Genomic DNA, 288,358 nt, shown 5'->3' with positions numbered 1-288,358 from the left:
TTTTCTTTACCTAACAAATAATGATGTTAAGCATCTTTTCAAGTGCTTATTGGCCACTCGTACATCTTCTTTGAATAAATGTTTATCCAATCATTTATCCAATTTTAAATTTGATTGTCTTTTTATTGTTGGGAGAGTCTTTCATATACTGTGTATGCTAAACCCTTGTAAGTGATTTGTAAATAGGTTGTTTGTTCCAAATGCTATCTATTGCCTCAAGCAGCCATAATTATCTATGATTCTTTGTCAAATGCCCGCAGGAAAAGGCTGTTTTCACTGGGAAAATTCTGCATCAGATCAAATAAAGACAACCTTGAAGTGGAGTCGTTCATAGAACCACCAAAAAGGTCAAATGGTGACACTTCTCTGGGAAGGTGGCTTCCTAGGAGCTCCAGGTTCATCCTGTTCCCTCCAGGGGCTACCAGGCTGATGGTTTGCACCATAATTGAAACTGTTGGGCTTTAAGCTATAACAGAGCTGGAGCAGTGGAGGGGGAAGGGTGAGGAGAGGGCAAATTAAATATCCACAAAGTTTGCTTTTCTTATAAGGATCATTTTTCTTGAAGAAAAAAAAAATGCTCCCCAGATTGCTGTAAACTTTTTTAAAACCCTGGAAATTAATCAAAAGCTTACAGCAATCTGGGGAGCATTTTTTTTCCCCTTTAAATTCTTTATTGTTAAAATATTACCTTTGTCTTCTATTTCACCCATTGACCTCTCCCCAGCTGTTCCCACCACCCCCCGCCCACCCAAGCACATGCCCTCAACCTTCTAGTGTCTGTGTCCATTGGTTATGCTTATGCGCATGCATACAAGTCCTTTAGTTGATCACTTACCCATCCCCCACTCCCACCCTCCCCTGCCTTCCCTCTGAGGTTTGACGGACTGTTCAATGCTTCTATGTCTCTGGATCTACTTTTGTTCATTAGTTTATGTTGTTCATTATATTCCACAAATGAGTGAGGTCATGCAATATTTATCTTTCTCCGACTGACTTATTTCGCTTAGCATAATGCTCTCCAGGTCCTGTAAAAAAAGAAAGATCTCTTACCATTTGCAACAGCATGGATGGACCTGAAACTTTTTTGATAAGTGAAAGAATCCAGACACAACTAGCCACATATTATTATATGATTCCATTTATTTGAAATATCCAGAAGAGGCAAACCCATAAAGATAGAAAACAGATTAGTGGTTTCCAGGGACTGGAGGGAGGGTAAAAATGGGAAGTGAATGCTATTGGGTGTGGGGTTTCTTTTGGGGGTGATGAAAATATTATGGGATTATAGAGTGGTAATGGTTGTACAGCTTTGTGAATAAACTAAAAATCACTGAATTTTACACTTTAAAAAGGAGATTTTGATGTGTGGGAATTTTATTTTTTTAAAAATGTATTGAGGCTCTAATAAGTATTGCTATCTTGGACAACAGAGTTAGTAGAAGAGTAAGACACACCCTGTGCCCTTGTGAGAGTCTAGTGAGAAACAAAGACACAAATAATTCACAGCAATGACAAGCACTTTAATCAAGTACCAGGAAAGAAAGGAGAACCAGAAGAGGAAACATGTGATGTTGCTGGGATATAGGGGCTAACACTTTTGAGCATTGAAGCAGTTCACCAGACAAGCAAAAGGGAGAAAGACATTCTAGGCCTAGGAAGAAATGTTGGGAGATCTAGAAACATGATGGAACAGGCCCTGACAGAAATTCAGTGCATGACACGATGACTTCCTATTTCTAAGTTTACTCCAAGAGAGACACTTTGAAAAATGAGACCAGGCAATAAACAAACTAGCTATGTCATGTTCCCAAATAGGAATTCACATGACAAGAACTGTTTATGCCAGTCAAGATTAGCCAAGTGTATACAGGGAGATTTTTGTCAAAAATCACTTCTGGGTGAGCACTTACATGACAAACAAATAAATGATTCAGAGTAAAAAAAAAAAAAAAATGAAGTTTTTGGCATACCTTTATATGGACTAAAAACTTGTGAAATTCAGTTCCTGGGATCTCACTAAATATAGACCTTAGGGGAGTAGCCTCAAATTATTGTGTACTTCATTTGTCTTTTTTTAAAAATTAAAATAAGGTGTGGGTTAACAATGAAAGGGAAGAATAAAAACAACTATCTCAACTACTCTTTACATAATGAGTTAATTTCATTTATCTATTTATTTATTCACTCTTTCAACAACATTTATTTTTTGCCTGGGCTGGGCTAGTTGTTTTCTAGTTGTCTAACACTACATAAGAAGTAAGGATAGAAAAAGTGTGAAGGTACTATACTTCCTTATATGTAGATGGGTGGAACCACAAACATCTGTAAAGGAACAATAGGGTTGTGATAGAAAGAATTAAGTACAGAAATCTCTCATACCTTTTGTATGAGTAATTATGGATAATTATAAAAGCTGGACAAAAATACCCTAAGACAGTGATTTGTCAGGATAAGAGAGCAAGTAAGGCAGCCAGAATTTGAGGGGCCAAGATCGCAGACAGTAGGCACATACGTTATGATGAACAAGTCAACCCTTGACCTTCTAGAGAATTAGGTAGACCAAACAAATTGAGAGGGCTGGCGTGACACATAAAATGTTCTGTGAACAAATGAACTAGTAACTAAACAATTTCAAGGTAAATATGACCAGAAAGACTTTTTTTTTCTTTTTTGCTATACCTTGTCTGACTTAGTGAGCGACAATGTACACAATTAGGATGCAGTGCTCTTGAATGAGAATTCAATGAGTCAAAAACCAAGTTTGATTAAATTGTGACTGACTCGATCAGTGTGACAAGCAGTTAGGTTGGGTGAGTACCCATTGCCTCAGTTCTTCCATAGCGTGTTCCACACTTACCTTCCTGGCCAGCTCATCTTATGCAAAAGATGGGTCATCAGGCTAAAGATAAATGTCCATTATTCAATAGGCCTCTCAGGAATAAACAGAAGTTAATCCTTCCCAAACTTCAGGAAGCCAGCATCCCTTCGTGTGGGCTGGGTTCTCAAATTCCTATGACTACATCCTCTCGTGCTTCATGGCTCTCTGCCTCTTCTCTTGCTGTTTCCTCTGCCTAGCACCTTCTCCCTTCACTTCTCAGCCAAGTGAGATCAAATACTTCCTCGCTGAGCCTCATGATCCTTTCTGAAAAAATGAATGGCTACCTCATCTATGCTTTATTAGACCTTTTTTCATGGCTATTATAGCACTTTTGTCTTGATAAGATTATTTATCTTTAAATGATTGATTTCCCTATATACTATGAACTCCACAAGATTATGGCCCATGCTATATGTTTTAGTAATAATACAAAGCTCTTATATTGTGCCAGATGTGTAATGAAAGCCTCAAAACAGATACTAGATATTGTTATAGTGTCATGCTCATTTCCTAGATGAGGAGAAAGTCTTAGAGAGGTGAGGTCACTTGCCCCCAAATCCACAAGTATTTAAGTGACAGAGCAAAGAGTGAACCCCAGTGTCTGACTCCAGAGCCTCATTCTTACCCACATTCTTCATCTTATCAATTTTCCCTTCTGAGAAAGTCCTTTGGTACTTAATAAAGGTTTGACAATGAAGGCAAGATTTTTCCTTAATTATACAAGTAACCAGTAGAACATGTTTATAATAGTATGCAGGTAGAACTGCATATGATGGACATAGGAGCCATGTGTCTAATAAAAAATATATATATATTTTGAAACCAATAAGTAAATAAGCAAATCCACTGAATTCCAAGGATATATTACTACTAAAGACAAAGGGACAAGGTTTCTGAAACCTTGAATGGGGTGTTCAGGAGGAGTGGCAATGCCAACAAACAGGTAGAAGGAAGGGCCACAAAACTGCAGTGCTGACCAGCAGGACCATGCATGGGAAGTCCAGTTGATTGACAAGTGCAGACTGTTCTCCACAAGAAAACATGATGGCTAGGACTCAGCTTTACACTGCTACAGAAGTCACTCCCTTTCTCATCCCATTTCTTCTGGTGTCTAAAGTGGGTCCATGAATTTTTTAGAAATGGAGAGCCAGACGGGCCTCAGCAGCCCAGAAACATCCACCCCCCTTTAGTCTAATCCAGCCGTGGGCAAGCTTACGGCCTCTGGCCCATTTGAAATGAATAAAACTATTGAAAAAAAAGACTGTACCCTTTTATGTAATGATGTTTACTTTGAATTTATATTAGTTCACACAAACACTCCATCCATGCTTTTGTTCTGGCCCTCCGGTCCAGTTTAAGAACCCATTGTGGCCCTCGAGTCAAAAAGTTTGCCCACCCCTGGCTCTAATCGCTGACTAATTGCTGGGAATTTGTTGTCACTGATGGGAGCTGCTGGTACCCTGAGTCAATTCTGGATTTGACCGATAATCCCATTTCATGAGGTTTTATACCCCTTTTATGTCAGTAGTTGTTTTGTGTTCTAGTCTTAAAGGGCTTTCCAGAGACAGTATTATGGCTGAGATACAGGTACAATGCCGCTCTTATGTCTGTGAACGAAGAACCCTGAGCAAGTCCGAAAAGCTCCTGTCCAGAGCGAACTGCGTGACTGCCAAGGCTGCCTCTGATGGATATACTGTTTAGTTCCACTCCTAGGGCCCATCGGGAAGGCTGAGAATAGTGAGAACAGCTTTTTATGATGTTTGGATGACTAAGGAGACTCATTTTAAGCCTGCACATGGAGAACAAGGAGAGAGCTGCCTTCCCCCAGATAAATGTTGCTCTTAGAGCCTGGGAAAATGCATGCAAAACAATTTCAAAGACACAACCGTCCAATTTCCCTTGTCATTTTCAATAAAATATTGGTGCATTGATTTCATTTCCCAGAAAATACACAATTCTTCTTCCTGCAATATGCACCCCTTGGAAGAAGAGACAATCAATGTAAACAGATGAGGCTGTATGAAAAAATTTTTGACCACACTTAATTCCCATTCCTTTATCTGGGTTAAAGGACTGAAGAGTAAGGATATGAGGAGCTTGTTCCCTTCCCTTTTTACTTTACTCTCTTTTTTCTGTGTACATTTTATCTCTGCATTAATAATTCAGGTCTCAGATACAAGCTTGGATGTCCCTCCACCCCATTAATTCACTACATCTTATCATGGACAACAGTGCTCTCTTGCTAATACTAGTATACTCATCATGTGAATGCATTACCATGGAGACCCAAGTCTTTAGGAGGACCTGGGACAGTGATGAAATTCAAAGATTTGTTGGGGCCTATACCAATAATACAGTGGGCAGGTACTGTGATGGGGTGCCGCTTGGAGGCCAAGGGAGTGACTGAGTTCCAGCAACTGGTGCATTAGCATGTAATCTCAGCTGTCAAGGTCCCCAGTGATGACTGCTCCTCAGCCTCCAAGAGACAGGAATTTAAAAAAAATTGACTTGAAAATAGCTTCCTTTCCATTAGTTATGGAGTTACTAGTTTGTTAAGTGCCCAGCATCTGTTTATTGGTCAGTTCTTTGGCTAATGCTGCCTTCGCACTCTGATTCATCCTTCTCCCAACCCATCCCCTGCACCACCCCCATCTCACATCACATTTCAAAAGGTTAATTCCTGGCTCCGATCACTGGCAGGCCTCATTCCTATTAAGCATGGTTCTAATTTCTCTTATTTTTATAAGCTGGTAACTGTCCAAGTTTCCTCCTAGGACTGCACCATGCAATGCAAAAACAAGCCATTTAAAGCCTGCTTTTTGGGGTTACGGACCATTCCTGAACACTAACTGGGTGGAACCAGGAGTTGGCAACAGGCACCCAACCCAAACTTGGCAGGCCTGGTGGGAGAAACTGAAGGCAAAGATGTCTTTATAAAAGATAACAGTCATCTGATTGGCTGTATCAGTGTCAGGGGGATTCTATATCAAATATTCTTCTACTGGCCTCACACATTGTCATGTCATACTGGCCAGCAAAAGGAAATAAGAAAGTCTTCCTAGACTGAGGAGTGGTAAAGGAGAGAGGAAGACTATGAACTCTGCGGTTTGTAGTTCTTAGTTTGAAAGTGTGGACAACCCCATCACTGTTACTTCTATCTGTAATCTGAGCAAGTTTCTCGACCTCTTTAGGTCTCGGTGTCTTTATCAATGAAATTGGAATCGTAATAGAACCTTACTTATAGGGTTGTTATGAAGATTAAATAAACATGTAGTGTTCTTAGTCCTGGACAAAGCACATAATGAGGGCTCAACAAGTGTTAAGTGTGAGTTAAAATTATCTTTCCATCATTTATGCCTGTGTATGTGTCTAGACACAGGAAGAAGTATGTGCTAGTAGACTCAGACACTGACCACTCCAGGGCGCTGGGTTACTTTGTTCCAATTGCAGCCTTTTGAGAATTGTTGACAGCGACATAATGACTGCAAAGAGAATCTCTGAATACATGTTCACAGCCTCAGCTCCACTGCATATTCACATTGGCTTTGGGCCTCTTCCCGTCTGAATTTTGCATATCTCTAGAATGGTCCAGATTTTGTTCTGAGTTTGGAGTAATGAAGATGTAGGGACCTCTGGAAAGTGGCTTGGGAAGTGGGTAAAGGCAGCAGAATATATTCTATGCCACTGTCCCACCACACACACACACACACACACAGACACACACACACACACACACTCACACACTCAACATAAACCCACAGACTCACTCTTAGGGGACCAGCCTTGCAGACTTAAAGTTGGCTCTGTATTTACCAAACTTTCTGGGTTTGAATCCCACCTTCATGTCCTCCGACAGCCTCCTCTCTATGCCCAATTTTTTTTTTTTTTTTTTGGTGTAAAATGGAAATTATAGTAGCTTCTACACTGGAAAGTAGTTTAAATAATATGATGTATATAACATGCTTAACATGCAGGGTACAGCCTTTAGTGAATATTAGGTATTGGCCAAAATATCCAGTGACTTTCCCGTAGTGATGGGCTTTTGGGAAATTGTCAGCTTTTTCTTTATACTTTTCAAAAATTCCAAATTTTCTACAATGAGCACATATTTTATTGTCAGGAAAAATCATTAGTTTTCATTAGCCTCTCTTTTTAATGTCCTCATATTTACCTGGGTAGCCCCAAGGAGCTCTTTGCTGGATTCTCTGGTTTAATATGATGCCTAAAGACTGGAAGGTTGGCAAAAGTGTAACAGTATGAAAATGAGTGTGTGGCTGAATGTGTAAAATTATTAGTCTTCTTTTCATTTTTAACTGTTTTGTTTTTGAAATGTTAAAATAAAATACCAAAACATAAATCTCACTCTCAAGAATGATCAAATATTACTATTTAGTTATTTTTGCTTCAGATATATTGTTTATATAAATAAAATATAATATTACAAGTAAAAGTCCCCATTTTCTCTCTGTCCAAGTTTTATCCCCTCATCTTCTCTTAAAGGATGGTTATTACTATTGATTTTGAGGGTACAACTTCAGTCCATATTTTTGTATTTTAATTGCATGTATATGCTCCATGAATAGTAGATAATATTGCTTGATATATTTTGTAGTATTGATAGGTTATTTCATGCAGTTTCTATCATTTTGTAGCTTGCTTATTTTAAGTCAAATTATCAGATCAATGTTGTCCAATAAAATTATGACACACATATGTAACTTAAAATTTTCTAATAGCCATATCAAACAAAAGCAAAAAGAAACAGGTAAAATTAAGTTTAGTATGTATTTTATTTAACCCGATATATCCAGAATATTATTCTAACATATATCTTTAACCATATTTCAAGTTGTCAAGAGCTTTATGTGGCTAGTGGCTACCATATTAGAGAACATAGTTCTAGATCTATTTATATTGATACACATTCACTTAATTGTTATAGACTCTCTCTCATATATATATATATATATATATATATATATATATATATATACACACACACACACACACACACACATTCACTTATTGATGGTCAAATTTTTCCCTATTGCAAATAATGTTTCAGTGAATATTTTTGTCTATGTCTCCTGCTACATATACACAAGAGTTTCTCTTACTGAATACCGTGAGTGGAATTTCCAGTTTGTAGGCGTGAGCATCTAGCTTTAGGACTATTGTCAAATTGTTCTCCGTAGTGGTTGTACCACTTTACTTTCTTAACAACGGGGGCTGAAAATGCTTGATTCCCACATCTTCACCACAGACTACCAGGGTGGAATCCTACATCTTTTTGTGAACTTGGAGAACTTGCCAAGCTATTTAACTCTGTTTTCTTATCTGTGAAATGAGGCTAATAAAAATAGTGCCTCCCTATTGTTGTTAGTATTAGGTGAGTTAATACATGAAAAGAAAGCACTTAGAACTGTGCCTGGAAAATGGTGATTCCTCAGCAAATGTCAGCTATTGTTATTGTCATCTCATTCGTTCTTTATAACTTCTCTGTAGAGTAAGCAGGATAGGTGTTACATTGATTAAGATAGGAGATTGGATAAAACCCAACTCAGGTCTGGAATTCATTAAATATTAAATGTTATAGATACAAAAAGGTCATTTTATCTACTCTCCCTCTTGCTTTAGAGAAGGAAAAACTTGGGTTTTCTGGGATTTTATCTAACTTCTCCAAATAGATTAAAATATTAACATCTAGAACTAAGTCTTCTTACTCTTACTCTTAGATATTGCTACGTGTAAATCCTTTCTTTTCTCAAGAAACACTGGAGGAAACATCATTTTGGCTGTGATGAAATGGCAAAGTTTATGGGAAATACCATAGATGTATAATCTCATTTAATTAGAGCAAAAATTTAGAATACTTTCCTTTTTACATCCTAATATTCAGTTAGCATTTCAGTTCTGTCTGCCACCACTACCACCATCACACAACCAACACCATTACCCACTCTCTTCCCCATTGAAATCAGACTTACTGCAACTGAGATAGGTGATGCTAACTAGTATTGATTGTGCCTCCATAATGCATAGCAAGAGTAAATTAGAGCCTAGTACTTAGAAGAGATGTCCAAACCTAGACAGGTAGGACAGACACTAGGACTTGGAAAGCTTTCTTTCATTTAAAAAAAAAATCTTGAATGCTGCTAAAATTTCCCTTGTTTTCATTCATTGTGTGTATATTTTCCCTAAGTTTTTAGACATATCTAATACTAGAGGCCGGGTGCATGAAATTCATACACTAGGGGGACGGGGGGAGGGAGTCCCTCAGCCTGGCCTGTGCCAATAGTAGGTCCTCAGATACACTTTGTCAAGGACACCAGCTACTTTCAGCTTCAGAGGTTCATTGTGCCAATAGTTGATCTTCAGACATTTTCTGTAGCCAACACCGGCTGCGGGGAGGGACCACAAGGAATAGGCTCCCTCCTTCCTCCTGTCAGGGTTGGGAATGGAGGGGCCGATTGGGGGTGGGGGGAGGAGCTGCCAGAGTTTGGGGGAGCTGATCAGCCAGGATCCAGCTGGTTTGACTCCACAGTGCATGGGTAGGGTCCCTAGGCCTGGCCAGAGCTTTCCTTCCCCTGGCCCTGCCCCCATTGCTGCCACTGCTTGCCATCTGTAGGGCACTACCCCTCCCACTGGTCGCCTCCCTCTGCAGGCAACAGACATGGGGTGTGATCGCTTGGCTGGCCTGGGCCTCCCCTCTGCAGGCTATCGCTGGCCGGCCCTGCCCACCCATCGCAGTGTCACTGGCCTGGGCCTTTCACTGTGGGGCGATTGATCGCAGGGCCACCAGATCAATTGTCCCACAGAGGGAGGCCCCACCCACCCGCCCCTGCCTGCCTGTCGGTGGCCTGGGACTCCCTCTTTGGGGCGATCATGGAGGCCCCTGATTGATCGCCCTACAGAGGGTAACCTGAGCCTTCCTCTGAGGGCAGCCAGTGATCACAGTAGAGGGAGGCCTGGGTCAGCCAAGTGATTGCATCCCACGCCTGTCGCCTGCAGAGGGAGGCAACCGGGGGGTGGAGGCGCTGCACAGATGGCAACCAACCAAGGTGGGTGTGATGTGATTGGTTGTTACACCCCTCCCCCTATCGCCCCATGACCAATCACATTGCACCCACCTTGGTTGGCCTGGAGCCAATGTGTGTCATAGTGTGGTCGTAGGTGGGTTGTTCCACTGTTTGGTCATTTGGTCAATTTGCATATTATGATTTTATTATTATAGACTAGAGGCCCGGTGTACAAAAATTTGTGCACTCGGGGCGGGGGGGGCGGGGGGGGGAGTCCCTCAGCCCGGCCTGTGCCCTCTCACAGTCTGGGACCCCACAGGAGATAACAACCCGCTGGCTTAGGCCTGCTCCCGGGTGGCAGAGGGCAGGCCAAATCCCTAGGTGCAGCCCCTTGTCGGGCTGAGAACAGGGCCGATTAGGGAGTTGGGGCACCGCGCCCTGTCATGCACAGAGCAGGGCGCATTGGGAGGTTGCAATGCCACCCTCAGTCACGCTCAGGGTAAGGCCGATTGGGGGGTTGGTACACTGTCCCCTGTCACACTCAAGGCAGGGTCGATGGAGAGGTTGCGGCGCCACCCCCTGTCACACACAGAGCAGGGCCAATCAGGGGGTTGGGGCGCTGCACCCTGTCACACTCAGGGCAGAGCCGATGGGGAAGTTATGGCTCTACCCCATCACACACAGAGCAGGGCCCGTGGTGGGAGGTTGGGGTGCCGCCCTCTACCACCCACAGGGGTTGGGGAGCTCCCCCCTATCAGGCACAGAGCAGGGCCGATCAGGGGGTTGGGGCACCTTCCTCTGTCACAAACAGAGCAGGACGGATAGGGAGGTTGTGGCCCCGCCCCCTGTCACACACAGAGCCGCAGGGCGATCAGGGGGTTTGGGTGCTGCCCCCAGTCATGCTGATCCCGGTGCCGGGAGGCCTCATGGCTCCGCTGATCCCGGTGCTGGGAGGCATATTACCCTTTTACTATATAGGATAGAAGCCTGGTGCACGGGTGAGGGCCGGCTGGTTTGCCCTGAAGGGTGTCCTGGATCAGGGTGGGGGTCCCGCTTGGGTGCCTGGCCAGCCTGGATGAGGGGATGATGGCTGTTTGCAGCTGGTCACACACCCTTCAGGGTGGGGGTCCCCACTGGGGTGCCTGGCCAGTCTGGGTGAGGGGCTGAGGGCTGTTTTCAGGTTGGCAGGTGACTGAAGCTCCCAACTGCTCCTTTTTTTCTTTTTCTTTTTTATTCTGGGCCAGCTTTAGCTCTGAGGCTTGGCTCCAGCTCTGAGGCCTCTGCTGCTGAAAGCAGGTATCTGGTTTGTTTGGGTTCTATAATCGAAACACTGTATCAACTCCAGCTCTGAGATCCTGGCTGGCTGAAAGCAGGTTTCTGGGTTTTGTTTAGCTTCTATATTGTTAACAATGTTTCAAACTGCAAGCTCAGAGGCCGGCAGCGGCAGGCGGGGTACGTTGGCTTCCTCCGTCACTGAAGGAAGCAAGCCTCATGTTCGCTTCAAGCTGCCTGGCTGCCGGCCGCCATCTTGTCTGGCAGTTAATTTGCATATCACCCTGATTAGCCAATGGGAAGGGTAGCAGATGTATGGCTAATTACCATGTTTTTCTTTTATTAGATAGGATGGTTGCTTCAAAGTTCTTGCTTCAATTTTCATCACCTAGATCCCCTCGGGGACAGTTTCTACTGAATGTTTTTTTTTCTTGAGTACCTTTTATGTTTTCTTTCTGCATCTAGTAATTGTTGATTGGCAACCAGACATTATGAATTATACAGTGTAATATATCTATTCTCTTATGTTCTGATGAGTAATTCTTATTTTAGAAAACAGCCCATTTGGCTGGACTAAACTCTTAACTCTATCTTCCTTTTGGTGAGCAGCAAATCAACTTTCCACTCAATTCATTCAGCTTCCAGCTACTGTTAATTTTCAAAGACCCTTGGTGTCTTCCCTAGCTATGTATAGTTTAGCAATCATCCAAGGTTTTAGGTGATTTTATACATGTATGTTTGGGGCTCTCCCATTGTGCATCTCTTTCCCTTCCAGGATTATCCCTCTAACTTCCGTCTCTGCCTGCCATAAACTGTGTCTGATCCTTTAAGCCAGTAAAATGGTGGCTTCTGCTGCTCTTGCTGTGTAGACAGGAGCCTGCAAATCTTCAAATCTCACTCATGAAATTCTTCTTTCAAGGATAGACTTTCATATAGTTTTAATTTGGGTCACTCTCCAGTTCCTTAATATATTTTTAAAAAATATATTGTCTAAATTTCATAATTGCAATTGGAGGGAAAGTTAGTCCAACCAAAACTCTCCACTATTAGTGAAGCTGCAACACGTTGTTTACATGTCTTTTAGTCTACAATGGTGCCACCTTCCCCCATGCTATATACTCACTGAAGAAATTTGGTATGAGTTAAAGGTGGGTGAAGACATTTATAGTATTCTTTTTTCTACAAATGATTTAATTTTTAAATAAAAATTTTAAATGAAAAGATTACTTCATGAGTAATGCTGTGTATTTCCTATTACTTGACAAAAGGAGCATAATGTTTTGCTTGAGATCTATGAGTCACATTCTCATGTCAGCCACACATTAACAGAGCAAGGACTGTGTTCTGCTCCTCTAATCTCAGTGCTTTTCACAATGTCTGACACATACAAGATACTCAAGACATACTTGTGTGATGAATAAATGAATAAATAAAAGAATAAATAATCTTGCCCAAGATTACATGGCTAGAAAAGCAAAATTTGGAAACCAGTTTCTCCAATTCTATAGACTTAGTGCTACTACTGCCTTTTTTTTTTTTTTTACTATGCCTACTATATTTTACCATCTCTCAGACAGTAAGCCAAAAAATAAAATTAATTATGTACCCTTGAGTGGATCTCTGAGGCATATTTATGCCCCTTGTCTTAATGTCCTCCCTTTAACACCATTTCATCCTTGATCCTGACAAAAAGAACATAAATGTTTACCTCTACCATGTAGAGGAAATAATGTTAACCATCTTCTCTCCTGCCAAACATATTAAATGTATAAAGTGAAATCTTTTTTTAAAATAGCAGTTTTAAAAGGGAGGGGAAAAAAACCAGAAGACAGTGCTCTTCCTGGAAGATTGAGAGGAAATTAACTCCATACTCTCATAAATTCCACATAAAGAAGAGCAACGCATTCAGTTTACCACTGTCTGACACCATAATCAATGAAGTCTGGGCTATTTCTATAAATGAGTTGTTGAATTTTATCACAAAAGACAAACATATAACTTGACCATCTGACAAAAATGCTCAAAAACAGAAGAGATTTCTTAAAACAAGCCTCATTGCATGCAAGGCAGGCAAAATAATAGAAACCACATAAAAATTATTTTAAAATGTTATACTTTGAAGCTGATAACTTGAGATCAAAGAGAGTGGTGAATTGCTTATCTACAATATCTTCTCAGAAATTTGGATGGCAAAAATAAACAACTTTGCTCTAGGCCTTAATAACTTTCCCTAAAACCAAAACAGGATAGTACTCGTTTTCCATAGATGAGTCCAATGTAGTAAGCAAGTGCCGCATAAGAGAACTGACAACAGAGACCTGCATTATGCAAAAGAGCTGAGTTTCTGTAAATAAATCTGTTTAGAAATCCCAAGGGCTTCATCCCATGTAGTGACTTGGAGCCCAGAGAAAGAGTTTAGTCTGGGATCGTCAAATTGTTTTGACTCAAGGATTAGGAAGGTTATAGTGATTGGAGACAGGTGAGAAGAAATAAAGTGGAGAGATGGTTAGTTATAAGAGGTGGAATTATTTGCAGTGGGTGGATCACTATGATTTATTTGCATAGGTGGAAATTAGACAAGTAGGAGAGGAGGTATGAGAGGGAGAGAGTACAGCAGCCTGCTGATGGCAGAGGGTTCTAGTGAAGGCAAGGGTGAAAATGTTAATTTTGCCTATTCCTAATGCTGTTGTTTCTTATCTTGGTTTAATACACAAATTCTCTGAATTCTACCTCAGCCTTACGAAATCAGAAACTATAGGAATGGGGGCTGGAAACCTTTTTTTTTTTAAAGACCAATAAGTGATCCACATGCTCATCCATGTCCAGCTGGCTGGCTCAATTTGAATTCCAGGTCTCCAGTTACTAGGAAATTGATGTTGACAAATTCCATGGCCATTATTGATATAGGTAATATGAATTTCTATGTGTCCAAGTGAGCCTACTGCTCTATGAGCATACTGCTTTATTCCTTGAAGATGTTTTTCTGAGATTTGACTTTACAATGTTATATTCCTATCTTTCATATGTGGTGGCAAGGAGAAAGTCTGGAGAAAGACTAGAGTTGCTGCACAAGTGTTTCAAAATCATGATAAAGAGGAATAGCAATGACTACCATGCCAAAGAAAATAAAACTGACCCAGACTTTTAAGTTTCATTGAGATGTAATTGAAACACAAATGAGTAATGGCACTAATCCCATTCATGAGTGCTCCATCCTCATGAAATAATTACCTTCCAAAAGCCCCATTATATTGAGGATTAGGGCTTCAGCATACAAATTTTGCATGGACACAAATATTCAGTCCATAGCATACACATAGGCCTCCATGTGGTTGCCTTTCTCAGAGGGCTTTTTCAGACCTTTAAGATATCCAAAATCCTCCCACCCTGGCCAGTGTAGCTCATTTAGTTGGAGCATCGTCTTGTACACTAGAGGGTTGCTGTTTGATACCCAAGTAGGGGCATGTAGGGGAAGCAATAGATGGATGTTTTTCTCTCACATTGATACATTGTTTCTCTCTCTCTCTCTCTCTCTCTCTCTCTCTCTCTCTCTCTCTCCCTCTCCCTCTCCCTCTCCCTCTCCCTCTCCCTCTCTCTCCCTTCCACTCTTTCTAAACTCAATAAGCATGTCCTTGGGTAAGGATTAAAAATAAAATCCTCCCACCCAGCTGGTGTGCCTCAGCAGTTGAGCATCGACCCAGGAACCAAGAGGTTGCCAGTTTGATTCTCAGTCAGCCCCAGTTAAGACTTAATCCCTAGTAGGGTGTGTGCAGGAGGCAGCCAATCGATGATGCTTCTCTCTCATCAATGTTTCTCTCTCTATGTCTCTCTTTTCCTCTCTCTCTAAAAAATTAAATAAAAATATCTTTTAAAAATGCCCCCATCCATTCAGATTCTAAATCAAGTCCCTTTTCCTCTTTAAGCCTCCCTTGCGAGTTCTAACTAAGTCTTTTGGTAATCTCCTATATTGTCAGTATCATTCATTTGTCACTTAATTTAAGTTTGCTATAGAGCTATCTTAGCTGAACTGGACAATATTTTCCTTGATGAAAGGGATTGTATCTTGTGATGTTTTAAAAATACTACCTTGCACCTATAAGACTATCCATAAAGATTTATTGGATGGATGGATGGATGGACGAACAATCAGGTTGTCTCCTCTGACAGACTACTGCCTGTATAATATTGGATGAGAAATGAATTGGATAAACCTAATACTTTGTAAAACCATGACTCCAGAGTGTGCAAATTGAGCAATTTCTCGGAATCCTATATAATAAAGTGGTAATATGCAAATTGACCCTCACTCCCTCACATCACAAGATGGCTGCCCCCACATCATCACAAGATGGCTGGCAGGGGAGGGCAGTTGGGGGTGATCGGGCTGGCAGGGGCGCAATTAGTTGTCAATCAGGCCGGCAGGGGAGTGGTTAGGGGGTGATCAGGCTGGCAGGCAAAAGCAGTTAGGGGCAATCAGGCAAGCAGGCAGGCAAATGGTTAGAAGCCAGCAGTCCCAGATTGTGAGAGGGATGTCCCAGATTGGAGAGGGTGCAGGTTGGGCTGAGGGACACCCCACCCCAGTGCATGAATTTCATGAACCAGGCCTTTAGTATAAGAAGAATCAGGGTAGGAGAGAGAGGGACAGAGTTAGAAGGGGAGAAAGGAAGGAAAAAAGGTAGGCATGCTACTCATATACATATGAAAACACTGAATCTCCTGGACTAAAATTATGAATGCTACTCTAGCCTGTTCTATCAGGAATGTCTTACCTATGTCTATTATGTTGGAAAATGTCCTTCCCCTGCCTAGTGCCCCCCCACACCGCTGTGTGGAAAGGAGGCTGAATGAAAGCGTAGTGAGAGACTGCCTCTCCCTGAACTAGGGCAGGAATGTCAGGAGGCTTTCCTGCCTCTTACACTCCCTTCCTGCTGCATGGGTATTGTGGTCCAAGGCACTTTGTACAATCTCACATGAGCCAGAGAGTAGGCATCCAACATTCCTTTTATTGATTATTATGAGGAGTTGAGTGCCAGTCTTCAGAGAAAACAGTCTTCCCACCCTCCACTGGCTTCCCTTCAGGACAGAGAGAACCTATTTCCCTGTTTCCCAAGCTCCCCTGCCAATCTTCTGTTGTTGAAACCCCCTCTTCCCCCATCTGTATTTGATCTGCAATATATTTTGTTGCTCGTTTCTGGTAAAATAGTTTAAAGCTTAGATATTTGTTTTTTAGGGGCCCATCTGTAAGTCCATTAGTTCTTCCTCTCAAGGTACCCTTTCCTATTACTTTAAATCATGCAGAATTTGTGGCTAGATTGTGCTGTCACCACTAAAAGTCCTGACAATTTTTTTCTTTTCCAGTCTAACTGCAGGCTGTCAGCTGCTCAATGGGTTTAATATTCTTATGACTAGAAATAAAAGCATCCGAATTAACCCCACTCCATAAAATTAGGATTCTCCACAGTCATGGCCAGTCTGGTGACTTGGCACCACATCCCGCCTTTTTTCCCCTGTTGTCCTAGAGTTTAAGAAGGATATCCCAATTTAGTTTAATCATACATTCAAGGTATCTAAAAATAGTTGTAAAAATATCTGATGAAGATTAACATGTTTTCGAGGTATAAAATGTTCTACATGTCTCACAAATGTCTCTTATTTCCTGAGTTGAGACATATTTGACAATTGGGAATTGATATAATTAGAAAAAATAAAAAAGGGAGGAGATAGGTAGCAGGGTGTTGTCCCATGCACCCAGAGGTCAGGGGTTGAGTCCTGGTCAGGGCACATGCCTGGTTTGTGGGCTCAATCCCCAGCAGGGAGCGTGGAGGAGGCAGCCAATGAATGTTTCTATCTGTTTTTCCCTTCTTTTCGGTCTAAAAAAATCAATAAAAACATATTTAAAATTTTTAAAAAACATAATTAGTAGAAAACTGAAGAGAGGGGGGAAAATAACTTCGGCTGTGAAGCTATTAATCCTCATCTCCCCTTTCAGATTCTGGGAAGAAAACCACATGGTGGTCCATGTTTCACTGGGCACCTCTAGGCATTCGTTTCTTAAAGATGATCCATGTACAAATGTGGCCTTCTCTCTGACTATTGCACACCACTTAGTAAAGACCCTCAAATTCCTTTCCATTTTATTGTTCTGTTCAAATCCTCCCCTTTGCCTCTGTCTCACTAACCCTCAGTTTCTTATTGTAGAATTTCTCACACTGGTGTATCTCTGTTTCCAGCTAGAAAAAAAATTATTTTTATTAAAAATCTTTATTTGTGTTCCCCTAAAAATAGGATTAAACTTCTTACAGGAGTCTGGTAGCTAACAGAATTCTCTGGCTTACTGAAAACCCCCTGAAATGTAGCCACAGTAGAGACTGTTCCACAATTGTAAAGCTTACTCCCTTTTCTACCCCCAACTCTTCCTTTTTCCCCTGTTTATTTTAGTTTTTGTGCATTAAATACTCATTTACTATGTGATTTTTAATGGCCTTATACATTTTCTCTGGATGGCTGTAGCATACTAGTAATTTATTAAACTTGATTATTTAGGCTTTCTACTTTTTTATATTCTTTTTAAAAATTTATTTTTATTGTTGACACTATTACAAATGCTCCCCATTTTCTCTCTCTCAACCAGAGAATGATTTTCTATGAAGCCAATGAAGCTTCATCTCAGAATTCTTCACCTGCATGGGCTTTGACCAAGGCTGTATAACTAATTTTGCATTCATAATATTTTTTTTGAAAGTGCTCCTGTAAGTCATACAAGATTCAGGTTTTGTAAAACCCCTACACACGTGCTCCTGGTCTCTACTCGCCCCTGGACCCTCTCTTACCCATTAATCTATTAAACCACGAAATTTACTCTCTCCTTGAGTCTCTCCATCAAACAGACAATTTGTCAAAACTTCTTTTAAAGTCACCTTTTATTTCTTTATAAGGTCTTCCCATGCTTAATGTGCCATCATACTTTCTTGTCAATTAAAAAAATTCTAGCCCCAAAGTAAAACTTTTGGCTTCTCCCTATCACGTTCCCATTATCTTCAAAGTGGAGGGTGAAGTCAAGCTGGGGGACAGCTCTTAGTTTTACAGCACATCTCAGGACACCTCCAGTCTCCAAATGGAAGAATGCAGGGAGGCGCCATTTAAGATGCATGACTTTGTAGCTTCCAAAAGGCTTGACGATTTCTGCAATGTAGCATTTCCTATTCCTTTCATTTGGACTGGGGTTTCAAAGTCTTTGGTGATAAAAATGAGGTCATAATCTACAGTCTTTCTGCCCAGTAGAAAAGGTCCTACATACTAATAGTTTTGTGATGGACTTTTGCCAATGTTTGCTCACAAAGAGCGTCTTCAGAAACCTAAATGAGTGATACCTGGACAGAAAACTAGAATAATGGGGAAAGCAGTCTTGACTGCTTCCCTCTCCTCCCGCCACCCCCACCCCCCCAACTACCTATCCTATATAATAAAAGGCTAATATGTAAATTGGCCGAACAGCAGAACAACCGGTTGCTTTGACACACACTGACCACCGGGGGCAGATACTCAATGCAGAAGCTGCCCCCTGGTGGTCAGTGCATTCCCACAGTAGGAGTGCCACTCAGCCAGAAGCTCTGAGCCAGACTCAGGGCTGGCGAGTACAGCGGCGCTGGTGGGAGCCTCTCCTGCCTCTGTGGCAGCACTAAGGATGTCCTTCTGTCAGACATCCCCTGAGGGCTCCTGAATTGCAAGAGGGCGCTGGCCAGGCTGAGGAACCCCCCTCCCCAAGTGCATGAATTTTGTGCACCAGGCCTCTAGTACTTTAATATAAGAGGGCCTGATCCCAGGGTAGAGCCTATAGCTCCTGAATAAGATGCTCAGGGGATGGGGTAAGGAGGCAAGTAAAAGGAGAAAGTCACAGAGCTGTGTGCCCCTTCATCTGAGCTGTTTGAGTTTTCTCTTTAGCTAGAAAAACTTGTGAAATCTAATACCCATCTAATCCTCCAATCTTAGAGCTTTTATATGGTTTTCTGCTTTTCACTCTCAGCTTTATTTTAGGAACTTCATATACAACCACAAAAAGGGTCATGATTAGGAGCACAGGTCCTGGAATTATAGATCATATCTGGCTTCTGTCACTTATTCTGGCCATAGGTTGGCTTTATTAAACTTCAGTTTCCTTATGGATAGAATGGGGGCTCGAATTATGCTGTTGTTAGAAACAAAGTAAGATGTATGTTAAGTCCTTAGCATTCAATAAATATTAGTTAGTGTTGCCATGATTATTTTCCAGGAGTCTCCTGGACAATCAGGTATTTGATAGGTAACAGTCAAGTGATACAATACCAAAGAGCTTAGAAAGACATGCCTATTGTCCACTCACCCTGTCCTTTCCCTAGACCACTAGGAGTGCTGAGTTAGAGGTAAGGGGTGGGGGTCATAAACAGATAGAAAGAGAAGGAACTCAGTGATTCCACTTCTGGGAATATACCTGAAAAAAACCAAGAACATATGCACCCCTATGTTCATAGCTGCATTATTTTTTTGAAAATGTATTTTATTGATTTTTTACAGAGAGGAAGGGAGAGGGATATAGAATTAGAAACATCGATGAAAGAGAAACATCAATCAGCTGCCTCCTGCACACTCCCTACTGGGGATGTGCCCGCAACCAAGGTACATGCCCTTGACTGGAATCAAACCTGGGACCCTTGAGTCCACAGTCCAATGCTCTATCCACTGAGCCAAACCGGTTAGGGCCATAGCTGCATTATTTACAATAGCCAATATCTATACACAGCTCAAGTGCCCATCAGTAGATGAGTGGACAAAATAGCTGTGGCACACTTACACAATGGAATACTACTCATTTGAAAAAAGAAGAAAATTTTACTCTTTGCAACAGCATGGATGGACCTGGAGAGTACTATGCTAAGTGAAATAAGCCAGTCAGAGAGAAACAAATACCATATGATCTCACTTATATGTAGAATTCATATAATGAACAAAAGAAGAACACAATTCAAAATAAAGAACAAAATAATTTAACAAAAAAAATAGAAACAGAAGCATAGATATGTAGAACAGGCTGACAGTTGTCAGGAGGGAGTGGGGTTTGGGGGCTGGGTGAAAAAGGTGAAGGGATTAACCACAATATATATAACACATAGACACAGACAACAGTAGGGTGATAGCAGATGTGAAGGGGTGGGGGTGGAAAAGGGCAAAGGAGGGATAAATGGGGACAGGAAGAGACTTTATTTTGGGCAATGGGCACACGATGGAAGCAGATGATGATGTTTTCTTGACTTGTATACTTGGAACCTGTATGGTTTTGTTAACCAATGTCACCCCAATAAACTCAATAAAAAAGAGAGAAGGAAACACATAGAATATGAATCATTATGGGCTAGAATGGTCTAGAGCAGCCGTGGGCAAACTACGGCCCACGGGCCGGATCCGGCCCATTTGAAATGAATAAAACTATTGAAATAAAAGACCGTACCCTTCTATGTAATGATGTTTACTTTGAATTTATATTAGTTCACACAAACACTCCATCCATGCTTTTGTTCCGGCCCTCCGGTCCAGTTTAAGAACCCATTGTGGCTCTCGAGTCAAAAAGTTTGCCCACCCCTGGTCTAGAGAGAGTTTGAATTGCTGACGGCCATCAGATGAGGACCCTTCATGCATACTAAGCACTGTCCTCCAATCCAGAAGAGTTTTTTTCTGCACGTGAGCTTGATGAGTCTCAAAGTCAGGGGTTAGGGGAGGGCAGCAGAGAAAACAGCCAGTAGAGAGAACTGGACTCTAAGGAATAAACTCTTCTTCCTATTGTCAGAAGAGTCATGGTTAACTGGTCAAATCAGATAAAATGCCTCCACCTGTTCAAACTAGTAGGTAAATGACACTTTAAAGGTAGAGATTATTAGTCTATTGCATAAGAGAAAATTGTGAATTGCTTACTAAATCCAATATAAGTGGATTTATACTTATACAATACAATATAATACAATATAATAAATACAATATAAGTGGATTTATACTTATACAATAAGTGGATAACTCCTCTGGTTAGAAGACAATTTAAACACAATTCAGTTCACAACTTAAATTCAGAAAGGCAAATGACTTGCTCATGGTCACATGGCAAGTTTGACCAGATAGCCAAAGTAGAATCAGTTGGGATAGACAGACAATTAGCTTGGCTTTAACTCAAATTTAATTAGTCAAATTGCTTTAGAAATCTAAGTATATATTAAAAAATGCCCATAAGTAAGCGGAAAGAAAATGAAAGGGTTTGGTTTGTATTTATGCTGCTTTTTTCTCTCTAAAGGGTTATGTTTATAAAGACTGACTGATTCACAAATCATAAACTTTACAAGTGTTTTCTTTTTCCTCATCAAGTTTTTCTTTGTCTTTAAACGTAGGAAAATAACATGACAGAATACAAATTATGAACATCTTACTATTCCCAGACCTCCCCACCTCTGTCCATCTGAGAGCAGCCAACCTGCAGCCACCCCACCACCAATCAATTCCTAAAGAACGAACTCCTAGAGAGTATGCCAATCTAATGAGGGAAGAAATATTGAGGGTAGGTAGAGGAGGAAGAAAAAAGGGGAGAAAAAAATCTTATAGTGGCTGGGGGTGGAGGAGGAGAAATATGTTTTAAACTATATATATATTTTAGTCTCCTTCAATATCCTCTGACAGAATTCCTAATTATTATTTTTTTGGTTTTCTTTTTTATTTTTATTATTATTATTATTAGTTAAGGTATTACAAATGTGTCCTCATCCCCCCCATTAACCCCCAACCTCCCCCCCACACACACAAACTCATGCTCCCATCCCCCTTTTGTCCATGGTTTGGCTTATATACATGCATACAAGTCCTTCGGTTGATCTCTTCCCCTTACCCCCGCCCTCCCCTACTTTCCTTCTGCATCTCACTCATTTGTGGATTATAGAGAACAACATAGACTGATGAAAAGGGACAGACCTAATTATTTTTTGCTCTTAAATTGAGCTTCTTCCAAAGGGTACTTCTGTACAACTAAACCTCCCCTAGAAACCCTTCTCCTGGACCTTTAGGTTTATAAGTGTTATAAACCATGGTTTACTGGAGCCAACTTGTACTCATTCACAAGAACAAATTCTGTGCATCTCTTTTCAATTCCATTCAGTAGCCTCACACTGGTAGCGTGGAATTGCCCATGATGGCAGTATTTACACCTTAGAAATTGGTATATACTAAAAATCAGGGCTGGTTTTTCTCCCCCTTGAGAGCCAGTTTACCAGCATGCCCCTGGATAAAAATACAATGATAAAATAATACTTCTCCCAATTCCCATGTTCATATTTTGTCTTTTTTTAACTTTGATAACTGTGTTCTCCTTTGGACTCTCTCCATTTAAAATAAATGCTTCTAAAAATATAGCATTGGGAACTGGAAGAAAAGCAATGGAAAGCTAACTTTTCAGTTCTTTCCATTAATAACCCCAGTGTCATTTGTTTGAATTAACTCAACGTGTTAGAATGTGTCACTAACATAACCGAAAAGTCACTCTATCAATCCTGACAATCCAATCTTCTTCATTCAAAGAGTAAAACTAGCTTTTGTTCCAAGATCACACCCCATACACTAGAATACCAGCAGCTGTCTATGAAAACCTGTACTAGTGATGTCAAGGCAGAGGGGTTGAGGAAATGTTTATAATTTCACTTAAACCAATCCCACACCAATAAAATAACAATGTGTGATATAGCAGTAGATGAATATCATCATTTTAGCACAGTGGTCGGCAAACTCATTAGTCAACAGAGCCAAATATCAACAGTACAAAGACTGAAATTTCTTTTGAGAGTCAAATTTTTTAAACTTAAACTATATAGGTAGGTACACTGTTATTAACTTAATTAGGATACTCCTAAGCTGGCCTTTGCTAAAAACGTCCTCAATCTGAGGGGTCGACCTCAGCGAATGTACCCCCACTTCTTCTAACGCTACTTCTTCAAAATAGACTCGCCCAGGCCAAAAACCGACTTCTGAGCATGGGCCTCGAAGTTTCAATCGCACTGTACATGCGCGCCTGCACGTGGCATTTTGTGAAAGAGCCACACTCAAGGGGCCAAAGAGCCGCATGTGGCTCGTGAGCCACAGTTTGCCGACCACTGCTTTAGCATATAAAAGATAGTATATTTTTAACCTTCTAAACATTTACATTTATTATTAACACTAGTAGCCCAGTGCACAAATTTGTGCTCATTGAAAGGAAATTAATTAGAAGGAATATTTTAATATCACTATTTACCCTTTCTCTATAATAGAAGTGTCAACTAAATTCATGATTGACAATGACAGATGGAAGCACATGTATGTGATTGGCACCAGAGAGAGCTTTATATGTATCATGCATGCATAAGTCAACTTAGCCTTTTATAAATATAGAATAAACTTGCTTAATTAGACCTGCTTTCTGATGTAGCTAAACTATTTCCAGCCCAGTGAAGCACCCCAACTTCTCTTTCAGGTAATTGTCAGCAACACAGCAATAAATATCAACATGAAGCAGATTATTATTATAGATCATGCAGGGAGAACAAAGGGTAAAATATTTAAGTGCAATAGTGTTTGACTATATTCTGCACAGTGAGAAAACCTGAAAACCTGAAGTCATTTTCAAGGTCCACCATTTCTTACTTCTTTTCAGTCGGGCCAAGTTTCTAAGCTTTCTAAATCTTCGTTTTCCAGCTAATGAAAAGAAAATAGGGTTCCACAGAGTCTCCTATCTACCTACTCCAGGACTTCTGTGAGGATCAAATGAGATAAGGCATGGGAAAATTCTTTCACAGACATTTGATTAAAGTGTGAAATGTTTGCACCTGGCTATAAAGCAAGTAGTGTTCCTGGCCTGAAGAAACTGCAAGGAGGCTAGTCGTCACTAGGGAGAGGAAGCCAGGCATTGCTACGTGACATCATTACCTGGCACCCACAGCCACCGTTTCCAGGCTGGGCTGGGCTGTGGGCTGCATTTTCTACCATGGGGTCTCGCAGCATTGACTGCCATTTGGTAAGCTGTTGCTCTGGGGTGATAGTAGGGCCTATGTCCCACTTGGGGGAAGCTGAGTGTTGCTTTGTGGGCGCCAGGGCCACAGTGCCATTTCTTTGTAAATGGCCAGTGCACATCACTTATGCGTTGATCATCTGCCCCCTGGTGGTCAATGCTCGTCATAGTGACCAATTGGATGGTCAGACACTTAGCATATTAGCCTTTTATATATATAGATTATAGCACTCTCCTATGAGCCTTGACACCTATAAAGTATTTTTTTAAAATACCCTTTTTGTCATAAATACCTTTAAAAATAATAAAGTGACAGACCCTCTATCTAGAAAAAAATACATACAACAAAAGTCTGTTACATGCAACATAACTTCAGTTAACTCCAGGGTAAGAACCCTGCTTGTAGATAAGGACCCTGTTCTCAAATGATCTGCAATCTCCTTGGGGAACTTCTTTGAGAACTTCTGTTCTGAAACTCCCTTAGGAATACATAACACTTTTTGTGCTTAATCTTATTATCTTCTTGGGACAGATTTAACTTAAAAAGATAGGCAAAGGTCATTTGGCACAGAAGCTAATAAGTAAAGTGGACAATAAAACTGGAGATTACCTTTTTTGGTAAATAGAAGCAAAGAGTAGAGTAATAGGGCCCCCTTTTCTTTCTGATTCATAAACGGGCTCAGCAGGCAGCTCAGAAAGATTTCTGGAAAAGATCTGGGCAATGTAGCACCATCAGAATAAGTGGGCATTTTCCATTCATTCATATAACAAACAGTTACAGGGCAGTTTATACGGGAAATAGCTCATTGGGATGCATAAATCCTCAACTCCACCACTTTTGTTGAAAGAAATCCATCTATTATCATATATTCCATTTCTAATAGTATGTATCACACTTTTAGCATGTAGCAGGTACTATGTTAAGTGCTTTATATACTTTTGTCAAAGCTTCATGTTATATGTATTACTGTTATCTTCAATTTACACATGAGAAAATTGAGGCTTAGAGTGGTTAAGTAACAGCCTGAAGCTTGACATAGGAGTCTTCCTGACTCTTTATCCTGTGTTCTTAACCACTATCAAGAGGACTTCCTTCTGTCCACACATGAAAACCGCATTCTGCCTTCTATCATTAGAGAAAAGCCACTAGAGCGGTGGTTCTCAACCGTGGCTGCACGTTAGAGTCACCTGGGAATCTTTTTAAAATCCTGTTCTCTGGGCCCCATCCTCCAGAAATTCTGTTTCTTTGTTACTAATGTTGTGGCCCCACCCCATAACAAAGAAACAGAATTTCCGGAGGATGGGGCCCAGAAATCAGGATTTTAAAAAGATTCCCAGGTGATTCTAATGTGCAGCCAGGGTTGAGAACCACTGCAGTAGGAAGCAGGAGAGAACTAAAACAGCAGTTTGGAAGAAGCAGCCTCCTGTGTGGGCTGTGATGCAGGAGAATTGATGGAAGAAGTAAACCTTCAGCTCAACAGGATTAAGATAAAGGGAAGGAGCGGTTACAGGCAGCAGCAACAGCAAGGGCAAGGGCTCTAAGGTAAGAACAGCAAGGACAGAGAAGGACGCAAAGAGACAGAGCAGGACAGGCAGAAGGACAGCAAGGCAGACAGGTAAATGACTGTGAGTGGTGGTAATAGCCAAGGGAGACAGTGCAGTTATTACAAAACAAACAAAACCCAGCCATGTTGCTACCTAAACCTGGGGGAGTGGGGAGGGGGACCAAGAATGGCATCTAGGGCAGAGGTTCTTACCTCAAAGTTCCCAGGGAACATTGAAACAAATTCCAGGCCCAGGCCCAGACTATAGTCCAGATCAAGGAACCTGGATTTCCAGGCACGGACAGTCCAGGCCTCAGCTTGTTTGGTTCACTTTGTTTTAAGTTCCCCAAGGATGAGAAGCACTGGTCTAACTTTCATCTACTTCAGTTAAAGTTGATGAAACAGATAGGAATTTAAGGATGTGCAACTCAAATTGACAGTCTGAGAATGAGGCCAACAAGAGGGAGGGACACAGGCAGAAAGGTAGTGAAGATACAAACATGGGCTGGTACCAAGGGACCTGACGGAGCAGGAAAGCCATGACAGAGTGGACCCTACGTGTAAGCAAAAGGTGTTTGGATTCAGACCAACTCTATTCACACCAAACTGGTGGAGAACCACATCCAGATACAGAGAGAGGATAGCGACATGATTTTAAAAGTACGGATCTACCACTTGTTAGCGAGGCAAGTTACTCAACCTCTGTGAGCCTCAGCGTTCTCATCTGTAAAATGAGACTGTTAAGCATGTCTCTCTTTCAGGAATATACAGAACTAGGAATAGGAGAAAGATGATGAGCTGACAGTCCTTGACGAGATGCCAATTCCAAAACAGGTTGAAAACTGAAGCAAAAAGTATCCATTCCTGAGAACGAGGAGATGGCAAGGGAAGAGTAGATCGGTGCCAGGTGGTAGAAGAAAGAGCTCGCTCATTTTTTTGTAGTAATGATGGGGAAAGAGAAGCACGGCATTTTTGGAAAGCGATGTGGAAAAATATATCACAAGCCAGAAAGATGTTTATACTATTTTATCCAGTAATCCCACTCTTGGAATTTATCCTAGAGAAATAAATCAACAGAAGAAAAAGAAGCTGCAGAGTATAAAGATCTATAAAAGATCTATAATATAAAAGAATGGAAATAACCTAAACTGCCAAATATAGGTCAATGGCTAAATAAATTGTTATACAACTACTCAATAGAATACTAACTTTGGGATTCAAGAACCTTGTTTTATTCATCTTTTAATTTTTAAAAGTTTATTCTTATTTATATAAAGAACACTTAAAAACATTTAAAAATACAGAAAAAGCTAAAGTCCCCCTTGACCACTCTTAGTTTTCTGCCTAAAGGTGGCCACTGTTAACAGTTTGGTGTGGACTCTCCCAGACATTTTTCAATATATTCACACACACACACTTACTTATATATGCATATACACACATATATACTTACACATACACATTTTAGGACTATATATTTTATTTAGGGGGTGTGTTTTCAAAATGCTATCTCCTTGTACTTGCTTTTCTGCAACTTCTTAACAAAGTGTTTGTTTGCTTGTTTACTTAGCAACAAGCCTTGGAAGCGTTCAGTTCAGTATTGACAGATAGAACATTCTTTTTGAGTGAGTATATCACCTTTTATTTAACTGTTCCCAGTATTGCGAGCAGTGACGTGATCTTCACTTTTCACGGTTATAAATGGTACAGTGAACGTTCTTGTTTCTGTCTCCTGAAGCACACAGCAAGTGTTTTTTTTTTTTTTGAGGGCAGATATGGAAGAGTGAAATGGTTGGGTGTAGAAGGTCTGCGAACTTTAAATATAAATAGTCAAATGGCTGACGGCGCTTACACTTGGCCAGTAGGAGAGGGGAGTACCTATTGCCCTAAAGTGGTTATTGTCAAACTTCTTATTGTTGCCAATCTGCCAAGTAAAAATAGTAACAACCACTTTAATTTGCATTCCCTCACTTTTTGTTAGGATAAGCCTCTCTTTTGGCTTGTTATGTTTCTTTCTTGGTGTGTTACCTGTTTATCACCTTTGCCAATTTTTCTAAATTGTAGTTATTTTTGATATCCCTGACACATAGCATAGTCATTTGAAGATAAATGCTCAACTGTTTAGTGAATTCAATTATATTATTAAAAGTAATTAAAGCCTCCATAGAAATACATAAAGTATGTATGGCACAGTGTTCGATCAAAAGGAAGAATGTAAATTATGTGCAACAGGAAATGATATCCATGCACTGGAACATAGGCTGGAAGGGAACAACTTAAATAATAACAACAATAAAGCTAGAAACAGTAATTAGCACTTATATAGTACTTAACAGATGCTAAGCATTGATCAAAATGTTTTACGTGTATTACTGCCTTTATTTCTTACAACAGTCCCTATTAGATTTCTTTGAACCTGCTAAATCCCAATTTGTACAAGTGGCAAAGCCAAAATTTGATAAGCCCAGGCAGTCTGATTCCAGAGGCTGCACTCTTGACTACTACATTATACTAATATAGCTTTAAAATAAATTCCTTTATAATTGTGATGCTATTATTTCTCAACAGGAAATACCAGTAGAGAGAGGTCAGAGCCTTTTCAGTCATGGGTCTTCACAGGGCATTTGCATCTTCGCAGAGTCATGGCCTTCTATTTTGCAAATTCATAAATTCCATCAAGACAGTACAGCATATCCATGTGGCCGGGTCCCAGGGAACTGAGCCATGTTAACCAAACTCACAAGAGACTGACAAATTTATAAATCAGAACAATGTCAATTTTGTGCATTTATACTGAGAGCTTTTGTTGCCAAGAGAAATACAATATTCATGGCGGTCCAAACATGTTCTTTCGGCTGGGAAAGTCTAAACTGAAAACCAAATTAAAGAATAAAAAGCATCGGGGAGAGCAGCGTCAAAGCAATGGGAACCGATTGAGCTTGGGAAATAGTATGATCACAGAGCAGTTAGAATGAACCCCAGTCTAAAAACACAGGTGTACGAGAAAACTCACTCTTTTTTTAATTTAATTTCTGTTCTCAATCTCCCTCTCACCAAGCCACTAGGAAACCTAACTTCAGTCATTTTCTTATTTTCCTCTCGTCCCAGTGGTTTCTGAAATCCTATGCGAAGCAATGCGTGTTAGAATGGGTGGGGAGGCTCACATTTCACACCACATGGTCATCGATCCTCCATCATCAGGCTGCCTAAGTTGCCAGTGAGATCTCCTCCGTCCCTTCTAGCAAGCTGCCTGCTGACAATTCTGTGCTTCCCATGAGGTACCCCCACTTTGCCTTTACCCCCACTTAGGGCCAAACCTGCCTTTCATTCTATCAGCCTGTTGCCCATGCCATTCCTGGGATGTAGGGAATATGTCCTCTTGGTCAGGGACACACTGGCCTTCTTACTTTCCCTCCCTCACCCTCACTTCTAACACCAGGAGAACTGCATTTCCAGCTGGGGGAGTCCCACTTGCTTGGTTCTGGCCAGACAATTTCTGTGCTTTGAATCCACTCCTCTCTGTGGGACTTAGGCTTGTGTACCTAAATCCAGGATGATTATTAGGATCTTTTTGTTCTGGCAGCTGTCTCCCCTGACATAATGAGCACAGAAACAACTGTTAGCTTGGGTTTGGTGTGGAAAGCTGGAAATACTAAAAAGGTAAGTATAGATCTATTCAAGTATAGGTAGGTAGAAAGATTGGAATAATATCTCAAAAACATGCTTCCACATAATCTCCTTTAGGGATGAGAACATCCAGGGCTCTCTCTCCCCTGGATAATGTTGGCATTCAGTAGGGTCTACAGTAGCCAACTGTCCTTTTTCTGAGTTCTGTGACAGCTGTACAAAACCTCTGCCTTCCACTGTTACTCCTGACAGACATGCTACATTCACTTTCCATCATATTTTCCTTCTGTTGCTGTCCTGCAGATGTCCTATGGACAGCCGGAGCCATCTGCCTACATAACAATTGGCAACACATAGTGAGGTGTCATTTACTCCCAAAGACTCAGTAAAAGGGCAGCTGGAAGAGCACTATTGGAGTCTTGCTGCCCTGCAGTCAGGGACTGCTTCATGACACGGGACCTTGTGTTTGATTTAATGCTCTGCTGTCACCATTGTTAAATTCTTAATTATTTTTAAAGAAAGAGACCCGCAGTTTGCCCTGGGCCCCAGAGTTATATAGGTAGTTCTCCCAAAGGGTCATCATCTCAAAGGGGCTTTGCAGGGTCTGCATTTGGAGACCTGTTTCCAGGGGTTCTGAGAGTGAGAAACTGTGGAAAGAACTAGCTTTCAATTGCACTTGAGGATTCAGTTAAGGCAGGGATCCTCAAACTTTTTAAACAGGGGGCCAGTTCACTGTCCCTCAGACCGTTGGGGGGCCAGACTATAGTTTAAAAAAAAACTATGAACAAATTCCTATGCACACTGCACATATCTTATTTTGAAGTAAAAAAACAAAACGGGAACAAATACAATATTTGTATTTGCATGTGGCCCGCGGGCCGTAGTTTGAGGACCCCTGAGTTAATGGATAACTTTGGTAGGTTTGGCTAAGAGGTACCTTTTACGGTCATTTTTTTCAGGTTCAAAACTCTTGGGCTTTTAGAGTGATTTTGGTAATTCTAACAGTCCTATTTGTGAGCTGAATGTGCACACTCTCTTCTTCATTTACAGCTGTACCCATAGTTTCATTTATGGCTATAGCCTCACATATATAAACTGAATAGAATAATAGAATGTTTGAAAACTGTATATTGGAATTAATTCAAACAGCTGTTTTCAAAATGACCAGTAGTTTAATTGGATGGTGTCTTTCTGCAACAAAAATGCCTGTTAAAGCCTAACCGGACCAACACCATGAGCAGTCCTAAGCTCATTAAGTTGCTGACTCATGCTGACTCATGCATCACTAGGCATTCTTTGACCATCAGCTTACCATTAGCTGTGGCACTGGCCTGAGAAACAAGCATGACATCTACACTTCAGGTTCTCTGATAAGGTTCAGAGAGAGAGAGTGCTGAGAATTAGTTTTATCAGTCAATCCTGCTCCATTCCTTCCTGGCAGAGTTCATGAAACACTCAAGGAGTTGTGGGTAAATGGTAATTTCATGTCTCCAAAAGTTATAGTTTTTTTAATATTTGTATTGTTTCTTATAAAGTGAAAAATAACTTGGGCATGGAGACCCCAAATCAATGTATTATCCCACTGGCTTGGGAGAACCACCACCCTTCAAACTAATCTCTGTATTTATGGGAATCAACAGACGATTCTGTCTTCAAACAAGGATCTGTGCGACCTTCCAAAGAACTCGGAATGTCTTTCATCACAGAAGGAAGAGTGCTGTGGCCTATTTTTGAGATGATTTATGGTACTTGGAGATGAGCTTCGTGTGTCTAGCCTTCGGCCGGCATTCATTGACTTCCCCAGTAAGTAGCATCATGTGTCGAATGTCTCTTGGCACTTAACACATTATATATATGCCAAGTGCATCTATTGGCCATCCCACCAGAAAGGCCCTATATTCTCAATAGCACTACCCTTCTTTCCTTATTAATATTACTTACATCTTCCAATAAGGAAATCAAATCAGAGAGTGTTTGTTTTAAATGTTTACTAGTATACAATCTAAAGTAAAGAGGTGTTATGATCCAGTAAATGGTGCCAATGACAAACTCTGAATTGAGGGCATTACAAAGTAATTAAAAGAGTATGGGCCCTAGCTAGTTTGACTCTGTGGATAGAACGTCGGCCTGTGTACTGAAGGGTCCCAGGTTCAATTCCTGTCAAGGGCACATGCCTGGGTTACAGGCTCGATCCCCAGTAGGGGGCATGAAGGAGGCAGCTATTCAATGATTCCCTCTCATCATTGGTGTTCCTCTCTATCTCTCTCTCTCCTTCCCCCTTCCTCTCTGAAATCAATAAAAGTATATTTTAAAAAAAAGAAGAGTGGGAGCCAGGATCCATAGGTTCAAGGATTATCCCTGCCCTTACCAAGTGTCTATCTGAGGATATAACTTGTCCTCTCTGAGCTCCATCTTTTAAAATACTCAAGTTGAGGCTAATGTACAAATATACAACTGAAATAATAACAAATTCAGAATAATGGCTTCATGGGGTTGTTTTGGGCTTTAACATAGATTATGTAGGTCAAAAGGTTTTATAAAGGGTGTTCTTGAAAACTAATGTTGATTAAAAATTGAGACACTATGGAAAAATTTTGGGTAGATTTTATTAATTCCCAATCTTGGCTGCATTCCCAATGCCCAAGCTGCATCCATATCCACTAAATCAGAATCTCTGGGATTGGGATTTAGGCAGCAGCATGCTTGTCTATCTCTCGAGGTGATTCCAATATACAATAAAACTTGAGGATGACTCAGGGGAAAAGAAAATCATTTTCAGGGTTTGATTCCTATAGCTTGAGCAAGAAGCTTAACACATGATTTGGTTATTGTTTCCCTCAAGCACCTGGGATGCTGCAATTGCTGAAGAAATATTTGTTGATAACACCCATCCACATGACTATAAAAAGAGCTGAAAACTCTTCACATTAAGTCCACATTACTGCAACTCATTTCTTGTTTAATGAGTTATTCCGGAGGAAGGGCAGTAGTGCCTGTCAAAAAAATTAAAAGGACTTAGCATAAAAGCCGGGTGGCATGTTGACCACAACCACATAGAAACGCGTAATGAAAGGAGGCAGGAGAGAAAGACGAAGCCCTGCTGGGGGCCTCGGCCGGCACATGTGCACTCAGCTTCCCTTGCCTGCCATGTGGTGTGCAGCGCGCTGCCTTTGGTTGGTGTCTGGCTGGTGGTGGAGGATGCCAGGAAAGTGTGAAAAGCCTTATAAATGTGTCCTCTGAACATCGCTGACAAGCAACTGGACTGCAGCTCTCCCATCTGCCTCTGGCAGGGCTGCCGTCAGCCTTCCAAGTCCAGGAGAGCAGCTGTGTGATAAATCACTCAGCGGCCCAAGAAAGTCCAAGTGTTTTCTCATGGTGAAGAGGCGGCTGCCCTCCAGGTGGTGGTGTCTGTGGAAGAGGAACAAGTCCCATTGAGCAGCCTCATGCAGGGAATTAAGTAAAGGCTTAGGAAGGGTCCTCAGGAAACCTAGAGGGTCTGATATTGTTGCACGAGGCTGGGAATTTTATACATGTGATCACAATTAATGCTTGCAGCGGCTCTGCAGCGTGGGTATTCTATTGCCCCTATTTTGCAGATTCAGAGCCTCAGGCTCTGGAAGTGGAAATCACTTTCTGCAGATCACATGTCTAGGAAAGGGCAGAGTGGGGGACTTAACCAAGTGGGCTGTCGTCAACTGTGTGTCTTCTCTATGATAAGGACCTAAGTCACCCAAAGCCGGTCAACCAACCGAATTCTTCACTCAGGCAAATCATATGTATGCACTTCTCTCATCCTGGAGTCATTATGCATATTATTTTCATCTCAAAATGTAAATCAACCTGTATGACTGTGTCATTTCACATAAAGCCTCGCTTTATGTCTTCCGGGATCCAGAAGCATCACCTGAGAGCTAGCTGTAATACAGATCATGCCCCACTGCGCTTTAACAAGATCTCAGAGGGATGCATTAAAGTTTACAAAGCACTGGCCTACTTGGAATTCTTTACCTGAAAAGGAACTTAGTTCAGTGATTCTCACACTTGTGGGCATTAGAATTATTTGGTGGGGAGGGGTTAAAAGGAAGAATTCCTAGATCCTTTGCCCAAGCTTGTAATTTGGGAGCTACTGAGTGAGACCTGGGCAATATGTGTTCTAACAAGCAGCCCAGCTGATTTAGCTAGAAGTGATCTGAGAACAAGACTGCGATTAACATTAATTCAGGAAGTATAGCATCTGCCTTCGTTTCTAGATGATGAGACAGAGGTCAAGGAGGGGAAGGCGATGATAAGGTCACATGGTGCTATGTGACACAACCAAGAGACCTCTGTCCCTGAAACACACTAACCACATCCGGGTCAGGACTGTAGGACTTGGAGACCTTTATTCATTGCAGTATTTTAGAATTCTGGATCCAAATGCAGTTGATTAGCTCCTCACTGTGAAAGGAACATTCTGCAGACAGTGTTAGAGAAAACAGTGGGAATCACTGCATCCCACTGAGGTCTTTGGTCTCATAGATCTGGTTACATAGACATACCTACTATGTCTGTTTGTGCTTATGCATACATTATCTCGTCTAACCCCTGCAGCATCCCTGGGAGGTACCATTTTCTAGCCAGTAAACTGCAGAGTCAGGGATGGAACCCCCCTTCTGGCTTCAGGGATCCCTCTGTTGTACCATTACCACTTTCTGGGAAAAGTTAGGAAATCTTACCTAGAGACTATATGCAGTTAGTTGACCATAATTTGTAAACCCAACAGACCCAGTTAAAATCATGATTAGATTATAGCTTTAATTTTATCATCTAGACCAGGGGTGGGAAAACCTTTTTTCTGCCAAGGGCCATTTGGATATTTATAACATCATTCATTTAATATAATTCACTTAATATAAATTTATGTTGCTATGAAAAAGCTCCTAGATTTATTGAATTTTGAGTCCCACCTATGGTTGCCTTGGGAGGGCCACACTAAATGATTGCTCAGGTCTGGTATGGCTTTCAGGCCGGGCATTCCCCACCCCTGAGCTAGACCATGGAAATCCAGTATCATCCCTTAGGAAGAAAGGCAAGGGTTAAGGGGTGCTCTTATTTAGAAATTATACTGGACATATCGGAGTGATCACTTCATAAAGTATATACTAGTAAATGTCTCAATATGTTGTACACTTGGGACATATAATATTGTATGTCAACTGTAATTAAATTTAAAAAATTAAATATTTTTCTTTGGGATGTAATAAGACATGGTGGAAAAGCATAATTTTTAGTTAAAATCATGCCTCCTCCATTTATTAGTTGTATGATATTGGGCAAGTTTTTCTAATATCTCCGAGCCTAGTTTTTCTCAGCAGTAAAAAGTCTCATTTTGATGCTTTTTAATCGCATAGTCTGACACAATGCTTGGGACCTAGTGAGCATTCAATGCCTCTAAATTATTGTTGAAATAAAGAACATGTTTACTCTGATCAGTATTTTCCCCCACATAATACGCACAAAAGCTTTCTTTATTTCACTCTACTTCATCTCCAAGATTCCCTGTCTCAATAAGTAGCCTCACCGTCTATCTAACCAAGTGCCAGCAGATTTGGTGTCTGGTAAGGGCATCTTCCTGGTCCATAGATGGCTGTCTTCTCATTGAATCCACACATGGCAGAGCAGAGAGAAGTGCGTTTAAACCTAACTAATAATAGTCCGTGCTTATTTTACTTTCTCCCTATCCTTTTCCACTTAATTGAACCCATGTTCAAGCTGGGTCATTTTTATTTTTGAAAGTGTTGTCAAATCTGAAGGCTAATTCCCATATCTACATCGCAGTCTAATTCTGTTTCTCATTAGCTCTCTGATGGGCTGTCAAAGTAGTAGCTACAAAGCTGGTCTTACAAAGCTTGTCTTCTCTCGGTCAAGTATCTCCCATTCCTCCATGCCACTGTTGAGGTCCCTTTGTAAAGTGTAAATCATATTATGCTACACAAAAAATAAACCTCCTTTGTAAGTAGAGGACATTCCTTACCTGGAGTGTCCCTATTTCCTTGTGATTGGATTCAGCTTCCATGGGCTGGACTAGAGCACTGCATAGGTGATGCGTCTTCAGGGAGTCACCTCTGGAGGCACAGTGTTCACCTGTCCCTCACTAGTGATAATTTTGGTTACTGGTCAAAGTGGTGTCCCAATGAAAATAACTAAACAAATAAAAGTTTCAATAATGAAACACAGTACAGAGAATACCCATATATACCTTCAACCCAGAGTCGTCTACTGTTAACATTTTATTTCATTGGCTTCATCATTTGTTTTATGTGCATATATAATTTTTTTCTGAACTGTTTGAGGGTAGGTTGCATACATCATGAATTTTTACCCTTAAATACTTGAAGTATAGAAATATTCTCTTATGTAACCTCAATACTGTCAGCAATACCAGTAAATTTAAAATTTATATATATATATATTTAAATATATTTTATTGATTTTTTACAGAGAGAAAAGGAGAGGGATAGAGAGTTAGAATCATTGATGAGAGAGAAACATCAATTCCTGCACACTCCCTCTGGGGATGTGCCCGCAACCAAGGTACATGCCCTTGACCGGAATTGAACCCGGGACCCTTCAGTCCACAGGCTGACGCTCTATCCACTGAGCCTAACCAGTCAGGGCAAAATTGATATATATTTAAAATTTATCTTTATTGTTGAAACTATTAAAGACATCCCCTGTTTCCCCCCCATTGGCCCCCTACAACCCCGCTCCTGCCCTCTCCCCAGGTCTTCCCCACATTATTATCTGTCCATGGGCTATGCATATAAATTCATTGGTTAATTTAGAAGCTAATTAGGATTAGATGAGGTCATGAAAGTAGAGCCTCATGAATGGAATCAGTGCCCTTATAAAAATCCTAAGAGAATTTACTTTTCTAGGCTCTGTTATGTGAAAATACAAGAAGACAGCCATCTATGAACCAAAAAGATGACCCTCCCCAGACACCAAGTCTGCCGTCTCCTTGAACTCAGACTTCTTGGCATCAGAACTGTGAGGAATAAATATTTCTTGTTTGAATACTCAGTTTATGGTATTTTTTGTAATAGTAGCCCCAAAGAACTAAGACACCTTCTTTAATCTGAAACATTTCCATGGCCTTTGTCTGTTGTTGTTGTTTTTAAGGACAGTCTTCTTTTTTTGTTTAGAAGAATGTTCATCATGTATTTTTTTCTTTTTCTTTAATATACAACATTCAAGTTGTATATTCAACCAAAATACCACATAGATGATGGTGTGTCCTCCTCAAGGCATCATCACACGGAGCCACACAATGTCCATCTACCGCTATTGATTTTGATTACGCTGTCAAGTTGGTGTTCAGTTCTTCACTATGTAGTTACTACTTTTTACCCTCATAACTAATAACCAATTGGATAGTTTAAGGCCATCAAATATTCTTCTCTTTATTAAAACTTTCCCCTAGATTTAACAGTTATTGATGAATCTCACTTGATGTAATTTTACTATGATGGTTGCAAAATAATTATTTTCCAACTCCTATCCTCCCTCCACATTTACAAGTTGGCTACCATCATTCCATTGTAAGCAAGAGCCTTCCATTTTCACTCATTCATTTATTCATTTATTTACCTATTTCTTATCAGTATGAGCTCATAAATTTAATATTTTTAATGGTTTGTAATTCATAACTGCACTTACTTTGGTACTAAAATTATCCCAGGTGTGGCTAGTTGAAACTCTTTTCATCTAGCACCTTCGTCCTTGTGAAATGACCCGTAATTTATTTAAAGTACTTTCTTACTTCCAGGCTGATATTTTGCCTAGTCAGCCATTTCTTCAAAGAGCACTGGTTTCTTTTAGTGGATAATGGTTTTAGAGACAAAGATTTGGGTTTTAGGTAATATCATTGCTACTGGGTTTTCTTTTCTTTATCCTCACTCAAGGATATGTTTATAGATTTGAGAGAGGAGAGAGGAGAGAGGAGAGAGGAGAGAGGAGAGAGGAGAGAGAGAGAGAGAACTGAACCCCTACCTTTTGGTGTATGGAATGACACTCCAATCAACTGAGCCACCTGGCCAGGGCACTACTGGGTTTTCTTTAATTCTTGGTCCTATCAACTGCCGTTTGTAATCACAGACATTACCAGTGGAAAGCCGTGAAATGACCAGCAAACTCTCTCTCTATCAACTGATAGAGGTAAGAAATAGTTGTGTGTGTGTGTGTGTGTGTGTGTGTGTGTACACAAAAATATACATTTACTATACATACAAATGCAAACATATTAACATAGATATAGATATATACCTGCATGTTTGCACATGTACATTACATGGGTAGACATAACTTAGAAATTATCAGTTCACACTGATACCTCCAATTGAAATTTACGCACATGAGTTCTTTCTTGCTTTCTCTCATGCTTTATTTGAATGTCCCTTCTTCCACAGTGTGAACCCTGACTTCCATCAACATTAAAATTTCAGAATTGCTTTGCCCATATTTTTTCATTGAAAAAAGGCAGAATTTAGAATTTGTTTGCAACTTTTCTTCCCTCAACCCTCATGCTCAATTTTGGCCAAAAAATATGGCTAGATGGTCAAATATTGTGTTCATGAATTACCTTCCTTCCTTCTTTCCTTCCTTCCTTCCTTTCTTCCTTCCTTCCTTCCTTCCTTCCTTCCTTCCTTCCTTCCTTCCTTCCTTCCTCTCTCCCTCCTCCCCTCCCTCCCTTCCTTCCTTTTCCCTTCAGTGTGGTTACCATATTTATTTGAAATATAATTAGTTTAGTTTGTTTCTTTCTACTTTCAGGTTTAGGATTTTCTTTCCTTCCCTTTCTTATTGGTGTAATTTTAATGTTTGCATATGTATAACATTCACATGCTTCACATAGTCAACAATTTTTTTCCTTTTTTCTCATACAAAAAATAACATATTTACTTGTTCTTTACTTTTTTCACTGAATGTTATCTCCTGGAAATTCCTCCATATCAGTTCATAGATATCTCCTTATTCTTTTTTACAGCTGTATAATATTCCATTATATGAATGGGCCTTTCAACTAAGCTCCTATGCTAAGATACCTAGGTGTTCTCTATATTTTACAACTAGAAAGAATGTTGCATTGAATAAACTTGTGCATATGTATTTTTGTATCGTTGAAAATATATGCTCAGAGCAAATTCTTAGAATTAGTATTACTGGGTTGAAGGGTAAATGCATAATGTGTTTTTATTACATGTTTTGAAATTCCTCTCCATAATAAAATGTACTATCTTGCATTCCTCCAGCAATGTGTGAGAGAACCTGTGTCCCCACAGACTTGTCAACAAAGTGAGCTGTCAAGCTTTCGAATTTCTGCCAATCTCATAAGTGAGAGTACCAATGTAATTTTAATTTGCATTTGACTTATTACAAGTGAAATTGACATATTATTACATGTTTAAGAACCATTTTCATTTCTTCTTCTTGTGAATTATCTACATATTTTACCCATTTCCTATAGTATTTTGTGCTTTTTCCCCAATTGTTAATTTTTTTAGTATTATTAGTCTATCATTAGTGATATATATCTTACAATATTTCCTTCCAGTTTATCATTGGTCTTTTTACTTGGCTTATGGTATTTTTGTGTGTGTTTTTTATACCTAAGAGGTTTTTATTTTTATATAGTCAAATCTATCAATCTTTTCTTATATTGCATAGGGATTTTTAATCATAGTTAGAAAGCCTAAGTTTTATTATTTGATTTTAAAGGCATTAGAAATATTCTAAAAGCTAGCTATACCAAAGATGAAAATAAAATAAGAACTGTGAATGGGAGAAAAGACAAAATACTCTGGGGCTCTGAGTAGAGTTGTCAGATAAAACACAGGTTGCCTACTTACACTTGAATTTTGGATAAATAATGAATAATTTTTTTAATACAAGTGTGTCCCAAATATTGCATGGGACATATTTATACTAAAAACTATTTGTGTGGTGTGTTTTTTTCTTTTATCTAAGATGCAAATTTTACTGGGTGACATATTTTTATAGATCTGGCAACCCTAACTCTGAAGAAAGATAAATCCCCAATTTCAGCATATCCCCTGTTATCCATTCAGGTTCTTAGAAATAGATCAGTCCTCCTGACTTGGTTCCCTTGCATTCAAAGATTCTCTCAAGGTCATTGATTCACCTGTGTATCCACTGTTCCCTTTCCTGGTCCATCACAAAAATAAAAATTTTTGGAGGTAAGTAGGATGCAATGCATAGAGCATGGACTTTAGAATCAGACACTTAGCTTTTAATTCTGGCTACATAATCTCTGGAAGTTTATTTACTGTAGATGAGCCTCAAATAATATCTACCTCACAGAGCTTATCCTATCTAATAATAGACAAACATGGTAATTAACCATAACTTCGCTACCCTTCCCATTGGCTAATCAGGACGATATGCAAATTAATTGCCAACTAAGATGGTGGTTAACCGCCAACAAAGATGATGGCTAATTTGCATACTGCAGGCAGATACCGCTGCCCCGCCCAAGGCGAGATCCTGGCCGGCAGTGTCTTGGGCGGGGTGGGTGGGGCGGGCGGCAGCAGGATCTGAGCAGCTACTCCCCCCAGCTCGGGATCTGGGCCTGAGGTTTCTAGGGTGGGGTGGGCGGGGCGGGCAGGGTGAGTGGCAGTGTGATCCGTGAGAGTGCACAGGTTGGGCTGAGGGACCCCCCTTCCCTGCCAGTGCACAAATTTTTGTGCACAGGCCTTCTAGTTTTATATAATTGAATAACTTAAATGTTGTTGACATATTATAAATGTTCTATAGTTGTTATCTATTGATGTTTATTAGGCTTATAACTTCAGCATAGTAAATGTAGCTCTTTTTGTCCACAAAAGGTATTTTAAAGTCATAGCATCCTAGTCTGTTAGTGTGCATACTCATTCCTCAGATGAGGAAACTGCAATCCAACTCATCATCATTGTGCTAGGGACAGAGCTCTTCGATGATGCTTCCCAGGGCAAAGATCAGCCCAGCATAGAGAGAAGGGTGGTTGGATGATGCTTCTGGGCAACTTGGGATGTAATATGGCATTGGGAAGGGGTAAGATTGACATGACACAGAGTAAGGGAATAGAGGGCAGGAATTGGCCAGGAAGTAAAGACAGATAGTGGGAGAAACTGAGGGGATTTAGCCAAGACAAAGAGTTAATGAGTAAAGAAAATATACAAGGAACAGAGTAAGAGCATAAAAGCAAAGAAGAATGTAAGAGAAGAAAATAAAAACAAAAAATTTTAATCCGTAGAGGAATAGCAGAGTCAATGAGATAATATGAATAAATGGTTGGACAAATAATTGGGTGAATAGGAAATCAGTGAAGAGAATATGACTATAGTAAAAGGGTTTGCTCATATACCATATTTTGTAAGCAGCTTTCACCTATAACATCACATTTAATATCCATGGTGAGTGGGGTAGATATTATTTTTCTCATTTTACAGAGTGAAAAATTTGAGGTTCACAGAGATAGTTATATTACTTGTCCAGAATTGACATAGTAAAAGTAGTTGCAAAGCCAAGATCAGATCCTACAGCTCCTAGCCACTTTCCCCATAATTCCCCCCTGGTCCTTTAGAGCCTCAGGGACTGTGGGTAGGAGATTGAAGGGCAAAAGACCTAAATGAACCCAGGGATTTCCTGAGAAAGATTCACAGGCCCACTCTATGGCAGAGAGCGCATTCTAAATTATTCTAATCCTTGTAAAAAAAAAATAAAAATAGAAGTCCTTCAAACTAAAAGCTAGGAGGCAGCTCCTCCAGATTGCTTCTCTTTGATCTAGCCAATCCTCCACTATTTGTGAAGTGAACCATAAATATGGCTTGCTTCACTTCTTCTCAAAACCTGCAGGCTACCCACTTATCACAGAAGCCAGAGTGCAGTCTCCCATCTCCAAGCTCATCTTCCAGAGTTTAACCCCTGTTCTTTGGACAGGGCCAATGTATTTGTTGGCAGACAACTGGAGAAAGCACAATTTCCCTATAATCATTCTGAATTCCTCCTTTGATATCCATTTACAATTTTGTCCCTCATGCTCCAGGGTCTACAATTTCATCTGAATCAGATTCAACTCTGATAACCCTGGGAAGCCACAACACTGCTAGAGGAGAAAGATTTATACACAATTCTTTTATACATATGTATATATTTATTTATTTCAGAGAGGAAAGGAGACAGAGAGATAGAAATAGCAATGATGAGAGAGGATCATTGATTGGCTGCCTCCTGCATGCCCACACTGGGGATCAAGCCCACAATCCAGCACATGCCCTGACCAGGAATCGAACCATGATCTCCTAGTTCATAGGTCCACGCTCAATCACTGAGCCAAGCCAGCTGGGCATATACACAATTCTTTTTCATAGCAAGAAGGAATCATTGAAATAACAGTACTTTCTAAGAGCTTTCTGCTCTCTGTTTGAGGTCATCTTGTTCGTCTTGACTCTCAATTAGTTGTCTGTTTCTAATCAATGCATGTTTAGTAGAAAGTTAACAAAACAAACACAGTCCCTAATGATAATACTGTCCTTGGGTTGCAATAAAATACCCATATGGTCACTTGCATGTCTCTTAATTTTCAAAAGTGTCTGGGAAAGGACTATGGAGATGGTGAGTGTTGGAGTGTGGCAGGAATCTTGTGAGGGCTGGGAACAAGGGACTTTCTTCAGAATGCTTATCCCCAGTCTCAGAGCATGAATTTGATGAGTACATCTGTCTCAAAAATCCTGCCTTTCTTTTCTGTATTTATCATAATTTGATTTCTGTTGGGGAGGGACTTTCTAAGATAGGATTCAAGCAGAAAGTAAGGCCAAATCACAGCAATTCCCCTTCCACTTGCTTTTCTATAATGTGCAAGAGTGTGAACCATCTACTCCTAGTTTATCTTGTCTCTTATACCTGCTAATTAGCCATAACACAATTCATAACCCTTGAAATATAAACATAATAATCTTGCTCTTCTTTTTAGTATTAACTGGACATAGCAATCATGGACTGTGGTAGGCAACATCTGAAATGCCCCCGCCCCCACAATTATCTCTACCTTCTGTGTAATCCCCTCACCTTGAGTGTGGTCTGGATCTAGTGACTTGTTCTAACTCATAGAATATGGCATAAAATGATAAGCTGTGACTTCCAAGAATAGGTTATAAAAGGCTATGATTTCTGCCATGCTCTTACTCCCTCACATGCACTCTCATTTGCCCTCTCACTCTGATGAAGCCAGCTGCCATATTGTGATCTACCCTGTGAAGAACCCCACAAGGCAAAGAACCAAAGGAGGACTCTGAACATTAGCCAGTAGGTTACTGAGGCCCTCAGCCCAACATCTCATAAGGAACTGAATCCAAACAACCACCATGTGAGTGAACTTAGAAATGTATACTTCTCTAGTCAGGCCTTCAGATGAGACTACAGGGCCAGCCCTGTGAGAGATCCAGAGCAGGGGACCCAACAAAACCCTTCCCACAGAAATTATAAGATAATGTGTTGTTTTAAGCCACGAAGTTTTGGGCTAATTTGTTATGCAGCAATAGATAGCTAGTGTACATACTCTTACTCAGTGGAGCCACTAATTTGACATAGCAACAAACATATCAGCTCTCTACCAGCCCCAACGGCATTCCATCACCCTCCTGAGTGAAGCCCATCCCATTCTGTGTGCCTTGCTTTCTAATACCATTCAATTTTCATTTCCAGTTTTCTTGGCCTGCTCTTTACTCTACTTTGCCACCACTCAATATCCTGTCTGCTGTTAGCATCTCAATAACTCATAGCATTTTCCTTTTTCCTTATCCTCAATTGCTGCAGTCTTTTGCAGCAAGGGTTCAGGAATCTGGAGAAGAGGTTGTGACATAAACAGAATACTAGACAAGAAATATAAATTTGGAAGGCTTGGGGGACCAGGTGGATCACTTCCCTCTAGTGGAGAAGCTCTCTGAATCTCTGGACCCACGGCTTTTTATTTCCTACAATATACATTTGCCCTTCGGCAAAGCAAACACACATCAGTGGTAAGGTTTGGTAAACAATAAAGGATTAGCAGGTTAGGGGAGTTGCCTTCAGCTGTTCAGACAGCAGCAGGTAATAATATGCAGATTTTCAGCCCTGCTGAATATCAAAGTCCATCAGCCTTCTGACGAACTTCTTGCATTTATTATGCTAACTACTGTTGGTCTTTGCCTCTAGCACTCAGTAAGTCTCATCACATTCTTCCACAATAGATGCTCAGTAAATGATTGTGGATTGATTTAAATACAAGTATTTATATCAAATTATTTGCTTATAAGATTAATTGAATACCTATTACATGCTCGGTCTTAAGGATGAAATGATGAATAGAAAGAGACACCAGCCTTTCCCTTATGGAACTTGCCATCTAGAGAGGGAAAATGATATCGGTCCTAGTCAATTACACAGCAAATGTGTTAGGTATTAGTTTTCCTGAAGGAGAAGTAACGGTGCTACAAGAAGATTCGAAATAAAGAGATTTTTGCCTAGTGAGGGAAATCATGAGGAGATTCTGAAAAAGTAATAACTGAGAGAAGTCCTCAAGGGTGAGTGGGAGTTAATGAGCTAATGTGAGCAGAGGGTGGGGACAGAGGGAGGAGGGAAGCATTCCAGACAAAGGGAACAGTATGTGCAAAGTAGTGTCTTTAAAGTACTTGAAAGAGCCAGTGAGTCTTGAGATTAAAGAGCAAGGAGGAGTGCAATGTGAGATCAGTGGAGAGGCATGTGAGGGCCAGACATAATTCTATCTTATTCTAGGCCAACTTTGAATAGTGGGTATTTCAGGAATATCCAGAAAGTTTAGGTACTACATCTACATTCTCTTGATAATATTATAGCCAAGCACATCTCAAATATTCTTTGGCCCTATTTTAGGGAGTTGTTTTTTGAAACTTGCTTTGATGACACCCTTAAGAGACATCAGGACCATGAAAGAATGAAAATACATGGCCCTTGACTGCAAAGAGTGTGTGTTCTAGTTGGGGACTCACCACAGACCAAACTTAGCAACAACAATACAATGCACATAAATTAATAAACCAAATCCCTAAATGTCATAGGAGAACTCACAATTAAATAGCCTTATAGGGAAAAGGGAGGTGAGTGAGGAGTAAAAGCCCTCTCAAAGATGTGCTGTGGCACAGTCTAGATCAGTGATGGCGAACCTTTTGAGCTCGGCGTGTCAGCATTTTGAAAAACCCTAACTTAACTCTGGTGTCGTGTCACATATAGAAATTTTTTGATATTTGCAACCACAGTAAAACAAAGACTTATATTTTTGATATTTCTTTTATATATTTAAATGCCATTTAACAAAGAAAAATCAACCAAAAAAAATGAGTTCGCGTGTCACCTCTGATACGCGTGTCATAGGTTCGCCATCACTGGTCTAGATGATGAGAGAGAGGAAGAGATCTCAAAAAATAGAAATGGAGACAAGGTTCTATGAAACTAATGGAAGATAGCAAAACAAGAAAGAACCAGGGATACTTCTATTCCCTAGAAGTGATGAATGGCCTAAAGCCGCTGTTTTCTTTGGGATGCTGCAGCCATTCTTACTTTTTATGGGAATTACAGATGATGGCAAGCAAGCACATGCAACTCACATGCCTGGCACAAGTTGACACTCAATAGGCATTTTGAACAATTTGGTGAAGTTTCATTCATCATACAGTAGATCCTTCACCCGCTGAGGGGACAAGAGTTTTCCAAAGGAGGAATCACAGAGGTTCCTGAACTCAAAGTGTCCTGGAGTCCTGGATAAATTCTATCTTTCTCTCCTTTTCTCCCCAACTTCGAGATGCAGCCAACTTGTGTGGATGGTTCCAAAGACTTCCTGTAAGGCTAGGCAGTCTGGGCAGAAGAGACAATATGTGAGCCCATCACTGAACTCCTACTCATTAACACTCTGGCCATATGTGTGCAGGGATCTTGGGCAACCTGGACAGTATTCAGTGGTTCTGCCTACAGGATTATAGGTTCAGATGCAACCATCCATGAAACAAAAACTTGAATAGCAAATTACAAATATGCTGTAATTTGTAAAAAATAAAAAAAAATACTCACATGGAATTTTCAGGCATATGCAGATTTTCACTGATTAAAAGCAGCTACTGTTTTAAAATAAAATACTATATTCCCAGCATGCTGTATGTGTTATCTCACTCAATTCACACACAAAATTGTTTAAGATGGTGCCATTATATTTTACAGGTGGAGAGACCACGAAAGAGGGAGTAGCAGAGGTAGAGTTTTAACTCAGGTGGATTACCAACTGCTCAACTCCCAGTCATTTCTTCTGTAAAGCTTGTGTGTGCTCCCTGTCCATTAAGCCCCCACCACACTTTGAACCCACTAATGGTATAAACTAAAAATATTATATAGTAATTATTTAGGATTTTGTGAGACCTTCTTTAAGAGCATTTTTAGCATGTGTCTGGCACATGGTGGACCCTCCAATATTTATAGAGTAAATGGGCTAATTTTAGCAAAAATAATAGTAATTAGGCTAAAGAGCCAACCAGAGACTACTTCTCCCTCTCCTCTCCTCTGATTCCAAAAAGAATATACCTCTTTAAGACAGGTACCCAGCCTCTTTTGTAGCTGCCTCAGGGGTTTAGAGACCCCTGGAAGCCAGAACCCTCTACCCTACACTCTACCCCACCCTCCCCCACAGGTAGCCTCATCAGATCATCCTGGTCTGAGCACAGAGCCTGGGTTCCTAAATATACATTCTCCGGCTTGTGTAGAAACTTGTTTGTCCTGGAGCGAGACTCAAGAATGACTTAGCGTGACTCAGTGAGAGCTCAGAAAAGGGAGGGCTGTTGTGGTTTCTCCTCTTCCTGTGGAAAGGTCAGCTGATCCTTGGCCTGGGCTCCAAGCTGCCAGTTTGACATCCCTGCTTGTTCACTTGGCCCACAGCTGCTCCTCCTCCTCCCTCAAGGCCAGGATGACGCCTCCAGGGATTCAGAGCACATCTGAATCATAGCAGGAGGTCGAGAGGGAGGAAATGAGAGGTGAGGACAAATTTTCCTTTCCTTGGCTGAGTGGGTATTGACCCAGTTGTCATAATAACCAGCAGTCATTGGGCATGTCCGGAATGCCAGCCACTGTGTGAAGGGCTGTAACGCACAATAAATGTTAACTCATCCTGTTATTGAATGCTTACTCATTCTATTACTGAATGCTTACTCTGTACCAGACACTATTCCAAGAGATTTTACAAGTATTAACTCATTCAGTCCTCACTACAACCTGATGAGGTGGGTCCTATTATCATCATAATTTAACTGGTAAGAAAAAGGAGGCAGGGAGAGAATGATTAACTTCATCAAGGCCACTGATCTGGACTGTGGTAAAGAGGGCTTTGAACTCAGGCATCCCGGGTTCAGAGCCCATCCATTTAACTACTTAACTATAGAGCTAATCCTTGCAAAAGTTTCTGCAGTGGTTACCATTCTTCCCATTTTGAAGATGAGGAAGCTGAGGTTCCAAGGCTGTTAAATGACTGGGTTAGATGTAGAAGCAATTAACTGAGGTAGAAAAAAGGGGACTTTGTTCTGGCTACAGAGCCTGAGCTCATTCCCTAGCACCATGCTGACTGAAGCTCCAATAGGGTTTCTGACAGGAAATATTTACAAATTGCCAGATGGGCAGCATGGTCAGGGACTGTTCTCTAGAAGATTCTAAGGCTGCTGATTTTGTCCTTACAGGACACCTTATTCTCGGGATGGCTGTGGCCACCACCCACCAACAGACCTAATGCCCTTCCTCAAAACTCTCACAAACCTGAGGCCATCCAGCCTGGCTCCCAGTCAGTGGGGTCTCTGATACTCACTTTGGGACCCAGGAGGACCAGGGCACAGGACCTGTCTGTGCTCCACCTCCTGGCCCTACACTCAGACTGAGAAGCTGGGATGCCAGATGAAATTGCCCATGTGTACTACCTTCCTCCTAGTTCCCAGGCTCCTCCGTTGCTTTTGAGGAGGTAAAGTAGATGACTGCCTCTTGAGGAGCATCAGTTGTCCTTGTCCAAGTGCACATGGTTTTCAGTACTGCAATTTGCAATTACTTTATAGGCTTGGCTGGTGCCTGGTCCTTGAGAAAGGGTCAATGACTGGGACGAAAAGGTGCCACTAGCTTACTTTGTATCTCTGGGAGAACCACTTTTTGATTCCCATCCAAGCATGTGGTTTGAGTTTCCTTGGCCAGAAACGGTGACTGGGGCCCAATCTGCTCTGTGTCCATAGGAAACTTCACCGAGGTTTACTTATGGAAAGCATCTGGGGCAGTGTCAGTCTTGGCTAGGGGGACAGGTGGGAAGCAGCCGGCAGCACTGCTCTCAGCTGCCAGACTGCAGAGAGAGGCCCTCGCCTCCATCCACAAGGTGTTTCCAATAAAAGGGGTTCACTTCCTTCATTAGAAACAAAACAAACACATATTGATAATGGCATGGCATTTTTTTAGGAAAAAAGGAAAACAGTTTTCAAATGTCCTTGGTGACCACCTCTGGTGCACCTCTCAGAAAGGCTGGTGTGGGAGGAGAGAAGTGTATCTATGGGGAAAACAAGGGGAGCACCCCCACAATTTCACCACTAAGCCTGGATCCCCAAACAAGAGGGCAGACAGTGTCTGCTTAGCTGCACCATAAACACCCAGGCTTGAGGAGACAGAGCCCAGCCTCCCTATTGGGCAGATGAGGCCCAGAGCCAGGGAGGCCAAAGAACCTGGCCAGCAGTCAGGAAAGAACTGCAGCTAGAACCCGCAATGCCTAATCACAGTAAGCCCTGATTTATGGCAAGTTTTGTTTCATAGCACCACCTCACCAATTGAATATGCATTTACAATCATGTGCCACTTAATGACAGGGGTACATCTAAGAAATGCATTGTTAGGTGATTTCGTGGATGTGTAAACATCCTAGAATGCACTTACACAAACCTAGGTGTTTTGGCCTAGCACTACAGGTAGGCTATATGGTATAGCCTACCATCCTAGGCTACAAGCCTGTCTGGCATCTCATTGTACAAAACAACCCAAAATTAAATCAAGCACAAGTGAAAATGATGCAATCAAGAGTCTTGGTAATCATGAGATATGTGAGGCTGCTGCCAAGGTGGCACAGCACACTGCTTACAGCAAACATTTTTTATAAGTAGAAAGAGTACACTCTAATAATTAAAAGTATAAACCAGTAACATAGTCACTTATTATCATTATCAAGTATTATGCACCTTACATAAATGTAAATGCTACACTTTCATATGACCAGCAGTGCAGTAGGTTTGTTTACATCAGCATCACCCTAAACACAAGTAATGTTGGCTATCACATTAAAATAGCTACACCAGCACTAGGTTATAGGAATTTTTAAGCTCCACTATAATCTTTAATATATATATATATATATATATATATATATATATATATATATATATACTAGAGGCCCGGTGCACAAAAATTTGTGCACTGGGGGCGGGGGGGTGGGCGGGGACAGTCCCTCAGCCCGGCCTGTGCCCTCTCACAGTCTGGGACCTCTTGGGGGATGACCACCTGTTGGCTTAGGCCTGCTCCCCGGGGGATTGGGCCTAAGCTGGCAGTCAGACATCCCTCTGGCAGCCCGGGAGCCCTTGGGGGATGTCCACTTGCTAGTGGGGAGCAGGCCTAAGCTGCAGTCAGGCATCCTTAGCACTGTTCTGGAGGCGGGAGAGGCTCCCACCACCACCACTGTACTGGCAGCCATCAGCCTGGCTTGTGGCTGAGCAGAGCTCCCCCTGTGGGAGCACACTGATCACCAGGGGGAAGCTCCTGCATTGAGCGTCTGCCCCTGGTAGTCAGTGTGTGTCATAGTGACCAGTCATTCCCAGTCGTTCTGCTGTTAGGGTCAATTTGCATATTACCCTTTTATTATATAGGATAGAGGCCTGGTGCACCGGTGAGGGCCGGCTGGTTTGCCCTGAGGGTATCCCGGATCAGGGTGGGGGTCCTGCTGGAGTGGCTGGCCAGCCTGGGTGAGGGGCTGATGGCTGTTTGCAACTGGTCACACCCCCTTCAGGGTAGGGGTCCCCACTGGGGTGCCTGGCCAGCCTAGGTGAGGGGCTGATGGCTGTTTGCAGGCTGATCAAGCCCCTCCCCCAGTGGTGACCCTCAAACCATGGAGGTTTGGCCAGCCTGGGTGAGGGGCTGATGGCTGTTTTTAGGCTGGCCACACCCCCTTTAGGGTGGGGGGTCCCCACTAGGATGCCTGGCCAGTCTGGGTGAGAGGCTGAGGGCTGTTTTCAGGCTTGCCAAGCCTCCCCGGCGACGGAAGCTCCCAGCCTCTCCTTTTTTCTTTTTTATTCTGGGTTTTATTTACCTTCTATAATTGAAACTTTGTAGCCTGGAGTGAAGCTCAGAGCCGGCCAGGATGGGCCTCCTGCTCGCTCCAGCTCCATGGCTATGGCCGACTGAAAGCAGGTATCTGGGGTTTATTTACCTTCTATAATTAATACTTTGTTGCTCTGAGTGGAGCTCAGAGCTGGCCGCGGCAGCTGGGAAGCTTGGCTTCCTCCATCATTGGGGCAACCAAGCCTCCTGCTTGCTCCAGCTCCATGGCTGCTGGCCGCCATCTTGGTTGGGTTAATTTGCATATAGTCTCTCTGATTGGCTGGTGGGCATGGCTTAAGGCATAGCGAAGGTATGGTCAATTTGCATGTTTGTCTTCTATTAGTGTAGATAGCTACACTAATAGAAGACAAACATGCAAATTGACCATCCCTCCACTACACGCACCAGCCGATCGGAGTGATATGCAAATTACCCCCAACAAAGATGGCGGTTAATTTGCATACACAGGCGCAGCCTCAAGAAGCCCTATTCTTGCAGGAATAGGCCCAAGGAAGCCCTATTCTTGCAGGAATCTTTCTGCAACGGGCCTCTAGTATAAATATATATAGTGTGTGTGCTCCCAGACCATGTGTGTGCACACCCTTCTGCAGAAGTACAGATATTTGCCTGACTACTGGCTCCTGAGTATGCTTTGTGTTCTACCAGGACCTCTGAATTTGGGGGCTCACCTTATTCCTAACATTATTTATACAAGTCTTTCATCAGATATGTATCTATAAATATTTTTCTCTGTCTGTGGCTTATCTTTATTCTCTTGACAGAGTCTTTTAAAAGCAGGAGTTTTAAATTTTGATGTAATACAATTTGTAATATTTATTTCTTATGGATCAATCTTTTGATGCCATGTCTAAGAAATCTTTGCCAATTCTAAGGTAATAAAGATTTTTCTTCTTAAAAAAATTAAAAAGTATATGTATTTATTAACTTGATTGGGATGTCATTGGTCAGCATGAACATAGAGGCTCTGGGCTTCTATGTTACAATATCTGTATATTGCACTGTGTGCCCACCACCCAAAGTCATATCTTCTCCTGTCACCATGCATTAGGGCATCCTTCATTGATGGAACGTTGTTATGTAGCACATGGCTATACTCATGTGTGATTGATGCTGTAAGGCATTGGATCTCAACTGGGATTCATGTGATAAATGCCTGGAAAGCTTTGAAAAGCATCAATAATACCCAAAACTCATACCCTGAGATTTCTATTTAATGGGACTGGCATGAGGCCCCAGCCTGGGTATTTTTAAAAGCTTTCCAGTGCCATTCACGGGTTTAAAGTCACCAGATTGAGAGCCACTACTTTATGGGGTTCAAAGGTGAAAACAATGAGTTTGCTTTCTCCCATGTGTTCACAGGGAGACAGGCAGATATGTAAATAACTCAGGCTCCAGTGCTAGGTGCTATAGAAGATCTGAGAAGGATGTGTGATCCTGACTGAACCATCCTGTCTTCACCCAGAGCAGTAATTTGGATAAGTAAACTACTGTTTATTCCTCCTAAGTAAAGCTTACTTGCCTTTGCAGGCCTATCTTAAATCACTCCTCTTCCCTAAGGCCTTTTTAATAAGACACCAAATACAGTTGGTGTACCTCTTCTCCAAACTCCTACACTACCAACAGGCTGTAGGCAAACAATCCAGGGCTAAATTATATGTGATTTCTATTGTTACACTAGAGTAATCATAAAATGAAAGCTCCCATTTATTCAGGGCATATTATGTGCCAGGAAGTCTGCTTTATGTTTCCCATACATTGCTGCTAACATTCGCAGGAGCTCTGTGATGCAGGCATCGATATACCTATTGTACAGATTAAGAAACTGAGACTCATTGATGTCAAGTACCTCGCCCCAACCCGACAGCTAGTAAGGACATATGAATCCAGGTTAATATGCCTCCGAAGTTCTTTCAAGTGCATCTTTTTATATCAAATTTAAACACTTTAGTATAACACTAGAGACCCGTTGCACGAAGATTTGTGCAATAGGCCTTCCTTCCTCTGGCACTCGGGACCCAGGCCAGTTTTCCTCTGGCACTCGGGACCCAGGCCTTTGGTCCAGCCACAGCAGAGAAGCCAAGCCTCTTCAGATTTCAGTCCAGTCATCTTCAGTCTTTGCTCCATGCCTGCATATGCAAACTAACCACCATCTTTGTTGGGTTAATTTGCATACTCACCCTGATTGGCTGGTGGGTGTAGTGGAGGGATGATCAATTTGCATGTTTCCCTTTTATTAGTGTAGATGTATTCCTCCCACATTGTTTTGTAAGCTATGTAAGCTATAAACTCCTTTGCTATTCATTCTTTTATTTAACCCTGACAATACCTTTGCTATCAGCTCTGTTTGACAAGCGAGGGAATGAAGACTGGAAAAACTAGGTAAAATGCTCAAGATCCCATAGCCTGGCCATGAACCCAGTTGTTCTTATTCCAAACGCAGGGCTATTTCAACTGTTTTCACATGCCATGTGCCAAACTCTGTTCCTCATTGACCTGAAGTCCCTTGAGGGTTTTACGCTACTCCTATATCCCCTAGAGATCCCAGAAATGCAGCCTGTTGCTTTATTAACTGATATGCCAAGAAGTAGTAAGAATGTCCTCATGAGGCATCCCAGCCCTAACGACCTGAAGAACAAAACCCGGGGAGTTCTTTGGGGGATGGAAAGAACTGTTGAGGTGGAATGACTGGTTCTTTTAGTGCCATGACTAAGTTATGTTATTTTTTAAAAAGGCTTCCAGTCACTATTTTGGAAGGTATGATTCCCAAATATCTACATTAGTTAGCAGAAGCAAGCAGCAATGTGAATTAAGTGACCATGGAATGGACCAGTGGAAAACAGAAAGACAACTTCCATCGCCTCCCCCACAGTCTCTTATTTGAGTCCCAGTCACCTCCCTATGACAAAAGCATCTTTTTATTTATTTAGTCACATCCCACCTCATTTCCCAAAGGACTCAAGTGGTTTGCAATAGGGGAATAGATACAATAAATAGAGATAAAATATAAACAAGAAATGACAACCCAGGCTGGGGAAAATGTAAATATAAAAAGTTAAATCCAAGGAAAAATACTTTATTAGTCACAGAGAAAAAACTGCCTAAAGCCCTGAAGATTGCAGTGCATTTAAAATAGACCTTTCGTGTGTGGGGTTCAGTTAATGAGGTCTTTTTTAAAAATATATATATTTTTTATTGATTTTTTACAGAGAGGAAGGGAGAGAGATAGAGAGTTAGAAACATTGATGGGAGAGAAACATTGATCAGCCGCCTCCTGCACATCCCCCACTGGGAATGTGCCCACAACCCAGGTACATGCCCTTGACTGGAATCGAACCTGGGACCTTTCAGTCCACAGGCCGACGCTCTATTCACTGAGCCAAACCGGTTTCGGCATAATGAGGTCTTTAAGAACTCAGTAACTCCTGTGTGGTTTTACTTCATGCTGGATATTGACACAAAAGAATGATTAAAGCAGTGAAACCATAGAATTTCTCCCCAGGATGTGGTCAACACACTGTATTCATGCATCACTGGTTAAATGGTAGATACATTTTCCAAGTCTAATGTTGCCAAAAGACCACGTCAATGCTTTGTGCAGAAGAGAACTTTCATTGTCTGAATCATGCTCATTCATTCATTTAGCAGATATTGTGACAACAAATTATCTGCCAGGAACCATGCAAATCACTGGAAATTTGAAGGCAAATATGGTCTGGGCCCTTTCCCGTAGAGTATCTCTCTCTAGAGGAGAAGACAGGCTTGCTAATAGAGAATAAGCATGATTGTAATAGTGTGATCCCAGGGGTATGCATAAGAACTGTAAATGCAGTCACGGGGACAACTGCGTCCCTGAAGCCGACAGGTGTATCTTATCTTCTAACCAACACACATCCAGTTACCAGGACACTGGGGTTCCGAGTTGAGGGAGCTTCCCTTAATCAAGTGCACCTGGGGGAAGCTTAGAAAAAATAACTTACCTTTGCAACTTGTTAAATATCTCTGTATTTTTTATTTAATTGTGTGGAGAAATGAGGTATGCAAAAAAAAAAAAAGCAGCAGAAAAAAGAAATGTATGGAAATACTACAGGAAATATTTTGTCCTATCCAGGTTAGTGAGGTGGATCTTGGCGTGGCATAGGGGTTTTGTTTTTGGCAATCCTCCATTGGAGAAAGGTACCTTCAGAGACACAGTCAACTTTCTAGCAGACCATGCATCCACTCAAACCACCTAGTACCACATTTAAAACAAAAATATGGCAATTTGAGAGAGATGAGGTTGGCAGGTTTGTCTGCTGCTGATCAGCACCAAAACCTGGAAGACAGTAACAAAAGTGACCAAGTCTTTTAAGCCTGCAGAGCTCTGGGGCTGACTCAAAAATTTGGAGCAACCTGTTCTGACTGACCTGCCTGAAAAATACTTTCATGGCCATAAAAAATTTAGAAGCACTTTACTAAACAATATGGGGGGAAGCAACCTGTGTTGAAAGTTTGCTGAGACTGATTCCAGTTGGTGGGTCTGGAGAATCCCCAGAGCTGGGCTCCATGGAAAATGAGTACATTCCTGGTGTTAGCTCAAGGCATGTGCTGATTTCTACAATAGAAACAAAGCAGATAAGATAACTTTTAGAGAAAATAACCTGCTATTTTCTCCTTATATTAACTCATAAGATGGAAAGAGGGGGGGGAAAAACAACAAAGTTAAGAAATAATGAATCCTGGAAACTCAGGGAATCAGCTAAAATAAAGACTTGTAGTGAGTAGTGTGCACACTCGTGACCAAAACTAAGCCACCAGGAACTAGAAAAACTGAACTCAAAAACTGTGTCTGAGACATGACATTGGGTTAAAACCACAGGCCATGGGAGAACCAGACCCCTGGGCTTTGGATCCCAGCTTCATATATATATAATTCAGTGGTTCTCAACCTTCCTAATGCCGTGACCCTTTAATACAGTTCCTCATGTTGTGGTGACCCCCAACCATAAAATTATTTTTGTTGATACTTCATAACTGTAATTTTGCTACTGTTATGAATTATAATGTAAATATCTGATATGCAGGATGTATTCTCATTGTTCGCGACCCACAGGTTGAGAACCGCTGAATATATATATATATACATATATATATATATATATATATATATATATCTCCTATCTAATAAAAGAGAAACATGGTAATTAGCCATACGTCCGCTACCCTTCCCATTGGCTAATCCGGGCGATATGCAAATTAACTGCCAGCCAAGATGGCGGCCGGCAGCCAGGCAGCTTGAAGTGAACATGAGGCTTGCTTGCTTCAGTGACGGAGGACTTCAACGTTCCCCGCCTACCGCTGCCGGCCTCTGAGCTTGCAGTTTGAAACATTGTTAAAAATATAGAAGCTAAACAAAATCCCAGAAACCTGCTTTCAGCAAGCCGGGATCTCAGAGCTGGAGTTGAAACAGTGCTTCGATTAAAGAACCCAAACAAATTAGATACCTGCTTTCAGCAGCGGAGGCCTAAGAGCTGGAGCCAAGCCTCAGAGCTAAAGCTGTCCCAGAACAAAAAAAGTAAAAAGAAAAAAAGGAGCGGTTGGGAGCTTCAGTCACCCGCCAGCCCTAAAACAGCCCTCAGCCCTCACCCAGACTGGCCAGGCACCCCAGTGGGGACCCCCACCCTGATCCAGGATACCCTTCAGGGCAAACCAGCTGGCCCCCACCTGTGCACCAGGCCTCTATCCTATATAGTAAAAGGGTAATATGCCTCCCAGCACCGGGATCAGCAGAGCCAAGAGGCCTCTCGGCACCAGGATCAGCGTGACAGGGGGCAGCGCCCAAACGCCCTGATCGCCCTGTGGCTCTGTGTGACAGGGGGCGGGGCCACAACCTCCCTATCCACCCTGCTCTGTTTGTGACAGGGGAAGGCGCCCCAACCCCCTGATCAGCCCTGCTCTGTGCCTGATAGGGGGGAGCTCCCCAACCCCTGATCACCCTGCGGCTCTGTGTGTGACAGGCTGCGGTGCCCCAACCCCCAATCAGCCCTGCTCTGTGGGTGACAGTGGCGGTGCCCCAACCCCCTGATCGGCCCTGCTCTGTGGGTGATAGACGGCGGCGCCCCAACTGTCTCCATGGGCCCTGCTCTGTGTGTGATGGGGTAGAGCCATAACCTCCCCATTGGCCCTGCCCTGAGTGTGACAGGGTGCGGTGTCCCAACCCCCTGATCCACCCTGCTCTGTGTGTGACAGGGGGCAGTGCCCTAACCCCCCAATCAGTCCTACCCTGAGCGTGACTGAGAGTGGCATCGCAACCTCCCGATCCTCCCTGCTCTGTGCATGACAGGGGGCAGTGCCCCAACTCCCCAATCAGCCCTGCTCTGAGCCCGACCGGGGGCTGAACCTAGGGATTGGGCCTGCCCTCTGCCACCCGGGAGCAGGCCTAATCCAGCAAGTAGTTATCTCCCGAGGGGTCCCAGACTGCAAGAGGGCACAGGCCGGGCTGAGAGACCCCCCCTCCCTGCCGAGTGCACAAATTTTTGTGCACCGGGCCTCTAGTATATATAAAACTAGGGGCCCAGTGCACAGATTTGTGTGCAAGTGGGGTCCCTTCGCTTGGCCTGCAGGATTGGGCTGAAACCAGCTCTCTGACATCCCCTGAGGAGTCCTGGATTGCGAGAGAGCACAGGCCAGGTCAAGGGACCCCTATGGTGCATTATCGGGGCTGGGGAGGGACGCAGGAGGTTGGCCAGCCAGGGAGGGACTGCGGGAAGGCTCCAGGGCATGTCTGGCCCATCTCACTCAGTCCCGATTGCCTGACCCCAGCAGTAAGCTAACCTACCAGTAAGCTAACCTACAAGTTGGTGCATCTGCCCCCTGGTGGTCAGGGCACGTCATAGCGAGCAGTTGAGCAACCTTAGCATATCATTAGCATATTATGCTTTGATTGGTTGCATGAACGACCGGACACTTAGCATATTAGGCTTTTATTATATAGGATTAGAGGCCTGATGCATGAAAATTCATGCAAGACTAGGCCTTCCTTGCCCCTGCTGCCAGCACCAGCTTCCCTCTGGCACCCAGGACCCAGGCTGCTTCACTCATCTGGCCACCCGCAGGTACCCAGGACCCAGGCTGGCTTCCCTCTGGCCCTGGTTTCATCAGGAAGGATGTCCAGAATGATGTCTGGAAGATGTCAAGTCTAATTAGCATATTACCCTTTTATTATTATAGATGGTTCTGGGCAAGATACTTCTAAGGTTCTTCTCTCACTTGAAAAGGTGGGGAGGAATAATGGTACCAACTTCACTGGGTTATTGTGAGGATTGAATGAGATAATGCCTGTGTGACTTAGCACAATACCCAGCACTTAACAAAGGCTAAAAAAAAAAGTTAGCTTCTCTTTTATAATCATTCTCTCATGTAATCCTCACAATCCTTCAAGGAATGTCCAATGATCCCCAGTGGGGAAACGGTTTAGAAAAAGGTAAGTGTCTTCGCTAAGCAGTCCTACAGGTGATGAGCTTTCTAAATGACAGCATGCTTCACCTTCTCTCTGCTTCTCAGGAAGCCAGACTACCCATTGTGTAGATAGTTTTTCACTTCTTTCCTACAACTCAGTCTGTCTCATGGCTTTCTGCCCAATTATACCGCCTTTCTAATTCCCCATGATCCTCAACTTCCTCCTTTTCCATGAGAATATTTTTTGTTTTGTTGGTTTTTGTTCTTCAACTTTTTTTTGTACCAAAGACATATGGGACTACCCCAGAGTAAGCAGTGATGTTAAGGAAACTTTCATGACTATTTGGACATTAGCTTGTCATCACCTTTTTTCTCAGTTTCTATTTTTGTATATTTTTCCACCTTCAAGGTACTCCCTCCAAGATCAGGACAAGGCTCCCAAGGAAGATTAAAATATTTTAGAGATCATGGACAATTCCAACTCCCAAGTCAGACCACAGACTGCTATAAAGACTATAGGTGGTAAATAGAAGCTGTGATGGAACTTGGAAGAGAGAAGGACAGAGAACATCTGTTTTCTAATACTTGAGGTGCTATCATGAGGAAGAGACTGTTTCACCCTCTTCTCCAAGGGCATAACAGGCAATGGGTGGTGTCTCTGAGGAAACAGATCCCAGGTCAGGAGAAGGAGGTGTTTTCTCACCAATGGGGCTGCCCTATGAGGGGGTCAGCTGCTTTCAGCTCATGAGTGCTGCATCACTGGGGACATTTGAGCACAGGTTGAATGCCACCTGTAGGCTTATTCTGAAGGTGATTCCTGCATGAAATAGAAAGTCCCCTGTCAGAATGCAGGAGCGTCAACTGGAACACTTTTACAGGAGTTAGCAGATAACTGAGAGGATAGTGAGACAAAAGTAAAAGAGCAACCTTTGAATGAGGAAGGTAGTGGTAGGTGTTGAGAAGAGTAAAGATTGAGTGATGGAGGATGCCCAAGACAGACCACCCACCTTATCACCCTGTTTCAATTATCACTGATACCCAGAGAACATAGTTCCACCTTGGAGCCATCCAGAGCACACAGAATATGGAGAAGGCACTCTACTCATCCCCTTCCCCTCTTTCTGATGAGCCCTCCCATCCAGCAATAAGTCAACTGGATGCCTCTGGATGCTCTATGATGCTGTTTTAGAGAAAGTCTCCAGGCCACTTTTCAGAGGATCAGATAGAAAGCCCAGATAAATAAAAATATATTTTTAAAAAAGAGAATGAGTGTCCAATGGAGAATAGCCTTTGTGGGTCTGATATCCTTGACTTCAGCCTCGTGGGTAGGTGGATTAAGGAACACCACTACTGTATGGATAAAAGAGTTTGGGGTAAAGGCAAGAGTACAAGCCCTACAGGTAATGTGGACTAGACACACATAACTCATGAGAACTACTTCTCAAAATGAGCTTATAATGATGATAATTATGCAGAATAGCAAGTGGAAGAATTTTTAATGGGTATGAGTTTGCTCCACAGAACTGAAATATAAGAAATGCCTTACATTCTTTTATCTTTCTACTAGAGGCCTGGTGCACAAAAATTTGTGCACTCGGGGGGGAAGAGGGGGTCCCTCAGCCTGGCCTGTGCCCTCTCGCAGTCTGGGACCCCTCGGAAGATAACGCCCTGCTGGCTTAGGCCTGCTCCTGGGTGGCAGAGGGCAGGCCCAATCTCTAGGTGCAGCCCCTGGTCGGGCTCAGAACAGGGCCAATTAGGGAGTTGGGGCACTGCCCCCTGCCATGCACAGAGCAGGGCGGATTGGGAGGTTGCAATGCCACCCTCAGTCACGCTCAGGGTAGGGCCGATTGGGGGGTTGGGGCACCGCCCCCTGTCACACTCAAGGCAGGATCGATGGGGAGATTGCGGCGCCACCACCTGTCATGCACAGAGCAGGGCCCATCAGGGGGTTGAGGAGCTCCCCCCTGTCACAGAGTAGGGCCGATAGGGAAGTTGGGGCACTGCCCCCTGTCACACACAGAGCAGGGTGGATCAGGGGGTTGGGGCGCCGCCACTGTCACACTCAGGGCAGGGCCAATGGGGAGGTTATGGCTCTACCCCATCACACACAGAGCAGAGCCTGTGTGGGGCGGGGGTTGGGGTGCCGCCCTCTGTCACACATAGAGCAGGGCCCGTGGGGGGGGAGGGGGCGCTGTACCCTGTCACACACAGAGCAGGGCCGATCAGGGCGTTGGGGTGCCGCAGCCTGTCACACACAGAGCCGCAGGGTGATCAGGGGTTGGGGAGCTCCCCCCTATCAGGCACAGAGCAGGGCTGATCAGGGGGTTGGCGCGCCTTCCCCTGTCACGAACAGAGTAGGGCGGATAGGGAGGTTGTAGCCCCACCCCCTGTCACACACAGAGCCACAGGGAGATCAGGGGGTTTGGGCACTGCCCCCTGACACGCTGATCCCGGTGCTGGGAGGCCTCGCAGCTCCGCTAATCCTGGTGCTGGGAGGCATATTACCCTTTTACTATATAGGAGAGAGGCCTGGTGCACGGGTGAGGGCCGGCTGGTTTGCCCTGAAGGGTGTCCTGGATCAGGGTGGGGGTCCCCACTGGGGTGCCTGGCTAGTCTGGGTGAGGGGCTGAGGGCTGTTTTCAGGCTGGCAGGTGACGGAAGCTCCCAACCGCTCCTTTTTTTTCATTTTTTTTTATTCTGCGCCAGCTTTAGCTCTGAGGCTCCAGCTCTTAGGCCTCCGCTGCTGAAAACAGGTATCTGGTTTGTTTCGGTTCTATAATCGAAACAATGTATAACTCTAGCTCTGAGATCCCGGCTTGCTGAAAGCAGGTTTCTGGGATTTTGTTTAGCTTCTATATTTGTTACAATGTTTGAAACTGCAGGCTCAGAGGCCAGCAAGGCAGGCGGGGAACGTTGGTTTCCTCCGTCACGGAAGCAAGCAAGCCTCATGTTAGCTTCCAGCTGCCTGGCTGCCGGCCGCCATCTTGGCTGACAGTTAATTTGCATATCTCCCTGATTAGCCAATGGGAAGGGTAGCGGTCGTACGCTAATTACCATGTTTCTCTTTTATTAGATAGGATATCCAATTAGTCTGGCTCTGAACCTCCAGTCTCCCTGCCCCATCCTCTTGACTTCTACAAGAATCTCAGGTCTTACCTGTTCCAGGAACCAGGGAAGGACCTAGTCCCTTAGTCCCTAATGAGTGTCATTATGTCCATGGCCTCCATGTCTCCACTGTTGATGTCTGGCTCCCCATATCTGGGCACAGCTGCCCTTCCAGCTCTCCGCTGGCCACCTACTATACTACCCTGCTTGCGGATCATCCCCCAGGCATACCCAAAGCATCAAGGTGTAACACCTCCTTCTGCCTCTTGGGGTTCTGAGAGACAAGGGAGATTAGAATCTCTACCTCTCAATAAAATGCACCAGCCTCTATCTCCCAGGTGTGAGAAATCCATCTTTCCAGCATTTGGTCATTGGGGCTTCTCCTTAACCCCCAGAGTCCAACCTTCTCTCCAATAGTCCCGCTCTATCTAGCCTCCTTGAGCCCAAATTTTCAACACAAAGGCCTGTTAAATTTCCTCTGGGGCAAAGACGATGCAGCCCTCTGGAGTACAAATCTGTGGTTGCTTTTCTGGCAACCTGGGCAGCTTCTGATTATTTATTTGTATTAATTCAGCTTTTTGTTAGGGAATTTTCTTGAGGGGATGGAGCTAAACCCAGGCTACTGACCCCAGAACCCAGACACTCAATCACCACACCAGTGCTTTCCTCTACAAAATTAATAAATGAATCCAGCAATAAATAACCTTCTCATTCTTTCTGGAAGGATGCTGCAGCAGAACATAAAATACAAGTAAATGACTCAGATTAACTAGCCAGAATGATACCAGTTAAATCCCAGGGGCCCATGGGCCAGACAGTGGGTATCTAAGGAGGAAGTGATGTTCTCACAGCACCTGGCAAAGCCCAGAGGCTCCAAAAACTGCCTGGCGGTTACCTATCCTCTCTGTGGGCTGCTGGGGGATGCAGTGCATCTGCCTAGGATCATTGCAGCAGCGCCCTCACTGTTCTTTGCAGCATTAATTTGCTGTGAAGAGGCCCTGAAACACTCCCCCTTTGAGAGCACCTTCTTTCCCCTGCTTCTCCAGGCTCTCCCTTTCCCTAGGCTGCAAAATAAAAATAATTTATTATCCCCTAACAACTACTGAAACTATTATGCCCTTCAAACCTCTTTAAAAAGTAGTCACCATCCATACATTGTATTTTTCCACCAGCCATGTCTCAACCTTCTACAACCCAGTAAAGACCATATTCATATTTTTAAATCTCTAAAATTAGGAATAAATTTTACATGCAATGACATCCTTAAAATTCTAAAATTGACAATATTTTTTTGTTTCCAAGTAGCCTATAAATTAATGACGCATCTTTGAATTCATGCCATCCTAAATTCTATGAATGATGGTATGTGTAATGCTCCGTGGAAAGATTCTAGATTAGAACCTTCCCAAGGGCAGGGAAGAGAAACTGTTTCTGTTTCTTATGCATCTCATACCCTCACCTCCCACACTCAGGGCTTAGCCCAGCAGTGCTACATGTATTAGCACATTACATCTGAGATGAAGAAGTGTCTACTGACTGTAAGTTCTCTTACACTGAGAACTTTGAAGAAGAAACAGAACCGTAAAACAAAGTCCAGTCAATCAAAGAGCTATTCCCGGTGATCTTTTCTATCATCAAAAATTTAACTGAACTCCCAAACTCCTGAACCATAATTATTTATAAATGTCTTATTTATAAAACTACTTAATCAACAATATCAGTAATTCATACAGATACAAAAAAATCATTCACAATACCTAAGGATATTTTGTCATCAATGTTGTGCAGTTAAAAGGTATTCCTGCTGTTCAGAACATTTTATAGCTTTAGAAAACAAACTATTAGCTGGTATAGCAAACCAGCACCAAGGAAATATTTTGACTTGCCTTACAGTATCTATGAATTACTTGGCTTAGAATTTTGTTTTTATCTAGTCAGACCAAGTAGGTACCTTATGAAGAAAAATTAATTGTTTTCATATGTGACTTAGAATGTGGTCAGAATAAGGCTGGGTGCCAGGCACCATTAGCCGTGGGGAGCACCGGTCATGAATGACTCATGTCCATTCTTATTAGTCAACATCCCTGCCAAACTGATTGATAATAACTTTAGTATCTCCCCCAGTCACCTAATTATGAGCCCCAATTCTTTTACATCTATCAAAGGGACATCATTTCAAGAAAGTAATGGGAATTTTATTCAAAACCTCTTCTGAGGATGCTCTGTAGATAGTGGAATTCATCTCTAATCTCAGTGCATCAGCTATACTTACATGTTGCTGCACACTGAGGGAAGATAATCAGAGAGGGGACCAGCAGTAAGATCATCTTCCATCAAAGGAATATCCTAGCCCTAGCTTGTTTGGTTCAGTGGATAGAGCTTCGGCCTGCAGACCAAAGGGTCTCAGATTCAATTCCCAGTCGAGGGCACCTACTTCAGCTGTAGGTTTGGTCCCCCTGCTGGTCGGAGTGCATGTGGGAGGCAACCAATCCATGTGTTTCTCTCACATAGATGTTTCTCTCTCTCCCCTTCCACTCTCTTTAAAAAATCAATGGAAAATTATCCTCAGGTGAGGATTAACAACTACAAAAAAAGGAATATCTTATTCACTGCTCACACTACCTAGAAGAAGCCAGGAAGAATAGAAATATTTATGACCAGGATGAACCAACCACCTTTCTCTTTGATCATTACCTTCAAATTATGTTAAGCATCATATCTTCGTGTATCCTGATTCAATATGATTTTTCTGTATGAGCCCAGGGCTGCAGTTTATTAAAAATTTAAACTTGCCCCTGCAAACCTTACAGGAATCCAAACTGAGATAGCCAGAGATTTTTGGACAACTCATTATTATTTCTTGAGCACAGGATGTTTACCACACTGCTCCAAGCTGATTTGCATTCTGCACGGGTTACAGGAGTAGGTCTGCCAAGGGGTTTGGAAACTCTAGGACAGATAGGCCCCTCTCTTGGTTAAGTTATAGCTCCACACCTACAGATTTGCCCAGCCAGGGCCTCCAAATATTTTGCAATGAGCATTTTGAAACACATGGATCATGTTCTGGCTTCCAGGCAGTTCAGCAAAATGCTTCGGCTGGAGAATTGCAAAAGTTCGTGATTTGTCACCAAGGAATGAAATCTGACGCAGTAGAGCAAACTGCAGACATTTAATACCAGATGTCAATGTAAAAATTGGAAAATTGTGGCCCCGCGTCATTATCTGACTCCTGACCCGCAGAAATCCACCCCAATCCAGAAGGCATCATAATTTCTGCCTTCTTCCACTATTAAACTAGGGAGGAAATCGTGCTTATTTGCATCGAGAGAGAAAGAGAACACCTGAAACACACATTTCAAAACACCGACGTTTGTTTGTACTCCTTCCCTGAATCTGTACACGTGAGGAATCGAATGACTGCTTTAGAAGGAGGGATGGACTGTTCAGGAGTCTCGTGTCTGTGAGGAGAGAGAGCTGGGTGTGGAATGAGGAGTTGTAGGTAAGAAGCTCTGGATTAGGTGTCAGATCTGAGTGACTTTTTTACTTTCTGGAAATATAGGGCAAAGCACTTCACCTTCTCTGCAGCTCATTTCCTCTTCCTGAAAATGGGTTTAACATGAATGTTCTGACCACTACACAGGACTGTGGTGAGGCTCAAAGAACACTGTGTAAATACATAAAGAAACTGAAAAATTATGTACAACTATGAAGGAAATCACTCAAGCTTTGTTGTTTCAACCTGAGTCCTGAGGAAGCTGAGGCTTAAAAAAAACTCCTCTAAAAGCCTCTTCATTAAGTGGTGCCTCGAAAATTGGAAAGCCACATACAAAAGAGTGAAGCTAGGCTGCTATTGGATACCATACACAAAGTTACCTCAAAAATGGATTAAAGACTTAAATTTAAGACCTGAAACAATTAAATACATAGAAAAAAAATAGATACCAAACTTAGGGTCCTTGGTGTCAGAGAGGCTTTTATAAACTTGATCCCAAAAGCAAGGGAGGTGCGGGGGTATAGCTCAGTGGTAGAGCATTTGACTTCAAAAGCAAGGGAAGTAAAAGCAAAAAAATAAATGAATGGGACTATATCAAACTAAAAAGCTTCTGCCAGAAAAAGAAACCATCAACCAAACAAAAAGGCAGCCAACCAAATGGGAGAAAATATTTGCAAAGAATACTACAAATAAGGGGCTAGCATCTAAAATATATAAAGAACTCATACAACTCAACAACAAGAAGAAAACAATCTAATTTAAAAATGGGTAGAAGATCTGAAAAGATACTTTTCCCAAGAAGATATACAAATGGCAAACAGATATATGAAAAGATACTCAATTTCACTAGCCATCAGGGAAATTTAAGTCAAAACTACAATGAGATATCACCTCACACCTGTTAATATGGCTACTATTAATAAAACAAGAAATAACAAGTGTTGGTGAGAATATGGAGAGAAAGGAACCCTCATACACTGCTGGAGGGAATGTAAATTGGTACAGCCACTGTGGAAAACAATATGCAGGATCCTCAAAAAATTAAGAATAGAGCTGCCATATGAAAATCTGGAAACATTTATTTTTAAAGATATATGTACCCCTATGTTCACTGCAGCATTATTCACAGTAGCCAAGAGATGGAGACAACCAAAGTATCCTTCGATGGATGATTGGATAAAGAAGATGTGGTACATATACACAAAGGAATTCGACTCAGCCATAATAAAGGATGAAATACTGTCATTTGCAACAATATGGAGGGATCTTGAGAGAAGCAGCTAAGCAAAATAAGTCACACAGAAAAGCACAAGAACATATGATTTCACTTACATGTCGGATATAAAACAGAAATCAACAAACAAAAACCTACTCATAGGCACAGGTAACAGTTATCAGAGGAGAAAGGGAGAATGAAGAGGGTAAATATATGGTGATAAAAGGAAACTAGGCTATGGGTAGTGAGCACACAGTGCAATATATAAATGATGTATTATAGAATTGTACATGACACTTATGTAATGTTATTAAGCAATGTCAATAAATTAAATTTAAAAAAAAATTCCTCTAAGTCCAGGGATGAGGTGGAAAGAACTTTAAAATGACCCTCTTCTTACCAGACAGAAGTATCTTACCTTTGTTTCTATATACATTTGATATGTAAAGCAGCAGAGAGGAAAGGAGAGAGTGTGGATATAAGATCTTAGTAAACTGCAAGAAATTGAGTTTATTCAACTGACCTAGGCAAAAGCACTATCATAGGGTTTAGCATCTCTGTGGAGAGCTAAGCAATAGCAGGGGCTGTTCTAGAGAAATACAAACCAGTACAAGAGTCAAGTCCTGCCCTCAAGGGAGAATCCACTTCTTTCTCTCCTCCCCCCCGTCCTCCCACTCTCAAATCAACAACAATTACAATGTGCAAGAAAAGCTCACAGAATGGGCAAATGAGAAAGGGTCTTTGAGGCCATACTGTCTGATTTTCCTATTGATGGGCTGGGTGGCTAAGGCCGGGGGAAGTCAGTCAGTGGCATGATCCACCCACCACAAATCAGCAGCATCATGCAATGAGAAGCCAGAGAGAGCCTGGCCCCCTTGCTAATAAAATGTTCTTGATCTCACATTAACTGTGAATGAGGGTTTGTATTCACTTCTCAAATACAATCTTTGAGGAATTAAATTTATTTTTCAGAGATATATAACTGGAAACTCTTATCTCCCTTTCTCCTCTTTTCTCTCCATTGCTTTTTTCCTCTCTTGCTTTCTTCAACTCTCTTCCTTTCCTTCACAGGTATGTATACCCGGAGGCAGATGAGAGAGATGAAGATTGCAGATGTAACTCAAAGGAATACAATGAGCAATCCTATATAATAAAAGCCTAATATGCTAAGTGTCCAGTCGTCCATTCAACCAATCAAAGTGTAATATACTAATGATATGCTAAGGCTGCTCAACCACTTGCTATGTTGTGCACTGACCACCAGGGGGCAGACAGTCAACCAGCCAACCAGTTGCTATGATGTGCAATGCCCACCAGGGGGCAGACGCTTCAACAGGTAGGTTAGCTTGCTGTTGGGGTCCAGCCCATGAGCGAGATGGGCCGGACACACCCTGGAGCCCTTCTATGGTACTTCCCTTGCTGGCCAACCTCCTGTGTCCCTCCCCAGCCCTGATCGTACTCCAGTGGGGTCCCTTGGCTTGGCCTGCGCCCTTTTGCAATCTGGGCTGAGGGACACCCCCCCCCCCCCAAGTGCATGAACTTTATGGGCCTCTAATTGCCTATAAAAGCTCAAAACTTGAACTAAGGTTTTAAAAACTCAAGGCTACCAACATCAGTCCTGAATCTAGAAAATACATTTTCTTTCCAAATAATCTGATAATGTTTATGTAAAATTAAAATTTTATTATTCCCCAGTGTACTGCTATCACCAGTCACTCTTCAGACTCTTTTTGTTCAGGTTCAAAATAATCCCTGGCACTTGTAATCAAATGATCTCGCAATGGGTGTGTGAGCTAATTTGAATCTCATGGGGCCAAAGTAAGCTGATAATGTGTTTCTCTCACAATCATCCACATTATCTGTTTATAAACAGCCTTATTTAATTTGAACTGAATTTGCAAACTTGGAACATTCCTAACTTTTCCCATCCCTTATACATAGGTCCAATTGCTTTGTTTTATTCTTGACTCCAATCCTAAGAATGATGTACATCTTCCCCAGGCATGTAAAGGAGAGAGGAAAAAAAATCAGCTGGCCAATGTGACAAAAACTCTTTGAGTTCCCAATAAAGAAGTGGCAAAACATAAAACACCAATATTGCCAAAATATTTACTGAAAGTTTTCAAATCTTTCAAAAATGTTATAAAAAGTGAGCAAACACATTAGACATTGAAAACTAATATCTTGGTGAGTCTACATAGGCATGTAGGGGCAAAGGGAACATATATGAGCATTTACTATGATTAGGTTCTTTGACACATATCTTATTTGATCCCATTCAAAGAAACTTATCCCAGACTTGGAAATTAAGGCCAAAAAAACAAACAAAATAAAACAAAAAAACAGGATTGTGTGACCTACTAATATTATGCTAGGCCATTGTTCATCAAGCCCATCCAAGGACCATTTGACTTGTTTGGGAAATAGAACTTTGACTAATAATTTAATAGGAAACAGATTAAGAACCATGTAAAGTTGGATGTTGACTTGTAAAAAATTGATAAGGCATGGGGATGACTTGTTTTTGCTTTCTGGTAGAGGAATTCACCTCCATGGTCATAGTTTTATTTCCCTGTAGGACACTGACCCGTTTTATATCTTACTTTGCAATCTCATTACAAGGCCTTTCACAGTGATTAGCTAACTTCTACTTCTTCACATCCTTTTCAATTGCTCTATTATTCTGATGGTGAATTAAATGGGCCTAACATCATCATCTATTCCTCTGAGAATTATGTTTTTAATGATTTGAGAATTTGTGCTTTGACAATCCCCAAACAACCACATGAGGTAGGTAGCATTATCTTCATTTTGCAGAGGAAGAAACTGAGTCTCAGAGAGGCACTTCACCTGCCGAGAGTTATAGAGGTAAGAAGCAATAGAGCTGGACTTTGAACACAAATCTGCTTGAATTCTTTTATGGAAACTACATTGGTGATTCACATTTGGACTAGAGCATCTCCAAAAAAATCAGCCTCATCTACATATGTTTATTTTGGAATTATAAGCATTATAGCTAAAAACCAAAAGCAACTCACTCTGAATGACTTAAGCCTGGGTACTTAATAGTAATTGAAAAGAATGTTGATTAATTTGGTTTCAAATGGAACTTTTTAAAATAAGAAATGTTGAAAGTATTTGCCCATATACTGTATGGAATACTATCATTAAAGCTGGAAATTTCAATGCTTTGCTGGTTCCATTGATGGTTCAGGATAACACAGGGCAACTTCCTACCAAGATTGTTATAGAAGTCATTGAAAAGTATTTAGAACACTTACTAGAGAGCCTCTCTTTGACATTTCATGAACAGGTCCATGTAAGTTTTTTGAATAAATTTGACCAAATTACCAAGTTATCCCCCAGCTAAAATGCTCAATCTGTACCATCTCTAGACTAGCATAAAAATGAGGAACACCGATGAGTTTTTCTATTCTTCAGGCATGAAGGTGATTTTTGTTCTGGCTGAACCCACAGATAGATATCAAGTCTAGGAAGGTATCTTAATCTGAAAGCATCTTAGTATAACTTTAAATATTAAAAGTATATCTTGGGAAAGGCTGATCTTACATATACGTGTTTATCTGTAAACAAGCATGCTTTCTCAGCTGGGGTATATACCTTTTGAATGCACCCTTTTATCCATCTGAAGATGCATTCAATGTATATGCAGATTTACAAGTTTTCTCAATACATAAAATTCTAAAGTTCAGGTCAACTGGTATCTAAACTGATAAAACCCTGTGCTTATATTGTGAGGGTTTTGTCTGCCAAATCGCAAATTAGATGGTGACCATCTGACTTGGTTTCTGGTAGAGTACACCACTATTTGATAGGCACCAGGCAGCCGTCTGCCACAGATTTAAATTAAGTGAGGCAACCTGCCCCACTCCTAGCCCCAATCCCCAACTCCAGAGCCAGCTGAATTCCAGCTCCAGCTGAAGTGAAAAGATAACTATGTGGTTCAAATTCATCTTGACTCACAGTTTCACTGTTTTATCCTGGTTAAAGCTGCTCACTGCGTCTGTGGTTTTCTTACATAAATTTTCAATCCAACTAGTGCTATTACTCAGTGTCTTTTCCAACCCCGATGTTGGGGGTGGATTTTTAGCCCGCATATTTTTTCCAGATGTGATAAGCTCTCCGTAGCCCTCTTGGTGAGCAAAAGCATATCCAGATCTTCTTGAGCTTGATCTACGAGTCTGAGGCCTTCGGCTACGCAGAGGCCGTGCCTTCCTTTGAGCCTTCTGTCGCTGGCGGATCTGGAGAGGAAGGAGATCCAGAGTGAGATGGTGCATCCAAATAACACACTCTAGGCAGTGGGCCACTCTGTGAAGTGAAAGCCTTCTCGGTAAAAACAATATCAACATTAACAAAATACTCACCTTAATCACAAAACAGAGTTTTTCAGCTAAAAACTAAGAACTTTTCTAACTAATGGATTACCCTGGGCACTGGTCAGTTTTTATTTCTACTAAGAGACTAATAAGTAAGCAAGAAGTATTAAGGCAAATTTTATTATTGTTTCCATCTCATATATCCATCTTAAGTGAATAGGAACATACTTTAAGATTTTCTAGCATGCACCACCCAAACATGGTCAGTATAACACTTTACAGTCCCCTTTCTCCTCAAAACAGGCCTTTTCTTCTTTTGGAGATTCTCAGAATCCAATAGTCATTAGGAACTAGACAAGGACAAAATTTTAAAAATGAGAATCAGAAATTTTCAACTCTTGTGGTAGGTCAAGGTATCATGAGATTTTCAGGGTTTTAATTTCTTTGGAGGTGGGGGTTGGTCACCTTTTGAAGAGGCCAACATCATTTGGGTGGGTTTCCAATATTTCTTTCATTTCCCTCTAAAGTTGAGGAGAAAAGATCCAAGGTTTAGAACAAGGTTTGCAATCCACCTTGTTCTCCGATTCAGCTGATTGTTTGGACTCCGATTTTTGTGTCAGTAAAAAACTGTTAAGCAGAAAGTCACGATCTGACTAAATATAGCAAGAAATGATCATCATCTTTCTTCCTTCAACTCATCCATCATTTTCTTGGTTTACATAAGAATGAGCTTTCACAGGCAAAGGGAAAGGACAGACATTAGAGGGGACTCTAGGAATCATTTCAGAAGGAATATTTTTATAGTTTGGCCCCAGAATGAGAGGGACAGCATGACAAGGAATGTTCCATTTCAGTTCCTCTGAGCATCGCTGGTCTGGTTGTTCATCCCATTAGTGTCTTTACCCTTCTCTTGATGTGTCTACAAATGTATCTCCCCTTCTTTCTCCTTATCTCTTTTTACCTGCATCCAGACCTAACTTGGCATTGTCCTGCTTATTCTCCTCTTCCCAGGAAATACTGAAATATGTTATGGTAATCCCTTGGTTTAGGCATTCCTATAATCCATTCTATTTTCCAATCCATCCATTATGCTGCTATTCCCTTTCTTAATCTGTTCAGAAGGTAAAATCTCCTCCATGTTTCTGAATCTGCACTACATTTCTACAAATATCTAGAGCTCTTCCTACCTTGATTGTCTCTTTTTCACTGTACCCTTTATTTGCCCCCAAGATAATAACTTTCCCCATTGCTTGTCTTTCCCTTGGAACAAATTGTCCAAAATGCTTCCAGGCAACTTTTTAAAATACCCAACTTCACTCGTAATTTATGACTCCCCACCCATATTTAGTCTAGACATTTGTCTTTATTGGTCATTACTCATAAGGCTAGTACATTCAGATGTAGGCAGTTTCATCTTCTGTGATGTGACATTGTGTACTTGAGGGTGTTTGCCAATGGGAAGTCCATTGGCCCTTCACTGGGCTTCCAATCAGGAAGAGAAGAACACAATTCCAAGAACCAAGAACCAGCCCTTCAAGGACTCACCAGAAGTACAACATACCTGGTCACTCAGGGTCGGGAATAAATCCACCTTCAGAAATCTGAATGCCAGCACAGGCATAACTGAAACCACTGTCGTTAGGAGAATGACCAGCCAGATGCACTTCTGGGTCAAGGAATGCCGTGCATTTCCTATCGTTAAAGGAAAATATACTTTGTGTTTATAAATAGAATTGAATGGTTGAATTAATAGGCTTGCTGTCTATACCCATAAGGCCTTTTTAGGTATGGCGATGTTTGGACCATCTAAGAAGAACCACTAATTTAGGTGTCTTCTCCACTGTATGGTATGTTCAATGGTGATGAGGATAAGGCAAGAAGACTGATAACTCTTGGGAACTACTTGGTGGCCTGACCCTTTGGAGACGGTCAGTTGGAGCATTCTCTTAGTCAGGTTCAGCCCAGCTTCATGAGTGAAGCACAGTTCTCTCATCCAGTTTCTAGATCCCTCCACTACAAAGCAGCTATTATTTTTAAAAGGCACATTTACCCTAGCAGTTGAGGCTTACAAGCCATCTTGAAGTAAGGAGAAAAGGGAGTAGGGATTGGAAGTAGCGGTTTCGACTTCAAAGGGAAAGAAGGCACTTCACAAGGAAATGGAGAAGCAAATGTCTGGTAAATAAATGTTTGTTGGACCATCTTTAACAATGGATACAGGAAGGATGTAGATCAAATGGGCCTTGCTAGTTTTCTCCCTATCTATCACACCTAGTTCATATTAAAATATAGTTATCTGTAATGATAACTCCCTTCCTGGAGAAGGTTCTATCTAAATTTTTAGGCAGTTAGGGGGAAGATCAAAGGTTCTTCCTGAGTCTTTTGTTTCTTAAAAATAAGAGTCACCTGCCTCGGTTGCAGGCTCAATCCCCACCCCGGTGGGGGCACAAGTGGAGGCAACCAATAGATGTGTCTCTCTCCCATCAATGTTTCTCTCTCTGTGTGTGTCTCTCCCCTTCCCTTCCACTCTCCCTAAAATCAATGGAAAAATATCCTTGGGTGAAGATAAATAAAGAAATAGTCTCTTTGAGCTCCTTGAAGCTCAGTATCCCCAGGCATGGCTGAGGAAAAAATAAAAACAAGCTTTGCTTTAAAACCACATTCCTGTTTGCTGCTGGCTACTAAGGAATTTTTTTTTTTCTTAAACCCCAATGTTGATCTAACTTTTGAAAAGTCTCATTGGAGCACAGTAATTGATTCCTGGAATGACATGTGCTTAGCTGGAGAGAGCAGTCCCCACACAAAATACTTTCTCTGGTTGAGGCATTCCAGTACCATTATGCATTCTAGAATGCTCTCTTAGGACTGAAAATCTTCTAGTCAATGCACTGAACTTTCAGATTTGGCAGCCAAAAAAAAAACCTTAAAAATAGTTTTAATGTCTCTCTTTCCTAATATGCTTATTTTTATTCATAACCATCATGTTTCTTCTACATGGCTGGAATCTTCTGGTAAGCAAAGTATTCATATTACGTATTAAGTAAGAGTGGTGCAATTTAAAATTTCCATGTACATGCAAGGCAAGGCAAAAGTTGAAGAATAACATTCTTAAGTGTATGTGTGAATTTAAATGGAATTACAACTTGAGGAACCTTTGCATCATTGGAAATGTATAATGCTATAGTTGCTCTAATTTTGCTTTTTACATGAAGTCTTCTACAAATATTTTTGTAGAATGGACTCCCCAAAAAGTAGATGCAAATCTCAGTCTTGCCTGACTGAGCCCAAGAAGGTTGTCACTATACATCACTCCACAGTTTGCTAGGATGAACTCAAAAACATCATTGCTACCAACTTCTCTCACACACTCTAGAGATTTCAAAACTTCTGAGAAAATGTGTTAGTAGCCCCATTGTGTAAAGTTCAGTGACTCTTGCTAGGATCATTTTGAAATGTAGAGAGCAATGGTAGGATACACCATAGATAGACCAGATGTACACTTTTGTAGAATCATAGAATATCAAGATCGTAAAGGATATTAGGAGGTGCTTTGCTACCCATTTGCTGCTCAAATCACTGTGAAATGTCCCCAAGCCACATTTTCTTGAATCATTATCATCATCATCATCATCATTATCATCATCATCGCCATTATCATGGTTAACATTTGTTTTTTTAAAGTACTATATAAAATGTCACATATTAAGCATTTTATATGTATTGTCTCATTTAACCCTCACAAATTTCCTATGAAACTAGGAACTATAAATATCCTCAGGTTAGAAGTGAAGACATTAAGGCATGGAAAGGAAAAGAAACTTGTTCCTAGGTCACACAGCTTGTAAGTGGTGAAGCTGACACAAACTGTGGTCATCTAATGTCTGAGCCTACCCTTCATGCCACTTATAGACTAATGTACCAAATTTTTTAGAAGTCTCTAAATTATACATCATTTTTTTCTTACTTAATGCAAATAAGTTCCACTGGTAATCTTTGTCAGATATGTTGGTGATAATATGGCATAAAAGGCAAAGCCCAGCATTTCTTGCTCTTTTTCTTTCCTCTACCATACAAGTCTCAGTTAGATGATATATATATGCTATGCCTCTTGTTTTCAAAGAGGCAGTTTACTGCATCTGGGTTGTTGGGAACCAGGAAGCAGCTATCTCAATGATTCTTCTGCGTCTGGTTAAGGACAGCAGAAACTAGTCTTTCAGGGCCTGTTTCAAGTCTGGAAGCCTTCAGATGCCTCTGATGCAATCAATTCCTAGAGAAAAGATTATTGGTTACCCGTAGTCCCACCCAACCCAGAAAATAAATTACAAAGACAAATAAATGACAGCATGACACTAGGCCCCAGTAGATAGTAGGATTCACTTACCAACAAACGGAAACTGGTTTGGGAAGACACCAAACATGGCATTACTGTGCATTGTAAGTAAAATGGAGAAGTAAGTGGCAACGCTGCCCCAGATGAAGACGTGATTAATGACCGTCCAGTAACTGGTATCCAAGGCTATCTGCAAACAAAGTCAAATACACAGGGGAGATCTTTCAGAGAATCATTTTACTGAGTGGTCTTTATCCAGAACTTCTCTGTGAAAAAATGGTTGCACCTGTTTAGCTCCCAAACAACCACAGGCACTTCCACATTTTGCACAACACAGGGCACTGACTTGACATTTCTGCTTGGCAGCTGACTTTAGAACGTATATCTGAAAGCCATTATAATTGTCAAGGTTGAGTCAGAATAAGGGGATAACATGTGAAGCTTCTATTTATAGAGAAATAAGAAAGTGGGGTGGGATGAGTTCTCATTTCAATGTTACTTTATAAATTGCTTTCAAAATTTTCTGTTGGAAAAAGTTATTTTCTTTAGTTGAGCAAGTGCAACATTTTATAATCTGAACATAAATTTTCACATGACCATTTTTTACACTGGCAAAATCTCTTTGACACCAATATTCTATCTCATATTGATGATCCTTTCTCTTAAATTATTCAAATAATAACAAAGAAAAATCCTTCATCCTCTTCTGACATAAAGTTCAGATGCTGGGGTTTATAGTGATCTGGGAGCATATTCACAAGCTCTTCTGTCTTCCAATAACTTGTTGTGGCAGCACAGCTGAAAGCATGGACTGTTGTCAGAGTGACAAGCAAGCCACTGGTGAATATGAACCCTTGCATTATCAGAGAGGGGAAAAAAGGTAGGTTCTGATGTCATTATATGTACCTCACAGGTTCCAAATGATCTAAGTACAGATCACAGATTTCTCGCCTGCCTGAGGGGGTCCTACCCACATAGTATATAGATCCTTCTCTGCATGTGGAGATATATGTCCACTTCCCACTTGAAGTTTACTGCTTTTTAAAATGTTGACCCATTAAAAGGATGCTGGCAGCCTTGGATGTAAACTACAGGAGTTATAAAGGGGCAGCATTTTCTTTCCTCAAGTGGTCTGAGAACAGAAAGCCCTGCCACCCATGCCTCAGCAAACAGATGCTGATTTTCCAGTTTGTTTGGCTACTAAGACATTAGACAAAATCTCCAAATCTAACTTCTACCACCTATCAGTTCCTCACTATCCAGAGACACCAACAGCCTGGATCATGTTGGTATGAGTAGGCAAGGAAAAATCACAATGAATCTCAGACTTCACTAAAAAAAGAACAGGTGGCTCCTATTGAGGCAGAACTAATGGAAAATACAGACAAGTACTATAACAACAGTAACAAAAAAAATGTAATGAGAACTCTTAAGGGGATGCAATTAGATCCCAAGAAAAAAATTCTGGAAGAAAAAAAGCATTATTTCTGAATTAAAAAGTTGAGTAGAGAAACCAAATAAGAATAGGCCCTAATGAGAACTGAATTAATATTCTGGAAAAAACAAATGGAAATAATATCTCACAACAGAGAGCAAAAACTTGAAGAAATAGAAACCATGTGCAAAAAGATATGAGACGGGGATGGCAAATCCATAGATGTCAGATCCTTGGGCTCAATATACAAAAAATGACATTTTAGAATGGAAAATAAACTTAAAAAGTAAAGATCAAAGAAATGACAGAAGAAAACTGCTCTGCCATAGGAAGCAGCAAAGATTTTTAAATGTGGAGGAGCAATCTAAATCCAAGGCAAATTAATGAAAGAAGTTACATTCTGGTGACATTTGTGAAGTCCAAGGATAAAGAACACATGATTCTAGAGAAGATATTACTTACAAAGGAGAGAATCAACCTAATATCAAGCTGCCACACTGAAACTGGGATATGATGGAATAACTTTTACATAGTTCCCCCAAAATAAGGCTCCGACTCAATAATCTTATTCCATTCCAATAGTGTATTTAAATACAAAGGCAAAGAAAGAAGGCTCAAAAGTATAAAATCTATCTTCCCTTTTTGAAGAAATTACTCAAGGAAGCTGCTGCAACCAAATAAAAATTAAATCAGAACAAAGACCTCAAAATAGCAAAAGAGAAAGATGATAAAATTGGTAGTGAGCAATGATTCTTATAAATTTGTAGTTGGCTCTAAATGAGTAATAATGTATGAGCTGCAGTATTAATTTAGAAAAAATTTTGAAACAGTCAAAATATATGTTTAAGGAGCATTTAATAACATTGTGGTTTAGTTCTAAATTATTAATGTGCAAGAGTTGGGGAGAGGATTAGAGACAGGGAGGGTGAAGTAAAGTAAAAACATTTCCAAAATGTTTAATTTGGAGGTGGGTGAGGGAAGGTGCAGAACAGATTAGTGAAGCATTTGGTAAAAAGATATTGTTACTTAGTTTTGATATAGTCATATAGAAATAAAGATTTAAACAACTACGAAAATAGGGAGAAATCACTAGTAAAATAGGAATTCAATAGTAAAAGTTGTAAATTACTCATAAGTAGGATATTAAAAAAGCACAGGGCATCCAAGTATATAAAGGAAAAAAATTGAAATAAAAAGATAGAATTAAAAATAATCCTAAAAGAACATGAAAGGAACAAGGTAAAACACATAAGTTATTATAATAAAACTAGAGGTCCAGTGCATGAAAATTCATGCACTGGAGGGGGATCCCTCAGCCCAGCCTGCCCCCTCTCACAGTCTGGGAGCCCTCAGAGGCGGGAAGCGACCTGGCCATCAGGTGAAGGCGATGCCCCCATCATACCTCTGCTGCTGCCACTGCCGGCAACGCAATCCTCGGCCGGCCCTGGTTACCTGAGCCTTGGGTGGCCCTGGGCGGCTGGGCAGCCGCCATCTGAGGCTTGCCTGCATCTCGGGCGTCAGCTAGACAGCCACCATTCAAGGCTTGCCTGAGCCTCAGGCCAGCCCTGGGGGCTAAGGGGACTGGGGGACTCTGGAGGCAGGTGCGTGGCAAGGCCAGGCCTGCCTGGGAGTGGGCTCGGCCTTGCCACATGCCTGCCACCCCAGCAGGGCTGAGGGGACTAGGCGCCACCATCTTGTGGCTATGGGTGCTGCCATCTTTGAGGGCGGGGCAGTCAATTAGCATATTTCCTCCTTATTGGCTGTGGGCGCTGCCATCTTTGTGATGGTGTAAGAGTCAATTAGCATGTTCCCTCTTTATTAGATAGGATGAGTAGTTTAATTCTCTTATTAAAGGAGAAAAACTAATAGAATGAGATGAAAATGAAGGCATGGGCCCAAATTATATATCAGGCAAATGTAGACTAAAAAAAGCAAGAAAAATAAAAATATAAAAAATTAAAATTTAAATAAGGATATTTTATCATGAAAAAAGATAAAAGCTATAAAGAACAGATATTAAATGAGAACCATCATATGGCAAATAACATAGCCTCAAATTATTTAAAGTAAAATCTCCTTGAAATACAAGGAGAGCTTGATAAGAATCATAATCGCCATTGAAAGTTTACTAAACTTCTCTCAACATTTGACAAGCCTGGTGGTGGAGGTGATGATTCCTGGGACTCTGTGGTTCACCTTCCATCCGGAGTGACCAGAGCCAAGCTGTGAACGATGGCAACAGCAGTGTTCTCCCTACAACAATGCAGCCCTGTGGTTGGGTGCTGCCTCCAGTGGCTAAGCCTAGCTGTGGCTCTCCCTGTTTCATTTACCCTCCTGAAGATTCTGGCACTGCCTGGTAGCTTTTTTAAAAAATATATTTTTATTGATTTCAGAGAGGAAGGGAGTGGGAGAGAGAAAGAGAAACATCAATGATGAGAGAGAATCATTGATCAGCCGCCTCCTGCCTGCCCCCTACTGGGGATGGAGCCTACAACCCAGGCATGTGCCCTTGACTGGAATTGAACCCAGGATCGATCCTTCATTTGGCACGCCGACACTCTACCCACTGAGGTAAGCCAGCTAGGCTACCTGGTGGCTTTTAATAAACCTTTTAAACTTAAAGAAGTCTCTCTTGTTTGTAACTTCAATCTTTTTGGAAATTAATATGGCAATATTTATGAAATTTAAAATGTTTATTCTCTGTGACCCAGTAATGAGAAAAAAACAACATTGTTCATCTATCAGATTGGGAAAAATTAGTTCTGACTCCAGAAATTTCATTTTTAGGAATTTATCTGACAGTACATAAAATATATGTGCTAGTATATGCATGACAGCATTGCTTCAATAACAAGAAAAAAGGAAAAGAAAAAAAAGGAACATCCTGAATGTCTATCATTAGAGAAAGGATGAATAAATTATTATATATCCATATTATAAAATTCTGTGCAGCTCTTAATAAGATTACAATAGATCTGAATGTGTTGATTTGGAAAGCTGTCCAGCATATGTCACTGAGAAAAGCGTATTACAAAAAGTACAAGAATTTTTCTTGAATACATATGTGTGTGTGCGTGTCTCAAAGCAAAGAAAAAAATATGAAAGGATTGAGCTATATAGTACTCATAATAGTAGTTAAGCAGGAAAGTGTAGGGAACGAAAGGAAGATGGCTGATTTTATTTTAAACTTCTATATTGTTTGAAATATTAAAAGGAGAACTTTATAACTTAAATAACTGAAGAAAATTGATATTTAAAAAATAATAGACATGGGTACAGTTTGGCCAATAGCATGAGCAGAACACATACATACCATACAATTTATAACTGTACTTATATATAGACAAAGGAAATTTCATGGGGATTGTTACCACAATGACAAGTCAAGCTTAAACAGTGAGAAAAGGCTATTAATGCCACCATCAAAGTGAGTTCATTCACAGAATTCCTCAAAGGTATTATTCTAAATATACAGGACAGCAACTTCTGATTGAAGCCAAAATTGCTGAGCTTTCATGATTATAAACATTTATGCATTCATGTCTAAGAATTCTAAGGTAAAGCAGGCATTTTCATGGCTTCCTAGACATAAAAATAAGTGATAGACTAAAATGACAGGAATTAACCTATATATTCCTTAAATTGAAATTTTGATGTTGAAAGAGGATATGTGTATTTATCATCTATGAACAGAGTGTCTCTCCCATTTTATTCTAGGGTGGTATTGGTGTCCTAGGTATCCCCTCATGGAAGATAGAGGTGGACCATGCATTCCCTGTAGTTACTATGTACTGGGGGAAGGCCATAGCTTCCAGTTATTTTTATAAAGGAGGGAGGTCCACATGGTTTTGGAGTTGAGGATCTGAGGTCAGATCTGTGTTTAAATCCTGGCCTATAACATGTTTGTTGTCTTCATCTATAGTAATAGCAACTATGTTTTAGAGGGCTGTGAGGGAAGAGGAGTAAATGAGATGTTGGAATTATCTCAGTAACAATTCATTTACATAGGAAATGTTCAATTATTGGGAGCTGCGATTGTTACTCTAAAAACCAGAAAAGCCTGACAGAAGCGAGTGGGCCAAGTATGCTTTTAGTGTCTACAGACATCTTCTTCCTCTGTTCTTCCAGATATTCTCTCTCTTCTAAACCCCAGTGCTCCTAGCTTTAGGACCTCTCTCTTTCTTTCTCCTATATAAACAAGAAAGTACCTATCTTCCTTTATGCTCAGTGTAAGTTTTCTTCTCATACTGCCTGAAAGTTTTCATTTTAAACAGTCTTTCTGTAAAATGAAATACTTTATCCCAGAAAATGCTGGAGTCAGATAGGCCTGGGTTCCAGTTCTGGACCTGGAACTCAGTGCGTGACCTCAAGCAAGTCATTTAACTGCTCAGCTTCCTCTGTAAAAGGGGACAATAATATCTACTGCATAGTGGCACTACAGAATATGTATAAGCATGATCTTACTCGTAGTGGTAATGATAACACAAGTTTCTGAAGGCTACCACCAAGGACAGGCTTGCTTTAGTCATCTGAGGTAAGATGGGAATTAACTAATACAGCGGGGATAGCTGGGTACCTCAACCAAATTCTTCTCACTTCCTTTGCTCAACTTTAACCTCTCTCTTCATATCCCTTGCCCTTCCGTTCATTCAACAAATACCTGTGTTTGACACCTAGTTTAAATTGGAGTACAGTAATAAACGAAGCGTGCCAGAGGTTGGAAACTGGTATTCATTCTCACCCATTCTGCTTCTAGGCCACCATCACTAGCCTCGATCTCTCCTTTCTCATTCTCCTATCCAGAAAGTTCCTCAGTCTCCCGGCTGATTCGGGTTCCTCAGAATTAATGGGGGGCATATGGGTGAGGCAGGGAGAAATCAAGTAGAGGAGAAATCTATGGAACAGGAGTGTGTTGATAAGACTTAGAGGACTCTAACCCTGTACCATGGCAGAGAGATCACAGCCACCAAGTGGTGAGACCCAGAGCCCCGTCTTTAGAAGTACAACTCCATGTGCGCATTACTGCTTCCCAACTATGCCAAATACCCTGAAACTCAGTAATAGTTGTGTTGTAGAAATACCTCACATTTTTAAAAAAAACACAAATGCCTTTATTTAAGAACATTTATTTGGGAAATAAGACTACTGAATCCTAATCCTAAACCTGCAATGCAGTCACTGTGTAATCTTGGGTAAATCTTGAATCCCCGTTTGTTATGTCAATTTTACTTAAAATTATACCAGTTATGTTTTTAACATATGACCACCAATTCTTTGAAACTCCTTTCTCTAGGAAATGGAGCTTAATTCTCTTCCCCCTGAATGTGGACTACACTTAGTGACTCACATCTAATGACTAGCATATGAAAAGGGAAACACCATCAGTTTATAATTGGGAAACCTGAAAGATATCATCTTAACTAAGTAACCAAGATCAGCATCACCAATAATAAATTATGTTGATATCATGTGCTCCCTAATAGGATGCAACAAGAAGAACACATCTCTGTGATTCTTCCCCCAAATCCACAATCTCAGTCTACTCTTAAGAAAATATCAAACAAACCCGGGGACATTCTACAGTACTCCTGACACTTTTCAAAAGTGTCAAGATCATGAAAGACAAGGAAAGAGAACTGTTAGATATTAGAGGAATCTAAGGAGACATGAAAACTAAAGGCCATGTGGGATCCCGGAACAGAAGGTCATTAATGGAAAAACTGAGGAAATCTGTAGCTCAGTTAATAGCATTGTACCCAGGCTAATTTCATAGAATTGGCAATTGCACCATGTTTATATAAGATGTTAGTGTTAACATTAGAGAAAAGTTAGGTGAACCACAGTTGCCCTTGAGGAGATGGAAGGCAGAGAGTAATCTTGGAGAGACAAAGGCCAATGAGGACTGAACCAGACAGACGTGGATAGTCCCACCAGGTTACCAATGATTATTCTGAGTCCTAAATGTGAATCACTCTGAGAACGCATGGGTATCATTCTTATAAAACCTTGATAATCAAAGGTAAGAAATTTTATATAGTTTGATTTTAAAAACTCAAAATTACAAAATGCAAAATTCTGTGATCTTTTTGTGTATAAACAATGTTTTTAAAATAAGATTGTTTCTATAATCTGTCAACTTGTGGGGGGGAAAAAGGAGAAATGTAATGATGACATCCAACCATAAGAAGAGCTGTGTGCTTCATGGGGAAAACTGCTTCTAAATCTAAAGTTAATATAGAAACATATCACTGGCATTTCTGTGATAGAATATAAAAAAGTAAATTATGGACAAGCTAAGTAAAAAAAGAGAAAAAGATATATAGGAATACCAACAGACTTTTGATATTAAAACAAACAGAACTCCTTTCTAACCCAAAATTATAGGGTTAATTTTGAAAACTAGTTTCACTAAAATCATATAAAGCCTGTCATGTCTACATTAAATTTTACAGGTAATTTTTGCCCTTATTTATACAGCAGATAATGTTAAGGGCAGTGTGAAGAATGGTTTCCCTTTGCATTTTCCTCAGATATTGACTCTTTATCTCTGTTACTACCTTTCAAATCACCTCTTGGAGCACCAAGTAACAGGTCTGACCTGGAGGTGAATAAGCTAAAAAGATGTTACCACTAAAAAGATGCCACTGTATATCCCATAGCTGCCTTCCCACTGGAGGGAGAATCCAGAGAACTGGAAACATGGCCTCATGACAAGGAGTAGATCATCCAATTCCCTGGGCTGGATCTACAAGAGTATATACCGCATTTGCTTAGTGATCCCAAGGCACCAAAACAAGAGAAGTTGGAGTGCCCAATGTAGTGGCAAGATGAGGTGATATAGACTTTATCCGATAACGGACTCTACTGATGAATGCCCTAGGTACATCAGTTGCTTCTAAGCCACTCCATGATTTTCTCCTCTGCTGCAGAATTGAACATTGGGGAACTAGGCTTAGAGGGTTCACAAAGCACCAGTACGCTTTCTTGTAAAATAGAAAATAGAACTCCTTTCTGAGTGGAGAAATCTGGTTCTGCTTTTGGATGCTACTTGTCTGACTCTGAATTTTGAACTTCCAAGATGTCAAGTGTTAGATAGCTTTGGTATGGACTTAATGATATCACTTAAATGGGCCAAGGAATGGCAAAGATGTCATTTTAAAGCAATATGTTTACATTTGATTCATTCAATTCAATATTCAATGAGTCATGAGAAAAAGTCTGGGTTTAGTGAGATCTTTTGTTGGATGTGAGCAGCTAAGACTTATAAAAGAGATTGTTTATAGGATAAAAAAGGGCTGACCAAAGGCAATTCAAACTCTATAAAAATTAAGCCTTTGATTGACACTTTCTCCTTAAAAACAAAAATAGAAAACAAACAAACAGAGGCCACATTGCTTGCTGTATCCACACAGACCTGCAGATTTTAATGGATCAGAAAGCTTTTGTGAATTCTAACATCATATCTAATAGTGTTGTCGATTATTTGCTTAAAAAGGAAGTAGAAACACAACTCAAGATATCCAGTGGAAGAAGATAAATGGAACATCAAAAATCATCCCTGTCTTCCCAGGTGGTGTGGCTCAGTAGTTGAGTGTCAAACAATTAATTAGGAGGTCATGGTTTTATTCCTTGTCAGGGTGCATGCTTGGGTTGCGGGCTCAATCCCCAGTGGGGGCATACAGGAGGCAGCCCATTGATGATTCTCTCTCATCACTGATGTTGCTCTCTCTCTCTGTCACTTCTCTCAAATCAATAAAAACATAGTTTTTAAAAAATCATCTCTGTCAGATTCAGAGGTGTCACAGTTGTAACATAACACTGAACCTCTTGAATAATCCCAAGGAAAGGTATTGACAGATAAACTTTAGATCTCACTTTAAAACCTGGAAATTATTAAGTCTTTTAGAAATCATGAAAAAGTTTTCTTTCTGTTATAAGTGGAAAAATTTTCTTCTTCAAACACCAGAAGAAAGTAGTAGTAGTATAATCGTATCCCTTAACCAACCATGCTCAACCCCAAGAAGTAATTCATTGGACGGTTTCTATTAACGTGGAGGTTATAGACACCTATGCTAATTTCCTATATGTAGTAATTTATGTTAAAACTTCTTGTTTTCTTTCTTTTTTCAGCTTTAGTGAGAAATAATTGACATATTTTGCTACATAAGTTTCAGGCATACTGTATGATGGTTTGACTTACATTTATTGTGAAATGATTACCACAATAGGTTCAGCTAGCATCCATCTCAAAATGTGTAGTTAAAAAGGAAGCCCCAGTGTTCTTGTAGGATTTTTTTTTCTCCAAGAAGTAGACAAAATCAGTAAACAATGAAACAGAATTTTAAAAGTTGTAAAGCCATCATTTAAGATGTTTTCACCAACAGGTTTACCTGCACGCTGACCACAATAACCAAAGACGTGGCCATGGTAACTGCAAAAGACTGGTAGTCGGCAAGGTGCTGCCCGTCTTCTCCAGCATCGCTGTGAAAGGCCCCATAAGGGATGAAGAAAAGAGCTAATGAGGTGTAGATTCCATGTGCCATGCAGATGAAAAATCTACGCTTGTTAAAAAGTAGATTCAGCTGTCCAGGTTTGTAGAGCTGGGGAAAGTCCATGCTGTTCTGGTCACTTACATCCTGTCAACAGAGAGTTATTTCAGCAGAGGAGATTTGAGGAGAAGTCAGAGGCCCTGAATTCCCTATCTCCAGAAATAGCAAGTGCATGTCTAAGCATGCCCTCATATGCACTACTCATTATCTTGTTTTTGTTCCCACAATAACCCAGAGGATACTAAAATGATCTCTATTATATAAAGGAGGAACTTGAGTTTCCAAGAGAGATTCATGAGAGGTTACACAGCTCTTATATCAGAACCAAAACCTGACTCGCACCCAGATGTTTGGCTTCACGTTTAAGTTTTCTTTCCTGTACACTCCTGCAGCGGTACTCGCGATCCCAGCATCCTAGTACATCATGTGCAGTCAATGGGCCCTGGGTTCATTGCCAAGGCAGTGAGTGGTAGTAACCAGGTGATGGCAACAGAGAGCTGCAGAGTTGGAAATGGCCAATCAGAGTTCCCAACTTAGAGGGGTGGGTGAGTAACAACAGGGGAACAGGAAAAGGGGAAACTGCATGTGGGAGGAGCCCGGTGGGCAGGAAGAGCTGAGTGTTCCACCCAGGGAAGGTTCCAGTGACAGTTACCAGGGGTTCAGGACAAAGGATTTCCACAGAATATGAGGGCATCATGTTTGGCCCCAGTGGGGGTCCTGGGAGAAACTAAAACAGTGACTCTCAAGCTTAATGTGCATGGAAATCACCGGGGGAGAAGATTATGATTCAATAGGTCTAGGGCCTGGGACTCTGCATTTCCAACCAGCTCCAAAGCTGTGACCACACTGTGACCACCAAAGCCAAATGCCAAAACCAAAAAGGATGGTAAGGACTGACCACAGAGGACATCAGGCGGGCATGGGTGGAGGAGATGCAACTGAAGAGGAAGGAATACAGTTACGAACTCTGGGGGCAGATCAGGTTCCCCTTCCCCTTGTGGGATGACGTGAGTCTTGGTGAATGGGGTCCCAGGAAGAACACTGACATATTCTCTTTAGGACGTCTGGTTTTGAGATGCTGTTGGGGGCTTGTTTTCTCAGTCCAGTGACTGGTAGAGTTGAATGCACAGATTTTGAAACCAGACAATCCTGAGTTCAAACCCTTAGCAAATGGGGTATAGTCTTAGACCTGTCTGAGCTTCAGTTTCCTTATTTCCATACACGCTAACAATAGCACCTCCATCACAGGACTACTGTCATCATTAAATGGGTATGTATTCAGCAGAGTTCCTGCCATACCTTAAGTAATAAATACGGATGCCTCTATAAATAATAACAAATACAATAATGATAGTAATAACAATGGTGATAGTGTAGCAAGTTCGGAGCCAAGTGGCCTGGTGTCAGGCTGAATCCTATGACTTATTGGCTGGATGGCTTTGGGGCAGTGACTTGAACCTCTGAACCCTGGTTTCCTCCTTATAAAATGAGTGATCTGTAGGTGATCACTGAGACCCTCTCGGCATAGCACTCCATGATCCTGGGATCAGTTTAAGAACCAAAGTTGACAAAGCAGAAAAGGAAAGGAACACAAGTAGATGGCAATAGAGGCCTTATTGTATATATTTTTTCAAATTGCACAATAATCATCTTTTCCCAGAAACTGTCTTACTTTTATTATTTTATTCCACATTCTGAGGAGATATAAAGTACCAAGAAAAGAGACACTTGTCAACATGGCACTTGAAAATGAATGCACATAAATCCTTTATATCTAAGGTCTTTAGGAGTCTATTACTTTGTGTAGTGTTCCATAAAATGTGCTATTCACACACTGCCCTTTTTACATATGAAAAGTGAAACTTATAGGTGACTACAAAGCCACAAAATGGGAGAGTGGAGTGAGCTCATAATGTGAAGATTTATATTTTGCAGTAGATGGCTTTGGGCCAGAAAGTTAGGCTTAGCAAATGGGTCTAACAACAGCCTGGAGAAAATCTGGTCTCCTTAAAAATACTTCAAAAAAATTTTTTTAAATAGTACACTGTCATCGTGCCATGGAAACTCCTCTGGCTAGCCTTTCACTTCCCCACAGGCAGCCAGACATGTCCCCCCTTCCAGAAAATACCTTCCAAGGCTCTGAGTATGCCAAGGAGCCACCATTTTTATAAATGATTCTCTCTCTTCTCTCCTCTCAAGCATGTTGAGCTAAACAAAACCTGCAATGCACCCTCTCTCCCCATGGCTACGGGGCTGTGCCTCTCTCCCACTGGGAGAGTTCTCTGCTGGTCTGTAGTTCTGTTCTGGGCTGTGCTGACCAAGGAAGTCTCACCGCAGATGCTAGCTCTCTGCACTCCAACCTGGTTTCATGAATTTTTATCTATCACTCATGGTTCTCTACACTCTCAGAGGCCAGCACTTCCTGGTGTGTGAACCACAGGGCACTAGTTCTGAGGCATATTAATAAGTGATGTATGAAAAATAGGTAACTAAAAGTACAGTCAAGTGCGTTTGAAAAATGCTGAATTTAAAAAAAGTTAAAGAGACTATTTCCTGCAGGACATTTTAGAGCCTTAAGAGCTGCCTGGAGTTAGGCTGAATTCTATCACTATTTGGCTGTATGGTTTTGGGGCAGTGACTTGAACTACTAAATCTACCAGAACAGCAGCTCAGACTCTCACTCCCTTGTGATGAGTGAATCCATTCAACAACTCTACTTAGATAGACTATGTCTGCCTGCATGCACCAGAGGACACATGAAAATGCTCAGAGCCTTAAGAGCTCCGAGATGGTGGGGTATGGATCTAGGGTATGAATCTCTAAGAGGAGAGTAGAAAAACTTTGATCAGAGAAACTTCTTGGGGCAGTGGGGGATGTGAAAGGGGTTATGACCCAAACAACACCTATTAAAACAATTGCACTCCTAAGACTCTTTCTATGACTTTTATCTTCTACTTAGAAGTTAGAAGCAACTAAAAGGCATCAACAGAGAAAAATAACTTGTAAATAGAGAAAAACACATACCTGGTCAAAAATCCCCATGGCTAAAACAGGAAGTGATGTGTAGACAATGTTAAAAAGGGTGATGAACCACTGGTCATAGACAGTCTGAAAACAAATAGCACAGCAGTGAGAAACATTGTCTATAGAAGTGATAATATATATTTACTTGTCAGCTCTTAAATGAAATTTCTGAATTTCCTGAGGTGGGTGAGAGTTTAGTTTTAGAGTCAGACAGACATGAGTTCTCCCCGAGGCTCTGTCTTATCAGCTCCCCTGCCTTGGTGGGAGACCAGGTCTCTCTCAACTTCCATTTCTTCATCTTAAAATGAAGCCATACACTCCCTACAGACTTGCAGTGGGGATGATAGGAGATGACCCAGAGAGACCACTAGACACATTCAAGGCCCGGACCCTTGTGGTGGGTTATTATGTCATCCTTCAGTTTTACAATGGGTTATAATGAGTCTAATGATCTAACTTAAGTGATATGCAAAGGATCCACTAAAGTCTTCAGAGGGAGATGCAAAAATTAACCTGTCAGCTTTAGCCTGCTTTCAAAAGGAGAGCTTTTTCTTGGGAGTGGTTTAAAGTAAAGTGGGAATGAAGCTATTTGCTCAGGATACTACATATAAACAAGTAAGATGATAGAAATATCCCCTCACATCTATATAGAATACTTCCTTGCAGGAACCTCACTAAAATTCATACAAAACAGATATTATATATTCATTTGTTAATGAGTACATAGAGATGTAGAAACAGAATCTTTTGGAGTTACAGAGCTTAATACAGGCAAAGACAAAACAATGCCTGTACTGGCACTCATATCATTCATTCATTCATTCATTCAACCAATATTTATTAAGAAACCACTATGAGCCAGGTACTATATTCTAAGCAATGGTAATTCAACCTGATCATTCAGATAAAAATTTCTCATGAAATTTGCATTCTAATGGTGTCAAGAAAAGGACAATAAACAAGATTATATATGTCCTTTTCTTGACACCATTAGAATGCAAATTTCATGAGAAATTTTTATGAATTTCATTATGCAAATTTCATGAGAAATATATATGAATGAGTGAGTTAGAAGATAAATAAATACTAGAGAGGAAAGGGGAATAGGAAGTGTGGGAGGGTTGTAGTTGTAAAAAGGTAATTAGAGAGGGTCTCACTGAAAAGTTACATTTGATAAAATGTAGTATGCAACCTTACAGAATCCCAGCCCAGAGCAGGAATCTTAACAGGGTCCCAGATGCCAACTCCTATGTACCCCAAGAGTCTACCAGAACAGCAGTTAGGTCTCTCACTTCCTTGTGATGAGCAAATGCATTCAACAACTCCACTTAGATAGACTGTGTCTGCCTTCATGCATCTCGGGACACATGAAAATGTTTATCACAGCATTGGTTGTAATAGCTCCAAACCAACCAAAACATCCATCAGGTGTACCATATGGACATAATGAAATCTACACTAATAAAAGAGAAATATGCAAATTGACTGTACCTTCACGACACCCGCCAGCCAATCAGCAGTGAGTATGCAAATTAACCCAACAAAGGTGGTGGGTTAATTTGCATACACAGGTGCCAAGCAGCTGGGGGCAGGGTGAGACACTTGCGTCGTCACCATGGCGACAACACAGGCATTCCACAGTGCCCCAGCCACTCCGGGCCTCTGGGCAGCATGGGAAGGCCGAAAGGTGGCTCTGGGCCTGAACAAAGAAGGAAAGGCAGCTCCAGGCTGGAGCAAAGGCGGAAAGGCAGTTCCGGCTGGAGCGAAGGTGGTACTGGCAGCCAGGGGAAGGAAGGCCCATTCTTGCATGAATCTTCGTGCATTGGGTCTCTAGTATTACAGAATAATGAAAAGCAAGAACTACAGCTATATTCATAAACAAGAATGAATCAAATGCTGAACAAAAGAAGCCAGAAAAAAAGTATGATACCATTTCAATAAAGTTCAAAAAATGTGCCAATCTTTTCTTCATACTCATGGTAAAATTAAAAGACAAAGCAACAATGTGATTATAAAATGCCAGGGTAATGGTTACCTCTGAAGAGTTGGACAAAGGGTATGTCTGAGTAAAGGTATGGGAAGCTTCTGGGAGTTTGGCAACATTCTGTTCCTTTCACTGGATCATAGTTACATGGGTGTTTGTTTTGCAATATGTTAAGCTGACATTTATGTGTTAGGTACTTTTTTGTAGGTTGTTTATACTTTACAATTTAGAAAGGAAACATGTGGCCTTTTTTAGTTATAGCCTGGCAAAACTTGGACACTGGGAAGATTTTAAAATTCCACACCCCAGGCCAATTAAATCAGTATCTTTAGGGGTAGGATGATCCAGGTAACGGTAGTTTTAAAATTTTTTGAGGACGCCCTGGCTAGGTGTCTCACTTGTCTGGAGCATTGTCTTGTGAACCAAAAGGTTGCAGATTTCATCACCAATTAACACATACCTAGGTTGCAGGTTCAGTTCTGTTGGGTCATGTGTGGGAGGCAACTGATCGATGTTTCTCTCTCTCCCCCTTCCTTTTTCTCTAAAATCAGTTTAAAAAATATATCCTCAGGTGAAGATTTTAAAAAAAATTTTCTCAGGTGGGAAGCCAAGGTTAATTTTGATTATTTTACTCATCCCTATGCTTTCATCAAAGAGAGGGAGAGAAATTGCTGGCACAAATCCCCCACTATTTGTGGTGGCCTCTGACTTCCATTCTTCAAACATATCAATTCATTTCATGACTACAGTTTGGAAAATGTAAAAGGAGGAAGCAGCCAAACTGAAATCTTGTGGCCCCAGGCAGAACCTGGTGCTGGCCAAATCACTTATTCTTCCTTTACCTCATCTACCATCCAACTTCCACTCACAAGGAAGGGATGATTCCTGGTATTAGGAAGAAAGAAAGAATCTGGGAAATGTTGCTAAACTGTCAGTAGCTGATGGTCTGATATAAAGTACCACCATTGTCACAAACTGACTAGCATTAAAACGTACAATTATTTCACAGCAGCATTTTTAAGTTGGAACTTCAATTCGAAGCCTAATTTTACAGTTGGAACAAGAGAGGACAAGAAGGGAAAATCATGAGAATCAAGCTTAAATGAGTTTTTGCAATTTCTTGTAAGAATTTTACTGTCACTCAGAATCACAACAAGAAATGATATTTACTGAGCCCCTACTATGTATCAGGCACTAGTTCAAGGGTTTTACATATATTGACTCATGAAATCCTTACAAGCTTATGAGGCCATTATTACTAACAGCCCCCAAATTACAGATGGGAAAACTGAGTCTCATCAAGGTTGGGACTTGATCAATGCATTGATCACAAAGATTTTCAAAGCATGGTCTAGAGAACTTCTAGGGTACCCACAAGGTCAAAACTATTTTCACAGATACTAAGAAGTTAATTTATTTGCCCTTTTCTATCTTTTTCTTGAATAAAGTCATTTACAATCACTTGAATGAAGAAGCAGATATGAGAATCCATCCTAGGACCCAAGTCAGAAATCTGTTATTTCTCTCTGCAATACTCCACATCAAATTAATCCCCAAATCCCACAGATTTAACCATACCAAATAGCTTGTGTTCCTGCCCAAGTCATTCTTTACTTCTATAACTTTCCTCCTGTTGTCCCCTTTGCTAGGATGCCCATCCTCTTACTCCTCACCTTCTTCACTATGATTGATCCTTGAAGGGTCAGCACATGGACAGGTCTTCCAGGAAGCATTTCTGAACCCTGCCCCCTTCCACCCTCCAGAGTTGGGATCCAGACACTTCTTAATAGTCCCCTGACACTCTACACCTCACTGCTTCATAACTGTCAACTTCAGTTATTTATGTGCCAGTTCCCAGCACCACCTCCACTAGACTCTGAGTCCTTGTGAGCAGGTTATATGACTTACACACCTGTGCCAACCCAAGAACTTAACTCAGTGCCTGGCATGTGGTAATCACTCAGTGAAAGGAAGCTTTGTCTTAAAGGTTAGGGCATTGAAATCAGAAGCAGAACTGGGTATTCTTAGATAATCTCTCTGAGTCTTAGGTTTCTTGACTATAAAATGGGGATTCAAGGGAGGTAGTGAGTATTCAATGAAATAAGTAAATGCCAGTACAGCAGCACCTGACAAACAGATAGTGCTCAATAAGAGCATACCTTTATTATGGAAGGGAAGGAAGGGAGGAAGGAAGGAAGGAAGGAAAGAAGGAAGGAAGGAAGGAAGGAAGGAAGGAAGGAAGGAAGGAAGGAAGGAAGATAGGACAGAATGATCCAAGCTTCAAATGATGTGTTTGATGGGCCAGTGAAAAGGTTTATTTTTTCACTAATCATACTTTTTTTATGAAAATACAATTATTTACTGCTATAACTAACCAAAGATATTTATTTCTATAATAAACGACTGTATTAATGAAATCAATAGAAAATTGGAACAAGATTTAAAGAAAACTGAATGCCTGGATATAATTAAGGTTTTTCCTCATAAATACTTAATTATATCAGTCGCTGTTCACTCTAATCAAACTGTGTTCATCTGAGTCATTCACCTTTTAAAAAATGCCTTTTCTGACTTAGCACAATTGAGTTCAGGGGCTCCCACAAAAATTAAAGTCACAAACAGTATTTCTTTTACAAAGGTTTCTTCTTCCCCTTGCAAGAGATCGCCACCTATTCGAAGAGCTATCCTGAAGGTCTTTAGATACCCTCAGAAAAATTTTAATTATGCCCCCCCCCCCCCGGGAACTAGGAACAGCTGAGAGAGCCACACTAGCCCAGGTCATGACCCATGTGGATCCCATCCCTGTTTCTCCCCTTCCAGGTATTCCCAAGCCCTCTACCACCTCCACTACCCACCTATCTCCAACCACACTCACGTGTGCACACATGTGAGTTGACCAGATGTCCCAAACACATGGGCAGGGTGGAAGAGAGAGAAGGAATGATTCTTCTGGAGCCTCTGGTGTGTGAAGAATTCTGGCCTGAGACTAGACCAGTCCAGTGGTGCTGACACTCTAATTTTGGGTAACTCAGATTGTTTATATAAACAGGAGTTCCTGTTCATATAATATTTGTTACCATATAAACATATTTTAATATAAATACTTTAATATGTTTTTAATTTATTTCAGAGAGAAGAAGGGAGAGGGAGAGAGATAGAAACATCAATGATGAGAGAGAATCATTGATCGGCTGCCTCTTGCACACCTCCTATTGGGGATCAAGCCTACAACCTGGGCATGTGCCCTTACTGGGAATTGAACCATGACTTCCTGGTTCATAGGTTGACACTCAGCCACTGAGCCACACCAGCTGGGCTAAATATAAATAGTTTTAAAAATGTATCCTAGGGCTAGTCATATCACCTCAACTTCCAAATTGTCAGTTCCCCATCTACAATATTCTGAATAAGAGAAAATCCATGCTCCTGTGAGATGCCATTAGTTTGTTTGGAACCATATAAATGTCTCCTCAGAGAGCAGAAAAAAGGGGAGAGAGAGTTCTCCATTTTTCCAACTTCACTGTTTTCCTACTTAAGGAAAACTCCTCCTGGCTCTTTTCTTTGGGGGAGCAATTTATCAACCTTATCAACCATTTTATAGAGTAAAAATACTCCAACTACAAATCACACTCTAAACACTTGGGAAACAAAAATTCTATGATTTATAGAATACCACATTTAAATAAACCTTAATAAGGCTCTTACATGGTTACAAAGGGCTTTCCACTCTGAGACCACTGGCTTAGCTCCTTGTTCAAACAACGGGATGAACGGCCTCTTTAAAGACATGCATCCCCGTTTTGCTGTGTGTTGCAGGAGAAAACTATATAATAATATTTTTTCTTTTTGGCCTGAAAAAACATTTGTCATTTAAAGAAAACACATTTTGGAATAAATATGAGGTGCTTGGCCTCAGCACATCTGTTCCTGATTTGTGTAATTAGCAGAAACCCACGAGCAGGATCCAGGAGGAATGGCCCGAGACTGAGCACCCGCCCCTGCCTGGGTTTTCCACAGAGCACATCTGGAAGGCGAAGGGGGGCGGGGGGTGGGGGGACCGCTATGCCAGGTTCAGATGGGCTCACAGGTAACCAAATCCATGAAGTCATCAAAGCCTTGAGATTAGTCACACTCTTTCACATCACTTTCCAAACTTTTCATTGTAAGTTTTCTTATATTGTTTGTCAGAACTAAAGTTTTTCTGGCCTTGACAACATAATTGTTTCCATATCACCACAGAATTAAAAAAAATACATACACAGCTCTGTATCTCACTGACAATGATAAATTGTCATCAGATAATATCATCTCACAAGTACACAGTGCCAGTAGTTGCATAGTTTCAAATGTGAATTTCCTAAATAGGGCCTTAACCAATGTCTTTTATTTTTTTGGCTCTATACCTGGTGGGAGACAGCTCATCTTTATTAAAAATCCTGAGGGCATAGAGCACTTTTAAAATAAGTTACATGTACAAATGGTGCACGCAAACCCGCAGTGGACTCCATGAGAAGCATGTGAGCTTTGATAACAGTTTAGGATGAGACATATCCTTACAAAGGTTCCATGATTCAGCTTAGAGACCTATTTGACCTTTTTCCAGACCCCTCTGGTTGGAAATCTCATCAAGACAGTTAAATTGCCTCTCAGCAGCAGTTTGGTTAGAGTGCTTGCTGACCCAAGCTTCCAGATGACTCCGGGAGGCAGTTTGCCTAGAGACAGGCCTGGCCTTTCTAAGGGCCTAAGGTTTGGGAGACACCCCCCAAGACATAGCTTTCTCTCAGCAAGGGAGTTCATTTTTCCCAATAGTCATATTGTACTGAATGCTTCTGTCGTTTCTCCTTCAGATTCGAAATAAAGCAAACATTTACCTGGTTAGGTTGGGAGAAGATAGTTTAAAAACAGAAGAAGAACCCTGGCCAGTGTGGCTTAGTTGGTTGGAACATTGTCCCTGTACACCAAAAGGCAGCAGGTTCAATTCCTGGGCCAGGGCACATACCTAGGTTGTGGGTTCAATCCCTGGTCAGGCATGTACGGGAGGCAACTGATCAATGTTTATCTCTCACTGCTCTTGCTCTCTCTCTCTCTCTCTCTCTCTCTCTCTCTCTCTTTCTCTCTCTCCCTTCCTCTCTCCAAAATCCATTTTAACAACAACAACAACTGGTATACTTTTAAAAAACAAAAGCCCTGTCCAGTGTGGTTCAGTTGGTTGCGTGTCGTCCCATGAACTGAGAGGTCGCTGGTTTGATTCCTGGTCAGGGCACAGGCCTGGGTTGCGGCCTCCCCAGTAGGGGCATGCAGGGGGCAGCTGATTGATAGTTCTCTCCTATCAATGTTTCTCTCTATCCCCTTTCCCTCTCTCTCTCTTTCAAATCAATAAAAAGCATATTTTTTAAAAAAGAAAAAGATATAGCCATTCTTCTTTTCAAGTCTGTGACAACTGGAGTGGCCACTTAGGGAGAGAGGCAATGGAGCACTGCAGGGAGAGTCAGAAGACATGGCTTCCAGTCCTAGCTTTGCCTGTCCCTAATTCGTGGTTCTTGGGTGACTTGGGTTCGTCCTCTCTAAAATGAAGGGCTAAACTCATTATCCCCGACACTCCCTGCCAAAGCAAAGATTCTAGATTTCAACAAAACATACATTTTTTTGTTCTGTGTCCCAGCTGTTTCTCTCAGGAAAGCAAGCAAAAGGAGTGTGGTTCTTCCCAGGCAGATTCTTTCCCCCTGTGTCCCAGAGCAATCTCAACAGATGCGAGGTACTGAAGTTAATCAGAGGAAAGTCCGGGAAGCAAGCACAGCCCAGCCTGCATCACATCATCCTTTGTCTGACATGTCCTCAGTGCCATCATCCCACAGGCAGTGAATGAAACCACCCACTGGCCCTTTGGAGCCTCGCACGCCACCGTTAGATCGGCTTGCACATCTGCCCCAGCCCACCTACCAGGATGGGGCATTGGCTGGAATCTACCAAGGATATCATCAGAGAATAAGAGCCTGGATAAAATTTAGCAGGCTCCAAGAGACAGACCAACATAGTAAGAAAAAGCACATGTCACTTCATTAAGTAATTAAACTGGTGTTTTTAAAAGTCAACATCATATGTAAGAAAGCACAATCTGTTTACATTTGGTCAGATGTTTCCGGCTGCAGAGTAGACTACTTCAAAGAAATCTGTTAAGAGGTGCAGGGAAGAAATATTTAGGTGCTTATGAATCATGCTGAAATTGGACAGAGTTGGCCCCAAGACATGGCACATCCATGACAAATTAAATTAAAAAACAAAACAAAAAACTCTTGGTGGAAAAATAAGAGAAAGTTGACTATGGAGTTATTTAACATCAGTATCACATTTATGAAAATAATAATGTTCGCAGAATGTAAGTTCCCTGAGGACAGAAACTTATATCCCTCTGGTTCATTCTGGTGTCCCTTGAGACCAGCAGAGCACTTGGCCTAAACCGGCACTCAGTTTATTCTTGCTAAATGAACGAGAATTCAAAGACTGTATGTTTGGTGTTGGAAAATGCGTGTGTGAGTCCTATCAGGATAGGACAGGTAAGTGACTGATGATCAGGCCTACAAGGAAGAGCCTCTAGACCAGCGGTTCTCATCCTGTGGGTCGTGACCCCTTTGGGGGTCGAACGACCCTTTCACAGGGATCTCCTAAGACCATCGGAAAACACATAGGTAATTACATATTGTTTTTGTGATTAATCACTATGCTTTAATTATGTTCAATTTGTAACAATGAAAATATATCCTGCATATCAGATATTTACATTATGATTCATAACAAAATTACAATTATGAAGTAGCAATGAAAATAATTTTATGGTTGGGGGTCACCACAACATGAGGAACTGTATTAAAGGGTCACAGCGTTAGGAAGGTTGAGAACCACTGCTCTAGACACACACCTTCTGTTTCTGAAATCTGCCAGGCCCTAGAATTTTATGACTACTGGCTCCATCTCAACATGGAGTCTTTAATTCTATTGAAGAAATTTGGGGGAGGGATGGCAGGGGTAAGAGAGGCCTGACAGTCAACTTTTATTAACAGACTGGAAGTGGCTATCTAATGGGCTTTAGAGGGTAAGAAAGCCTTGTCACCCAACACATGACTTTAGAGGCCAAAGCCAACCAAATGATCTCAATGCTGGGTGGGAGGGGAAGTATGACTACAGAAATGTCCCCTAGTCAAAAATTCTTGTTCCCTGCAGACCAGTGTCTTTCCCAAATATGTGTGTTTTTCACTTGCTTCATTTACAGCATATTGTCCTTAGAAAAACAGGGCTAAGAAAAAATGCCAATAGATTTTTCAGTTAAACCCCGTTGCTAATCAGAAACTGCTAGTGAAAAACAGGAAATAGAAAAGAGACAATGATCCCAGTTCCACCTCAGAGTTGCCCTCACAGCCGGTTCTCATTCTCTCATTCTCACTAATTCACCAGACCACCTGTGTGTGTGGCGGGGGGGGGGGGGGGGGGGAAGGAAATGGGAAACACCAGCGTTTCCACCTTTATAATGGAATAACTCCTGTTCTAGAAGACACTGCTTGCTGTACAAAGCACTGTTGAGTAAGATCCCCCTTAGATACCATGCAGTTCTTTAAAAGGTATTTCTGAATGAGTTGATGTTAAATGGAATTTTAGAAATTAATAAGATATCAAGTTATCTTATAAAGGCACAGTTCTCAAAACTGCCTGATACTGGCACAAGATCAGACATATAGACCAATGGAACAGAACAGAGAACTAGAAATTGACCCAAGCCATTGTGCTCAAATTAATATTTGACAAAGGCGGCAAGAGCATACAATGAAGTCAAGACAGTCTCTTCAATAAATGGTGGTGGGAAAATTGGACAGAAACATGCAAAAAAATGAAACTAGATCACCAACTTATACCATACACAAAAACAAACTCAAAATAGCTGAAGGACTTAAATGTAAGACGGGAAACCTTAAAAATCTTAGAAGAATCCATAGGCAGCAAAATATCAGACACATGTCATAGCAATATCTTTACTGATTCAGCTCCTAGAGCAGCGGTTCTCAACCTGTGGGTCGCGACTCCTTTGGGGATCGAATGACCCTTTCACAGGGGTCACCTAAGACCATCGGAAAACACATATATAATTACATATTGTTTTGTGATTAATCATATGCTTTAATTATATTCAATTTGTAACAATGAAATTGGGGGTCACCACAACATGAGGAACCGTATTAAAGGGTCGCGGCATTAGGAAGGTTGAAAACCACTGGTCTAGAGTAATGGAAACTAAGGGAAAATAAACAAATGGGACTACATCAAAATAAAAAGTTTCTGCACACCAAAAGAAACCATCAACAAAACAACAAGAAAGCCCACTGCATGGGAGAACATATTTGCCAATGTTATCTCTGATAAGGGTTTAATCTCCAACATTTATAGGGAACTCATGCAACTTAACAAAAGCAAGATGACAATCCAATCCAAAAAAATGGGCAAAGGACCTAAATAGACACTTTTCAAAATAGGACATACAGAAGGCCCAGAGACATATGAAAACATGCTCAAAGTTACTAATCATCTCAGAGATGAAAAAATGACAATGAGGTATCATCTCACACCTGTCAGAATGGCTACCATCAACAAATCAACAAACACAAGTGCTGGTGAGGATGTGAAGAAAAAGGAACCCTCCTGCACTGCTGGTGGGAAGGCAGACTTGTGCAGCCACTGTGGAGAACAGTATGGAGTTTCCTCAAAAAATTAAAAATGGAACTCCCATTTGACCCAGTAATTCCATGTCTAGGAATATATACCAAGAAATCAGAAACACCAATCAGGAAGGATATATGCACCGCTATGTTCATAGCAGCACAATTTATAATAGCTAAGACTTGGAAACAGCTTAAATGCCCATCAGTAGATGAGTGGATTAAAAAACTGTGATACAGCTACACAATGCAATACTACGCTGCTGTAAAAAAGGAACTCTCACCATTTGCAACAGCATTGATGGACCTGAAGAGCATTATGCTAAGCAAAATAAGCCAGTTGGAGAAAGGTAAATATCACATGATCTCATTCATTTATGGAATATAATGAACAACATAAACAGATGGAAAAATATAGAGCCAGAGAAAAAATATTGTAAAATATAATAGAAGTAATTCTATAAATAGAAGTAATTTGCAGATTTTTAATATTTCCTACAACTTTTGTGATATCATACTATGTTGGTACAGTTTGGGTAATATTATTATACTTAAAGTCTTTTTTTTTTTTCTTGAAAAAAAAGAAAGTGGAAGTTTCTGAAAGGGAGAAAAAGAAATAGCTTGTTTCTTTGGAGATAAGAAATCTTAGCATCATTTTGTCCTTCATACACCTTACTGCTTCCAAAATATTGGAACTAAGATAAACAGCAGGGCTATGTCAGATTTTGAAACTGTGGCCATAGGGACATGTGTTCCAGAATTTCCCAAAGTGGGTCCTGTTCTACAGGACATTATGCATGTTACTTGGGGGAAGAAAAACAGGGCTCTGTGCCAAGAGAGTCTGAGTAATAATACCAAGTTTTATCATTCTAAGACACTATATATTATAAGAAAGACCATTACCAATGCCAAGATTAGACCTTATGGAATCTAATAAAGCAAAAGCAGCAAAGGGAGAATAAAGGAGAAACAAATCTTCATGCAGAGAGGGACTATAGGAAAACGTGCTTGCATCAACCTTGGTACCAGCTAAAGGGAGAGACAAAAAAAAATTTCTCCTAAAGATTTCAACAACAAACGATATTCACTGGATTTGAAATCCAAATTCAAAAAATACTGCAATAGAGAAAGAGATCCCAGGCAGGCCGTATCCCCATTATGATACCAACAGCAAAAGCCTTATAAATTGTCTCTGGGAAAAAATGGCTTCAGGAATAATGCCATCAAGATGGCAACATAGATCATTCCCAATATCAGTTCCCCCCACAAGAAGACCAATGGCAACTATCCACAGAGAAGACAAACACTGTGAAAATCCCAGAGCAGGGGGATGAGGCTGAGGCACCACCCAGGACCACAGAGACAGAGAAGGACCACATCCAAAGGAAAGAAGAGGGGCTATACTCTGACTGCATCGGCCCTCACCCAGGTAGCACAGCACTGTACCAAGAGGGTCCCTCAGGGCCTATTGTTTCTCCAGTGGAAAAAAGAGAGGCCCAGGTGGACACCTAGCTCTCCCAGCACTACGGGACGCTTCCTGGGTGGCCTAATCCAATCTTGCCCAGTGGGAATCACTGGGGAAATCTGCAGAGGCTCAGAGATGAAAAGGGGGGTGGGGCTTACAGCAACCAACACTCAGATCTCACTCTTGGTGCATCCCATTTTTACTTGCAGCAGTGGGATCCTGGCTAGGGGCTCTGCCCATCTACAACTGAAACACTTGAGAAACTTCATTGTAGACAGGTGGTCTGTCTTACAACTGGGTTTAACCATGTCTTTGGAGACAAATGGGTTTAACCATGTCTTTGGTTTAAACATGTCGTATTGTTTTCCTTGCTGTTCTCTTTTTAAATGTGAACATTGGCGAGAGACTTCAAAAGAATAATTGCTTAACATCTGACTCTGACCAATTTTATCAGATCTTAAAAGCAGAGCAGAAAATCACCTAAACGTAGGGGTTACAAGTCATGGAACATAAATTTCGGCTTCGAAGATTTAATGAACACAATTTTGGCAGTAAACCTACCTATCCAAGCTTGGTGTATGTGTACAACCAAATCATTAACAACTTGTCTGTGTCCACAGAGGTCTATGTGAGGATTAGGACATCCTTTCATAATTTTGTAATTTTTCTAACGTGTCAAAACTTTGCAGTATGAAAACTGGATCTCTCAGAAATACTGCTTAGCAAACAGCCTTGCTTTTTAATCACCCACCTAGGAAGGCATAGTTCACACTCCCGCACCTGTCTTTGTTGGACAAAGGTGGAATTGTAAGCAGGTAAATATCCCTATCCCAATGCCTTCTCAAAGTAGAGATAAAATCAAGACTTTGCTTTACTTCAACTGCCTACAGATTATCAAAAATAATCAACAGAAACTTCTTTTAGTTCTGAGAATGTTATCCTTAAAAGAGAAAATTAGGAATGTGTATAGGTGTGACTCACTTTAAGAAATCTCAACTTCTCAGAAAAAGAAAAAGATGTATGACATCTATTTTCATTGCAAAAAGAATTTGCTAATCTCCGTCGGCCCATTTAAGATAACATAAAATGCCAAGATTTAATTCATACTCAGTTTTTCTAAAATAAAATGATTGAAAATATCAGCTTCATGCATATCATTGAAACCAGTGATTAAACCCAAGAGGAAGGAAGAATAATTGAAGAAATCTCTGAGAGTTATGACTACCAGTTCATTTTCAAGGACAATCTTGTTCTTTTGTTGTTGTTTAAAATAATAATGTAGTTTTTAATTCATAAATACATTTAAATACTATAGGTCTTACTTTTCACAATTGACACTCAGGTTCAAACTTTACTAATATCCAAGATATGGATTTAAGCAATAGCCTTTAAAATGAAGATGAGTAGATATAAAAATAGAATCCCAATTTATAAATTTTCTAATTTTTCTTTGTTATGACCAACATACTCTATACAGCAATTTTTTAGCCAATGAACTGCTGTCAAAGCATCCTTGATGTCAGGGCATCAATTACTTCTCCCTGATTTAAAATATTTACATTCAGGGTGTTGGGTGAGCGACCATTTCCCAAAAGATACCTCAACATTTCTTGTTATTGTTTCTCAGACTTCTGAATTCAAACTTTATATCGAGCTTACCTGTCATCATACAAAAACTTAAAGAAATGAGTACTCATTGGTTGCTATGTAAATAAGAAAAAAATAAAAATCCCAGCTAAATATATATTCTTCTTGGGTTTAAGTTCAAGTCAACTATCAATTACATAATTACCACAGTGTCACTATTTATTAGTAAAAAGCCATGAAGCATAGTAAATTATAATCCAGGGGATCTTATAAAGGGGGGAAAAAAGTCCTTTTTTTTTTTTTTACCTGGGCTGAGAAGCCACAGAAGAAACCAAACCAGAAATGCACAAGTGTGAATGCAAAATTCTTATAGAAGAAGTAGCATAAGAATTTGCACATTCGGAAATAGGACCACCTTCCATGAACAAGGAGAAGCCTTTGGAGGTATCGAAACTGTGCGAAGGAGTAGTCACTGGCTAGGACTGCCTGCAGTCCCTCCTGGCCACTGATTCCAATGCCAATGTGAGCGCCTGCAAAGAAAAAAGAACACTGCCATTCTCCACACAAAGATACCGTCTCTTCGGGGAACTTGTCGTGGCTCTTTTATGGTATTATTTATTTACAGGAACCTTACAGCTATGGCATTCATAATTTTCACATGCATTATCTCATGAGCCACGCATGATGGATATTTATCCTAGTTTTACAAAAGAGGAGATCGGCACAGAAAAGTTCAATAACTTGCACAAGGTTTTACAATGTGTACATGGCAAAGCTGGGACTCAACCCAAGCGCTGGGACTGTGGGAGCAGTTTTCATTCCTCTGTACCAATGTCCTTTCCTAGCCTAAAAATACACAAATGGCTTAATTACAGACAAGGAGGTGGGGTGTTTTTTTTATGAATGCTAATAACGGTGGACTCACTGGACCCAGAGTGGTCATTTTAGAACCACTGAGAAAATGAAGTTGTACTGGAATTTCCATCACATATTGCCCAGTGCTGAACCTGAGGACTTCAGGTATGCAGCATGCCCCACCGAGCAAATGTTCTCTTACTTTTGATCATGCTGACATCATTGGCTCCATCGCCTATGGCCAACGTGACAGCATTTCTGTGTTTCTTCACCAGCTCTACTACTTGGGCTTTCTGGAGTGGCGTGACTCGGCAGCACACCACAGTCTTACACATGCAGGCAAGTTCTAGGAGATCATTCTTGACATCACTTTCTAGGGCATGAGCCTATGATTTAAAAAAAAAAATACAGAGTAGAACAAGAAGCAATAAATCAAAGGCATCACTTGGGAAGCAGATTTCTTTTTCAACTGATTCATTTTCTAAACAGTTAAATTTATGTTAAGTAACAACAGCCAATAAAGAAATAAGTGTTAAAGGCCAAGAAATTTAAGAATTAAAAGACACAGTACCCCTGCATGTCCTCTTTGACACATTATCATGTTGAACAGGAGAGAGACACAATTAAATGCCAGAGAAGTTCCAGAATCTCCAAAAATAAGGAAAATCCAAAGACAGAACCTAGTCACCATCTCACCAAATTTAGAATGAACTACAAAGTGCTGATTTCTGCCCTGGCCTGCTTTGCTCAATAGGTAGAGGGTTGGCCCATGGACCAAAGGGTCATGGGTTTAATTCCTGGTCAAGGGCATGTACCTGGGTTGCAGGTTAGATCCCTGGCCCAGGGTGTGGGCAGAAGGCAGCCAATCAATGTTTCACATCGAAGTTTCTCTCTCTCCCCTTCTACTCTCTCTAAAAAAAATGAAAAAATATTCTCAGGTGAAGATTAAAAAAATAATAATTACAAAATGGTGCTTTGTTCTCATGATGGAATTTTTGTTTCCTTTGCATTGCTGTTTAGTATATTTAGTGTTTGTTGTGGTGGCTGTTAATGCATGGATTAATGAAAAGTAGATAATCTGGAGATCAGACTGAAGGACATAGTGATGAAATCAAGAGAGGCCTGCACAAAAGTGTGGTGTGCAAAAAACAGGTGGTGTCTCAGATAGAGTTCCTCAACCATTTCCACCCTCGCTCTTCTCCAAATACATAACAGCCTTTAGATATGCCAAGAAATAACTGAAAAAGAGAGTTTAATCCTTTGCAATTAACTGTGTAATTTTTTCTAGAAAACATCTTGCTGTATACATCTTGCTGTAATAAACACAATAAGAGGAAACAGTAATCCACCTAAACTTTAAGTCATCATATCTTTGAATGAATCTTTAACAAGCTATTCACAGCCCCTCACAACTGGCCCCTATATTCTTTTTGAGTTCTGTCTTCTACCACTAGCTTTATGTTTGCTCTTTACTGCCATCATGCCAAGTTGCTTATTTCCATAATTTTACAGGTTCTTCCTTATATTTGCACTGCTGTCTCCTCTACCTGGAAATATCACTTCCTCCAGGGAGTCTTCCCTGATTTTCCCACAAAGAACTAAATGTGCCTGTCTCTATGCTCTCAAAACACCGTTTGTTCCTCTTTATAGTATTTGCCATATTACTGTGAGATTAGTTGTCCCACCAGATGGCAATCCTTAAAGCAAGGTCCACATTCTATTTATATCCTTATCTTTGGGCTTTAGGACTGTGACTTAGGCATGCTTAGTAAATGTGACTGGAATGACTAGAAAGAAGGGAAAATGGCTATAAAAACAGGTACTGAAATAGATAATTCTCATGTCGAGGTCTATAACTCCTATGAGAAATTGTGAGCTAGCACTCTCAAATATAAATGCCCTTTCTGAAAAAGAAAGTATGTAACTGGCTGTCTTGCCCACAATGGTCCCCCTTTCTCTCTCTTTTTTTCTTTATTATCAACAAATGAAAACCTAGACTCCCCAGCTCTAAGAAAGATAGGTCCAGTTACATCCTGGAAAAGCATCAAGATTTCAGCAAACTGGAATTATAATGTGTTTGCTTTTGTAAGCTTTGACCATACTATCAGATACAGGGTCTGTTCTCCTTAAATGAAAAATGACATTTCATGGTTTCACAAGCTTCAGACATTGAAGCTGAAGGGGTTCTTGAAGAGGATCTATCTTAGCTTTTTCCTCTTATTTAGAGACAGAAAGAGAATAGTATATGTTATCACCTGAGTACTCTAACCCACCACACAGTGGCTTCTTTGAGCCTGAGGGAAAGTCAAAATGCAGCTCATTAGGGACCCTTTCCATATTGTGGTCCATTCAGCTTGGAGGCTACCAACTCCAAGATGACAGGTTTATAATTTTCAGTTGCTATTCATTTGTGCAAAGGAGAAGTCCATGTCATCTGGACAAACTTTCAACTGAGCTTGGCCTGCAGCTGAGCTCTGTAACTTTCCATGGTGTAGAAGGCAACACATCATTATGTCTGGAATCCAGCTGGATAATGCTGAGCCCTCAGAGCTAACAGACAGCTGATCACAGGGGGGGAAATACAGATCCAACTTTTTTTGTCCTCTAAGAAAATGTCTACAAGAAGATACACTTATTTTCCAAAGTTCGAAAGAGATAAGGGGTCATCAAAGCATCAAAGCGGAAGAAAAATGTGAGATTAGTTCATTTTGCATAGAAATGTTAACTTCGCTGGAGTGCAATCACAGCTTTTGTTTTTTAAATTAGAAACTCAGAAGAGCGTTTTGATATTTTTTCAAGATTTGGAACCTGAACTACATTAAAAGTACAATGCAAGTTTATTCTATTATGACAAGAACCAGATTTCCTAATCAAAGTAAATTGTTTGGCATTGCTGTAAAGTGCTGCTATTTAGAAAAGCCACCAGAGGTATCTTAATGGCAATAATTTGGAGTGGTAATTATATGAAGGTCGAGTTGTACTCTGCAAATCACAAGCATTAGCAAGAGCAATAATTGCAATACATTCATCCAGTTGCATTACTTTAATTAAATAACAGCGAACTGTTACATTCTCCCTCAGAAAGCACTTAAACAATACTGCTAAATGCTCTACAGTCACTTAGACAAGATTGATATTCTGTGAATTTGGTATTTCTTTGGATCCTCCCTTCACTGTGGTAATTCAAGCAATAATGCATAAAATGTATATTAAAATTTCCTTTTACCTCACAAACAGGAAATCAAGTGTATGCTTGTTTCCATTAGTGTCATTTGTTTGGAAAACACAAAAGAAATTATGACAACACAAAAGAGAAGATTATTGAGGTGAAGAAAAAGAAAGAACAAAAGCCTTAAGTGAACTCACCAAACTGTGGCCATTTATGACTAAGGCGTAATCTCCTGTTACGGTTTCTTCTACAATTGAGTCCAGCTCCAGCTGCTGCTTTTTTTCAAAAACTATATGGCCATTGGAAGAACTTCTGTTTTGTCCAAACAAATTTTCCTTTGCTTTCCTTAAAGGCAAGGGGGAGTAGCGGGGAGAACAAATTATAACAAAGTATACAGAGCATACCTTTTAACTCTAGCAAGAGATTGGCCTAGAGGGAAATTCATTTTGCTGCTATTCAGACAGACTGTGACACAAGATTCTGTTACAGCAAGCTTGATAATTCTTTGTAATAGGGATACCATAGCAAATTTCCAAATTCCAGGAAGTAGGAAGGAAAACATAATGAAATAAAAAAGAATCATCTTGAACATTCTAAATTACTTAAAAGCTAAATCACCATCTTGATCTGGCCTTGAACTAGGGGCTCATGATAAATTTGGTATATAAGGTTGTCTGCATTTTAAGGACTTAAGAACCACTGATCTGGCATGAGATATTGTTAAATAACGAAAGGGAAAGACTAAAGAAAATTCATGATATCTTTTAGGGATTCCAGGGTATCTATGTAGTAAATAAATTAATCAATTTGTAGAAAAATGTAATACAATCCATCTTAAAACAGCAGGCTTCTAAGGACAATATATTTGACAATAATACAAATGACAGCATTCATTGAATTGGCATAGTCATTATATTATAATGGATTTTTATAAGTGAAAATTGTACTCATCAGCTCAAACAATAGACTAAATCTTCTGAAAAAGACACTATAGACACCAAAGGGTAGAGGGCCATTCCAAATGGAAACTCTCTTCAATGCCCTCGCCCTGATCAGCAGTAGAATAATCCTGTCCTCATCTCATCCATCTCTGCTGCTTAAGAGGAAGACTGTATGGAGACTCAATAGCCTTAGAAGTGGCCTTCTCCTTTTCTCTTGAAAATGGAAAGATGATGCTCTTAGACAAAGGGAAATTTCTTCTCTGAAGACCCATGAATGACAGGTTTTGAAATAACACAGGGCAAGCTGACATGACTACTGAACTTTTCACCACAACAGGGAGCTACTCAGCAGACCCTCCCTGAAGAGGAGTGTCAAAACCAGCCACCAACACTTCAGGCCACAGCTTGCGTATACAAAATGAGTGCCCATGAGAAAATGGGGAGTGAGAGACTGGCCAGAAAATGGATGTTTTGGCTTAGAGCAAAATGAAGTGGTTCCCCAAAGGTTCATCCTACCCAGAAGAAGTTTAATAAAAAGGTTTTCAGCGGTGACTCCCCTGAAAGAAGAGTATGTTCACTGTACAAAAACAATCACTGTAGTCCGCAACTTTCTATTTGAAAATGTAACACTAATTATTCACATACTAAGTTAAAAAACAAAAAACAAAACAAAACAAAACAAAACCCTTATCTTCTGGCTCAACATCTCCTTCTGCTGTCCAGGACCCAAATCACAGCCTGTATTTAGGAACCGAAGCAACCCAGAGGTTACATGGTCCTAGGTCCAAGGATGATATCATGCATTTAGCAATCAGTTTGCAGAATCAAAATAAAAGGTTTATAATGTCAGAGTGCTATGTGTGAAATTTAAGGAGTTAAGGTGAGGAGGGGAGGGAGAGCAGTCATGAAAAGTTATGGTTTTAAGTGGGAGGAACAGACTTTTGCATCAGATAACCATGTCAGGGAATCCTCCTCACAGTCATGGAAATTTATAGTCCCGTCTAATGAAGAAAGCAAAAGAGACGAGTTCCTCAGAAATGATCATTTTCCTGACAATGTTGCAGAGCCCATAAATTGGGTCCGAAGAAAGCACCAAAGGGCAAACATCTCCTGAGGTTTCCTTTTTCGTAAAGTTCTCACTCGCTGTATAAATGACTCAATCTCTGTGTTCCCTCAGGAGAATGAAAACATTCCAAAGAAGGGTGAAGTTCATAAAAGTATTGGCTGAAATTTTATTTACTTAGTATTTTTCCCCCTAAACTGTCTTCCTAACGTCTCACAAGAACCTTTTCCAGGCAGACAAAGGGCAGTTTTCCTAGCTCTGTTTCCATTCCCTCTGCACTCCCTCCGTACCGGACAACCCTCCTCACCAGATCGGGCTTGTGCATTCTCAGACTTTTGCCCATGTTCTATAGCTGTCATTTCTTTTTCTTCCTGGAACATCTCTTCAAATACCAGCTGGTTCTTGCAAAAACAATTTATTAGAAGAGCAAAAGCTACACATAACTCCCTTCAAAGAATATGCACTATATTTTTTGCAGGCATAACACACAATGCTCAACCACAGAATACAAATAACACATGCTAAAACAAAAGAATGCCTTTTTCCAAGCTTCGTAATGAAGGGCAGTCTATTACAATGTTGGCATGCAGAAATGCATTAATGACTGACGCAACCGCAGCATTCACAGCCCCATGCCACTGCAAACACAGCAAAGCCCAGCGAGGCCCATGTCGGCTGGTATGCAACCTATAAAGAAAAGAGATGGTAGGGAAAAGAGTCCTTCTGTCAGTCCTCTTAAGACACCCTATATTCAAACATTAAAAGGACCTGTTAGGAAATGGATTGATATCATGATTTCATGCTTAAAAGAAGACAATCTTGACCTTGATATAAAAGCATTGGGCTTGGAACCTGAAGACCTGGGTTTGTTACTTTACACAGTCAGTTGGAGTGCCGGGAAGTCTCCCCCATTGGCCAAGATGATAGAGGGGAAGGTTGTTACACTGAATGCGCCAAAAACTAGACTTATGAGTGGATACGGCCCCAAGGCTACCAAAATCTAGCAAGGTAATTGGATAGAAAAAATCCCTCCCCTCCCTATACCTATAAGATCCTTGGTCTTCAGCAGAAAAAGAGATTGGGTCTTTGAGAGGAGAGTCCGCCCCTCTCCCAGGTCCTATGGCTCCTGAAATAAATAGCTTTCCTTTTGCACCAGCACCTGCCTCGGGAATTTGGCTTTTGTTACATCAAGCAACCAAACTTCCATTTTTTTGTTTTGTTACAGGTTCAGGCCTGAGGTTTGCCTCTGACATCTAGCCACTTGATTAGTCAATTACAATCTCAGGCTACAACACAGGTCTTCAAATTCCTAGCTCTTGATTTGCCATGCCAAATAAGTTTACTATAGAGTCTGCCACAGGCTGTAGGCTGTTTCTACGTTGGGCCAAGACACAGTGACGGAGGAGCAATTCACCGACTACCCTGCCAACAGGAAGAGAGAAAGTACACGAAATTTTTCTTTCAAGCCTTAGTTCCATCCCTTACTATCTGTGTGACCAGAAGACATTAAAGCCCTGAACCAGTTTAGAAACTGGTTTCTTTATTAGAAACTGGGGAGATGGTACCAGCTAATCAGACTAGTAGATGATAACAGCTATGAAAACTTGGGCAGCTATACAAGTATGCACTAGAAGATCTCCAAAATTACTTATTTCTCTGAAGTTTTACCATTTATGATAGAAATTTACCTGACTAAATACAGTTAGCTTAGGTGACTAGCATTTGGGAATTAGGAGCAAGATGCATTTTGTTTGGCCTGCATAGTGTTTTTAAAAAATCTGTATGAGTTTATGGACAAGATGATGTTCGCCTTTCCAAAGGCCCCAATGGGAATGTCTTATAGCCCAGATCATGCAGGTAATGTTACCTTTCTGGCCCTGGAGTTATTTGCATTTATGAATCCTGCTCGCTCAAATAAATAACTTTCCACCAAGTAGCTGTATTTTTTTTTATTAAGGAGGAAAGTATATCACTGGTATACTTCTCAGAAGCAGTAGAGTTACTTCATGGTTTAATTAGTTATAAGACATGAATTGTTCTAACAATAAAGCATGTGATACATGCAACAAAAATGAAAACATGGAATGAGTTTGCCTGCCAGCCCAAGCAAAATTACATTCTAGCCTATTTTCTTTAGGGCAGAAGACATATATATTGGTGCAATATAATCAGTGCAGAAATCTTCTGAGAAACCATAGCAGAATTTAATTGTAGAGTTCTGGGCATGCCCTCACTACTAAAGCAGCTATGACAGTAAAGTTAACAAAGGACTCAAAGTGTCTAAAATGATTTCATGACACTAAATTTGAAACAAGCCATATGCATGATATGCATGAAAATTACATATCCATGTTTATAAAATAATCTAAATACATTTGACAGGTTTAAATATAAGCATTTAGGTCATTTCTTCTGAATAGCTACTACCACTTAGATCCTGTTCTTTTGATATGCTTTTTTTGTTTGGTTTTTACATGAACTCCCACTGAACTCAAAAGCATAAAACAAGAAAAGTTAATGGTGTAAATTTATGACTTCAATATTTTATCCCCAAAACTATGGGCTTTGATATAAGTAACCAAGATTGGAATTATAGAGAGCATCTTTAGCAATAATTTTTCTTAGATGTTCTTCCCCCCAATCATAATATTAAGAAAATCCTATCTAATAAAGGAGAAACATGGTAATTAGTGTACAACCGCTACCCTTCCCATTGGGTAATCAGGGCGATATGCAAATTAACTGCCAGCCAAGATGGCGGCCAGCAGCCAGGCAGCTTGAAACTAACATGAGGCTTGCTTGCTTCAGTGACGGAGGAAACCAACGTTCCCCGCCTGCCTTGCCGGCCTCTGAGCCTGCAGTTTGAAACATTGTAACAAATATAGAAGCTAAACAAAACCCCAGAAACCTGCTTTCAGGGAGCAGGGATCTCAGAGCTGGAGCTATACATTGTTTCGATTATAGAACCCAAACAAACCAGATACCTGCTTTCAGCAGCAGAGGTCTCAGAGCTGGAGCCAAGCCTCAGAGCTAAAGCTGGCCCAGAATAAAAAAAAGAAAAAAGAAAAAAAGGAGCAGTTGGGAGCTTCAGCCCTCAGCCTCTCACCCAGACTGGCCAGGCACCCCAGTGGGGACCCCCACCCTGATCCAGGACACCCTTCAGGGCAAACCAGCCAGCCCCACCCATGCACCAGGTCTCTATCCTATATAGTAAAAGGGTAATATGCCTCCCAGCACCGGGATCAGTGGAGCCGAGAGGCCTCCCCGCACCGGGATCAGCGTGACAGGGGGCAGCACCCAAACCCCCTGATCGCCCTGTGGCTCTGTGTGTGACAGGGGGCGGGGCCACAACCTCCCTATCCGCCCTGCTCTGTTCGTGACAGGGGAAGGCGCCCCAACCTCCTGATCAGCCCTTCTCTGTGCCTGATACAGGGGAGCTCCCCAACCCCATGATCGCCCTGCGGCTCTGTGTGTGACAGGGTGTGGCGCCCCAACCTCCCCCCCCTCCCCCCGACGGGCCCTGCTCTGTGTGTGACAGGGATATAGCCATAACCTCCCCATCGGCCCTGCCCTGAGTGTTAGAGTGGCGGCGCCCCAAACCCCTGATTGGCCCTGCTCTGTGGGTGATAGAGGGCGGCGCCCCAAACCCCTCACCCCCACGGGCCCTGCTCTGTGTGTGATGGGGTAGAGCCATAACCTCCCCATCGGCCCTGCCCTGAGTGTGACAGTGGCGGCGCCCCAACCCTCTGATTGGCCCTGCTCTGTGGGTGATAGAGCGTGGCACCCCAACCCCCTGATCTGCCTTGCTCTGTGTATGACAGGCAGCGATGCCCCAACTCCCCTATCGGCCCTACTCTGTGAGTGACAGGGGGGAGCTCCTCAACCCCCTGATTGGCCCTGCTCTGTGCATGACAGGGGGTGGCACCGCAACCTCCCCATCGACCCTGCCTTGAGTGTGACAGGGGGCAGTGCCCCAACCCCCCAATCGGCCCTACCCTGAGCGTGACTGAGGATGGCATCGCAACCTCCCAATCCGCCCTGCTCTGTGCATGACAGGGGGTGGCGCCCAACTCCCCAATCGGCCCTGCTCTGAACCCGACCAGGGGCTGCACCTAGGGATTGGGCCTGCCCTCTGCCACCTGGGAGCAGGCCTAAGCCAGCAGGGCGTTATCTCCTGAGGGGTCCTAGACTGCAAGAGGCCACAGGCCAGGCTGAGGGACCCCATCTTCCCCCCGAGTGCACAAATTTTTGTGCATCGGGCCTCTAGTGAACATTATAAATGGATGTAGAATTTTCTGCAATCATTACCTCTCTATCTTAGACTCTAAAAATGGGGTGAGCTCCAACTTTGGGCTGAAATAAACATTATTTGCCAGTCAGTTAAACAACATGGCCTCAAGGATCCTGAAATAATTAGTCTAGATAGAAATTATTTCCTTTTTCCCTCTAAATATTTTTTCTCATTAAAAAATGGAGATAATTTTTTTGTTTTTTTCCTAATTGTAAAAGTATTGTATGAATACTATTTTAACTTCAGATGATACAAAGAGCCATAAAGAAGAAAGCAAACATGATCCATCTGATCCATCACCGAGAACTATCAACTTTGTATATGTCCTCTAGAGCTTAATAGGTAGACAGGGGGACAGATATAGATATAGATATATAGTGTTTATACATATGCAGGGGTGAGTAAAAGTAGGCTTACAGTTATTCATATGGAAAATAATACAATACTTAGTGAATAATAATCTTACTAATAAAAGGGTAATATTCTAATTAGACCAGACATCTTCCAGACGTCCTTCTGGACAAAGCCATGGTGGCAGGGGCCTAGACAGAGGCAGTTAGGGGGCAATCAGGCTGGCAGGGGAGGGCAGTTAGGGTGTGATCAGGTCAGCAGGGAGCAGTTAGAGGGTGATCAGGCCAGCAGAGGAGCAGTTAGGGGGCAATCAGGCCGCCAGGCAGAGGTGGTTAGGGGCAATCAGGTAGGCAGGCAGAGGTGGTTAGGGGTGATCAGGCAGGCAGGCAGGCAGGCGAGCAGTTAGGAGCCAGTGGTCCTGGATTGTGAGAGGGATGTCTAAGGGCCCTGGATTGGAGAGTGTGCAGGCCAGGCTGAGGGACATCCCCCTCCCCGCCGCCCTCATGCACAAATTTCATACACCGGGCCTTTAGTACAAGAATAAACTTTCATGTACTCCCAACTATAAACCTACTTTTGCCCACCCCTGTACACATAAACATTCATGCTTTTTATTTTAAAAAAGGATTATACTTTGCATGATGTTTCATGATCTCATCTTTTATTTAACTATATCATGGATATCTTCCAGTGTCAACAAATAACCATTTTTAATGACCACATAGAATTCCATTGTAGGTATATAGCAAGGCAATTAATAAAATCCCTGTGGTTGGGTATTTGAGCAATTTCTTTTTTTTTTCTTTTTTTTTAAATTTCAGGAAACAATTTCTAATATCCCATTATCATAACTGATGCAGCAATGAATATTTCTATATATGTACTCATATATTTGTCCATTTATTTTCTTAAAGGCAATTCCTAGAAATAGAAATCCTTGGGTAAAAAATGTGCATATGTGAGCCCTGGTACAGTTTCTCAGTGGTTAGAGCATCCGCCATGGACCAAAGGTCTCGGGTTCAATTCCCAGTCAAGGGCACATACCATGGTTGCAGGGTTGATCCCTAGCCCCAGTTGGGGCCCATATGAGAGGCAGCCATTCACTGTATCTCTCTTACATCAATGCTTCTCTCTCCACCTCCTCCCTCCCTTCCACTCTCTCTCTAAAGATCAATGGGAAATATGTCCTTAGGTGAGGATTAAAAATAATAATAATAATAACAACAATAATAATAATAATAACAATAAAATGTGCATATGTGTAATTTTGAAATATATTACAAGTTTTCCCTCTAGAAAGTTTCTACCAATTTACACTCCCAACAACAATATGTAAGAATTCATATTTCTCCACAATCTCTCCACATAACAAGTTATGTCATCTACTTAGTCAACCACATGTAGCTGAATAAAATTTTGAGATATTAACCTTGTTTCCCCACCCCTTCTGCAAGCACCACCACTACCATAGGTGACCCTCTTTGTTTCCTCAGAAACATACCTTGCCTTGGGGAGATTTGACAGAACCAAATATAGAGAAAACAAAAAAGTCAAGATCTTGCTTTTTGCTAAAGGAGTTTATCACCACCAAACCAGAATTACATGAAATATTAGAGTCTTCTCTAAGAGGAAGAAAAAAAGATCAAAACTGTAAAAAATAAAATGGAAATAAATACATATCTATTAACAATTGAGTCCAAAAATCAAAATAAATGAACAAACAAAAACAGACTCATAAAGATAGAGAAAATTTCGATGGCTGCCAGATGCGAGAAGGCTTGTGGAGATAGGTAGAAAAGGTGAAGAGATTAAGAAGTACAAATTGGTTGTTTCAGAATAGTCATGGGGATGTAAAGAACAGCATGGGGAATATAGTCAATAATATTCTAATAATTATGTATGGTGTCAGATGGGTGTGAGATTTACTGGGATGATCACTTAGTAAGTCACACAATGTCTAATCACTGGGGGTACATCTGAAACAAATATAATAATGTATGTGAACTGTAATTGAAAAAATTTTTAAATGATATAAAAATTTTTTAAAAAAGATCTTGCTTTTTGAGTACCAAAATAGGCTCTTGATACTTACAGTAGCATTGTCATTCTGAATTCCATCAATCTGGAATTTTACTAATTGGGCTTTTTAGGAGGGAAGAAAAAAGTTTCTTTAAGTCTCATGAGATTAATCCTTAAAGCAACCTAGGCATAAACTGTTGGCGATTAGAAAGAAATGATCTCTTTTTTCCATCTCCCATCCAGCCTACAGGAAAAGGAATTTAAAGAGGAGCTTAGATGCTGATGAGTCACTAAAAGATACCTGGGTGCTGACCCACATCCTGCACTACTAGTGGTTGGAGCCATGTGGGTAATGGAACCCTTAGATAAGTTTTTGGGAATCTGAGGACGGAATAGTTGTCACTGAAATTCAGTGACATGGAGGATAGTTAAGGGATTTCAGGAACAGAGGCAGCCATGTGAGAGCACAAATCTTCTGGGACATAGGTCAGGAAGCCACTCGCAGGAGGGTGTGGAAGTCAGCCAAGAGAGACAGCCAGCAACCTCAAGAGACCAGAGACCAAACAGGGACACAGAAGTAAAGAAATGCCAAATACCAGCAGGGTCTCTAAGGTCAGTGGCAGGTAAGGCAACTGTGCATCCTACACTTGACCTAAAGTTACCCAAAAGTGCCCAGTTTAATTGTATTGTCATCAAGCAGAAAAGAGATTCAAGTTCAGTTTTAGAAAATTTAATAAGTTTCTGTTCTTACACATCTGAATGTATTCTGGACTAAGAAGTCAGACAGCTAGAAACGACAGAGCATCCTTCTACTCCTCTTCACATGGAATTGAATTCTAAGTCCTATTCATTCTACCTCCAAAGTACTTTCCCCATGTTACAACCTCACTGCCTTAATTCAACCCTCATCATCTCTAAGCTTGAGTATTCCAACAGCCTCTTGATGCATCATTCATTTTCCCAGCAAACATAATCTATCCTGTCACTAGAATGTTATTTCTAAAATGCAAAATCAGGTTTGTCACCCTTCTGTTTAGAGACCATTCACATTTATCCAATACTTTCAGGTGTTGTATATAATACCTTCAGGATAAAGTCTAATCACTTTTGCTTATCAATCAAGCTATCATCAATCCATCTCTGAAAAGATGTTTCCACCCTTAGGTGTGAAACATTCTAGCTACAACATGGAATATTGCTCCTGAAAAATAACATGACTTCTTTCATGTTTTTATGCCTTTATGTGTGCTAGTTCAGCAACCCACAGTATCATTATCCAGTGTAACCAAGGGAGGAAGAGGGTCCATAAAAGTTGTGATAAAGATCAGCATTTTCACTATCTTAGGAAGGTTCATAAAAAATAATAGATTTCTCTATGATAAGAATGCATAGAATCTCTAATTTTTTTAAGTTTTGTGTTATATTTGGCTACCATGACATCAACCTGGTCTAGAAAACTGCTATATCATGCTGGTTAGAAATTATGACTGGAGATTGCCTATGTCTTTGCCAAATAAAAATTGGGAGATCTAATTAATTGTTACTGACATATTTTTTTTATTATTTATATAATTTTAATGATAGACTCCAGAGAGTCTACTGGGAAAATAATAATAAAAAGCAGTGCTTGTCACTGGAAAGATTGGGAACAATGGCTGAAGGAAAGAGGGAAGGAGGAATGAAGGAAGTGGAGAGAGTGGGGAGGGCAAGAAGGATGTTAATTAGTGGCCATAAAGTTTTAAATTCTTGACTCACTTAATCCTCAAAATAAAATAATCTATTAGGGTATATAGTTGTATATTTTCCTATTTTTCAAATGAAGAAACCAAGCAAAGAGAGATTGAACAGTGTATCAAAGTCACTCAGCCAGCAGGTGAGCATGGAGCGGAGATGTTAACTAGGCTCCAGTGAACAGGAAGTTTGTGCTCTTCCTCTTATTAGTACATCTGCAGTCTTTCCCTGAAATTTATTCTCACCCAATTGCTCATCTAGTGTCTGAACACAAGTGAAGCAATAAGGTGCCTCAGCAACTACATTTTTTATATTAATCTTTTAAAGGAGTAAGAATACATCTAAGGTGTTTTTAGGGAGAAACATAGCAAATAATTTGGTGCATAGGATCTGGGGCCACCAGCTTCAAATCCCTGCTGAACCACTGACTAGTTGTGGAACCTTGGGCATATTGCCCTGTGTCTCAGCCTCCTAATCTGTAAACAGGGATAATGATAATGTCTCCATTGGGTTGCTTTGAGAATGAAATGAGGTAATACATGAATACCACTCACAATAGTGTCCCAGGCATAGTCTTAAAGCATTTAGCAGTAGGCTCATTAGAATCTGGATATGCTCACATCTATTTTCCTTCAGCAAGAGATAAAATCCCCCCAAATAAAAAGATTTTAATTATTAATTATCAAGGAAATCACCAATATTTCTTCAATAGACTCTATGGGATCTATCATTAAAGTTATAGAAATAATAATAATAAAATTATATCAATAATAATTAGATTTCCCAATTTTTATTTGGCAAAGACATAGCTTCCAACAAGCATGACATAGCAGTTTCCTATGGTGGGAAAAGGCAGTGTAGAAGAAGTTGAGATATTTTATTTACAAATATTAGTTAGTGGTGCTAACAGTTGAGACTTCGTTTCTTTCTAAGGTTCAGGAACAAAAGTTTAATGAAGGAGACACCTTAAGGAAACCCATAGTGCACCACTGTCCCGAGGAGGGAAGGTTAGGCCGCCCTCTAGAGTACAAGCAGCAAGCAGTTGCTCCAAGCCAACAATCTATTTAGTCAGACCCAAAATGGGTTGAACTTAGAGAAGCTACAATAAACATCAACAAACAAAAATTGTTATAGGACAGCATTTTTGAAGTGCTAGGAAAATAATTATGCAGACTTATAAAATGTTCTTCAAATAAAGTAACAAAAAATAAATTGACAAATAAGAAATATTATTTCTCAAAAGTTAATGTTTGTCCACTCTTACCTTCAATTTCATCACTTATACATTTTCTGGTACCATGTAGTGGTTACACAGGTGCACAGTATGCTATTTCAATAGCAGCTATATCAAAATGTCTACTTTCTTGAAAGACTATCCAACTTTACACACCATCTCCAAGTTTATCTAACCATAAGCTTCATCTAGGTGCTTATTAAAACACAAAGTCCTATGCCCATCTAAATTCTTAATAATCTTAATTTTTAAAGCTAATGAATTGGTATTTTAACAAGTGCCCACAGTAACACTGATCACTCATTATCATGTAGAGTTGACAGGTTAATCGCCAATGCATACTTTTAAAGGCTAACCATGTAAATCAGTGATTCCCAAAGTGGGCGCTACCGCCCCCTGGTGGGCGCTGCAGCGATCCAGGGGGGCGGTGATGGCCACAGGTGCATTTGTTTTAACTTTTTTTGTATTACCTTTCTATTCTGAGTTCAATAAATAGTTTCATAATTTCAAACTTCAATGTTTCTAATTTACGCCTTTCTTTACTATATTTTACAAAAAAGGTAGAAACATTAATACATATATCTTTCTGTTTAATTGCTATTAAAATTTTAAAAAAATTAATTTCCAGGGGGCGCTGAGTAATATTTTTTCTGGAAAGGGGGCGGTAGGCCAAATAAGTTTGGGAACCACTGATGTAAATGATTGAAAGTTATTTTCTAAAAATACTTGGGAACCCTGTCCAGTTTGGCTCAATGGATAGAGCATTGGCCTGGAGGGTTGTGGGTTCAATTCCTGTCAAGGGCTCATATCTCACTTGCAGGCTTGATCCCCAGTTCCAGTCAGGGAACTTTCAGGAGGCAACCAATCAATGTGTCTTTCTCACATTGATGTTTCTCTATGTGTCTCCCCCCCCACTCCCTGCTGTCCTTTCACTCTCTCTAAAAATCAATGGAAAAAATCCTTGGATGAGGATTAACAAAAAAGTTAAATTAAATTAAAAATACTTGGGAAATGTTGGAGGCTTGAAGATATTAACTCACTACTAATATCAAACTTATCTTCGTTTGTGACCAAAATGAATAGAATTTTAGGAAACATGAAGAAAGAACTCTATATTAAATGAAGACCATAGGTAACTATAGTGTCTTTCCACTTTTTCAACTACCTGATCTTCCCTTTTCCCTCTCTCTCTTTTCCACTCTTTCCTTCTTCCTTTAACACTTACCTGAGTTCTTCTCTGACTTCCATTGCAGTGTTCCCTGCTATAATGAACACTTCATTCATGTCATCAGTCAGCATGTTGCAGGCATAGCCAATGTTGATGGCAGTTTCTGATACAAAATAAAGCCTACTTCAGTTAGAACATTACTTGATAATCTATTTATATATATAAAAGCCTAATATACAAATTGTCCCTTCGGGAGTTCTAGCAGGAGTTCAGTCACTCACTGTGACGTGCGCTGACCACCAGGGGGTGACACAGAATGAAGAAAGGCCTTGGCCAGCAGCCAGGAGCTGGGGAAGGGAGGCCCCAGCCAGCAGCCAGGGAAAAGAGGCCCCCAGCCAGTAGCCAGAAGGCCGCAATCTGCCCTGATCACCGGCCAGGTCTAGGGACCCTACCCATGCATGAATTTCATGCACCAGGCCTCTAATACACTTATCGAGAAGTGTGTTTTTTTCTATAGAAGTTTTGAAGTCATTGCTGTATTTTCTTGTAGCTTATAGGCTCCCTTAATGTCAGAGAGAGCATAATGGGTGGTAATGCAAGAGACCCAGAGGGAATTTCAAAGCCCTGGCTCCCATGATCAAATTTACCAATTGCTAACTCCATGGATCCGTAGCCACATCTATGAATCCTCAATTTTCTCATATAGTTTTTACCAGAGGTCCCAAATACTACCTTTGGAGAGCTGAAATACTAAACTTAGCCAATTTTCAATTCTTATGTAGTAAGAAAACTGAAAAACAGCTCAACAAAATGTTCAGTTGGACAGCAAAAATGCTCTTATAAATTTTTTATAGTTCTCCTACATGCAACATGGTCATTTTCCCATTAAGTGAATGGACTGCTGCTGCTAGAAAACTGGAAAATTACATGATGTTGGGCATTCCTTCCTCCAATTTTATAGAAATGGAGCCTAGGATAGTTAGGTAACCCTTCCATTTTCAATAAAGTCATTTGATTCTAATTCTGAGTTCTTAGGCTCTACCTAATTCCATGGATTCATTAGATTCACCTGTACTAGGTCAAGGAAGGCAACTGATAAAATCTCAGCATGTGCTTTATATAAACCACAGAAATTAAAACTAAATAATAGTAAACTTGTGGATATTCATAACTAATTGAGCAGCTATACCCACTGATCAACATCAAACTCCAGGAAGTCTGTAGTAACACACCACAGAGCTCAACTTTCTATTATTATTTTTGTGATGAGTGATTTGGGTGAACATATAGAGAACTGATTCATCATATCTGAAAATCCTCAAATGTTCTAAAAATATCTACAGGTAGATAGAATCTTAAAAACATGTATTCGCCAGTTAACTGAATGTTTCTGGTTGACTGAGGTCCGAGCGTAAAAGCATTTTTGTTTTAACCATTACTGCTAGCAATAGATCCAAAATATAGTGGTCCCCTTTTCTTTCTTAACAAGCACAGAATTATGAACATAATGACTCTTTTTTCTGATGACTTAGCATTTTGTCATGCCTGAAAGTGGGTCAGCTCCCATTTACCACTGCATGGGAAGGCTTGGAATTCAACTAGGTTACACTAGCACAACTGTTGCGGTTGTTAAAATACCAAAATATTTACATACCAGTTGATAAACAGTTGCTTCCCTGAGCCTCCCAAAAGCCTGTTCGCTCCTCTAACATCCCCAACCCTTTCTTCATTGCACCAAGAAACTAAAGGAGTAACCCTAAGATCTCAAACGTCCTGCTTCACTATTACTCAAGTCTCAGTCCTGATTGGAGGCAGTGCTCACATAAACCTGGAGGGAAACATTTTTAATTCCACTGTTGCCTATAGGTTTAACTATTATATTGAAGAAGTGAGTTGAGCTGAAATTCAACAGACCCCAGGGTATACTCTAGAAGATATTTTCTTAATTTGTTTTTATCTTTAAATAGTAAGTTCTTATATTAACTTTCCTATTTGTATTTCAACTATTTCCTATATAGAGAACTGGGCACATATCTAACTAATTAAACTTTCTGATTAGTTAACATTTTACCATATAAATTATTGCCCTCTGTTCAAAACATCTGTTTTAAAATTACCTTGTTTGTCTCCTGTTAGGACCCAGATCTTAATATTGGCTAGTGATAAACTTAAAACCGTTTCAATAACACCCTCTTGTAACTTGTCTTCTACAGCAGTGGCACCTAGAAGCTTTGTTGAAAAATAGAGAATACCTTATGTTAATGCATGCAAACAATATTCATAACATTTACAGCTTGCAATCACAGAGTTCAGAGGTCAAGGAACACAAATTGAAGGCAGAGAGTATGATGCATTGATATAGTAAGCATCCTATTATGTGCAGCGGTGGGTTGGGAAGGACCCAAGAGGAGTTTCTCTAATCAAGCCCACTCATAGGAACACCAACTACTGGCAGAGATCCTGTTAGCACAATCAGAAGCCATTTGGGCTTGTACCGACTTAAGAACTCCCCAGCTGCTTCCTGGCCACTGGGGCCTCAGGGAAGAGTAGTTTCTAGAATAAATGATACTCTCATACTCTGGGCAGCACAGATCTCATAGATCTAAGATGGCTCAGAGCTGTAAAACTTCCCACTCTTCGTGGCAAGTTTCCTGCTCTAAAAAGGTGGATCATAAAGCGGGAAGGGGGAAAAAAATAACACCAATGACATACCAGAGGCTGACAAACAATTGGAAGTCTGCTATTGTCCACTCTAGGGGACTTCCAATTATATAAGCTACAAGTAATCGAAATAATCCTCTAGGCTCTCACACATGGCAAACTCAAAGCCAACATATAACACATGATTAAATGTTTGAAAAAGTAACATCCGCTGTGTGCAAGATGATTTAGCCAGTGGATTATTCCTATCCGAGATCTCTAAACACATACTGTCCTCTCTATAAACACAAACCATCATGCTTCTAAACTCTTACCATCAAATCCTGTTCAATTTCTTCATACAGCCCAGCTATCCGTTCATCCCTCTCCTCTGTGGCAGCATTTGCATCTTCAAGCATCTTATGCCACTCTTTAAAGTACTTATCATCCAGATCTCTGTAGGCAATGGCCAGGGTTCGAAGGCCTTCCCCTGCAAATTCCTGCCAGAGCAGACATTGATTTAAGAACCACCCCAAAGCAATAATCATAGCAAGAGCAATAACAATAACGGGTAAGAAGCTTTGCACTCAAATTCACTTTGTATCAAGAACATAACTTGGCCATCCTGACTTTCCAACTTTTTAATCTCCTTGAAAATAGGAGACAATGTTTGCATTTTGAATTTTATTGCTATTAAGTTAAAACATTCAGGGGACCTAGCCTTCCCCCTAAAAGATATCTAAAATGTCTGTTGAAGTGTCCTAGTTGAGAGTGATCAATGGTGCCTTATCTCAAATGACTTGAGATATCCATTTGAACCAACATATATTGGTTTCCAAACTATCCTCTGCCTGCAAGAAGCCCTCCTGCAATGAGAGGAACATAGCCTGTTTCATGGCCGTGACACTCAGCTTTGCGTGGAAAGAAAATGACCCTTGGAGGGGCCATAGCTCTCACATCAAAGGCAGAGGCTCTCTGAAGAGATTGTAGCATGACAGCTCACCGGAATTTTGTCACATTCCCCTAATAATATAGCTATGCCTAACATTAACTCAGTCCTACTTTTGTTTGTGCTTGAAATTTTCCATAATAAAAAGTTAAAAGTGAATAATAGGTGAATAAATAGATGTTAGTCAGGTAATAGAAGTTTAAACCTATTAATTATGATTATGTGATAATAAAAACCCTTAGGGGGAAAGGGGAGAGAAAGGTAGGAAGTCAATATAAATGTTTGCTTCTGGGAAGGAGGAATAGAAGGGGAGGCTGACTTTTCATTCTAGATCTCCTGTAACTTAAAAAAATTTATATATATATATATATATATATATATATATATATATATATAAATGTATATACATACACACACACATATTATAAAAATGTTTTAAAACTTTAAAGACACCATAAGGTCAGGTTAGTTTTTAAAAATTATTTTTTATTAAACTGTTTTCTATGGAGTTAGTATTTAATAACAGGTCAAATCAATGGGAGAATTATGCTTTTCCTTTCATGTCTGAGTAAACTGACAATCTTAAATGATACTTCTGGTGCTTTATTCTTCTAATAGGGAAACCTTTTTAAATTAGGAGACTGGTAGTTGCTAAGTGTCTCACACGGCCGAGGTGGCTAGAAACATATGTAGATCGCTTTGGGGAAATGCTGAAAACCTCCCACTCTGCCTAGGCCTCCAGTGGTCATTTTACGGGCCTGTATACTATAAGCATTTTTATAGCCATTTCTCTGCCTTTGGGCATTGCCATTGAGCACATTTTCTCTATGTGTTTTGGCTTACACAACACACAAAGGTTTGTGATCGTACACAAGTTAAACCGTGATACATCCTAATGAGGTTAATGGAAAGAAAAAGTCAGTGCAGACTGCCCAGAGAGACCATGAGAAAAATTGTCCAAATTTATCTTGTAGGCAGTTGGTAGGAGTTTGGATATGGCAATCACATTTATAAGCCCTGCCTTCCAGGACCAACACTGGGTCCCCTACTGATCCGAACATGGAGTCACTGTGTTGTAACCATCTTTTATCCTCTTAACTCGCACAAACATTTCTGTGCCTTTAACTTGCAACCCCGCTGGGCATTCTTCTCTGCTCTGTACAATAGTGAATCAACTCTAAGAAGACATTACAAAAAGGGACAGATGATTTAAGTTATTTAATTAGTACATGAAACACAAATTGAATCCTAAATGGGCATTTGAGCAAGGTTGTTTCCTATCATTAAACAATTCAGAATCAATAATTAAATATAAATTTAAAACCTCAGAATTTGAAAGTCCAAATGAATAAAGTGAATGAAAGCAAAGAACAAATCAAATTGATATTACCTGAAAAAAAGTTTTCTTTTGCCTAGAAATGCAAAAAGGCCAAATTAGGCGTCCTATATTTTAGTATGAAAGGCAAACGTACGAAAATCCAGGGCCTTAGTGTTTGAGCAATGACAAAAATTAGATACTTATGATTCCAATGTTGTTCTCATAAAAAAAAAAAAAATTAAAAAGACCATGCCAGCCTTCTGGAAGAGATTAAAAGAAAATCAAGGATCCTCTATTGGAAAGACAAAAACAATAGCTATGTTTGTACCCAATATTACTAAACCATCATTTTTTAAACTTTGAGTCAAGCAGAGGTTTTTTTATTCATTTTGTTTGTTTGTTTTTTTTAAAGATTCAGGGAATGTTTTGTATAAAATATAGGGCTTGACAAAGAACATGAATCCTCAATAATTGTTTAAAGGAGAGAAACCAGTGAGGAAATGAGAGTTTTGGCCAGTTGCCCATAAAGTTCATACTGGGTTAAACAGAACCTCAAGCAAATACTAGAGAGATGCTTGAACCTTGGGTTTAAACCAGGTAATGCTCATATTTAATTCATAGAATCTTACTTTTTTTAAAAAAAAAAATTTGCCAAAGATCACCCCTGCTCTCTTCAGAAAACCTTTGGAAGGAAATAATGCATAGTTTCAGAATGTATGCAATTGGTAACTTCAACCCAGGGAACATAAGTGACTCATCATGATTTATGTCCTGAATAAAAAGACCCCTGGAAGAGAAAATTGGCTACAGAGACTATTTTCCCCTCACCCTGTAAGCACAACCCTAAGCTTTTCACTGATGATGATCGTACGAGATTCTGTTGGTGCCAGACACAATGGAACTCAGGTGAAAGCAATTGTCCAGCTTTGCTTCCCTGATCCAGTCCAATCTCCCACGGGGAGCAGCCCCCAACTGCAGGGGAGTTAGAGCCAGTGTCTGATCCTTCTCCTGGCCGGAGGTAGGGAGCCCACATTCAAGGGCTACTTCTCAGCTGCTGTGTGTTAATCCACCTGTGATGAGACCAACCAGACTCTCGGCGGGGCAGGGGGTGGGGCCACGTGCCAGTTTCCAGACATTCGCTGGCACAGTTTCCTGTGGAACCACTCTCCACATGTTTTTTATTTCAGAAGTCAGATCATTTAGCTGATATTTTTAAAGTAAGACCTAACCATAACAAGTGGCCAAAGGGCCATTGTGCTAACCTTAAAACAGAGGCACTTACACTGATATGGTCTGACGTCAAAGCCAGAAGGTCTTCATTGGACAGATGAAGTTTTTCAAACAGAATCGTGTCTGCTCCTTTGGAATAAAGCTTTATCTGTCCTTCCGGGTTTCTAACTGAAAAGAAAAAAGTTTGGAAAGTAGGTGATAATCAATAAAATCTGTCAAAATGAGGCTCTCCCAGGGCTCCAGCCAGGCAATTTGGAAATGTGCATGTTTCAGCCAGTAGTAAAATATTCAGCGTCTTTGGTTAGAAGGTCACTATCTAGGTTGCTTGGCTTTATTCCTGTTTTATTAACTTAGAAATATTTCATCTATTGGAATCCTTTGATTTCCCAAACTCAGAAACAAGTGTTTTTGTTCTGATGTGTATGGCCTTCCTATTTTCCTTGCTTACTGTTTCCAAAGGGTTGATACATTTAAATTAAGCCTGTATTGAGCAGAATTGGGAGCTTAATTTCCTCTCTCCTGGTGTGAAATTTAAGACCTACAGTAGGAATCAACTAACTGTCAGTGTTATGCCAAATGATCTCCATATGGAATTCAAGCCCTTCAAACCAATGTTTTATGCATTAGTTCTCAGCCCTTGCTAACATATTTCTTTACCCCTTTACTCCTTGGAAAAGCTTTTTAATTCTTGGTGGTTCATTCTTGAGTCACAATCCTGGCTGTAAGCGTGCCTCACAGGGGGCTTTCAAAATCAAAGTTTCTACCTTCTTCCCACTGGAAGTCTTTATTAGTATGGCTGGGTTTTTAGCCTGCCCCCAGGTTTGGGAAGGACAGCCTTCACTAGGCTCCCCTCATCTCCAATACCCAACCCTCCCTCCAATGCTCCACATGTGACTGTCGGACAAGTCTGTTTTTAAACGGCAGAATACTTGGCCTGCCTTTGTAGGCTTAGCTTTACAGCGTGGCACATACTAGGCACTTGCTTATTTCCTGAATGAGTAAACGAATGAATGCATGGCATGGCAATGTATTTCTTTCCAGGAACTGCCTACAGTTCAAGACAACCGCCTGGGTCACAACTTCATGGTCTGAACACATTCATCCTCACCAAGCTTCATTGAGCCATAGATTATACATGTTTCCATTCAATGATACCTTTCCCCTAAAGATAGAATGCCTCAAAACAGATGAACATAACTATGGATTACTATTAATTTAATAGGACTCAAAATTTGCCACTTGATTTAAAGAAATACAAATATCATTGTACAATAATTGTTTTTCCCTCTCACCTCTAATGACACTTAGTTAACATTAATCAGTTCTCGTTTCCCCCTGGCTTGGATAGATCTAATGCACCCTGGAAATGATTTTGTACTGAGACTTGTCTAGGTTCATCATTCTTCTAAGATCCTTGGTCAGATTTTCTAGTTGCCATAACTCATGCAGTTTTCGTACACTCTGGCTTTAATTGCCTACATTAGAGGGAAAGAGAGAAAATATATATGCAATTTATCTAATTGTTCAAGGGCAGTGGGTGGTGGTGGGGGGGACATTTAACCCTAGAAAAGGCTTCCTCTTACTTTTATAACAATCCAATTTGATAGTTTCCCAAATAATTATTTCCTCACATCGCCAAAGCTATGAAAGCAAAGTATATATACCCTATCTTTGCCAGTGGGACTTCTCTGTGACCATTTTTGATAGTCCAGACTAGGACATCCGTTCTCAAACTTTTGGGTCTCAAAATTCCTTTATCCTCTTAAAATTTCATAAGGACTCCAAAGAGCTTTTTATATGGGTTCTATCAATATTTACCATGTTAGAAATTAAAACTGAGAAATTTTATTATATTAATAGTCTTATGACACTATATATTACTATATTGATCATTATCATAATAATAAACCTATTACATAAATAACATTTCTGTGAACTAGAACTATATTTTTCCAAAACAATAAAATCTAATTTGGGGAGTGCATTGTTTTACATGGTTATCGGTCCCTTTAGTGTCTGGCCTAATAGTAGACAGTTGGGTTTTCATATCTGCTTCTGCATTCAATCTGTTGTGATATTACACAGCATGTGGCCTTTGTAAAACTCTATAGCATACTCAGTAGAGAAAGAGTGAAAAAGACATTAGTATTATTATGACAATAGTTTTGTCCTTGTGCATCCTCTGAAAAACACACACCCAGGTTTCCTAGGGTTCCCCAGACGACACACTGAGGCCCACTTGTCTAGGGAAATCACAAACCCATTGTGATTTGCACAAATTCCTTACCATCTCTTTGTCTCAGTTTCTACACGTGAAAAGGAGATGTTTTTTAAAAATCTAACTTCTAAAGTCCTTTTCAGCTGTACAATTTTCTGATTCAGTAAAGATGTTGCATCTCTGATGCTGTCTCCTAACCCAGCATTGGCCCCTCTAAAGGACACATTATCTTCCTTCAATAACTAGCTACTGCTTCCATGTCCCAGATTCAATAGCCAGACTCATCGTTCACTTAGTCTCCAAATCAGATATCGGGCCATCATTCAGCTATCCCCCTTCACACCCATACACCCAACTGAAGTCATGAATTTCTCTCTGTCACCTCTCTTGCCTAGATTACCACATTAACCTACACGGTTTTACCCCTTCCAGTCCTGCTTCCCCCTGACTCTTCTGTAATCCAGACAGAATCATCTTCCCACTAATGTTTAGAAAGCTGCAACAGCTTCCCTCTAACCTTAGATGAGGTGTGATTCCTTAACATAGCATAATCAGGGGTCATCCCGATCTGCCCCTTTCCAGCCTGTTTCCTGCCCTGCTCTACCATCTTCTCCTCCATGCTACCACACAGAACATATTTTAATTCCACCTTCTCCTTAGCTTCAAGTCCTTGGAACATGGTAAGCACTTAATAAATCTTTGCTTAAATAAGTTGAATTATAATGATGTAAAATTTATTGAGAGCAGCCGCTATGGCTTTGTGACATAAAGGGAAGATAAAGGTCAGAAACAGTTACAGGAGTATGCTGTAAGCCTAAGTGCAATAGCAGCACTGTGAAGGGTGACCAATAATTCTGCTTTGCATCTCAGTTGGGTGGCTGTCCATACATTCACACGGAGAAATGCCTGACATGGCAATATGATTTTTACTGATAAGCATTGAACAGTTTAGAGTTGAGAAACCCTTTTCTAAGGACCTTGTAAGGGCTTTTCAAGGAGCTATTATAATGTATTCTTCTTTAATGATTACCTGCCACTAGCCTCTACTATAACTGTCTTTGAACTTTATCTCTGTATTTTTATTTACATAATTAGTTGAGTTTGTGCTTCTAAAACTATATAATGAGATTTATATGTTTATCAATATAGTAGATTCTAAACCCTCTGACATAAGTCTCTATAGAAATCAATTTTTATTTACATATCTCTAAATTAAATCAGGGGTCTTGTTCCAGAATGAAAGTACTACTGGTATACATTTGTGGTTCAATAAATGATAGGCAAAAGGGGGGAGAAGAAAAAGAATGAGAAGGAGGAGAAGAAGGGGAAGAACAGAAGAGGAAGAAGAAGGAGAATGAAGAAGAAAAAGGAGGAAAAGGAGGCAGAGGAGGAAAAACATAGCAAATGTCTGAGCCTTCACATCAGGGTGTTGCCCCCACAGACCAAGCCATGTGACAACCATGAGACTGGCGTTGTTTTTGCCTTGTTATCAAACAGACTTTTCTACCCTCGTGCAGCCTCTCTTTCAAAGTCCGCCAGATTAAAAGCCACACAGAACCAAAATAAAGCCCTCAGGCCTCCATGCGTTCTGTGGTGGAACATTACCTTTCTTCATATGGGACCCATTAAGGCAAACATCTGATGTTTGTGGTTAGGCTGTGATTTCTCCACAGCCTGTAATGGTGACTGATGCTGGAGAAAAGCCAAAAGTTTCCCTGTGTAGCAATCTTAGGTTTTTGTCAACACCCTCAGAGCCAGTTCTGGGCCAACCCAACATCAATCGCACCTCCCCTGAAGCTGTAAATAGAAGATAGCTCCCACCGATACCACATTAGGTTGACACTTAAAGCAGCAGCATCTGTGCTCATTGGCAACATCAATGATAACCGCCTATAACCTGTTGTTAAAAATATAAAAATAAACATCCTCAGATGATGTTTAGTTTTGACCTGCTGAGAGCCATCTTCTAGGGCTAGTTTCCAGTAGTTAAAGACCAATAACACTACAATTACATAAACACATATGTTTTCCACAGTAGAAAGTGATTTAATATGAGGATCAGGATATTCAAAAGTTACAAAGTATTGGGTTAAGTTTTGTTTAACAAACATTTATAGAAAACCTACTGTGTGCTAAGCTCTGTGCTTGGCTCTGGGCAGTTTAAGACTAAGGCATGCCCTGGCCAGTGTGGCTCAGTGGTTGTACCAAAAGGTTGCCGGTTTGAAACCCGATCAGGGATATGCCTGGGTTTCAGGCTCAATCCCCAGTAGGGGGCATGCAGGAGGCAGCCCAATGATGTTTTGGTCTCATATTGATGTTTCTCTCCCTCTCCCTTCCTTTCTCTCTAAAAATCAATAAAAATATTTTTTAAAGAATAGTATTAAAAAAAAAAAAAAAACGAAGACTAAGGCAAAATGAATGCATAGCGCCTGCCTTCCGGTAGTACACACTCCAACAACTGGGAAAGTCATGATTCTCGTGAGACTGGTATCACACTCATGTTATGAACAAGGGGCTCAGGGTAACGAAGGAGAACACAGTTATTTGGAGAGCAGGAAAAGGACTGAGAGAATACGTAGCATTTGAATTGGACATTACCAGGTGAGTAGGAGTTTTTTAAGACAGAAGTAGAGAAAAGGAGAGTTCTAGGCAGGGGAAATCGCACACACAAAGGGTGTGAAAGTGCACAATGCACGCCAGGAATGGTGAAGACTAGCAAGTTGGGGCACAAAATTTGGAGAAGTGGAAGAAAAATCAGATTGCAGTCAGACTGCAAATAATCTTGAAGGACATCCTAAGGACTTTATCCTTTAAATTCTACGAAGCCACCAAGGTTTTTTAAGAGAGTGATGGCAAAATCAGCCCAATGTTTTAGTAAGAATGCCCTGAGGTCAGCATAGAGGATTACTTTAAGGAGGAAGAATTTTGAAGATTTTGCAATAATACAAGCAAGCAGTGATGAGAGACATAACTAAAGCCATGGTACTGGAAAATGAGGGAAAAGGAAAGAAGGCGTTTACAATAAAAGGAGGTTTTGAGGCTAATTTTCTAAAGAAACAGCGTGAATCACTGAGGATTCTATAGATAAGGCAAGAGATGCTGAGGCCTGAGTGGAGAGAGTAGCAAAGGAGACAGGTTTCAGAAACGCTCCACACAGCTCTTGGGAACATAAGGAGTAGTATTTGATGATCTATTAGTTCAGAGAAGTGGTCCCCAAACTATGGTCCCCTGACCAGCAGTAGCAGTATTGGCATAATGCGGGAGCTTATTAGACATGGAAATGTTTAGGCCCCACCCCAAACCTACTGAATCAGAAACTCTGGGACTGAGGCCCAGCAATCTGTGTTTTTACAAGCTCTCCTGGTGGTTCTGATGGGAGGTAAAGTTAGAGAACCACTAACCTAGGGGCATAAAGGAGGGAGGGAAGGAAGAAGGTAGGGGGAGGAGGAGGGAGGGAGAAAGGCAGGGAGGGAGGGAGAGAAGGAGGGAGAGAAGGAGGGAGGGACAGGACCAGATAGAACCTTCAGCTTTGAAAAGGAACAAGAGCAATTTTTCTCTGAGGCAGGGGGAAAAAATGAGTAAAGTTACAACTTGGGAATGAAGGAGGAGGATAGGGAAAAGTATAAGTTGATGATGCGCATCTCAGAAGGCCTCCATTTTTTTTTTATTTTTTTTTAGAGAAATAGGAGATGAATTTTGCTTCCAAGAGTGAAGGAGATCATGACAAACTTGAGGACTTGAGGGAAGGGCAAAGGCTTAGAACACCTGTGGGAAGGACTGGAAAGAGGAGCAAAGTACAAATGAGAGGGACACTGAGGCAGCACTGAGGGTTAGCACAGTTTGAAAAGCATTCTTTGTTGTGGTACTAAATACAGTTTTAGGTAACAGCTCCAGTAATCCAGGTAAAGAGAGTCAATGGATGATAATGGGGAGGCTGATAATGGTGTTCACAAAACAACACTATCAACAACAACTAGCACCTGCCAAGGAATTCAGGAACTCAACCTGAGCAGTGTTGTGTAGTGTTGACATGAATGGGCTTGGCAGTCAGAACTCCTAGATTTGAATCCCAGCTATTCCACTTCAAGCTATGTTACCTTGTTCAAGTTAAAATGGTCATAAAAGTATGGTACTTACCTTGTTTTTATAACAATTCAATCAGTTCATTCATGTAGAGTATTTAGAACAGTGCTAGACAATAAGTATTTGTTAAATGTTAGTTATGCTTATTACACAGTGTTCAGGCTAAGTTGAGAATGATAGAAGTTCACAAAGCTACAAAAATATCACAACTCTCAGCACCTAATCAAGAGCAAAATTATCCATGAGAAGCATCGATATAACCATATCAAAGATCAAAAATAATCTCAGCTACCAGCCGCACCTATGACAGACATCCTTTTCCTGATATTGTTGAAATCCAAAAAGGCAAGCAATTGGTAAGTAACTAGTGTTCCCAGTTCTTCTATTGTTATTGTCTCTGGTGTCCGAGACTTAAAAATGAACCCCAAATTTCTTGCAGCAGTCACTAGAGCCCCTTCATCAGGTGATTGAACTTGATAAATCAGCTGTCCTAAAAGGAAAAAAACAAGTGGATTAAACAACAACCAAGAAAGGGTATTTTGAAAAAGGAAAATAAACATATGTATGAATACTAAAAAGAATAGCTTAACAGTCATAGAATGCCAATACCAACTCCAACTCATTCTTCAATACTCAGCTCAAGTGACAGCTCTAGAAATCAAACATTTTCTACTCACCAACCGGCTGGAGCGGGTGCCTGTCCTGTAAGCTATGCACACTACCAATGTAACTCTTGTCATCTTATTTTAAAAGATACTTGATGCTGAGTGTGCCTCTCCACTATGATGGAAGTTTCTTAGGTCAGAGACCATACCTTTATATTTTCAGTAACAGGAGATGTACCGTGAAAGTTTCATAAGCTAAGCAGTTAAAATCTATTAACTCACAAAATCCTCATGGCAAGCCTGGATATAGGGGTTATTAAAATTATTATTTCTCTTTTATACTGGTGAAACTTATGATTGGATAGGTTATGATTTTTGCAAAATCACACAAAGAATAATGTAGCTGATATTCCAAATTCCACTTCAGTCTTCCACTAAGTATGAGAAAGTATATAAGAAATTCCCTAAAATTTAAGGAATCAAACCAGATGTTAATCCTTGGCACTTGGTAATGTGTCTGTGTTGGGGTGAGGGTAAGAGAGAGAAATAATGAAGAAAATAACATAAAAATACACTTTAAAAAATAGTATGTATAAAGTAAGCCTTTCTACATAAAATTAGTATGTTATCTTTGTATGTAAAAATCAATTAGAAAAAGTAGGCAGAGCTAGATTCATGTTTACTGATTTATAGTGATGGCCAGGGTAAATTATTAAGAAAACAAGCTGTGTATTAATGTATATACTGTGATTCCTTTTCATTAAAAACAAACAAACCATCTACTATCTGTAACTGGAAAAGGTGAAATGAGTCACACCAAATGTTACCATTGGTTACCCCTATATTGGAATTATTAGAAATAGCACATTACAAATATTTAATAGATTTCAAGACATAAAAGAGAGGCATGAAGTTAAGCAGATGTGAAAAAGTATTAAAGGTCTTGTAGAAATTAAAAATAAAAAACTAGATTAGATACAACCAGAGAAAGAATTAGTGTGCTGAAAAAAATAAAATGAAATTCCAAAGTATATCCCAGAGAGATAAAGAAATGGAAAAATGAGAGACGTGTTAGAAGCCATAGAGAATACAGGTCCAGGGGCATGTTTGCATGGAAGAGACTGACAGATCTCTGAGGGGATAGGTGACAAGGAGACAAGAATAAATTAACCAAAGAACTTATATGCATATATGCATAGCCCATATATGCATATGTGTGGTGAAGGCCTGGGATGGGGCAGGGGTTGGGTGGGGAGGAGCAAAGGAGTAGAAAATGCAAGACATCTGTAATACTGTCAATCATCAAGGACAAAACTATGGCTTAAATATAGTCTCAACAAGAAAAATATACACAAGTGTATGTGTGCATATATATACATATACACATATCTATCACTCACATATCTATATATATAAAAAGCTAAGTGACCATTCGACTGTCCAACCAGTAGCTATGATGCATAATGACCACCAGGGGGCAGACGCTCAACACAGGAGCTGCCAAGTTGCGGTGAATTGGCAGCTGCAGTCTCTGGTGACCCACCCGGAACCAGAAAGGAGGGAGCCTGATTCCGGGATGCATCATCCGAAAACCACCCTCTTGCAATCCAGGACCCCTCGGGGGATGTTGGAGAGCCAGTTTCAGCCAGATTCCTGCAGGCCAGGCTGAGGGACCCCACCTGATAGAGGGACCCCGCTCACTCCACAGACGACCTTTGAGCCATGGCGCCACCCCAGGTGCAGCCAGCTGGTGAGGGACCTCGAGAGGTTGGCTCCAGGGTGTGTCCACCCCGTCTCACCCAGTCCCACCCCACCGGCCACCTTCAAATTAATTTCCTGAATCTGTGCATGAATCTGTGCACCGGGGCACTAGTAAACATATAAAGAGTCTACAGTCTATATATACAGTATTTCACTTTTGAATTGAATTACTTGGTTGGTACTTCTTAGTCAATAGTTGGTAGGAGAAAGAAAAAATAACTTGCAAATAAAATAGTTTGGGCTTGATTGGAACAAGAAGCTGATTCATTAACACCATTATCTACCCACCTCATCACTTTAATATTAAAGTAGCCCACCTAATTTTGTTCTATTCTAGGAACTCTGCGCTTCTAAACAACCATCTTACTCAGTGTGAAAACTTGTTCATACTGGGGTCTATATAAGAGTATTATTTTATCAGTATAAATCTACCCCCATTACTGGAAAAATTCATTGTAACCATACACCTGATAGTCATCTGTATCTATTAAATGTGTATGTCAATAATTGAGAGATAACTGGAAACTATTCAGGATATAAATAAATATAAAGAAAAGCTAGTGTAGTAGATAAACCCCTATGCAAAGTTGTATTTTTAATTAGAAAATCCTTCCAATTCCAAAAGTTTTAAATAAAAATATCAGTTCTGATTCAAAAACCAAGGCTCACCGCTTAGACACACTTTCCACTTACCTGCACTGTTTTCCTCTGACATTACAGTGTGGCAGAGAGCAAGTAACCTCAGGAATTCATGCACTTTGGGATCACCCCGTTTAATGGATTCCATCAGCGAGGGGTCAAAAAACTGAAATGTTTTATCTACTTGGGGGTTGACTGAGAAATCCACAGGCTTTTTTTTCTGTAGGGGAACAAGAAAAAGAACTAAAAACCTGGTTCCAACAATCATCTTTTAAAATTCAAAAACATTTCCTCTAAGCATTGTTAGTGCTTATATGATTTTTCAGCATCAAACGTCTGGCACTAAAATGGCTTTCTGTTTCCTTACTGTTAAATATTGCCTTCTCATTTCAGAGCCATGCAGCAGATAGCGAGCCTTCCAAAAGCCTGTGAGGGGAAATTATCCAATGGCTGTAAAAATCCTCAAATGCTTATTGCAACTCCAAAATACAAAGAAGCCCTGCAAACTGGGAGGTTTATTTCAAAAATGTACTCGATAGCAAAACCTGATAAAACTTGAACTCATTTTGATTGCAATATTTGACCTGGATTGATATGTGTCTAGTTATAGATTTTTTAGCCTGCTTGGTGTGAATTAATACTTTCTGATACAAAAATACTGTGTTTGACTATAGAATACTTTCTCAGATCTCACTGGAGATACTGCGTAATATAATGACAGAATTAAAATCAGCATCTTGAAGAGATATTTTCACTCACACATTCATTGCTGCATTACTCACAATAGCCAATAAGTAGAAATAACATAAATGCCCGTTGACAGACAAATGGATAAAGAATATGTGGTATAAAATCCAAGATGGTGGCAGAGTAGGTGGAAGCTATATTCACCTCCTTCCAGGACCAAGCTGGAATTACAACTAAAGTATAGAGCAATCAACCTGAATAAAACCTAAGATCAGGTAAACCGAAGTCATATAACCAAGGGTTTATAAAAGACACCACATTGAGACTGGTAGGAAGGGCAGAGATGTGAAAAGGGCTGGACCTGCTCACACGGGCAGTGGTTGAGATCCTGGAGGGATACCTCAGCTATAAAGGTTTCCCCTAAGAGTGTAGGGCAGCCGTGGGCAAACTACGGCCCGCGGGCCGGATCCGGCCCATTTGAAATGAATAAAACTAAAAAAAAAAAAAAAGACCGTACCCTTTTATGTAATGATGTTTACTTTGAATTTATATTAGTTCACACAAACACTCCATCCATGCTTTTGTTCCGGCCCTCCGGTCCAGTTTAAGAACCCATTGTGGCCCTCGAGTCAAAAAGTTTGCCCACCCCTGGTGTAGGGTCTCAGCCCCACACCAGGCTCCCCAGCCCCGAGCATCAGAGCCAGGAAGAGATGCCCATATAACATCTGACTGGAAAAATCAGCATGGATCCTGCCTTTCAGGGAGAAACAGGAGTCTGATAGAGACACAAGTACTCACTTAAAGGGCCAAAGCACAAAATCTCATCCACAGCCACTCACCCTGGGCACCAGTGGATGGAGGGCAGAGCAGACTAGAGCCACATGAGGAGAGACTGGGGTTTGTGGCTCTGGGGAGAGAGCTGAAGGGACAGCCACCAGGATCCCTGTGCTGAGTTCCCCTCCCACACCACAGACACCATCTTTTTGGGTAGAACACTCCCTCTTTATGGAATCAGCCTGGGGGAATGTAACAGCCTTACCCTCTGGATTCACTGTTGTCCCAAACTGCAGAGCTCACACCCTACTGAGGAGTCAGCTGCCTGGGTAAGGGTGTGGACTTCTGAGCAGACTCAGGGGGTGACAGTGACTGACTTGTGTGGCTCTGGGGCAGGGGCCACACTTCCCACCTCTCCCCAACCTCACAAGACATCCAAGAGCCCCACCCTCCCAACTCCCTGTACCCCCCACCCTGCTGAGCTCAGGCTCTCACAGAACTGGGACAGATTGAGTTGTGTGGCATTAGGGCAGCAGCCATTTTTTCTTGCATGTCCAACTGGTACAGAGCCCTCCCTTCACACAAACAAATTTTTGTCTGTTTGGGCCTGATAAGCTCTGCTGGCCTCACCTTGACAACTCCCTGAGACCCCACCCTAACACAAAGGTCTGCATGTACCTGGTGAGTGGCAGCTAGACTTGGTATATCCTGCGGTTTTGCTGAGTGGCCTCAGACCCACCATTAGCACCAAGATTGAACCGGTATCACCCACCCTTACCTGATGACTCACTGAGAACCTTCCTAATGCAACTCGAGCACCACCATAGACTCTTTCAGTGACTGAGTGTAACAGGCATCTGGCAGACAAAGGCAGGCAGAGGCAGATAACAGGGTGATTTGGGTCTTTTGCACACTACCCCTAGGCGCAGTGCTGGTGAAGGCCAGCAATAGGCAACAGCTTGGACCTTCTCATGCATACCCAGGTCCAGCAGAGGCAGCCACAAACTGTGGACCACATTGTATCTCCAAACAGTTTGCCCAGGGCCAGTCACAGACAGCATCTGATATTGACTTGCACCAGAGTCTTTATTAAGAGGCCCCAGAACCAACTCACCCAGTGGCCAGCTTCAGACTACATCAGAGCAGGATCCAATTACCTTTACAAGGGAAATCTCAAGAGGCACCAGACCCTGCTGAGGCAAATTCCACTTAGTGTGGTCAGTACCTACACAGCAGCTCATACACTGTGGTCAAGGTCAATCCTCGAGTCAGCCAGACTGAGGGTCAAACCATGCACAAATAGACCAATACCAATCCAGACTCAGTTACAATGGGAGGGCTCACATAACCCACATAAGTCATTCTTGAAGCACCCAGCTCAAGTGATCAAGGAAACTGCACCATTGGATCCCACGGGACACTTAATACGTAAGGCCACACTACCAAGACTGGGAGATATAGCAGATCTATCTAACACAAAGACACAAACACAAAGAATCAGTCAAAATAGGGAGACAAAGAAATATGCCCCAAATGAAAGAACAGGGTGAAATCTCTAGAAAAAGAGGTAAGTGAAGTAGAGGCAAACACTTTAATAGATACAGAGTTCAAAAAAAAAAAATATGGTAATAAGTATGCTCAAGGAACTTAGTGAGAAAAAGGATATAGTAACCACAAAAAAGAACCAGTTAGAAATAAAGAATGTAATATCTGAAATGAAGAATATACTAGAAGGAATAAAAGTAGATTAGATAAAGCAGAGGACTGAATCAGCAATTTGGAAGACAAGGTAGCAGAAAAGACCCAATCAGAGCACTTTTTACTGCACACTTAAAAATTTGTTGAGTAAAAAATAATTAAAGAAATGGGGTTCAATAAAGAACAGAACAAAATAGTGAAAGACAGTTCAATAGTAAATAAGATCCCTATTAATTCATTGACTTCTAGAAAGCACAAAATGTACTTCTAAAAGTTTATAACTCAAAGTGCTGGTCCTGTGATAATGTCTTTGCAAAAACAATTGATGGGAAAATACTTTAATAAACACTTTGTCTTGGATACTGTAGAATAAAATTATCTATATAATAAAAGCCTAAACAACCATTACAGCAGAATGACCAGAATGACCAATCACTATGACACACACTGACCCCCAGGGGGCAGATGCTCAACACAGGAGCTGCTCCCTGGTGGTCAGTGGGCTCCCACAGGGAAAGCGGCACTCAGCCAGAAGCCAGGCTCACAGATGGCAAGCACAGCGGTGTTGGCAGGAGCCTCTCCCGCCTCTGCAGCAGCGCTAAGGAGCAGTGAGTAAAGCAGTAAGGAGCAGCGCTAAGGAGCAGTGAGCCAAGAGGTAAGGAATAGCGAGCTGGTGTACGGTAAGGAGCGAGGGGTCCCAGACTGCAAGAGGGATGTTCACCTGCCGACATCCCGGACTGAGAGAGGGTGCAGGCCAGGCTGAGGGACAACCCCCCCGCCCCCTCCGCAGTGCAAGAATTGTATGCACTGGGCCTCTAGTCTGTACATATAAAAGCCTAAGCAACCGGCCGATCAGCCAACTGGCCAACCGGCCAGTAGCTATGATGCGCAATGACCACCAGGGGGCAGATACTCGATACATAGGCATGGAAACATGGAACAGACTTATGAATCTCAGAGGGAAGGGAGAAGGGGGGAGGGCGGGAAGAGATTTAACCAAAGATCTTATATGCATACTAGAGGCCCAGTGCACGGATTTATGCACCAGTGGGGTCCTTCAGCCTGGCCTGCAGGGATCAGGCTAAAACTGGCTCTCCAACATCCCCCAAGGGATCCTGGATTGCAAGAGGGCACAGGCCAAGCCAAGGGACCCAACCAGTGCACAAATCCATGCACCATCCAATATCAGGCCTCTAGTATATTATATCCAAATATATGGGAAGACTTGTAAATAAGACATTCAATTAGTTGTGTTTATCCCAGAATCATAGAGACTTATTTAATCTCAGATTGTTTTGTATCACAGATTGTTTTGTCCATGTAATAAATTTTGAACAAAATTTATTGGGGAGGAATATGATCAACTCACTAATAAGGAGTAAAATACACACTAACCTTAGATATCCCTGAATACTCCCACCTCCGCACCCCCCAAAAGAAATTGTGACTCAAAAAGATAATAGCCAAACTGTTATTCAAATATAAAGTCAACAGATGGTTTTGAACAGGTATTTCTTAATACTTCTTGAAACTGAAGATAATTGGAAAAAACCTGGGAAAGAGACTAGTTGGTGGTGAGCACCAAATCCCTCTAAGCGAAGGACTAAATCTAACAGAAATGGAGGCGTTAGCATGGCACAGCAAAATATACAGGGGTGGGCAAACGTCGGTTTTTTGCTATAAATACACAAAACACAGTTTATTCTTGTATTTTTTTTAATCCTCACCGAGGACATGCTTTTATTTATTTATTTATTTATTTATTATGTGCCATCACCTTTTATCCCCTCTATGCCCTCTACCACCTCCACCCATCCCCCCCCACCCCCGCCATCACCACACTTGTCCATGTCCATGAGTTCTCTCTCTTATTTTTCTTGCTTGTATTGATTTTTAGAGAGAGAGGAAGGGAGGGAGGGAGGGAGAGAGAGAGAGAGAGAGAGAGAGAGAGAGAGAGAGAGAGAGGAACACATAAATGTGAGAGTGAAATATCAATTGCTTCCTGCATATGCCCCAACCAGGATCCAACCTGCAACCTGGGTATGTGCCCTGACTGGGAATTGAACCCATGCCCTTTCAGTGTACAGGACGATGCTCCAAACAAGTGAGCTACTCTGGCCAGGGCTATTTTTTTACTGTTATTTATTAATTATTGTATTATTTTCCATACAAACAACTGCAGACCTACTTTTGCCCCACCCTGTATATATTATATACCTTAACTATGCTGAAAAGATAACTAAAAATTTGGGAAAATATTCTGATTTCCTCATTTAACATTTGAAGGTCAGAAGATATCATTTGAAGATTTAAATCAACTAACAGAAAGCCATATATATTTAAGATAAATAAGTATCATTAATAAAAATAATAAAAAATATATCAGGGAAAAATACAATAATTTCATCACTATTCATATTAAGATATTGATATATATTGCCATAAGAAAATAGAATTAAGAGCATTATACAAACTCTTGAAAGTAGATAGTAGAAAAATTATGTAATACTTTCCTGAATATTACAAGAAATGTATACAGACAAAAAGGATAACCTAAAATATAATAACAGAGCTAAGAGAACACATAACCTAATTTAGGTGGTCCATTACTTATTTTAAAAAGTTATAGAGTCAATAGTGTGTGTATGCAACTGTGTGCATTATATGTACACTGAGATTTTTGTGATTGGAGTGCATGTAAGTTTGCCATCTCTGCTTGCTTAATTTTACGTGACTGCCATTTCTTATCAATATTATGGATATGTGCTATTTGTCTTACTATTATGTGTCTATAATTCACTGTAAAGCCTTTTGAAATGAGGCACAGCATAGGTCAAATGAACAAGCAAATAAAAATAGAATAAATAAAATAACAAGTTTGAAAGTTTGGAATGCAAAGCAAAATCTAAGCCTATGCTGTACACAGAGACATACCTAAAATAAAGTCATTCAGGAACATTGAAAATAAAAGGTGGGTATATGCAAATGAAAAGAAACCAGAAGTCATGATCTTTATAGCAAATAAGGTTGAATTCAGGCCAAGAAGAATTAAATGAGTCAAAGAAGAGCTCTTTTAACATTGAATTGTGTAATTCATAATAAAACTGTAACCACTATAAACCATATTTATGCACTCCAAAATAGCAAAACAAAACAAAAATTTCAGGAGCAGGAGAGAGATTATCAGAACACTTTAATTAACCTATTTAATCCAAAGAGATAATATAGATAAAAGATAAATAATGAAACATAAAACCTAAATAATGTAATTAATAAGATAGTACTAAATGACATTTAGCTAATTTTATACTTTTAAAACAGAATATACATATGCTCTCTTTTTAAGGACCCTGGAACATTGATCATAATAAGCCACAAATAAAACTCAAAAAAACTCCAAAAAGTAGAAATAATGCAAATATATTATTTTATTAAAAGTAAAATTAAGTCAGAGGGGAAAAGCCCCTACCACTTGGACATTTTAAAACTCTTTCTTAAAATGGTTCAATATAGATATTCAAATAGACATGATAAAAATAAAGACACTTTCATAAACTACATACCCAAATCCATGTGATAAAACTAAAGTAGTGTTCAGGGGGAAATTAATAACCATAAATATTTGTATTTTTAAAAGGAAGAATAAAAGCAAAATGTTAAACATCTGAGTAAAAAGTTGGGGGAAAAATAACAAAAGAAAGCTAAGGAGTGAAGAAAGAAGGCATTAATAAAAATAAAAGCAGAACTTATTGATTAAAAGACAAGAAAATACATGTATATATAAATAATAATTTCAAAAGCTGTACTTTATGTGGAAGAAAGGGGCAACTAATAAAGAAGGGAAAAGATAAGAAATGAGAAAAACAAATAGCCACAGATAAAGAGGAAATTAATAGAATCATAAGAGATCTCTTTGTTCAAGTCTTTGCAAATAAATTTGGACATCCTATTGAATTAAAGAATATTGTAGGAAAATATAATTTTCCAAATCATTTCAGAAAAGTTAGAAATTCTAAACAGATAAATACTATGGGAAAGAAAATATCATTATCAAAGGGCTACCAGCCGAACACCACCAGGTCTACATGATTTTACAGAAGAATTTTATGAAAACTTTAAGGCACGGAAAAATTGAATTATCCTATGGAATACTAAGTAATGAAAAAAACATGCTTTGTAAAGCAAATATAACATTGGTAGCAAAGCAAACATTACCCCCAAAATGAACAGTGAAGACTAACATGTCTTACAAATGCCAATCTAATAAAAGAGAAACATGGTAATTAGCGTACGACCGCTACCCTTCCCATTGGCTAATCAGGGAGATATGCAAATTAACTACCAGCCAAGATGGCGGCCAGCAGCCAGGCAGATTGAAACTAACATGAGGCTTGCTTGCTTCAGTGACGGAGGAAACCAATGTTCCCTGCCTGCCTTGCCGGCCTCTGAGCCTGCAGTTTGAAACATTGTAACAAATATAGAAGCTAAACAAAACCCCAGAAACCTGCTTTCAGCGAGCCGGGATCTCAGAGCTGGAGTTATACATTGTTTCTATTATAGAACGCAAACAAACCAGATACCTGCTTTCAGCAGCAGAGGCCTCAGAGCTGGAGCCTCAGAGCTAAAACTGGCCCAGAATAAAAAAAAAAAAAGAAAAGAAAAAAAGGAGCGGTTGGGAGCTTCCATCACCCGCCAGCCTGAAAACAGCCCACAGCCCCTCACCCAGGCTGGCCAGGCACCCCAGTGGGGACGCCCACCCTGATCCAGGACACCCTTCAGGGCAAACCAGCCAGCCCCACCCATGCACCAGGCCTCTATCCTATATAGTAAAAGGGTAATATGCCTCCCAGCACAGAGATCAGCAGAGCCGCGAGGCCTCCCGGCACTGGGATCAGTGTGACAGGGGGCAGCGCCCAAACCCCATGATCGCCCTGCAGCTCTGTGTGTGACAGGGGTCGGGGCCACAACCTCCCTATCCGCCCTGCTCTGTTCGTGACAGGGGAAGGCACCCCAACCCCCTGATCAGCCCTGCTCTGTGCCTGATAGGGGGGAGCTCCCCAAGCCCCTGATCGCCCTGTGGCTCTATGTGTGACAGGCTGTGGTGCCCCAAACCCCTGATTGGCCCTGCTCTGTGTGTGACAGGGTGCAGCGCCCCAACCACCCCCTCCCCACAGGCCCTGCTCTGTGTGTAATGGGGTAGAGCCATAACCTCCCCATTGGCCCTGCCCTGAGTGTGACAGTGGTGGTGCCCCAACCCCCTGATCGGCCCTGCTCTGTGGGTGATAGAGGGCATCGCCCCAACCCCCTGATCCGCCTGCTCTGTGTGTGACAGGGGGCGGTGCCCCAACTCCCCTATCTGCCCTACTCTGTGAGTGACAGGGGGGAGCTCCTCAACCCCCTGATCGACCCTGCTCTGTGCGTGACAGGGTACAGAGCCCCAACCACCCTAATGGGCCCTGCTCTGTGTGTGACAGGGGGCAGCGCCCCAAGCCCCTGATCGGTCCTGCTCTGTGTGTGACAGAGGGTGGTGCCGCAACCTCCCTATTGACCCTGCCTTGAGTGTGACAGGGGCTGGTGCCCCAACCCCCCAATCGGCCCTATCCTGAGCGTGACTGAGGGTGGCATCGCAACTTTCCAATCCGCCCTGCTCTGTGCATGACAGGGGGCAGTGCCCCAACTCCCTAATCAGCCCTGCTCTGAGCCCGACCAGGGGCTGCACCTAGGGATTGGACCTGCCCTCTCCCACCCGGGAGCTGGCCTAAGCCAGCAGGGCATTATCTCCCGAGGGGTCCCAGACTGTGAGAGGGCACAGGCCGGGCTGAGGGACCTCCTCTTCCCCCCTGAGTGCATAAATTTTTGTGCACGGGGCCTCTAGTCCTATATAATAAAAGAGAAACATACAAATTAACCATCCCTCCGCTATGCTCAAGCCATGCCCACCAGCCACGCCCACCAGCCAATCAGAGTGGCTATGCAAATTAACCTGACAAAGATGGTGGTTAATTTGCATACACAGGTGTCAAGCGCCCCAGGAGGCGAAGGCAGCCAAGGCCGCGGGCTCCTGGGCCCATTGCCGGCCCAGGAGGCGAGGCCTGCTGCACCAAGCCACTCCTGCAGGTTCCCAGGACCTTGCCGGCAAAGAACAGAGTGGGAGAGGAGCGGGCGGATAATGGGAGGTTTGTAGGACTTGACAGAGCAGGAGACCGCTGGACATAGAGCAGAGCGAGAGAGAGGGCAGCTTGGAGGGCGTGGCTCCCTCTGTCACCCCAGCTTCCTCATCACAGCTGTGGAAACTGACAGCAGGGAGGAGGAAGTCCCACCCCCACAGAATCAGACAGAATCAGCCTTTGGTCAGACAGTTCTCAGCAGCCTGACAGCCAGGACTCTCATTCACCTGCATCTCAGACTGTGACAGTAGAGACGTGGGACTATGTCTAAAGAACAACTGTTGATACAACATAGCTCTGCAGCCAAAAGATGCCGGCGTTATTGACAGAAAATGTCTGCAGAGCAGCGTGTGTCTGATCTTGAAAGAAGGCGGTGCCTGCAACAGAATGTATCTGAACATCAGCTACTGGAAAAACATTGCTCTGATGCCAAAAAACACTGGCATTATCGACAGAAAATGTCTAAAGACCAACGTGCCTTTGAAGTTGAAAGAAGGCGGTAGCGACAACAGAATATGTCTAGAGAACAGTCATCAACAAGTACTACCAATACTGGTAGGAACTGCCTTCTCAGCGAAAATGGAGTACATGAGGATGCAATTCTCAAGGATAGTTGTGGTGGAATGACTGCTCGATGTGAATTTTGCCTATCCCTAAATTTCTCTGATGAAAAACCATCTGTTGGGAAATTTACTCGATGTTGTAGCAAAGGGAAAGTCTGTCCAAATGATATACATTTTCCAGATTACCCGGCGTATTTAAAAAGATTAATGACAAATGAAGATTCTGACAGTAAACATTTCATGGGAAATATTCATTCCATAAATAGTTCTTTTGCTTTTGCTTCCATGGGTGCAAATATTGCATCACCATCAGGATATGGGCCATACTGTTTTAGAACACACGGACAAGTTTATCACCGTACTGGAACTTTACATCTTTCGGATGGTGTTTCTCGTAAGTTTGCTCAACTCTATATTTTGGATATAGCCGAAGCTACAAGTAAAAGATTAGCAATGCCAGAAAACCAGGGCTGTTCAGAAAGACTCATGATCAACATCAACAACCTCATGCATGAAATAAGTGAATTAACAAAATCGTACAAGATGCTACATGAGGTATAAAAGAAAGCCCAATCTGAAGCAGCAGCAAAAGGTATTGCTCCCACAGAAGTAACAATGGCAATTAATTATCTCAATTAATTGCTATCGTAACAGTGACCCAGGTAGATATACTTCTCCCCATGTAACCAAGGTTGCTGTCATATTCAGAAATGAAGATGGAGAACCTCCTTTTGAAAGGGACTTGCTCATTCATTGATCCCAATAATCCAAATGCCACTAAAATGAAACAAATCAATATCCTGTTTCCTACATTAGATGCAATGACGTATCCTATTCTTTTTCCACATGGTGAAAAAGGCTACGACAGAATGTATCTGAACACCAGCTACTGGAAAAATGTCGCACTGATGCCAAAAACACCAGCATTATTGACAGAAAATGTCTAAAGACCAACGTGCCTTTAAATTTGAAAGAAGGCGGTGGCGACAACAGAATATTCTAAAACTTGTCCACATGGTGTATTCTAAAACTTGTCTGTGCATTAAGACTCAGAGACAACAGTGTAATCGACAATAATACTAGACAAAATGTAAGAACACGAGTCACACAAATGCAGTATTATGGATTTCATCTCTCTGTGCAGGACATGTTTAATCCTATTTTAAATGCAGGAAAATTAACTCAGCAGTTTATCGTGGATTCATATTCAAAAACGAAGACCAAGCGGATAAATTTCATCAAAGCAAACCAATCTAAGTTGCGAGTTGAAAAACATAGTGGTTTGATGGATTATCTCAAATCTAGATCTAAAAATGACAATGTACCGATTGGTAAAATGATAATACTTCCATCATTTTCTGAGGGTAGTCCCAGAAATATGCAGCAGCGATATCAGGATGCTATGGCAATTGTGATGAAGTATGGAAGCCCGATTTATTCATAACCATGACATGCAACCCCAAATGGCAGATATTGCAAACAATTTACAATGCTGGCAAAAAGTTGAAAACAGACCTGACTTGGTAGCCAGAGTTTTTAATATTAAGCTGAATGCTCTTTTAAATGATGTCTGTAAATTCCATTTATTTGGCAAAGTAATAGCTAAAATTCATGTCATTGAATTTCAGAAACGCGGACTGCCTCACGCTCACATATTATTGATATTAGATAATGAGTCCAAATTACGTTCTTCTAATTAATTCCCTTTCAATGTGCAAAAATTTCATGCACCGGGCTACTAGTATCAAAATAAAGCATTAGCAAACAGAATCTAGTAGCTCTCTAGATTCTGAAAAATAAAATTAACATAAGTGACATTTATTCTCAGAAACCATGGATAGATGATAATCCAATAGAAAAGTGGGTAAAATATTATGAACCAGTTCACAGTAAAGGAAATACAATAGGCTATTAAAAGTATGAAAAGATGTTCAACCTCACTCATAATAAGAGAAATTAAAATTTGAAACTTTTTGATATACTGTTTCACATAGTTTGTCAATGATCAAAAACGTTGATACCACATAGCATTGGTGAGTGTGTTTGTGGGAGAATAAATTGGTATAAATTCTAAAAAGGGTAATCTGGCAATATTTATCAAATTACAAATGCACATGCCTTTTGAGCTGGCAATTCATTTGTAAAAACGGAACTTGTTAGAATATAGGATTCATGTGAAATAGCATAGGTACACACTGTTATTTTTTCTGCATTTTCTTTAATAACAAAATATTGAAAATATCCTGAATATCCAATAGTGCCTCCTTACATAAATTACAGAACGTCAATGCAGCAAAATACTATCAGTCATTAAAAAGAATAAGAAGTACATTTTTTTACTGATCAAGAAAAATCTCCAAACTGCATTGCTGAGAAAGTTGAAAGAACAGTGTATATATGCTACCTTAAAAAAATGAAGAAATATATTTGCTTGCATATACATAAATATTAGAATAAGGAAGTGGTAAATCTGGGGTTGGGGAACCTGCATAAGAAGAAATTTTGAATCATATAAACCTATTTTTAATGTTATGTATCTCCTCTGGTCATAGCAGAAATTAGACCCTTAGGAATTCATCATTTTAAAAGCATGCACAATCTGAAATTAAAAGTAAAAATGAAACTTTATCACCTCCACACCTTAATTATGTCTGTCTTCTGACCCAGGTCATCATGTACTTCACCTGCCAAACAAAAATTGAGAATTAAAACTAAATGAAATTGATACTAGATTTAGACATTTAATCTTCAGGAATACACTTATTAAAGTACCACTACTGGGTGGCATTCTGGGTTCAAAGGTAGACTTTTTTAAGAGTGTTTTCAAACTGTAACCCTAGACATGGCTATCTATACAGAGAGATACTCATTTTGCCCAAGATAGAACTAACATGCAGTATGCATTTAAGCAAAACTTGCAATTATGTATTTCTGATATTTCCATCATTCTGGCATTACATTATCTATGATGTTTGTGAGAGGCAAATTTTATCTTCTACTTTATCCCCACAGTTGGGGAGTCCAAAATTGTATCCAATACAGACCAATTCTTGTCAATGCTAGAGCTCGGTGAGTACATCTTTGTCTACCGTGGTTGAGGCCAGATACATCTGTGCATTATGAAGGTCAGATGAGCATGTAAGCTTTAAACAATGGCAGTGCCTTCTTCAGGCAGAGCACACAGCCACCTACTATATGTGCCAGACACTTAAAAATAACTTCTTAGGATAAACCTAATATCTGATTATTATAGCTATATTGTAAAATACTGGGACATTTACAGTAGAAAATAAAAAATGTTTCAAAAGTCCTACCACCCAGAGAAAACCAATATTTGCAGTTGTTTTGAGGTTGATTATATGTGTGTGTATATTGTGTATATGTTTACAGGTATACATATATTCATCATATTAGTCAAAAATTTCTGCTTCCTGCTGTTTTATAACCACTTAAAGTATAAGATTTTCTCCTGTCATTAAAAGTTCTTTGTGAATCTAATTTTGAAGGATTGTATGATAGCCCATGTGGCATCATTTACTTTAGCTTTATCCTAACTGGAGGTCTTCAAGATTTTTCTAATATTTGCTTGGCATTTGAAGGTTTAGTATTATTTGCCCGGCCTATAATTCTTGTAAAAATAATGAGTTATTTGCATCCATCCTATGCCAGAAACTTACATTATCACTGATCTTTATAACAAACCTGCCAGGTGAAGATTTTCATTCCTGTTTTACGGATGAGTGAACTGAAGAACGGAGTTCAATGTAACATGACTAAACTAAAACTGCAAAGGCAGCAGAGTAGGTTTTTGAACTTAAAAGCCTCTCTCTCTTTTTACTACATAATGCTGTGACCAAATAAAAGACACTTGATTAACAGTTATTTGTTGTTTTTCTGAGGCACAGGTCTAAATGTGCTGTGTAATTGCATGTGGGAGGAGTCCCTGTGCTAGTGAGTAAACCTAACCAAGCACCTTGATTTAAATTTCAGACTCACCGTGCTTATGGTCCAGTCATTACTCCATATGCAATAACTCTAATAAAGGATGAAAACAAAACTGTGTCTTTGTGTAAAATGGTCTCCACAAAGAAAGCTCACTTTTAGGGTTTGATAGGAATGAAGGAAAATTAAAGAGGTCTAAGAAAAATAATAGTTCTGAGCCAGAAAATAGATAAATCAGAGTATAATGTCAAAAATTTGCAAGGCCTGGATCTATGATATAAACAAGACGAATATGTATGATAGCAGGGAAAAGTTATTCTGAAACATAAATTATTATGGCATACAAATTAAGGGCCTAAAGAGGTTACTTAAATATTTCAGTTACTTTCCTGCATTTTATGAGGGAAATTATAAGCTATCATGGGATTTGTAAGTTTGGAGATTTGCAAAGATCTTGGGATATTTACTTTGTGAAAATCAAAGGCCTTCTCTAAAAGTATTCCTGTGACAAACAACTCTACAAACAAATCTGGGTCCAAATGTCTAATAATTTACTTAACATCATTTCCTAGAAGTGATATTATTATTATATTATCAATGGTGCTATGGCAAAATAATTCAAAAGTTCCCCCAAATTCGAAATACCTCTAATACTCTCTAAAATTTTCCCATTTAAACTACTCTTTGGGTTAATGCAGTATTAGAAAGTCTTTGAAAATAATGTCCATAAAACTTTTTAAGGAAAGTTTCTGTTTTATTTACTAGTCATTATGATAGGGATATAGGAAATACACAATATAGCTGAGGCTGTGGGAGTGCAGGTTGAAAACCATCTAGTCCACTGCCAGAGAAGTAGGGGGCAGAGGAGAGGTGAGGAAGCCATGGTGTCCCTGGGTTTCAGGGGTGGATTGAAAGAGGGAGGTTAAAAGGCAGGAGAGTATAAAAATCAACATCTTGTGTTCTTAGCTTCATTCAAGGTCAAATCGTACTTTAAAATATTTGGAAGTATGTGAAGTTTCCCATCAGGAAACAATGGGAATTTCTTCCTGTGTTTCTTGGATTTCCTTTACTTCCTGAGATTTCTGTTTGGAGAAACTGGACTCTCAGAATCCAGTGACATAGATCAGGGGAACCTAACAGAAACCTTCTGCATAGCGTCCATGCTCTCAGCAGAAGGAATTGTCTGCTAATTGACCAAAGTCTGGGTGAGAAAGGTCACATATAAATAGAATGCTTGAAGTTCAAATACAGAGCAGGTATCCTGACAAAAGCATACAAACAGGAACTGCATAATGATGAACTAGCTTGTCTGGCCCCTCAAAGTAGCTCTTTACAGTGTGAATTCTCAGGAATGAATAGTGAATTCTCACAAATACAGGCAGTAAAATCAATTCCAGAGTTGGTGTGAAGGATGCATAAAATACTACCAAGAACTTGTCCCCTCTGGGATATGGACCTATTTACTACCACAAAGCAGAATTACAGAGTTGGAACACTGAATGGAACTTTGGAGAGTATCACATCTAAGCCCCTTCTCTGCCCATGAATGGTAAAAGTTCAGTTTCATCTAAATTATTCAACATTGCCTGGCTGGTGTGGCTAAGTTGGTTGAGCATCAACCCATGTACCAGGAGGTCGCTGGTTCGATTCCCCATCAGGGCACATGCCTGGGTGACAGGCTCAACCCCCAGTAGGGTATGTGTAGGAGGCAACTAATCAGTATTTCTTTCTCATTGATCTCTCTCTCTCTCTCTCTCTCTCTCCCTCCCTCCCTCCTTTCCTTTCTCTCTAAAATCAATTTTAAAAACATTTAAATTATTCAATTTAAAAACATTTAAGTTATTGGATGAATATTTATTGATCCAACTAATATTTAGTGAGTGTTTATTATGTGCTAAGCACTGTTAGATTCCGGTGGCACCCATATTAACAAGAAAGCAGTGATGGTGTAGGATTTCTTAATAAGAAAAAAATATATAGGCTTGCTTATTTTTACAGGACCATTCATAATATCATTTTTAAAAAGAACTGTTTCTCTTACCATAGATTCTCCCGTTAATGGAACATTTTTTAAAAGTCATGATGTTCTGAGTGAGGGTGCCCGTTTTGTCAGAGAAAACATATTCAATTTGGCCCAGTTCCTCATTGAGCGTGGTCGTTCGAGCTGCAGCAGGTGTTGCTTTTCCAGAGTAATACATCTTCTGGTCCCAGTTTATAAAGTAACTGTGTCCCAGACGAATTACTTCCACACTTTCATCCATTAACATAGAGGGGGGAAAAAAGAGTTGCTCCATCAATTTCAGAACATACAAAGCTTTGCCAAAGTAAGAAGCCTGCCAAAGTCCTTGGAGTTTAGAAGAAATTGTGGATGCTCTATCCCTAGTCCCTTGTGACCTTCAGAAGCAGAAGCATCTCAGCAGAGCCTGTTTCTTAAACCTTCCTAAGCCATTTCCTTACAGCACAAGGAGACAATAGCTGGCTTTGCATAAAGCCGTAGGGAACAGTTCATGGTTCTCTATTTACATTAAACAGGCCCAGTGGAGATTTCTTGTGTTACATATCAGTTGGCATTTCTCCTATATCTTAGGAAAAGTGATTATTAAAGATGTTTGTCAGATGTCTGACCTAACGTAGTATGTTATTGAGGACTTTCTCTTCAATACTTTATTTGATGTGGCTTCACTTTGCCAAAAGATGTGGAAAGAATCCCTGCAAAGCATGGAGGAAGCCATACTAGATACTGAGTGGAAATAGGGGAGTGTTGTCATATTACTCTGCCTATTTACCAGGACAAGAGCATTGTCTTACAATCTAGTGATGATTTATGACTTTCCAACTCTGGAAATGAAATTTCTGTAGCCCAAGGTATGAACTTTCTCAATCTTTATCATACATAAGGCCAAATCAATTTCCAAAAAAGTTATAATAACGTAAGTTTCTACCATTAGATTATTGAAAATTATCTTTTACTAAGTGCCAAGTCAAATGCATCTAATTGCTCTTTACTGCATTTCTTTTCAGTGTGTTAAACATTTGTTTCAGATTTTATTGGCCAGTTGTTTTCTTCTCAGAATTATCTAATTGTGTTATCTGCCTATTTTATTTTCCTATTGAGATGTTAGTGTATTTAGTTATTTGTTAAGAAACATATATTCTTAATATATATGCATTATGTAAATATGCTACCCAATTTATCATTTGTCTTTTAATTCTATTTCCACTGTTTTTAACACACAGAAGTTTTCTCTTTTTAATTGACCAATTTACCCATGTTTTAGAGTTTCTGTTTATAATTTCAGTTTGGGGAGTTTTACTTAGATTAGATAGGCCCTCCAGTGCCAAGATTATACATATAGGTAACCACATTATTCTTCTATTTCTTTATTAATTTTCCCACATTTAATTATTTGTCACAATCAGAATTTTCTGAAGTATGATGTACATATTAAGAGCTAACTTCAATTTTTACCAACAAAAAGGTTCTCATCACCATTTAACACTGAGTCCTTTCCCCTATTATGCTGGGCTGCTTTCATGTCACATATAAATTACTTTCCTCACTAGAACCTATTTTAGGAATTTCAGTTGTGTTCCTTAGTGTGTCACTTTAATGCATCCCTTGTTTTCATTATTGTAGCTTTCTAAAATTTGGCAGTATCTGGGAAGAGATGAGAGAACATTTATTCTCTTCTTTTTCAAAGATTCTTAGCTATAATCACTCATTTATTCTATGATGATGGGATCATCATATTCTTCTAAATAAACTTTAGAATCAATGTGTCAGCTTTCTCATAAAACTTACTTAGGTTTTTATTAACTCTGTGTTGGCTTCTGAATTGTTTTAAATAACTGATATTTTATAATGCCTAAAATAACTTCAAGAAGAATAAATATTTCCAGGAATTCAATTTTGAAAAGTGTCTTTATTGTTAAAAATTTTTAGCCTGGCCAGTATGGCTCAGACGTTGAATGTCAATCTATAAACCAGGAGGTCAGTTTGATTCCTGGTCAGGGCACATGCCCGGGTTGTGGGCTCGATCCCCTATAGGGGGCATGCAGAAGGCAGCCAATCAATGATTCTCTCTCATCCTGATGTTTCTATCTCTCTCTCCCTCTCCCTTCCTCTCAGGAATTGATAAAATATGTATTTTTTAAATTTAGTTTAGTATTATTTTTTTTCACATAGGTTCACACCATAGCTTGATAACTTTGATCCTGGACATTATATCTTTTTACTGATAATTTCTTAAATTATCATTGGCTTAATGAAAAATTTTTAATATTAAAAGTATCTTAATATTAAAAATGTGATTATGTGACAAACTCAGACATTTAATTAAATGATCTTACTCAGAGTTTTATGGAATCATTCTTTTGGATTTTCTAGAATTGTAACCACATTGTCTAAGCTCTTCCTTTCTAATAGGTTTATTTCAGTTTTAGTTTCATGTCTCACTTTGTTCAGTGATATTTCAGTTGCATGTCTTAATACATTAATAAAGACATCAGAACAGAACAAAATAGTAATGGTCATAGCAAGAACCTATAGTTTATTTCTGATCTTAACGGGAATTAAGCCTTGGTTTTCTCAGCTGTAAAGTGAGAAAGTTCACAGCAGCCTGTTACACTACCTCTGGTCTCCTTGAAGACAAAAGAGGACACCCAAGTACATTAAATTCTATGCTTCTAGCTCTGTCACTGCATGACATATCTACATTTTCCTTCCCCAAAGTGGTATGATATTAGTTCATTTTCTAACTATTAAAAAGTTAACACTTTTCTTTCACCCAAACTAAAAATCACATTATGACTCTGTAGAATCATATGATATAAAAATAAATGTCATGCTCTGCATGTATTTAGTCATATATTTTGCTGTTATGGTTTACTATTCTGTATCCACCACCACCACCACCCCCACCCCACCACCCCACACACACTTCTTTATAAGGTCCTTGATAACTGTTCTAATTCAACTGTGTTTTCCTTATTCTGTCACTAAGAAAGCATTAGTGCACATGGGCCAGGCACAGCGTCTTACCTGTCATAGGCAGTCGGTCAGGATTACATGAATGAATCCTGACACTCTATTCACTCATTTCATTAATAAGGACATTAACAGAGGTTAAGTGACTAACCCCGGGTCACATAAATAATTAACCACAGAGCCAAGACTAGAATTTAGGCATTTGGTAAAGCCAGTGCAGACCTGGCCTTAAGAATGCCATAGGAACAACATTATGCAAGTAACTGCACAGATCAGTTGAAGCTTTCATTTATTTAAAAGTAAGTAGCTCCCTGAAAACTTAAGGCAAAAAATGAATGGAACAGAATTTGATCCTTCTGTGTTACAGTACAAGCCAATGGAAATACTCTAAATTAACTTGAATTCTTAGACCTTAAAATAGTCTGTTGAGAGAAAGTGCATCCTTTTTGTTGGGAAAGCAGGATTTAAAAGAGTCATGGTGGAACATTCAGCCTTTTGTTTTATGATAGAGAAAGGAGACAAATATTCAAAGTTAGCATGATCAAGCTGCATACTCTGCCTTCATGCTCAAAGAGCAGGCTAATGATTCCCCCTATTGAGTGGCTAAACAAGCAACATGGAAAGGAGTTCTTATTGCTTTGGAAAAAACACTCAGAAGCTAATTCCTTTGGAATACAACAGTTGCTTTTCTTGAGTTGGTATATTTAAAAAACCATAGCTGGGTATGTTTAACACTACAGATAAACAAACTGACAGCACAGAAATATCTTACCACAATCAACATCCTTTGCTCACGTGGGATTGTTAACCATTCAAAGTAAATTCTGCACTATTACTCTCAAGTGACATATGGCACTAATTTATCCTTGGTAGCTATTCAAAAGCCTAAGGGAAGCTTCTGGTGAAGGCCTTTATCCCAGAAATATCTGGGAGTTCTCTTTTTCTAGCTCTCAGTCTGTAAGACTGAGCAACCTGAAATTCCTCAGAATGCTGCCCCTACTCCAAGTTCAGATCAGAATCACTGTTCCTATGTAGTGAAAGCAAAGCTTGCATTTATCCTCATCATACTGTGCCTTACCAACAGACAGAGGATTCCAGCCTCTTTTTTACTCTTGATTTCTTCACCGATGATTAAATCATACACAGATCAGGCATAGAGGAGAAAACACTGCGCCAAGTGTCAGAAGACTTGGATTTGGATCTTGGTTCTAACCAGCACCCTGATCCTGAATGAATCATCTCACTTTTGAAAAATGTTCAGCAATAACTACTTCCTAAGAGTGTTAGGAGACATAAGTGTAGGTGGAAACACTTTATATAAAATATAAAATGCTATCTAAAGGTAAAGTGGCATTATTTGGAGCAGAAAGACACTCAGAAATCTATTCTCTTAATCCCCTCATGTTACTTAGTAGCACATATTTGATAGGCAAACTGAGGCACCGAGATGCCAAATGCGTTTCCCAAGGTCACACAGCCATTGGTGGCGGCGCCAAGACCAGAACTTGGGTTTGGATTATTCCAAACAGATTTTCTTTCCACCACTACAGGGGACACATTAGAAGGAAAAGGAATGCTAACGTGGGAATCTAGCCTTGGTGTCTAACACACACACACACACACACACACACACACACTCTTTCAAATCATTAAATGAAAAATGCCAATGCCCTTCAAAGAAAGAATGTATATAGAATATACTTCTTCCTTCATGAGGGCAAATGAAACGCACACGTACTGGTGGTAAGCCACGATGAGCATTTATTATTCATTTCGGACATAAAAGGAAAGCTGTAAAAGCTGGCCATAGCTGTTCTGGCAAAGAGCAGGATGACTACAGACTTTATAATTGGATACAAGCTTGAGAGGCCCTCAGAATCAAAGATGAGCCAGTAGGACACAGTTTACATAGAGCCCACTCTGCCCACGGTTCCAGCGGGCTCAAAGCAATTTGTGGTGCTATGGCCACATGCCACTACTTCAAGTCAGTTCCCCACAACTTGACATTTCAGCTCCCTGACCGCTGTCCAAAACAAGGGCGGATTTTGTGCATTAAACGTCCCTTGCTTCATCATAGCTAGAATTTGGAAAGAGAGAAAAAGAAGCTCATAAAAATTAGTGGAGATTTAGAGCTGGTGATTTTGTAATTGTTAAAATACAGATGATGAGTTAAGTCAAACAATCAACTCTCTTGGCTCCAGCCTCTCCAGGACGGCCTGGCTCAGCCTCGGCAGAATTAGGATCACGAATGTCTCAGGTACAGACTCTAGGGCCAACTTATCAAACACACACACTCACATACACATATATATCTATATCCATCTATATATGAGTGTATATGTGTGTGTGTGTGTGTATGTGTGTGTGTGTCTATCTTTGAAGAGAGACCATTTTAGCTCTAGAAATGACAGATCAAGTTGTGGTGGAAGTTATGAATCATGCTTCCATTTAACAATGGTTGAGCACCATCAACTCCAGTAGGTCCTCGGGTTACGTCGGAGATCTGTTCCTACGACGTAATGCGATTTCGCCGTAAGTCGGAACCCGCCTATATAAGCACCTATGTCACTCACATGGAGCACATACACAGCAGCAAATGAAGTGAAACAGTAAAAAAAAAAAAAATTTAAAAGAAAGATAACAATTCCTGACCTTTACTTGTGGTAAATAAATAATAAAAAACATAAAGCACATATGTACATACGTCAAAATGACAAACTTTTTTATTTTTTATAAATTTTTGTAAATGGGAGATGGCGACATAACCATGAAATGACATACGTCAAGTCTGATGTAACCCGAGGACTGCCTGTATATTTCAACTCCTTCATGCACTCATTTATAGTTGCAAACAGTAATAGGGAAAATGAATATTCATTAAGCTCTTATAAAGTGTCAGGCATCATTCTAAGAGCATTACATGTTTGTTTACTCCTCAGACAATCCTATTATTTTTCTCTATTTTTAAAATAAGAAAACTGAAGCACTAAAAGGCGAGTCAACTTGCCGGATTGACAGAGCTAGTAAGTGTAGAACAGAATCTGAATCCAGGTATCTGGAGTCAGACTAGTGGCAGGAAGGCACCATCGCCATAGATCTCCCCAAATAGTCATTTTTAAAATATATTTTATTGACTTTTTACAGAGAGGAAGGGAGAGAGATAGAGAGTTAGAGATATCGATGAGAGAGAAACATCGATCAGCTGCCTCCTGCACACCCCCAACTGGGGATGTGCCCACAACCAAGGTACATGCCCTTGACCGGAATCGAACCTGGGACCCTTCAGTCCACAGGTTGCATGAGATTATGTTATAGTCCATATACTCCAAAGAAAAAGATTCGTGAGAAAACGAATTGAATGAAGAAAATAAAATGAATGTATTATAATTCGAAAATGTAAAAGTTAAACAGATTAACCAGCTTAGTTGCTTCATTTGTAACAGATGTGGCAGATCATAAACAGAACAAGACAACTATCTCACTGTTGTAATTTTAAAACAAACAAAAGTGATTACGCAAACAAAGGCTTTTGGTGAAATGGCTTCCCTAAAATATAAACTCTCATCTTACCTCACATATAATGAAATGGGTACAACTGTATTGAGAATAATAATATAGGACCAGAATGTTAAGAATCCTGAGAACACAAAGTTCTTCTCTCCTTCATTCCAGAAAAGGAAACTTCTGAATTGGTCCCCAACTTGGTTCTCCCAGATTGAATTTCCTATGGCAAGAATAATTCCCAAGCATATGAGAAACCCAAATATCTGAAATGAGAATAGAAGTCTGGTTAACGTTAACTTGAACTCAAAACTAGTCATATCAATGCAATCTAATTGCACATCTAACACCAAGAAATTGTCATTTGAAAAGCAAGTTACACAAAGCTCTTCTTACTTATCACTAATCATAGGAGTAAAATTTAACATTATTATGTAGGGAAGTCAGCTAAATATTTTACATATATTTCCTCAATTCTCCCATTGACTCTGAGATAGGAACAATCATTTCCACATTTTACTGGTCAAAAACAAAAACAAAAACAAAAATACAGTGAAAGCACAGAAAAATTATATAACTTGTCCACAGTCACAAAGCTAATAACTTCAATTCTTTGATTCATAATGAGCACATATATTTAAGTGGCTTAAATAAAGAAGCTCATATGTCCTGATGTGCCCTGGTTAACACCAGTTTATATCTAATAGGAATAGGGTTCTTTCCTTCCCCCTTCAAAAGTATCCTGTTTAAATAAGTTATATAATCACCCGAGCACAAAAGCAAAAGGAAAAAAATGTCCAGTTATAAAAAACTGTCCCAGACTGAGCAAATCTTTTAGACAGAGTTCTAGCTATATAATACTTACCCAAGGTCAACAAGAAAGATAAGGATTAATTAAAAGATTTCCTGACATATATATTTCCTTTTGAAATAAGGAAAAAAGGTAGTATGCAACCTAAAAATTAGCTGACTCTTACATTGTGATTAGTATCAGTATTAGAAAAGCAGACATTTTGGAGGTATAGCAAACAGAAATACAGCAAAGTCAGTTCCTTGTGAGCCCAAAATTCCAGCTTTAAACAGGAAGAACACAGTCAGTGGACAAGGTAAGATCTGAGCTGAACTTGGTGTTCAGGTGACTTTGCTCTGCTACGTGTCACCCTGTGATAGGAGCAGAGACCAGCCACTGTGAAGGGAGGAGTGGGGCTAAAGAATAGGAACGCATTTCCCTCCGATTTCCTTTCTCCTCCAGGAAAGAATATTCAGATGCTCTAGAACTGCTTTCTTCTTTTTTCTCTCATGAACAAGATAACCACATTAAGAAGACAAAGTTTGGGGAAAGGCAATTAGAAAACCATGTATTAGAGAAAAGTAGAATTGTGAATCCCTGAAATCCTACCACTGTGGTACCTGGATCATACAGTATCCTCTTTCTTTCAATGGCTAATACTGCAAATTAATTTAACTGAATTACTGTAAGAGCATTAAAATTGGTGATAGTTAGCATTAAATGCCTGAATTTAAGGACCGACTCGGCTTCTAATACCCCAATGGATCATCCAATTGTCTAGTATAAAAAGCTGGGACAGTCCTTGCTTCACAACCCAGTAATTTTACTCTGTGGTGGAAAGATATACAATCCCCATGCAAACCCTAGGAGTGAGCTCAGGGTCATTTAAGTTGAAAATTCTAGGAGGGGCACAGACTCCTTCTTGGCATGTCCCCTTGACCAAGGGATTCAGCCCCAAGAGGAGAGGAGAAAAGTCCAGGTCTGAGGATAATACTGAAAGTAAATCAGAGCCTGGACAATATTTTGTGCCCAAATAAGAGTCTGTTTCCTTCTTTCCTTATTCAGAATCCCACTGTTATATATCAGTGTAGCAAATAATTACTTGTGAGTCTGTCTTGGGGCAGGTGGGGGAACATGGTTCAAAGTTACTGTCCTCATATTTCAAGGTCAATGTCCTGAAACTTAACCCCTTCATAAGGAGGCAAAGTAATATTACATGAAAAATCAGATATCAGATCCACAGCCTAAGGTAGCATGAGACTAACTAAAAAAAGGATAGGATACAAGGAATTCCTGACATTTCTTAGTGTGTGGTAGAGGAAATCATTTCCAAAAAATTCAGAGGAGAAATAATATTCAGAGGACAGAGATAAGCATGAGCTAGGAGCTAGGAGGTATAGAAGATATGAAGCAGAACTGTGACTTAGGCCTCAGAGAATTCATAAGTAGAATAAGTTACATGATTTTCAGAACCCAGTGCAAAATGAAAATGTGTGACACCCCCCCTTGTTAAAAATTTATTAATAATTTCTTTTAAAAAAAACCTACGTAGTGACAGCAGATCAATTACTAACATGAGGCCTTTCAGAGTGGGGACCCAGTGCAGCTGAACAGATCACACACTCAGGAAGCTGGCCCTGTCCATAAGCTATGTAGAGAGGCTGTGAGCAAAAGCAGGACAACAGAAAGACCAAACTACCTTAAAATTACGTTTTGTTTCTCAAAAACAAACCTTTAGAATGTGGAGAACTTGCAAGACCATGAAGAGCCATAAACACTAAACCCACCTCGCATAAGAAACTCTACCAATGGTTAAGAAATCATAATCTGGAAAGTAGAGGGCTATATAACTGAGCCCAAAATGCAGAATCCCCAATATACACTACACAAGTGGAATGTAGACTTCTGAAAGAATTCCCAACAAAATATAAGAAATATATTAATATAACAATGACTAGTGATATTGCCTACTTTTGTTATAGTAACTTACCCATAGTACTAGAGTATTCATCAGTCTATCAATGCTTGTCCTTTTAAACTTTGTCTTACCACTGTTCTGCATTAGTTTAGTGTCAGGACCTGCAAAAAAAAATGTTTTTAATAACAACTGTGAAATGATTAGATGATGATGATGATGATGATGATGATGATGATGATGATAGAGAGGAGGAGGAGGAATTCCTACTCATGTCAAATGTACCTGAAAATAAAAGAATATATTTTTCAAAATAATTTAACTTTCTGTAAGAGCAAGCAAGGGCCATTATCAAGTGATATTTGATTCTCAACTGGTGGCTTAACAACAACTCTGGAAACTACAAGAGAGTTGGTTTCCTTAGTATAAAATAAATCCAGAGAGAACTTGTAGCTGAAAGATTTAAGAAATGGTATTTTTTTCAAAATCTGTGTACAAATATCTTTGTAGTTTAGAGCAGTTAAAAATAATTAAGTCAATCAAAGTGATGAATAATTTGAAAATGTTATAAAGAATCTATATATATAAAAACCTAAGTAGCCGGAACGACTGGAACGACCAGACGACTGGTCATTATGATGTGCACTGACCACCAGGGGGCAGATGCTCAATGCAGGAGCTGCCCCTGATGGTCAATGCACTCCCACAGCCAACCTCCCCTGGCCGACCAACCTCCCGCGGTCCCTCCCCGCCAGCCCCGGGGCTGGGACTGGGAACCAGGGGTGGGTGGCAGTGGATGCAGCCCCTTTTTCAGGGGGGCCGAGAGCCAGCTTCCTCCTTAGGGCTGGCGGCCAACCTCCTGTGCCCCATCCCTCCCCTCAGCCGGCAGGCCCCAATTGGCTCGCCACCCACCCGCCACAGTGGCAGCGCAGCGAGGGGAGGAGGTAGGGAGGCAGGGAACCGCATGGTGACAGGGTGCCAACTATGGCAGTGGCAACCAGCAGCCATTCCTTCCACACCCAGCCTGGTGACCGTCGCCTCCTCTCCAGCCCAGCCCTGATCAGCCTGGCCCCAATTGGCCCTGATAGCCAGTCAGGCCTAGGAACCCAGCTCATGCACTAATTTCGTGCACTGAGCCTCTAGTGTAATAATAAATACAATTCAGAATACTAACATAAAAAATGAAAAGTTAAAATAAGAAATCAAATTCTGAATCTGTTTCTCAAAATGATTTGAGATGCCTTTAAGAGAGAAACCAGAATAACTACAAACCATGAATGAGCAAATAATTTAAATCTTTACTATGTATTACATACTGTGTATATAATATGTACTTTATGTAAGGGCAAGAATTGTTTTAATCTTGTGTTAGATTAATTTCAGGTAAATGCAATACATTATCTCATGATATACTAACTAAGTGCCTTGTTCAAGGAATTCTAAGAATATTATTAACTGTGTTTGAGGTAAATTATTAGTTGATTAACAAAAGAGAATGTTAGACTATATTTCTAAAGAGATTTTTTGTGGGCAAACAGATGCTAAATAGAAGTAATTAAATTTTAATTATACCCAATTTCTCTAGTTTTCCCTCTCCACATCATTTTCCCCCTTGATGATTTTCAATTCATGAAGCCATTTAATATAGGAGAGGACAAGAAATAAAAGAAAGGATGGGAGGCACACATAAAATTTACTCCATTCCAAAAGTCAGGGTAAAATGAGCAACCCTTAAAGACTTTCATTTACTTTGAAGAGAAATTGAAGCAAAGATTGGGTCTCAGAACAATTCACTGTCTTAAGTTGAAAATTGTACCCCAGTGCCCTATTCCCAGCCACTTCTGTGTAAAAAAGACCACCCACATTTTCTCAAATCATTTATTAAAATCATGTGGACGATGAGGGTGGGAAATATTTCTTTTATAGTAAAGATCACAAAAAGCAAATAAAGTTTGTGATTGCTAAAAGATGAAATATTAACAGCTGTGTGCTAAAATTTACATTTCTTAGGCATACATGCACACCAGACTAGCAAAGAATCTATTTAATGTATTTCTAAGCACTTATTTAAATACTAGAGGCCCAGTGCACAGATTCATGCACTGGTGAAGGGTGTGGCCTACAGGGATCAGCTTGCTGTGGGAGCACTGCTCATCCGAGTCAGCCGAGCAGCTGTGGACCTGCCCTCTGAGTGGCTGTTCCTACTATGGGAGCGCCACTCATCCAGGTCAGCTAAGTGGCATTTCCACTGTGGGAGCACACTGACAACCAGGGGGAAACTCCTGCATTGAGTGTGATCCTGATCCTGGTGATCAGTGCATATCATAGCAACTGGTTGTTCTTGTTTCACCATTCAGTCACTGGGCTTTTATATATATAGACTAGAGGCCTGATGCATGAAATTAGTGCACTGTGTGTGTGGGGGGGGGTGTCCCTCAGCCCAGCCTGCACCCTCTCCAATCTGGAACCCCTCAAGGGATGTCTGACTGCCCGTTTAGGCCCGATCCCACTGGGCAGTCGGACATCCTTCTCACAACCCAGGACTGCTGGTTCCCAACCGCTCGTCTGCCTGCCTGCCTGCCTAATTGCCCCTAACTGCTTCTGCCTGCCAGCCTGATCACCCCCTAACCACTCCCTTACCAGTCTGATCGATGCCTAACTGCTCCCCTGCTGGCCCGATTGCCCCCAACTGCCCTCCTCTGCTGGCCCAGTCACCCCTAACTGTCCTCCCTACAGGCCTAGTCCCCCCAAGTGCCCTCCCCTGCAGGCCTGGTCGCCCCCAACTGCCCTCCCCTGCAGGCCTGGTCCCCCCAACTGCCCTCCGCTGCCGGCCTGATTGCCCACAACTGCCCTCCCCTGCCAGCCATCTTATGGTGGCCATCTTGTGTCCACATGGGGCAGCCACCTTGTGTGTTGGAGTGATGCTCAATTGCATATTACCTCTTTATTATATAGGATATCCACAGCACAGATGTTGATATACACATATCTTCTTGACTTCAAAGGTACATCTCTTGAAAGACTTTTCTATACTCAACAGTCTTTGTTTCCTTATCTCTTACTCATTACTCAACCTAGTTTCTGGGTCAATCACTCCACTCAGCAGATCTGGTGCTATCATCAATATCTCCTATGCCTTCTTTGACCTCTCAGCAGCCTTTGGCTGTTGTCTACCCCATCTTTTTGAAACACACATTGTTACAATTTTCTCCTGCTTTTCCTCCTACCTCTTTGGTAGCTCCTTCTTTGTCTTTCATGATGACCACCACTCTCCATTCAGCCATGAAATACTGGGATTCATTAAGCTTATAGAGGCTATATTCTCTACGTTTTCAGTCAGCCTTCCTTGGGAAATCTCACCAAAACCACAATTCCAATTATCATTTATAGACCAAATATGTATATCCAGCTCAAATTGCTCCTGAGCTCTAAAAACACACATATTTAGATTTCTATATGTAAGTGCCTATATGACATCTTCACCTAAATCTTTCTCAGGCTTCTCAAGTGGCCCTTGTCAAGCCCAATTTGTAATCTCCAGGCATATATATATTTCTATACTCCATACTCCAAAGTTCCTCATCTTATTAAAGGGCACCAAGTCTCATCCAGTTGTGAAAGCTGACAGATACCTAGGAGTCTAATCTATCTCCATGACTCATACTCTAATCCAAAGTAACTTTGTCTCCCTAAATCCACTCTTCCCCTAACTCTAATCAATACTTTTTTTCGTTCCCTAACACAATCATACATTTTTTTTCTGGAATCTGCTATTTATCAGCTTTACAAGCACTGTAGTCAAGAGTGAACTTTTGAAATTTAACACATAAATACAGACCATCAGTTTGAAAACTTGCAATGGCTTCCCAATGTTCTTAGGATAAAGACCAAAATCCTGGAGATGAACCACAAGGTCCTACATGGTCCAAACCCCACCCATGTCTCCAGGCATTCATTCATCTCTAGCCTCCTTGCTCTCTATGCTCCACACTGCCCTGCTTAAGTTTTGTTTTTTACTTCACCATCCTCATGCCTGCCATAGGTTCTTTACCTATAATGTGCCTTTTACTTAACTTGCTCTTTCCTTTCAGTTCCTGCATTATATACTCTTGTGAATCCATGTTCTTTTTCTTCATCTCCATTTGGATTCTATGTTCAAGACTACAATTGTTTGACATTAAAGTATCTGTCTCCTATCAGATCCAAAACCACATGAGTGAAGGGACTGTTGTTTTAGTCACATTCTTAATCACAAATGAGTAATTAGTATAGTGCCTGATACATCGTAGGCACTCAATTAAATAATTGCTTAATGAATTAATTTATTAAGTAGCTATTATGTGGTAGGCAATGTACATATGTGCTCTTTATCTATTTTCTCAGCTGATTCTTAAGATAAGCCAACAAATCAGTTATCCTTAGCTTACTAATAATGAACCTGAAGTTTAAAGAATTTAAGTAACTTGCTTAGGATTTCTTGTCTAGTAGGTGTCAGAGCCAGAATTTGACCCAGATTTAGCTAACTCTTAATCTCGTGCTCTTGAACACTATTTAAAAAATTATATGAAATAGTCCATTACTTCACTGACTCATTTAATCAGTGTGTATTTAAGGCAATGACTCATTCAGAGTCCAAACAGGAAAGAGATGACAGATTGAACAAAGATAATTAGAGAAAGGTTTATTTATAAAGGGACTATACAAAAGTGTGCATGGAAGACAAAAGGTTAAGAAAGAAACCAATGACTTAGTAGCAATCAAGACATTTCTCTGGAAGGGAGGGAATGAGGGGAGATAGTTGTTATTAGGCCTTAAAGGAAAGAGGTATGTAGAATTTGCAGCCTTTAGAAGAGTAACTTTATATTGAGGGACCCAGCTAACTTGAAGTGACTTCAGGAAGACAGTCAGGAAGAATAAATACTTTGATCTCAATCTTCCTTCTCCCTTTGATCTATCTCTTCCCAGGGATCCCCAATGACCATGGCCCAAATAAAAGCCAAAGTTCAAGGAAACCTATGAATATAAACCATACAAGTCAGCCTCTAGGCCAGAGAGAAGAGTGGAGAAGGGTGACAGTAGATCTGGAGGGGCAAATAGAAGACATTCAGAAAAAAAAATCTACTATGTGCCAAGATGGAGGGAACACCTTAAACGAATAAGTATCCTACCCTCAGAAACCAGACTTTCTCCTCTCTTGGGTACAAAGGAAAAGTCATTACCAGGCCGGCATGGCCTAGGTGTTAATGTACATTAGACCCTCCTAAATTATAGGGTTGTAAAGTAAACCATGTCTGTCTCTACTATATTCCTTGCACAATTCTCAATGGTAGGTATAATTAGAGTAATAATACAGAAAGAATAGTTAACAATTTATTTTGGATAACTGTCAGAACATCTAGGTGTTTACCTGGAACTAGTTCCCCCATTAGATGTCTCAAGACTTAAAGTTCTGAGACAGTCATCTGTGCAACTTTGGCATTGATGAAACCATCCATTCCTCTGCCTGCCATCATTCTAGGAAAGCTTTTATTCAACATTTGTGCCCAGAGGAAAGACAATGGAGGCATTCTCTGCATTACAAATATCTGCCAAATGTTTCCTGCCAGGAAACATCCAGGCCACATCACAAAGGAAGAGGGTGTTCCCCGACTTCCCTCTGCCAAGATTCAAAGAGCAGTACTACATTTTCCCAGCTCTCAGCCTATGCACTCTGAATTGATGCCGAAAGAAGGAAGAAGCAGAGAAGAACAGAAAACATTTGCCAAGCATCCCCTTATCATATGCATTGTCTCACTGAGTTTTTACAATGACTGTCTAATGTACCTATTATTATCCCCACTTAGAGCAGAAAACGAAAGCTTTGGAAGTTTCAGTGGCCAAAGTTTAACATCCTACAGCTGGTAAACAAGTCTGAACCCAGATCTGTCCAATTCAAAATTGTGCAAACTTTCTGTTATACTACTGAGAGGGAGACCTGCTCAACTTACCACCCCCTTCCTTCTATGTAGGAGCATTTTCCCATAGAGTCAACCTTATGAAGGAAAACTTGGCCCCTGTATGGTTCACAGCAGCTGTCCTAGCTTAACATGCTGTAGCTGAACCATAGTCCTGAATCCATCTTTTCAAACAAGATCATACAAATGCAAACAAAATGTTGGGCTGCAGCCCATTCTTAGGATGAAGCATTCCCATCTCTATGACGACAGAGAGCCAACTATGAGAGTCCTTCCCATCAGAGAACCTTCAATAAGTCTCTCCTTTATTAAGCAGAAAGGTAAACAAAGGTTAGTGTATAAGCTTGGCTCTCTCTTTCACTCAATGCAAGAAAGATGCAAATGAAGAAATATATGACATAGGTTTATTTTCATGACAAAAGAATGAAAGCATCTGATGAGAGAATTATTAACCCAGATTCATTCCCAGATAAAAGCACGTGCACTGCCTCATTTCCAGGGATTTCCCAAGTCCTTTCAATGGCAATGTCCCAAGCAGCAAGAACCTTGCTAACACCCACAGCTGAGAGCATTTAGAAAGAAATGGGAGGACTTTTCCAGGTTTGGAACCCTTTTGAGTCTTTAATGAACATTTTGTTGTTGTTGAGGAAAGTCAGTTAAGAAAAACATTCCAATTTTGATTGCACATATAGTCAGTGAGCCCAAAACATATCTTAATTTGGTGTCACGATAAACAGCATTTTAAAAATCAAGGGCTGGCAATTGAAGCCATGAGTACAATTTGAGTGTCTATGAAATGGTGCTACTGTAAGCTTCCTTAGCAGGAGAGGGCCACCTTGGGCCCATAGAAATAAAATAGGGAATGGAAGAGTGGCCAGCAGGAAGAGGAAGAGGTACCTCCCCTCTCTCCCCTGATTCCCACCCCACCTCCATCACACAGACTTTCCAGGGCTCACTGTCCTATCGACGAATAATAGAAGACGCTTTGGAGTATAAACAGAAATGATTGCAGAAGCTCCAAGAAAGCTTTCCCAAAAGAATTATTTGACCTTTGCAGACTACAAAATTAACAGCAGAGCAGGGGGATCTCTTTCGTAGTATTCCCCCACTTTAAAGGCAAGTTGATTAATACATATATGATGAAGATGATTGAGATGGGGTTAACGAAAGAGAAATTAAACTGTAGGCATCTAGCACCCACTAATAACTCAGGACCAAGCAGCCTTAGGAATAAGTTCATGATGTTCAGAAGTTCATGGTTCCTTGCACAGTGGGACCACACAGATTATTTCCAGAGCATTGGTGTCTTCCCCCAGTGCTCTGCACTCTGCAGTCAATGCAGGTAAATGAAAGCACTGTGTTCATCTAGCCTGGAGAGCCCCAGATGTCAGGAAGGGGTCCCCCCCCCGACCCCAACCAATCCTCGGGAGTCAGCTTTACCTGCAAAAATAACCATTCCGAAACACCAGCTGGTGTTTCTCAGCACACAGCCCCTCAGGATTATCTTCTCATTGTTGAGGGAGTGCTCACTGTCCTTCCAAGAGAGAACTCCCGTGAATTTATCTAATTTGTTGTTAGGTGCCTCACAGACAACAATCCCTGCAAAATGAAAAATAATTTTAAAAGTCTTTTTATGAGTTACCTTGAACTCTCTTTAGAAGCCCACAGTATTTTGTTACCACCTTACTTCTCAGACACAGTATATTTTACCTTCTCTCTCTCTCTCTCTTTTTATTTTATTGATTTCAGAAAGGAAGGGAGAGGGAGAGAGAAATAGAAACATCAACGATGAGAGAGAATCATTGATCGGCTGCCTCCTGCACACACCCTCTTGGGCATGTGTTCTGACCAGGAATCGAACTGTGACCTCCTGGTTCATAAGTCAACTCTCAACCACTGAGCCACACTGGCCAGGCTTTACCTTCTCTTTTAGACAACACAGAGTTATATGTGCAAGATTGTGCTAGGAAAAGTAAGTTAGAAGGTACAAAGATAGAAGCCCATCAAAGGTTTTAAACATGGCTTACTGCGCTGTAGGAATAAAAACAGAAAGCTCAAGAAACATGGGATTTTTTTTTTTTACTTAAAAAAAATCACTTCTCTCTACTTTTAGTTTGTAACAATGACCTTTGACAAGATTAAGTGTGGACTGTCCTAAAAGTTTTTCTTATCCCATCACTTTTAATTTAATGTAAACTCTTCCATAGGTTTAGATGGTATACCTTCAGTTTCACAGCCAAAGTTAATCAGGTTTTTCTAGGCTCATAATCAGAATTTTAAGGGCTTTGCAGTATTTCACCCCCAGAAAACCTGGGCCTTGTTTGCTACATGTGCCTGAGAATACGTGTGATTCCTTTCAGCTGTTCTATGCTTCTTATCTTGATTAGATTCAGAGTTCTGGAGACTCTCAAAGACACCATATAACTTGCCTCAACCTGGCCAGAAGATGTATCTAGTTTTGTTTTGTTGTTTTAAATTCCAAGCCCATTCCAAACCAAGGGCATGCCCATTCCAAATCAATGAATCAATTTGTTCCACTATTTCAATAAGAATCTACACTTTCAGGGTAGGTATTCTCCTGGTAGAAAAAGAAACCAGAAGTAATCTTTTATGGACCCTGTCACAAAATATAACTATTAGATCAAAAACATTTTGACTCTGGGTGGTTGTTGGCACAAAATGCAATATACAAATGACATAGCATGGAATTGTACAGTTAAAACCTATATAATTTTATTAGCCAATGTCAACCTGATAACTTTAATTAAAAACATACATTTGTACTGCAAACAGTTGAGGTTTAAATTTTTATAAGTAAAGAATATAAAAGGAGGTTGTGGGTAGATCCAAACAGGGTAGATCCAAACAGGTTAGTACCTATAAAATTCTTTCTCTCAAAAACAATTAAAATACGTGTATTTAATCAGAAGCCAAATATAGGTTGGAACATAATAAATGGCATTTGGAAACTAAAAAACGGAGGCACTGATTGAAGGGAAAGGAGACCAGCCCCGCCTAGAGAACTGCTGTATGACACTGCTACACCACTCACCAAACACCTTCTAAACTTGGAACATTCTTACATAGGCTCCCTTTCCTTCTCGGATATCTTTTCCTTTTAAAACTCTTAGACCTAGGGGACAGCAGCCAGTTTTCACATGGTCTTATCACTTCTGACCAACCAGATTACTAATACTAATAGATCTTGCATGAAAAAAAAAAATACAGGCTTCTGCCCAAGATGGCAGCGTAGGTAAATGTGGTACTCCCATCCTCCCACAACCACATCAAAATTACAACTAAACTACAGAAAAATCATCACTCATAACCACCTGAAATCTAGCTGAACAGAAGCCCTATGAGCTACACTGAGACCAGTAGGAGAGGGGAGATGAGAAACGGGCCGGTCTCACACCCAGGTGTGGCAGACAAAAGTCAGAAAGGACATCTCAGCTGCAGAGGTCCCCATGAGGAGCAAGGCGTCCCAGCCCCACACCAGGCCTCCCAGCCCAGGGGTCTGGTGCCAGGAAGAGGTGCCCCACAACTTCTGGCTGTAAAAACCAGTGGGGATTGTGGCTGAGTGAGACAGAGGGCTGCTAGAGTCCCAAGCAGTTCTTCTTAAAGGGCTTGCGTATGGACTTACTTGGACTCACTCCCTCTAAGTTCCAGTGCTGGGGAAGTAGCTCAAAAGGCACCGGGACATACAAGAAGGAATTGAATCATCTTGCATCAGGATGAGAGCTGGAGGGGCAGCTTTTTCCCAAACAGAAGTGCTGGCAGAGGCCATTGTTCCTTTTCTGAGAACTTATTCCACAGAGTTTGCAGGCAGGAGCCATATCTGAGTCTCATCAATCTGACTACTATTGTTCATCCTGTCCTGGTGACTCTCTGAGACCCTACCCCACACAACTTGCTAACCCACCCCAGCTGCTTCAAGTGGCTTTTTCATATGAATGGCCTAAGTTGGCTCATGCCTCAGACTTTACAAAAAGCTCTTTAAAAGTAGAATCTGACCTGGGCATGCCCTGTAACACTAGCTAAGTGGCCCCAGGCCTGACACTAACAGCAGCCAGCTTTGGTTCACAGTTTGGTCTCCCCTGGGCACCTCCAAACCCAGCACAAGTAGCAGCCACATGCAGATTGCTCTGTAGCTAATGCTGAGTTTCCCAGGCAGAACACAGGTGGCGAGTGACCTTGGCCTGCACCTCTCCAAGGCCCCAGAGTCAGTGTATCTGGTGGAAAGCTTCAGACCACATCAAAGCACCACCCAACCACCTCCACAAGTGATACAGTCAAGGGGCAGACTCAGTAGCCCTTAGAGCCCCACTGAAGTAAGCCCTGCTTCATGGTGTGGGGCCCTGCATAGCTGATCCTACCCAGTGGGCACAGCCAGCCCTTTCAGTCAATTGAGCTAGGAGTAAATACCTCCCATTGAAGTGCCAATAGCAATCAAGACTCAACTACAACAGGAGGTGGGGAGTACACCTGGAGTGCCCAGCTTGGGTGATCAAGGGCTGTACCACTGGACCCTACAGGACACCTACTATATTTGGCCACTCTAATAAGCCTGGGAGATGTAGTAGGTTTACTTAAGGCATAGAAACAAATGTAGCGAGGTTGCCAAAATGAGGAGACAAAGAAACATGTCCCAGATGAAAGAACAGAACAAAACTCCAGGAAAAGAACTAAACAAAATGGAGACAAGCAATCTACTAGATTCAGAGTTCAAAACATTGGTTATAAGTATGCTCAATGAATTTAGGGGAAGAGTAGATGAATTTAGAGAGAATTTCAACAGCATAAAAAAAGAACATGGAAACCATAAGAAAAAAATAGTCATATATGAAGGATACACTAACTTAAATGAAGAATAATTTAGAGGGATCAACAGTAGATTAGATGAAACCAAAATCAAAAATAGCTATTTGGAATGTAAAGAAGCAAAATTCATCCCATCAGAACAACCAAAAGAAAAAATAATAATAAAAAAATGAGCCTCTTGGACAACTTTAAGCTTACCAATATTCACATCATGGGTTTGCCAGAAGAAGAAGAGAAAGAGCAAGAAATTGAAAACCTGTTTGAAGAAATAATGACATAAAACCCCTAACCTGGTGAAGGAAATAGACATACAAGTCCAGAAAAAGCAGAGTCCCAAACAAGATGAACCCAAAAAGGCCAACATCAAGACACTTCATAATTAAAATGCAAAAGTTTAAAGACAAAGAGAAAAAATTTAAAAACTGCAAGAGAAAAGCAGTTGGTTGCTTACAAGGGAGTACCCATATGACTGTCAACTGATTTCTCAAAAGAAACTTTGAGGCCAGAAGAGATTGGCAAAAAATATTCAAAGTGATGAAAAAGCAAGGACCTTCCACCAACTCTACTCAACAAAGCTATCATTTAAAATGGAAAGACATATAAAGAGCTTCACAGACAAGAAAAAACTAAAGGAGTTCATCACCACCAAACCAGTATTATATAAACTGGTGAAGGGTATTCTTTAAGAGAAGGAGGAGGAGGAGGAGGAGGAAAAGGAGGAGGAAGAGGAGGAGGAGGAGGAGGAGGAGGAGGAGGAGGAGGAGGAGGAGGAGGAGGAGAAGGAAAACGAAGAAGGAAATATAAAAAATAAAATGATAATACATACATATCTATCAATAATTGAACCCAAAAAACACACAAAATAAATAAATAAGCAGAACAGAAACAGATTCATACATAGAGAGAACATTTTGACAGTTGCCAGATAGGAAAGGAGTTTGGGGGATGGGTGAAAAAGGTGAAGAGATTAAGAAGTATGAATTGGTAGTTACAGAATAGTCATGGGGATAAAGTACAGCATGGGGAATACAGTCAATAGTCTTCTAATAACTATGCATGGTGTCAGATGGGTATGAGATTTATCAGGATGATCATCTAGTAAGTTATATCATATCTGATCACTGGGCTGTACACCTGAAACTAATATAATATTGAATGTCAACTGTAATGAAAAAAAATTTAAAAAATAAATGTAAAAGAAAAATTAAAAAATAAACCATAAATACTGGTTTGGTGGTGATGAACTCCTTTAGTTTTTTCTTGTCTGGGAAGCTCTTTATATGTCTTTCCATTTTAAATGATAGCTTTGATGAGTAGAGTTGGTTGAAGGTCCTTGCTTTTCATCACTTTGAATATTTCTTGCCAATCTCTTCTGGCCTCAAAGTTTCTTTTGAGAAATCAGTTGACAGTCATATTTCATTTTAAAAATAAAATTAAAAAATAAATTAAAAAAGAGAAAGAAAATAAAAATAAAAACCTTGAAAGAAATGATCAACTTGTGGCCTTAGGACTGCTTTTCCAAATACCATCTCCCTTTCCCCAGTATAATACAAGTGTTGCCTCACTGCCCTCACTTAGGCACTCACTGGCGTCTTCCCAGACAGCCACTGGTAGATGAGAGAGTGCTGGCAGGAGGATTTGGATGAAGCTAAATAACCTGTACAAAGTCATTTTTTTATATGAAGGGAAGTGGCTGAATTCCGGTTATTCTCATTATGGTCTATCAATGATAATACAAAGTAAATTAAAACTGATTTCAACTGGCCCAAGTTGTTTGGACAATTATGTAGTGGAAGAGGAGACCTTTTTCTAAATTCTAAGAATTCAGTATCCTTTTTTCTTGACCAATAATTTTTATTCCTGAATTTTGTACAACCTTGACTTGGATGTCACTAGAAAAACCTACATAAAATCACAGGTTGACAGCAACCCTCAAAGCTTATTCCAGTTTTGTGTTGTTGTTTTTTGTTGTTGTTGTTTGGTTTTTGTTTTGTTTTTTGACCTAAGACTCAATTTCTCAGACTTCAAACTTGGCCACTTTAAAAATAAAAATAAAAAGTGCTTTGGGGAAAAACATGATACACAATCCCTGCCAATAGGAATAAATAAAAAAAAGGCTCATTTGATCATTTTTATTGTCACAAGCAAAGACTGACATGCAGGCAAATGCAGCCTTGAACATGTTGGCTTGCTGCTCTGAGGCCCCAAGGCTCATCCAGCCTCTGGGCCTGACACCAACCGTGTGGTTCTAGACAGGATCAGGCAGTAAGGCCAAGGGGTTCTGCCTAGGTTCTTAAAGGCCAAGCCCCAATTCAGCCTGCCTTGATGAATGTGGTCCCAGTGATTTAAGTACTAAACGCTGGGCCCATCAAAACAAAATGGCAGGAACAAAGCCAAATTACACACTTTAACTTCAGATGTGCTCAGCTTCCCCTTTCTTAGCCCTGTTAGCATAAAATGCAGCTTCCCAAATTCTTTTCTGCCCCTTTCCAAAAGGGGTGAACAGGTTCCTTAGAAGGTGCACTGAATTCACTTCTGTCTCTTCATAACCTATTACATTCCCTAACCTACATAATAGGATCTTAACAAACATTTGTTGGCGAGATGAATAGAAAAAGTGTCAGATGATTGGGAGATGAGATGGGCATTCGAGTAGATTTAGGATACATGAAAGAAGTGGGTATATGTCCATGGTAATAATGATAAAAGGGTGTTGGAAACCGAACAGTCCAACCACAGTGGAGAGCTTAAACTGGTCTCACTCTCAAGGGATACAAATGGATCTGAGAACATTGCAGGGGGCGGGGGGTGGCGGGAGTAGGAACCTTAAAGCACATTAGAAGCAACCAAAACCATTAGAAGATACCCCAGCCATAAAGCATAATAAGGACTAAACTTTTAGGAGCCTCTTCCTTTTGCTAATAATATCAGAGAAGAGTAACGGACAGTAAACAGGTTGACAATGGATGAGAAAATTGTTTAGGAAAAACAGCATTGTTTCTCACGTAATTATGCACTAAAAACATGTTTAGAACATCAGTCATCTTTAATTGGCAAGAGAACAACTGGGGGAAATTATGTCATTGATGAAGTACAAATATAATCAAACTAGCCAGTCAACTACTGAAGAGAACACACATGAAAGCAGGTAGCAAGTCATGCAGTTCACAATCACACAGAAATGCTCTAGGTCCGTGCTGAGCAACATCCCCAAGATTTCATTCTGGGCCTTCCTTAGCACTCTCACTGTAGTCAGCTAGATCTTTCATTGATAAGCAACCTAAAAACTAAAGTATTTACCTTCAAGTGGAAATTGGTAGCTTATCATGAAAATGGAGCTCAGTGCCCAGTATTCCACGATTTTACAGAGAAGTTGACTTTATTTCTCTACGTATATTATTATCAGCAATATTTCTTGATTATCTGCATTGCAACTCTTCCATAAGACAAATCTTCCATTAAGTAAAACATCATTATTGCTGGTTAAGCATTTCTCCAGCCAAGAGCTTCTTAAAGTTTAGAAGATTGCCCACTACTGTTGCCATGATGATTGTGATAAACTGTTTTTTCTTAGAAAGAAGAGTGTCACCTTCCTGTTTTCTAAAGCCTCTTTATTCTTCAAACACCAAGCCTCAGCCACCCATCATCACCACCATCATGACCACATCAACAGCAGCAACAAAGAGGGAAGTTATTCTTCCGGTCCTTACATGGACTCTGCTATGCTGCTGGGTTATGTTCAGGTGAATGGGAAACTTATCTGGTAGGTAAAAAACTTACAAGATGCTAACCAAACTTTTTTGTTTTGTTTTTAACCAAAAAGAGATGTTTGTTTTTTACTGTTTTAATTACACACATGCTATTCTTTAGAAAGGACCACAAAATACACAAAGATTCCTGAAATAAAGAGTCAACCTTTCCCCAGTTCAGAACTCAGTATTAACAGTCATACAAAATATGTAAACTTGTCATAAGTTGCAAAAAACAGATCTTAGTTCAGTCAGTAACAACATATGAAAGATTCTTAAACACATTTGGACAATTTACAGCCGGGGCTCTCCCCAAGGCATAAAAATGACCAGTTGACAAATGTATAGCTGGCAACTATTTCCAGTTACTTATTTGTAAAAACTTATCAATTCCCATAAGATTTTAACATGAAAAAAAAATCAAGGCCCACTCTATTTTCACATGTATTTTAATATTCAAACAAGCTATGTATCTGTTCTTATAAAGTTCAACAAAGTACAGACCAGTTTTTTTTCTGATGTTTGAAACATGTAAAAACATTTATGTGAAAACTTTTCAAATAAATGAATTTACCTACCAAAATCCAACTCTACCTTGCATGTACTGGTCTCTATGATTGGCCACCACTCTATAAACTCTTGTCAGGGATCCTAACATTCAAGACCACTGAGAACAGTGCTACTTTTTAAAAATATGAAAATGTCATCTGAGTCCTGGAAAGAATTGATGTCTGGTGATTAACTTTGCACCTTTAGGTTTAGAGTATTCTTATCATCTATGTCTTACCCTACCCTAACCCGAGACTGTTCAGGGGCTTTGCTATCATGTTAATTGCCCCAATTCTCCATTTCTGTCTCCACTGTAGTTTATAACCTCTTGTGCCATGTCCTGTTGGAGACTAGGCTTTGCCGGCAGTCCTGGGTTCATATTCTGGCTTCTCCACTTAGTAACCATGTGACATTGGGAAAGTTATTTGATTTATCAGGATCTAGAGGCCTTGTCATAGCTACAGGCAATAATAATAATATCTTCCTCCAGGGCTGTCAGGATTTAACAGGGCTGTATTCAATTATTTAACACTAGGGGCCCAGTGCACGAATTTGTGCATCTTGAAAGGAACTGTAGGCCGCAAGGCTGCAATAGGCACAAGGGCGGGTCTTGGCCCATCCTCTGCGCCCCCACACAGTCCCTCCCTCCACAGCCCCTGGTCCTCTGTCTGCAGGCAGTCCCACTCTCACCACCACTGCTGCTCCCACGCGCTAATGACACCTGCTGATGGCATGGAGTGATTGAGGCCAGCGCCAGCAGCAGGTGCAAGCAGGGCCGGCACCATCAGTGGGTGTGAGCATGAGCGGCAGCTGCTGCCCTGATCACCCCTCAGGAGAGGAGGTGGAGAAGCCCTCAGGGGCAATCAGGGCTGGCAGCCACCGCTGCTTGAACCCGCTGATGGGTCCGAGTGATGGGGATCAGCACCAGGCACCAGCAGCGGGTGTGAGTGGCAACTCTGGTGCCGGCAATAGGTGTGAGCGCCGGGTGGGACCGTGGCATGTGGGAACAAAGAATTTTCCATAACCACCAGAGGTTCGCTCCAATGACAGTGACCAGCACCCCACCTTGGTCTGGTGCCCTGCTCATCTGCTCCAGCATTCCACTGTGGCCAACGCCCACCATGTTCCACACACACACCCCTGATGGTCAACGCACGTCATAGCGACTGGTTGTTCGGTTGTTCCAGTTGTTCCGCCATTCGGTCTATTTGCATATTAATCTTTTATTATATAGGATGGTACCTGATACATAGTGAGCACTTGTTCATATGTCAACATTATGTTTAGGGCCTGAGAACTTTAGAACCTTCCTAATTAAAGTCTTCTTTGGGCATGAGCTCATGCTCAAGTCTGTCTTCTCCCCTGGGCTATAAGCTCTATGAAAGCAAGGCTAAATCTGACTTATTAACTATTGCATTCCCAAGCTTTGCAAATCCCTTGGCATTGTGTTAAAGACACATTTATTGAGGGAATGAACAGGTGACTGAGTAAATGAGTAAAATAAAAGAATGAATGAAAGCTCATATCATACCTAAGGAGGCCACCAGGAAGACACTGTCCTTGGGTTTAGGTGCAAAAATACAGGAGCAGGGAAACTTATGAGAGTTATCCTGAGACCCCACCCATCTCAGTTTTGACCCTTGGTGTCCCCAATTTGGAGTTTCAGTGGGGATTTCTCTAAGGATAAGAGAGGGACATTTGGGGTCTTCAGATACTTGGAAGATGTGCACTTATGATACAAGGACAAAACACTGTAATTTGGTGCTAAAGTATTTTGGCAAGTCTCAGAAGCAAAAATAATGCCATACCCAGATTTGCCCCAAAGTCACAAACTAAAAGATATACTTAGCACAGACAGGCATGCTCACATGTGACCTTGCCATAGCTACATCACCTTGCCATAGCTAGGCAGGCCATGTCCTAATGCTGACATCATATTTTTAATTTAAAAGAAAGAATGCAACATCTGGTTTTAATTCCCATGATACAAGGAAGTCTTCTTCTAGTTACCAGAAGAAACTCTGAAATCTACTGATACTCCATTATAACAAAGGTGAATATGTGAGCCAAAAAGAGACAAACTAAAAGAAACAATGGGGGAGTAAAAGAATCTAAAGAAACATGTAATACATATGGAGACATTTTATAATTCTACACTAGAGGCCTGGTGCACGAAATTTGTGCACGGGGTGGGGGTGGGGGGGTCCCCTCATCCCAGCCTGCAACCTCTCCAATCCTGGACCCCTCGGGGGATGTCCGACTGCCAGGTTAGGCCCGATCTCTAAGGTCGGGCCTAACCCGGCAGTCGGACATCCCCCTCACAATCCAGGGGGATGTTACCATTCTGTCTGCCTAATCGCCCCTAACTGGCTCCCCTGCCAGCCTGATCACCCCTAACTGCCTCCCCCTGCCAGCCCGGTCACCCCCAACTGCCCCCCCACCACCAGCCTGGGTGCCCCTAACTGCCCCCCCCCAGCCAGCACGGTCGCCCCTTACTTGCCCCCCTGCTGGCTTGGTCACTCCCAACTGCCCCCTTCTTCTGGCCTGGTTGCCCCTAACTTCCCCCCCTGCCAGCCTGGTCATCCCTCACTAACCCGCCAGCCGGCCTTGTTGCCCCACTCAGCCTGTTTGGTCGTCCATTCGGTTGTTTTGGATGTGACAGCCCTGGCTCTTTATATATATAGATACTTTGCACTCCATCTTATCTTTACGAGGCACTTCATAAATAGAATTAATAGATTCATTATTATGGAGAGAGTGATAAAAACAGAGGAGATTTTAAAAAAACAGAAAAGGTGAGCAGGTAGCGAAAATAAGTAAACCAAGGTAAACACTGGAAGAGGAAGATGGAAACAGAATGGTAAGAAATAATGCATAGAAGGAAGAAAAGAGAGAGAGAACTGGCCAAATGATAGAGAAACGTGTACATGGTGCATCGTGTGTGAATGTGTGTGTGTCAGAGAGGCGGGAAGAGGTTGGAATTAAAGCACGTCAACTAGGGCTTAAGAAGGAAAGAAATGGAGGAAAAGTTGAAGACTATAGGAAAGCAAGAGCAATTGCGGGAAGGATTTAGGATGTGTTAATTGTCCCAACTCTTTCAAAAACTTTGTATACCATCTCTTGCATCACCCTCTTCATCTTTAAATTTGGCTGCTAACAGGGAAAATCTAATTTATATATTATATCTAATTTATTTCTCCTTAATCCCTCTATTCATTCTTCAGATGCTTCTTAGAAACAAAATATATTTTAATAAGGCTAAACCCATAAGTCATATTGCCTTGAACTTTAAGGTAGATTGAAATTCAAACCAAGATTTATGAATGAAAGAGCAAATTTAGCAGAAACCTGATTCTTAGCCCAGAAGTGTACCAGCCTGATGCATCTGGCATTACATGTTCTCTGAAAAGTAATCACATTTAAAGTATAAATGATAGAAAAGAGAGGTCCGTGTTGTCTTTATTTGCAAAAAAAAAAAAAAATTATACATTAGAGATTTGGTGAGTTACCTATGCTGTGTGATGCAAACTCAGGCACATCTAGTAATTAATAATTACTACTACACTGTAAAAATACATTTTATGAAGTATTAAAAGAGACCAAATTTATGTATAAGCAAGTCCTTTAACCCTTCAGGATACCCCACCTGTAAAAAGGAATTGTGTTAGATGAGGAAGTGTTTTTTTACTTCAGCCTGAGCAACACCACTATATTGGTTTAAATTTGGGGGTTTGAAGAAAGAATTTTGATGTAAAAGCATTATAAAACCACTATACCATATGATCCCTCTTCCTGAGCCAGCTGCCTGCTGGAGGAGGACACCCAGCCCTCTAGCTTTGCCCTTCAAGGCCCCATGTTTCACAGTCTATTCCCAGTCCCTCCCTTTATCGCCCATGTCTTTCTGAGGCCCGATACTGATCCTGGCCCCCACACTCTGGCCAAGTTTTTATTGAGCATCTACTATATGCTAGATATTGTTCTAGGAGCCAGACACATATCAGTGAGCAAAATAAAGATCTCTGTGCAGCTTACATTGCAGCAGGTACAGATGGACAATAAATAATAACTTAGAAAATAAGTAAGCTATAGAGCACATCAGATGGTGATAAGTGCTATGAGCAAAAGTCAAGTAGGACGGGTTATTGAGAGACAAAGACTCACGTTAAGAGGGAGGATTCTTGGCCCTGGCCAGATAGCTCAGTTGGTTAGAGCGTCATTCCACTACATAGTTGGAGCACATAGGGGAATCAACCAATGAATGGGTAAATAAGTGGAACAACAAATTGATGTTTTTCTCTCTCTCCCTTCCTTTCTCTCTTTCTCTTTCTCTTTCTCTCTCTCCCTCTCTCTCTCTCTCTCTCTCTCTCTCTCTCTCTCTCTCTCTCTCATCAATAAATAAAAATTCTAAAAAAAAAGAAGGATGATTCTTGGAGCTCATTTCTATGCTTCCAAGTAAGAAATCTATGTAATCCAGCCTGGCTTTTTTACACTACCAGTGGCCTGGTGCACGAAATTCATGCACAGAGGGGGTGTCCCTCAGCCTGGCCTGCACCCTCTCCAATCTGGGACCCCCTCGGGGGATGTCCGACTGCTGGTTGTCCTAAACCAGCAGTTGAACATCCCTCTCGCAATCCAGGACAACTGGCTCCTAACTGCTCACCTGCCTGACTGCCTGATTGCTCCTAACCACTCTGCCTGCTGGCTGGATTACCCCCAGCTGCCCCCCCCTTCTGGCCTGATCACCCCTAACTGCACCCTGTCGGCCTGATCACCCCCAATTGCCCCCCCTGCTGGCCTGCTTAGCCCCAACTGCCCCCCCACCCCCGCCAGCCTGCTCGCCCCCAACTTCCCCCACCCCTGCTGGCCTGATCACCCCTAACCTGCCTCTGCCTCGGCTCCACCACCGTGGCTTTATCCAGAAGGACGTCTGGAAAGACTCCCAGTCTAATTAGCATATTATCCTTTTATTAGTATAGATCTGTGGTCAGAGTTCTTGAAGGGCATAGTACAGACAGTTAGCAATCACTATTCATACTTGTTATTTCCCAGGCTCCCTTGCAGTTAGGGCAGGTCCATGCTGGCCAATGAAATGTGAGAGAAAGAAGTAAAGATTTGTTTGTTTCTTTTATCTTGTCCTTTCTCTGATGTGTTGATATTAAAGGCCATTAGTCTAGGCACCATGGCTACAAGATGGAGAATGCCACCATACCTGTATCAGAACATAACATGAGCAAGAAATAAATTTTTACTGTTTATGCCACTAAGATTTCAAGGTTGTTTGTAACTGAATCATAGTGTAGGCTTTCTGTGCCAATATTTATGAAACAAAGTGAACTGGATAATTATAACAATCATCTTCTGCTTTTTAATGGTAAAGAAAACTAATAAATCATGAATTTTTACCTCCTCATAGATTGACAGAGGTACGAAGGTATGATTCCAGTAGGAAAGGAGTACATAATGGTAAATTATATTTTGGTTGCCCTTTTAGGACTCCATAAATATTCTATGAGGTATTTTAAGCAAGTATTTTAATTCATGGACACAAATTACTTTTTCTTGGATTCACATAACAGTAAAATTTCATTGAAAAAATTACTTAGTAGAAAAATGTGTAATTTGTTTTAAACTAATCAAAATATTTCTTGGGCCATTCAAAGTTTCCTGGCTCTTCCCTGACTTAAATCTCAAACTGGAGGAATATTTTTTTTCTATAAACATTTAATATAATAGCACTCTTTTAAGAGAGATTAAAATATCAACAAAATCCAGATGGAAGTTTACAAGTAAATGCAAAGCATAGATAATATAAATTCCAAGCTGTGCATTAGAGAAACTTTATAATGTAAATTTACTTGCTCTTTAATTCATGGGATCATGTTAAGACCCTTGTCCACATTTTCCTTTAGTGGACTCCAAAGAAAACATTTTGGAAGATAGTCTCAAACTTATAAATATTCATCCTATATAATAAAAGGGTAATATGCAAATCGACCAAACAGTGGAAAGACCGGTCGCTATAATGAGCAATGACCACCAGCGGGCAGACGCTCAATGCAGGAGCTGCCCCCTGATGGTCAGTGCATTCCCACAGGGGGAGCACTGCTCAGCCAGAAGCCAGGCTCATGGTTCATGGCTGGCGAGCACAGCAGCAGTGGCAGGAGCCTCTCCCACCTCTGCAGCAGCACTAAGGATGTCCCACTGCCAGCTTAGGCCTGCTCCCCATCAGACATCCCCCAAGGGCTCCCGGACTGCAAGAGGGCACAGGCTGGGCTGAGGGACCCCTCCCCACAAGTGCATGAGTCTCATACATTGGGCCTCTAGTTAACAAATAAAACCAATCTGTATGTAAATATTGATATTCAATGCCAGAAACACAAATGTGTAAAGCAAGAGACCATTGAGAGGTAATAGAAAGGCCCCAAAGATTCCACAGCCTGTCATGGTGCTTAATGTTCTATTATTAATGGCTCTTTCCTTGGATTCTTGAAGGATTTTGTTTTTCTGTGACAGCTTTAACAGAAAACAAGAAGACATAGCTGGAATAGAACAGGCAGGGGAGAATCCATGCCAAGGAGCAGGCGCCTGGGTTGAATGGTGTGAAGAAGGTGATAAAACCATGGTCTAAATAAAGAGCAACCATTGACCAACTGATTAATAAATCATAATATTCTTTCTATACACTTACAATCTTTAAAACAATATGCCAGGCACTAGGAAAGATACAGAAACATATGAGGCATGATTACTATCTTCACGAAGTTTTCTGTCTAGCATTTGGTGTTTGTTATGATGTCAGAGAAGGAAGGGATGGTTAGACCTAGAGCCAGGAAAAAAAGTATGGTCTGTATTTATCCTCAGAAAGTTTATAGAGAGTGCCAGAGAGGCCAAGGCAAGGCAAGTAAGGGTATTGTGGGACTAGAGGGAACACAATCTAGAGGAGAGGATACAAGAATGAAATGAATGATGAGCTAATAAAGTCATTCTCCCTCGGTAAACACTTTTACTCTTTAGCGTGAGAAGAGATTACAGGCTCTGGTGCCTAGAGAATTTTATGTCCTTTCACCAAATAAAAAACAAACAAACCATAAATTGGATTTCAGGTCATTAGCTTGTTACTATTTTTGTTACAAAAGCTTTTTGATTTTGAGATTTTTGTTTTTCTACTTTAAAGACTCACCATCAAACTTTGCAAGTCTCCCAATATCTTCTCCAAGTTCTGAGGTAACTGATAGTGCATGACGAACTTTAAGGTTTGTTTCCCTGTAAAATTAATTAACATGACATGAATTTTTATATGGAACAGCCCAACAGCATCTTACACAAAGCAATCAGGTGGGTGCAGCCCATGCAAAATCCAACACAAGAGATTCAAGAAACTCCCTTTGAATGTTATTCACATCTCGCACACTATCTCAGGAAAGTGAACAGGGCTTTGCTGGCTCCTAAGAATTGGCATTCCACCCATAGCACATCTGTATAACAACACAGTAATCTGTTTTGCTATTTGAAAGAACAGAGGACATAATAAATACGGTTTCGTTCGAACCTACTCAGACATCATGCATGAGTTACAAAACACAACAGGGAGGGGAGCACAATTGCCAAACAAAGGAGGCCAGTATCACTCCAGGGTCCATCTACATAGGAGTTTTACTTGCAAAAAATGGTCATGGCTAATTTCACAGTAGCTGAAATTTAAATGGAAAAGGGAATACAGCTTTCTTTTTCTTGGAAAATCAAGCCAAGAATCCCATAAGTCTAAAATCAAACAACCAAACAGGATTTCAGCAAGTCACAGGGAGCTGGTCATCTTCTTCCAGGCAGGACCACACATACGCTGGACAGATGGCCGCTCTCTGGTGTTCATGAAATGACTAGCAGTGAAGACTCCATGACCGTCACTCACATCTTACGTTTAAGAGCTTGCCACGCCAGTTTTCGCACTGAGTTCAGAGAATTCCCTTCTACTGGGGCTTCTCTGCCAGAGTTCTATCCTTTATGAAAATGTTTAGCAGTGAGTTCATTCAGTCAACGGATATTTTTGAATACATACCATGGCACTCAGTGCTCCCCACCAGGGTCACTGTCCTCTTGAGGGAAACAAGTGGTAGATAAAGAAGCAAATATCACCTTTGGAAGTACATGTCAAACCATGAAGTCATAGAACTTAGAGAACCTAGAAGCGGATACCTGAGAGGGCATTTAATCTAAACTTCCCACAAATGAGTTTCACAATGATGTTAAGACAATATGAACCCAACTCAAGGAATTCCCATTGGCAAAATAGCTTTCTGCAGGAAAGTTGGCTGTATAATTGAAGTTACTTTGTTTAAAAGTAATCTCATTGGTCAAAATCTATTAATTCCTAGGAGGCAGAGGTGAGTAGAGATTGAGATAATAAATAACTTCATAATTGAAACAGAAATTGAGCTGGGCTTGGCCGACAAGAGTGAGATAGTGGTGCTGAGATTAAAGGACTAACGTGTGCATTCATTTAAACAACCTTTTCAAATACTAGAAGCAGTCAGTTCACACCAACTAAGCCAGACAGTCCTCATTCCTTTACCCTACTCAGTACATTGTGTCATTCGTCAAAGTTTATCATCATTTTAAGTAACTTCCTCAGGATTCTCTCCAATATCTCATTTCCACCTTCAGATGGAGAAACTAAAGGGGTAAATAATCACACATACTCCTTATGATAAAAATAATATTTTCCAAGACTCCAGATTAATCCTTTCATTGTCGTGCCATATACTCTTCCTTATCTGCCTCAGTATCTTGATGGACTTCCAAATAATTTTCAGCATGTGAAACAACACAGAAAGATCCTATGTGCCCTTTACTGGTTTCCCCTAATGATAAAATCTGGCAAAACTATGTCACAATCAGGATATTGACATTGACACAGTCAAAATACAGGGCATTTCCATCAACACAGGGACTCCTCAGGTGGCCCTTATAGCCACACCGCTTCCCTGTCTCCTCCTACCCATCTTTAGCTCCTGGCAATCACTAATCTGTTGTCTATTTCTATAAATTTGCCACTCCAAGAATGGTATATAAATTGAATAATATAGTAGCGACCTTTTGGGAGTGTTTTTTTTCACTCAACATAATTTTCTGAATATTCATTTAGGTTGTTGCATATATCAATAGTTTATTCCTGTTTTATTACTCAGTAGTATCCCATGATATGGATATGCCATAGTTTGTTCAACTGTTCACATGTTAAAGAGCATATAAGTTGTTTCTAGACAAAATAAAGCTGCCATAAAAGTCTGTGTACAAGTTTTCATGTAAGTCTTCATTTCTCTGGGATAAATGCCCAGAAGTGAAATTGCTGGGTTGTATGGCAGTTGCATGTTTAGTTTTTTAAGAAACTGCCAAACTGTTTTCCAGAGTGAGTGTAGCATTTTACATTCCCATCAGCAATGTGTGAGTGATCCCATTTCTCTACATCCTTGCCAGCATTTGGAGTTGCTGCTATTTTTTTTATTTGAGCCATTCTGATAGGTATGTGGTGATATCTTATTATGGTTTTAATTTTAATTTCCCTAATGGCTAGTGATGTTGAATATCTTCTCATGTGCTTATTTGCCATCTGTATGTCATCTCTGATACAATGTTTCTTCATATCATTTGCCAATTTTCTAATTAAATTGTTTGGGGTATTTTTACTATTGAGTTTTGAGCATTTTTCACATATTCAAATACAAATCCTTTGTCAGATAGATGGTGTGCAAGTATTTTCTGCTAGTGTGTAGTTTATTTTTTCATCCTCTTAAGTGGGTCTATTACAAAGCAAAACTTTTAATTTGATTAAGTCCAGTTTACTTTATTTTCCTTTTATGGCTCATGAATTTTGTGTCAAGTGTAAGAACTCTGTCTAACCCTAGATCTTGAAGTTTTGCTCCTATGTTTTTCCCTGAAAGCTTTATAGTTTTGTTTTACACTTGAATTCAATTTGCCTAATAATTATAAGGCTATTCAATATCTACTCCATATTGGGTTGGTTTTTATAGTTTGTGGGTTGTTTTTTGTTTTGTTTTCTTTTGTTTTGTTTCTTTGACCAACTGGTTCGTTTCATCTATGTTGCTAAATTTATGTGCATAACATTTCCTTATTCTTCTATAGGATCTGTCATAACATTCCTTGGTTCATTCATGGTACTATTAATTTGTGACTTCTCTTTTTTCTGTTTCCGTCTTGCTAAAAATTTATCAATTTCATGATGTTTTCAAAAAACCAACTTTTTGTTTCATTGATTGTTTCTATTATTTTCCTGTTTTCAAGTTCATTGACTTCTGCTCTTGTTTTCATCTCCTTCCTTCTGCAAGCTTTAGATTTATTTTTCTATTTTCTGTGTTCTTGAGATGGGAGTGATTTGAAACTTTTTCTCTTTTCAATTGCATGTTTATTGCTATAAATTCTTCTCTCGATTTGGGAGGCAGTCATTAAAACCATGGGTTCTTTTGTTAGGCTGCCAGGTTTGAGTCCCATCATCAGTCTTTAGAAGTTTGGGACAAATTACTTAGTCTTTCTAAGACTTGTTTTTTGTGGGGTTTTTATTTTCACTATACAATGGGGCTTATATATAGTACCTACTTCAGGATTAAATTATAAAATCCAGCTATAGAACATGTATGGTTTTTTTTAATGTAAGCATTCAATAAATGTTCTAATGCCAGACAGACTAATTGAATCTACTGAAACAGAACTACTCTAAGGTCTATAACTAAATTCTAAATTAATTTCAATGTCAAAGCTGCATCAAACGCCATTTCTCTTTTTCCTTTCCCTTTCTTCATTCAGTCCGGTTCCAAAAGGTCATCTTCTTTCCTGGTCCTTCATTCATCAGATCTTGACCACCACTCCTCTCCTTTTCCTTGGAGAATCACTTGAAATTAAAAACAAACCAACCAACCCAAAAAAGAACCCTTCTGAGGAATTTCAGTGAAGAACCCCTCTGCGATATCATTTATATATGTGTGTTTGGATTACTGCTACTGAAAGAGAATAAATTCAGGAGAAAAGACAAGAGTTTTCAAAAAATCTGCAAAGTAATTAGAAAATGGACTTAGTTCAGACTCCTACTTCTTCCAAGAAAATAAAATGAAGACTAGGATTAGGATTTAAGTCCTGTTCCTAAAACTATTAATCTTAAATAAATTTAAAAAACAATCTACTTAATTATTGTAACTTTAATAACTTACCCATCAAGCTCAGCAGTTTCAATATAGCAAAGGCCATATGGCTCACTACTTGATAGGAGAAGCAGATCAGCCTATTTCAAAAAATCAGGATAAAGAATATTTGAGAAGAGGAGACTGGCTGAAAGCCTATGCTGTGTCACCTCTCCACCACTATGAGCCAGGCGAGCCTTAGAGAAAAAGTGAGAGAGGTGAAATCCTGTTCCACCTTTCTGTTATACGCCCGGAATCAAACCCTCCCTCTACTTACCTGTTCCTGTTTTGCACACCCTTGACCATGAGAACATAAGCAAGGGCAGGAAATATCATAAAAATAAGTATCATTTCATTTACTTTTTTGCAAGAAATATATAAAATTCTGTCTTCTTGCTTTGATCATTACTGATGAAAATATAAAACTTTCCCCAATAGATGAGATAAATGGAAATATAAGAGCAGAGGGCAGGCAAAAAAAAAAAAAAAAAGATGGGGAAAGACACAAGTGAAGTAGAAGGAGGAAGTTGAAAACAATAGAGAAAATAATAGAGACAAGGAAATTTTAAAAAGAGAGAAACGTTAAAAGAAAAATAAAATGAAAAAATAATTTGGAAAAGATAAAAGGATGATGGGGTTTAAAGAAGAGGAAAGAGAAAATAAAGCAGGGACTAAGCAAGAGGGCAGGATATAATAGAAAATGTGGTAAAAGACAGTGGAAAACATTCAGAGACTCAGTAGTTGGTTTCTCACAGAGAGAAACCGTCCTATGTGGCTGTCCATTTGAGCTTTGGAAATGACATTAAAATTCAACTTTAGCATTCTGGTATCTTGCTATATTGAGAGGCTGTTTATTTTATGTCAAGTTTCCAATTTTATATTAAAATAAGGGGTCTTGTTTTCACACCTTAGCTATTGTAATTAATGCTGCAATGAGCATAGGGATGCATATAGCTTTGCAAGTTAGTATTTTTGTTTTTTCGGAAGTGGAATTGCTGGTTTATCGATAGAAAAATGGATAAAGATGTGAAATATATAAATATGTATATATAGACAAAGGAATATTATTCAGCAATAAAAAAAATGAAAAATTGCCATTTGTGACCAAATGGATGGACCTACGGGATGTTACACTGGCCTCTGTTGCTCAGTGGTTAGACTGTTGGCCTGTGCACTGAAGGGTGTCAGGTTCCCAGTCAAGGAATGAGTTACAGGTTCTATCCTTAGCCCGGTCAGGGCTCACACGGGAGACAATCGATGTGTCTCTCTTTTCTTCTTCTCCTCCTCCTCCTCCTCCTCCTCCTCCTCCTCCTCCTCCTTCTTCTTCTTCTTCTTTCTCTCTCTCTCTCTCTCTCTCTCTCTCTCTCTCTCTCTCTCTCTCTCCCTTCCCCCCCCCTCTCAGTCAGCCCAGCCCCTTCCATGGCTCTCTTAAAGTATCCTCCAGTGAAGATTGACAAAACGAAAAAAAATCAAGATGGGTAATTTGAGCTCAAGAATGGTATACACTCTTCACACCTTCCCTCTATAGTGAGTATGTTTAGGCTACATTGGGACAAGTCAGAAAATAACTTCTGCCACCACAGACTTCTGTGACTCATCCATAGACGAAGAGCCTTGATAATGCAAACCCATTTATTCCTCAGAGCAGGGAAAGAATGATTACTGGAACTCACCGGGGAGGAGGGGTGGCAGGCAAACAGTCATTAATTCCAACCAAAGCCATCTTCCTTATAACCCCATTTGTACTTTCTTCTCTCAATTATTGGTGCCTTTTCCCGTGCCCTGTCAAAGGAGGCTTAACTGTATCTCCCAAGAATGAAGCAGCATTTTCCAATACAATGCCCCTTCCCCCACCTTCCACAACAACAAAAAGAGCCCAAGGCCCTGACCCTCGAAAACCTGAAACAAATACTCCAATTAGAAAACCTGAAAAGAATTCACTGAACTTCTCTGAGTCCTCAGAGCCAAAGACATTATCCTCATAGGTTTATTAGGCATAAGTAATGCTTGTTGAATTAATAAATAAATGAAGCCAAACTTCAAGCAATGATAACACCTAAAAGCTGTACAATTCTTTAAGGATCTACAAAATACTCTTTCATAATTGCATCAGTTTATTTGCTCAACAATCCTGTGAAAAAAGTACTACTGTTCCCAATGTATGGATAAGAAATCTGGAAAGGTCATCCCTGGCCCCATAAGCACTAGATGAGCTAAATAAACTTGTAAAAAGTCCATGGCCTTTACAAAGTCATGGTGAGAGTGTTAACACATTTGAGGAACCCAAGGCTCCAAGAGATTTCACACCATAACATGACCACTCAGAGCTTAGAGGGCAGACCTGGAACTAGAATTCAGAACTCTGACTCCAAAATGTATACTCTTTCCTCTGGTGACTATAAAGTCACTGGAATAAACACTACAGAAAAACAGAAAGCATTTTGCTCTGTATTGCTTTGCTTTATTGGTGTTCAAAGACCAAAAGTACAAAGGTGAAAATATTGGGATAGTGGCCCCATAAACGGGAGGAAAGATAAATTTGTAGAATTTATTGGAACTCCATATTTGGGTCTTCCTTTATCTTTTAAGGCATCCTCACACATGGAGTTCTTCTTTATCATCTACAATATTTTCTTTTCTTATTTTTTGTAGTCCAAAAATAGAAGTCCAAAAATATCTCCTGTGGTATGAGTACACTTAGGGGAAAATATGTTAATATAGACAAAAATCAGAATAAAGTCATGAAAAATGTATGATATTATAGTTAATATTGTCGTTTAAAATTTAAATTTCATATTCCATAAATGCATGTTGTGCAATAATATATACTAGATATATCATTATTTTTTTTATAAATTAATTGATTTAAGATTAACAAAAAGATGATTACAAGAAGAGAAGGGAGAAGAAGAAGAATGAACAACATAGGCTCTTTGTTTAAAAAAAAATCCTTGCCCTTATATTTCACTCCCACAAATTAGTAATTGTTTACAAACAGAACATTGCCCATCTACTTTTTTATGTAGAAAATCATATGTTGCACCTCTACACTGTAGCAAGAAGCTTCTTCTTCAATATGACTCAGATAAGTGTTTAAACAAATCTTTCTCTGAAAATTCCCAACTTTCTTCTGTCTCATATTTTTTAAAGGAAGATTTATTTACAGAAATTAGAGTGAAGCAAGTAACTCTGACTTGAAGCTATAAAACTTAAAATAACAAAGAGAGCAATTAGACCACAAAATGGCCTCTCTGGAAGGATGTCCAAGACAGGTGCTGAAAAGACTAGATGAGATACCTAATGGGTCTAGAGAAAGCCAAAGCCTATTCTTGCCAGGAAGGCAGTTTAGGTCAACTTCATCTTTCTAGTCCTTTCATTTGCTATACAAAGCAAACCCTCATAAATAGGATTTTAATAATTCAAAACAATAATAGAAACTTCCTGATTGTAATAATTCAGATGGAGCATACATTTTCTCTTCCTGTAGCTTATCTTTTCTTCAAGTATACTGCAAATTAACAGTATTAATTCCATTATTGAGGGATAATATTCAATTTATGGGAGGACAAACTGTTTTGAAAGTACTCTGGAGCATTTTAAAAGTTCTTATTTAATCAAACAATTGTAAATCTTTTGTATCTACTACTTTAAATGATCCCAAAGGAGATAGACAAGGTGATAATCATTCAGCCTAATCTGAGTTACCATGTCATTGAAAGTAATTAATCAATATGTCTTTTAATATTTTTATTGATAGAAGTGAAAGAAAGAGAGAGAGATCAATTTGTTGTTCCACTTATTTATGCATTTGTTGGTTGATTCTTGTATGTGTCCTGATGGGGGATCAAACACGAAACCTTGGCATATCAGGACAATGCTCTAACCAACTGACCTACCCAGCTAGGGTCAATACGTCTTTTAAAACATTTTGTAATTGATACTTCTTACAAATGCATCATGGTATTCCCTCTATAATTACTGTGCATTAGTACAGATTTACTAAATCTGCAAATGTAAATACTGCAGTATGTTTCAACCCAAGGTAAATTATTTAAATAATACTAAATACTCACAGCAACAAATTGGTTATTTTCCAATTTAATGATATCTCCCACTCTGACATTCATCCATTTTTCATTCTGCAGTCTATGAACAAAAACAAAATTAATTATTTCCAGGATCAGAAAAGAGTCCAGGGAATGTATACACAATGGAGCATCATATGACAAAAGAAGCACACAGGCTTTTCTAGAATGTTCAAGTAAAAGGACCTTACATGACAAAACCTTTTACCTGAGTGATATGGAAACCACGGTCCAGAGAAGTCAGCTGACTTGGCTAAAGATTCCCAGTGAGTTAGTGATAGCCATGGTGGTAAACTCAAGATGGTTAGGTGCTCTTTCCACCACCCCATGGTGCCAGTTTTATATAGAAGCTATTAACTCTTGCTTGCATTTCCTTGGCCAGAACATGAAGGAGGGTGGGGAAGGCAAGGATAAATTCATTCACCACATTCTTTTCAAACTCTATTCTTGTCATTGTCTCAGGAGTCTGTGTAACTGAAGGCAATAAGTGAATGAGGAGAGAGAGGTGTTATCAGAGAAAAGTGTGGGTGGTCTTTCCCCACTGCGAGTGGGAGTGGGGTTCTTGTGGTACAGCTGGAATAAGCATTTTTGGAGGCCCCCACGGGAGGATAAGAAATGTAGAAAACTTTATTTCCATTGAATTATACCCTTCAGTAGAGCTAGAAGCAGAGGCAGTGTCCAGAGTTTCCTTTCCACGTGGAAGACGGGTCCAGTACAGCATCAGGCAGGTCCAGTACAGCAGCATGCAGTCCATTAGTCCATTGTGTGTGGGGATCCACACGACCGTGGGCCATGTGGGCGAATGCAAGGGAGTCCCACAGGCCCAAAGTCACACAAGTCCCAAGAGTCCCAAGAGCACAAGGGAGTGAACTCCTTTGTTCAAGGGATGAAATATCCCAAATTTCACGCCCTTGCAGTGTCCATGCCCATTCTGGCCAATGACATTTGTTCTCAGGTGTGATTGACAGCAAGCACCTTCCCTATGTTACCCCAGCATTATTGGGCACGCATCTATCTCCCCTTGGTTGGATCCCTTGGGGAGTGTAAGGTTGTAGATTCCTGATGAAGCTGCCCAAATGATTTGCCTATAATATCTGGCCTTCCCTTTGTTCCTTTCCTATTATTAATAACTAGGTTAATTACAATAGTATCAGCGGCAAGGGAGACTAGGTCACAGCAACAGCTAAAATGCAGGTAAGAATAAATGCAAGAGAATAAATTTTGGAAAGGACAGGAACAACACACGTGATAAAAGAAGACTCGGAAGACTGAATGAGAAAGACCACCTACAAATCATCCAGCCCTGTGCCTAAGGATGGCCTTGGTGGCGTTCTAATGGCTAGCGCCAACGGCTCAGAACTGAGAACAGCACAGCCATGGTGCTGTACACTTTCTCTGAGGCTTCTTTATACAGCGGAGCCCTGAGTCTATTGTTCATCCAGTTCAAAGGAGTTTATGATGAAAAGCTATTGTACCTAGTTGGTTGGGCCCCTAGTGACAATTTAGGCAGACAGGCTACCTGGAAACAGACCACCTGTGGCAGTATACCCTGAAGCTAATCATCCCTTTTGAAGCTGAAACCTCCAAACCAGCTTGTATTCCCAGTTGCAAGCCTTCATCACACTTTTCTTCTGAGCGACTCCCTTTCAGGAGAGAAGGCTGGGATGTTAGGTCAGGTTCCCCAACAAGTTAAGGTGGGCAGGTTAATTTCATTATGCCGTTTTTAAAAACAACCTAATTTACTTTGTTTTATAGGCTGGAAAACAGTTTTAAATATTTATACAACTGTGAAGTATGCCTCACACTATCAACCCTGCTGGGTCATTTGGCTTAAACACTCAGAAATATTTTCTTTAATATGGATCCAAGTACATGTTGTTCTGGAAAGTTTTCAACTGCAGCATTTTCATCTCTAGCCAGAATTCAATCACTTCTCCAAAGCCATACTTTCCTGCACTTTATCTAGTTCCACGACAACAGAAGAACCTAACAAGCCTTCTAAATCTCATTTTATTTACGTTTACAGGTACGGATTAGGTGCTGGCTTATTTCTCCCGGGGACACCTCCTTTGGAGCCTTAGCCACATTTCTTAAGGGGCAGAATCTCAGGTAAAAGTTGCTGTGAACAGACCAATAGGAAGACCGTGTCTTTATTGATGGAAATTACACCGCTACTGAATTGTCTGGAAGTCTCTATTGAAAATGCATCTGCTCACAATAATATTGTAATAACTAAGAATGGTGCCAGGTGGGTACTGGAAATATCAGGGGTGGGAGGACATTTTGTAAAGCGTTATGATTGCCTAACCATTATGCTGTACACCTGAAACGAATACAAAATGATATTGAATGTAACTGTCATTTAAAAATAAAGTTTTTTTAAAAAAAATAAAGAACATCTGTTTCAGGAAGAAGCTGAAATAATATTAAGTTCCACTTTCAAACTCTTATTCCTCCTACCTATACATTATAAGGAAGGCCTACACCTTACCTCTCCCACCCAAATGGAAAAGTAACCCCAACCATAGTGGAAAGGAAACATGACAGGAGCTCATATACATTGCAGAGTGCACATTTTACAGCTACGTTTGCATAGGTAAGTGGCAATAGCCATTATTTGAGGGAACAAACCAAAACCTCAATGTTTTTACTTAAATTCTAATTAGTTTTTCTCCAACTCAGTATATTTCCCTTTATAAAACCAAAGCTTTTTGAAGGATGTTTTTAAAGGTGTGATGATATCAAAGAGAATTACTTGAATTAACTACTACACTTGGAAAAAAATACTACTACGAAACCTCTTTAAGGAAAATTTTGCAAAACCCCAGAGCATGGAAAGAATCCCTGATATCTATGACTATAAACATCACTTCCTACAGGGACCATACAGAGGAGTGATAAAATCCTCATGCTCATTCCCCTTATACCCACTTGCACCCCTACATGTATTTTAACATCTGCTTTTTTAACTTATTAAATATTTCCAGAAGCAGAAAAACACTCAGAATAATGCATTTGACCGTGCTTTGCTAAAATGTGATTATTGGTGTGCTCATGTCATTTCATAGTCCAAGAAAGCAGAAAGTACCTCTAATCCTATATGAATCCAGGATTCCTCACTTTATCTACTCTAGTCCTCTATCTTTTTTTCTCTTGCCACCTGCCTGCCCTCTACCCAGAACATATACCTTTCAGTCTCTCCAAGCTCCTCTTCCCAAAGGCCCTATCTCTGGTCACCTAATCTTCTCCACCTGTTCCAATAGAACATTCTCTCCTAAAAGTACTCCAATATTTTGCCTCCAAAGTCTTAAGATTAACAGTATTTGAAATCTTAATTTTTTCCTGGTATGCACAAATTCCATGGAACACAATAACACCTCTGTGGGCTATGGGCTGTGGAGATCGCTCACCAGGCAACAATGCAGGCTGATACAAAATTTTTCTGAGCTTTAAGCAAAATGTTGTGAAGGTACACAGTCAGAAGAAAAATGTCCTCAAAAGAAATATTATCCAAAACTATTCGCAATCTGTCAAGAAACGTCAAGCAATATTCCCTAGGTGTTGACCCCGACTCCAGCACTACTTAATTACCTCATCATTACATTAACCGACACAATGGACATGTCAGTTAGATTTAAGGACCTCATTCTATCAAAAAGAACATAACCCTTACAAAGAAACATGATTTGAAGAAACTGAATGAAGAGGAAGAGGAAGAACAAAATAGATTATTTTAGAGGGGAGAAATTAACACTCTACAGATGTAATTAAAGTTTTGAAGAAAAAGGGCCTGTAGATATTGGTAAATTATAGAAGTATGTGATACCTTGGTTAAACTCCTTATTTGTATTATAGAACAATCAGTGTGTATAATAAAATCAAAGCATAATTTTAATGCTATTTCCTATTCTATCTTACCATATTATAAATGTACTTAACTAGAACTTCAGAGGTATATTTTAATGAGTACTAAGGGTAGTATCTAAGAAGTAGCCGAACTTTATTGAACAAGTATACACTGATAAAGACCTGCAAATGCATTAAAATCATCTCTATTTTAAATTCCACCATTTTTCTCATTCTACTCACTCCCACCACCACTGACAACCCATAAAAGACATACCAGCAGGACTGGAGAGGCAGATAGGAAGATTTTCTTTAAAGTTCATCTTCACAATATTTCTAGACTTCTTCTAAAGTTTGAGTGTGTATAGTGACTGCATTTTGTCATTATTCTAAAATAACGAAACGGACACTCTGCCTCTCCATGTGCGGCACAGCTGTTTTCACGGCTCGTGTTTGAAGCAAGCTTGCCCCATAGCTCTGTGAGGGGGACACAGGACGACCTCATCGGCTGTAACAATGACACTTAGCTCCACAGAATTGACATAAACCAACTTTGCTTTTACTTTTGTTGGGGAAAGGCCTTCTGCTCTCATAAAGGAATTGCGATATATGACTATTCTGAAATCAAGTTAATTCAATTCATTGCACCGAATCAAGATATTCCAAGACTTTAAAATATGTATATTTCATTTCAGGCTTTTAAATGGATATAATCTAGTTAATGCTTCTTTGAACCAGGTTTTTCAAAAACAGATGGAGTTGTAAGATAGCCTTTACCTTAGTAAAGTCACAAGCCAATTGCTAAATAAGCCAAAACTCAAGAAAAGAACTCATAAAATTTAAATTCCAATGGCACCATAAAACATATGGAGTTTAACTGCCACAGAATAGTGACTAGAATTGCCTAGAGAAAAGAATATTTTACTATACCTATTAACTATAGGCATACCTCAGATATTGCAGGTTCAGTTCCAAGACCACCACAATGAAGCGAGTATCACAAATGAATCATAATACTTTTGCTGGTGGTGGGTCTTGCCTTCAGTTTGTAAGATTGCAACATCTGTGAAGCCAGATAAAATGAGGCACGCCTGTATAATGTCTATTCTCAGGACATCAGAGAATCTGAGTTCTGAGAAAAGGTGGTGAAGACTGAGCAACTACATCTAACAATTGTTGAACCTGCTTCTTCCTGACGAGGTGCAGCATCCCAAGAGCTGCTAGGCTTCGCGGCGAATCTTCTTGAAGTCTGAGAGTGAGGTAACACCTACCATGATCCATGTCGCTGAACCTTTGGCTGCAGAATCTAGAAATCAAGTTTTTACCGTGAGCAAGATACCAAGCCCATTGCCAAAGCCTTAAGAGACAGGAGGAGGAGCCCTCCAGGCTCCTTTCATCCTTTCCATCCTCTAATGCATCTGATTGCCCATTAGCAGTACTGATTCCTGAAAAGAGGATTTCCTCAAAAGCTATAGAAGCCCTACCTGGTTTGGCTCAGTGGATAGAGCATTGGCCTGTGGACTGAAAGGTCTCGAGTTTGATTCTGGCCAAGGATGAATGCCTGGGTTGCGGGCTTGATCCCCAGTACAGAGCCTGCAGGAGGCAGCCAATCAATGGTTGGCTCTTGTGGGAAACTGATATAGGGTTAAGCCTCAGACTGACCTGTTGGCAAAGTCACAAATAAGTCTCAGCTTAGAGGGCACAGTCCTCTTAGCATAATTAGGCTTGACCTTATAACACTCCCTAGATCTTATCTGGGAAGCTAATGGGCTGAGGGAAGTGCAGGAAGTGTAACTATGGTCAAAGCAAGTGAAACTCACAAGAACTGTGTAACTATGGTGATCACTGCCCTGTTTACCTCTGACTATAAAAGGTTGGTGCGGCCTGAGCACCAGTGGAAGTCCTTCCTCCTGAGTTGGACTTACCCACCTGGCCCCCAATATTCCCAAATTATCTCGTGTCTTTTCTCTTTCATTTGTGTGCGGCTCTTCTTCCAGATCCCGAACCCTGAACCATGCGGGACGTGGAGGGAAACATTTACCGACACTCTCTCATCATTGATTTTTCTATCTCTCTCCCTCTCCCTGCCTCTCTGAAATCAATAAAAATATATTTTAAATAAATAAATAAATTACTTATTTTATAAAAATGATGGGTTGAGATACTAGAAAGAGAAGACAATAAAGAAGGTCAATATTATTGACCTCCCCTAATAAACCAATCAATTTACATACACTGAGAGTGGTTTCTTCTTTAGTCTCACATTCATCTCAGACCTATATTCTTCTGCTCATACAGACACTGTTTTATTCACCATTGTTTCCTCAGGGCCTAGAATAATGCCTAGTTCATTGTAGGCACTCAATACATGTTTGTTGAAAAAATGATAAATTAATGAATACAAAATGATTATTCCAAAAAAATTTGTTGAATGATAGAATTTTCCTGAATGTCTAATAAGAATTATAGCAACCAACATTTATTAAAGCCAGGGACTGTGGTGATTCCTTCATGTATAGGAGTGCCAAATGAAATAAGTGATACCTAATTAAAACTGAATGTAAGGTAAACAATACATAATTTTAAGTATATCTCATTAAGATTTGGGAATACTTATACTAAAATATTATCATTATTTATCTGAATTTTAAATTTAATTAGATATCCTATATTTTAATTTGCTATATCTGACAATGCTCTTCATGTGTTTATCTCATTTTATTCTCACAACAACCCTATGAAATAGGCATAAGCCATCACTCCCATTTTATAGAATGAAAAACTGAGGTTCAGAGAAATTGACTTATTTTGAAGGATTTATCAGAAATTTAAATGCTTACACATTTGATATAAATATTTCACTTTAAAGAAGTGATCATACCGCCCAGCTGGTGTTGCTCAGTGTTTGAGCGTCAATCTATGAACCAGTAAGTCACAGGTTGAGTCCCAGCCAGGGCACATGCCCAAGTTGCAGGCTCAGTCCCCAGTGTGGGTGTGCAGGAAGCAGCTAATCAATTATTATCTTTCATCATTAATGTTTCTATCTTTCTCCCTCTCCCTTCCTTTCTGAAATCAATAAAAAAATATTTTTTTAAAGTGATTGTACAAGGATGTTTATTACAGTATTATTTATAATATCAACCTATTAGAAACCATCAATGCCTATCAAAAAGGACTAGATAGACACACCAGGGTAAACCATCTATTCAATGGAATACAATGAAGCCACAAAAAAAGAATAATATAGGTCTAAATGTGCTGATAAAAATATTCTATAAATTAATTATTAGGTTAAAACAAGCATGTGCAGAACACTGCATGGTAAGGTTCTAACAATGTTTTGAAGCGATGATATACCTACACATATTTCTATTCCTACATGCATAAGTGGTTGCCACAAGAGAAAGGAAATAAAGAGAAGTGGGATGGAAGGGAGACTCGGTTGTACACTATTTTGTATTCTTTGGATTATATTCAGTACATAAATGTTTGGCATTAATGTAGGTATTTTAAAGACCAATGGAGGAAGAAAAAAGAAAAAAATAAACTCTTCCAAGGTCACATGTAAGTGGCAGAGCTGGGATTGGAACCTGAGTTTACAAAGCCCATGCTCTTAATAAATCTATACTTGTTGTTCTCTTTTACTTTATTTTCCTTGATACTTATGTATTGCCTATTTAGAAAAAGAAGGAGCTGAAGGAATTTGATCACAGCAATAGTCCATGCTCCCAGTGTTTAAAACCAGCCGATCTGAAGACAGCTTGCAGTCTTGGTCACATGACACAGATGTTCAGTGGACAGCAGCAGTTTCTGGTTCTTTTCAATCCCACTGCTGTCAGAGCCACACTAGAGGAAGACATACAGCTTGGCCCAAATCCTCTAACAACAGACTGGTGGACAGAATCTCATTACATTGAGAATAGCATAATACTCATATCTTTGGAATCTATTTATTTTGAAGAATACAAATGTCCCCCTCCCTTCTTATTAGCACAATCCTTATGCTGAGGCAGAATCACACGGGGAGGTCTGTGGTCAGCTCAGCTGCTGAAGATGCTCTCACACCAATTTTGCCAGGAGCAAAGGGTGGGAAGAAGGGGAGATGCTAAAAGATGCAGTCCTACAGCGTAGGTAATTTGGTTCAACAATTAGCTGAGAAAAAGTAATCAATCTTAGAGAGGTCTCACTTAATGTATATAAATCTTTATAGCTCCTATTGTGCATTAGTAGGAGTACAGAGATACATACACAATGTAGCCTATTGTTTTGAAAGCAGAATGATCAATTCACTTACTAAGTTTTACCTGAACTGTGTAAGCCAACTGGGAGTTGTACAGAAAATGTACTCTCTTTAATCATTTCCCTGAACTGAAACCCGTCTCCTGAATCCATCTCTTAAGACCCTTTGTCTTCTGTAATTCTTAGTAGGATTCCATTAATACATGGCTAATAGATGATGAGACCACAAATTATTTCCAGAGGAAGACTATTCCACCTGCTCTCACATATGAATGCTAAAGGAAATACCTTGGGTGGGCTGTGGAGAACACAGAATTATTTAGGTTTAGCTCAGATTTCTCAGCAGTAGTTTTTCAGAGGGAGAACTGTGTGCAGGAAGCTTATTGACAAGTACTCTTGGGATTAACACCTTTGGGGAAGTGAAGGAAACACAGTTGGGCAGAGGGAGGAAATGGGCTGTTGATGGCAATCACAACAGAGGCTCAGCCAACCCCATGGGGAGCTCTGGAGCTGGAATGCCCTTCGGAGTTGGGTACTGGGGGCCAGATAGATACCTTGGCCTTGACCAGCCACTGGATGCAGTCTAATCCCAGCAAGAAAAGCTAAACGAACAAAACACCTCTTCTCGGCCAAGTGCAATTCCAGAGAGGGCTGACAGTGGAGGGTTGTATGCAGATAACCCTACAGGCAATAGGAAAACGTAGGAGCTGCAGAAATATATTCTGCAGTGTGGAAAGGGGATGTGCAGAGCATCCTCTATACACTGAAAGCCCCCTTCTCAATTTTGCCATCAGCATGTTCACATATTTAGGATATTCCTTTTTAATGCTAAGTCATTTCACCTTTCACTAGTATCAATTTCAAGTCTATAGAGTGAGTGTTTGTGTTCTCTCCAACTCCATTTTAAGACTGCAGGATAATTTTGTAAAACTTTGAGTTATCCAATTGGCTCCTTTTTCCAATGATTAGTAAATAAAGGTGGAAGATAAATTTTCAGCACATTTCCATTTTTTAAAAATAGTCTACAGATAACCACTGACTACCTAAATGTCCTAACAATAATGTCTATGGTTGGGGGTGGGGGAGGAATCCCTGTTTCTAAAATATTCCTTATATAAAGAACATATTTTGATGAAAATGTATAAGCAATCACCTTAGCCTGAGTAGATTAACCATTCTCTTTATCTAAGTTGCCTACTTTATTTTGAGAAATTGGGGAATATGCTCTTACCAGTTCTGTGGTGAATAATAACTTCTCCTTTTGAAAAACACTCCAAAAATAAGCAGCTCCCAAATGGAAGAGAATCAAACTTGAATATATTTGTTCCAGGATAAAAGGTTTATATGTGTGTGTTTTCCTATTGACTCTAGTGATATTTTTAATTTTTCTATATAGGGCCAGGTCAAGAGAGAACCAAATGTCAGAGAGAACCAAAAGCCAGGAAAAAAAATTAGTTGTTTAACATGCCAAATAATAATACATGCCATATCAACATAAGCAAAGCAAAGGCATCTCTCAGTAATGTGATTTGGTTTGTTCTGGTCAGAGAACCTAGTTTTCTGGAAATAGCATTTCTACTTTGGGAGAATAAGGTACAGGATATCACTGGGAGATCATGAGTTTATTTGCTTACTACATTTGCAGACACATTAACTCCTCAAGACTTTTTAGGAAAAATTTAAAACATTACTTTATAGTGGGCTGTAATGTTTATCATTTTAAGTTTCTTGGAAAAAGGACAGCATGTAAGTAGAATCCTTAATTAGATCATAACCAACTGTCATGTGAGGTGCCATCACCCTTCCTTAATGAGTTCAAGACCACCATACACGTAAAATGAGCACTCTGAGCTAGGCACTGGGCTGATGTTGGAGTCACATATAGACTGTGGTTATTAAGGAACCTAGAGACTAGTGGGAAAATATAAATCTGGTTCTCAAATAACCCTGATTAAATCATCTTTGCCTTCTGATACCTGGAGCATGTGGACACTCTTCCAGTCAGCAATAAAGAATACCTGTACATTAGGAGAATGACCTCAGTGTTAGATTGTTTGCCACAGAGTTTCATCAAAAAACCAGCGAAAATTGATAGGCCAGAGAAATTATCTAATAAGGATGCATTAACTTTCATTCCTCAAGATAGTCCCAGCTTTGTCCCCTTATATGATGAGCTCATCAGAAAACTATATGCCTGGACTATATTACTCTGGTCCCTCTAGATTTGGCTTCTCAGAATCATGACTTAACATCACACCAAACAGATTTCAATCAAGATTTACTTGTGGTCATGAGTAAAATATCTCTGTTTTCTGAGGCTTCAATCATTATGTCATTCACTTCTATCCCAAGACCAGTATAAATCTTATTGTTCACAGTTACTAGAATACTTCCTTTCGATGAACAATCAGTTTTATACCCTTGACACTTTCATGATGAGGAGAAACAAATTTAAGGTAATATATCAAAATCATGAATGACAAACCCTAATGGATTGTTTAAACAAAAACTAAGAAATTTTATAGTAAAAATGCTGTCCTTTGAAGATGACCTTGTAGGTACAATTGTGATGCTTGCAAAAACAAAATACTGTTCAGAGTGGACCAGAAGTTGAAATCAAATATTTTTTATCCTGATATTCTTAACAGGAAGAATCCTGACCTCTTGTTTATGACAAAAATGATGCAACATAGTAGAGTCATGTCATTGGAATCAGAAGACATGGACTTGGGTCCCAGTTCATCCAATCAGCCATGTGACTTAGGCAAGAAGTTGACCAAAATTGGAAATACCCACTATGACCTACATTAGCAGGCGCATGCTGAGCCCTCAGAATACCTCTTTAGTCATAAGACTAAAGTCTTTTTTTTTATTGATTTCAGAGAGGAAGGAAGGGGGAGAGAATCACTGATCAGCTGCCTCCTGCACACCCCCTACTGGGGATCGAGCCTGCAACCCAGGCATGTGCAGTCTGCAGGCCTATGCTCTATCCACTAAGCCAAACCAGCTACGGCAAGACTAAGGTATTGAAAATGGGATAAACCCAACTGACATTTAAACACCTATCATAACGTCTGAGAGTTTCATATAAGATAAATTTATTAAAGCATTTTGTAAGCTATAAAATAATGTATATTTTAAAGTATTGTGACTGATTTTATTGTTATAAGGATAGTACATTTGATTTATATTTCAAGTCTTCAAAAGAGCTATTTATGTTCATTATCTCCACTTCTTGATTGCCCATGCTTCCTCCAAGCAGTATTTTGTCTTCATTCCTCCAAATAGAACTCTCTTTATGTTGCTTAGTTCAAGCTTAAGTTCTCAGTGTTCACTTTACCCAGCACAGTTAGCTACTCCCTCCTTCTTCAAACACTTTCTTTGCTTTAAATCTAGAGTGCTGCATTCCCTTGACTTTCTTCTTACTTCATTAGCCACCCCTTCTCAAAACCTTAGCCAGCCCTTTCTCTTCCTCCCATCTTCAAACCTTAGAGTGCCCCAGAGCTCCTCTCTTCAGAGGATGGAATCTCATGATAGTTGGCCAGATGATTTCCAAATATTTATCTTCAGGCTAGACATCTCCAATAAATTTCAACTGCCCATTCTACATCTCTATAGAGTGACTAATATCTCAATAGACCTCAGTTCTCCCAGTCCAGGCCAAAAACAACAACAAAAACTACCACCACAATAACATGTTCCTTCTCAGTTTTCCTCATCTTAAAACCTCAGCCAAGAACCACTTCTGATTTCTCTCTTCCTACACAATCAATACAGCAATGCTCTTATTGGCTCTACCTTCTAAATACATTTCGATCATGGGTATTAGATGACATTAAGGAAGTACTGCCACTCTATTGGGTGAAGTAATTGTATAGTGTCTAAATACATTTTAAGTCTTTATCTGTTCAAGACAAACACTAATGTGTTTACTGATAATGTGATATGACATACAGAACTTGCTTTTAAAGTACCCCAGACAATAAAAAGTAAGAATGGATACAAACATTCCAGTAGGTTGATGGTGGCTGCAATTGGTTAATACATAAATGAAAGTTCATTGAACTGTTCTATTTTCATGTGTTTGAAAACCCATAATAAGATATATCCCTGATTCTTTCCCGCCAAGTGTATGGCATCATCATCTCACCTGAATGACAGTAGGAAACTCCTGATTTGTCATCCTAATTCTGTTGTTGCCTCTCTCTACTGTCCCCTGTTGACACAGTAGCCAAAGAAATCTTTTTTGTCCTTTCATGTCATTCTCCAGCTTAAAACCCTCCAATAGTTCCTTATTACATGTCGTATAAAAATGAATTCCCCACTGTGACCTACAAGAATTGGCTCTTTCCAACCCCTCAGAACTCCTCTTTTCACAATACTCAACCCACAGTCAACATCTTAGTGTCAAATTCATTTCCACTTAAGGGCATTTATACTTATTGTTCCTGTGACCTAAGATCTTGGTATGGATAACTCCTTCTCACCTTCAATCTCATCTCTTCAAGGGTCCTTCTCTGACTACCCTACTTAAACATCTGCTCCTGTCCCATCCCATTACTCTTATCTTACATTATTCTATTTTATCTTCTTCGTTGTACTTGTTACTACTTAAAATCCTATTATTTGTTTTTATTTTTTATTGTCTATCTTTCTCACTAAACAGAGGCTTCTCATAAATTTGTAGTCCTGCTTATTTCTACTGATATATCCCTAAAGTGTAACACAGTGTTTAGCACATATTGGGGGCTTAATACATATTTGTTGAATGAATGTTTGAATGGACTAATTTTTTACATGGTTACTCATGCTGTTTGCTTAATATATTTATTAATTGAGAATTGGAAGGCCCTAAGAAAGTATAGCAGAGATAACTGCAACGTATGGAAAGAAGGTAAAGATAAGATGAATCAGTGCAGGGCAAAGCATGACAGTTTAGAGAATAAAAACATTCTTCATTTTCCTCAATGTACTTCTGACTGGCTATAATGGAAGATGTACATCCACAAAGATGCCAACTTCTTTTATGTCTTTAAATTTCCAATTTCTTTATTATTATCTATGTCCTGAATGTATGTTGCTGGTTGGAAAAGTGGATTCTGCTGAACTCAACAAACAGTGAGCATCTACTACAAGCCAGGTAGTGGGCCAAGCACTGGGGATAAATGCAATGTGGTTCCCACCTGAACAGGCCACAGTCAAGGGGGAGGCTTAAAATGGACTGTTACAATGTCATGCTTACCTCTAGCCTGGTAACAGGTACCTGCTATGGGAGCACAGAGAGGGTACTGATTGTTCTACCTGCCTGAAATAGATATCAGAGGGTTTTCTAGAGATGGTTAACACAGGAGCTGAGCCCTGATGGATGAAAAAGGGAGAAGGGAAAGAGCACATCGCAGGTTTAAGCAAAGCAAGTAGTTCTGCGCGACTATAGACAATGTTAGAAAGGCTAGCTGGAAGCTTGATTGAAATAGGTGCTATGACGGTAAGGAATGGGGAGAGGAGTTACTAAGGAGTTTTTAGCAGGAATATGTTTTTATCGGAATTATCCTATAGAAAGAAAACTGTTTGGAATGTAGATAAGTTAGCACAATCCGGTCCTGCTTAGAAAATTATGCTCAGCATGTACCCTACGCTAGCAAAAACCCTGAAGCAATATCTCGTGTACAATCAGGGGTGTTCCCCCTTGGAGGAATTTATTAGAATGCTAGCATATAGGCCTAACCAATGGACACAGACAACAGAGGGGTGAGGGCATGAGTGGGGGGATGGGGGGAGGGGATTTGGGAATAAGGATACATATGTAATAACTTAATCAATAATAATAATAATACATTTTTAATAAATTCTCAAACAGGACACAAAATAAACTATAAACCAACAATAGGCAATGAATATAAGTAGAAAAATCACTAAAAAAAGAAATAATACAGTTAATAAATACTTGAAAAAATAATCACCTTCACTAGAAATGAATGAATTTTTAAAATAACAAGATACCTGTTTATACTTATCCAGTGGCCTAGATAATATTCAAAGTTGTGATCGAGTGGTAAAACCACTCATTTATTTAAACAGGGAGATAAATGGGAAGAAACTTCCTAGAATATAATAACATGTATTAAGAATCTTTTAAAAATAAAAAGAATCTTTTTAAAAGGGCAGAGTCTCAATTCCCTAGAAATTTAGCCTAAAGAAATGATTAAAGAATCATATGAAATTTATATACAAAGATGTTCCTCTGAGAGTCATTCATTAAATACAAAAAAATAAACAATTTTCCAACAATAGAGAAATAATCGATTATAGCATATCTATTATTCAGCTATTAAAAATGTTTTCAAGGAATCTTTAATGTCATATATGAGTTATTGTATCAAAAGAAAGTACTGAAATACAAAATTGTATGGGCTTCTCTGCAATTATGCATATTTATAAAATATAAGCAAATAAATACAAGGGTTAATACTTCTCTTTTCAAAAGTATAAATTTTTACTTTTCTGGGTTTCTGACTATTTAAAATTAATTTTAGTTAAAGACTCACCTCTTTCAGGAAACTTCCTCTGACCCCTAAGCTGGGCGAGGTATCCCCTGTGAGTACTTCCATGGCAGCCCATGCATATTTCCATCATCACACACACAATACTGAAACTACCCACTGGTTTTTCTCTCCCCCCACAAAGCTTGAATCCATGAAACTAGCAATGGCAAGTTAGTCAGCTTTAGTACATTGAAAATACTTAAAATTTGGAGAACTAAGGCCTAAACATTCCTCTTTTATCCAGAGAAGCCGTATATCTGGTTTTAATTGTGCTGGGACAATAGTCCAACTGGCCCCAGGAAGACCTGCTGTATTGTTGAGCCCTCTCAGTTTTTCCCCATCTAAGCCAGTAGGATTGCGGTGTAAGCAGGAGCTGCTAACACATTCCCCTGCCCCAATGCAGGGCATGAACAAGAGTTCCCAAACTAACCCACTCTGCCTGGGCCCTGCAGGCCTAGGTAAACTTGGCTTCTTGTGAGATCCTTACACATCTGCTGGCCCATGCCTCGTAGACCACAGCTCTGTAAATGCCTGGAACAGCTGAAAGCTTTGGGTTGAGGACTGCTATGTCAAATGGTGGTTCCATTTCTTATGTTTTAGAGGCCAGAGGGACAATAAAGGCCTTCTAATGCAATCCCTTTATTGCTCTCTGGCATCACTCAAATCCCAAAGACTCTAGAATTTTCTGCGCCCTGGACATATCTAGAGGAAGCCTTTTGTCTGGAATAGACTCTGGTTTTCTCTGTTAGGAAAATGAAACCTTTCTGCCAAAATCTTGCCCTTTCAATTGCTTTCTGGGAAACACTCTATATGTGTGCTCCACCCAGCTCCAGGATGAAGTCTTTTGCTTCAGAGCAATGACAGGCTGGCCTCTCACTCCCCTAAGTCCTTTTTATCTCGTTATCAGGGGGTTTCAGGCCTGATGGTGTTATTTGTAATCTGCAAAAATATATCTACATATGTGTATAAGCAATCTGCTCTCTTTTGAATTTCTTTCCTAATCACAAGACCCACTGCTGGGAATTGTATTTTCGACTTGGTTAATTGGGAGATTTCATGCCAGAGATGGTGGCCAACAATTAGGTACCATTTAAGCAGTTTGACATTATCAGTACCAGATTTGAACTGAACATCAACAAATCTGCACACCAATTGTAAGCATTTATGCTGCGATCCTTGCATATTCATTTGCATAAGCTCTGCTATAATCTCTACCTTTTTAGACATCTAATATCCTAAGATGTTCCCTAATTAAAAGGGCCTATATTGTGTTGGCCAGTGTGGCTCAGCTGGTTGGGCATCATCTCACGCACCAAAAGGTTGTTGTTTTGATTCCCGATCAGGGCACATATATTTTTGCCGATTACAAATAAAACCAGGTTTCAGGCTTCATCTCCAGTGGGGGGCAGGGGGGGGGAGGGGGGTGTGCAGGAGGCAGTCGATCGATGTTCTGCCCTCACATTGATGTTTCCATCTCTCTCCCCCTCCCTTTCTCCCTACAAATCAATTAAAATATTCCACAAAAGGGCCTATATTGAATATTGTTTTCCTATCAATCTTTGTATCTCAACTCTAGTTTTCTTTTTTCTTTACCCTAGAAAAGGAGTGAGAAATACAATACAGAAAAAAAGGACGAAGTTTGGAACACAAGAGGAAAATGAGAGGAATCAGAAGATATTTGCCAATACAGAATGGAAGGGTGTATCTGGTAGTCTATAGGTAAGAAATAGTAACTGTCTCTGTGCCTTGGCGCCCACAAGAATGAAAGCCAAAAGCAACAACAACAAAAGTCTATGGAACTACTTTCTATAACGAAAGATCAGGTAAGAGAAGGAAGCACAAAGGCACGGGACATACGCTGAGCAATGTTTCTCCACGTGGGCAGTGATGGTGTAGTGCGTTAGGTACTTGGTGGGGAGCAAGTAAAGGAAGCCATGTCCCTTTTCCTATTCATTTTCTTTCTTGCTCTTATTGGAAAATTAGCCTCTGTTATTTTATATTTTTAAACATATTCTTATTGATTTCAGAGAGGAAGGGAGGTGGGGAGAGAGATAGAAACACCAATGATGAGGGGAAATCATTGATCCCTGCATGCCCCACACTGGGGACGGAGCTGCAACCCAGGCATGTGCCCTGACCAGGAAGTGAACCTTGACCTCCTGGTTCATAGGTCAACACTCAGCCACTGAGACACATCAGCTGGACTAGGCTCTGTTGTTTTAAAAAATATTAACCTATTTCTATCACCCAAGTTTCAGAAGGAAGTATTCCATGAACGAAGGCAAATTTCCATGAAAATTATGTATCTAACAACTGTACTCGTGGTTCATAGCTGTGACCCTCAACCCTATTTCTAATAAAGCAAGTGTTGGCAGAGCTGAGCCCTCACGGGGGGTAAATCTGGCTGGTCAGGCTGCAGCTGATAGAGACAGTAAACAGATTCTGTGATAGAGGTCAATAATTTTCAACAGATACCTAATAACTGAGTCTAGAAAGGGGGAAAAAGAAACTCCGCTCTCGCCTTTTGGCAAAAAGCTTTACTTTTTTACATTTTAAAACTATTTACAATTCATATGGCTTCCAGACCCACTCTCCAGAAGCGAGGGCAAGTTCCCTGTGTGGGTCTCTCAGCTCCCACATGTGATTTCTCAGGCAACCAGCCACATGAGCATTTGATTTGAAAATTTAGCCTTAAATTTAGCTGTGTGAGGGGGGAAAATATGTCTAAACAGAAATGCCTGGTGAAGGGCAAGGTAACCAGATGAGGCAATATGGATTAACAGGAATTATTAGCCAGGCAGTTCACAAAGTCCAATTGGAGGCCAACATCTAATGTGAACATGAGGAAGCCTATCTCTACACCTCTGTCCCAGGTTCTGACGTGCTTGTTTTTCAACACGATGTGACGGGGGAGGGACGTGGAGGGGGTGGGGCGAGAGGGGAGCTGCAAAAGAAATAGTAAGCATTGTTTCAAACACTACTTTGAGCTCTGCTCATTCAGAAATGAAGCCCAGATGGACTTAATTCTGTCCCTTTCTTTAAATGTCAGACATGGGCCCAGGCACATTAAGGTGTGGCAATGTCAGGAAGACCCCCAGTTATGCTGAGTGCTTGGATTAAAGATGGAGCTGTTATCCAAATACCCCACAGAAAACACTAGTCTGAAGTGGTAATGACAGCAGACAATGATGTTCAAAGAACATGCAATATGTGAACACCTCCCCTTGCCCCATATTAGCTGGAGGGAAGAAAAAGGGGGAAAGTAAAGTACATAAAAGATATTGTGACCTTGACTCCAAATAATTCATTTAATTCATTTAAATGTATGTGGCTCATCCATCATATAATTATTGAGCATCATCTGGATACAAGACACTGTTCAGGGGTGTGATGGGAACATAGAAATTGTTTCAGCCTCCAGTAACTCACAGTAGTATAAGAACAGACAAGTACAGCAATAGAAAGCTACCTTCTCCCTACATCTACCCTGGCCCCCTCCATTGGTTTTCTCCCCCATGCAGCAGGCATGGGCTTTTCAAAAGGTAAATCCTGCGTTGGTGGTATAGTGGTGAGCTTAGCTGCCTTCCAAAAGGTAAATCCTTTCCATGTATTTTCTCTGTTCTTAAGAAAAAGACCCAAATTTTTTTTTAATCTTTATTGTTGAAAGTATTACATATGTCTCCCTATTTCCCCCATTGACCTCTTCTAGCCCACCCCCAACCCCCTCCCAGGCCTTCACCACCCTATTGTCTGTGTCCATGGGTTATGCATATATGCCTGCAAGTTCTTTGGTTGATCTCTTCCCACCCACCCACCCTTCTCCACCTTCCATACTCTTAACGTGGTCTTCAAGGCCCTGCAGGGTCCGGCCTCATCTCACACTGCTCTTCTCTCAGCCTTTCTCTCTGTGCTTCTGAAACTCAATCCCTCATAATCCCCACCCTCCCTCTGTCCACAGAACCTTTGCACATGCCATTACCTCTATCTGCAATTCTCCTTTTCGTCCCATCACCCCCTTGCCGAATTAATTCTCTCTTCTCTCTCTCTCTCTCTCTCTCTCTCTCTCTCTCTCTCTCTCTCTCACACACACACACACACACACACACACACACACACACACCCCTCTTTCTTTAGAGCTATAATCATTTCCTTAGCAGCAGTCTTGCCTCAGCTTTTAATTAAATGCCACTCAGCATGACTGTTTGTCTGTTTGGGTTCACTGTATTCCCAGCATCTAACAGCTTCAGTATATATAGACAAACAGATGAATGGTAAGGAGACCATGAAGATGCTACGTGCTATGATAGAGGTGAGCACAGGATTTATGGAAAGATCTCATCAGGGTGTTATATCTAGCAGCTTCATGCTCTGGATCATCTCCTGACACTTTTTGCTACAATTTCATCCATCTGGAATACAATATCTTCAGTTTTAGAAGATCCTGTGGTTAAAGTTGCTCTCTACTTTCCTTAATCGATTCTGTAACCTATTCACTTATATCCAATTGTCCTCTTCCACTGCCATCTGTTATTATTATTACTATTACTGCATCTATTATTACTATTATTGTTATTAACATAATATTCACCCTTACACTTCTGACTCCCCATTTTCAGTTAAGTCTTTTTATCTTGTAGAATCTCTGACTTCCCTTCTTAGGTTCTTCACCATCACAACAAAGCAAAAGAGGGTCACAGAGTCTCAATATTTAAAGACTGGGGGGAACCTTGAGGTATCTAACCCAATGGCACTCAAATTTCAATGTGCATAAAAGTTCAAATAAGGGCTGATTAAAATAGGGTCATAGGTCTCAAACCTTGAGGTCTTTATTCTGGAAGTCTGGGGAAAGGCTCAAGAATTTGTGCCCCATTGATCTGGATCCAGGCAGTTCTCAGACCTCATCTGGACAAGCACTATACAGCCCACTGATGTCCATAGAGGCCCCTCCAGGGCCACCACAGAGGATGAGAGAGCAGCCAAGAACACATCTGGACCCCCACCAAGTTTCATCCTGAGCAGCAACACTTATATCTGTTCTGTATGTTGAGCTTCCATATAAGATTTCATTTGAAAGGGCTCTGCTTATTGGAAAGAGTTTGAAAATTACTGGTAACCAACCCTCTTGTTTTAAGCTGAGAAAACTGAAGTCCATGGTTCTTAGTCACACAGCCAATTAGTGATAGAGCCGGGACCAGACTTCAGCCTCCTGACACCAGGCTGGTGGTCTTTTCCCAACACTCTCCTACCTCACGGGGTGGAAAAGACAATGCAGGTTCCAACAGTCCTGTATGAGCAGTCTATATATGAGGAAGGCAGTCATGAACCACACTTTACTAGAGCACATAGCTGGGGAGATGGGAAAGAGATAGGGAGAGAATGAATGTATTCCAGATCATTTCTCTGTATTTTTCATCTAGCATGGTCTTAGCTTCCTTCTACTTACAATATGAAGAGCTAGCCATCATTTGTAGCCTGGATCCTTCCCTAATCCTCCTCTGATCTCCCCTCTCTCACACCCCATCATTCAATTAGCTCTTCAGTGGCTGATCTTTGCTGGGGGGCAATTCTTCCATGAGTTATTCTGAGACAATAAAAGCCCTGCTACTGGCCTTCCAACTTGTGTTAGGGTCTTCCCACATGTGTGTGTGTGTGCTCCCACAGCATCTCGGGTTTCCTTTTCTCATGGCACTTATTCCTGTAAAATAGTCTGTTTATTTGTCCATCTCTTCCCCTAAACTCCAGGCTCCTTGAGGGAAGGAACATGGGTCTCAGTAATCCCTATATCCCCAGTATCTAGCATAGTGGCTGGTACAGAGGAGTGTCACATAAGTGTGGCTTGAATGATAGGTGGATGAGTGGTTAACATGAAATCCTGCCACTACTCTGCCCCTGTTGAATTCTACTTCATGTCCCTGATGAAATCTTAACAGGTGTGGTTGACACACAGAGCAATTTAAATGATCCAAATAAAATTCATCCCTTGTTGCCAACATAGCCCCTTCTATCTTACTGATGTTCCTGTGTTCTCCTCCATGAAGCCCTCTCTAATCTTAATTCCATTTCTCAATACTTTGCTTTTCTTCTTTCCCCTTCAAACTCTCTCATACTGGCCTTAACATAGGACATTAGTCAAACTTAAAATCCAATAAGTACTTATTTTGAATGAATGCTCACTCCTTTTCTAAAACTTACAGAAAGCAAACTTTATTGCACCTATATTCTCCTTTTAAAAATGCTATCAACTTTTATTTTTTTAAACTTTATTGTTGAAAGTATTACATATGTCCCCTTTATTCCCCTAGTCCACTCCCACCCCCCAACCCAGGCCTTCACCATCCCATTGTCTGTGTCCATGGGTTATGCATATATGCATACAAGTTCTTTGGTTGATCTCTTTCCACCCACCCACCACACCATCTTCAAAATCTATTCTTTCTCCATCATTAGGATTCATTTGCTTCCTTCTGCAATGTTTAATATCACAATCCGAGTTACACTTTTCCTTCCTTCCTTATCGCTGGTAACTGGTCCGCAATACCACTGCCAGAGATCTCTTTCCAGGTGTTGCTGACAATATCACTCTTATAGCCCCCAGATTTCCCAGGTACTTTGAGTCTTTGGATATAATTTAGAGATCATTACTCTTACTTTCTATGCTCTCTGCCCCTCTTTGTTTTTCTTCTTGTATTACTGCACATCTAATTCTTGCCAAAAGTCAACAAGCAGAAATAATTTTTTTTTTAATTCTTGGCATGAAATAAGAAAATAGATTTTAGTTTTTGAGAATACTACTCAAGTTGAAAGGTGGTTTAGTGTTTGCCTGAGTTACAGCGTCAAGGCATCATTTCCAACCAGGTTCCCAAATCCTACTGAATTTTTTTCTGCCACCTGGCATTGGTTTGTCTACAGAGCCTGTATATTGATAAGAATTTTCAAAAGCTGCACATTCCTAATGAGATTAGTCATTTTTCTCACTCGCCTTACTTGTTAGTAAAAACAATAAAATGCTGAGAGCATTGTGACAATCCTACAGATAAGCTTATTGAATACCATATATGTGTGACTGCATTATATTCAAGGCAGAAATTGTGCCTAATTTAATTTTGCATCCCCAGCATATAGCATCCTGCCTGACACACAGTAGGCATTTCATAAATGTCATTTGAGTAAAAAAAATGAACAAACAGAACCTCTCAACTAAAAGCTAAAAACAAGAGAGCATTCATTTCCAAGGTCTGCTATAACAGATTACCACAAACTAGATGGTTAAAACAGCAAAAGCTTATTCTCTCTCAGTTCTAGAGGTTAAAGTCCAAAATCCAGGCATCATCAGGGTGGCACTCACTTTGGAGTCTCCAGAGGAAGATCTGATCCATGCCTCACTCCCCAACTCTGGTAGCCTCATGCATTCCATGACTTGGACTAGTTAACCCCCATCTCTGCCTCCATCTTCACATTATCTGCTTTGCTATGTGTTTTCTTTCCTTCTCTTCTCTTGTATTCACACTTGTGATAGATTACAAGGATGAGCTCGCCTCAAGATCCTTAATTATATATGCCAAGACCCTTTTTCCAAAGAAAATTATATGCAAGGCCCCAGTGGACATATTTCTTAGGGGGCCACCATTCAAACCATGACAATAATTTATAGTAAAATAATTATTTTTTAAGTGAATATTGTGTGGAAGGGTTGAAAGGGTAATAAAAAAAAGAGAGAGAGAGAGAAGAAAGTAAAGATTGGGGAGGAACAGGATCAATAAAATGCCTTCACAAGTTCATTGTAGTTTACTCTAAGCGGGGTGCTGGAACCAACAGTAACTTCTATATTTTCTTTGTACTCCTTTAAGTTTTCTTAATCTCCCACTACAGCAAACAGATAACATACCAATCTAAAATGCACGGAAAAATTAACTCATTGATACTATCTCAGAATATTTAAAGCAAAATGTTTCTGTAGCAGAAATGTGTAAGTAGTTGATCAACAATAAGTAGTTAATCAACAGATGCTGTTAAAACATTTGTTTGGTTTGGTATTGACAACATGTGGGCTCTGATTAAAACCAAATTTACTCACTATAATATTATAATCTCCTTTAGCTTTCAGATTTTAGGATCTTAAGAGGGCTTTACATTATTAACTCCTAAAGCCTTTGTGGTTAAGTTTTGGGTTTGTTTTTTCAAAGGAAATTCTAGATCTCCTCCCTGTGACAATGGAGAAGAGATACATAAATCTATTTTTTTTTAAGTAGAGAGAATCAAGTTTTAAATATTACCTAGAACATGGTGTATTTTAAGCTTTCATTGTCATGCAAGATAAGTGGGTCCTCATTACATAAGAATCTGCTATTTTAGTGAGCAGCTGTGATGGGTTTGAGTTCAGAGCCAAGGATGAACCAAAGTACTTTGAGTAATAAAAGGGAGATAAATATGAGGGGCCCCAGATACTGAGAGAATGAGATTGGAGCCAACTACACTGAGCACTGAATGGGAAAGAGATTACACAAGGCCAGCTGCTGAAAGAACTTTGAGGAAGAAAAATGTTAAAGTGGGATTTCACATTGTTCGCTGTGAAGTATGTGATATAAAACCCCTCATATATGACCCCCACAAAATCTTCATTCAACTCTACCTTTCTCTCTAATGCTTTGTTTGGGGGGGATATCTGAGGGAGCTTTAAGAGGAGAAAAAGAGAGCAGCTAACATCTGGATTATATAAATTTTAAAAAGAAATCAGGAGACTCCACTGAAAAGCCCATGTACAGAGTTTTGAAAGTGTTATAATTTCCTGTTATTTCAAGATGTACCTCATTTGGGGAAATAGTCACCATTTAGAAATTTAACACAAAAAAAATGTATTTATGCATTATAATAATTGATTACAATAGAAAATCATTTATAAGAACCTTAACAGTGCCATGGCTCACATACAGAAACCAGCACATTGGCAAATGGACAGTTCCATCTGCAAAACTGACATGCAGAAACTGCCCAAGAAATGATCAATCCAAGACTGAAGAAACTGAAATTAATTTATTGAGGGTGAAACTATTTTTGAAACATATTTTCTATGACTTAGCAGCATGAGCTAAAAATTAAATTAATTTTTAAACAACTTCCTCTGGAAAAAAAGCATTGAGATTACTCCCATTAGCTTGCTTTTAAACTCACTGTCATTTAAACCCATAATAGTATGTTTTATTAACATTTTTTGAAAGAAAATCAAGTTTTTTGCCTCAATTTTTCTTTCAAATAGGCAGTCTCTTCATATAACCCTAAATAGCTGTCCCCTAGTCCCAGTGGTACCATCATCCTATATAATAAAAGTCTAATATGCTAAGTGTCCAGTTGGCCATTCAACCAATCAAAGTTTAATATGCTAATGATATGCTAAGGCTGCTCAACTGCTCGCTATGACATGCACTGACCACCAGGGGTCAGATACTCAGTCTGGTACATTAGCTTGCTGCTGGGGTCCAGCAGATTGGGACTGAGTGAGACGGGCTGGACATGCCCTGGAGCCCTCCTGTGGTCCCTCCCCTGCTGGCCAACCTCCTGCATCCCACCCTGGCCCCGATCGTGCACTGGTGGGGTCCTTCGGCCTGGCCTGTGCCCTCTCACAATCCAGGACCCCTCGGAAGATGTCAGAGAGATGGTTTCGGCTCAATCCCACAGGCCAGGCAGTGGGACCCCACTGGTGCACGGATTTGTGCACTGAACCTCTAATCCTATCTAATAAAAGAGAAACATGGTAATTGGCGTACGACCGCTACCCTTCCCATTGGCTAATCAGGGCAATATGCAAATTAACTGCCAGCCAAGATGGTGGCCAGCAGCCAGGCAGCTTGAAACTAACATGAGGCTTGCTTGCTTCAGTGACAGAGGACTCCAACGTTCCCCGCCTGCCGCTGCAGGCCTCTGAGCTGCAACTCTAGCAACTATGTAACAAATATAGAAGCTAAACAAAACCCCAGAAACCTGCTTTAGTCCAGGCTTCAGTCAGCAGAATCGCAACATTGTAAGCAAAGGCCAGAAACCTACTTTCAGCAGCCGAGGCCTAAGAGCTGGAGCCAAGCCTCAAAGCTAAAGCTGGCCCAGAATAAAAAAAAGAAAAAGAAAAAAAGGAGCAGTTGGGAGCTTCAGTCACCCACCAGCCTGAAAACAGCCCTCATCCCCTCACCCAGACTGGCCAGGCACCCCAGTGGGAACCCCTACCCTGATCCAGGACACCCTTCAGGGCAAACCAGCCGGCACCCACCCGTGCACCAGGCCTCTACCCTATATAGTAAAAGGGTAACATGCCTCCCAGCACCGGGATCAGCGGAGCCGCGAGGCCTCCCGGCACCAGGATCAGCGTGACAGGGGGCAGGGCCCAAACCCCCTGATCACCCTGTGGCTCTGTGTGTGACAGGGGGTGGGGCCACAACCTCCCTATCCGCCCTGCTCTGTTCATGACAGGGGAAGGCGCCCCAACCCCCTGATCAGCCCTGCTCTGTGCCTGATAGGGGGGAGCTCCCTAATCCCCTGATTGCCCTGCGGCTCTGTGTGTGACAGGGTGCGGCACCCCAACCCCCTGATCGGCCCTGCTCTGTGTGTGACAGGGTGCGGTGCCCCAACCCCCCACCCCCCACGGGCCCTGCTCTGTGTGTGACAGGGTAGAGCCATAACCTCCCCATCGGCCATGCCCTGAGTGTGAGAGTGGCGGCGCCCCAACCCCCTGATTGGCCCTGCTCTGTGCGTGACAGGAGGCAGCGCCCCAACCCCATGATTGGCCCTGCTCTGAGCGTGTCAGGGGGTGGCACCACAACCTCCCCATTGACCCTGCCTTGAGTGTGACAGGGGACAGTGCCCCAACCCCCTAATCGGCCCTACCCTGAGCGTGACTGAGGGTGGCATCACAGCCTCCCGACCGCCCTGCTCTGTGTGTGACAGGGTATGGAGCCCCAATCCCCCTGATGGGCCCTGCTCTGAGCCCGACCAGGGGCTGCACCTAGGGATTGGGCCTGCCCTCTGCCACCCGGGAGCAGGCCTAAGCCAGCAGGTCGTTATCTCCTGAGGGGACTCAGACTGCGAGAGGGCACAGGCCGGGCTGAGGGACCCCCCTCCCCCCTGAGTGCACAAATTTTTGTGCACCGGGCCTCTAGTAACATATAAATGATCTGGGTGGGCTGGAGATAACAAAAAAAATTTAAATCTCAGAAAGTTGGGGTTCTGCCATGTGTTTAACCACAGAAGCCTCCACTCCAATTGCAAGCCAACAAAGCCTTGATGAAGACAAGGTAACTCAATGAAGGGTTCATCAGCTCTCCCTACAGAATCCCAAAACCTCAAGCATCCCACTCCCTCACTTACAAGACGCACACAGGCTCACCAACTATGTGTCAGCTTGAAGTATTTTTTCTTGCAGGTGCCCAAGGAGAAAAAGGAGGAGCATATTTAATAATAATCCACTCTTACCCATGACTGACATTTCGGATCAAATCCAACAGAAGGCAGTGCCATACATGAATTTCTCTCTCTCTTGGGTAAGTTATTTCCAATAATTCAGCAGCAAATGATAGATCTTTTGAACAACAGTCTACATGCCTCTAATCTGGCAGGACAAAGAAGACGGAAAGAGTCCCATCACAGCCTCCTGAAGGATCTGCTGGTCACGCTGCCCAGTCACTGCCCAGATGCATTCAGGAACTCTGCAGGCCGCAACTGATGTACATGCTTTACACATGAGTGCTATGTAGCTAGTAACCATAATATAAAACTTATATACAACTGTCACAAATTATTGATGTTTGGGGATTTGCATATGTCCCTAATATATTTTTTAAAACAGAAAATTTGGGGGGTTTCTTCCATGATTAAGAAAAAATAACTTTGGCCTGGCTGGTGTAGCTCAGTAGTTGAGCAGAACCTATGAACCAGGAGGTCATGGTTAGATTCCCTGCCAGGGCATATGCCTGGATTGCTGGCTTGATCCCCAGTGTGGGGCGTGCAGGAGGTAGCCAATGATTCTCTCTCATCATTGATGTTTCTTTCTCTCTCTCTCCCTCACTAAAACCAATAAAAAATATATTTTTAGAAAAGAAAATATAAACTTGGAAGTCTGAGAGCCACCCATCCAGGAACCCTCATGTTTGATGAAACTGAACCCTCCCAAGGTTTAATCACTATGCTCAACCTGGTCCTGCTCACACTTAAACCCTAGATTCTCTGATATTCAGTGGACTGAGAAATAATGCTTCAAGTTCTAATTACTTCATATAGGAAATAATGGGTACAATGTAATCTTCCTAGGTGAGTTTATAAATATGTCCCAAAAACCCAGATTTGATCTATCAATTCAGAAAGATAAAAAAACAACAATATTTTAAATTAAAAACGGATGAAATATCAAACGATAAGGAAGTACTCATTTGAATTATGAGACATGCATGTAATGGAATGTTATGCAACCTTTAAGCATTATAGAATCATTCCTTTGTAAAGAGAGTTATAATATGAAAAACTATGCTTACCATTTTAAAAATTAATGGAATTTCTTTTCTTAGTTGCTTTTAATATTAGAGAGATATAAACATAGAGATATAGATATGGATAAAGAGATGGCTGCCATTAGAGGCTGTTAATTCTGCATGTTAGAATCATCTTGGAAACTTTATAAAAACACCAGAGTCTCACCTCTAAGACCCTCATTTAATTGCTGTGAGCTGGGCTGGGGCTTGGGGCACGGATATAATATGCAGCCCAGGTTGAGGAGATTGGGTTAGATGACCTCTGCCACAACTTCCAGACACCCTCTCACAGCCCCTCACCTGCCCAGCTGCTCCCACGGTGGCCAAGGATGCTAGCACGACTTGAGGAAACCTCCTCTTATGAAACATTGAGTATCTATTGATATTCACAGGTTCAGTCCGCAGGTATATGTTGTTTTGCCTGAGGCAAGTACATGCACCTCCTACTTAGCAGTCATATTAATTTTTACTGTATGGAATCATGCCACTCCTATTTAGTATTTTTTTTTAACCCTCACCAAAATATGTTTTTATTGATTTGAGAGAGAGAGAGAGAGAGAGAGAGAGAGAGAGAGAGAGACATCAATGTGAGATGTTGCCTCCCATAGCTCCCCCTCCCCCCCCCCCCGGAATTGTACCTAGAACCTTTTGGTGTACAGGACAATGCTCCAACCAATTCTGCCACCTGGCCAGGGCACTCCTACTTAGTTTTAAAACTAAAGTCACCAAAAGATTATATTCAAGTCAAATACAACACCTATTTTTTAAGCACTTTCACGTATTATAAGATTGCAGATGCAGAAAACTGGCCCTGATTTAAAAGGAATATGAGTAACAAAACCAAAAATCTAAAATTGAAAAAGAAGGTTATAAAGGAAGGGTTTTATTTCTCTAGTTATTTTGTGGCTTAGGTTTACAATGTCCAGCATCACCGCTTGCACAGTGCTAAAAACGATCAGTAAACAAAGCCCTTCAAATATAAAACACTAGTAAATACATATGATCAGACCACAAAGTTCATACTTACATATTGCTTTATGAATGGGTAGAAGCCTAATTTGGATTCTTACTTGCCATGGAACCCTGAACAAATCACTCCCTTTCTAGGTTTTAATCACTTTATTTCTAAAATGAGGCACTATTACCCACACCTTGGGTTTTATAAGAGTTATATGTGGAAGTACTATAGCCCACACATGGTAGTTGCTCAATACATCTGTATTGAATCTAAACATAGCTACCCACCTACCTCGCTTCTAAGCACAGACAGAGGGAGACCAGAAGGAAAATTAATTGCCAAAGTCACACAGCGATCACGTACATAGACCCAGGTTCCCTGCAAAGTGCTTTCATTATACCCCTTCCCCTCAGGAACCTCCCCCCATGCTTCTTCTCCCTCCAGGAGAAGCTGATGATTGCTCCTGCCCTGATGTACCCCAAGTCCAAGACCTTCCAACAGGAGCATACAGGGGAGCCACAAGTACCTGCTGGTGCCCACCCCAGTATAACACTCACTTCTGGAAATACCTGGACTCCCTGATTCCCTCCAGGCTTTTTATTTTATCCCTGGATTATAACGCACAGGTGCCAAGCGTAGACCCAAACGCACTTTCCTGATATTTTCCACTAGCATTGCCATGGAGTTAAGTGTGCATTAACTACTATCTTAGATCAAGTTCACAAGAAGCAGAACCTGAGATGCGGATTCACATGCAAGTGGCTCATAGGAAAGTACTTCTGGGATACACTGGTAAGAGAAATGAGAAGCAACACAAGGAAGGGAAGAAGCCACGCAAGGGTGTGATTGCAGGCAAAGTCCCATCCTCAGCCTGGTCTCCAGAGGAGCTCAGGGGTGCAAATTATGCCTCATGGCTTGTTCAATTTGAGGCAGGGGTGCTGCTCTTTCTTACTCCCACACCGATCAATCATTGGCTCCAGCAGCCCAAGGGTAGTGCTTTGAAGAAAGTGGCAGGCACAAGCCCTAAGAAGCAATGCACACAGGGAGTGAGCACAGGAAGATAGTGATGGTCTGATCAGAGACCAAGAGCATCCTCAACTACAACCAGTTCCAAGGAGGACAAACCTCCCTGGGCTATCTCAGACCTAAGCCCATTTGATGGCTCCAACTTCTCAAAGCCAAAAAGTGAAAAGCCAATCTCTGGAGCCCACGTACATTCTGCAAAGACCACCATCCCAGCCACAGGAGTTGGCTAGCGATGGGACGCAGCAAAATTTGACAGATCAAGCTCTTCTGGTAAATTCCCTCTCAGCAAGGACACTTGTTACTGTTCAGTTTGAAAATTTAACAGACACTGTGTTAGGCTCAAGGGACACAGACCTGATCAAGAAAGATGCCCTCAAGGAACTCACAGTAATAGGTAATCTTACACATGGAAAATCTTGCCTGATTTTAACTGAATCCTAAAGAATACTCCATTCTCAATGATATGTGCTTCTCCCTTCAACTCTACAACATCAGCAATAGTACTTTTTAAAAATGTCACCCCATATTGAATTACAAAGAGATACTACCTCATCAGGACTCAACAAAAAGCTAAACGAAACCACAAGAAAGCGACACTAATGCTACTTCTAATAATGATGACAATGTTAGCGAGCATGCGTGGGAGACATTTGGTCATCAAGTTCCTGAATATTTAAGTTACTGGATTAACCTATGGCCCCTAGGTAGAGCCCTCAATATCTATCACTGCCCGTATAATAACACAAATTTAACTGGTAATTTGAGAGACATTAAAAGATATAATCAGGCCATTAGTTCAAATTCATTATGCAACTGTACATATTTTAACACACTTTATAAGAGATGATATGTCAAGATAATAAGACTGATCATCAGATGTTCCCAGAAAATTAGCCAAATCATATTAATGTCAGTCTAATAAATAGCAAGTCAGAACTGCAGGACTTAAGAAAATCAAGATATGCAAGAGTACAGCTCAAAGCCACACACCACATTAGTTTATGAAAGTTACTACCTCTGAAGAACTTGCTTAGAGCACAGAATTATTCAGGGTCAGGACTAAACTCGTACCTAGAGCCTGAGTATAAAACCCATGCTTTTAAACACCATACTACAGTGGCAACAATTCAAAACCTGCTAACTTGGAATTGAACCACGAGGTTCCAGGCATCTTTATGGCTTATCCATGTCACACCAAGATCACACTTTGAGACTCTCTATCTCTATAACTAAGGGTTTAAATTAAGATCATATTTCTTTACCATGTATTTAACATCATTTTCTAAAATAATCCAACACAGAAAAACTATATGTATTCATTACATAATTAGTGATTGGTCAAAATTTAGTAATGAAGAGATTAATTAGTTCAATTCTATCAGTTATTGTCTAGGCTACCTAGCCCCTCTCAATAGCTTCAATTTCTTGAAATTTTTTGTATCATGTGATTCATTTGTTTACAATATTTCCTTTAAAAATGATACTCTTCAAAGCATCCAAATGATTCAAAATCATGGGAAGATGCCCAGCCAGTGTGGCTCAGTGGTTGAGCATCGAACTATGAACCAGAAAGTCATGGTTTGATTCCCAGTCAGGGCACATTCCCGGGTTGCTGGCTCGATCCCCCGTGTGGTGTGCAGGAGGCAGCCAATCAATGATTCTCTCTCATCATTGGTGTTTCTATCTTTCTCTCCTTCTCCCTTCCTCTCTGAAATCAATAAAAACATATATTTTTTAAAAATCATGGGAAGATGATGTTGACCACCAGACTGAAGTACTTGCCACAAATTTACTTTTCCATCTGTTTTTATTAGCCAAAACAGGACAAAGAGATAAAGTGTAAGAAACCGTGGAATGAAGATTTACTTTTTGCTAAGTTTCCTGGAGCTGTTTTTTCTGTTGTTTGTAAGTACATGTTTTAAAGCAATTCAAATTCAAGAACCATTCCCATAAAGATTTCTTTATTGATGGAGGAATTTAAAGGCAATGGAAACATCTGTGTTATGGTGAATAATTCATTCTAAAATCAATTAATGAGTGAATACAAAATTCTTATCACTGCCATTTGAAACAGTAATGTGTCAAAGTCTCTCTTGCAATATTCCTCAGAAATTACCAAATTAAATATGCAAGTACTTATGAAACATCTTCTACATATAAGACATCACATGTGTGCCAATTCTAAATAGTGTTGGACCTAGAAATGGAAAGTGACAATGATATGTCTGTACTCCACAAAAGAAACTCCAAAGGGATTTGAGGTAGAAGCTGAGTGTCCAGCACAAGCATTTGCTGAGCATGAAAAAGAACCATGAACACAAAATGGACTTACATTGCAATTTTTAATAAAGGGGGAAAGACATATATATTTACTTAAAAGAGCAAGCTACTCATTGTCAAGACCCATCTTGTGGTGCCAGAAATCTTAAAGATAAAGCAAAGATTGTATTTCTTACTTGCTGTCGATGAGCACTTCAGATTGCCGATTATTCACTTGCTTATCACTCTTGTAGCGAAACTGAAAATCAAAGTATTTGTGAAAAGACATATTAAATCATACTTTGTCAGCACAAATAAGGACACTGAAAGTACTCTCAGTTCATTTGAACACTATCAACATCTGCCCAAAATGAGCACAGCTTGTGGTTACCATGGACCCAGCTCCACGTGTTCGAAATCTGAATCAAGACCCTCCTCACTAAACCTTATTCAGCGGAACAAGTCTAACCACATGCTCTTCCAATTTCCACACATTTTCAGTTGTTTCTAAGAAGACAATATGCCACAGAGCTCCAGAGAAAACCATACATTAATTTTGATGTCTTCAACACGGAATGGGGACTTCCATTTCTCTTTTGTATGTGCTCAATGCTTTATTGGAACATCATTTATTCTGTTTTATGGATTTCTTTGAAGCCAAGAAATTACTTGTAACAACATGTACTTTTATTCTCTAGAAACTGTAATTGTTAACACTGAACTTATTAAATACTGAGTACTCTTTTAAAATCAAAATATAATACTGAACCACATTTGGTGTGGATTTGTGTTTTTATGCCCAAATGATCCTATTTCTTATTGTGTATTACAGTAATGTAAATATCTTATATTGCTTAGAAGAATCCATATATTATGAGCCCTCTACTAAACTCATAAATTAAATTAGCAGTCATTCCGATAAGACTATGTGAACTGCCAAGATTAGATAGTAATAAGCTACAATATAAGGTGTTGTTTCAAACCCATTAGCCTAAATGCACAGATGTACAAGGGGGAGTATCAGGAAACATGAAACTGATTTCGTAGATCATAATCATCAGAATTAGTGCTTTTGCCTTTTAAAAATATTCAAAATATTACATCAATATCACAATATACAAAATGCTTCAACCAGTCCTTCCCTTTTTCAACATCCTTCCCAAACCCATCCCAGTCCTTCCTTTATGCTGTGGCCAGGGCAGGGGTGGGCAAACTTTTTGACTCGAGGGCCACAATGGGTTCTTAAACTGGACCGGAGGGCCGGAACAAAAGCATGGATGGAGTGTTTGTGTGAACTAATATAAATTCAAAGTAAACATCATTACATAAAAGGGTACGGTCTTTTATTTCAATAGTTTTATTCATTTCAAATGGCCGGATCCGGCCCGCGGGCCGTAATTTGCCCACGGCTGGCTTAGGGCATACAATTACACTGATTGCTGGGTATAAGTTAATGGGTATTACCAGGAGGAATAAGATACTTGTCATTTCTTAACATGGAAAGAGTTGATAATAGCGGTAGAAGAGTAAATTGTCAGTCCATCATTGGCATGCAATCTTCTCCCCGCCAATAAAGCAATAGAAATGGAAATAGGTCTTTTTTCTAAGTACATAAATTGCCATGGGGGCTGGATAATTTGTTTGCTCTTCCAAATCTACACCCATCCTTCTCCACTCTGCCCTGTGCCAGAGGGAGCTGACCTACATAGTCCTTGCCCTCTGGCTTCTGGTTGGGTTTGGCCAATAGGTGACACTGGTAGAGAGCAGAGTGCCAGAGGAAAGTGAAATTCCCTGGCTTCCTTCAAGCTGGGTTAACAGTGGCTGCTTCCTCTCTATAGGTAGCCCCAACTGCTGCAAGCAGCCCTCAACTACAGCCTCAAGTTTGATACTTGCTTCCTTCCTTTGCCTCTTCAAGTGAGAGCTAGTTTGGCCACCCATGTTGCTATCCCATGCGCTTTTCCTTGCCCACACTCTTTGTAAATGGTCTCCTCATTATTAATCTTAGTCCAATCTTCCCCCATTTCAGAGTGACATCTGTTTCCTGCCAAGATCCTGATTCATAAAGCTATCCAATTCATTGAACCAGCCCACATTATCACAAAATAAAGGCATATTCAAGCATTAACTGCAGTAGAAGACTAAGGAGATTAGGTATTTAGTCACATCTATATCTAACCTGAAAACTGTCCCCTAAGTTGAATAGCTGGGCATCACAGAAAAATACCAATCAGTTCACGCCCTGAACCCTGAGCAGCCCACTCTCTGGGCGTTAAGATGGGGCCACTCTCACTTCTGCCCAGGTTTGGCAAGGGTGTCTTGGTATTGGAACATAAAGAGTTTGAAAGGACTAGAATAGTCATCTCAGACTGGCTCATCTTGACAATTTCTATCTTAGCAATAGATGTGAAGGCTCAGAGGAGAACTGTCCAGGACAGGAAGGGAGCAGAGAACAAACATTAATTGTGTACGCCCTGCAAGACAGGCTCTGTACCAAATGCTTTATACACAGCATCTTGTTTTGTCCTTCTTACAGTGCTAATGTCATTGGCCACATTATCAGGCAAGGAAAGAAGTGGTTTGCATCATGTTACACTGCTAGAACATGGTGTGGTAAGGTGTCTTTCTCCAAAATGTCTTTCTTTCTGCTCTACCATTTTACTCTCCTATGAAGTATGTCTATGTGAATAAGACCTTTAAAGCCAATTTGTGGGAACTCATGTATCTAAATGAGTGCTATTCCTGAAAGATTATATAATGTGGGGAAGTCAGACATTTATTGTAAAAAAGTCATTATTCAAATCATTGCTGATCCTATGACTTGTATTAATCATCAACTAGCAAGAGAGTTTTTATATCATATTGACCAAAAGAGCTTAATTTAAAAATTCCAAATGGGTCTCTTTTTTCTACTTTTGAGAAGTCACAATTGAAATTGAGACCTCAGGAATGCTCAAAAGCAAATACTCACATAATCATCTGTAGCATCTTTGACAGCTGTCATAGTTATCACCAGGACCAAAGGCACAATGGTGGTAAACCAGGTCAAGGAAGAAATTTCTGGAATCAGCTGAAACAAACATTTCAAAGAGTTTAGGGCTTTCAAATTTAGTAAGTATATCTTCCAAATGTTGTCACTTAATTTTCTAAGACTTGCCAAAGATTAATGGGACTATTTTCCAGTTATTTATATACATGTAGAATGACTTTCTGTTTGCATTCAGTCATAAGGTACATAGAATAAACATATCAGACTTCCTGATAAAACATAATTTTTATAGCAAGTTAAGAAGTAAGCTTCGTGAAATCTTTCACAGATGATGATCTTTTCCCAGATAAGCCCTGGCCAGTTTGGCTCAGTGGACAGAGGTTGGCCTGTGGACCAAAAGGCCCCAGTCAGGGGCATGTACCTTGGCTACAGGCTCCTCCCTGGCCCAGGCCCTTGTCAGGGCTCATGTGGGAGGCAACCAATAGATGTGTTTCGCTCACATCAATATTTCTCTCTGTCTTTCCCTCTCTCTCCCACTCTCTATAAAAATCAATGGAAAAATATCCTCGGGTGAGAATTAAAAAATAATTATTATTATTATATATTTTAAAAAATAAACATCACCTGTCTTTTCTCAGTTACTCATCTCAACTTTTAATAATTTTACCAACTCCTCACCAATTCCCATAAAAGAGATTCTTTGAGCATCTACCTTGAGCTACACACTGTACCAAGTACTTTCCATATAGTATATCATTTAATCCTGAGAGAAGTCCATTGAGTTAGACTCTGTATCAAGTTGTTTTATACAAACCCAAGGGTTTGTATTCCATGTAACTAGCACCTCAGTGTAAAATATAGAATGCACTGTGAATGGTGTCCCAGAGCCAGGAAAAGCTGCAGCCTTGGGTATCATTTTTCCATTGTATAAATAACTATCTGAGAGGTCAAGCAACTGGGCCAAGAACATACACTGTTAAAATTTGAACCTTGGTCTATTTGACTCCAAAGCCTTGTGCCTGTTCCTCCACCTGCAAGAGACACCATGACAACTGGCATGTTCTCTAGGTGGTTTTCAAGTGAGGTTCCATTTGGAGCTGTTTCAGGGCTCTCAGGCGGGGAAGGGTGGGGTGGAAATGGTCAGTGTATGGAGATCAGGCCCCATTGAAACAACTCTAAACTTAATCAATTTTATATAATAGCTTCCACATAAAATTAAAAAACAAACAAACCTCAAAAGACTTTGAGGTACCAAGAAAAACACTGGGCTGGGTGGCAGAAAAGCTGGATTCTAGACCTAGTTCTATCATTAACTTGTAAAAGCTTTATACATCATCTAATGTCTCTAGGTCTAATTTCTTCATCAATAAAAGAAAGGAGGTTGGACTAAACTCTCCCAAAGGCCCCTTCTGGATATAAAATTTTGTGAACAAAAGTCTTTGACCATAAATAAGAAATCCATTGGAGAAATGAGCTCAAAATTCTGGAATGGTACAAAGGATTATATGAAGAAACCAAAAGCACATTCACAGGGTGGAGGGCGGGTGGGGGGAAAGAAATAAATCTAGGATTCTAAAGTCTCTTCAATAAATTGTAAGATGAACTTTCATTGTTTGTGGATTGTTGTTTTTTCTGTTTAATATCCAGTTCTTTCAACTAACCCTTATTTTCTTAGGGAACTACCCAACCTCTTCTACTTTCAGTTCATGTAATTTTGGTGCACTGATTCCATCCTGACTCTAGATTTTGGCATGTGATCAAGGTCAAGACAATCATTGCATCAAATGATCCATGAACCGGGAGCTCACAGTTCGATTCCTGGTCAAGGCACATGCCTGGGTTGCGGCTCCGTCTCCAGTGGGAGGCAACTAATCAATGATTCTCTCTCATCATTGATGTTTCTATCTCTCCCTCTCCTTTCCTCTCTCTGAAATCAATTTTTAAAAGGCAGGTGGAGGGGGTCAATGGGAAATAAAAACAAAGGGGGCATCTGTAATACTTTCAATAATAAAGATAAAATTTTTAAAAACATATTAGAAAAATTCTTGAGCCACAGTGGTTTACAGATAGAGGTATAACTCAACATGGGCCAATCTAGCTCTCTATCTCTCTCTCATATTGGAGTTGAAGCTGGGAAAATAAAAGTTTAAAGCTTTCAGCATCTACCAGGTACAGAAAGCCTGTCAGAGAACAGGCCAACATGAAGGAAAACAGAGAAAAGCAACATCACAATCTGTTGAAATAGTTTGCCCATAAATCCAGTAATACATGAAATGACATATACTCATAAATATATTCCCTTTTTGCTTAAAAGAATAAAAGGTTTTGCCACTTATAATCAAAAGATTCTTAATACAAATAATTATTCAACTGAAGAAAAAATAGTACTCAAACTATTCATCTAGACTGCACACATCTACTCTATCTTCTTACCTCCTATAATTAACACAGATTCCAGCACATTCGGAATCTACTAGTTTAGTGTGATTAAATTACTCTGAAATAAATTCTAAGTAAATAACTGGTTAATGGGAGCTGTATTATATATGTAGTCTTTGATCTATGCCTTTTTCTTTCAAATGGGAGGAAAAATTTTAGTCAAATGGGAGAAAAAAGCAGTGTTTATAACTACCAATTAACCACTCAAACTATTTTAAAAAATCATTCTAGAGTGAAATAACATATATCATACATCATTTATTTTAATATATAAGCAAAATATGTCAATTTTCTTAGATGCAAGTGAATTTGCCATATTAAGTTCCACAAACTACCACTCTGCTAGACTCATTGTCTTCACTCTGGCAATACCCATACTGTTGACATGAGAGGGAGATAAAGAAAGGGGAGAGGCCGTGAACAATAGTCATTAGGCTCTGGTTTGGTTCAAGTGAAGTGCAAGACTGCATTTTAAAATTACCTCAGTGTTTAAAATGATGAATGTGCTAGTTTTTATCCATTCCTAGCCCTCCCACATTTGTGAAGAGAAACAGCAATAATAGCATAATAACATTAAAAATCTCATAAGGATGGTTTTACTAATCATGAACATTTAACTAAGTGAAGTAACTTATTTTTCAAATTATATGAATACATTTATCAAAGAGATCATGAAGAAATACAGCATAAACATTACCTGTAAAATCAGAAGAAAAAGGAAATAGGCATTTGCCACTCTTTGGAACTGTTCAAATAAATTAATTGGCAAAAAGGTGAGAATGTTGTACTTGGACGTGTGGATACGATTATCCTGGAAAAGAAATAGCATCATGTTAGTTTGGGGCAAAGCCTGTTCATTATCAGAAATAGCTCTAAAACTTACAAGGATGACAATGAGTTATAGCACAGCAAGAAATATAAGCCAGTTATCTAGGAAATTTTAAACTCTCTGTGGTCCAAGGCCTTCATTTTTTTCTAAGATGACATGCTCCTGAAACTAGGTGAAATTACTGTTCAATGCCATAAAATCATTTATGACAAATATATATATATATATATATATATATATATATATATATATGGCAAAGATCTGCCCCTGAGCTTTTTTTACTCTTATGAATGTATTGATTTCGCATATATTGCTTGAGCACCTATTATGTGCAAACACTGAACTCATGCTGGGGCCCATGAGATTGGAAGGAACGTCAGGGATCATTTGATACACCTTCCTAAAGCATGGCCCTTTTGAGAACTCTTACAAAGGGCCCCTACACCTGTCATTAAAAGTCTCCTGTGGTGGGAAACTAACCACCTTGCAGGGCAGCCTATCTCCATTGTAGAATGAAAATTGCTAGAAAGGTTTTTATAATGAGAAACCCAAATCTGCCTCCCTATAACTTCTTGACATCTGACAAATTCCATCTCTGGGGTAACCTAACCCAAATCTAAGCCCTTTGTATGTTGAGAACCTTCAAATTTTCAAGAATCACTCCTAGGTCTCCCATAAACCTTCTGCACTCTGGTCCAGACATCCTAGAACCCCTCAGCCATTCTTCATGACCTATTTTATAGACATCTCTTCCTGATCAGCTTCTTCTGGAATTTTCCCAATTTCTCTGCATCTTTCTTAAAACATCGTGTCCAGAACCAAACACATATTAAAAATTTAGTTCAACTAATCCCTTTAGAATAGAGACAGATGTTCTTAAATGTCATTAGCATTTTGGCAATTGTATCTCACTGTTTATTCATATTGAGTTTTGATGAACTAAAATCTCTAGATTATTTCTTCATAAATTACAATTAAGTCTCCCCATAAGCATATACAGTTGATGTTTTTAAATATCTACGTACAAGATATTTTTTATATCCCTAGTATACCAACCTAATAAAAAAAAATATTTACTCTTAACTGAACTATCCCAAACTATTAAATATTTCTCCCAGCTTTGTGTCATCAGAAAATTTCAAACACATGCCATTTATTATTTTCCCAAAGCTATAGACTATACATTAAAAAGGACAGGGCTATCAGTGTCTTTCAGTGAATGACTGGATAAAGATGATGTGGTACATATATACAATGGAATACTACTCAGCCATAAGAAAAGATGAAATACTGCCATTTGCAACAACATGGATGGATCTTGAGAGTAGCATGCTAAATGAAATAAGTCAGTCAGAAAGGACAAGAACTATATGATTTCACTCATATGTGGGATATAAAACAGAAAGCAACAAACAAACAAACAAATACATAGACACAGACAACAGAAGGTTGGTTACTAGAGGAGATGGTTGCAGGGGTGGTGGTGGATGAAGAGGGTAAAGGGGATCAAATATACGGTGATAGAAGGAGACTAGACTTTGAATGGTGAGCACACAAAACATGCAGATGATGTATTATAGAATTGTACATTGAAAATTACATAATGTTATTAACCAACCTCACCCCAATAAATTGAATTTTTTAAAATGAACAGGGCTAAGTAGCAGCTCATCCCAGGCTAACCCCCTGAAGCTGTCTTCTACTCTCTGACTTTTCAATAAGCCAAGGCAGCCCAACCTCAGTTCTCCTGTTGCTTCTTCTATGCCCGTCCTTGTTTCACAGCCTTAAGTATATTTTTGCTGTGGTCAATAAATTCTTACCTTTCTAAAAAAAATAAATAAATAAATAAAAATAAAATAAAATGAACAGGGCTAAATACAACCCTAAATTTTTAATTAAAGAAATAAAACTTGCCCTAATCGGTTTGGCTCAGTGGATAGAGTGTCGGCCTGCGGACTGAAAGGTCCCAGGTTCGATTCCGGTCAAGGGCATGTATCTTGGTTGCAGGCACATCCCCAGTAGGGAGTGTGCAGGAGGCAGCTGGTCAATGTTTCTCTCTCATCGATGTTTCTAACTCTCTATCCCTCTCCCTTCCTCTCTGTAAAAAAAACAATAAAATATATTTTTAAAAAAGATTCTCATAAAAAAAATAAAATAAAATAAAACTTGCCCTGGCTGGTTTGGCTCAGGGGATAGAGCATCAGCCTGCGGACTGAAGAGTCCCAGGTTCAAGGGCACATGCCCGGGTTGAGGATTCGATCCCCCATTGTGGGGTGTGCAGGAGGGAGCCGATCAGTGATTCTCTCATCATTGACGTTTCTATTTCTCTCTCCCTCTCCCTTGCTCTCTGAAATCAATAAAAAAATAAAACTTTGGCAAACTACTGGAGACCTCTACACAGATTATTGTTAACATCCTTCTCAAGAGTTTATATAAAACCCTAGAGGCCTGGTGCACGAAATTTGTGCACTGGTAGGGTCCCTAGGCCTGGTTGGTGATCAGGGCAATCAGGGTCTTCTGGCTGCCAGAAGGGGCCTTCCTTCCCCCACTACCAGCTGCTGGCCAGAGCCTTCCTTCATTCTGCGCCACCCCCTGGTAGTCAGCACATGTCATAGCGAGTGATTGAACTCCTGGTCTCCCGTTGGAACTCCCAAGGGGACACTTTGCATATTAGTCTTTTATATATATAGATAGATAGATACTAAGTACATTTTATTTAGCCACTTATTAATCCACCTAACTATATTCCCATGAGTCTTCAATCTATCTTATCTACAAAGAAAACATGAAATTTGGAGTAGTGCTGAAATTCAGAATCAGCATGCCCAGGTATTTCCATCCACTAATATTTTAAAACTGAGATTAGTCAGTGTACCTTGTTTTAAGTGAACCCACACTGATTCCTACTAATCACTGATACTCTTTAAAGAAAATAGTCATCTGTTAAATGGCCATTTTTAACATTTACCATGAATCAATGTGTCCAGCTCTGGCAATAAGTGTGGGAGAGTAAGAGAGGTGTCAAGAGAATATCCAGCTTAGTTGGTCTGATGCATAGGAATGTGCTAAAGGCTGTTCTTTAAGTTAATGATGGCTATTTTGCAATGAGTTATCTACTCAAGAGCTGGGCTGGGAGGGAAAACTGAACTGTAACAACACATTTTTTTTAAAGGAGAGATTTGGAGAACATTATAAGGAAGAGAAAAGCTAAGGAGAAAAAGCAGTTAACTAAAAGAATCAAATATTCCTATTTTTGTTTTATATGTTTGTTTTAGTTTAAGTGTAAACTAAAAATTTAGTTTAAGTGTGAGCCTGTATCTTACTAAAAGAACAGACTGAACTTCGGCTGTGACATTCAAAACCATGCAAGAATTATAAAACAAATTCTCCTGCAAAACTGAATTCCACATAGGTGAACAGCTAATTGCATGGTATAAAGTGATGGTGCCAATTGACAATTTTCTCCTATTTGCTTAAACTCCAGCAATGATTGTGTTTGTTTACTGGCTCTGTTGTGACTTAGTCACAGATGATACAAATCCTCACAGCTATGACTGAGAACAAGGAACCAGGGCTCCCCCTCCTGGATACTCTCTGGACCCATTTACCTTTGTTTTCCACTGCCCTGTCCAAGAATATGAGCATTGTTAAGACCTTAAATCAGCCACACTGATATTCAGTCATTTCATTGAGCCAGCCTACAGTCAAATTTTAGCATAGTTCATTCCGTAGTACAGCACAGAAGATCTCCATGGCCTTCTTAGCTTTTCTACCACAGACTACTAGAAATACCCCAATCCAGAGGAGGACAAGCATGAAGTGAGAAGGAAGAGACAAAGTAGAAAGAAAATTGTCTAAAGAACCCATATAGCATCTTTAGTGCTGATAGAAGCCAGTATGGAAGTCATGGCTTTAGTTTGTTAGGCAGGAGAGCCAGTTAACTGACCCTATAGTGAGGTAGGCTTAACCACACAGGCAATCGCAGAACAGGGAAGTCCTCCTAGGTAGTGGGAAAGAGCCCACTGCTAGAGGAACATCAGAGACAACCTGCTTGCTCCCTATAGGAAGCTAACCTCTGAGAGGAAGAGGGCAGGGCTAAATTCAGGAGGCCCAGGTATTCCCCTGAGATTGACACACAACTCCACCTCCCATGGGACAGAGTGAGTAGAGGTGGAAAGAGAAGTATCATCCCAGTAGAGACCCCTCCAGCTGAAAAGCAACACCAGGATAAGGAAATGGCATTGCTCCTCTAAAATATATTAGTCTTAAGGCCCTGAGGCTGGCAGAAGATGGCACACTTGGGGATCTAAAAGAGGAACTATGAGGCTTTACTATGGATGTCAGCACAAACTGAGGCTAGGGAAACAAGTTCCTCGAAAGCTATATTTTATGATAAAGACTAAAAGTATAAGTAAAGGGGGAATTACTGAAAGGTTTTAAGCAAAGAAGTAACTTTATGAATTCTAATTTTAAAACATTAACCTGGCTACCAGGTGAACAAATCAGAAATGACACAAGAATAGATGTGAAGACCAATGAAGAGGTCTTTGAATTAATCCAGGTGAAAGATAATGCATGGCTTGAACCAAGGTGGTGGCAGAAAGGGTGGCAACAAATTTATTACTTATCATCATTATTAAATATTTTTTTATTGATTTCAGAGAGGAAGGGAGAGGGAGAGGGAGAGAGAGAGAAAGAAACATCAATGATGAGAGAGAATCATTGATTCTCTGCCTCCTGCATGGCCCCTACTGGGATTGAGCCCGCAATCCAGGCATGTGCCCTTGACTGAAATTGAACCTGGGACCCTTCAGTCCACAGACCAACAGTCTATCACTGAGCCAAACCAGCTAGAATTATTATTATTATTATTATTATTATTATTATTATTATTAACTAGAGGCCCAGTGTACGAATTCATGCACTGGTGGGGCCCAGCTGGCCCACCCTGAAAAGGCCATCAGGGGCAGGGCCAGCCAGGGCAAGGAGCCACCACAGACGGTTTGCCGGCCAGCCCCACCCCCAATCGGGGTTAGGGTGTCCACTGGAGGGCAGGGCCGGGTGGGGCAAGGGGCCACAGGCATTCCAGTCATTCTGCTGTTTGGTCTATTTGCATATTACCTTATTATTATATAGGATGATGATATTTACCAAGCTTTTACTATGTGTACTGTTCTAAGACCTTTACATTTCTCAATTCATCTTATCCTCCCAACATCCTTATGAAATAGGTACTAATATCCCAATTATATATAAGGGGAATTCAAGGTCAGAGAGATCAAGTAATTTGTGCAAGGTTACACAGCTGATAGGTGGTGGAACCAGGATTTGAATCCAAGCACTCTGCTTCCAGAGCCTGTTCTCTTCACCCTAATGCTCCCCCAATTCAGTGCCCAGCAGATGTCTCTTCTGTGTTCAGTCAGCCCCTGCTCTCTCCTCTACTCTGTATTGCTAGTCTGCTGCCACTTTCTGGCCAAGAGAAACCCTGTATTGCTACCTGTTCCTCTCAGTGAGAGTCGTCCTGCTCGGTAAGAGTCCCAGTTCTCTATTGCCTAATGTGTGATTACAGCTCCTTGTATTCCCTCTCAACCCCCGCAAGAGTGTTTCTCTTTGCTCCTGACACAGCTCCATGCAGGCAAACCGTATAGCCAGCCACTTCCTTAGCTAAGCTTTCCAACAGAAGCGGCAGTGGCCAAAGTCCTTTACATTTTCAACACTGACAGCTTGGTGTGGGGAAAAATACAGCAAAATTTTTCAGAGGCAAGTCATCAAATAAAATATTAATAAAATGAGCAACATGATTCTTTACAGTACAGTTTGATTGTGTAATCATATTGCTTAAGAAAGCAAAACAAATAGAAAATAACAAACACTTAAATAGAACATTGGAGGAGTTTGCCTCAATTCTTCCACTGGCAAAATGAAGCTAATATTTTTCAGCTATATATAGGACGATTGTGGAGATGAGATCATAGACATAAGTTGAAAGAATTATACAAAAATATAAGGGGTTTGTGAGCAACCCCTAAATAATACAAATGAATTTAGGCAATCCAATGTACCAGGCAGGATAAACTGGGTATGCCACAGTAACAAAGAACTCCAGAATCTGCATAGCTTAACAGAGTAAGTGTTTGCTTCTTGCTCATGCTACTATATCCAACATGAGCCAGCAGGGAGACGCTGCTCATCACAGTTACTCTCAGTGGACCAGGCACCATTTCACATGCTTCAAGTTGCGGCACCAGAGGGAAAGAGAGTGCCTCACATCCACAACTTAACGCTTTAATCCAAATGCTTGCAACTCACTGACCAGAAAGAATCACCATGTACCCAAACAGTATAAAGACAGAAACCCTAACAGACATGGCTAATGGCCACCGCAACCAAATATGGAAACTAACCCTAATATTCGGAGACACAAGACACACCAGCGCCAAATAATAAACGTCAGAAACCTACATCAGTGCTGCACATCCAGTCCTGTTTTAATGTCAGGTATAACAGCTATTTGACTACCTGCCCTTCACCTCAGCCAACAGGGCTCCAACTTGCTTAGTCCTGTGGTCTGGATGGATTCAACTCCTGTCCATAACTCCAAGGTCAGGCCCGGATTAGTTTAAACCAACCACATGGCCTATCCTCCTAATTACAATTTTAAAATTCAGGGATTAGCACATGACCCATGTCAATTCTGGGGATTTGTTGGAGATATAAGGCTTTCTCTTTCCTACTGGATTCTACGGTAACCTGAAGTGAGTAGCACTAGGGGTCACTGATAGCATCTTGAGACCCTGAGAGAGGATGCTGCCAAGAATAAACTCTACACTGGAGATGCAGAGCTGAAAAATGCAGAGTGAGTAAGTAGGCCAAGTCTCTCCTGAAGATAGCCCTATCTCTGCACTTTTTGGCTATAGTGTCATTTCTTTTATGGTCTAAGTCCATTTGAATTGATTTTTCTTTTACTCCCAACCAACCAAACACCAGGTAAGGGCACCAATAATATATATAAGATCAGCTTACCTTTTTATATAACAGTTTATTTTTATCTGTTATTTGCCTTAAAGAATGAGTCACAAAAGGCCAAGCGTAAATGCGTGTGTTTGGTGGTGGTCTGGGTACACTGCCTGCATCTGTGAATCCCACAGGCCAAACCCCAGGAGCTTTCGCAACGAGTACCACGGTCTGAGCACTATCAAAAGATCTTTCCACATTTGATGAAACATTTTTATGTCATAACAACTATAAAAAGCAACTGTCAGGAGTTTGGGTGGTGGGGTTGGGGGAGCCTAGTTTTCTTGCCATAAGAGCAGGCAGATATAATGCTGTTATGGTGCAATCTGAATTCCAGAGAGAAAAACAGTCATGACTCTAAAGAAGAGATTATCGTTAAACCATAAAACAAAAACCAAAGAGAAACTGTGTCCACAGACAACTTGCATAAAAAAGGAAGTGGCCTAAAGGCATTTGCACCACTCAGGAAATAGGTGAAACACCCATGTTTATGTAAAGATTCCAAAAGAATGCAGGTATGGGGCAAATGGGCCTGGAGATTCAGCATCTGGCACCTCACTGATACCAGCCAGAACCACAGCTTCCCAGCTTGGTCAAACGGTGCCCAGTCCGGAGTCCATTGCATTTAGTTTTGGGAGCCAAGAAGAGAGAATAGTGCTCCTCTATGAGCACTGTTGAGAGAGCGGCAAGCCACAGAAGAGGTTTTACAAATAGCTGCCAATCAACACTGGCTACAACCATGATTATGGTAGCATTCTCCTGAGCCTGGGCTCTCTACCATGAACAAAAACATTTGTGGGAGGGAAAAGCAGAAGGCGTGTTTCCCCCTACGTTCACCTACTCATTCACCTGAGGGTCTGCTATGCATCAGGCACTATGTCCTTGAGCCAGGGCTGCAGGATGCATAAACAGTGTCTCCCTGGCACAAGCTGTAATATATTTGTGGGGAACAAGGCAGGAATGAGCAGACAATCAACTTGTAAACTGATGACACAATTTAACAAAGTGATCAGTGCTATGAAGAAAACAGCAACACAACAGGAGCACCTGGCTTCCAAGACTCCCTTAGGAAGCCTGCTGTTTGACTTTGCAGGTTAATGCTAGCTCAAGATTACCCTATCTGATGAGACCGCTGGGGCACCAGTGCCCCCAAGGGATGCCCAAAACACTTCTTCAGGCTATCAGAAAAAAATAACTTTTCGCATATATTAACAAGAGAATTTTAAGTTAAATAAAGTTACTAATGTTTAATGCACAGATTGTATTTACCATATAGATACACACATACATAGACTTATGTATATACATATAGTTATATAAATAAATATCTATATATATAAAAGGCTAATATGCTAAGTGTCTGACCGTCTGGCTGGTTGCTATGATGTGCACTGAGCACCAGGGGGCAGATGCTCAACGCAGGAGCTGGCAAGCTGCAGTGATTTGGCAGTAGCAGTTCTCAGGTGTTGCACCCCAAAACCAGAGATTCCTCACGGGGCTGTGCGATTCCACCTTCGGCCATGGGTTATGCTGTTGCTGGGGCACTGTCGGCCCCAAATCTGGTTTACTGCACACTTGCGTTTGCATTCCACACCCTGTACAACAGCAACTTTGCAGAGTGCCCTCTCCCACTCCGGGACCCTTCGGGAGATGTCAGAGAGCTGGTTTCGGCCCGATGCCCACAGGCCAGGCTGAGGGACTCCCACTTACTCCACAGACCACCCCAGGTGCTGCCGGCCAGGGAGGGACTGTGGGAGGTTGGCTCCAGGGCTTGTCTGGCCTATCTCACTCAATCCTGCCCCACCTACTACCTTCTAATTAATTTCCTTTCAATGTGCATGAATCCATGTACCAGGCACTAGTATATAAATAAATGGATATATATTGGAAAGGTTTTTGTTTTACAGGTAGAGAACATGCTCAAAAGTTTGAAGACCACCATATTAAACACTGTTATAGTCAAAGGAAATGAGGGGACCTACATGTCACCAAGACTTGGACACAAAATGCAGAATGTATGGTTCTGTGTAATACAATGACACCAACTAACATGTACTGTCTACTTACATATGCCAAGCACTGTGCTGAGCACTGTCCATACATCATCTCAGATAATCTTCAAAAAAAACTCAGTGAGCTATTACTATTTCAGTGCCATTTTACAGATAAGGAAACTGAGGCTTACAGCAGGACAAGGGTTGCCCATAGAAGTTATGTTTTATAGACTCCTGTGTTCTCCCAAATAGTGTTTCTTGGGAACTGAGTCAAAAACAAAGGGTTTCTACACTCTGTCACGATCATTGAATTCACTGACCCTTGTAAAACATGCTTGGCCTGGCGAAGAAGAGAACCTCTCTAAACTAATGCACAGGGTCCTCCCTGTGCACATTAACTCAATCAGCTAAAGCAGTCGTTTTCAATCCTCTCAATCTAGGGAGAGCATCACAGGACTTGTCTGGGGCTCTTTGTTTCCCCGGGAGACCTCAAAAACTCAGCCTCAGTCTCCCCCCAAAGCAAATCATAAACCTTGTTCTCTTTTCTACCCTCAGGCCGAGGTATAGTTTCCAGCATCTGAAAGACTGTTCTAGAGCTAGTAAATACCCTATAAATAGTAATTTATCCACAAAGAACTAATTTGGGGCAATTATCAGGGGAACAAATTACATTTCCCTCTGAGGTTAATTTAATCACAATTTTTTTTTTCCTCCCGGGTGTTTAGATTCATGCAATACATAAAGACTTTAAAATACTAGTAGTTCTAGATAAAATGTTAACTTTAATTTTGTGACATCTGAAAAAGGATTGGAAATACTCTTAAATTATGCAGAGAGAGAATTAGCATATGCCTTCTCCAGACAGATAAGAGGTAAAACAAAAGAAGGCATGCAAAAGAGGAAAAAGAAGAAAAGCAAAGGTTGTATTTCAGCGGGACCTTTATAGAGCATCCCTAATGATTTGTTTGCCTCTTATTACTGCTTTGCCAAAGCTCTTCTGTGCCTCCTCCTTGTAGCTCAGCCATCTGCTTGGTAGCAGGCCCTGAGCTCTGGACCATCGGCCCATCTCATTCTAGAGCTCTAGAGATCTTGAATGACCAAGGTGGGCATTTCTTTACGTTAAATCGGGGCTACCTTGCTCAGGCCAGTTTCCCAAACTACAGCTGCATCTTTGAACAGCTTAGTGCGTACGACCTGCTTTGTTTGTTGGGACTCAACATTAGACCACGCTCACGCTGCTGTGCCGTCTGGGAACTAAGCCAGATTTCGGGCAGGACCTCGGTGTCTATGACAATAACAAACGCACAATGGAAAAGTCCGGTTAACTAGCAAAGACACCCATAAAGAATTTCCCAAAGGGCTGCGGGGTTATAATAACACACTACGAATAGTCTAATCTGACACTAAGGTTCTACACAAATAACACCAGCTCTGGGATAACATGAAATTTTATCCTGACCCCCCTGGAGATCCGATGGGACCCTGAGCAGCTCTGAGCCCCCACCCTCTGCAGGGTGCGGGGGCAACTGGGACCCCTGACCAACTCATAAAGATGGCGCCCTAAAACATTCCTAGCTTGTCACGGTCTCCAGCCTCTTCTTATCCTGGGTTGAGTAGTAAATCTCAATTCAGACAAACCTGTGCCACCTGGCTTTATGTTTTTTGTTTATTGAGTGGTTTCTGTTTGGGAGTCGAGGTGTTGAGAGGGAAGAATCTAGGACTGGATGGGAAACACAGAAGGAAAATTCTCTACATGGAGGTAGGAAGAGAGAGGCTTCAATGCATCGTCTATCATTAAAACACAATAAATATAATAATAAGTTACAAATAAATTGAAGCGTCATTCCTTTTCTTTTTTGTGATCCCATCATACACAAAGGGTTTAATGAATTTTCACCAAATTTGGAGATTTTACGTAGGATAACTCTTAAGTTAAAACAAAGACTACCCTACATTTCCTTTCGGGAAGTGGCAGTGGGGCTCCCTAATGACATACACGAAAGTACGCAGTTGTCTTTTGGAAGAGTGACACAGAGATTCAAGAAGCTCATAGGAGTGCTGAGCAGAGCAAGGCTGCCATGATGTGAACAGAGAAAATGCACAGTGATTTCAAATGTGAGTCACAAAACTCACTAGAACAGATGCTCTAAGTTGCTGAACAGTTTGTAACCGAGCTGCTTCTCACAGGAGCAATTATAAGTACCAGGCTCCAGGGCAAGTTGAAGCGGGCACTTATTTATTTAATAATTAATGATCCACCCAAGCACCCCTGGGGCAGCCAGCTATGAGTAACAGCGAGTGTACAAAGCTGCTTTGGAACAAAGCAGACCAGAGTCTTTCCCCTTTTTCCTAAATGAACACATGAATGAATGAGGGGCTCCTGGCTGCAGCACCCACACCTCATCCCACCATCTCATCCCACTTCCTTCATATTCTTCCTCCCCACTGCATTCCTCGTCCACATTCTTCCTACTCATTCCCGTCATCAAAAGCAAGTTTCAAAAACAAAGTTCATCCAGACCCCTGTGCAAGTGTGTTGGTTTCAGGGAGGAAGAAGCCAGAGAGGTTGGTGGGTTTGGAAGAACAGAATCACGAGGCATTCCATGAGATCAGAAGACTATGCTCTGTGCTTCACCAGTGGCACTACAGGTAGGACTGGGGCTGACGGGCCTAGAGAGGATGAAACCTAGGGGCCTTTTTGAGAAACTGGTGTTCTCCCAATAGTTATTGTTTCTATCAAACCCATTTTAGATAGTCTCCCACAACAGTCCTTTCCAGTGAAATGACCTGCCTATAGCCTTAGTAGAGAAAGTGACATCCAGAAAGTCTGAAAGCACTTGCGTAGACCACAGCAGAGGCTTGGCCCCCAGCATGCCCTTGGGCTTCTAGGAAATTTTCTGATTCTAAACCTGAAGAAGTGGCCCCACTGGACTGTGAGCTCCTTGAAGGCAAATACCAGTGAGTCTTGTCCACATCTATGTACCCCGCCCCTGTGCCAGGTGCATGGCAATTCCTGAATCATTGTCGTTCTTAATAACTTAATGTGTAATAACACTTCTTAATTTTTAATAATAATTGTGGTTGTTAAGTAAATGAATGAATAAATGAACAAATAAGAAGTAGACTATAGCAATGACTCAGAAGCCCTCTACCAAAAATGTACACACCTATTATATGCCTAGCAATGTGCTACCCGTGGAATAGGAGTGGAGGGGGATGCAGATGCATCACTTTTCAGGCCAACTCTTTGAAGCAAACACTGTCTCTGGCCTCTGGTCTCCATGATCATTCAAATACCCAAAGGAGGATAATACTTAATTTCTAACAGTTCAATGTGAGGAGGATTTCCTTGCTGATAGGAAAGACCTTGGAAACAGGAAAGCATCAGGCAACTGGGTAGACATGGGAAGATATGGTATGGCATAGTCCACTCATAAATAGCTTTAGTTGAAAGCACTTCACTTACCATTGGCATGGAATTGAGGAAGGAGCTTATCACAACCTATAGAACTCATAGCATTCTACACCCTCCACACCTTGAATTCAGACTGGATTTTGCATATATGAAAACCCCACAGTTTCCCTGAAAATGCCATTGAAATATGCCAAGTTTCTGTTGCAAAATGGTAACTTAAAATACTTTCAATATGTCCTAATTAGACAGAAACTATTGTAAAGAAGAAGAGGAGGCAGAGAACAAGAGGAGGAAAACAAAGAAGGGGAAAGGGGAGGGAGAAAGGGAAAGAAGAAGGGAGAAAAAAAGAAGGAAGGAAAGGAGGGAGGGAGGGAGGAAAGAAAGGAGTTACATATGGAAAATGACAAATCAATCCTCAAATTTGAGATGCATAGATTAAGAAGAAAGACCCTCCCTGCAAATCTTATTTCAGGAAGTATTCAAGAACTTCTTGAGGACATTTTTCAAAAAAAATATATCTGAGTCATATTCACCATTAAACAACAACAACCCCAGTTAATAAGTACTTGGGTAAATGCCAATTGTCCCAGGAGATCATTGAGTATTAGGAAAAAGTGAGGGCTTAGAGTCCTGAATCTGAAAGGCGACTCCACATTTTACCAACTAAGTGACTTTGAGAGGGAAAATCTCTTAGTCCCGCCAATCCTCAAATGCCCATCTGTAAAATGTGACATAATATCTACCAAGCAGACTTGCGAAGATCAGGTGAGATAAGGCATAAAAAGCACTAACACTGTATTTGATCATTAAATACCTTTTACCTCCTCACCTGTTTGCTTTTGCCAAAATCTTTAGGGCACTCCTAACTAAGGTAAGAATAGTGGATGGATCCAGCGTTTATGAAATTCAAATGTTTCATTCACAAACATTTCTACATGAATCATTTGGGGAGGTTGTTCAAATGCAGATTATGACTTAGTAGTTTTGTGATTGGTCCTGCATCTCTAACAAGCTCCAGAAGAGGCCAATGGTGCTGATCTAAATCCTGTGGACCCACTTCAAGAAGCAAAGGGCCTCTGAGAGTTTAGATAAGCTTAAAAGAGAGGTTTCATGTATATTTTAAAAGGCTATGTAAATAATTCAATTAAATTAGTACAAATAAAAAAAAAAAGTCCCATTTGTCTCCTATAGATGATGAGTCTTTGGAGATATTTGATTTCACCACTAGGCCATGGGCCTGCATCAGTGTCACAGGTGAAATACTGAAATGCCTGACACTAACACTTAGACCACAAAAACGAAGTGTCCTGGACTCAGCTGAACATATTTTTCTAGATTTCTTCTCCTTCAATCCTTAGAAAAGTACATTGGATAAAAAGAAATATCATGCATTTTCAGTTTAAGCTCTGGCTAATAAAAAGACCAGATCAAGCATTAAGTGGGAAAACAAAGAACCATGGAGGAAATTCAACAGGTATGTGGAGGCAAGGGGTAGCATAACACAATGAAAAAAAGAAATTGGGGTGGGGGGCAGAGAAACCCTTTCTTTTAAATGATAAAGTGAAAAATACTGAATATTTTCCCAGTCAATGCATATAAGATCTGTATGGTTTCAGCATTTTATTTATAATTATTTGTTCATAAAACATAAATTCAAAACTATTTCCTAGTATCAAAATACTTCCAGTATTGATATTTAATGATTACATACATAAATTTATATTTGATTTATATAAAATCCAACTGACTTTTATACTCAATACATTCAATTTCAGTATATCCCAGAAGTACTTTTGAGTGAGTTGATAATTTTATTCATCAGTTTAGGTTTATATGGGCTTAAGGTGACTGGCACTTGGCTTTTTGCATAACCGAATGGTTCCCCAAATCCAGACAGGGATTCAAGTGCAGTGGAAAAAAATTTATAGGTTTCCAACTCTAGTTAGATCATTTTTATACTATATACATACACATGATAGCTTACCACTCATATTTTTCAAAGATATTTATTGCCATTAAAAATATATATTTATTGGGGTGGGAGTAGCCAGGTAGGGGTCAATGAGGGAAAAAAGGAGACATATGTAATATTTTAAACAACAACAACAACAACAATATATATACTAGTATAGCCAATTGAACAAATTTAAGAAAAGAATTCATCTCTTTTTAGAAAATTGTCCTTCAAATTCAAACATAGTAAAAATGTTAATTACAAGTTTAACATCACTCATTTTCCTACATAATATTATGAATTTTTATACTGTCATTTCACTTATGCATATAAAATAATATCAAGCCCTAACCGGTTTGGCTCAGCGGATAGAGCGTCAGCCTGCGGACTCAAGGGTCCCGGGTTCGATTCCGGTCAAGGGCATGTACCTTGGTTGCGGGCACATCCCCAGTAGTGGGTGTGCAGGAGGCAGCTGATCTATGTTTCTCTCTCATCGATGTTTCTAACTCTCTATTCCTCTCCCTTCTTCTCTGTAAAAAATCAATAAAATATATAAAAATAATAATAATAATATCAAAATCCCAAGGGGATAGCAAATTTCTGAGGAGGTGAAGACCTGTCTGTATGCTTTTTTAAGTCTCTAAAAGCATTTAACAAAGTGATAAACACTAATTATTCAATATAAGACAGAGAAACCCATTTGGAAAAAAATACAAAATAATACATAGTGGAAAAGCAATTCTACTTATCAGAACAGAATATGAGCTGATATAATTGTTAGTTATTCACAACACAAACCAGTAATTTCTAGTACATACCTAGAAAGTACTTTAGCCAAAGAAAGATAGGCACTAGAAATAAATATAAATCTTTCACATTTTATAGCACCATATCTACATGCGGTTTATTAACTTTATCAGAGAGTAAAGGAGAAGAAAAAAAATCAAACACTCCTTTAGCTTATTTTCTCACCTAGGAAAGTCTGAACAATGCTTCCTCTGCAAAACATCATGAAGAAGTTCAGTCCATGTGTGCTTCTAACCTCAAAAATGTCTTGCTTAGAACAATGGCATTTTTGTGGCATTTGGTCTACAAGAGTGTTTAAAATATCGCAACATGGGACTAAGTGGTTTACAAAAATTATAGAAACATGACTTGGAAAGGAATCTTCAAAGTTCAGTTATTCATTCTACCCTTCTGCTTCCATAGAGAAGTTGTCTAAACCAGTTCTGTGATACATTAATTTTTTAAAAAGGCTTCTGCTTATTAGGATAGAGATATATAATATAACATATTTAAACAAAAAAAATTGGGTTGGCAGCAAGACGTTAATTATAGACATTGGAAAGTATAATAGTTAATAGGATGTAATGATTAATGGCCCAATGGCAACTTGTAGGGAAGTATCTAGTGATGAGGCATATGGCTCTGCCTTTGACTATGTTGTACACAATATTTTCTTTAATAACTTACATCAGTGATTCTTAATCCTGATTGCTCGCTAGAATCACCTGGGGAGCTTAAAAATGCCTGAACTCCAACCCCAGAGCTTCTGGTTCAATTGACCCATTGGATCGTATATCAGTGAAGACGCAAACAACATGCTCATTAAGTCCACATGTGGCATAATAATAAAAAGAAGATTTAATGACAGAATAAGTGCCTGTTGTGTGCCAAGTTCTATGACAAGTAAGATACAGATGAAAATGAGATTTAATGTGAGATTAATAGGAGTCAAAAAATCAGCAAATTGCTAGTGCCATTTTGGCTGCATTAATAATTCTACTTCAAGCTGGTCACATGACTTCCAAAATATTGTTTGACTTTGGAGCAACCCATGTTAAGAGGTTATGGAAAAGCTGAAGCTCTTTGAAAAGAAAGAGAATTGCAGGTGATTGTCCTGGAGGTAGTCTACTCCGTGAACCCACGTTTGATATTTTAAATACAAATTATCAACAAAAACAGAAAGGTCCCATAAAACAGGAGGCATTTTGGCTCTGCTTTGGCCTCCGAAGAAATGCTACATTAACAGATAATAAAGCAAGAGAAGGTTAATGTGGCCCAATAGATAGAAAAACTGTTTAAAATCAAAACTATCCAAAGATGGAAAAGGACGTTTGGGGAGGCAGTGGTTTCCCCCCTCCTCTAGTGGAATATACACAGACTAGAGAGGTAGTTGGTGAGAAGTCTATAGAGAGAAGTGGATGGGAAAGCTTTAGAGCAAGCACATCAAACTCTCGGCCCACAATGAATATTTTTGTGGCCCAGCCACATCATTAGTCTTGGACTGACTTGTTTGGTGTGCACAACAGGAAATATTTCGCTTTTAGAGAACAAGAAAAATAGGTTTATTTGCATTATGCTTATTAATTTGTGCAGTTATTCAGTGTCTGGTAAGTTAATGTTCAATAAAAAACATTAATTTTTATTAGAATGTTCTATTATTTTATGTTAAAGATTACTCATTTATTTCAGTCCTTTGTATTCAGCACGTCTCCATCGAAATAAACCTATGTTTCTATGAAAATTGAAGCTTTTGTTTTTTTGCAGCCCACATAAACTTAAACCTCGTTTATTTGGCCCGTGTTAGCCTTTGAGTTTGACATGCGTGCTTTACAGGATCATTCCACACTGAGAGTCCATCATGAACTGAGGCTAACTTAACGGTACCAGAGAAGGCAGTCAGGTCTTCTACAAAACAACTCTTCTTCCCAGCACTTTGGAATATTGGTGCAGAATGGTGTCACCATCTGCAATACAGTCCACTTTGCACCTGCACAGCCACAGCTCTAAAAGCTTGCAAGCAAGGAGCAGGCATGAAACGCAGGGCAATGAAGGCTGCTAGAGAAGGCAGGACAAGGGTATCAGCTGTAGATATAGGTCACTGATCTGGATGTAAGAATCTGATTGTTGTCCTTTGCTTAATATTTCAGACTAGTTCTTCCCTGTTCAAGCCAGAACATTCTTACAAAGATGTACACACATTCTTACAACGACAGCCTTACCTACCTGCACACATACTGTATATACATCTATAGATGTGGCCCCTAATCAACTCCTAGAATCATTTATAACGTGTTTTCAAATTTAAATTCAATGCCTAAATAACTTGCTTTTGTAAGGAACTGCATGGAGAGGCAGATATAAAATACAACAGTAATCTGAGGACTGGTTTTGTAATGTGCACATGTTGAGGCTACCCTTTTTAACACGAATGATCTGATTAATCTTTCAAGTACAAAATGCCAAATATGATAGTTACCATCTTTTAATAATATGATTCACAGAACCTAACTATTTGGTCCAGTAAAGAAAATTACAAAACAAGATTAAAAACCACTTTGAGACCGTTAGGGTTGGTGGTTTTTCTGTCAACTCTCAACTGTTACTGAACTTGCCCAACTTTATCCACATGGTTGATTTATGGATTGCTCTCATAATCCATTTGCCAACCAAGAAACTTGCATTTGTCATTCTCTCTTCACAGAGGAAGTTACTTTCCTTCCTGCTCTATCTTTTCATTCTCAGTCTTCGTATAAATCTATTTCACTATAGCTACACTATAACACAGCTCCAAAATTCTAACATCAAAATTAGCTTATTAACTCTTCTAATTCCAATTATATATTGCTTGTAAACTTTTCAACTTCATATCATTGCAATGAAGAAAGTACAAGTAAAATAAATATGCCAAATCTGTGTGGATTTACTTGAAATTTACTTCACAAAGCAGATGAAATGAAACCAATTATGGGGATACTGAAATATCACAAGTCTGGAACAGGTAAATAAGAAACACTTAAGAGGTTTAGTTTAGCTGTGTTTTTTAACTATCTTTCTTTTTAATGTATTTCCATTTTATTTGATGTTTCTGAATATTAAAAAAGTCAAATGATTCTTACACCAATTATTTCAATTGAAACCATGCAAAGAAATGCAAGTGTATACAACAATCAGCCCCTTTCTGTTTTGATGCTTTATACAACTGTGTGATCAACACTGGAAAACTAAATGGCATGAATCTGGTTGGAAAATGTTCCAGCTTACCAAGAAAAAAAAAAAGCCCAACAACATGCAGGATAGTTGCTGCTTTGTGTCTGCAAGTCCATTTTCAAACTTGTAATTTTATTCAGGAGGCACATGGGACTGAAAATTGTAGCTGTCCAATTTTATCCAGCTAACCCCCAGAAAGCACAAATGACATTCCCAACCCTCTCTGGAGGGCTGAGATAGTAGACAGGTGTTATTATCTGTAGTAGACCCATCTGTTTTGCCTAAAAATGTAGGCTTTTTCTCTGAACAAAAATAAATCCTTAGGGCCCTTCCTCTAATGTTGCTAGATGGCGTTCTAGGAGAATAGTGAAGAACCCCCCGTTTGAGATTTAAAGTGTGACAATGATAAATATTCCATTGCATTAGACAAATTTCTGCTAATTGCAGAGACCAAAGACAGTTGTTTGCTAAATGGCACTGAAGAAAACCTGCCTCAAGTGGCACTACTTCGTCCAAATGTTTCTGACCAGAGACAATTAGACAATAACATTTATTGGCTCACTTTTAAGATATGGCTGGCATTAATACTGTACATATTTTATCAGTCAAATACATGGTCTAAGAGTTTATAAAATAAGTTCATGCATTAACTCTCAGAATGTCATGTACAAGATACACGCGCACGCACACACACACACACACACACACACACACACACACACACACCCCAAGCGCTGTGACTGCATTTCAGGTGGATACAGTCCTATATACAAAAACAATCGTTTCTCGGCTGTGGTATGTAATTTGAAGAAACTTCCAAGATTATGGAGGACAGTAATCTTAATCCAGTGAGGACTGATAGAAAGTGTCAATCTGTGGGATTTCAAATGTTCTCTTAAAAAAAAAAAAATACACCCAGAATACATAACCTCTATATAAAGAAAAATATAAAAATTCTGGGTGACTGTGTTTGATCACACCATATAATTTAGAATGAAGTGTCATTGGTTAAATTACTAATTCCTTTGACAGCATTGATTTGTGAACTAACGTTTATATCTAGTTCAGCTGCATCTATGGCCCAAGATCTCATTTTTTAAAGTGGCACCAATTTTCCTCACGTGTAACAGCACTCTATTTTTAGCAGCAATTATATTTTGAAAGGTTAACAATTTAGAGAACAAATGTATAACTATATTATTTTCTACTTTATACTCACCAGTCACAATATTTACAAAAAGCTAATAGCTACATGCAGACTAACCTTGTCCTCATCCCCCACCCCCACATCCTACTCAAAGGTTTTCACTCCCACCTCATTTCTGGCCTGTTTGGGGGAAGGCAGGCGGTTCACATAAGATGCCTATGTATTCTAGAGAGGATTCTTGATTTTAATACGTATAAAGACAGTGTAAGACGAAATAATTCTTAGTTCTGGTGTGTTCCAGTGCCCCAAAAGTTAGTTATATGATAAACAGTACCTATTGACAACCTATAAACAATGAGACATTCTAAAGATGCCCTAACAACCTATGTAACAGCTGCTCAGCTAAAAGGCCTCTTTAACTGTGAAGCAGTCATCACTGATGGGCATTTGAGGTAAGACTCCAAACCTAGGTGTGGTTATTGGTAACCAGCAAGTTTAACTGAAGAGGTGCCACCAAATTCAAAAACTGATAATATATTTTTAAAAAGCTATTTACTTTGCCCTCGCTGGTTTGGCTCAATGGCTAGAGCGTCGGTCTGGGGACTGAAGGGTCCCAGGTTCGATTCTGGCCAAGGGCACATGCTGGGTTGGGGGCTCAATCCCCAGTAGGGGGGCATGCAGGAGGCAGCCAATCAATGATTCTCTCTCATCATTGATATTTCTATCTCTCTCTCCCTCTCCCTTCCTCTCTAAAATCAATAAAATATATTTTTTATAAAAAGCTATTTACTTTGAGTGAAATTAGGTTCTCAGGTATTCTGTATAAAAAGAAATTATGGATAAAGGGAATCAGCAACTGGCCATGCTAACTCTAATTCCATGAATCCAGATTTCATAAGAGGAGGTATTTGCTACATGTGTTTTGCTTACAATACCTCCCTAAACATTGCCAACTCTATAGAGTTAAAATGTTGTATGAAAGGGCTATTGAGGAGTAGGGGGTTATGCTAGTGACACATACCAGCTGTGAAAATTGAGACAAATAAGTTGACAAATTACTGAAAATAGCAAATTAGGTCCTTTGTCAAAATAGTTATTGGACCATACAGAAATAGTCCAAATATGGAACTTATGAATTAAAATTGTGATCCTATGAAACTAGTTTTCAGACGGTTGGATTTCTTTAATACCAAGGATTATGTTTGTAAATTCCCACAACAGAAGGATTTGTTGAATATGATAAAGCTGTGAATGAGATAACAATTTAGAGGGGGTAAAACATGGGATTTTTTAACTATCTGAATGCGCCACTTTAGAACGTTTAGGAATAGGAATTCAGAAACTAAAACAAAAGATTAAAACAGATCAAACAAATTAAGAAAACAAGGAATCGGGCAACCACTTAGCCAAAGAATAACACTCTTTAAATAAATCAAATGTCAAAAAGATAAAATGTTTATACTTTTAAACTCTTGAATTCAGAATGAAAATGAATTTGAGAGATGTCCAAAAATTATCTTCTCTCCTACAAGTAAATTATTTACAAAAAGAGAAATAAAAACTTCTGTCATATAGAACGTAGAATAATTTTTACATAACAGCACACAAAACACAAGGCATTTTCAATGTTTGCTAAAAAGCCACGGTTACTATGGTAATGCCCCAACACACGCACACACAAAGCAACAACCGACGACCAGAAACCCACAACTAATGCAAGTTACTGGCACTTTCCACAACTAATTCCAACTTGTCATGCTGCATGTCGTCATCTGAACTCCAGTTTTTGCGTAAATTGCTTGGTTATCAGGCCTTTTGGTGAGGATCTGCAGCCTGTTGGCAGTGCAACTACGCAGCTCGCAGCTCGTGAAGAAAAGAAAAAGAAACCCAGAGTTCCCATCAGGCTGGGGACTAACGCAGGACTGGGACGTGTCCCTGCATGTGGATATCCCAAGAGTCTTCCACAGAAAATATTTACTTTTACCTTTCCATGGTCATTATGTACTTGGATAGGCAAAATATTCGAGATGAGTGGTTCAAAATGCTTCATTTCCCTGGACCGGAAAGCTTTTATATGATTTCTCTCCTTTCTATTACACATTCTTAATTGGGTGGCCTCTACCCTACTTACTCTCTTCTTCCTTGCACTTTTTCCTGCCCTCTGATTTCCAAATCCCAACTTTTTAAAGAAAAATTAAAACTGCTTTCATTAGTTTACAGGTTCTTCAGTTGCTTCCTGCTGACTTAAAGGTGTTTTTCCTTAGTTCTTAACCTCATGGGCACCAAGCGTCAGATACAGGGCTACCCAGGCCTGTTTCCTGAGAGGCTCCTTCCCCTAGGTGCTCATCCCACTGGCTACTCTGTTCTCAATCCTTGCTGCTCTCTGCTCATTTCTTGGGCTCCTTCCCTCCCAGTCTTTAACTAACTGAGAGCTTCCACCCAATACCCCACCATTCAGTCATCACTGCTTAACAAATTCTACTTTTCTCCCACCTTTAAGAACTTCCTTCCAGATATCTCTAATCTGAAGCTCTAACTTCACCCAAGTTACATTCCATATTTACCTGGGCATTTCCATTTGAATATCTGTCTATTTCATGTGGAAGGCAATAAAATCCTTTTTCACTTTGTGACTCCTCAGCTCCTGAAAAGGTATTACCTCATATTTAAGCTCTTTTATTTTTTTTAATATATTTTATTGATTTTTTACAGAGAGGAAGGGAGAGAGATAGAAACATCGATGAGAGAGAAACATCGATCAGCTGCCTCCTGCACATCTACTGGGGATGTGCCCGCAACCCAGGTACATGCCCTTGATGGGAATCGAACCTGGGACCTTTCAGTCCGCAGTCCGACGCTCTATCCACTGAGCCAAACCGGTTTCGGCATTAAGCTCTTTTTATAACATACTATAATCTGAGCCATAATTTCCTATGACACACACCTTACCACCAATTAGGTTCTGGACTCCAGGTCTTTGTGGTCTCTCCTTCCTAACTTTAGCGGTAAATAGGAAAACAAGGCTGAAATCATTTCCCATTTCCTCTGGCAACGCTTCCTTGAACACTTCCACTCACCTGGAGCCTTCGTTTCCCTAACACAATTAGAATTTAGCATTGCCTTTTCATGGTTACCTACGTTCTTTCTCATGTGCTGGTTGCTCCTTGAAAGTAGAGAGCAGAATGTATATCCCTTCCCTTAATAACCCCAGTAGCTCAACGCATTGCCAGTCTAAGCAGATAGGGCCTGCTAACGTGTGAAGGGACCAGTACTCTGCCACCCTGAATTTGCTTTTGGGGATATTGATTTTAAGTGTTTGTTAAGAAACAAAGGACTCAAAAAAGAACCTTGGAACCTTCCTCCTTCCTTGCCTAAGATTCAGACAGAGAAATCTGCTTTAGGAAGGAGATCTTAGGATGCTGCCTGAGCCTGATCTGAATTAAGTATGGTAAACAAGCGGGATTCAGGCAGGTGGGTGTCTGTGAGCTAGATACTCCCTGTGTCCCACTGTTTCTGAGTTGCCTAGCAAGGATTTTCCTGTTATGTGTGTTCAAATAGCCCGTTCTCACTTTTGAAATTTAATATCTTCTTTGTCCCCCTTTGTCCTTTGTCCAAAATGTCTTAGATACCCAATGTTGTTTCCTCACTATCTTTGGAATTTTCACGTCTATGTAAATTCCCCATATTCGTATTAAACTTGTTCTCCTGTTAATCTGCCGGGGTCCAACCCCAGCAGGTCCAGGGGTCCCCAAAGGTGTGGACGGAGTCGGCGAAGAAGGAACAACACAGAGGCAGCGTTCAGTTGATCAGCAGCCTAGCCAGGATCTCCAGCCAAGTCCTGGTCTCGATCTCCAGAGAGGTTCTGCTTAGGATCTCCAGCCAGGTTCTGTGTCCATGTTCTCTTGCTAGGTTCTCCAGGTTCTCCAGCCAGGTTCTGTAGCCATGTTCCCTCGCTAGGTTCTTCAGCCAGGTTCTGTCCAGGTTCTCTAGCCAGGTTCAGTCACCAGGTTCTAGTCAGGTTCTCTTGCCAATTTCTGTAGTCAGGTTCAGTCCAGGATCTTTTGCCATGTTCTCTCGCTAGGTTCTGTCTCTAGGTTCTGAGGCCAGTTTCTGTCCAGGATCTTTTGCCATGTTCTCTCCAGCGAAGTTCTTCTGTCTCTAGAGAACATTCTGTGTAGGTTCTGTGCCAATTTCTGTCTCTCTTCGTTCTGTCTTCTTACATCTGTATTTATACCAGTTGATTCCAATCCTATCAATCTCTATTTCAAAGGTTAGGGCGTTTCTTATCTTCATTCCAGGGAGTAAAGATTATGTAGCTTAAGCATGATTGTTCGTAGTTAAAGTGATTAATTACCCACCTGGCACTTAGTTAAGAGGTTTTATTCCCTCCCTAACTTCAGGGGAAAATCCCTACCTGGGGAAACAACCTTTCTCAGAGACCTTGGTTAAAACACATAGTGCCTAGAAGGTGAGCAAACATATTAAGAACAGTATGCCATATATGCCAGGTCCCTTGAAACAGCAAGCATGGACCAGCTCCCGGCATTAATCTGTCTCTCTTAGTTTGGTTATTGGCCCAGCCAGCAGAAGTTAGGAGGTAGCAGGAAAAGTATCCATGTATTTTTAGCCCCCACACATGCACTTTAGGGCCCACCTCGTTTCCTCATGTATTTTTATTCCCTTGAGCTTTATCTTCTTTTTGTACATTGCCTCAAAAACCACTTTGGAAAGTAAGTCAACAAACACACATTGCTAGGCATACAGTAGGCACATGGTGAATATATCATTTTTTTTAATCATTTTTAATTCTATAAAAAAAAAGGACAACCAATCATTAATTCACGCACACACACAGGAACATACAGTTTTACTGTTATGCCACTCTGGTCGTAGGGAAACACATTATCATAACGTGAGCCTAAAGAGGTCCAATCCAAGCTCACAGACCCAGAATGATGGTGGATCACATTTCTCTACTCCACTCTTAACCACTTATTCTGAGTCAAGATAAAATAAAAGTGATTGTTAAAACATACGAAGTCCCATTTAAATAAACGGGAGGGAAATGTAGAAGAGAGTCTTGGTGATATCACTGTCACACTATCTGCTGAGTCAGCTATGTTGTCTCACTGGGTGAACACTCTTTGAAAAACTCAATAGTCATTGCTCTATCGATCACAAAGGTCTTGAGAGCAGCTACAGGTTCCATCCAATAATCATAATATCAACAAGGCATTCTAAGATACTAGGAATAAATTAAAGTGTTGGGATCTCAATTTTTGGATGGAAAGCTATTTGGTTAAATTGTCACCAACTCACATAAACCTGTGCACTTCCTGGGTAGGATCAATAATTAAGCTCAAGGGAAAAAAGAAAAAGAACATCTTTAGAAAGTTCACATCTCCCCTTGTGCATGAAATACACTCAGATAAAAGTTATTAAATGTTCAGCTTTACTGAAGTTTCTGAGTTTGAGGCTGGAAAACTTTATCACTCAAATGAGTTCATGTCTCTTCTCAACTTCTATTAAGAATTTGAATGAGAGTAGAGTGTGCCTGTGCCTATGTGAGAAAGAGAGAACAAGAACTAGTGGAAACCAATGATTTCTAACACCATTTCTCTCTTTTTAAATGAAGTCAGAAAACAGCTCTAATTAATCTAATACATTTTCAGACTATTTTCTTTTACATCAACACATTTTAATACAGCTACAACTGTTTTCACGACTACCATTCACTTTGAACTCCTTTTAATAGGGATAATGAGTCTGGCTGCTTGGCCCACTCTAACATTTTTAACATTAACATATTTTAATACAATACTGTTTTCATTACTTCCATTATTCATTCCTATTATTAACCAAGAAACCTTTGAACTCCTTTCTAATGAGAATAATAATTCTACCGCTTGGCTTCCTCTCCCTCCACTCTCCAAGCCCACTTTGTTTTATACATCTTGGCAGTCTGAAATCTCTCTGTAATTTTATGTTTTCCACCTTCTAGTTTTCACAATATCATGTCTAACTCGCCAATTAATTTCACTTAGAATCATTAACCTTGTCTTTTGTTTATGTTCTAAACGCTTTGTCTTTTGAAAGCACTTTTAATAGTTTTTAAGCCTGTGTTATGTCCTATAATGTACTTTGAAACTTTAGGCTTTTTGTTAAATTAAGGTCCTCTAGGTACTGAAACATCATACTTCGGCCTTCAAAGAGAAAAGTTTTCTTGGCCAGGCTTAGTGCTTGTGGAAATCACACCATTCATCTGAGCTTTGTGTAAATTTTTCTCCCGAGTTCTCATCTACAGATGCTAAGGATAAGATTTAAGGTCATTCTTAGCCTCACATTTGTAACATTTTATATCACTTTTATCGGCCTTTGCCTCCAGAGTTTAAAAACTTCACCAGTAGGTATGTGAGGGAAGGAGCAGAGATTTGGGAGACTTTTGGTTTGTTTATTTTTGTTATTGTTTCATTGTTTTTCAGGATTGGTCAAAAGAACAGCCTGGTACCACGGGGAAAAACCTTTGGAATCTGGTCACTATGAATTAGCATTGCCACCTCTTAGCTATGTGACCTCAGTTACTAAATGAAGCCCCATTTCATCTCTCCGTTTGGTGGAAGATTAGCAATATGTGCAAAACACCTGGTACACAGCTAGACTCACAAATGATGGAATGGGAGCCATTATTTGGCTGTGCGACTTTGAGCAAGCCACTTAAATGAAATCTCTGTACCTCAATGTTTTCATACATAAAAGTGAGGTATTTGTTTCATACATAAAAGTGAAATACTTCATAGAGTTGTGAGATTAAATAAGCTTAATATAGTAGAGTGCTTAGAACCATGCCTTTTGTATGGTAATCACTATATATGTGTGTAAGCTATTCTTATCATCATCATCATGGCTAAGTTTATTGTTATTATTATCACTGTTAACATGTACTTAGAACATCAGGAAAATCTTCTCATCAGATGCTTTGCACGGAGTAAATAATCAATAAGTATCTCATCGAATTATTATCACTTCCATATACCGTAGCCTATTTACTGGGGCAAGGAGGTGAAATAGCTACTACCACAATCATCAGTAAACTTCTTGCTTTAGGTACATTTGTTTCTCTATTCTTGCATCATCTGCATAATTTATCAGCAACTTTCATATCTTTAATATCACAGATTTGCTAATTTGGGGCATGTTACCTGCTGCAAAAAGTTTATAACTTTAGTCAATTTCTCAGTATCTTCCTAACATTCTTATCATTGGTATCTTACTTTAGCCAGTGCTTTACAGCGAATCTAAGATTTATTATGAGTACTTGCCCACAGCCATGTTAGGATTAAGCGAAAAATTCATATAAAATTTTTAACAGGACCTGGTACATAGTAAGTATCTAATATATTAGCTAGTCTTACTATTATCAAATATTTTATATAAGTTATCTCACTTAATCCTTCAGTAAATAATCTTATGAGGAAAATTTCACATTTCAGAAATAACTCGATGCTCAGAGAAATAGTCAAGTCAAGATCACAAGTTAGGAAATAAGAAAGAGAGAAAGGATTTAAACTATAGTCTATCTTATCCCAAAACACTCTTTCCACTACACTTGAGGGGCTTTTATCATTTCTCCTTTCATCTTTGTCATAATAAGTCTCAGTTTATTCCCATTTCCTTTTCAGCCTTTAGGTAGGAATACTACTTCTTCAATTATTATGGGCATTCTCCCTGGGATATATTAGGGTCTCTTCAAATCCATTTCCATTTGGGGTAATAACTCTTAAAGAGAAGCAAAATGCCCCTGGATTCTTCCTCTCTTAAAATGATATTTAAAAGCCTTACAATCAGATAGATACAGCTTCAAATCCCATATCTACATAGACTGGCTCAAAGGGTCATTATGTGTTATTCTACTTCAATCCTATAATAACTAGATGAAATAAGTATTTTATTATCCCAAATTTGAGACTGATAGAGGCCCCACAACTCATATATGACCCACTATGCTGTTGGGAGTTCCCAAATCAAGAAACCTCCAACTGATTCTAGTGGGAACCCATGCTCATTCTAGGAGGACCTGGTTCATCCCCTCCGAGCCATTGTCGTGGTCATTAGACCTGCCCCTCTCTATACTGCAGGTGTCCTTTCTCAGCTCATGTTGTCATTCTTGGTTTTGCTGGCCCATTATGGGTTTTGTTCTTTCCTTGGTATATATTAACTCAGTGACTGAACTGCCATGTTTTATTTGATGCAGCTGTAGAATATAGTTCTATTGTCTTTTTATTAAATTTATTAGAGTGACAAAATTATACAGGCTTTAGGTATTCAATTCCATAACACATCATCTGTACACTGTATTGTGTGTTCATCACCCACATCTACTGTTCTACTGTCTTGTTGTTAGGAAACCCAATAGAAAACACAGCCATAGCCACACATCTGTGTGCTTTTGTTCAGTACCATGCAAGCTCAAAATAAAACGATCTTGTCTCTGTATCATTGGCATGTTATTACTTTTAAAAGAAAGAAAGGTCTGAAGCAATCACAGCAAATTACTAACATCTATTCAATCTGGTGGTGGGCATACAGGTGTCATATTATTTCCTGTACTTTTCAGTACATTTGAAATATTCATAAATTAAGTACAAAGAACTATAACTACAGAAGACTATACCATCTTACAAAATGCAAATAAAATATGACTTCCCTTATAGAGTTTCTACTTACAGAATGAAAACACTTGTTATATGTTGGAAAACAAGTAAATGCAGCTAAGCACTTAAATGCAGTTATCCCATAGTAGATTACTTATTTCTGTTTTTTCCCAAGGTCTTAAAATATACACATGTCTACACCTCTGATTTAGGGTTTGATGGTCAAGACTTTCAAGGATCAATATCTACGTTTGAGGACTGGCTATAGAATGGACAGAAAGGCAGGGGGCCAATTCGGGTGATGGCCAGAAGGGCTAAATGACTAGATGTCACACAGCGAAACATTACTCACCATGAAAAATTATAATCTCTCCCTCTCTCGGGCTAAGAAGCATGTTCATCTTCTTCCTGAGAGATTCCTTCTCTCAAAGGCAGACTTACTTTAACCAAGTTTGCAAGATGGATGAATAAAATCAGAATGCTGATATATGACTTTACAGAGAGAAACTGTCACAGAGACAGTGGACTGACCCCCTATAAGGAAGTTTACATTGAACATTAAGTTATAATCACAGTTTATGTGATTAGCACAGCATGAGAAAAGAAAAGTAATTAGCTACCTCTGTTGAAATTTAATAGTATTAAGTTGCACTAAACAAATGCATCCATCCCCATATATGGGAAAGACCTACCAATAGAATGCTCAGAGAAATCAACAAATCAAATGCTAAATAAACAAAACAAATACTAAAAATAATCCATTGGCCAAATTTCTCTCCACTCTGGCTAGTGCCTGGATGGACACTGCCACAATTTTCCCTTTGACACTCACATTTCTATGCTTTAATAGCCATCAAACTCTGCTTTGATTTGAGACTTTCTTCCTTTATGTGCTGGTACTCAGTTGGATAGGCCACATGTCACCTACAGAATCAATTCTTCCAATTATCTTTTTTAGAGCTAATAAAAGACTCCATGTAGCAATTTAGCTTGAGTCATAGAAAGATGAAGAGATCTTTATGAAGGCCCATGATATAATTCATGAAGTTGTCCACCAATGTATCCCAAGTTTCTAGAACAGTGCCAGTTAGTTAGTAGATACTCAGTAAATATTAATGTAGATGAAGAAAACCCTTAACTATTTTTAAAAATAGTTAAGTTCAAACTTAAAGAACACATTTTCACTAGTCATTTTCTCACCACTCACTTAGTTATTATAATCACTCAGGATCTGGGAACTTTCTCCTGGACCTACATACAGCCTGAGTTGCTTCGAGAAAATCCTCCAAATGCCATTCATCACTCATCAGCCACTATCACCACTTCTATCAATAAGTACTACCATAGAGACCCATTTCATATTATTTCCTGTGTATTCTAGTGCCCAAATGGGCACCAAAGTGGACTAAGCATGGGGGAAAAATATTTCATCTTCTTCCCATAATCATAAAAAAAAACGACTTAGTGCAAAATAGAAATAAGTGTATAAATATTACTAAGTTCTCTATTTATGGAAACACTAGAGGCTCAGTGTATGAAATTCATGCACAGGTAGGGTCCCTAGCGGCTGCCAGCTGCCAGCTGGGGCCTTCCTTCAGTCCGTGCTGCCTCCTGATGGTCAGCACATGTCATAGCGAGCAATCAACTCCCAGTCAGTAGAACTCCGGAGGGGACATTTTGCATATTAGGCTTTTATGTATACGTAGATATGACACCTTGCTATTAAAATGGGCTAACAAAGAAAGTTTCTAGTGAAGTCATAAAGTTCTAGAAGGCATCAATTCTACTGCCCTTAAGGTAAGACCTACCCAGCATGAGTGTACTATGAGTATTTTACTCACTGCGTACTGGAACTTTTCATTGTATTCACGGTCATTAGCTTTTACTATCCGCTCCACTTCTAAAGAGAAAGAGAAATCAGGTATGAAATTAAATTTTCAACCCAAAGAAACATAACTCATTAAACTAACATCTCTTAGGTAACTTGGATTTTCAAGGTTACAATAATTATTTCCTTTTGAAATTTGAAGGGCATTGATTTTTTTTCCAGCCTAAATGTTGGAACACGTACTGGAAAGTCCAAAAATTGAAAGTTGAAATGTTTCTCATTGTCTTTCTGATGCCAGCCATAAAGCAAAACATTACGTGTCTCCAATTTCTACACACTTCAGCTACACAAAGACCCTTTCTCTTAACTTCATGTAGTTCCTAAAGGAGAAGGAGCTGCTGAAAATCAAATGCCACTCTGAAAAGGATTTTTTTTTTTTGCTACAAAGTCATAAGATATAACATAGCCAAACAAAACCATCCTGAAGCGGCCAGTGAAGTTGCTGACCTTATGGTCATGGAGCCAAAGGTGATATTTTTAAACCACCCAGGCTATTGAGGGGAACTCCACATCATCTGAAGACTGAGACCTGCCCTCAGCTGGAGGTAGCCAAAAAGAAAACCTCTTCTGAAAGCAAATGCAGAGTTCTGGCTCAAGATGGTGACATAGGAAGATCGCGTACTCACCTTCTCCCATGGACACAGCTATATATGAAAGCATTTCCTCTGGGGGGAAAAAACTAAAAACTGGAAGAGCAACCCCTTTACATCAGGCAAACCAGAGGGAAACCACATCAAAGTTAGTAGGAGAGGCTGAGACATAATCTTACCATACACCCCACACCAACCCACAATCAGAAGGAAACTCAAAACTGGAGCTTCTCCTTGAGGAGCAAAGGGTTCAAACCCCACATTAGGGCCCCTCAACTTTTAAGACTGGCCCCTGGGAGACAAGCCCAAAAAACATCTGGCTTTGAAGACCAGTGGGGCTCACACCCATGAGAGGAGGGTATTGTAGTGAATTGAGGACTGGCTCTTAAAGGGCTCACATAGACTCACCCACCCCAGGGCCCAGATGATGTGAAAAGACTCACTTGCTGGTTTAAAGCACTGGCCTGAGGAGAGCTGCCTGCTGGGATACTCCCCAGGAGGGAGGCTGGAAGGCCCATCTTCCTGTTCCACCTCTGCCTTACTCAAGTCAGCAGGTGTCATCTTCGTTTTTTCCCTTTTTTCTTTTCCTTTTCCTCCTTTTTTCTGTCTTCTTCTCTTTTCTCTTTTCCTTTTCTTTCCTTTTTTTTTTTGTTTTCAATCTTCCTCTGCCTCACTCCAACCAGTGGCACTAACCTCTGCCACACACCAGAACACCAGTATCTTCTGGAGGGGAGCTTCTACACATGTCTGGTGCCCTGCTTTTTATGTCTTGTGACTTGGTTTCTACAGCTGCCACCCAGGGGATGCCCCTTGATCACCTGGCTCTGGAGGCCAGGGGAGCTTTTGTTCCTGGGTCCCATGGGGCCGTAACAATCAGAAATTCCGTTCCTAGCAGACTACCACCCTCAGGGCACTGAACAGATGGAAAACTGAAACACACCTCCAGTCTTTCTGATAAAGAAACCTATTTGCTTTCCATAGCATTGGCCTGAGGGGCAAGCCCCTGGTTTGGCTCACTCATAGGGGCCTATGGAGGGGTTGTCATGAAACGAAGGCTCATGAACGCAATCTTAGCACTCCTCTCTGCCTCATGCCACATCACCTGTATCTTCCAGAAAAGACCTTCTATATTCTTCTCTGGTGCCCTGATTTTTGTGGCTACTACCAGGGGACACCTCTACATTCCATAAGAGCAAATGCAAACACAGGTACAAATAACAAAATAAAAGAAAAATAAACCCAAAGATTATGATAGTGCAGAAATTAAAATTTGTAGAGCGCAGGAAAAGATAGTGCCACAGAAACAACAGCAGAGCATATTTTTGTGGTAAGGGTAGCAAGTTCTTGCTCCATGTTTACTGGGTCCAGAGTTGACAAAGGGTAATGAGGGAATAATGAAAGCTATGGGAAGAAGGTCAGCCAAGTAATCACCAGACGTCAATGTTAGATTCTCATGGTAAATGACTTGACCATCTCACCTGTGAATCCCTGAATCCTACAGCTCTCTGCTTGGACAAGGGACAGGTGATAGAAAGTACTGGGATAGGATGCGTCTGAATTCAGAGTAGGTACACACAACCACAAAGATAAAGAAGACTGGAAGTGGAAAGTAACTTAGCAGCACATATTAGGGGCGGGAAAAGGAAGAGCAGGAGGAAAGAAAATACAAGAAGAGCTGGAAATAGAAGGGAAATGAGAAAGATGAGGAGATGAAGGGGGAGGGAAGGAAGAAAGGAACATAACTTTGAACCCGTCCCCTATATGCCAGGTACCATAAAGTGTAAGAACTGACTACATTTTCCCAAAAGTCCAAGGAGAATCTAAATGTCTCTATAGCCCCTGTGGCTTAGCCTCTAAGTATGAAGTTCACCTCTGAGGATGGCTCCTGACAAATGGCAACCTATCTTTGGTTACAATTGAGTTTCTACCATTTGAAGAGTGTTTGTCTGTTTGACATCCACTTACATGGCCTCCTTCTTACCCAGCTAAGGAAGTCAGTTCCCTATGATTGTTCATGTTTTCAGTCTAGCTTACCTAACTGCTGATAAGAACAAGATTGGATTGATGTCCACAGCTGATGACACCTGAGTGGCCTTTCCCCTATCATGTACAACTCTGAAATCCAGAACCTGCCAGAAAGCAATCTCTTAACCAACCATATCCTGGAAGGAAAAATTCAAACTCTGGCTATAAAAACGTCATCCCCTCTTGCTTGCTGATTCCCCAATAAAGGGAAAAAATATCAAAGCCCAAAATAATATTTTGGAGGGTGAGGGGACTTAAAAGCTTTAAAAGCTATATATATATCCCTATTTATATACCCCTACCTTGACTCAGATATAGTAAAACTGCTGACAGGAAAACAATGGATATTATTATTAGGAAGGTGAGGGTGGGAGGGTCTCTTCTGCATGGCAAAGGTTACTCTGGTCCACTGGCATCCAATAAGTAATTTATAGATTAACTTTAGCTGGAGAGCATTATGATAAGTGAAATAAGCCAGTCACTGAAGGAAAAATACCACATGATCTCACTCATTCATGGATAATAAAGACCATTATAAACTTATGAACAAAAATAGATACAGAGGCAGAGCTGCCTCAAACAGACTGTCAAACTGCAGCTGGAAGGCCGGGGAGTATAGGGGGGGATGTGGGATAAGAGATCAACCGAAGGACTTATATGCATGCATGTAAGCATAACCAATGGACATAAGACACTTGGGGGTAGAGGAGGCCAGGGGATTGTCAAGGGCAGAGGGAAAAAGGAGACATATGTAATATCTTTTGTAATACTTTAAGCAATAAAACAATTAAAAAAATTGGATATGCTAATTTGCATATTAATTGGCTTTAGTTCAGATCATGTACATTTAGATGATCATCATTTTTTATTTCATACTAGAGGCCCAGTGCACGAAATTTGTGCATGGGGGGTCCCCCTCAGCCCAGCCTACACCCTCTCTAATCCAGGACCCCTTAGGGGATGTCCAACTGCCGGTTTAAGCCTGATCCCTGGCAGTCGGACATCCCTCTCACAATCTGGGACCACTGGCTCCTAATCACTCACCTGCCTGCCTTCCTGGTCACCCCTAACTGCATACCCCCCACCAGTCTGATTGCCCCTCACTCCCTCGGCATGCCAGCCTGGTCACTCCTAACTTCCCCCACCCCCACCGGTTTGGCCACCCCTTACTGCCCCCCCTGCCGACCCGGTCGCACCCAACTACCACCCCTGTCAGCCTAGTCGTCCCTCACTTCCCCACTGCCAGCCTAATCACCCCCAACTGCCCCCTCTGCCAACCTGGTCACCCCCAGCTGCCACCCCCATCAGTCTAGTCACCCCTCACTGCCCCCTGCCAGCCTAATTTCCCTCAACTGCCCCCCCTGCCAACATGGTTGCCTCTTACTGGCCCCCCATGGGCCTGGTCACTCCTTACTGCCCCCCTACCAGCCTAATCACTCCCAACTGCACCCCACCGCTAGCCTGGTTGCCCCTAACTGCCCCCCTGCTGACCTGGTCACCTCTTACTGTGCCGCCTGCCAGCCTAATTGCCCCCCTGCCAGCCTGGTCGCCCCACACAGCCTGCTGTTCAGTCATTTGGTCGTCCTTCACTAACCCCCCTGCCAGCCTGGTCGCCCCCCACAGCCTGCTTGTTCAGTAGTTTGGTCGTCCCTCACTAACCCCATTGCCAGCCTGGTTGTAGGCAGCCATCTTTGTGAGGGCGTGAGGGTTAATTTGCATATTACCTCTTTATTATATAGGATTTATATGAAGCATATCCAAGTTTAAAATTTTATAGTTCTACGTCTAATTTTACTCACTCCAAACACCAAAATCTTGACTCCTGTCCAGTGTCTCCATGTAACCACCCTCCCCAAGGGCTGAGATTAGCCCTTTCCCAAAGTGGACAAAGAAATAATTTCTGTGTTAGGGAAGTGTGGATCCTCTTGAGTATCTACATTGCTCTTGTCCCATGAGACCTTGTTAGAGCCAGGAAGTCTTCTTTTTGCTTCTAAATTCTTATTATTACGTCTTCATCTTTGCTTCTGTGCTTCCAGTAACTATTGTCTTTCTGAACTGACTCTTCATTCCTAAATCTGGCAGATGATTTTTTAACCCTTCACTGAGCTCTGCAAAGTAAAGGCTTTGGTTCTAAATTCCTACAGTTTTCAGCCTTTAACCTGACTAAGGTAGGCCTGAATTGTCTTTTCAGGAGTTGACATTCTTTCATGTGCTGACAGTGGGTGCTTCTTGGCAATAATTCATATCCTGCAAGAAGAGGAAGCTCAAAAGAAATCCCCCATAAACAACTCCCATTGAGAACTGCTCAGAGGTTCCATGACTTGATGCCCAATCTTTCACAGGCATCGTGATTTCCTTCCAGAAGTGAGAGTAATGAAAGGTAAGACTTCACCAAGGGATTTATGATTCACCAGTGTAAGCTCACTGCTGCACAACTGTTATCACTGCATTTGGTTCCCAAAAGGAGCAAAGTGATACACCACACAGATATTCAATATAGTGACGCAGCACATATTTAAAGTGGTGTAAAAGGGCTTCCAGTTCAAGATAGCAAACTGAGTATATCTTTCTACCTCCCTTTCCTTTTAGGACCCACTAAAAATATGGGGTTTTTTTAAAAAGGAAGAAGAAGAAGAAGAAGAAGAAGAAGAAGAAGAAGAAGAAGAAGAAGAAGAAGAAGGAGAAAATAGTGCTGGAAAATGAAAGTGAGATTTAGTAGAGCTTCATGAATTTTAAAGAAAGTCTAGAAAATAGTATAGAAATAGGATCAAGTTGAGGGGGAAAAAGATAGGAACAGTTCTAACCAAAAAAAATTAGAAGAGTGGGTCTTTCCAATGAAGCCCAGAAAAATTCCAAATTTAGTCAATAAATACAAAGATTGAGAGTGTGCTATGGCTAGGGACACAATCCAGTTTGTGCCTATTGTCTTGGCGAAATAATAGGGTTCCCTTTTAATCTCAGAAGTGTCCTAGTTTGGAAGATAAAGTATCTGATCACCTTAGTTTTGGAGCATCACCAGAATAATTAAATAATAATTAAGCCAGTTGGGCCACATACCCCCTTCCTTGCCCACTAAAAGGAGTAGGCAGCATGCCTGGGGAGGAAACCAAGATTGGGTGCCAGGTCTAAGAGGGAAGCAGTTCTGAACCTCCACGTCAGCTATAGCAGACTCAGCCTTGGAAAGCCTGCCTCACTGAGGCAGCTGTGGGCTTGCCACACTGCCTAACTAACACACAGTGCTACAGACTGAAGGTCCGTATCTCCCCCAAATTCATATGTTGAAACTTAATCCCCAATGTATTGGAGGGACTTTGGAAGGTATGTAGGTCATGAGAGTGAAGCCCTCATGATTGGTGTCAGCTCTTTTGTAAGAGGCTCCCTTGCTCCTTTCAACATGTGAGAACACAGCAAGAAGCTGTCTACAAACCAGGAAGCAGACCCTCACCAGCCACCGAATCTGCTGATGCCTTAAGCTTGGCCTTCCCAGACTCCAAACTGTTGAGAAATAAATGCATATTGTTTGTAAACCAGTCAGTCTATGGTATTCTGTTATAGCAGCCAGAATGAACTCAGAAGCACCTCTCTGTGAACTGGCTCATCACTGGCTTTCCTATTTAAAGGAGGGGCCTGGCAGGGATAAGGACCTTTGCAACTACACTAACCCATCCAGTTCATCCAGTAAATACAAGCCAGTAACCATAAGTCACCAGAAGTCTGAGACAAACCTATAGCACAAAGGAAAAGAAAGACCTCAAGTGGAAGAGATAATAACGAAAACAAGTGGGGGGTGGGGTGTTTGTTTTTGTGGTGTTGTTGTTGTTGATTCTCATTAGTACCTTGAAGGATATTCAAGAAGACATGGCATCCATGAAACAAGAATAAACTCATAGGAACAAAGAAAATGGAGAACAAAAAAGAGTTTTTGGAAGTTAAAGTGTTTAATGGGCAAACTGTAAAATAATATTGAAGAAATCTCCTAAAATACATTCCAAAATGACAAAGAGGAGGAAAATGTGAGAAGAAAACTTAGGAGAAGGGAGCATAAACAATGACTGGGAAGAAATATTCAAATAAATAGAAGAAAATTTCCCTGCACCAGAGTCAGACATAACTCTTCAAAGTGAAAGGGTCACCAAGTGCCAATCAAGATGAAAGAAAGTGGGCCCACAGTTCTGCATAAAATTTTGAGTTCCAAAAACAAAGGCAAAACATTAAAAACTTCCAGAAGAAAAAACGAATTGATTAGTCCCAGAGACACAAGAATCAGACCATGAAATTTCTCTTCTGCAACAAGGATGATAGAAAACATTGGACTGATGCCTTCCAGTTTTAAGGAAAAATCTTTTTGAACTTAGAATTCTATACCCAGACAAATAAGTGTGAAGGAGCAATAAAAAAAAAAATTTTAGTCATGTAAGAGTATTTACATACAAGACCACCTCCAAAATAACTATTCAAGAAAATGCAACAGGAAAAATATTTATTTTAAAAAGTAAAGTGGAGTGGAAGAAAATATAGGTTTGATTTTAACAAAAGGTGAAGCCCATGGGGCAGGGTCCTCCCAGATGCCCCTTCCCTCTCCACCTCTTCCCTCTCTTGCTAAAGGGGTTTGTGGAGGGGGCTGGGGAGGGGGCTGGCTCCCGATCTGTGGGGGTGGTGCTTGGGGTAAAGGGCTGTGGGGGGAGCAAAGGACAAGACCAGGGATGAGCGGGGGAGAGCACAAGGACCATTTGCCAGAATCCACGGTTTTCTGACTCCAGAATGAATTGGGGGGAAAAAAGCCTAAACCACAAGCTGCACCTGCCCCCGTTCCCCCTTCAGGGCTGTAGTTCTAGGGGAGAAGACGAGGGCAGCTACACCAAGACCATGGCTCACTCACTCCTGGCCAAGGGAGCAGGGTGAAGAACAGGGGCTCCCCAGTAGATTTGGGGGTAGGGAAGACCAAGATAAAACATCAGATAAGTTGTGTAGGAGTCCAGCTAAAGGCCAGGCCAGAGCTGGGCCAAGCTAGGGGAGGGGGCCTCTGAAGGCTGGAGGATCGCTACTGCCCCCACCACCAGCCTGGGAGCCAGATATTTTGCAAGGGCCTTGATTGCAACAGCGGCCGCCTCTGTCATGGGAGACAGCACTGTAATCGGGATCTCCTCTCCATGCTTCTGCTTGGTCTCCTTGCCAAGGTCTAAGGTCCTCTTGCATCTCCCCACTGTGTTGGAGCCATGATAGATACCCATCCTGGATACCAATCGGCTGGAAATCATTCTTTTTTATGTTGGGAACATCCATATTATGAGTTGATGGGCAGATATCTTCATATTTCTTCCCAGTAAAGATGTCAATATCAGCCAGGTAGACCTTGGTGTGGCCATGCTTGCCAGTCTTGGAGGTAGACACCTCCACAATCTCACGTGGCCGGCCTTTGAGCACCATGAAGCCATTCTTATCTAATACTGAGCACTGCTGTGGGAAGGTAGCTGAGCCCCCTGCACCTCCTGACTCGAAATCCAAATCATCTGCCATTTTAAGAGGCTTTGATCCCAACTGGAGTAAATGCAATGGAAGCCTGGATCTTGAAGCAAGAGGCCCAAGATCTCCTTCCACCAAATTATCCGTGTAAGCATATGTAAACTCATAACCTCTCCTTACCCATGGTGCCTCGGTAAAATAATGCCACTTTGTGTTGCCATTATTCAGTGAGAAAATGTATTTTGTAAACAGAAAAATGCCAGAAAACTTTTTTTAATAGCAAATAGCTGAAAAATGGATAGTCCGTATTAGAGTTGGTTATATTATTATTTCCCAAAAGGGTCTGAAGTAATTTTCTGAATATTTTTAGTGGAAACTGGCAAACCCCTATTGATTCTACTCCAGGTCCTTTAAGACAACACCCAACTCTTAATCTGGGCTCTTCTCCCACATAACATAGTCAATTAAATATTACCCAGCTTCCACTTCCAGTGAGCAAGAGAAGACTAGCCATTTACATCTTTTTTATTAGTTTGTCTGTGAACAATTCATAACACCTCAGTATCTGAGACTAGTTAGAGAATGCAGCGGCTCTGTTAACAAGATCAAAGATAAGAGGAAGATTTAGGAGGCTCCCATTGGAACTGTGAGTACTTGCAGCAACTATGAGTCTGTAGTTAGCAAACATGACTCTTTGTGCAATCAACGCTGGAGCATTTTGTCCTTGACCAAATGTGGCTTAGGTGACTTAGATCCCCAAAATCATGAAATGATGAAACACCGTGGATAAATTGGGGTTCCTGTATAAAACCCTGATGGCATGGACTGACACTTGCTCAGTATGGTGGGTCCTCATCCAAAAGCTGAGGAATGTCCTTATGTCCAAATATTGGGGTGTCATTTGGTGGTGGTGGTGGCTTTTTGGGTTGGGTCAGATCTCAGAAAAATTCCCTTGAGCCAAATCAATAACTTAAGCTTTTTTCTTTCTTAATTTTCTTTCATTCTTCACAATCTGGCCTGTGTGCTTGGGAGCCAAACCAATTCATTAAAGACATGAGGAAAGAACAATGAGTGGGGAGAGCTTTGAAGAAAAGAGTTCAGGCTCCAAGATTTCCTGGTTCGACTCCAAGCGCACACTCTAACACAAATGAAAAAGATGTGTCCCAAATTGGAGTTTCCTATTGAAATCCAGTGGTGACCTGCAGCTGGTGGGACTTACTGGCATTTAAGCAGCAAACTAAGGAGAATCAAAGCAAAAAAGAAAATCTTGCCACAATCTTTTTTTTATTCTTTTCCTCACAAAAAATGCTTGGAAACAGAGTTAGGGGATTCAAATAAATACTAAAGGGCCTTGGGTTTGTTTTCCTCTTGACTGAGCCAATTTGCTCATCAGGTCCAGATCATTGGAAATTTTGATTTATTGGGAGCTTTATGCCTCCCAAGGTTTACTATATCTTCTCAAAGAAATGTAAAATTTTTTATGGATTCATTCTCCTTCCAGTATCCATAAACTGTATTATACAAGTTACAAGTAAAATGTTCACATTGTAAGCTTGTGGCATGTAGCTTTCTAAGCATACATTCACAGCTGGAGACTTAAGGCTTACTACAATATGATGATGATGATGATGATGATGATGATGATGATGATGATGATAGAAGCTAACTTTCATTGAGCATCTGTTAAAAGCTAGATACTATATGAAGTATTTCATGTGCATTATTTCATCAGTCTTCAAAGCACACCTATTTGGTACATACTATCATGATCCTCAATTTACAGATGATAAAAACACTTAGCAAGATTATGCAGTAGGATCAGAATTCAAACGTCAAACTTCCTCCCTTGTAAAAGAAGCTTGAAATAAATTCTGTATATAAAGAGATGGCTGGTGGTACTGTGCAGAGATTACTGGCAAATGCAAATTAGTGAGTGTCTGTGTCCAGAGATCAAGGAGAGAGAAAAGAAGCCTCTCTCATAGAATACAATAATCCAGAATGTCCTTCAAATCACAGGCCCCTTCCAGTTCACTTTGAGGCCCTGTGACCTCTTACATTCCATTGCTTCTAGGCTTCTCCATTTCACCTTGGAAGCCTTTCTAGATAAACCTGCCTGCCCTCCCCTAGGAGCCTTTGGGCAGGCCTCACTGAGAATACTCTCCCAAACCCCTCTTCAAAACTTATATTCTTTAAATTTATTCTTTTTTGTTTGTTAACCTCCTGAGAATATTTTTTCCATTGACTTTTAGAGTGGAAAGGAGGGGGAGGGAAAGAGGGAGGGAGGGAGAGAAAGAGAGAGAGAAAGAGAGAGAGAGAGAGAGAGAGAGCAAGCCCTAACCAGTTTGGCTCAGTGGATAGAGCGTCGGCCTGAGGCCTGAAAGGCCCCAGGTTCGATTCCAGTCAAGGGCATGTATCTTGGTTGCAGGCACATCCCCAGTATGGGGTGTGCAGGAGGCAGCTGATTGATGTTTCTCTCTGATCGATGTTTCTGACTCTCTGTCCTTTTCCCTTCCTCTCTGTAAAAAAATCGATAGAGAGAGAGAGAGAGAGAGAGAGAGAGAGAGAGAGAGAGAGAGAGATACATTGATTGGTTGCCTCCTGCAAGAGCCCTGACTGTAGCCAGTGATCAAACCTACAACCCAGGAATGTACCCTTGACCCTTTGTGCGTAGGGCAATGCTCTATCCATTGAGCCACACCAGCCAGGGTGAAACTTACATTCTTTTACAATTTAATTATCTATAGGGAAAAACTGCAATTTTTTTGTCTGGGCCAGGATCAGAATGCTTTCAATAAAGATGGAAAATAGCTTCATCTTTTTACAGTACCCCCATTCATAAAGAAAAAGAACAGGATCTACCCCAAGGATCACGAGAGCCTAAAAGAAGCTAGGAGACATTTAATTTTCCATGGTGAGACACATTTCAGCCCTCCGAAGGAAAGCAAGCCACCTGTCACAAAGTGAGAGGGAAAAAACCCAGGTGGAAAAGTGAGACACGTGAGAAAGAAATGTGAGGAGGTCTCTCCACTGCCTGATGCCTCGGAGGTTGCACAGGAAACTGTGGTTTTCAAAGCTTGTGGCTGTCATGTTGAAATGCGTGGGGCTATAAGTTGCATTTCTTTAGTGCACATCAGTTTCTGTTTCTCAAACCCCTGAATCCATGTGGCAAATAAAATCTGCTGGAGCAAAGACAAAGTGATTTATTTGTTCCAGACTTATTTTTTGAGCTCCTTTGAGCAAGGGTCTATTCGAGGCAGGGAAGGAGAAACAAATAAGACAGGGATCTGCTGCGAAGGGTAGGCATGCCCAGGAACACCAGCACAGCGGGGAGGCGGGGAGAGGCCTCGGCAGCCAGGGACCCAGAGGAAAGGAAAGCCTAGTCCAAACGGGTGGCTGAAAGGCATCCTCACTTGTCCCAGGCCGCTCTGAAGGGAACTTGTGCTGTATGCAAACTCTGGGGTATGCTAGGTGGTCCTGCCAAGCTCCTTATCCACGCTGAGCCGCAGTCATTCACTGAAGGGAATTTGGTAGAGGTGGCCTGCCACCTGAGATGGGGTGACGTATGCACTTCGCAAGAGGACATCAGTTCCTCCTCAGCTATTCCTCCTTGTATGACCAGGTGTGAAAAGACCAAAAGAAAAAATGGGAGCCTCACTTTACCTATTCGTGAAGCATTCAAATAATACGTATTTTTTAAAAGAGATAAAGGAGACAGAACTTTGGGAAGAAAGGAAATCCGCCATCTTTTCGCCCCCTCATGTTCCCTCACTCTGGTCCAAGTCACCTCACCTCTCCCGCAGCTGCTGCAATAGCCGCCCCACGGGGCTCCCTGCTTCTGCCCCATCCCTATGATCTACTTTCAATAGAGCAACAAAGGGAGCCTTCTAAAAATATATTCATTTCCTGTCCCTGCTCTAGCAAATCACCATGGACTTAATGGTTTCAAACAACATAAATGTATTAACTTATTGTTCCGGAAGTCAGAATTCCAAAAACGGACCTTACAGGTGTTGCCGCAGGACTGGTTCCTTCTGGAAGTCTATGGAAGACTCTGTTCCTTTCCCTTGCCAGTGCCTAGAGGCTGCCTGCATTGCTTGGCTCATGGGCACATCACTCTGACCTCTGCTTCCATGGTCACAATGCCATCTCTGACTCTCCAGTCTTCCTCTTAGAAGGACCCTTGTGATTACATTGGGCTCACCCAGATAATCTAGGTATAGCTCCCCATCTGCAGATTCTTAACTGTATCACATCTGCAAAGTCCCTTTTCTCAGGTAAGGTAACATATTCACAGGTTCCAAGCATTAGGATATAGACATTGGGGGGGGGGGGGGGTGGCATTACCCTGTCTACCACAAGAATCATCTCTTTCCCCTGCTCAAAATGTCCAATGTCCCTTCATCTCAAGGGAGAGGTGAGTTTTTGCAAAGGCATCAGGGTCCTGCTTGATTTTCGCACACCCACCCCTTTACCTCTCTGCCCTCAAGACTCTACCAGGAGCAGGCATACCATGAAGCCAAAGAAGCTTAAGCTTCAGCTCACTGCACTTGCCATTCCGAGGCCCGGAGAGCAGCACCAGACATGAGTTTACATTGCTTGTTTGTTCCAGTTTTTTATTTGCAAAAGTAAATATTTTAGCCTCAGGGGCTAAGATCTTTGTCTCCGCCACTCTGATTCCCTTCCCCCACCCCCCCATCACCCTTTGCCTCATGTCAGACGGTGCTGGGATCCAGATAAGGGGCCTCCCCTCTAGCACAAAAAAGTTTTCCTAAGCCCTTTCCTCTCTGGACACCAATAGTTATTAAAAAGTAGAAGAGAGCTCCTGAGCGGGTACTAGGCCCCAGGTTACAAGGAAGATTTTGTGAAGCCAGCACTGCCTTAAGTGTGTCATAGCTGTGTCAGTAATGACTGGCACTCCGTTGCACTGGCCTTGTTCTTAGCTGAACAAAGAAAATAGATGATTTTGAAAAAAACTGATCCAGTTTTACAGACAAATTATTATAGTAGACAAAAAGCAAGTTCAACAAAAACTAATTCCCTCACAAGCATGATTGCAAAACTCCAGAAACAGCTTTTGGATTTGTTGTTGTTCCATAAGGGGTAAATCTGAGCAGAAATAACACTCTTTAAACACATACTTTTATGGGCATTGACATGGTATCTCTAAGGGTTGGTTCCATGCCTTATTCATCTTTTTTATCACCAACCCTTTACTGCAGAACCAAGGCAGTACTTGTTAGCGTATATGCTCAAAAATGCCTGAGAAGCAGGGATATAAACTTCCACCAAAGAACTGCCTTATTTGTAGGCGCAGTAGATGCAGTGCCTAACATCCACAGTCCTCTGAGGGGCACACAAAAATGTTTAAATCTTCATATATTTTAAGATGAGAAGGAAAAATAAACATAATAATAATGGATACATAGTAAAGATTTATATCTGGATTATATTTGTCTTTATATCTATAATTTTTTAATATTTGGGGGGGAGGGCCCACAAAAGACATATGTGACCCTGGTCTGATTTTTCCCACCCCACACCCTATAATCATACTAAGGGCTCCCCTGTGGAGCATGCTGGCTCCACACCCCCACATTGTGGAGTTAAGAGCAACTTTAGCTAGTTTACAGAAAGCCTCTAATTATCTACTCCTTTTGCTTTCCATATTACCAAACTCCATGAAATCTGAATTAGGTATTTTACATATGAGCAATGCTCTTCTTGATTGCTCTGCAGAAAAACACATATGTGTCTTAAAATGATTTGTCTTCAGGCCTCCCTGAAGCTACACAGAAAGGGTGAATTACAAAGAACAAACAGAAAATAGACTATAATCTTAATGTTTTAAATATTTGAGTCAATTAGCTGACACCTTTTTTTAGGTTTTTTTCCCTTTATTGAATAAGATATTACAAATGTGTAGCTGACACTTTTTACATCTTGAAGAATGTGAGATTTCTAGAAATGTGGTGTTAATAAACAATAAAGCATGTCTGGGAGCAAATAATTGTGGTCTCACAACACTGTGGCGTGCCTATTATATTTGGTATATTGTCATATACAGCAGCACTGGCCCAAGCTTCCTGATGATTCTGTGAAATTTTGTATAAATGTGAGTATGCCATAATTAATGCAGCAGATATTATATATCTCACTGAGGTAAAATACCACTTCTGCATGATTTCTCTCCTGATCACCGCAGGCTGATTAGAAGTCTGTGCTCCTCTGGTAAATATACCACTGCAAGGAATGTTTAGTAAACTTGATAACTGTGGGAGGATACATGTATTTTATTGAATCATAAAGAACTACTCAAAATCAAGAAAGGTCCATACTACCTTACCTACCATAAGGCTCAAAGATATCTGTTGACTAAGTGTGTAAGTGAGTGACTATTTTAGGTCATAAAACTATACCAGATCTACAGGAACTGCTATGACCTAAAGATTTGCATCATGCACGGTCATGATGATGCAAATGCTAGTGATACAAATGACAGTCCCTCAAGTCGTGTGGCCATGGTAACAAGAACAAGAGGAAGGGGCTGGCCTCAGCTTTCTCTGCAAATCTGCGCCAGAGCAGGCACAGCCCCAGCTGTGTCGCCAAAACACAGCAAACCCTACAGCAGTAGCTGCTGGAAATGTGTCCCTGTGAAAGCTGGACAATCTAATGTTTGCACTGTCAAGATTATACCAGTGATTTGATATAAATAATCATTTCATTTAAAAAAATAAAAAATGATGACAATAGCTCTAAACTCGTAGATTGGCATTGGGAATAATGGAAGTCTTGCCTCCGAGGGTATAACAAAGGACCTCTCGGTAAAAACTACATTGAGACAGACTCCAGCTCATTATGAGGCCGAATGCTGCAATAAATAAGTGCCCAAAAAGGGAATAGACTTCACCATGAAACAATTGCTCCTCTAAGTAGGTTAATCACCTGTCAAGAGACGTTATTACATGGAGGAACCGTGCATTAGATCAACTCCAATCCTGCCTTTTGTCTCTAAGAAGTCCATGGTCAAATATAGAGAAAATAGCGGCAATTAATTAAATACACATTCATTGAAAAAAAGTTACATAATGGTCTGTCACTAACTAGAGGCAAAAGAGAACATCCGTGCTCTCTGGCCAGGATGTTATATTAAAGAAACTGAACTATTGTTCATGCTGTTCAGCTAAACCAATTACCCAACCAAGAAAACAACATGTGTTTCCCGCCATCCTGAACCAAAATTATTTCTAACTGTGTGATCTTAGTTTTAAATATTGGTACATTGATACCATGTAATACCGCTTTGAAAGAAAAAATGAAGAACAACTACTGATGTATGTGAACTGTATGGACGTGTGTCCAAAAGCCTTACGCTGAGTAAAAGAAGCAAGACACAGGAATACGTGCCATATTATTTCATTTAAGTTAATTTCAAAAGCAGGCAAAACGAACTGATAGAAATCAGACACGGTTGTGTGGAGTGCAGGGAGAATGAGTGAAAGGGGGCATACGGGAACGTCCTGTGGTGATTGGGATGTTCTGTATCTTGTTCTCAGGTGGTAGTTCCTCAGATGGACACAACTATCCAAGCTCATCAAATTGAACCCTTAAGATGTGGGGTTTTTGTACATAAATTACTCTTCCACAAAATAAACTTTAGTTTAATTTAAAAATCATATTCACTTTGCATCGTTTGAAGAGCTCAGCACTTACCAAGTGGTTTCTTTTTACTGAAGAACATTATTGCGCCGATTATTTTTCACCGGGTCTCAACAGTTGGCCTACAAAAGGAAACAAGGAAAGTGCACAGCATTACTATTTGAAAAGTGCTCATTAACCATACATTTCTACCCATTAACTTTTTTCCTTGTCAGATCTAGGTGAGTAGGAAGCCACTGGCACAGTAAGGAATAACAGATCCCACGTCTCAGGCTCAAATCTAACTTGATAAGAATAATTCTATACAAAAATAATTCTATACAAATAATTCTATAAAAACTATTTATACTATAAAGGCTACATAAACAAATTTAAGGTAAGCACACGTGTGCTATTCAATTTGGCATTAAAATTGAGCCAAAGTTTCTAATACAGTCCAAACCCTATGAATCAGAATATCTCAGGGGTGAAGCTCCAGCCTCTATCTTTTTATTTTCCAATCACAGCTGACATACAACATCACATTGGTTTCTGGTGTGCAGCATAGTGGTTAGACATTTACATAGGCATCTGCCTTTTATCCAAGTGCTATGGTGGTTCCTTCCCACTGCCGGAGCTGCGAACCACTGCTAAACCGTGGGCGTTATGTGTGAGAGGTAATTATCAGCCAGGTTCTAGAGAACAAAATACAATCAAAATTTTTCCTCAATTTATTCTCATGTGAATAGTCTTCTCCAGGTAATTACACACACACACACACACACACACACACACACACACACACCCCAGAGGCAAAGAGAACCAGAGGCACACACACACACAGGTGAGGATTTCAAAAAGAAGATTCACAAAAAGGATTTTTTTAGGTGAAGACTTCCTATGAAAAATAACATGGACAGAAGTGGGGTTTTGTCCATGAAAGGCTATTCTGTCCCAAAAAATGGCCACAACAACAGATAAAAAAAGGCAATAGGGAGAGGGATGGATAGATTCTGAAACAATGACATCTGATCGGGTGGCCCCATCTGGCCAGAAGGTTACGGCTCATCAGCAAGTTCTAATCCAACTTGTTAGGGCTTGAAAACTCTCTGGGGACTTAGTGAGCATGCTCTGTTTTCATGGCTCAGAGTCCCAGGAGCAGGTGGAAAGAAGAGTGATTCTCTAAGCAAGGTGGCAAGAGGGACTCCACCCTGACAGGTGGCAATGAAAATGCCGGCGCAAATTCAATCTCTCAGGAAGTTAATAAGAGAGCTGGCCGCTGGCCAATTTATTCTTTTTTCCTCCTTACTGGTTTGCTAGATTGCCTTGAGGGATTAGTACTAACAGAAAACCAGTACAAAAGATGAACCTAAGTATATTTGTGCAACATAAAGGTAACTAAAGAGAAACTATCCTTGTAACCCTTTGCCTCTCTTATTTTAGATCCTCCTATAAGAGCATCTAATTATAAAAACCCCTAGATAATAAAACATAAAGCCACATCATATTTTTTCTAAAATTACCTTTCAGTCATACAGCTATTTCATTGCTTTTACTTTCTCTAATACCATTTTCTTTTTTTTCTTTTTTTTTCCTTTTACTTTCTTTTTTTTTTCTTTTTCTTTTTTTTTTTTTAAGGCCACCAAAAATTTTGGTTGCCTCCAAAAAAAAAAAAAAAAAAATTGGGAGAGAGAGAAATCTAATACCATTTTCAAAGTACCTTTAAAAACTTTTATTTTAAATCCATTTTTTTAATTTTAGCCATTCTTGTTTTTGTACAAAATATTCTCTACTTGGCAATTAAGGGTGATACTATAATCACTGTTGTAGGAATTAAACAATATTTCTATAAGATTTGTGAAAGTTATCTCTTATTAATGATCTTAGTCAACTGTTTTTATTCTCTAAGATATAAAGTTACAACAAAAATTAATAATTGACCTTCAGGTCTATGCTTCCTTCAATCCAATCTTTTCCTTGTAACAGTGGAATCCAGGCATATTCAAGGAGGAGTCTAATGTAACAGATTCTAGTTTCACTTAAAGAAAGTAAAATTTAGTTCTTTCATTCTTGCATATTCATCAACTCACCAAAATACTCCAGCTGACACTTGCTTCACCTCTAAAGGATGCTGGAGTAAACACAAAGTCATCTTTTCTTGAACCTTTGGATCAATGAAGGTCTAAGGAAATCAGAGTAAACAAAATCAGGTGAGAGAAAAGGCTTGCTAAAGTGAAATCTAGCTCTAGAAATAGGAATTTTGGATTTTGAAATCCAAACATTCAAGTGTTGAAGCAAACAATATTTACATGAATACATTCTTTCTTTTTTTTTTTTTTTTTTTTGAAATCACCCCAAAGCAGAGGAAATGAAAAAAGGAGAGCTGCCTGCAGGTCTTAGCCTACCCTTGACTTCATCTTACCCAAGGGATTAAAATGGTGGTTTCCTTGTGTGAAAGCCCTGGGGTTGTTTTATAAGAAATAGAGGAATGGGAAAAGTAAGAAGAGAAAGAAGTAGCTAAGAAATAATAACCATTTTATGTCCATTAATTCATTTAAAAATGCAATGACTTCTTTTTAAAAAAAAAAAAAAAGATTGAAAGTTATGCTTGCATGAAAATTTTATTTTTTTACATTTCAAGCTCAGGTTTTGACTCTTGGTCCAGAAAATAATTTTCCTAATGAAAAAAAAAAATGGCTCCAGTTTGTTCAGGGAGAATAAGAAGTTGGTTTCAAACACCTTGAGATTGAGGGTGATAACATGACATCCAAGCTGAGGCAGCAGAAAAGAGGGCATCCTGTCCATATTATGATTCCTTAAGGAGGTCCCTACTGATAGTTAAATTGGGGACACCTAGGTAGCTCAATGCCTTAAGCAAAGGATTAAATTGAAATGCCCTTTAATGATCTGAGGTCATTCAACAATCAAGTTATTGTACTTAATTCCCCTACTCTAATGCCAGGATCACTAGGCAACCTGCTGATAATAACTTGCTTTCCCACGAAAGTCTGCCTGCAGGGAAAGAATGCACTAGTCATGCATGCTAAAGTGAGCATGCTGGTGCTCCTGACAGTTTTATTGCACTTTTTTTTAATTGATTAATGAGAGAGAAAGAGGTGTTATTCCACTTATTTATGCATTCATTGGTTGGTTCTTATATGTGCCCTGACCAGGAATCAAACCCACAACCTTGGCATATCGGGACAATGCTCTAACCCAGTGGTCGGCAAACTCATTAGTCAACAGAGCCAAATATCAACAGTACAATGATTGAAATTTCTTTTGAGAGCCAAATTTTTTAAACTTAAACTATATAGGTAGGTACATTGTTATTAACTTAATTAGGGTACTCCTAAGCTGGCCTTTGCTAAAAACGTCCTCATTTTATAATAATAAAGCCACCAACACAAAATAATTACAATTCTTAAATTGATGACAAAAATACCTGTAGGATTTGCAGCTGGTTGGAAAAAAAATACAGGTAACTTTATGCTTCAAGTAGGTACTTTTGTCACCCACGCGCGATGAGCACTAACCACTGCACATGAGACTGCTGACTGCCTGGCTCACTCAACTCCTGCATGAATCACGAGTGCGCGCCTCCCGCCTCCCCCGCACTGCGTATCCCTCGGCCCGCCTTCGCCACGTCTCCTGTCACCCCACAGTCCAACTGACCAACACCCCCCACTTCTTCTAACGCCACTTCTTCAAAATAGACACGCCCAGGCCGAAACCCGACTTCTGTGCATGGGCCACAAAGTTTCAATCGCTCTGTACGTATGCGCCCACACATGGTATTTTGTAGAAGAGCCACACTCACGGGGCCAAAGAGTCCCATGTGGCTCGCTCGCGGTTTGCTGACCACTGCTCTAACCAACTGAGCTACCTGGCCAGGGCCTATTACACATTTTGAGTTAATATGTTGTCATTTTTATTTGATTTCATCAGTCTCTTGAGCTAATATTAGTCTGCCCCAGAAAGATAGCTCTGGTTTTGGCATGCTATTTATTGAAGTATGGCCCTAAGTCTACAGGACAAACAACCCACTCTGGCCACAGTAAACTTGCCAAGAGGCCTCCAAGGGGACAGCCTACTGACCTGCTCAAGGTCAACAGGATGTGGTGGCTGGAAGCTTGTCCTTTGGAGTCAAGCAGCCTGCTCTTGGATTCCTGCTTTTAGCACTAAATCATCACAGAATCTGGGCAAATAAGCTCTGTGAGCCTCAGAATCCACCCGGGGGTTGGGGGGAGGCTATTGGGGCTGGGGCACACAGTGAAAGTGGGTGTATTAGTTATGTTTAAGGCTTTCTTTGTCAAAGTATCTACATAAGAGTTAGGGTGAAATGAGGACACTGAATTTAACTCCTTTAAGACATTCTGCAGTAAAATAAAGGAGATGCTTGTAAATGGGTAATGAGACTTTAAACAGATGTGTTTGCATAGGAAGGCAGAGCCATGGGTATAAACTGAGGGAGCACAGCCTGTGGAAAGGGAAAGGCTGAAACTATAGGGTAAAGTGACAAAGAGGCAAAGGAATTGGAGGAGATTGGAAAAGAAAGGAGCCAGGGCAGTTGGGGAAGAGACAGGAGCACTCGAAGCAAGGACAGGAGAGTAGCATGGGCACATTCTTAGCAGCTCTCTCAGGGCAAGTAAGCCCAGGTGAGCCCCTTCCTGCCAGGCTTCATCTCGGGGTCCAGGGAAGAACTGGGGTGCCCCCCCCCCCGGGAGAAATCCTCTATTTAGCAGTGGGTTCTCTCCAGTTCTCAGGACTCAGGGACAAGATGGGCCAATGGGGAAAGGGCCCATCCATCTTCAACAAGCCCAACCCCAGACCTCACCCCCTGTGAGCACCTCCTGCCCTCCTGTCCTTCTATTCGCCAGTCTCTGCTCTGCTCTGCTTGTCTTCCTCCTTCCCCAGCTCTGCTTCCTGTTCCCTCTGGAGACTGTACCATACAGGAGAGACGTTTAGGATAACAGGCTCCAATCCCAGCTCAGGTACTTTCTCTCCAGTGGTACTTTGGCCAAGCCACTTCGCCTTCCTAAGACTCAATCTCTGACTCTGTAAAGAGATAATAATGCCTTTGTCCCAGAGGTGAAGTGAGGTTAAATAAACATGCATATACAGTTCACTCCATAAAAGTATTCCCTCCCCCCTGACCTCCTCCCCAGTCTGTCTTTCCTACTCCCTACCTTCTCTCCTCTTTCAATCTTCCAGTTTCCTTTCCCTGTTCCCCTAAATTTCCTTCATATTTCCCACTACAGCACTTGCTTTCCAACCCAACACACCTCTTTGAGGACTGACCTAACCAGGAGTGGGAAAAGGGGGCTCCCTGGGAGGCCAGCATCAGGGTGAACTTAAGTAAACCTTGAAAAGCCACCTGCTTGAACAGGGTAACTCGCAGGATCATTCAGCAATCTAAATCAGGCCATGACTGTAAAGGAATGAGCATAGTGCCTCCTGCTACAAAGTTAATACTCAAAAAAAAAGCTCTTATTATTCAGTGTATTTTTAACTCTCCACAACTTTAACGTGAACAATAGTGGGGTCTGAGGGAGGGAAGTTGTGATGGCAGATTTAGGGAACCAGCCCCTTCTCTCCTCATGATGCCTTCCATCTTATCTGGTCCTACCCCTTGGCTTTCCTCCCACAGCTCTAGGTTCCCAGAGGCTGAAAAGCAATGCTTTATTGAGTCCTCCCACCCCTGGACACAGCAACCTTGCAGTCATATCTGCTGGCAACCATCCCTGCCAGCCCAAGAATATTCCCGAGATAACCCACGGTCAGGCCCCAGAGCACAGCTCTAAGGACCCAGGGAAGGGAAATCTTGGGGGGGGGGGGGGGCGGACAGGGAAATCTCAGCCTTGGAAGGTGAGAGCAATGAAGGATGAGGAATCAGCCCAGGCCTCTGTCCTGCATGTGTGCAACTGGAGTGTAGTTTTAGGGCGGAAGGTGTAGATAATGTTTTAATCATATTTGGTGTCAGTGACAGCTGCCAAGGACCATAATGCTTACAGATTGTAGATATTGGGCAAAAATAGAAGTAAAAAAATTTGAAGCCAGTCTGTGTATTTATATGTATGTTTATAAAAGTGGTGGTTAGTACAGCCAAATTTATAAATTGCTTAGCAATTATATTTAACTTCCATGCCTCAACAATAAATTATTTTATTTCCCATATAATATATATCAGATTGATTTTGTTGTGCGTTGTCATGTCAACACTGAAATCTGTTTATATTCTGTTCGGCATGCAGCTGTTACCCAGCCACAAAATTCTAAAGCAGTGGGAACCCTGCTTCCCTTCCTTGTCCTGTTTATGCCCTGCTCATTTCCCAACTTAGTCTCCTAGTTCCCTCGTCTTCCCTTTTTCTTCCTTCCCTCGCCTGCTCTCTCTGCCTCCCGTGTGTATTTTCACCCACCTCATCCTGCCTGTCTCTTCCAAACATGCCTCCCCTGACGGTCCTCTTCCCTCCCCTTCTCACTTCCCTATTCATCCACCAGCACTAGAGTAGAGTGCTGGGTTTGGTCCTGCTAGCTCTGTAACCTCCGCAAGTTCCCTTCCCTTCTAAGCCCTGGGGGTTTTTTATCTGTCAAAGCGGCAATCAGGGTGACTCCAGGATCACTGGGCAATCTAAATAAGGTCATGACTGTAAAGGAATGAGCACAGTGACTCCTGTTACCAAGTTAAGACTCAAAAAAGAAAGTCCTTATTATTAAGTGTATTTTTAACTCTCCACGAGTAGAAAACCTCCTATCAAATCTGAGAGCCATCCCTACTGATGTTCAATTATCAAACAGTTATCAGGTGCCTATTCTATGTCAAACCTGGGCTGGGTAGAGGGAGGCAAAGATCATTAGGCCACATCTGTCCTTCAAAAGCCCACAGTCTGAGAAAGACAAGACAGACAGACACATGGAAGAATCATTAGCGTGGCATGTGTAGGGCTAGGATAGAAGAAGGGACCGAGCTCCATGGAGTCAGAGGGAAGGGAGTCACCAAGCTTACTTTGCAGAGTCAGCTGAGACCTCACAGATGGTGATTCCAAGTAGTATCCTTTTGAAAGAAACAGAAGAGTTTGCTTAATAAAATGAGGTAAGGACGGGTAAAAGGAGCAAAATGTGGAAAGATCATGAAATGTGGAAAGCATGAAAGAGAAGGTTTGAGGAGCAGCGGCAGTCATGGCAACCAGACTGCAGGGAGCATGGAGGAATGTGGTGTGATATGGGGCTGGCAAAATAGATAAGAGATAGTGTCTGAAAGACGGCAAAATCTCATCATTGTTACCATCGTCACTGTCATTCACTGGGTACTTGACCTCAGGCTAAGCACTTGATATATATCATCTCATTTAATCCTCACCAAAACCCTATGGTCAGGGACTGTCTCCATTTGATAGCTGAGATGACAGAGAGCGTCACTATGGTCAAGAGCCTGTGCTTGACGCTGCAGGTCATGGGAAGGCAGAAGAGCTCTCTCTGTAGAATGGATGATTAGAGTTCAGCCCCCCTTGTCCATTGTCTTTGCTCCCTCGTTCTCTCAATGCAAGTGCCTGCTGACAGGGTTTTTAGGAAGGTCCCTCTCTCAGCATGGACTGGCATGGAGAGAAAAGGGGGAGAAGGACAGCCGGCAGGCAGAGCTGGATCCTGGCGATGTTTCTGCAGTTGAACCGACAGAGTTTATAAATGGCTCAGATGTTATGGTGCACAACGAGGAGCAATCTGGGGTGACTTTCAGGTTTTTCCCTCGGCACAATGAGGGGATAGAGGTGCCGTTGTCTACAATGCCAGATACAGCAGTAAAGAGAGAGGAGGAGGAGGAGGTGTAGGAGCAGGAGCAGGACCTGGGGTGGGAGAAAAAGTTCAGTTTGAACCCGTTAGGCTTGAACGGCCTCTGGGTCATTGAAAATATCGTCAGCACTAAAGAGAAAAGACAGACTTGCAGACTTGGAGTCGACATATAAGGAAATGTTGAAGTCATGGGGAATGAATGATCTCACTCAGGAAGAACAAGAATAAAGAGAAGCGAGGAGAGGACAGAGGGTGAGGATGAGTCAATAAAAGGACAAGGACAGAGTCCCTAGGGGACACTCCACCTCGAAAGAAGGGTCATTGAGGGGTGCATTGGAATGAAATGCTATGCTTGCCTAGCTGAGCTCTCATCCTCTCAGCATCGAGCCCAGAGCCTGGCAAAGAGTAGGTGGCCAGCAAATCAGAGTTGAGTAAAGAAAAGGAGAAAGGAAATAAGGGCGGCCTCAAATTAAGGAAGGAGTGTGTTTCTGCAAACACAATGATCAATAATATTTAACGTTTGCATTCAGAAATTTCTTTGTTAATACTTGAAAAATATTTAATATTGCTAAGAAGTTCAGTTAGACTTTAGACATGTGCTACAAATGTGTAACATTTGGAGGTTACCATTTTCTGTTACTTTTCATGAGAAATCCTGAAAACAAATACTAGCATCTAATTCTTGTCCATGCCTTGCAAGTATATAGAAGTTTTGTTTCAAGGAGAACTATAATTTCCAGTTTACTTTGATATGATAGGTTAAGTGTTTCCCTGCTAAATGAAAATTTCTAGTTAACTATGTAAACACAAAATAAAATCCTCCTGTGAAAAAACAATATATCTGCCAGGGGTATAAAAAAATCGCTTGGCCCCTCCTTTTTAATGATGCATGCATGATGAAACAATATAAAGGCACAAAAAGTAACTATAAATTAAAATCTACTCTGAATTTACATTTTGCTTCCAGGCTACTAGCACGGAACAACACCTGAGCAAAGGTGACAGACCGTGGGCACAGATGTTGGGATCACATATGAGATACGGTATCTCCTCATCTTCTTTCTAATAATCCTTCAGCCCCCAATTAATGTTTCTTGCCAGTTTTTTTTTCTTCAAAACAGCTCATTGTTATCAAGCGACCTGAGAGTCCCTCATGTCTATCAACAAAACAACTAGACGAATGAATTTTTTCAAACACATCTCAGAACTGAAAACATATCCCTCAAGCCTCAGAGAAGAGCTCAGTGGCAAACTGTTCGTGTCCAAAGCATGAATTGACCACAGAATGGAAAACACCTTGAACAGGTGCACTAGCTACAAACACCCTGAAAAAAACTAAAACCAACTCCTACCAAAGGAAGTGACAAATACCCACCAATTAAAACACACACACACACACACACACACACACACACACACACAAATGGGACATGATGTTGCTCCCATTGCTGTTTAATAGGTGATGATTACAAGCTTTTTAAAAAATCAACTTCAAAGAAAATGTCCTATTTCCCATTCCAAACTAACTAACTTTTCCCAAATTTATTTTTTAATAAGAGGAGAATAAAAAAGACTATTTGCTAAGCCTCAACCACATGGAAAAGATAAAAGGAAAGCCCCAAACAGCACAAAGCTAGCACTCCTTAGTCTGCCCAAGTCACCAATTCCTGAAAGCTCCCTCCGACTCACCTCAGCCTGGACCTACCCCTCTCCCGACAGGGAAGCCTTCCCAGCAGTGCAGGAAGATCAAACAGGTACCCATTCCATGACCATCTCAGGGAGAAACGCAAGGCTATTCTGAAAGCTCTAGTAATTACACAGAAAACAAGCTGGGTCTCTAGGGGACATTCTTGAAAACCTGAGACCAACTCCGGGAAAAACACTCTTGACCACTTACCACCACCGGAAGCAGCTAAGTGGCAGATCAGAATCAGCACCTCATCAGAAAAAGAGGAAGATGTTGTGGGAGAGCAGTTTCACTACCAGTGAGGAATTGGGGGAGAAAACGCTCCTTGGAAAAATACCAAAAGCCCAGAAGAGTCTCTCCTTCTATCGCTGCCGCCGGCTGCTGCCAGGGCAGAACTGGTTAATCTTGGAGAAACAAAAGGAAGCTCCCTGGAGGCTGGCTTCGGGAGGATGACTTCCTCGGTGGGAACCAAGAGTTCAGAAGGATGGACGCGGACAACGGAAGGGGTGACCAGCTACCACTTCTGCTTAGCAAACTTTCATCAGCCCTTGGTTGAGGGAGAGAGATAAGCAAACATCCCTGGAGTTCTCACCTGTTTCTCCCAGACATGAAGGCATTGGCAAGGGTCGGTTTGTGTGTTTTTCTAGTCATTTCAAGGGGAATTCAACTCTGTTATGGATGAAAGCTAAGCACACTCATGCAACATTTACTAGCAGGGCAAGGACACTTCCTGTTTCCCAACTGCCTGAATTTCAGCTCAGAAGAGGCAAACAGTTAACCCTGAGGATGCCAAAGAACAAATGCATGGAGGAAATGGACTCGAGTTTGTAGTTCAAATCGCTTTGAGAGAGTTCTGGCTTTTAAGATGGGATTAGGTGAACACAAAGTATTTTCGTTTGTAGCTATGTTTAAATGAAAGGATTATAGTTCCTTTTAAATATGTCTAAATCCACTTATGGGTTTTCCAGAAGTTGCATCAGCTTTGCAGTTAAGTACTGAAACCAAGTATGTTTTCATCATGTCTCTATCACTAGTGCAAGCTGATCCCCTGTGCGTTGTCAACTTCTAGGATATCTGGTACTGAGCCCCCAGTTTTGCACAGAGCCAGAGCAGAGAGAAAGGAGGGCCTCTCCCTCCCAAGGCTCCACAGTCACAAGGAACGGCAGATTCTTGAAACAAGAATGATAGCTTTCCTTTTTGGATGATAAAAAGGACCAAGAGCCTGGCTGGTGTGGCTCAGTGATTTGAGCATCATCCCATGGACCAAGAGGTCCCGGCTTCAATTCCCAGTCAGAACACAAGCCCTGGTTGTAGGCTTGATCCCCAGTAGGGGGCATGCAGAAAGCAACTGATCAGTGTGTCTCTCTCATCAATGTTTCTATTTCTCTCTTCCTCTCCCCTCCTCTCTATCTAAAAATCAAATTTTAAAAAAAGGACCAAGAACAAACAGCCTATGCAATGAAGCAATTGTTTCTTTAAAATATTTAAAATGAAAAACTTTTAAATTAAAAAAAATAGGTATAGCTTCTATACCATTTTTTAATTTATCATATTGGCAACTATTTGGTAATTCCCTTTGTTGAATAAGTATAAGGAAATCAGTATCTTCTCCTACACCATAATGGGAATAGAAATCGGTAAAATAGTTTTAAAGGGAAACCAAGGAATGCCTTTAAATATAGAAATGTGTATGTTTCCATCTCTTAAAAATTTACTTTTCAAATGATCACAAACAAGCAAATATATCTGTAAGTATGTTAATTATAGCACTGTCTGTAAAAGCAAACAACCAAAAATATCTTAAAGATAGGGGACTGGCTAAATAAGTTAAGGTGCATCTGTATAGAGGAGTGCTATGCAGCCATCAAGAGGGATGAGAACTGGACTGGAGAATCAGATATGTGGGCTCAGATATGTCTCCACCAGTGACAGACCAGGCAACTCTAAGCAAGTTCCCAAGCCTCTATGCGCCAACCCGAGCCTTTTCTGATCTTCCCAGCATCTCTGGTCCCTCCCTCGTGGGCACTACTAGAGACTGGGTTTGGTACCATCCACCTGTGCTGATCCTATAATGTCTACTATCTCCCCTCCCTGCTCATAGAATGTTTTCCTTGAGGTGAGGACTATAATGACTGTGCCTTCAGTTTTGCATATCTCTCTCTCCTTCTCTCTCTCTCTCTCTCTCTCTCTCTCTCTCACACACACACACACACACACACACACACAGACTTGCACTATAAAGGTGTGAGTGCAAATTAAGGAGCTACATGTTGTGTTTTTATTGCATTTACCAAAAGTTTCTAATGCCAGAAAAAGTTCATATGCCTTGTCACTTTCCCTGAAATGTCATGGTTAGAGATGCCTTTCCTTGGCTTACTAAAAATATTCTTGCCAAATGCTTCTTTAAAAAGCTCTAAATTGCTTTAAAATGCTCTAGTTTTATGTACTAACTAGAGGCCCAGTGCACAAAATTCGTGCATGGGGGGGGAGGGGGTCCCTTAGCTCAGCCTGCACCCTCTCGAAATCTAGGACCCCTCGGGGGATGTATGACTGCCGATTTAGGCTTGATCTGTGGATCAGGCCTAAACCGGCAGTCAGACATCCCTCTCACAATCCGGGACTGCTGGCCCCTATCTGCTCGCCTGCCTGCCTGATCACCCCTAACCACTCACCTGCCTGCCTGATCACCCCTAACCGCCTCTGCATGCCTGATCACCCCTAAGCACTCTGCCTGCCTTCCTGATCACCCTAACCACTCTGCCAGACTGATTGCCCCTACCTGCTCTCTCTGGTCTCTGGTGGTTCTGGTCTCTGGTCGTTTTGGTCATTCTGCCATTTTGGTCACTGGGCTTTTATTATATAGGATTAGTTACTTGATATAATCAAAGTATTTTCATAACTAAGAACACTGGCAGAGCAAGGAATCCTAATGGGAGAAGCAAGTAGAAAGGATAGAGAAAGGTTCATCACAGAATGATGCTCATGCGTATCTCATGCACAAAGCTTTCATAATGCGTGTGTGTATAGGAGAAGGAGAGAGAGAGAGGGAGAGAGAAAGAGGCTCCAACCACTGGTTCCTTATTATTTTGAAATATTCATTCATTTCAAAATGGAAGTGTCTTTTGCAGATAGATCTTTGAGTATTTAAATAAAAATAATTTTATAGTGTCATAGAATTATATACTTAAAATCACAGAGCATCAGATTTATTTGTCCCATTATTTAAAGTCCCAAAGGTCTTCATCAATCTCAAGAATATAACATTGCAGTAGTTGCCACTCTTCCTGTCAGTTGGAAGAAATGGATTTAAACATATTTTTATTCAACAAATGCAGATACTCTGCTAGGCACTTTGTGAGATATAGAAAGATGAAAAAAATGTGATTCCTGCTCATGAGACACTTATCAAGTGCTGGGAGGAGTCAGACTTGCAGATGAGGGGATCTACACTAATAAAAGACAAACGTGCAAATTGACCATACCTTCACTACACCTTAAGTCATGCCCACCAGTCGATCAGAGCAACTATATGCAAATCAACCCAACCAAGATGGCGGTGGGCAGCCATGGAGCTGGAGCAAGCAGGAGGCTTGGTTGCCCCAATGATGGAGGAAGCCAAGCTTCCCAGCCAGCTGCTGCCTCTTCTCAAGGCAACAAAGTTTCAATTATAGAAGGTAAATAAACCCCAGATACCTACTTCCAGTCACCATGGCCACGGAGGTGGAGTGAATAAAAAAATAAAAAAGGAAAGGCTGGGAGCTTCGGTCGCCGGGAGGCTTGGTGAGTCTGAAAACAGCCATCAGCCCCTCACCCAGGCTGGTCAGGCACCCCAACGGGACCCCTACCCTGAAGGGGCTGTGGCCAGCCTGAAAACAACCATCAGCCCCTCACCCAGGCTGGCCAAACCCCCATGGGTGAGGGTCCCCACTGCGGAGCTTGACCAGCCTGCAAACAGCCATCAGTCCCTCACCCAGGCAGGCCAGGTACCCCAGCGGGACCCCCACCGTGATCCAGGACACCCTTCAGGGCAAACCAGTCAGCGTCCACCCGTGCACCAGGCCTCTATTCTATATAATAAAAGGGTAATATGCAAATTGACCCTAACAGCAGAACAACTGGGAATGACTGGTCACTATGGCACACACTGACCACCAGGGGGCAGATGCTCAATGCAGGAGCTGCCCCCTGGTGGTCAGTGCGCTCCCACAGGGGGAGCTCTGCTCAGCCACAAGCCAGGCTGATAGCTGCCAGCACAGCGGTGGTGGCGGGAGCCTCTCCTGCCTCCTCAGCAGCACGAAGGATGTCCAACTGCAACTTAGGTCTGCTCCCTGCTGGCAAGTAGACATCCCCCGAGGGGTCCCAGACTGCAAGAGGGCATAGGCCGGGCTGAGGGACCCCCCCCCCCCCCGAGTGCACAAATTTTTGTGCACCGGGCCTCTAGTTATATAATAAAAGGAGAAAGTGGCTCTGCTGTTGATTGTGGGACTGCCACGCAGTAGAATCACCACTTTGTGTCAATTCAACTTAATCACAATGAAATGAACCTAATTAAGATTTCATCAATTCCCTGGAATGTAGCCATTACAAGGGTTGATGGGGTGTGTGCTTTTAATTGTTTGTTTGCTTGCTTGCTTGCTTGCTTGCTTGCTTGCTTTTAATGCCAAGAAAGATTGAGCTGACTGAAATGTCAAACCAAGCCTTGGTGTCAACCTTGATGATAGAGAAGTACCTGTGGCCTAAAATTATGATTTAAACATATACAATAAGAGGGGGGACAGAACAAAGTATTTCCTGATTCTATAAACACATTCTTGAACAATCCACCTACTGTGAGCAGACAAGAAGCTAGCTTGAACCTCCTGAAGCAGCATCCCTTTGAGAGGAGCCCTGGAGTATACGTTGTAAACCCACCTATGCACTAAAGCTTCAGAACTGCTGCTGTATAAATGATGAAATACTGTACAAATTACTTAATGCCTTAAATTTTAGCTTCCTGGGTGTAAAATTTGAAAAATAAAACTTCCTTTCGCTATTTGTGACAATTAAATGAGATATTCACTAAATGAATAAAGGAATGAATGCACGAGTAAATTGTGTGTGCAGTGATAGAACAAGAACAAATAACACATAACCCAGCATCTGCTGCATTGCCTAACCATGGTCAATGTCCCCCCTGCTCTCTCTACAGAATCTCCGCAATGGCTACTGCATTCCCTTCATTATAAGAGAAGGAAGACCTCTGAGATCTGAGCTACTCTATACCTTCAGTTTCTTCCATTCTGACTCAACTACTTGCCTTCTCCTCTTCTCTCTAGGACAGTAGTACCCAAGCATATCTTTTCTATAAGACAACACAAGAAACAAACAGTTTTTCCCTGACCTGTTGGGCTCGGTGGATAGAGCGTTGGCCTGTGGACTGATTCCAGTCAAGGGCATGTACCTTGGTTATGGGCACATCCCCAGTAGGGGGTGTGCAGGAGGCAGCTGATTGATGTTTCTCTCTCATCAATGTTTCTAACTCTCTATCCCTCTCCCTTCTGCTCTGTAAAAAATCAATAAAAAATATATTTAAAAAGAAATAGACAGTTTTAAAGAATGAGATCAATAAGAATAAATAGAAGTTTTAGTATATTCTTCCTGAATCCCAGGGGATTGTTTGAAAACCAGTACAAAAAGTTTCAGCAGGTGACAGAAGTAAGGCAGGATAGTAAGAAGCTCAGAAAATTCCTTGGCAAGTAGAATGGGGAAACTGAGACAGATGGCTGACCCAATCCAGCACCCTCACTCACCTGCCTCCTTCTCCCTTGCACCACCACTACCTTAAGCATTCAGCCCTCAGGACAATGAGGTTCTGATCAGCATCAAATAATCTTAGGAACAAATCCTCGCGTCTGTTAACCACAGAGCTTGGGTCAAACTAGAGATAATATCTAGGCCTCAGTTGTGTTTCAGTTCCAGGTTCAGAAAAGCAGCAAAATCAGATGAAACAATGCCATGGCTGACATCAGGACCAGCTGTGATTAATGACCCTCTACCCTAACTCCTACCAATCAGTAGAGACCAAGACCCTGAAAGGACACAACTGGAAAGCTGGTGAATATTCTATTGAGATAGTCCCCTGAGATTTCCTAAAATTCTTACCTTTAGAAAACAGATTTTAAAAAAAAAAAACTTAAAATAAAGGACCCTAAGGTGCCCATCTTTGCTCTCTTTCTCCAAGGGCCCTTTGTATGTCTCTGTAACTTGCTTCCTGAGTTCACGCAGCCCAGCTGGCTCACTTTCTTCTGCCTCTGAGACTTTCTAAAAGGCCAAGGCAGATCTCTGAGCAGCCCACTCGATTGTTCCTTTCTAGTGTACTTTCCCTTTGCTTGCTAAATAAACGTCTCTTGTGCTAGAGTTCTTGGCTCTAAATTATTTCTTTGCCAAACTCAAGAACCAAGAGCTCACGGTGCTGCTAAGAGAAGTATACTAAAAATATTACTGCCCGACCCTGCCCTCTTCCCTTCAGTGACTAAAACCTACTCACTTCCCCTTCAGGAACAGGTTCACCAAACCTTTCAAATAATACATACCCTCGTGGTCTTTAATGTCTAAAAACGAAGTAGAGTTTTCTAACCTCTTGTAGTTTCATTTATTACCTGGCACTTCCCATGGTGTGATGGGCTGGAGTTCACCAAGAGAAAGCAATTCAACTCCTCCTCCCACAGTCTCTTCATCAATTAACTTCCTGCTGGTTAGTTAACCTTTTGTGTAAGAAAGTAGGTTTCCTTACGTTGGCCAACATAAACGACTGTCCCATTTCTGGTGGTGCCATTTCCTATGTGAAACTTTCCATCTTCATAAGAAGACTCACAGTTGAGTTTTAGTTATTACTCAACTCGCAAAAAGAACAAAAAGAAAATCAGAGAATGCAAGAAGGAAGACATTGTTTTAGAAGTTAAGCTCTGGGTAGGGATACAGATTTAGGAATAGAGGAGTTTCTTCCTCTACTATTAAAATTTCAGGAATCAAAAGTAAACTAAAAATAATATAAATCCACCACTACATTAAAATTAAACTGACATGGTTTCAAATTGTTTTCTGGGTGTTAAAAGTCATCTCTGGGGACCAGCTCCTCACAAGCAATTCTGAGTTTCCCTCACTGGCTCTCCTAAATATCCCTTTTGGTGCAGACATTCAGAAAAAAGGGAGGATAGGATCCAGGAATCTTGTTCTCCAACCCAACTCACCCGAACCAGGTGATTTGCATTTAACTTGCCCTTTCAAATGCATGCTGAAACATGTGTTCCAAAACGAGATGACCTAGCTCTAAACCAGACAGCCTAACCCCAAGCCAGACAATTGGCATACCTAGTTGTAAAAGTCATTCTAA

At 40.6% G+C, this 288,358-nt stretch overlaps 2 protein-coding genes and 1 pseudogene across 3 annotated transcripts; all 3 read right to left on the bottom strand.

Moving 5' to 3' along the window:
* Positions 1–53,836: 53,836 nt before the first annotated feature.
* On the bottom strand, positions 53,837–149,027 carry LOC308520993 (putative phospholipid-transporting ATPase IM). Its single transcript, XM_081093724.1, has 17 exons — positions 148,614–149,027; positions 145,271–145,314; positions 132,796–132,961; positions 130,038–130,226; positions 123,488–123,603; positions 120,274–120,438; positions 119,416–119,527; positions 117,356–117,461; positions 104,698–104,845; positions 101,534–101,717; positions 100,783–101,006; positions 86,739–86,822; positions 83,556–83,801; positions 73,782–73,920; positions 70,965–71,095; positions 69,051–69,328; positions 53,837–54,409 (listed from the first exon to the last, which is right to left on the bottom strand). Exons 1-17 carry the CDS (start codon positions 148,864–148,866, stop codon positions 54,391–54,393), a joined length of 2,604 nt encoding a protein of 867 aa, XP_080949850.1. The 5' UTR covers positions 148,867–149,027; the 3' UTR covers positions 53,837–54,390.
* A 5,274-nt stretch (positions 149,028–154,301) lies between these two features.
* On the bottom strand, positions 154,302–273,693 carry LOC308521002 (putative phospholipid-transporting ATPase IM). The gene is made up of 12 exons (XM_081093742.1): positions 273,602–273,693; positions 271,587–271,654; positions 255,752–255,810; positions 225,611–225,724; positions 222,457–222,555; positions 219,686–219,747; positions 188,101–188,173; positions 184,058–184,128; positions 180,019–180,101; positions 165,160–165,318; positions 157,841–157,929; positions 154,302–155,326 (listed from the first exon to the last, which is right to left on the bottom strand). Exons 2-12 carry the CDS (start codon positions 271,612–271,614, stop codon positions 155,126–155,128), a joined length of 1,038 nt encoding a protein of 345 aa, XP_080949868.1. The 5' UTR covers positions 271,615–271,654; positions 273,602–273,693; the 3' UTR covers positions 154,302–155,125.
* Positions 263,393–263,930, bottom strand: LOC308527460 (eukaryotic translation initiation factor 5A-1-like; annotated as a pseudogene). The gene has a single exon. The product of its transcript is annotated as a eukaryotic translation initiation factor 5A-1-like (transcript).
* Positions 273,694–288,358: the final 14,665 nt, after the last annotated feature.

This window comes from Myotis nattereri (genome assembly GCF_964212035.1).
Source record: "Myotis nattereri genome assembly, chromosome: 1".
Taxonomy (NCBI): Eukaryota; Metazoa; Chordata; class Mammalia; order Chiroptera; family Vespertilionidae; genus Myotis; species Myotis nattereri.
The sequence above is the reverse complement of the archived record's forward strand: the minus strand, read 5'-3'. Positions and strand labels throughout refer to the sequence as shown.

Excerpts from the sequence above, each read along its gene's own strand:
- LOC308520993 (XM_081093724.1), bottom strand. The coding sequence starts at position 148,866 with ATGGAGCAACTCTTTTTTCCCCCCTCTATGTTAATGGATGAAAGTGTG. Across the intron at positions 86,823-100,782 it reads TCTGTGGCTTCTCAGCCCAG|ACTGTCTATGACCAGTGGTT; the intron begins GTAAAAAAAAAA and ends ATTTGTTTTCAG. Across the intron at positions 83,802-86,738 it reads CCATGGGGATTTTTGACCAG|GATGTAAGTGACCAGAACAG; the intron begins GTATGTGTTTTT and ends CTCTGTTGACAG.
- LOC308521002 (XM_081093742.1), bottom strand. The coding sequence starts at position 271,614 with ATGTTCTTCAGTAAAAAGAAACCACTTG. Across the intron at positions 222,556-225,610 it reads TTTTTCTTCTGATTTTACAG|CTGATTCCAGAAATTTCTTC; the intron begins GTAATGTTTATG and ends TGTTTGTTTCAG. Across the intron at positions 157,930-165,159 it reads CGGAATGGTTATTTTTGCAG|GTCCTGACACTAAACTAATG; the intron begins GTAAAGCTGACT and ends TTTTTTTTGCAG.